Consider the following 283,364-nt stretch of genomic DNA (forward strand, 5'->3'; position numbering starts at 1 on the left):
GACGGGTGGGGGTGCTCAGAGGGGAGAAGGGGTCTGAAGCTGGAACTGGGGTCTGACAAGGGGGCAGGAGGGAGAATGGGTCCATGCCTGGGGCAGGTGGGAGAATGGTCTGGGGCTGAAAAGGGGGGATGCAAAGCATGTGGTGGATGAAGGGGGCTGAAAAGAAGGGTAGTTGGGATAAGGGGGCTAGTGCTGGAACTGTGGGCTGAAACGGGGCAGGGGCTGAAACTGGGGGCTTTAAAGGGGACAGGGAGAACTTGCTGGGGCTGAGCTCAAGACTGGTGAGAGAAAAGGGCTGGGGTTGAAACTAGGGCTGAAAAGGGGACAGGGAGAAGTGGCTGGGGGCTGAAGCTCAGGACTGATGGGAGAAAAGGGCTGGGGACTGGTGGGATAGTGGGGCTGAAAAGGGGGGGCAGGTGGGAGATGTGGGCTGGGGCTGGAACTAGGGGCAGGTGGAACTGGGGGCTGAAAAGAGGGGGGCAGAGAGAGAGGGGACAGACCCTGGATGGAAGTGGGGCGCGTGAGGGAGGGCAGACCCTGGATGGATGGGAGAGGGAGGGCAGATGGTGGGTGGAAGGGGGAGAGAGAAAGAGGGCAGACTGGGGCAAATGGTAGATGGAAGGGAGAGAGAGGGGCAGACATTGGATGGAAGGGACATTAGAGAGGGCAGACACTGGATGGCAGAGAGAGAGGCAAAGACAGATCCTGGATGAAAGGAAGGCAGTGAAAAGAAGATGAGGAAAGCAGAAACCAGAGAAAACAAATTTTTATTATTTTGCTTTAGGATATAGTATTGTAGCTGTGTTGTTTATAAATAGAACATGTAAATAAGGTAATCTTTTTATTGGACTAATTTTAATACATTTTGACTTAACTTTCAGAGAACAAAACCCCCTTCCTCAGGTCAGGATAGGGATACTGTAACAGTACTATACTGTATTGACCTGAGGAAGGAGATTTGGCCTCTGGAAGCTAAATGTATTAGTCCAATAAAATGGTATTATTTTATTTTCTGTATTTGTTTTATTTCTATTTGTTAATTTGTAAAGTGGTGATTGTATTTGTTAGTTTTTCAAATTTACATCTGCTGTCTTTATATTTTGCTCAATACTAGGGGACATTTTCTGTTTCTGTGGTGTTGCATTGTATTAGAGTCTGGCATCGGAGGTTCAGTTAATTTTTGTCTAAATAGAAAGTTTATGATTACTTATTCTATAGTGGATTAGGGTGTATCTGTGTTTGTGAAAAGACATGGCTTTCGGTTGACATTGACTGCAGGCTCGACGATCTGTACTAATCTGTCTGTTTTCATTTTATAATAGGTGAATTGATGTTCTAGTGCTCACGTAGTGTTTAAGATGCTTTCTTTTTCCTTGTGTGACTCGTACAAATTACTGCTTATGGTATGGTAGAATTGCTCTATAGGTCCTGGGTGTGTTTGTATTCTCGGTATGCCTAGTACTGGATTTGGGGGGAGGGTGTTAAAAAATGACCGGCCCCGGGTGTCAACTACCCTAGATACGCCACTGGCTCAGCCAGAACCAGTGATGGAACCTGGGGCCATGAACCTTCAGTCACAATGACCTGACGATTCTTTCCCTGTTGAATATCCTCTCCCACTTCTCATTGCAGACTGTGGACCGCCACCGTGTAGACCCCTGAGGAAGGCTTTGTAGCCGAAACACAGACCATGTAGAGTCCCAATAAACTTATTTTCGGTTCTCTTACTATTGCGTCTTCTGGGCTAGTCATTTGGAATTTGTTTACTTCCACTCTTGTGTACTTTGCTTTGCTCTGTTTTTTGTGCAAGACATGGACCCCCCCCCACCCTTTTTTTGTGCTCTTCGAATATCCTCTCCTAGCCGTAGTCCATTCACAGAAGTGACAGTCTGAGGGCCATGTACCAGGGTTTCTTCCAAGACCCTGCAATCATGGACCCTAAATCTGGTCATTGGGATCACCCTATATCAATGACCATGATGCTCTCCTCTGCCACCCATCCATGGGGCACTCCGAATGGCACCTCATCAGCATCCTCAACCCAGGTTGGCCATGGAATTCCCTTTCCATAGTACCCTTTCCGTAGTACTGCCACTGAGCCATCAGGCTGGCCCATGATTACACGGTCCTATTTTGTATATAACTGTGTAGAAATGTTAAGGTTTGTACTAAATGTACAGTTTAAAAACTGTACGCCAAAATGGAGCAGAGACCTTAAGGTTCTGAACTATTGGGATCTTGCATTGACCTCTAGTGGCTGACAACAGTACTGAATGCTCATTGTTTCCAACTAGCAGTTTCCAGAAAAGAGAGGTTTCCCTTTGTGGCCAGTATTACAGTCAGGGGAGGGATTAGTTTTGGATGGAACCTCTTTTCATTCCAAGCTGCCTGTCTTAATAAAGATGCTTAAATGCTTTTTGTTCACTTCTTCAAGTTACTTTCAGTTTTGAAAATACAGTGCACTCCATTAACTGCACATCGGATAAGCGCATGCTCTGTTTAACTGCATGCCGTACTTCGGTCCCGTTTTTGGCGCTATTATATTTCTATGGGACAAACTACGGTTTAGCGCACCACTGATAAGTGCAAGATTCGCTTATATGCATGGTTTAAGACCGCTCCTCTGCAGGAAAGACTACGCATAAGCACACACACGGAATATGGAAGCCGATTGGCAAGTGACAAAGGGGCAGTAAATTTGAAATCTCGTTGGTTAACTGCCACAGGCAGAATAAGCGAAAGAATGTTGTAGAGTGTACACTGGAGTCATCGCCGTCGTTGCACAACACTGGCTGACACGAATAGAAGTCTTAAAAAATTAGAAAACAAACAAAGGTCAAGCATCTATTGCTAAGAATATGGTGTCAATTTCAGTCAAATTTCACATATCTTGAAGCAGAAAGATCAGCTTCTGGAAGACTGACAAAACAATACAAATCCACACAGGAAACAAAAACGGGCAGGAAAAGCTGAGGATGTAGGAGATGCTCTTCTTCAGTGGTTTTCTCAAGTCAGGAGCAGACAGTTTCCTGTCAGTGATCCACTGCTTATGGAGAAAGCTAATCAGCTAGCTGAAAGTCTTGGACTAACTGAATTCAAAGCCACTGTTGGATGGTTGGAAAGATGGAAGGAGAGGAACAACATAAAATTCAAGAAACAGCATGGTGAAAAACAAGACGCTGATGACTTTGGTGCTGAAAATTGGGTTGTTTCAGTTCTTCCTACCATCTTGAACGAGTTTGCACCTCGTGACATTTTCAATGCTGACGAAAACGGTCTCTATTGGCGAGCGATTCCTGATGGAACACTTGCAGTCAAATAAGCTGAAACTACAGGAAGTAAAACGTCGAAGGACCGACTGACGATCCTCCTTTGCTGCAATATGGATGGAGTGAGAAGTTGGAATCACTCGTCATTGGAAAGAACAAACAGCCCCATTGCTTCAAGAATGTTAAGCAACTTCCTGTGTCATATGAGGCTAATGCAAATTCATGGATGACTGAGGAAATTTGGAAGCAGTGGCTAAAGAAGTTAGACACTAGAATGCGGGCACAAAAGCGTCAGATTTTGTTGCTTTGTGATAATTGTGCTGCACACAGTGATGATGTCAGGCTGTCTAACGTCAAGGTGGTCTTCCTGCCACCAAACACTACCTCTCTGATCCTACCTATGGATCAGGGCATAATAGCCAATTTCAAACAACATTATCGGGCTCTTGGTCATCTGATGAGCGTTATGAATGACCAGACTGGCAAGGATAAACGTGCTGTTGAACTGAATCTATCACTGTTGGATTCCCTACATATGCAGAAAGAAGCCTGGAATCATGTTACACAGGCAACCATTGTGAACTGCTACAAGCGGGCAAGCTTGTTAAGGATGTGGAGAGGGACGAAACAGATGCAGCTGTTGCAAACGCGTCAGATGAACAGGCTATTGACATCCCAGCCAGTGTTACTGAAGAGGAGTTTCATCACTATGTAGCTGTTGATTACGATCTACAAACAGCTGACGACAGCACTGATGTTGAGATATGTGCCTACATGCAGGCAACGGCTGCTGATGAAACAGATGATGAAATGAGCAGCGAGGCACATGCTGACGAAATTCAACAACCTCCTGTCACTTTTGCAAGAGCGCTGGAGAGTCTCAACACCGTGCGGGCCTATCTGTAGGCCACTGGATGTCAGTGCTATGACAGTTTTTACCGTCTGGCAGACGTAGTCTATGGAACTCACAGACACAAGAGTACAGAGGACTATGACTGATTACTTCAAGTAAGCCTAACGTCAGTTAATGGAGACTGTATAACGTCAGTTAACGGAGATTGTATACTGTACGTATAATAAACAGTACTGTACATATGTTTATCAGATGTCAAGCTGATAAGTGCACGCTCCAGTTAGCTGCATGTATTTCTTTGGTCCCAGACCCTTGCGCTTAAGCGGATTGCACTGTATATCAAAACCCACCTTTTTAGAAAATTTGTTGTGCAACCTAATAACTAGCTTGGATTAGTTGGTTAAATTAGGTGTATGTAAATTTGCTGTTTATGGTTTGCATTTCCTGGAAATGACCAGCTTCTTATTTATATTGTGATCTACTTCGAACTGTGAGGTATTAGCGGAATACAAGCTATATTGTTAATGTTAAAGGATATAAAAACCTGAGCACAGTTAAAATCTTTGGTCTTTGGTTTCTGCCCCACCCCCCAGTTACTCACCTGCATCTGAGGGAAGAGCCCATCTAGCCAAAGGCCTTAGCTGGCTAGCTACAGGCAAAGTATAGAAGAGAGTGCTGGTTATTTTAGCCTGAGAAACTAATTAGGAAAAACCTTGGAACATTTAGCAGTAACATCGATCTCTTAAGCTGTTTGCTGTTATTGGGATAGTAGAAATGAGAATCCCGCTGTGCCCACTACTGGGAGAAAGGAAAAGTTTGGCATAGCTGTGTATTTCCAGCAGGGCACCTATGACCACCGATCATCTGAAGAGGACCCTTGAACAGTTCCAGAGGCTGAATACTTACAGCCATAGGTCTCCTGCGCTCATCTCACATGCTAAGAGGGCCAAGCCACCTAAACTGCTATTTTGGAGCCTCAGAATTCCTGAGTGTCTCAGCATGACTTCCTTTTGAATCTACTATTCACTATGGGCCCTTACTAAGGTGCTTTAGTGTTTTTAGCGTGTCTAAACTTAGCGTGCACGCTAACCATGTAGGTGCCTATAGGTATATTGTAGGCATGTACATGGTTAATGCACATTTACTACTACTATTTATCATTTCTACAGCGCTACTAGACGTACACAGCGCTGTACACTTGAACATGAAGAGACAGTCCCTGCTCGACAGAGCTTACAATCTAATTAGGACAAACAGGACAAACAAGAGCTAAGGGAATATTAAAGTGAGGATGATAAAATAAGGGTTCCGAACAAGTGAATAAGGGTTAGGAGTTAAATGCAGCATCAAAAAGGTGGTCTTTTAGCTTAGATTTGAAGACGGCCAGAGAGGGAGCTTGACGTACCGGCTCAGTAAGTCTAGTTCCAGGAGCATAGGTGCAGCAAGATAAAAGAACGGAGTCTGGAGTTAGCAGTGAGGAGAAGGGTTGCAGATAAGAGAGATTTACCCAGTGAACGGAGTCCCGGGGAGGAATGTAGGAGAATGAGAGGTGGAGAGGTACTGAGGAGCTGCAGAGTGAAGCACTTATATGTAAATAAGAGGAGTTGAACTGTATGCGGAACGATAGAAGCCAGTGAAGTGACTTGAGGAGAGGGCTAATATGAGCATAATGACCCTGGCGGATATTATCGTGCAGCAGAATTTTGAACAGATTGAAGAGGAGAGAGAGGGCTAAGTGTGAGACCTGTGAGAAGCAAGTTGCAATAGTCTAAGCGAGAGGTGATAAGAGCATGGATGAGGGTTCTGGTAGTGTGTTCAGAAAGGAAAGGGCGAATTTTGCTGATATTATAGAGAAAGAAACGACAGGTTTTAGCAGTTTAAAATGTTATCATGCCTATAATGCTGCTTAGGAAACAGGGCCCTAATCATTTTATTTATTTATTTATTTTATTTGTTACATTTATATTCCACATTTTCCCACCTATTGTAGGCTCATGTGGCTTACATAGTACCGAGAGAGGCGTTCATTAGTGGGAAAAGCAAGGAGAGAGCATAGAAAGATAGAAAAGAGAAGGAAGATGAAGAGAAAGATCGAGACTCTGTACATATTGTTTGAATACTGCCTCTGGTATTGTAATTGTCCAGTTAATTGCCTAAAAGACTTATACGTAAATTCATTGGTTTAAGACACCAAACTTGGAGTGATCTGCCTTATTGACTGAAAGCAATGTGTGGAATAACTGCTGTGATATGTCTCCCAATTTCTGCTGGTCCTGGCCTTGGTCCCAGTTCAATAAATTATTATGTTAACAGTTCCCCATTCAGACTTCTGGCATATACCAGGGTCTCCCCTTGCAATGGAATTGTGAATTTTTGCCAAATTTTTCCAAATGTATGTATTTATTATTTATTCACTCATTCTTGATACCTGATCATAATCAATCGAGGCCCTTGAACATCTTACCTTATAATAATTGATGGCATACACATACAATCATTTAAGAAAACAAGCTATATAATCCCCCCACTGCTTTCACCCACCCTCAGAACTGCACTCATGTACACTTCACATAAGTAGTATGCATATTAAAACGAAGAGCTTCTTAGGTGCTAAAATCTTACTTCAAAGATATCATCCAGATAGGGGAGGAAAATATCTCCCCTTTCGCTCAAGTTTATTACCTACCTCCTAGGAATCTTCCAATACAAGAAAAGCAACCTTTGGATGTTACGACATTATTAGAAACATCAGATACTGATCAAATAACACCAGCTACTTTGGAAACGACAGTAGCTTTGTCGCCGGACAAATATGGATATTAAAAATGTTTTACAAAAATCGAGATAACCTATTTAAAGGATTGAAGATCTCTGTTTATCCAGATGTCTCGAGGGAGACCCAAGCACGCCGTAAAAGATTTCTTCAAAAGAAGCAAGAAACGATTCATTTGGGAGCAACTTTCTTTCTCAAATTTCCTTGTAAATGTTTAGTTAACTTTCATTCCGAAAAATTTGTATTTTATGATCCCTCCCAACTTGAGTCATTTATTACAGCAAGAAAGGTTGTTGGAGCAGAACCTCCAACAATAATTAGCTCTTGAATTATTATTATATATAGGATCAAGCACATGTCTGTTAACTCTCTTAATACATATTGTTTATTCTCCAACATATGATATTTTGAACTCCATTTTGTGGACTTATGTTTGGCTAATAGAGAAAAAGATATGTGTATTATAATAATTTTTATTGATGTAATTCTAATTAACCAACTCTCTGTTCAAGTTTGATATGCTTGTATAAATTGATAACGTAATAAAAAAAAAAGAAAGAAGAGCTTCTCAAAAATTTTCTGCAATGAATATTCTCATCCGGTTCTTACCACTTTCCTCTGAATCCTGCCCTGCATTAAAAACCCTGAATCTTTACTCACCGGCGCTGATTATTACTGCAGAAAGCAGCAGAACCCAGAGGAGGTTCCACCTCATTCCCACAGGAGTTTCCATTTTTCTCGAATATTGTGTCCCAGCCAAAAACTCACCTGATGGCCATATTTATGTACTTCGTTATCAAAGCATCCTGTTTATCCCAGGTGCAATATACTCAGGATTAGTGGCACACGGTGTGCATTATGTTTGCTAAACATTAATCTCTGGGCATAATGAAATTATAAATTAATAGCATGGCGTGTGAGTGTCGCAGCTGTACAACAGCTGTACAACTTCATTTTAGCATTTAACGTGTGAGAGTATAGCGTAGCTTAACTATGTTCTGATGTAACTCATCACCATTTAGGTCACTCATGCCAAAATGGACTAGCACAATGCCAAGCTGATGCTGGCAACCATCAAGGTGTTTGATACTTGATGGTGTGCACGCTAGAGGGCATCCCATGTACAAACATTTGGATGTGGATTTTACATTCATTATTTACCTTTTCCCAAATCTGAGCTCAAAGTGAACTACATTCAGGTTCACGAATTATTTCCACAATTTACACAAATCCTGAGGCAATGGAATATGAAGACTCACCCAAGGTTACAAGGTGTATCAGTGTGAGAGGTGGAATTTGAACCATGAACTATGCTGGTTTGTAACTTGTTTCCCTAACCACTAAGCTACTGGTCCCTGGAAGGAAGAGTGATACATGCCTGAGGCAGCAAGGAAAGCAAAGGAGTGGTTTGGACGAAGGCTGTGCCCTGAGTCTGTGATCACTTAGCATGACCTACTAATAAGTTTCTGCTAAGTGTCCCTCAACTTGAGCAACCAGAGGGAATGAAGAGTGTCAGAAAGAAAGCTAAAACCATTCAGACAATGTGGCTAGGACATTCTTCATTAAAACAAATCAAATTACATACATAACGTGGTAACATAGTAAATGATGGAAGATAAAGACCTGTACGGTCCATCCAGTCTGCTCAATAAGATAAACTCATTGTATGTGATACTTTATATGTATATCTGACCTTGATTTGTCCTCACCATTTTCAGGGCACAGACCTTAGAAGTCTGCCCAGCACTGGCTTTGCTTCCCAATTACGAGTGTTGCCACCCAGTCTCCACTAAGTTTCTGTGGATCCATTCCTTCTAAACAGGATTCCTTTGTGCTTATTCCACGCATTTTTGAATTCCATTACCGTTTTCATCTCCACCACCTTCCATGGGAGGACATTGCAAGTATCTACCACCCTCTCAGAGAAAAAATACTTCCTTACATTATTCCTGAGACGGCCCCTCTTTAACCTCAATTCATGCCCTCTAGTTCTACCACCTTCCTGTCTCTGGAAAAGGTTTGTTTGTGGATTAATACCTTTCAAATATTTGAATGTCTGTATCATATCACCCCTGTTTCTCCTTTTCTCCAAGGTATACTTGTTCAGGTTGGCAAGTCTCTCCTCATACGGTTTGCAATGCAAATTCCATACCATTTTTGTAGCTTTTCTTTACACTGCTTCCAGTCTTTTTACATCTTTAGCAAGATACGGCCTCCAAAACTGAACACAATAATCCAAGTGAGGCCTCACCAATGACTTGTAGAGGGCATCAACACCTCCTTTCTTCTGCTGGTTATACCCCTCTATGCAGCCTAGCATCCCTCTATCCACGGCCATGTAATTTCCCGGATCACTCCTGGAACCCTTTTTAAAAATTGGCATCATGTTGGATCTTATGGATCGTCTGCCCTATTGTTCGTTCGGACCCATCAGTTTTGGACAGGTCAGAGGCACAGACCAATTTTTTAAACATAGTAGCCTGGTAAACGTTGGCAGATATAATGACCTGTTCATTTCACTGAGGGATTTAAATAAGAATTAACAGAATAAAATTCTTCTTAATTCCTCTTTGGTTATTTTATCTCAGAAACAAACAAACAAACAAGACAACCTCTCTTGGGTTGATGATGAATGTTGATGAATGTTTATGTTGAGCTGTACTTGATGGAAGGGATGGATTCTGTTCCTTTCTATTGATATCAGTGGTTTATAATATTTTGTAAACCTCTGTGATCTATTGTTTTAACTAAGCGGTATAGTAAATTGTCCAATAAACATAAACATAATTGGTGATATTTAGATGTGTAAGTCTGTAAAATGGAACCTGGTACACAAATAAATGGCAAGAATTATATGTGGAAGTTGCAAAATTACCAATTCCACCTGTTTTTGGCACGTATACATGGATATTGCTGAGATGCTCCTTCTCATATGCACATATAAATTTGAAAAATAGCTGCTCTCATTGAATATGCCAGCAAATACATAAGAACTCCTGCACAACCTCTATGTATTTTACAAAAGGCTCCAGGTTCATCAGAACCTTTTGTAAACTACTGCTGGGATTAAGCACAACCTAAACTGAACGTCTCAATTCCATTTTCAACCATTCTATGTGAATTGGGTTTTCACATCTTCTATTCTCAGTTTCAGTTTGTTAGAAATATCAATGGAAAACATCAAATGTTTTTGGTAGGAATGTTAGGGGGGGGGTGAAACAAGTGTTAAATAGCTGAACCGGATGGTATACACCCCAGGGTACTGAAAGAACTCAACATGAAATTGCTGATCGCTACAAAGTACATAAGTACATAGTAGTGCCATACTGGAAAGACCAAAGGTCCATCTAGCCCAGCATCCTGTCACCGGACAGTGGCCAATCCAGGTCAAGGGCACCTGGCACGCTCCCCAAACGTAAAAACATTCCAGACAAGTTATACCTAAAATGAGAATTTTCCAGTCCATTTAATAGCGGTCTATGGACTTGTCCTTTAGGAATCTATCTAACCCTTTTAAACTCCGTCAAGCTAACCGCCCGTACCACGTTCTTCCGGCAATGAATTCCAGAGTCTAATTACACGTTGGGGTGAAGAAAAATTTTTCTGAGCCGATTCGTTTTAATTTACCACACTGTAGCTTCAACTCATGCCCTCCGTCCTAGTATTTTTGGATAGCGTGAACAGTCGCTTCACATCCACCCGATCCATTCCACTCATTATTTTATACACTTCTATCATATCTCCCCTCAGCCGTCTCTTCTCACAGCTGAAAAGCCCTAGCCTTCTCAGCCTCTCTTCATAGGAAAGTCGGTCCCATCCCCACTATCATTTTCGTCGCCCTTCGCTGTACCTTTTCCAATTCTACTATATCTTTTTGAGATACGGAGACAGTACTGAACACAATACTCCCAGGTGCGGTCGCATGGATCTGCTGTTAGTGATCTGTAACCTGTCATGAAATCGTCCATAGTGCCTGAAGATTGTAGGGGTGCGCCAATGTAACGCCGATTTTAAAAAGGGTTCGAAGGGTGATTCAGGAAATTACAGACCAGTAAGCCTGACATCAGTGCCGAGCAAGATAGTGGAAACTCTTATAAAAGAATAAATTATGGAACACTTAGACAAACATGGTTTAATGAGACAGATCCAGCATAGGCTCAGCCAAGTAGAAGTCTTGTCTCACCAATGTGTTTCATTTCTTTGAAGGCATGAAAAAACATTGGATTCATTTCTTTGACGCGTGAAAAAACATGTGGAGAAAAGTGAAGTCAGTTGATATATTGTATCTAGATTTGCAAAAAGCTTTTGACAAAGTTCCTCATGAGAGACTCCTGAGAAAATTAAAAAAGCCATGGGATAGGAGGCAACATCGTTTTGTGGATTAGGGAATTGGTTATTGACAGAAAACAGAGGTTAGGGTAAATAGCCATTTTTCTCAATGGAGGAGGGTGAATTAGTGGGAGTGCCGCAGGATCTGTACTGGGACCAGTGCTATTTAACATATTTATAAACAATCTGGACATCGGAATGACGAGTGAGGTGATTAAATTTGCAGATGAAACAAAATTATTCAAAGTTGTCAAAATGCATGTGGATTGTGAAAAATTGCAGGAAGACCTTGGGAAACTGGAAAACTGGCCATCTAAATCGCAGGTGACATTTAATGTGGACAAATGCAAAGTGATGCACGTTGAGAAGAATAATCCAAATCATAGTTAACCTGATGCTAGGGTCCACCTTGGGAGGCGGCCGTCAAGAAAAAGATCTAGGTGTCATTATAGACAGTACACTGAAGTCTTCTGCCCAGTGTGTGGTAGTGGCCAAAAAAGCAAACAGGATGCTAGGACTGATTAGGAAAGGGATGCAAAATAAGGCCAAGACTATTAAAATGCTTGTGTATTGCTCTATGGTGTGACCTCACCTTTAGTACTGCATTCAGTTCTGGTCACTGTATCTCAAAAAAGATATAGCAGAATTAGAAAAGGCTCAAAGAAGAGTAACCAAAATGATATAGGGGATAGAACTCCTGTGTGAGGAAAGGCTAAAGAGGTTAGGGCTGTTCAGCTTGGAAAAGAGACAGCTGAGGGGGGATAGTGGCGTAGGACGAGTAAAAGTGAATCGATTTTTCAATCTTTCAAAAAGTATAAGACCAGTGGACTCTTGATGAAATTACATAGAAATACTTTTAAAACAAATAAGAGGAAAAATTTTTTCATTCAACAAATAGTTAAGCTCTGGAACTTGTTGCCAGAGGATGTAGTAACAGTAGTTAGTGTATCTGGGTTTAAAAAAAAGTTTGGACAAGTTCCTGGAAGAACAGTCCATGGTCTGTTATTAAGATAGATATGGGGAAAGCCACTGCTTACCCTGAGATTGGTAATACCAAATGTCTATTCTCTTCTTATTTCCACTATCCATGATGTAAGCCACATTGAGCCTGCAAAGAGGTGGGAAATGTGGGATACAAATGCAATAAATAAATAAATAAATAAATAACATGGAATGTTGCTACTAATTGGGTTTCTGCCAGGTACTTGTGACCTGGATTGGCCACTGTTGGAAACAGGATACTGGGCTAGATGGACCATTGGTCTGACCCACTATGAGGCATATTTTCAAAGCACTTAGCCTTCCAAAGTTCCATAGGTTTCTATGGAACTTTGGAAGGCTAAGTGCTTTGAAAATATGCCTCTATGGCTACTCTTATGTTCTTATGATAAATAATAAGGAGCCAAACAGTGGGATGTATTAATGGGCACATAGGAGCCAACTTTTCAAAATTATTGGGGGTGCTAAGCCCAATGGAAATAACCCCTCCCTGGACACATACAAGGAATTTTCTCAGTATTGGGGGTGCTCAAGCACCCCCAGAGTCGGCTCCAATGAATTTGGGCATGATTTGTGGATAACAGGGGAAGCAAAGATTTGGTTTCTGTTGTCTGGAGCTTTCTCTTCTGCTTCTGTTTTTCAATCTGCCACCAGAGGACAGCAGGATACAATTCTTGAGAGGAGAAAGCGGCCACTTAGGTTCCTGTGCAGTCTGGATTACAGACAAACTCTTGGCCACAAACAGAAACAGAGAGGCATTGCTTCCTCATAGCCCTGGTGCAGTTCTGTCATTTTTTTTCAACCCTGTCACTCCTCCTTTTACTTTCTAGCGCCAAAAATAAAGACCACATCTCCATTATAATGTACCCCTCTAATTTGGTTTGGCATTTCCAGAAATTCATGCTTAGTATTCCACACTGATTTAATGAAGGGAATGTAACTCTCAAAAGCAGGCACAAATGTTTGAAGCTAATCCAAAAAAAAAAAAAGGTTTTGAGGTTCGATAACTTAGTGTGTGTTACTGAAAACTAAACAGTGAAGAAGCCGAAAGTAGGCCTGGTGGCTGTTCTGGCTTTGGATTTCCAATTCTCTATGCCAGGTGTGTCAAACTACAGCCCAGAGGCCATTTCTAGTCCAATGTGCCTCTCCATCTGGTCTGCAGGAAGGAGAATCACAGCAGCATAGCATTGATCACTTTCCACGGCTGTCACAGTGTAGATCTCTGGGCAGCACATCGTCCCCTCCTTCAGAATACATTTCAATAGTCAATATTCAATAAGTGTTGCCATACGTTCAAAATATGCTCACTAGTTCACAAAATTATCCATGGTGACGCACCAGCTTACATGTCAGACCTGATAGACCTACCACCTAGGAATGCCAATAGATCATCCCGCACATTCCTTGATTTGCACTTCCCCAACTGCAAAGGTATGAAATACAAACACTAATGCATGCGTCAAACTTTACCTACCTGAGCACACAATTATGGAACGCGCTGCTGCGCAGCTTGAAATGGATCTACGAAAGAACGAACTTCCGCATACTACTGAAGACCCATCTCTTTAATAAAGCGTACCACAAAGATCAACCAATGTGAGTATGCACAACTCGCCCAGTTATATTCAGAACTGTATCATAATATCTGCTTGTATACTATTACTATGTCTTATATCATCATGTTGACCAAGATCTTTCTGTATACTAAACGTCTATTTTCTAGCATTCTTCCACTATCAGGATGTATTGTAAGCCACATTGAGCCTGCAAAGAGGTGGGAAAATGTGGATACAAATGCAACAAATAAATAATAAATAAATAAAATACTGGACAAACCGTAGGTCCATCAAGCCCAGTATCCTATCTCCAATAGTGGCCAATCAGGTCACAAGTGCCTGGCAAGATCCCAAAAGCGTAAAACAGATTTATTAAATTTGCATTCGTGAGCATCCGAAAGTTGTTACCTGAAATTCAATGAAATGTTCGAATCTTGTCTTTTCACTCATTCATTGCACAACTCTTTTGTTACTTATTCTTACTGTGCTGGATCGACAGGCACAGTTTCTGCTGGTTTATGTGGCTGTGACGCTTTAGTTGGTCCATCATCCTCTTGTGTCTGGGGAGGCTCTGGATGTTGATTGGTAGCAGACAGACTTATATTAGATGCCCCATCGTGTTGCTGATTGCAGAAGGCTCATGTTAGAACCGTACGCAGGTATCTGAGCATGTGGCTTCTACCGTGATTGTAATACCATGCCATGCAGAAAGCTAAATACATGCCGATTTTATGCTACTACTACTACTACTTATCATTTCTAAAGTGCTACTAGACGTACGCAGCGCTGTACACTTGAACATGAAGAGACCAGTCCCTGCTCGACAGAGCTTACAATCTAATTAGGACAGACAAACAGGACAAACAAGAGATAAGAGAATATTAAGTGAGGATGATAAAATAAGGGTTCTGAACAAGTGAATAAGGGTTAGGAGTTGTTATTATTATTATTAACATTTGTATAGCACTACCAGACGCACGCAGCGCTGAACACCTGACACAGACAGACAGTCCCTGCTCGATAGAGCTTACAATCTAAAATAAATAAATAAATAAGGGTTAGGAGTTAAATGCAGCATCAAAAGGTGGGCTTTTAGCTTAGATTTGAAGATGGCCAGAGTGGAGCTTGACGTACCGGCTCAGGAAGTCTATTTCTAGGCATATGGTGCAGCAAGATAAAAGGAACGGAGTCTGGAGTTAGCGGTGGAGGAGAAGGGTGCAGATAAGAGAGATTTACCCAGTGAATGGAGTTCCCGGGAGGAATGTAGGGAGAGATGAGAGTGAAGAGGTACAGAAGAGCTGCAGAGTGAATGCACTTATAGGTCAATAAGAGGAGTTTGAACTGTACGCGGAAACGGATAGAAGCCAGTGAAGTGACTTGAGGAGAGGGCTAATATGAGCATAACGACACTGGCGGAATATTAGTCGTGCAGCAGAATTTTGAAACAGATTGAAGAGGAGAGAGATGGCTAAGTGGGAGACCTGTGATTGTAATACCGCGCCATGCAGAAAGCTAAATACATGCAGATTTTATGCATGGAAAACTTACAGCTAATGGGGGTGGGAGGGTGGAGGGTGGGGAGAGAAGTGAACCGTCACATAGGCACAAAGGTTTTGTGGTAAGCATGACTTCCATGCACATGTACGAACAAATCGAAAGTGTAAGCAGTAGTATTGGTGTCTGTTTTCTGAATATAAATATGAGCCTCACAAAAATGTGTGGGCATGAAACTTTATGAGGCTCATATTTAAGCACAGAGGCGCCAATCTGTGCTTTCACTTTCGGTTTTGTTCAACACACACACACAAGTCTGTCATTTTCCATCTGCCTTTGAAACTTTCAGGTACTTTCTTCTGGTTGCTAAAGAAGTCAAAACTAGCAGTTAAATCTCAAACCTGGCATGAAACACTCTCCGCTAACCCTTCTTTGCTGCCCACAGCTAGCAAAAAATTTCTCACATTATGCCTGCGTCTGAAGCCACTGTTTCCTTTTCTGCATTGCTACGGAATACTTGCTGTATATTTAATGGAATGTGTGAGCATGTCTTCTGTGTGGGTTAACTCGTGCTCTTAACCCCATCTGCATTCAGCACCCAATAAGTGTTCATATACCCCATGGCAACTGTGTGGCTCGGCTTGCAGTAGCTTTTTGCATTGGCTCCTGTGAGCTGCTTTCCTTCATTATGATACATCCCTTTCATCTGATGTGTATAAGTTAAACAGTTGCACCTCAATCCTCTCCTGGAGACACCTAGCCATTTGGGCTATTGGGATTACCATAATGAATATGCATACAATGAATCACCAACATATGCAGATTTATCTCATGCATATTCATTGTGGTGGTCCTGAAACCCCGATGGGCTAGGTATGGATATGCCTCCAGGAGAGGGTTGAGAAGTACAGAGTTAGGTCATGTATGCATTGTTTTTGATTTGTTTTGTTATGCTTTGGGGTTGTAGTTGGGTTTTTTTTTTGTCTTTGTCTTGGTTATTTATAGTGTGAAAATTAATATATCAAATCAAGACAATCTTCTAAGGGCCAGGTACCACCACAAAGAGCAGCTGGAAATAAATCCTTTTTTGGTGAGACGTTTACTGATTTCATTATGAGTTGCAAGAGAACTGGAATTAAGCAGTAAATGGAGCTGTGATATTTAATAAAAATGAGAACAACAGGAAGATATTTAGCAGAAGCCATCGAGCATCATTTGGACAAGCATTCTAAAAATCCCAAAATTAATCAATTAATTAATCACTTTGCCGTTGCTTTTCCAGTCCTCTTTTAGATCCGGAGGTATTAGCCATTCTTGCACTCTTGAATTTCCATTGGTCCACTCTACATAAAATCCCTTGGTTTCAGAGCTAATTAAATGTATATGAAAACGTTTATCTACAGCAATCTGTTCAATATCAAAAGTTTAATGTAGGACATTTGGCTGGAATTCTGCATGAATGCGGTGCCTCTGGGACTTAGGATTAAATATTGCGGAGGATGATTGAAATTAGTTTTAACTGTTCCATTTGCATCTGTGTGATAAAGTAAAGATCACCATTTGTTATAACACACCGGGACTTTTGTAGTTATGATAGGAAATGTGCCTTAATTTTAATTTACAAATCTGCTGTTCTAGTTTAGGGTCTGAGAGCTGCCGTGTTGAAATTGAAAAGCCAGGTGTATTGAGGGTCAAGAGGGTAGAGAATAACTCTGACTCTATTTCCTGGATGAGTGGAAAGAGAGAGATGAATCAAGAAACTAGGAAAGACCCCCCCAAAGTTTGCCATAGTTGTTAGAGAGGACAGGAACAAACACCTGGGATTGACCAGGTAAGGGGAGGCAGGTGATGGTGACCTGAGGAACACAGAGCGCTCCTGAAAGGTTTGTGTATTGTTCCATTTGTTGCTGCCTGCTGCTGCTGCTGTGTAGAGTTGGACTTGGTGTACAGGATGCATATTCACTGTGGTAACCCCAATAACCCAACGGCTAGGCGTCTCCAGGAGAAGGATGATACACATCATAATTTTTATTTATTTATTTATAGCACTTGATATACCGCAATTGACCCCTGAGGTGACTATCCAGCTGATTTTTGAAAGAGAAGGGCGGCCATATTCCAACCCAAATCGGGAGATGGCCGCCCTTCTCCCGTGGGCGCCCAAATCGGTATAATCGAAAGCCGATTTTGGGTGCCCCCAACTGCAGTCCATCGTGGAGACGAACAAAGTTCCCGGGGGCATGTCGGAAGGGTAGCGAAGGCGGGACAGGGGTGTGCCAGGGCGTGTTTAAGAGATGTCTGCCCTCGGCCGATAATTGAAAAAAGAAGGGCGGCCATAGCGAAAATTTGGTCCACTTTTTTTGGACCGTTTTTTTTCACGACCAAGTCCCAAAAAAGTGCCCGAACTGCCCAGATGACCACCGGAGAGAATCGGGGATGACTTCCCCTGACTCCCCCAGTGGTCACCAACCCCCTCCCACCAAAAAAAAAAACAACTTTAAAAACTTTTTTTGCCAGCCTCAAATGTCATACGCAGCTCCATCACAGCAGTATGCAGGTCCCTGGAGCAGTTTTAGTGGGTGCAGTGGCACTTCAGGCAGGTGGACCCAGGCCCATCCCTCCCCTACCTGTTACACTTGTGGTGGTAAATGGGAGCCCTCCAAAACCCCAAAAATCCACTGTACCCACATGTAGGTGCCCCCTTCACCCACAAGTGCTATGGTATTGGTGTAGAGTTGTGGGGAGTGGGTTTTGGGGAGGATTTGGGGGCTCAGCACCCAAGGTAAGGGAGCTATGCACCTGGGAGCTATTGTAATGTTTTGTTTTTATTTTTAAAAGTGCCCCCTAGGGTGCCCAGTTGGTGTCCTGGCATGTGAGGGGGACCAGTGCACTACGAATCCTGACCCCTCCCATGACCAAATGCCTTGGATGTGTTCGTTTTTGAGATGGCCGCCTTCGGTTTCCATTATCGCCGAAAACCGAGGCCGGCCATCTCAAATCCGCCCAAATCCTAGGCATTTGGCCGGCCCCCAACCGTATTATCGAAAGAAAAGATGGCCATCCATCTTTTTCGATAATATGGTTGGGACTGCCCCTTCTCTTAGCCGTTCCCGGAAATGGGCGCCCTTAGAGATGGGTGGCCCCTTTCAATTATGCCCCTGCATGCGGTTTACATTTCTATTACGGGTACTTTGCACTGTCCCTAAATGGCTCATAATCTAAGTTATATATTGTACCTGGGGTAATGGAGGGCTAAGGGGTCCTTTTACAAAGTCACATAAGGGCCTACGCACATTTAGCATGCGCCACATCGGCATTACCGCCTGGCTACTGCGGTCCCCAGGTGTTAATTCCAAATTTGCCGTGCGCTGAAAACACATTTGCTATTTTCTACCGTGGGGTGCCTACCTGGGGGTAAATGGCAGTTGGCACATGCTGCATGCTTATGTCCGAGTAGCGCTTGAGACCTTACTGCTAAGTCAATGGGTGGCGCTGGTTTTCATTTTGCTTGCATGTCCATTTTCCGGCACATTTTTTAAAAAATCCCTTTTTTCCAGACACAGTACAGTAAGGGTCCGGCAAGCACCAAAAGCACATGCCCACACTTCCGTAGGCCATTTTTTGGGCACGCCTTGGTAAAAGGGACTCTAATTGACTTGCCCAGGGTCACACGGAGCTGCAGAGGGAATTGAACTTGGTTCCCCAGGATCTCAACCCACTACAGAAAACAGCGCACAGGGGCCAATGCAAAAAGCTACGGCGAGCCGGGTCACACAGTTACCATGGGGTATATGAACACTTATTGGGTGCTGAATGCAGATGGGGGTTAAGAGCACGAGTTAACTCACACAGAAGACATGGTCACTCATTCCATTAAAATATACAGCAATGAGTGCATTTAAGTATTCCGTAGCAATGCAGAAAAGGAAACAGTGGCTTCAGACGCAGGCATAATGTGAGAATTTTTTGCTAGGTCTGGGGCAGCATAGAAGGGTTGGCGCAGAGGGTTTCATGTTAGCTCACTTTTCATCACTAGGCACTCAACCCTTCTTCCCGCAACCAAACTGCTCTTCATCATCCCAAATCTCAAAGGAACACTCAACCTTTGCCCTTACGAATACACAAAAACTCATTCAGCCTACTTACACTCAAAGCAACTAATCTATTATCTCTCTAAGCCACATTGAAACAATGTTTGTTGGGAAATGTGAGATATAAATGCCGAAATAAAATAAATAAAAAATACTGGTATGAGAAAGCTCGGGGTATATATTTCTTTGTTTCCTTCTACATATGTGGCCAGCTTTTGTTTTATTACCATTTTTCAGGCAGTGGTAGAAAGGAATTGAATAATATTTTAACTCGCTGAAGTAATTTTAGCTAAATTTTCTGTGGGGTTTTATTTTTTTTTTAATTGTTTTGTTTTATTATTTTGCTCTTCTTAAACAGTGGAGCTGAGATTTCCACTTTTTTTTGTCAAGAAAGATTCTAGGTCGCTGTTTTTATTTGGCTGTAATTTACACGGGACTTGAAGGCACTTTTAATAAAATGAAACAGCTGGTAAGAAGCCACATCACTTTCTGCTATCATCTGTAGCAGCTAGAGAAAGACTGATCCTTTGCTGAATGTTTAAGGACTATGTTTGTGGTGAAATGATACTAAAGCAAATCACAGCTTTGCTCATCTACAGGCCCAGGCCCATCTGGCATTATTTAACCAGAAAAAAAGGTCTGACTCCTCGGTCATAAGACCCTAATGAGCAGAAGAGAGAATCTCATATTCCCATGAATTTGGTGAGTCTGGCAGACTCTTCTTACTGGGTGTTTCATGGGTGCCGGTGAGGTTAACCACAACACAAAACAGAACAAAAACCCATAAGAAAAGAAAATCTCTGTATAATAAATATCATTCATGTTTTCATTTAGAGAAGCCGAGGAGGGGCAAACCCTCCTGCTTTTCCACAGATCTTCATGGCTGCTTTTGAGTGGGTGTACGTTCTGGAGGATCCGGTTTCCTTTGCAGGGCAGACAGCCTGTAGCCCAGCTTCCTGGAGGCTCCCTGCCTGCTCATATTGTATAGCAAAGCCTGTGTCAGGGATGTACAGGGCCAGCCTTTCAGAGGGCAGGGCAAGTAGAAGCCTATTTACAGCCTAGTTTAGAAAGTGTCTTATAAAGTACTAAAGGGGAAGGGATTTGAAATTCCACAGATACATTGTCACACACCTACCGATTAGCGCATGGTTACAGTGGCATAGCCAAGGGTGGGCCCATCCACTTTGGGCTCAGGCCCACCCAGTAGCAACATACCTATGATGTGGCTGGCAGGGATCCCCAAGCCCCACTAGCTGAAAACTCCCAACAACTGTCCTGCCTGCATGCCTTTTAAGTAGCAGATCTTAGCCTGCAGTGAGCAGCGACTGATACATACTGCTTGCACTGGCCCCACAGCCTTCCCTCTGATGTCTTCCCACCTATGCGGAAACAGGAAGTTGCATCAGAGGGAAGGATGTGCAGCCAACATGAGCAGTGTGTATTAGCTGCTGCTCGCTGCAGGTGAAAATCTGCTATTTACAAGGTATGCAGGGGAGGAGCTATTTGAGAGGCCATATGGCATGCAGCAGGCGAGCGAGGGAGAGACCAAATCACTTGTTGGACAAGGCAGAGTTCTTCTGCCTACCCATCTTGGGCCCAGGCCCACCCAAAATTGGGTGTCTGGCTACGCCCCTGGTGCATGACCCCTTTCTGCCTACTACAGACATGTCAGTAAGGGCTCACCTGCTTGGAAAATTAGCACATGGCCATTAATTGAGGAAATGAAAAAATCGGCCATTTTACAGCTGCACTAAAAGTGCCAGGGAAACCCACGCGCTAGTCATAGTGCAGGATCACCTTGAGCATGCAAATAGGTGGGGGAAAGTGGGATACAAATGCAATAAAAATAAATTAATTAATTAATGCAGCTTAGTAAAAGAGCCCCTTTATATGGTAACCCCTGGAGTATTTATTGATTTTATTTATTTATTTATGAACATTTATACCCCACTTTTTATGCCTTTTTATGCACATTGGGTCCTTTGCTAAGCTATACCTATTTTGTAGGCGGTACAGGTCAGTGGCGTAGTTATGGGGGGCCATGGGCCCCCCCCCCCCCAGTTTGGCTGGTGAGGGTTCTCAACCCCCGCCAGCTGAAGCGTTTGTCTGTCCCACTCTGTCTCATTTTGCCTCCTTTTTTGAGTGGCGCCATGCGTGCTCTTGTTTCAGTGAGCGTGCATGGTATTAAACTGAGCATGCAGGGCGCACTGAAAACAGGAGAGGCAATACGAGACCAGCATGGGACAGACCAATGCTTCAGCTGGTGGGGGGTTGGGGACCCCTGCCAGCCAAGGTACTTTTGCAGCGGCAGCGGGGAGGGGGGGTTGGAAGTGGCAGCCGGGGGGCGGAAGCGGGGGAGGCGGACTAAAATGTGCCCCCCACCCCCACCTTGGGCTCTGGTCCTCCATCCCGTCGAGGTCTAGCTATGCCCCTGATACAGGCTCCCTCAGAAATCCTGCGCTACTCAGCTATTGTGCACTAATATGGAAGAAAATGTTTCTTCACTCAACATGTAATTAAACTCTGGAATTCGTTGCCAGAGAATGTGGTAAAGGCGGTTAGCTTAGAGGGGTTTAAAGAAGGTTTGGATGGCATCCTAAAGGAAAAGTCCATAGACCGTTATTAAATGGACTTGGGGAAAATCCACTATTTCTGGGATAAGCAGTATAAAATGTTTTGTGCATTTTTGGGATCTTGTCAGGTATTTGTGACCTGGATTGGCCACTGTTGGAAACAGGATGCTGGGCTCGATGGACCTTTGGTCTTTCCCAGTATGGTAATACTTATGTACTTATGTACATAAGGGGTCCTTTTACTAAGGTGCACTAATGATTAGCGTGTGCTAAATGATAAGATGCCCATTACCCCCCAGATTCTATAAAGGGTGCCTAGAGATCTGTGCCAAAAATCCTAACGGATTCTATAACAATGCGTATAACTTAACAAGCTGAACAAGCAATAATGAGCACTAATTAGAATTTACGCGCACAACTCGCTAAGTGTATTCTATAACAAAGTGTGCCAAACATCTAACACACACAGGCAAAAGGCAGTGGTTATGGGCGGGGAAAGGGGTGGCTCATGGGCGATTTGAAATTTATGCCCATAATTATGAACATGGCCCACTGCGTGTAAATCTACGAGCTGGGATTTACGCCACATTATTCGTTGGTGTAAATTACGCCACATTATTCATTGGTGTGTGTAGTTCTTAGTGTTTAGATATCAACTCAGCATATTCCTATGGGCGTCTTATCACTTACCGTGCACAAATCGTTTAACGCAGCTTAGTAAGAGGACCTTTTAAAAAGGACTTTTCATGCAAAAAATCCATCCTAAAATTCTCTGGGCTGATTTGGTATGGGGCAGGGGCGTAGCCAGACTTCGGTGGGAGGGGGTCCAGAGCCCGAGGTGAGGGGGCACATTTTTGCCCCCCCCCCCCCCCGCCATTTTTGACCTCCCCGCTGCTGCCAACACCACCTTTGACCCACCCCCCAGTGCCAACCCTTTCAACCCCCTCTTCCCGCCTCCGCCACCAACCCTCCCCCACTGCCGCTGTCGGGTACCTTTGCTGGCGGAGGTCCCCAACCCCCACAAGCCGAAGTCCTCTTCTCTGGCACGGCCGCGTTGGTAATCTGCAAGGGCAGACTTCTGTTTCTGTGAGTCTGACATCCTGCAGATCAGCAACGCGGCCGTGCCAGAGAAGAGGACTTCGGCTGGCAGGGGTTGGGGACCCCCGCCAGCCAAGGTACCCGATGGTGATGGCGGCAGGGGAGGGTTGGCGGCGGGAGGGGCCAGGGCCAAATCTAAGGAGGCGCAGGGCCCTTTTCCCACAGCTTGGTAAAAGGGTCCCTTAATCCTCTAAATTCGCCCTTTCCTATCTGAACACACTACCAGAACCCTCATCCACACTCTTATCACCTCTCGCTTAGACTATTGCAACTTGCTTCTCACAGGTCTCCCACTTAGCCATCTCTTTCCTCTTCAACCTGTTCAAAATTCTGCTGCACGACTAATATTCCGCCAGTGTCGTTATGCTCATATTAGCCCTCTTCTCAAGTCACTTCACTGGCTTCCTATCCGTTTCCGCATACAGTTCAATAGAAATCAAACAAAATAAAACATGGAAAAGAAAATAAAATGATACCTTTTTTATTGGACATAACTTAATACATTTCTTGATTAGCTTTCGAAGGTTGCCCTTCTTCGTCAGATCGGAAATATACACTGTCAGCTAGCACATTTGCTTATTTCCGATCTGACGAAGAAGGGCAACCTTCGAAAGATAATCAAGAAATGTATTAAGTTATGTCCAATAAAAAAGGTATCATCTTATTTTCTTTTCCATGTTTTATTTTGTTTGATTTCTATTGATAACCTTAAGAGTGGACTAACACGACTACCACACTCCTCCGCATACAGTTCAAACTCCTCTTATTGACCTATAAGTGCATTCACTCTGCAGCTCCTCAGTACCTCTCCACTCTCATCTCTCCCTACATTCCTCCCCGGGAACTCTGTTCACTGGGTAAATCTCTCTTATCTGCACCCTTCTCCTCCACCGCTAACTCCAGACTCCGTTCCTTTTATCTTGCTGCACCATATGCCTGGAATACACTTCCTGAGCCAGTACGTCAAGCTCCATCTCTGGCCGTCTTCAAATCTAAGCTAAAAGCCCACCTTTTTGATGCTGCTTTTAACTCCTAACCCTTATTCATAAGTACATAAGTAATGCCATACTGGGAAAAGACCAAGGGTCCATCGAGCCCAGCATCCTGTCCACGACAGCGGCCAATCCAGGCCAAGGGCACCTGGCAAGCTTCCCAAACGTACAAACATTCTATACATGTTATTCCTGGGATTTTGGATTTTTCCAAGTCCGTTTAGTAGCGGTTTATGGACTTGTCCTTTAGGAAACCGTCCAACCCCTTTTTAAACTCTGCTAAGCTAACCGCCTTCACCACTTTCTCCGGCAACGAATTCCAGAGTTTAATTACACGTTGGGTGAAGAAACATTTTCTCTGATTTGTTTTAAATTTACTACACTGTAGTTTCATCGCATGCCCCCTAGTCCTAGTATTTTTGGAAAGCGTGAACAGAAGCTTCACATCCACCTGTTCCACTCCACTCATTATTTTATATACCTCTATCATGTCTCCCCTCAGCCGTCTCTTCTCCAAGCTGTATAGCCCTAGCCTCCTTAGTCTTTCTTCATAGGGAAGTCGTCCCATCCCCGCTATCATTTTAGTCGCCCTTCGCTGCACCTTTCCAATTCTACTATATCTTTCTTGAGATGCGGCGACCAGAATTGAACACAATACTCAAGGTGCGGTCGCACCATGGAGCGATACAACGGCATTATAACATCCTCACACCTGTTTTCCATACCTTTCCTAATAATACTCAGCATTCTATTCGCTTTCTTAGCCGCAGCAGCACACTGAGCAGAAGGTTTCAGTGTGTTATCGACGACGACACCCAGATCCCTTTCTTGGTCCGTAACTCCTAACGTGGAACCTTGCATGACGTAGCTATAATTCGGGTTCTTTTTTCCCACATGCATCACCTTGCACTTGCTCACATTAAACATCATCTGCCATTTAGCCGCCCAGTCTCCCAGTCTCGTAAGGTCCTCTTGTAATTTTTCACAATCCTGTCGTGATTTAACGACTTTGAGTAACTTTGTGTCATCAGCAAATTTAATTACCTCGCTAGTTACTCCCATCTCTAAATCATTTATAAATATATTAAAAGCAGCGGTCCTAGCACGGACCCCTGAGGAACCCCACTAACTACCCTTCTCCATTGTGAATACTGCCCATTTAACCCCACTCTCTGTTTCCTATCCTTCAACCAGTTTTTAATCCACAATAGGACATTTCCTCCTATCCCATGACCCTCCAATTTCCTCTGTAGCCTTTCATGAGGTACCTTGTCAAACGCCTTTTGAAAATCCAGATACACAATATCAACCGACTCCCCTTTGTCCACATGTTTGTTCACTCCTTCAAAGAATTGAAGTAAATTGGTCAGACAAGATTTCCCCACACAAAAGCCATGCTGACTTGGTCTCAGTAATCCATGTCCTCGGATGTGCTCTGTAATTTTGTTTTTAATAATAGCCTCTACCATTTTCCCAGGCACCGACGTCAGACTCACCGGTCTATAATTTCCCGGATCTCCCCTGGAGCCTTTTTTAAAAATGGGCGTTACATTGGCCACCCTCCAATCTTCCGGTACCACGCTCGATTTTAAGGATAAGTTGCATATCACTAGCAGTAGCTCCGCAAGCTCGTTTTCAGTTCTATCAGTACTCTAGGATGAATACCATCCGGTCCAGGAGATTTGCTACTCTTCAGTTTGCCGAACTGCCCCATTACGTCCTCCAGGTTTGCCGTGAAGTCAGTAAGTTTCTCCAACTCGTCCGCTTGAAATACCATTTCCGACACCGGTATCCCACCCAAATCTTCCTCGGTGAAGACTGAAGCAAAGAATTCATTCAGTCTCTCCGCTACGTCTTTGTCTTCCTTGATCGCCCCTTTTACCCCTCGATCATCCAGCGGCCCAACCGATTCTTTTGCCGGCTTCCTGCTTTTAATATACCGAAAAAAAATTTTACTATGTTTTTTTGCCTCTAATGCTATCTTTTTTTCATACTCCCTCTTGTTCAGAACACTTATTTTATCATCCTCACTTTAATATTCCCTTATTCCTTGTTTGTCCTGTTTGGCTGTCCTAATTAGATTGTAAGCTCTGTCGAGCAGGGACTGTCTCTTCGTGTTCAAGTGTACAGCGGTGCATACATCTAGTAGTAGTAGTAGTCTTTGGGATGCCGGAATCTTGCTGCTCTTTGGGATTCTGCACAGAATGCTGCTACAGTGTGATTCCTGAATCTTGGTACTCTTTAGGATTCTGCACGGAATCTTGCTACTCTTTGTCCTTATCCCTTATTTGTTCAGTTTGTCTGTCCTAATTAGATTGCTCTTTGGGATTCTGCACGGAATCTTCCTACTCTTTGTCCTTATCCCTTATTTGTCCTGTTTGTCTGTCCTAAATAGATTTTAAGCTCTGTCGAGCAGGGACTTCATGTTCAAGTGTACAGCGCTGCGTACGTCTAGTAGCGCTATAGAATTGATAAGTAGTAGTAATAGTCTTGGGATTCCGGAATCTTGCTACTCTTTGGGATTCTGCACAGAATCTTGCTACTATGGGATTCCGGAATCTTGCTACTCTTTAGGATTCTGCACGGAATCTTGCTACTCTTTGTCCTTATCCCTTATTTGTTCAGTTTGTCTGTCCTAATTAGATTGTAAGCTCTGTCGAGCCGGGACTGTCTCTTCATGTTCAAGTGTACAGCACTGCGTACGTCTAGTAGCGCTATAGAAATGATAAATAGTAGTAGTATTGCCCCAGGTACAAAATAAGTACCCGTATATAATATGCAAACTGCTTTGATTGTAACCACAGAAAGGCAGTTCATCAAGTCCCTTTCCCTAATTATTCAGAGGCATTTTTTTCCCTGTACAATCCCACTCCAATCATCATTTCTGATATTCTTAATAATCTGATCAGCTTGGACATTGCTCCCACACACACCTCCTCCTCCTCTGTTCCCCATTACAGCCCTCAGCAGGAACAGTGGAGTGTGGGTCACCAGTTTGCCATTGATATAATCTGACAGATGCAGAGCCATATAAATTATTTTCTAACTTTTCACTGTATTTTCTTAGTATCCCCTTAAGCTCCTGCTGTTTTCTGCTTCTGCCCATCTCGAGAGCTCATTTTATGCAGCAAGAAACTGATCTTGGAGCCGTTTGTCGTCTTTGGAACATGATAAGAAAAAAAACATTCAGAAAGTGAGGCTTGGGACTCAGATGACTTTTCTAGATGACATTGTGGTTGGACTCAATTTTGCATTTGGGCTCCAGCTTTCCTGCCATGCATCAGAATTTTTGAAGTCTATATACACCAGGCAAGTAGGAACGTCTGACAAAGCAGCAGGAACTCTCCTTGGGTGGCTTTCTACATTTTTTTGTGGTCTACATAGCACATCGTTCAGCAACAGTCTCTCTCTTTCCAAACATAAGTGTGTTTTCTAAGAAATCTTAGAGGGTCCCCTGATATATGGGCCAATGCTCAAAATGTAATGCCGATTCTAGAGGTGATTAGCGCCAGTGTTAGGAGCCAATTTACTAAGGTGCAAAGGCAGCTACGTGTGTCCATCGCTAGTCAGATTGACACTACTGCCCATCTACTGCATGCCCTAGGCGGTAATTCCATTTTTGGCACACGCCCAAAACACGTGGTACAAAATCTGTTCTACTAGTGGAACCATGCCCATTTCCTCAACAATGAAACGGGCCCTAGGAAGGCTGTCATGTAAGCTATTTTTTCTCTTTCCCCTGCCCTCCCCTCCATGTCCAGCAATTCTTCCCTCCCCTCCCCTCCATGACCAGCGATTTTCCTCTTCCCTGCCCTCCCATCTGTGTCCTGCGATTCTCTCCTCTACTGTCCTCCCATCCCATCCATGTCCATCAATTCTCCTCTGCCCTGCCCTCCCCTTCCCTTCCTCCCTCCCCTCGATGTCCCGCGATTCTCTCCTCCCCTCGATTTGTAACTGAACGTTCTCCGGCTGGCTGACGCTGGCTTCCGTTCCGTTCATAACATCCCTCCTGACCTCAGCTCGCCTCCAGCGTTCCCTTCCCTCTCATTGTTCTGCCTTCTGACGCCATTACGTCTTGACGCGAGGGCGGGACAGTGAGGGGGAATGGAACACTGAAGGCTGGCTGACTGAGCAGGAGAACGCGTGGGTCGCCCTTTGTTTTCGCAAAATTAGCAGCGAGGTCACGTGGGCACGCCGACGGAATCCGAGACAAATGTTTTGCTAAAAAAATCTACGAAAACCGAAACCGACGATAACCGAAGTCAACAAAAACCAAGGTATTACTGTATTTATGCTTACATTAGAACATTTCACTACAAAATGGTGAGTTTTATATCAAGCTGTTCCTGCAGTACACGGCCTTGGGTGAATCTTTCTATAAATCCCAATATATCCTATATAATAATTCTCACCTCCAACGTTCTGAGGCTGCTTGGAACCGTGGATCCCTCGGAGGTGGTCTGCTTCATGGAGTAGATAAACTTGACATCACCAGCCCGACGCACAGCAACAAACAGCGACCCAGCCAACAGCAACCCAGGCAGGGGGAGGAGTAGAGAAACACGCGGAGCGTGTTTCCCTACTCCTCCCCCTGCCTACGTCAACAGCCCGACGCCCAGCAACAAACCACGACCCAGCCAGCAGCAAACAGCAACCCAGGCAGGGGGAGGAGTAGGGAAACACGCGGAGCCTAGGAATCGCTCCCCCTGCCTAGGAATCGCTCGACACTGGCTGCCAACCTCCCGAGCCACCCGTGAACACTAACCGCTCACAAAAAAACGCCGCCGCCCTCCCTGTCCTCTCCAAGTCCGGATTCGGACTGTTGGAGATGGCAAAGAGGGAGGGCGGCGAGATGGCGAGTGTCCAATGTGGAGGTGGCTGAGGGCTCAGGGTGGGGGTTGGGGTCCACTGGGGACTCAGAAGAGGGGGGAGGGAAAGAGCAGCGGGTCCAAATCCAGCGCAGCCGTCATCTCCATTAAATAAAAACCAAAGCAAGCACACCTATGAGATGCTGCAGGACATTTCATACACAGGAGTGGAAGTGAGCAAAGCCACTCTACGGTAAGCAAGGAAGCCCATTGGTTAATCTGTTTCCACTCCCCTACACAGCCGTCATTGGTATACACTCAAAAACACGCACACCTAGGAGCTGCTGCTTCACATTGTCGTTTTTAAATTGTTGTTCCATCTGAAACAAGTCTAAAGCTGTTTCAAATGGATAGCAACTGGGAGGGAGGGAGGGGGGACCCTGCAACTGGGAAAAAGGGAGGACGGAAGGAAGGAAGGAAGGGAGGGGGGAACCCCCTGCAACTGGAAGGGAGGAGGGGAACCCCCCTGCAACTGGGAGACAGACTGGAGGGACCCTGGAACTGGGAGGGAGGGGGGCCCTGGCACATACTCTCATTCTCACACACAAACTCGCACCCAGTCTCACTCTCTCTCTGTCACACATACACACACTCGCACATTCACTCTCAAACATACACACTCCGAGGAAAACCTTGCTAGCGCCTGTTTCCTTTAAAACAGAAACGGGCCTTTCTTACTAGTAAATACATAAATAAATAAAAATAAATAATACTTAACTCATACTTTAAATTGATTGAGTACATTAACTTCACCATGAAATATGGGAAATCATAATCCATCTACAGTTCCTCATTCCTAACATTGAGACCCAGCTAATGCCATTAAGTAATCCTCAGATCTAGAGACATATCAGAGTACAACTGAAATCTTTAAAATATTGGGAGTAACTAATTCTATAAAATCAAAAATATCAACATTTTCTGCCAGATTCTATACATGACGCCTAGAGATCTGCACTAAAATCCACAAGCCAATCAACATTTTTAACAGCACTTAACAAGCAATAATGAGCACTAATTGGCAATAATTAGAATTTGTGCGCATAGCTTGCTAAGCGTATGCTGTAATGAACTGCACCTAAATTCTAAAGCACGCAGTTCAAAAGAGACATGGCCATGGGCATGGAAATGGGCATTTTGTGGGCATTCCCAAAATTAAGCACACAGCACTTTGAATGGGCTTCAACAGCATCGCTGCACCGAGAACGCTAGCGCGGTTTGGTAAAAGAGGCCATAAATTGAAAAAATATCAACGTATGTATTGGCTCTCTTGCATTTTCTTTGGGTCTTATTTCTAGGTTTTCTTTCTCTGATTGATAAATTGTATAATGTTTAAAATGAAAGATATCACTTGCCAGTGGCCTTAAATTCTGAAGGTGAAAAAACCTTCTAAAATAATTGTGTGTGTGTGTGTGTCCCAATAACATCTGTGTTTGACGACCACCCTGAATTTTCAGAACATGTCAGGGCGGACCAGAACTCTGGCTGGGGCTGGGTGGTTTTTATGGATTCACACATATGTCAGAGAAAACAGATTCCCTTGAGTTCTGGTTGTAACACCTTGTTAAAAATCTTCTTTCCTGAGCTCATTTTTTTTGTGTTGTCCAAGAGGTTTACACAAATCAGTATGACAATCCGATAGGGATCCGCATGGAGCCTACACCAGATTAATCTGAACTCATACCAACCAGAGGGGATAAATAAAAGACCTTTGAATATTATTAGCACCTGGGAAGAAAGGAAAAGTCTTACCTGTTTATTTAGATTAAATTCTCGCCTACACACATCCTTAATGATTTTCTATTAGCTGTCAGCTGAATTATTTAAAAATTGTTTATCCTTAGTACCAACACCATTTTGCTGCTGTGAGGTAATGTTTATTGTATCTATCTGCTGACTAATGTCATTATTACATAACAGCAGCAAATGAGCTTCTAAACTCTTAACTGTAAATATTTCATTTAATGTATGGTTGGTGAAGAAGTCAGACTGTTCCAAAGTCAGCTGTATCGTCCCTCCCCATTCCCATTGCTCACAAGCCAACCAGGTCTCTCTCCTTAATGCTGAAATAAATACATCTAGGGACTCTCTGAAAACATTTTAATTTTTGTCATCATCACACAAGGAAGAGAGTCTGGGAAGGGAAAACGTTGATTCTGGCAGGAGAGAGACAAAAGCTACAGTACGTGACTGGTTGTAAGATAATTATAATAGAACAGACCTTCAGCCACAACAAGGAACAGAAACACACCCTTCCAAATGATGGCTAAGCTCATCAGGAAACATTCAGATAACTCCCACTGGAAGGAGAGCCTGGGGTATTGTTCTATTATAAGAGAACTTCAAAATCTCATGACAATGGAAGGGAGACAACTTTCTCCAGCCACAGGAAATGGGGTAGAGAGTGAGTGCAGATATAATAAAGGAAATCTCAGCACTTTCTAAAATAAAAAACTAAACTGCAAAGATTTATGAATCTAGAGCTTGATACGGTCTTTTTTTTTTTTTTTTTTTAGGACTGTTCGTTCCAACCCAAAGGAAGTTGGAAAAAATTATACAAAAGGGGTTGAGAAATGTCTGTCTTCTGGGGGCAAAATAACTTAGAAATTTAACAAAATAGGATGAAACTTGGCATATTCAAAAAAAAAAACCTAGCAAAAAGATACCTTAAGTTTGAAAATGGGCTAGATTGGACTGGGGGTTCTGAGAAATAAGCCCCCCCCCCCCAAAAAAAAAAAATAGTCCATTTCTATGATAGAAGGAGTTCCAGCTTCTGTAGCATAGAGACTTATGTACAATGAAACATTGCAAGTAGGGAAATCCCCCTTTCAAACTGCCACTCCCCATTTTCTACTGTCCCAAGGGGGCTTAGCCAGACTTTGGCGGAAGGGAGTCCAGAGCCTGAGGTGAGGGGGCACATTTTAGCCCCCCCCCCCCCCGCCATTGCCGACCCCGCCACCACCAACTTTGCCCCCCCCCCTGCCGACGACCCTCTCGACCCGCCTCCCACCACCAACCCGCCTTCACCTACCTTTGCTGGTGGGGGACCCCAACCCCCGCCAGCCGAGGTCCTCTTCTTCCCGCGCAAGGCTTCCTTCTGTTTCTGTACGTGCAGGACGTCAGACTCACAGAATGAAGCCCTGCAGATCAGTGACGGCGGCGGGAGGGGGGTCGAGAGGGTCGTCGGCAGGGGGGTCCAGGGCCAAATCTATGGGAGCCCAGCCCCCCCTGGCCCCATGTAGCTACGCCACTGGGCCCAACCCCCAACAAAATGCCCCATGCCCCAAAAGAATACCTCACCTGCAATGGTACACCCCCCTAAACTACCCCAATATACCTAGAAACTACCCCAACAGTTGTTGCATCACTTTGCAAACTACCCACCCCATACCCCCCAAACAGTCTCAATCCCAGAAACTACCACCCATAACTGTACCGCCGTCTTGCCAACTGCCCTACCCCCAGAGACTACCCTCCTTCCATAACTGGCTCAACACCCCACAAACTATCCTAATCCCCAAAACTACCAACCATTAACTGCACTACTAACTCACAAATTGCCCCACCCTCAAAAACTATCCCTTGCAAAGGTCCCACCACCCTGAAAACTGCACCCCCCAAAAAAAACTACCCCCACGAGGCCCTCCATCCCATAAGTTGCCCCACCCCCAAACATTATCACAGGCAGCAGTCCCACCACTTTTCAAACAGCCCCATCCCCAAACAGTATCACCTACAATTGCCCAACACAAGAAAATGCATCCAGAAGGGTTTGAAAGAATTCCATGAACTATGCTTTACATGCTTTCCCCACTTTTTTTAATTATTTGTTCTCATGCATTAATTTTGGAATCAACACAGAGAAATCCACCACTAAGGGAGAGATTCTAAATATGGTGCCTGGAAATTCCGCACGGAAATCATTTTTGCCTAAGAGTGTTCTATAAGATTTAGGTGCAGGGTATATGGAATACACTTAGTTGATATCCCAGCACCTGAAACTACACGCATCCATTTACACCAATGAAAATGTGGCGTAAATGCCTGCGCATAGATTTATACGGGCTGGGCCATATTCTATAACAATGCATGTATGTTTGGGAATGCCCACAAAAGAGACCATTTCTCCACTCATATCCACACCCCTTTTGAACTATGCACTTTAGAATTTAGGTGCAGTTTATTACAGCATACACGTGGAGGGGCATAATCAAACAGCACCGGCCAAATAGATGGCCAGCCATCTTTATGGCCGGCGCTGCAAAGCGGCGACCGAACCGTATTATTGAAAAACATAGCCGGCTATCTTTTGTTTCGATAATACGGTTGGAGCCGGCCAAATCTCAGCATTTGGGCCGGCTTTAGAGATGGCCGGCATCGGTTTCCGGCGATAATGGAAAATAATGCCGGCGATCTCAAACCCGGCCAAATGCAAGGCATTTGATTGTGGGAGGAGCCAGCATTTGTAGTGCACTGGCCCCCCTGACATGCCAGGACACCAACCGGGCACCCTAGAGGGCACAGCAGTGGACTTCAAAAATTGCTCCCAGGTGCATACCTCCCTTACCTTGGGTGCTGAGCCCCCCAAATCCCCCCAAAACCCATGCCTCACAACTCTACACCACTACCATAGCGCTAAGGGGTGAAGGGGGGCACCTACATGTGGGTACAGTGGGTTTTGGGGGGTTTTGGAGGGCTCAACATTTACCACCACAAGTATAACAGGTAGGGGGGGATGGGCCTGGGTCCACCTGCCTGAAGTGCATTGCACCCACTAAATACTGCTCCAGGGACCTGCATACTGCTGTCAGGGAGCTGGGTATGACATTTGAAGCTAGCATAGAGACTGGCAAAAAAAATTTTTTTTTTTGGTGGAAGGGGGTTGGTGACCACTGGGGGAGTAAGGGGAGGTGATCCCCGATTCCCTCCGATGGCCATCTGGTCAATTGGGGCACTTTTTTGAGACTTGGTCCTAAAAATAAATGGACCAAGTGAAGCTGGCGAAATGCTTGTCAGAGCCGGCCATCTTTTTTCCATTATCAGGTGAAGCCAGCCATCTCATAACCACACCCCGACCCGCTTTTGCTACCCTGCCAAAATGCCCCCTTGAAGTTTGGCCGGCTCTGCGACGGAATGCAGTTGGCGCCAGCCAAAATTGGCTTTCGATTAAACCGATTTGGCCGGTTTCGGGAGATCATCGGCCATCTTCCGATTTGTGTCGGAAGATGGCTGGTGATCTCTTTCGAAAATAAGCTGGTTAGCGAGTTGTGTGTGTAAATTCTAATTATTTCCAATTAGTGCTCATTATTGCTTGTTAAGTGCTGTTAACAGCGCTGATTGGCTTGTTAAGCCAATTGGTGGTTGGGAGGTGGGGCTAGTGCTGGGCAGACTTCTACGGTCTGTGCCCTGAAAATGACAGATACAAATCAAGGTAAGGTATACACAAAAAGTGGCACATGTGATTTTGTCTTGTTGAGCAGACTGGATGGACCGTGCAGGTCTTTTTCTGCCATCATCTACTATGTTACTATGTTACATTATTATAGAATACACTTAGATTTAGGTGAAGAGTGCTAGGCATGATATACAGAATCTGGCAGTAACAGTGTCTTTTACTAAAGCCACGCTTATGTTTTTAGCGCAGGCTAAAAATAGGCACACGCTAAATTTTAGAGATGCCAATGTATTCCTATGGGCGTCTATTTTTAGCACACCTTAGTAAAAGACTCCCTAAATGTATAAGTCCCCTATCCGTGGAAGTTCAGAGGCACAGTCTGGAGAGTGGAGCTGAAAATCTCTTTAACCATCGATACTTAGATATTGTTGGGCTAGAGTAGGGCAGAGCAAGGGCAAAATAGCTAACTCATTTAATTTTTAAAGCATCAAAAGTTGTACAATCAAACCCTAACCTCCCAAATATTTGGTGATAATTAAAATAAATTCATTTCAATTTTAATGTTTTATGATAAAATGAAGGAAAAAAAGGCCTCAGCAGTCAAAGGTTAAACCTGTGAATATCGATCACTGTTCAATTGACCCACTCAACATGAGAACCACAGCACCAATCATCGGCCAAAAACCTCTTATCAATTTATTTAATGTTCAAATTTGCAAGTCATAATTGCATGCTCAATTCTCCAATATCATCCAATAAAGTTCAATGTCGTAAAGTTCAATGCCACTCAAATCTCAAATTTCTGCGATCAGTCACACAGCAATAATAAAGAGCTTAACTTATGTTCTCTTCTTCAGATCCCAACGGGGACCCGTTTCACTGTGACAAGCTTCATCAGGGGAAACTCCACATTTTTAAGCAGACATTGATGCCAAGCAATTTTTATGCAGAAAATTTGACTCAATGCAACAGAGGGTTGCCCAAGGCTACAAGGAGTTGCCATGGGATTTGTATCTCTATCTACTTTCTGGTTCCAGCACACTGCTTCAGATGAAATACACCTCATTTCTCTAAAATGTGTCGATTAATATCTTCCAGTGAGAAGCAGAGGTCACCAGTCACTCTGATCTTTCTATGTCCCCCATCGACACACATCTTCTTTCTCTTTTCTAGTACTTCACTTTCCTTTTCTTCTTGCCATATGGTAACTCCACCTTTTTTTCCCCTTTCTTCATCAAACTTGAAGGCAAATGCAAATCTTACTGACTATTATTTTCCATTCTTCTCCGTAAAGCTGGTTAATTGCAGTGGAAGCATATCCTTCTTTCGTGCGGTAACACAAACCCTTTCATGCTGTCGTAATTCTACTTTATTAAATTCAGCCACCAGGGTTTTCTGTGACAAAATTCCTTTTAGATTGGATTCTTTAGTGTGGTGCTGGGTCCTGCATCAACTGATCACCTCTTATACCACACCTTTTCCTCATACTTACACAGTTAATTTGGAAGTGGACCAAGGCAGTATCATATGGGCTTATTTTCTAGGTCAGTACCACAAGGGATAAGATGAAGAGGTGGATTTGTACAATAATTAATTTCCCCTGAATACAGAATCTCAGTATATATTACTTTAAAAAAATGGCAAGTCCACAGAAGTGGAAGACCACCAAAATCCCACAAAAGGAACACAAGAAAAACCAGTAGACTCCTGAGGCAGGCACATTCTGTCGAATCAGGGTGTTGTGTCGAGTTGTTTAGAGCTACAATCAGTAAAGAGTACTTATCCATCATTTGCTTTAAAAAATACTATGGGTCCATTTTCAAACTGGGCCAATGATCCTAGGGGACAGTTCTATAACTGGGCACCTCTATTTAGGTGCCCCAAGGACACAAGGTGAGATTCGATGCTATAACGACATCTGGATGCCCAGATTCAATAATAGAATGCCACACGCCTACTATTTCCAGCGTGGCTTAAGTCATGTAAATGCAGCAGGGATGCATGTAGCTGATAGTATCCTGTAAATTATGCTTGTGTAAGCCCCGCCCACTGCCCACTCATGTGTATGCACCTCTTGCATTGATAGTGGAAAAGAAAAGCAGACCCACATGGTGAAATAAAACAACATTTATTCAACGCAGATACACAAAATCAGCATACAACTTTCCTCTAACCACCCAACAAGGCCATATTTCACCCTCTCAAGGGCTTAACTTGTGCTTTTGGGGACTTTCTTTGCAAGGCATGATGTCTTTCTCTCTGTGGGACCCTCTCACATTTATGCCCTTGATTAAATCACAGTAAGATTCCTTACTCATGCTAAGAAGTGGGACTGGGTTACTCCTCTCTTGAAACGACAAGACTGGTTACCAACCCAATTCTGCATCCAATTTAAAATACTTTTGGAAAATGGAAATGAGAAAATAATTAAGTTTTGGATGTACTCTGTAGAAGTTGTTGTTTACTTTTGCAATATATGTATGGATGCCCACAAGAAAAACCTCAGTCATTGGCCTTCAATCTCCAGAATTGCGGTGGTAAATCTCCAGCTTTGCGATGGGCCACCCTTGGCATCTCTGAACTACTTTACCTTTGCTGACAGGGATACCAAACCCCACCAGCCAAATATATGGATTGCCACTGCTCCTTGCTGGTTGCTTCTGACTCTGAGCAGCATGCCAGGACGTCTCAAGTGGCGGAAGTCCATTTATGGCTGGTTGGACTTGGCATCCCTGTCAGGAAAGGTATGCCTAGCGTGCCCACATGGGGGGGGGGGAGGGAGGAGAGAATGTGTTGCCCCCCCAGTCCACTTTGGGGGCCCCCCAAATTGCAGGGCTGGCTATGCCCGTAGAGAGAGCCTGTTGTTAAAAATTTCCCAGCACACCACTGGTCAGGACTATATTTAAATGGAGTGACTGAGAATGGAATCCCCTAGATCACGACTATGTTTGAATGGAATGACCATTTAGGGCTAGATTCTATATATTGCGCCTGAAAAATTCACATGGGGAAAAAAAATACATCTAGGTGTAGTTTATAGAATAGGCCTAAATTTCCATGCAGTTTATAGAATATGCCAAGTACCCGTCTGCACAACTAAATTTAGTCACGGGCAGTTACTTGGTGTAATCCTGACGCCTAAATTAGGCACAGGCCAGGTGTATTCTATACAGGGACATAGCCAGACACCCAACTTTGGGGGGGGCCAGTGCCCAAGTTGGATGGGCAGAAGAACCCCGCCCTGTCCCACAGGTAATTTGATCTCTCCTCCTCTCACCTGCATGCCATATGGTCTCTCAAACATCCCCCCTTTCCCGCATACCTTTTAAATAGCAGATTTTCACTGGCAGCGAGCAGCAACGAATGCACACTGCTCATGCTGGCCCCACAGCCTTCCCACTGATGAACTTCCTGTTTCCGCATAGGCGGGAATACATCAGAGGGAAGGCCGTGGGGCCGGTGCGAGCAGTATGTATCAGTTGCTGCTCGCTGCAGGCGAAGATCTGCTATTTACAAGGTATGCAGGAGGGTCAATTGTTGGGAGTTTTCAGCTTGTGGGGCTTCGGGATCCCTGTCAGTCACATCATAGGTGTGCTGCTACTGGGTGGGCCTAAGCCCAAAGTTGGTGGGCCTGGGCCCACCCGGGCCCACCCTTGGCCATGCCACTGATTCTATAACAATGTGCATAGCTTGGAGAAATGCCCACGAACTGCCCATTCCACACTCATGGCCACGTCCCCTTACAGAATACGCTTAGACAGTTCTGCGCTTAAATTCTAATTAAAGCCAATTAGTATCAATATTAAGTGGCAATTATCAGCACTGATTGGCTTGTTAACTAATTAAGTTGCATGCACAATACAGAATACAACTGGCTTTGCGCACAACTTAAATAGCGCTATACAGAATCCTGGGGTTAGTGTGTGAGAAAAGGTTTCCCTTAAAACATGTGAAAGTGATTTGTGCTACTACCTGTTAGTCCATGCAAAACTGCATGTTAGCTATTTTTAAAAATATTTTTTGGTACTGCACGTGATCTAGAAAAGAATTACAAAATACACTACGATAAATCTGGGATTAGCATGCAAGAAAGTCCCACATTAAAAAGCACTAAACCCAGATTTCGGCCTACCTTTATTTGCAATACATGCTGTACATGTGGAAAGTGATTTTATGCATCCAAATTACTATAGCGCAAGGATAATGAAACTTCTTTCCTGCAGATGAAGGACATGCTGTGGGGAGGGGGGGAGGGGGAAGGTTATTCATGCAGTGTTTTTACTTTCACTGTACAGCATAATCGTATGTCATTTTTGGGAAGGGCGAAGCCACCTATCCATTTCCTTCTGTTGAATTTCTCCACTTCAAAGTTAATCAGTAAAACAAATAACTCAGCTCTACGTCTGGGTATCTAATGACTTAAAGTTTGAGGGTGGGGAGAGGGAAGGTAGAGGCTGGCATCCGACTTCTGGTACCTGAAAAGTCTTTCTTCATGCTTTGCAGCACATTCCCCAGTAACCCGGGGACTTTCTATAGGGTATTTCCACAGTTGAGGCATGTGTTTCATCTGGGTTTTCAGTGATGTAGCAGAAATGTGGCCTGAAGCCCATGAATGTCTTTATTGCAGGAAAATCCCTGCATCCATCACAGTAGCGTAGATTTTAAAGCCATCAGACAGGAACTATGAGTGAGTGGAGCGTTGCAATTTATGATAACCACTGTGGGGGCGCGAGCCTAGAGTACAATAATGTCATACATTGGCTTCCTACCTGTGACAGTAATGAATTACTTCTGACTCAACATCCAAGGTCAACGGCCGTCCGTCCAGTTTTAGAGCTAGTGACAGTCTTATTAGCTGTGAGGTGGAGCTCACTGCAAGGAAAGAGAGAGCACCTAATGACTTTTTTATAACCCTCGTGTTTATTTATTTGTTGCTTTTGTATCCCACATTTTCCCACCCATTTGCAGGCTCAATGTGGCTTACTTATTACCATTAGCGGCGTTAGGCGATTCCGGTCTGAACAAACACATGGTATGGATGAATACAAAGTGATAATGTGGTGGGATGAGGTACAAGTAGTGTTCATCGCGGTCTTTGGTTACATTGTGTCGCAATTGTCCAGGTTTTTTTATGTTTGGTTGGTGGGGTATGCTCTTCTGAACCGTTCCGTCTTTAGTGCTTTCCGGAAGTTTAGATGGTCGAACGTAGTTTTTACTTCTTTTGGCAATGCGTTCCATATTTATGCGCTTAAGTAGGAAAAGCTGGATGCATAGGTGGATTTGTACTTGAGTCCCTTGCTGCTTGGGTAGTGGAGGTTTAGGAATGATCATGCAGATTTTGTGGTGTTTCTGGTTGGCAGGTCAATGAGGTCTGTCATGTATCCTGGTGCCTCGCCGTAAATAATCTTATGAACAGTCGTGCAGATTTTGAAAGTGATACGTTCTTTGATTGGTAGCCAATGCAGTTTTTCTCGGAGTGATTTGGCACTGTCAAAACGCGGTTTTCCAAATATTAGCCTGGCTGCTGTGTTTTGGCCGGTCTGAAGTTTCTTTATGATTTGGTCTTTGCATCCCGCATAGATTTGCTAGATACAGGACATTCCTACCAGATAGCTCTAGGTGATCATAGAGAAAAGCTGAGCCAGTTCTGGTTTTCCCCATTTGCATCTATCAAGAAGTAGATCTGTTTTTTCTAAGAGAACTTGGAATTACAAGTCCGCAGATGCAGTGGAAGCAAAACCAGAATTGGCGTGACCTGTTCCGATGACCTAGAGTTTCAGGAGCCCAACCCTCTATACAAGACTGCGATATCTACCAGGCCAGTGGTTCCCAAGCCTGGAGGCTACCCAGCCAGTCAGGTTTTCAGGATATCCACAATGCATATTTGCATGCACTGCCTCCACTGCATGCAAATCTCTCTCATGAATATTCATTGCGGATATCTTGACAATCCGACTGGCTGGGGTGCCTCCAGGTTCAGGTTTGGGAACCACTGGACTAGGCAGAAGAGAGTAGGTAATTGTCTAGGACAGAAAATTGAAAAAGGTAGCACAATCAGTCTCACAAGCCTCCATCTCTACCCCCTCCCCCTCTCCCCTCCCCCTCCCCACTGCCTCATCTTGCTCCCTCCAAGCACTCGCTATCACTGCAGGCCCCACTGTAATATCTATCAGTGGCAACTTCACTATACCATTCCTCACAGTTCTCATGGTGATCCTACCCCAACTTGTGTGAGCTCTGTATTTAAAGGCGCAGTAGGATGTGACTTACAGTCTCCAGGCGATGAGAGGGAGAGACTGACATTTGACACTGCTCTTGCCAATGCTTTAAAATGAGAAGAGGCCTAGGGTGCAGAGCACAGGGAGAGATGAGGCCTGCCCAGGGCTTTTTTTGAGGGGGTACTTGGGGGTACTGAGTACTGGCACCTTTTCCATTGTCTGCTAAAATTGACCCACCATGGTCCCCAAGTTTTAATGAAAGAGCTCAGGCTCTACACACTTGTCATAGATTCTGTGACTGGTTGCAGGGGGCCTGGCTATTGTGGGGTGGGTCTCTCAGCGATGACCCCACCCCTGAAGGGTGGCCTAGCTTATGAGTACCAGCACCTTTTTTGCTAGAAAAAATGCACTGGGCCTGCCAAATCTTGAGTAACCACCGTCACTCTGCTTCTTGGTTTCTCCTTCTTAGTCAATTGCTAAAAATGTGTTTTCAAAATGGAAGCTAAACATTAATATAGGGGTTTTCAACCCAGTCCTCGGGATCTCCCAAGCCAGCCAGGTTTTCAGGATACAAACAATGAATATGATTGAGATAGATTTGCATACAGTGGAGGCAGTGCATGCAAATTTATCTCATGCATATTCATTGTGGCTATCTTGAAAACCAGACTGGCTTGGTGTATGCTGAGGACTGGGTTAAGAATATATCAAACTCATTGTTTTTGACTTTCTGTCTGCATAAAAAATCAGTGCCTTCTAAAGACAAGAATAAATGAACAAAACAAAAAAAACAGATATGAATTTTTCATGCGCTTACAGTTTGGATTAAATGATCCCAGCCAAGTTTTTGTTATCTTTGTTTTTTTTCTTATCCTAATCTCAAGGTGAGCATCTGGCAGCTCTGCTCAGAACATCTGCGTTGGCAGTTTATCCACGTTCAGTCATAAATGAAACATAACCAGGAAATAAGAAAAGCCTGACACACATGGTCTGGAAAAGATTGAGGAGAATTCTATCATACCACAAAAACAGCAAAGTCAAGACAAACCGTTCCATTGTGAGAAGGGCGTCAGAATCATTCAAACCCATGTGTGCTGGAGTCCATCTCTAACTTTAACAATTTTCATAGTCAATGCATGCAATGAATAAAGGCCTTTGTGCTTTGAACGAGCTTGACCTGCATTATTTTTGAAAGTTTGATACATAACAGAGGAAGTGTTGGTCTGTGGGAATATTAAAGATACATATATATATTGTTTTCTCAGAAAGTTTGGTTGGAGGAGTCCTGACTAACTCAAGATCTCAGGTAGTGTCAAGCATCGGGATTGGGGAATGGAAGAGGAGAGGAAATAACACCATGCAACACCTTTAGCTGTTCATATGTGTACTCAAGGAAATTTGATTTGCATTGTGACAGGACCATCACAACATGATGCATGATCAACCAAAAGAACCATGGTCAAGATGAACCTTTAGCTGCAAAATGATTATGGAGATGTTCATCTTAGTAAACCTAGTCATAGAGCACCCTCATGCTACTATTTCAGAGTGCAGTGACTGACAGTGGAGTCCCCTAGGTCAAGGCTATGTTTGGAGTGACTGGGAGTGGGATCTCCTAGGCCAGGGCTATTTCTGAGTGGAGTGACTAAGAAAGGGATTCTGAAGATTGCGTTATTTCTGAATGGCGTGACTTAGAGTGGTACCCTCTAGGTCAGGGCCATGTTTGAATGGAGTGACAAGTGGGATCCTCTAGTGTGGGACTATTTTCTTTCCAGAGTCTGGTTAGGATGGATTCCTCGTGGCCAGTTTAGGATTAGGATGTTTCCTGTGTGCTTTAGTATTTATTTATCAGTCGCCTGGAGGGTGTGAATGACATGAGGAAGGGCCTAGCGAAGCTAGAGGAATGGACCAATATTTGGCAACTAAGGTTTAATCCCAAAAAATGCAGGGTCATGCACTTGGGTCGCAAAAATCTGAGGGAACGGAACAGTATAGGGGATGTAGTGCTTCAGCGTGTGAAGGAAGAGTGGGACTTGGGGGTGATTATGTCTGACGACCTTAAAGCTTTCAAACAGGTAGAAAAATCGACGGCCAAAGCCAGAAGGATGCTTGGGTGCATAAAGAGAGGCATGACCAGCAGGAAAAAGGAGTTGATAGTGCCGTTGTATAAGTCTCTGGTGAGGCCTCATTTGGAGTACTGCGTGCAGTTCTGGAGACCGCACCTACGGAAAGATATAAACAGGATGGAGTCGGTCCAGAGGGCGGCTACAAAATTAGTAAGCAGTCTTGAATGCAAAAATTATAGAGACAGGCTTATGAACCTCAACATGTATACGCTGGAAAAGAAGAGAGAGAGAGGAGACATGATAGAAATGGTTAAATAGCTCAAGGTCATTTATGTACAGGAAGAGAGCCTTTTTCAAATGAAGGAGAGCTCTGGAATGAGGGAGCATATGACAAAGTTGAGGGAATAGGCTTAGGAGTAACCTAAGGAAGTATTATTTCACAGAAAGGGTAGTGGAGGCGTGGAATGGCCTCCCGGTGGAGGTGGTGGAGTCGAGGACTGTTCCAGAATTTAAAAAGGCATGGGATAAGCATGTGGGATCGCTTAGGAACAGGAAGAATTAGGGGTTACAGAGGATGGGTCATATGGAGGGGCATAATTGAACGAAAACGCCTATCTCCATGGGCGTTTATCTCCGAGAACGGGTCAGTGAAGGGGCGGACCGAACCGTATTTTCGAAAAAAATAGACGCCCATGTTTTATTCAACAATGTGTGAGCTGGGCGTTTTTGTTTTTCAGCGATAATAGAAAATGAAAGCGCCCAGCTCAAAAACGAATAAATCCAAGACATTTATTCGTGGGAGGGGCCAGGATTCGTAGTGCACTGGTCCCCCTCACATGCCAGTACATCAACCGGGCACCCTAGGGGGCACTTTTACAAAAACAAAAAAAAAGGTCAAAGAGCTCCCAGGTGCATAGCACCCTTCCCTTGTGTGTTGAGCCCCCCAAATCCCCCTCAAAACCCACTGCCCACAAGTCTACACCATTACTATAGCCCTAAGGGGTGAAGGGGGGCACCTACATGTGGGTACAGTGGGTTTGGGGGGGTTGGACGACTAATAAGCATTAAGCAGTACAATTGTAACAGGTAGGGGGGGGATGGGCCTAGGTCCACCTGCCTGAAGTCCACTGCACCCCCTAACAACTCCTCCAGTGACCTGCATACTGCTGCCAGGGAGCTGGGTATGACATTTGAGGGTGAAAATAAAAATGTGTGAAACATCATTTTATTGTGGTGGGAGGGGGTTAGGTACCACTGGGGGAGTCAGGGGAGGTCATCCCCGATTCCCTCCAGTGGTCATCTAGTCATTTAGGGCACTTTTTGGGGCCTTATTCGTGAAAAAACAGGGTCCAGGAAAAGTGTCCTAAATTCTAGCTAAAAACGCATACTTTCTTCCCATTATCGGTGAAATGCGCCCATCTTTGTTCGGCAGATAACCACGCCCCAGTTCCGCCTTCGCCACACCTCTGACACGCCCCCATAAACTTTGTCCGCATCCGCGATGGAGTGCAGTTGAAAACGCCCAAAAATCGGCTTTCGATTATACCGCTTTATTCGTTTTTGTGAGATAAACGTCCATCTCCCGATTTAGGTCGGAACTTGGGCGTTTTTCTCGTTCGATTATAAGCTGGATGGCCTTTATCTGCCATCATGTTTCTATGTTTCTAGCTCTCCTTCTTCTCAATGTAGGGTCCGAACCTTCTTTTTGCAATGTGCATGTCAGGTCAGAGATGTTCTCAGTGTCATTTTAAAATATGTGATGTGCACAAATCAGTAACGTCCCTCCTTCTCAGTGGGGATGGGAGGTGGTGGAGATGAAAACGATAATGGAATTCAAACATGCGTGGAAAAAACACAAAGGAATCCTGTTTAGAAGGAATGGTTTTGCGGAATCTTGGCGGAGATTGGGTGATGACACCGGTAATTGGGAAGCAAAACCAGTGCTGGGCAGACTTCTACGGTCTGTGCCCTGATCGTGACTGAATAGATATGGATGGGCTGGAGTGTAAAATTTAAGGGGCTTCAACATTAGTGTCACAACTTTTAGTACCAGAAAAGTGCTGGGCAGACTTCTACGGTTTGTGCCCTTAGAATGGCAAGGACAAATCAAACTCGGGTATACATATAAAGTATCACATACCATGTAAAATGAGTTTATCTTGTTGGGCAGACTGGATGGACTGTACAGGTCTTTATCTGCCGTTATGTTTAAGAGTGAATTCTATGAATGCTGAGGAAGCCCAGTGTCCAACTAAAAACAAATGGTGTCCCATTAACATTGGTATCCTTTAGTCTGGTCATTGTAGAGGTTTGACACAGTGAGGCACTCCAAAATACTCAAGTCTGGCTTAGGATCGCTCCTTTTCATTTCAGGGTTAGGAAGGATGTCACCTTTTATTCAGCCTAGAGTTTAGCATGTTGTTTCCATCACTGACCTTCCTGAGCTCACTTTTCTCCCATTTCCAAAAACAGACGCAGGAGTCAAATAGCAGCAGCTGTTTAGACAAGTCTGGGGGCTTCTTTCTGTTCTTTCTTTACGAGAAGTAAAAATATTGTTCTAAACTGGATTTGATTTCCTGATCTGAGAAGGGCTCTAAATCCTTCTCTCTCTCTAACGTGGCCTCACATCAGGAGAGGTGAGGGGAAGGGGGTTAGGTTTTTGGCGAAACAGGGCAGCTGGGGAGAAAGTACCCTGCAGTTGAGTCAATCATAGGTGTTGAGAAGATCCACAGCTAGGAGCATCACTTATCAATCATGCCTAATGATTATTACAGCAATGAATTAACAAGCATGTATAGATTTAAAAGAGGATTTGAAGGTATCTAGGCTGTAGCAGCACCTCCTGGTTTCCCATCTCTTTTCCTCCTCATCTGCAGTGCTTTTCAGCTTCCTGTTAAGATTCATTAAGAAACTTACCTCAAGGAAACACTAAATATGAGGCAAGAAACTATCTCAGACTACACCTCCCAAATTGCAAAAAAGTGATCTACAAAACTGTCCACTCTGCAGACTTCACTTACCTGGGAACCAAATGGTGGAACTCCTTCCCACCCAAAAGAAGAAATTTACAGGAATATACTAGATTTCACAAAATCCTCAAATTGTTCCTATTCAAATAAACCCTCACAAAGAACGACCGCATCTCAAACAACTAATTATTACCTGAATTGGTTATTACTCTATTTATCATTATCTATCTCTTTGCTTCATGTACAATTTCTCATTCATAATAGATTTTCTAAATGTTAAACATCCATAGTTTGGGATAATGTGGGATATAAATGTCACAAATAAATAAATAAATAAATATTCTCTCTCAGTGGCAGTCTTCCAGAGAAGTGACATTGTAAGGTGAATTCATCACTATTGAACACTAGCCCTTACAGGACTAGGGGCCGCTGGCCACTCATAACATTTGCATGAATTCAGAAATTGCAGGGCAAGGGGAGGGTCATGGTTGCCTATGTTAAGAGATTTGGCCAGAGTTACAAAGAGCGTTAGTGGGAGAAATAGGATTTGGACCAGGTTTCATTGGTTCTCAGTCTATGGTTGTACCTATTAAGCTACTCCTTCTCTGAATCTTCGTTCTTTCTGTTACTCCCAGGGTTCTCCAGAGCTTTGACTTGCTTTTTTTCTTAATGTTCTGTCATGCCTTTGAGAGTTATGTTATGTAATAATGGATTTATAACCCGCCACCTCCCTCAATTGAGGTTCTAAGCGGGATACAAAAGAGTGCCAATACATTCTATCAGGAATTACAAAATTATTCAAACTGTGTCTTAAAATAATTGGAAAACAAATAAGTCTTCACCATTTTTTAGGGGCCTATTGGAGGAGATAGATTATATAAGTACATAAGTATTGCCACACTGGGACAGACCAAAGGTCCATCATGCCCAGCATCCTGTTTCCAACAGCAGCCAATGCACGTCACAAATACCTGGCAAGATCCCCAAAAAAGTTCAATACATTTTATGCTGCTTATCCCAGAAATAAGCAGTGGATTCTCATTTTAATAATGGTCTATGGACTTTTCCTTTAGGAAGCCGCCCAAACCTTTTTTAAACCCAGCTAAGCTAACCATCTTTACCACATTCTCTGGCAACGAATTCCAGAATTTAATTACACATTGAGTGAAGAAACATTTTCTCCGATTCATTTTAAATTTACTACTTCAGGATTTTTATGGAAACAAGAACATAAGAGTTTCCCTAGGTCTTGAACTTTTATAGTGACTGTAGTTTGGCTGTTTGTTCCCTGTGAAAATAAAAGCAGATTCATGAAAATCCAAAGCACACAACCTTTATGCCCTGTCAGAACTCTACCACCTATGGTCACTGCCACCCTGTACCCCTAAGCCCCCACTCTCCCAGCCCTATAACCACTTCTTTACAAGGCTGCCCTTCCCTGAAGCTCATCAGCCTTCCCCCAACTATCCACCACTATTTCCCTATGAATTACTCTTCTGCTGAGGTTCCACACCCCAACCCCTTATGCTTCACCCTTTAAAAACCTGAAATGTGAAACCTTAGTGGTGAACCCTATCACTGCTGACTTTTGTTCAAACCTCCCTTCAATCTATTGAAGTCTGATCAAGTTGTTACCAGCCCACTGTAAATAACGAAGTTTCTGTTGCCAGGATCTCTTGTTCTCTAATCACTCAGACCTTACACTTTAATTACCATTTTTTGGCAAGTTCACTTGATCCCAAGCCAAGGCTCAGAAAAGAAGGGTGGAATTTGGAAACTGGCTCTTTAAGCAGCGTGTTGGCTTTTCTTGAAAGATTTTTACACAGCACAAATGTTCTAGTGAATGAATCTCCTAACTTCTGTTTATGCTCAGGACTAGTGTAGCTTGTCTAAGCTCACAAGTTCAGAAATTTCGGGCAGGGCAGGGGATGAATTCCAGGCTCTTTCTGAGATTAAATTAATTTTACGTTCAGCTGGCATCCTTCCCTCAGCAACCTGAGAGCAAAATATATTTACTACCAGGAGGAGGCGCTTTAAATGCTGTAATGTGAGGTTTTTCAGCAGCAATCAGAAAAGCCTGTGTTGTATTCACGCTGGGAGGACCTCTTATTCCCCACATAAAGCTGTTTCCCTGCAAATATGAAAGGCATTGTAGACAAAAAGAATAGAACAGTGGGTGAATACAATAACCATTTCAACTCTGGATATGCATCTGGCTTGTGTCACAAGTTCAAATCTGCATTCTTGGTCAGCAGGCTGGCCTCACCCTCATTAATTCATGTAAATGTACAGAAATAACTTATTGAGGAATCTTAATTCATTTGCTCTACTTTGCAATGACGCATTGGGAGGGGGATGGTGAGAGTAATATATTTAATGCCTTGTTTGAATAAAAGAGCCCAGGAAACAGAAGTGTATTTATCCGTGTAGGTGTGTCCTTGATCTATAATGTTGCAGTGGTAAACCTTTTGCTCTGACTCACTGTGCCTTGCTACCAGGGAATTTACTGTGCAAAAGGCTGGAAAATCTGGGCTTCTGACAGGTGAGTTTGCATGGTTCTGATTTTATATATCAGGGAAGGTTTCTTTAATAAAGTGCCCTGAAAAGGCAGCCTGGGCTGCAGTTTGGGAGAGGAGGAGCCTGCTGGCTTCTTTTCTTCGTGTCTTTCTGGTGAACAATGAGTCTTTGATGTTGGGTTCCGTTACAGTAAGCACAGCGACCAGAAATCTCTGCAGTTCTCATGGTGAGTGGATCTGATGAGGTTCTGTCTCTTTGTGTCTCTATTTATAGGCTTTTTTTTCTGTCATCCCCTTAAAATCTCAGTCAAGCTTTTTCTCCAGAACTTGCAGGCTGATGGACGATGTAACTGGAGTTGGGGGATTGCAAGAGCTTGAGGCAGATCCCTACTGGGACTCTTCCAATTGCCTGAAGGTCTGGGCAGACGTGACAGGAATCAGGATTGGCTCCTAAATCAGCTTTGCAAGGATTGAGAACTGAGGTTTAATCAGTAGAAAGTGATGGGTATTTGTGAGACTTTCACATTTCAGAGTATGTTTAATTCTTTTCGGGATTTAGCTCACAACTTTTCAGCAATAGGTCAAAGGTGAATTATATTCGGATATACTGGGTATTTCCCTGGCCCTGGAGTTATTGCAATCTAAGGGGGCAATTCTATAAGTTGGCACCTCAGTCTAGATATCTCAATGCCATGCGCTTAGTGCAAATTCTATAACCGCATTCTTGGTACCAAGATTCCATTATAGAATGCAAGTGTAAGGTTGGTATTGGCATGCTAATCACTGGTCCTGAGCAGGAGTCCTCCAACCACACTGCTACCACTAGGGGGTGGTGCTTCAGTATTGTGTTTTCAATTGCTAGGGACAGGCACATTCCCTGGAGTCCTGCAGAATTTGCCTGTCCTTCACTATTGAAAATGTGATGGTGAAACAGCACCCCGTACTGGTAGGACTGGTGATGGAGGATTCTCACACAGTTTAAAGGGAACGCTGATGCCAATGTGTAGACGCACCAAGTGACAGGGCCACCGAGAGACTGAGCCGGGGCAGGGCCGCCACCCCCCACCCCCCCCAGATCGTTCCCACCCCCTAGATCCTTGACGCTGTCTCCCCTCCCCCCAGGTTCGCTGCTGCCAACCTCGGGGCTGGCGGGGATCCCAAGGCCCTGCCAGCAGAAGACTACAGAGCTGCTCTTCACTCCATGCCTGCTCTGCCCCTGCGGCTGCTTTTTTTTCTCTTGTCACGCATGCTTGGTTTCAACCGAGCATGTGCCTGAGGGGAAAAGCAGCTGCTCAGCAAGGCGTCGCCGGTAGATAGAGGCGAGTGAAGAGCAGCGCTGGAGGAGGGCCTGGCGCTGGAGTTTTCTCTCTCCTGCTCCTGTAGGGACATGATCACTGGGGCCCGTCAGGAGAAGGAGAGAGAGAGAAAGACCTCGGCGCCGGGCCCGGGAAATTTTGCCCCCCCCCCCCGCCCCCCCCCCTCTCAGCGGCCCTGCCAAGTGACACATGTTTCTATGTTTGTGCAGCGCTGCGTACGCCTTGTAGCGCTATAGAAATGCTAAATAGTAGTAGTAGTCTATAGAATTCTATAAACTGTGTGCATACCTGGGAGACACGCCCATGGCCCGTCTATGCTCCACCTACATGTACACACCCCTTGCAGTCAGGTGCTACCTTATAGAACAGGTGTATACCTGTCAATTAATTGCACCTTTTGAGAAAAGGCGGCTGAGGGGAGATATGGTAGAGGTCTATAAAATAATGAGTGGACTTGAAAGGATAGATGTGAAGTGTCTGTTCATAGTTTCCAAAAATACTAGGACTAGGGGGCATGTGATGAAGCTACAATGTAGTAAATTTAAAACGAATTGGAGAAAATTTTTCTTCACTCAATGTGTAATTAAACTCTGGAATTCATTGCCAGAGAATGTGGTAAAGGCAGTTAGCTTAGCGGAGTTTAAAAAAGGTTTGGACGGCTTCCTAAAGGAAAAGTCCATAGACCGTTATTAAATGGACTTGGGGGAAATCCACTATTTCTGGGATAAGCAGTATAAAATGTTTTGTACATTTTTGGGATCTTACCGGGTATTTGTGATCTGGATTGGCCACTGTTGGAAACAGGATGCTGGGCTCGATGGACCTTTGGTCTTTCCCAGTATGGCAATACTTATGTACTTATGTACACCTAAGAGGTACCTACCTCTAGGTGCCACTTTATTAAATTGCTTGCTGTCTGTACCTATTGCAATAAAGGGTTAAATGACTTGCCTAAGGACACATGGAGCTTCCCCATTCCCAGCCCACTGCTCTATGCACTATTTGAATTTATTGTATGCTGAACACAAAATGAATACACAAGACAAAATAAAACAAATAGAAAAGAGAAAGCAAATCAAGAATGGAAAAATTTTCCTTGCATATCCTTATCCTTAAAAATCTATATAAGTAAATAAATATTGGATTGCCTACAGTGACCATCTGAAACAGTAAGACAGCCTGAAGCAGTGCCCAGCATCCTATTAGCTGTGTAAACAGAAGCATGGTACCTTGAAGGAGAACCAATACATCTGTGATGAGGGAACAAATTAAGAAGAGTCTTTCCCCTTGTCTATCTCAATAGCAGACTATGAACTTTTCCTCCAGGAACTTGTCCAAACCTTTTTTTAAACCCTGATACGCTAACTGCTGTTACCGCATCCTCCAGCAACGAGTTCCAGAGCTTCACTATTCTTTGAGTGAAAAATATTTCCTCCGTTTCATTTTAAAAAGTATTACCATGTAACGTCCTTGAATGTCCCCCAGTCTTTGTACTTTTTGAAACAGTAAAAAAATCGATTTATATTTACCCGTTCTACACCATTCGGTATTTTGTAGACCTCTAGCATAGCCCCCCTCAGCGGTTTCTTTTCCAAGCTGAAGAGTCCTAACCTCTTAAGCCTTTCCTTATAAGAGAGGAGTTCTAACCCCTTAATCATTTTGATTGTCCTTCTTTGAATCTTGTCTAATTTTGCTGTATCTTTTTAAAGGTACAGCGACCAGAACTGCACACAATACTCAAGGTGTAGTCGCAACATGGAGAGATATAGAGGCAGTATAATATTCTTTGTCTTAGTTTCTATCCCTTTCCTTATAATTCCTAGCATCCTGTTTACCTTTTTTGGTCGCTGCCTCACACTGAGCAGAAGATTTTAGCATGTTGTCTACGATGACACCTAGATCTTCTTCTTGAGTGTTGAATCCTAAGGTGGATCTAAGCATCACATTGCCAATATGCCTTCATTTGCAGCTACTGAGGGGCATTTTCCTTTATTTTCATCAATCACCCTTCTTCTGTTGCAAGTCTGATCATTGCAGCAGTGGTCCTGAGGCTGGAAACAGTGTACTAGGGATCCTTCTAAAACCCCCTGTATTCTGAGTTACAAATTCAGGCGCCAGGTGGCACCTTTATTTATGGCCACATGTCCCTTCCCCTGCAGGAAGCAAAGGGAGAGAAAGGAAAGGTGTTTAGCTTTAAAGCAATGTGGCCACCAAGTTATTCCACTTGAATGAACAGAAAGAAGATTAGCAAGCATTTGACTTCAAAATGTACCAAAAATATTTCCCACTGGTGATCTCCCTCTGTCTTGCCCATGTGCCAATGTTTCCAGGTTAGTTTTCCTTATTGTTTTGCATGCTTCTTTTCTGGTGGATCTCCTCCTGGTTCTCTTCCCATGGTTTCACCCTTCTTGTGTGTGCTATATCCATTGGAGGTACCTTCTGCTAATTCAGAGCAATGGTTGACATAGAGGGGCATAATCGAACTGGGCCGGCCATCTATAAGGGCGGCCATCTCTAATGACGGCCCCGTAAACCGGCGTACCTGACCGTATTATCGAAACAAGATGGCCAGCCATCTTCCGTTTCGATAATACGGACAGGGTCGGCCAAATCTCAACATTTGGGCCGCTCTTAGAGATCGCCGGTGTTAGAGATGACTGCCATTGGTTTTCGCCGATAATGGAAACTAATGGTGGCCATTTCAAACCCGGCCAAATCCAAGCCATTTGGTCATGGGAGGAGCCAGTATTTGTAGTGCACTGGTCCCCCTCACATGCCAGGACACCAACTGGGCACCCTAGGGGGCACTGCAGTGGACTTCACAAATTGATCCCAGGTGCATATCTCCCTTACCTTGTGTGCTGAGCCCCCAAACCCCACTACCCACAACTGTACACCACTACCATAGCCCTTAAAGGGTAACGGGGGCATGTAGATGTGGGTACAGTGGGTTTGTGGTGGGTTTTGGAGGGCTCACATTTACCACCACAAGTGTAACAGATAGGGGGGTGGGGGGTTGGCCTGGGTCCGCCTGCCTGAAGTGCACTGCACTCACTAAAACTGCTCCAGGGACCTGCATACTGCTGTCATGGAGCTGGGTATGACATTTGAAGCTGGCATAGAGGCTGGCAAAAAAATGTTTTTTATTTTTATTTTTTTTGGGTGGGAGGGGGTTGGTGACCACTGGGGGAGTAAGGGGAGGTGATCCCCGATTCCCTCTGGTGGTCATCTGGTCAGTTTGGGAACCTTTTCAAGGCTTGGTCGTGAACAAAAAGGGACCAAGTAAAGCCGGCCAAATGCTCGTCAGGGCCGGCCTCCTTTTTTCCATTATCGGCCGAGGCCGGCCATCTCGTAACCACACCCCCATCCCGCCTTTGGTACACTGCCGACATGCCCCCTGGAACTTTGGCCGGCCCTGCAACGGAAAGCAGTTGAAGCTGGCCAAAATCGGCTTTCGATTATACCAATTTGCATCTCCCGATTTGTGTCAGATGATGGGCGCCCTTCTCCTTCAGAAATAAGCTGGATAGTCTCATTTCCTTTTGCATTGTAGGGCTTCATGATGTTCAATTCTGCCTAGTTGCAAGTTGCACCTGTCTTGTTGCCACTTCTGCATAACTAGGTTTTCCTCTAGTGCAAACAGAAAAGATGGTCCTTTACATAAACCAGTGAGTTTGTTGAATGAGCAGATTTACTTGATCCGTATCAATATGTGTTTTGTCAGTCACATAGTACTGAGATTTTATTGTCATCTACTATGGATTTATTTATTTATTGGTATTTACTAACCACCTTTATGACGAGATTAATTTAATGCATCAGGTCTCAACCATCATTTAAGCTATTCTTTTGCAGTTCTAGATATGTCAACAGCTTTTGATGCAGTGGTCCATTGTATTTTAGTTCAGTGATTCTCATTTCTGGGGTATGGACTGGTGTCCCTCAAGGATCAGCACTTTCTGCACCATTGTTTAACCTTTTTTTGGGCTCCGCTTTGTCAGGCATTCAGAGATTTCAGTGTTCATTATAGATCGTGTGCAGATGATATTCAGTTTTTCTTTTCATTTGATAACTCACTTGATATGGCTACTGTTAATTTTGTTGTTGTTGTTTTGACGCGATCACTAACTGGATGACTGAACAGAATGTCCTTAAATCTATCCAAGAGTGAAGTAATGGCTATTTGCTATTCATCTAATTTAGATGCCCCATTGTTTATTACTTATTAAGGCATTTGTTTGGAGATCAGCCAACAGATCTGCAGTCTAGAAATCCTTCTGAATGCATGTCTAACAATGAGCAATGTTTACCTTTATGTTTATTGGGTACTTGTTATACCGCCCTTAGTCCAATGGCAACAAGTTAAGAGGGTTGTGTTATTTTCTTACTTTCGCTTACAGCTACTTAGTAAATTAAGAGCTATGATTGCATCACTGTCCTTAAATCATCAGAAGCAAAGTTTGGTGCTCTCACAATTAAACTACTGCAATGCTTTGTATCTTGGACTGACACAGACATGATTGAGGGCATTGTAGTTAGTTGAAAATTCAGCTCCATGTTGAATTCAGGGCTTCCTAGGTATCATCATATAATTCCTCAATGGCATAAGTTGCCAGTTCCATTTCATGTAAGACTGAGAATTTTAACATTAATTCATAGGGTGCTGCAACATGATTTACCATCCCACTTGTTCACTTTGGTCTGATGGGATGTTTCAACTTACTAGCCCTTCATTGATGAACATTCTAGAGATTCTGAGCTCAACAAATTGCCTGTTCTAATAAAGCAAATTGTACATTGTAACTTTTACAAAGGAATTGAAAACATAGTTGTTTCTACAAGCATTTGGAGGCTGCAGAAAGCTGATAATAGGCTTCTTTGGGCAGGATGAAGACTTATAATTTGTTTTAAGTATGTATTTTTTTATGTGTGTTGTATTTGATTGAATTTATGTATTTTTATTTATTTATTTAGATTTTGCTCACACCTTTTTCAGTAGTAGCTCAAGGTGAGTTACATTCAGGTACATTGGGTATTTCTCTGTCCATGGAGGGCTCACAATCTAATATTGTACCTGAGGCAATGGAGGGTTTAGTGACTTGCCCAAGATGACAAGGAGCAGCAGTGGGATTTGAGAGCTGCCCATCTCTGGATGTCAAGACCAGTGCTCTAACCACTAGGCCACCCCTCCTCTCCATGTAATTTGTAATCTACCTAGTTTTGTTAGGTAGACTATAAATCTTAAATATTTAAATTTTTTAAAAGCTTGCTCAGATTACAAGGGGTGACAGCCATCTTGGTGTACTTCCTGTAACCAGCTTCTCAGCATTGGTCAGGTCAATTCCATAGGAGTTGGGCAGCATGGATTGTTGATTGTGTCCACCAACAAAACACTTCTACCAAGGGTCCTTATGGCTCAAGCAGTAATACAGTGAGTGTTTTAATGAGTGGGCATTACGTGCTCAAAGTTCTTCTTTGTAATTAGCATTTCCTGGATGATATGCCCAGGGCTTTTTTTGAGGGGGTACTGAGTACCGGCACCTTTTCAATTGTCTGCTAAAATTGACCTGTAGTAACATAGTAACATAGTAGATGACAGCAGAAAAAGACCTGCACGGTCCATCCAGTCTGCCCAACAAGACAAACATATGTGTAAACCTTACCTTGATTTGTACCTGCTTTATTCAGGGCACAGACCGTACAAGTCTGCGCAGCAGTACTTCTCACCTCCCAACCACCAGTCCCACCTCCCATCATCGGCTTTGGCACAGACTGTATAAGTCTGCCCTCCACTATCCTCGCCTCCCAACCACCAACCACTCTTCCCCCCACCTGCTCCGCCACCCAATTTCGGCTAAGCTTCTGAGGATCCATTCCTACTGCATAGGATTCCTTTATGCATATCCCATGCATGTTTGAATTCCGTTACCGTTTTCATCTCCACCACCTCCCGCGGGAGGGCATTCCAAGCATCCACCACCCTCCGTGAAAAAATACTTCCTGACATCTTTCCTGAGGCTGCCCCCCTTCAACCTCATTTCATGTCCTCTCGTTCTACCGCCTTCCCATCTCCGGAAAAGATGGCAGTAGAACGAGAGTACCTATGGACCCCAAGTTTTAATGAAAGAGCTCAGGCTCTACATACCAATTCCGCCTTGTCATAGATTCTGTGACTGGTTGCAGGGGGGCCTGGCTATTGTACGGTGGATCCCTCAGTGATCACCCCACTCCTGAAGGGTGGCCTGGCATGAGTACTGGCACCTTTTTTTTTTTTGTTAGAAAAAACACACTGGATATGCCCTAAAAACGTAGGGTCTTCAACTAGGTTTCAGACTCCCAGAAATTCAGCAATTAACACAAAGAGGGTAATTTTGTAAACCAGCTCACTTTTAATAGGCTAAAGGACTTATTAACTGTATGTTAACAACCAACCAGGCTTTGTAAGTCACTGAATTTACACTGAGGAAATTTCTGGGTCAATTTTTCCCAATCCTTAAATCTTTCCAAATGGCCTTTATGTTGAATGGAGGAAAAGACTTTCGTAAACCAGTTGCCTATATATTGTTGTTAAAGGCTAAACTGTGATAACCATCATTAGTCACTAAAACCTCCCCAGCCATCATTTTGCCATATTTTAAAACTCAGTTCCACGTTCTTCTATTTTCTATTGTATTTTTTCTGTTTTCTTTTCCCCCCAAACACTTCCAAACATGCAATGTGAAAATAGCCACTTAGCTTTACTGAGCTGAGCTCTACAGAGCTTGTTCTTGCCAAGGAGGGCAAATTTTCCACTGTGGTGTGTTACACCTGCTGGGCTTGTGAAGATAATAAGAGGCTGGGCATCCAGCTCCAGTCAGCCTGCTTGTCATCCTCCCTTCCTCCCAGCATATGTAATTGCTGTTCTATTTCACTGGCAGTAGCACCCAAATGATACATAGGGTGACTGACTCTACACTCATTCTGCACCTGGACTAGCCTGCTACACACACTGTAACTTAGATCAGTTCCTTATCTCTTGCTTAATTATACAAAGAACTTGCTTTGAGTTTAGCCAACCGTCAAATTATCCCAACTGACTCTGTACCACCCATCTTGTTCCCATCATATATCTGCTTTTGGTCCCTCAGCTATATGGTAAGCTGTATTATAGAAAATCTTTAGCATCATATCTATGTTAGTTGAATGTTCTAATGCTTATTAGGTGTATCATTAGTATTATGCTGTCATTGTATTATATCTCTGGTATTTGAATTCCAGTGCTGTTAAATGTGTAGATTTTAGATACTGTTTCACGGTAGTTCTATTATTAGGTTTCAATTTACTGTTTTCAAGTTTACCTCATTTATTGTATTTCTATTTATTCTTGGTTATTTTACTATTGTTATGCTGTTAATAAAATTGTAAGTTTTATGTTAAACTGTACCCTGCTGTTCACCACCTTGGGTGAATCTCTTCATAAAGGTGGTTAATATATCCCAATCGATCAATAAATAAATAAATGAGGGATAATAATTTTGGGCATTCAAGCAATACATGACTGCAGCAGGGAGAAACCTATATCATCTGGTAGAGAGGACAGAAGAGCTACGTTAGCTGTGCCTCTGGTTAGGAGATTACAGCCCTGCTGGTCCCATGGTTGGGCTGGGACACTTGTGATGGTGTATGATTTTTGCAGGTGTTAAATAAAATCTGTGACCAGGGTGAAGGGGCAGGAGTTGGCCAGGGGACTGGGAGCCTGGTCATGGCTGCTTATGTTAGTATGTTTATTGAAAAATGTACAAAACAGTCATATTCAGAGGTTAGGAAAGATCAACAGAAGCAGGAAGCCCACCCAGCACTTGAAATAAACCCTCTCTCTTTAACATATATTCAGGGCCGCTGAGAGGGGAGGCAGGGGGGCAAAATTCCCCGGGCCCGGGCCTCCAAGGGGGGCCCGGCACCGGGGTCAGGCCGCCGGCGTTGCAGTCCCCAGTCTCACCTACCTGCCTCCTCAGCTCCAGGCCCCCTGCATTCAAAGCGGCAGTCGCAGATCGCGTCTCTTCTTGCCTTCCCTCCCTGTGTCCCGCCCTCGCAGAAACTGGAAGTTACATCAGACGAGGGCGAGACACAGGGAGGGAAGGCCAGAAGAGATGCGATCTGCGACTGCTGCTTTGAATGAAGGGGGCCCGGAGCCGTGGAGGCAGGCAGGGGAGACTGCGGACTGCAGCGCGTGGGGGGAGCGATGGGGGACAGCATCGGAGGTGGGGTGGCGGGGGGCGGAGGCGGGGCGGACTTGCCCCAGGCCCTGCCTAGTCTCTCGGCGGCCCTGCATGTATTATAATCCCCATGACAGCCATTTAGAATGCCAAGGTGACAATTGTGTTTTGTGATGTGCTTGTTCTCTGTATTCTGTCTTAATTCCTGAAACTATATTTCTACTACTAATCATTTCTATAGTGCTACTAGACATATGTAATGCTGTACACCTTATATGCAGGTACTTTCTCTGCCCCTAGAGGGCTCCTAGGTTTTGTACCTGGGACAATGGAGGGTTAAGTAATTTGGCACAAGGAGCTGCAGTGGGAATTGAACCCACTTTGCCAGGATCAAAGCCCTGCTGCACTAGCCATCAGGCTACTTCTCCCTCCCAATCCCATATTAAAACTGAGCAGCAGATTTAACAAACAATATACAAAAAATGAGCAGTACAGTGTGTGTGTGAATTTCCTGCTCTAGAAATATTTCAGAACTCACTGTATCTCAGGGGAAATTTAGAACACTAAGGGCAAACACAGTCTGTTAAAATATAGCTGTGGTTTTATTGAGCTACATATCTGCACTACATTATGCTGTATGTTGAAATGCTAAGATCAAAGCTCAAAACTATTGCTCTTAATGGCAATTTGAAAACAGTTTTTATGTTTGAAAAATGTGTTTAGCTATTACATTAAAATTTCAAATGGGAGGCTTGCATTGTTGTAAAGAACATTATAATTGGAATGTTTGTATTGCATTTACTTATTAAATTGCTTGCATGCCTGTTAAATGTTGCAAGCATGGCACAACACTTTCTGTCTAGTAATTACAAAGCACAATCGAAGCTATTTAAAGCATGTAAAACTTTTGCAAGCAGGGGATCAAGCCACTAAGATGATTAAATAAAAATACAAAAACCCTGCTGAAAAACTCTCTGCCCAGTTGTGACCAGTCATCATGCACATGCTGGTCCAGAAAGCACCCCCTCCCCCCACCCATACCTTCCTGAAAGATGCAAACCTCACTGGGGATCTCCAAGAGGTTAATATAGACAGTGCAACACAGATCTAACAAACACCATATAATGGAAATCTAACCCTAAAATGTAGAACTCCTAGCAGCTAATACCAAGAACACCAACGGGCTCATTTTCAAGAGAAAAACGTCCAAAAAGTGGCATAAGTCTGCATTTGGATGTTTATCTCACAAAAACGTTCAAATTAATATTTTCAAAACCTATTTTTAGATGTTTTTTTCTCTGAAGTCCACCAGAAGTACATCCAAATCTCCAGTGGGGGTACCAGGGGCGTGTTCAGGGCGGAACTTGGGCTTTCCTAAGACGTTTTTCAGCCATAATGGAACAAAACAAAAATGCCCAGGACTAAAACTTAGACGTTTTGAGCTAGACCTGTTTTTATTACGAATAAGGCACAAAAAGGTGCTCTAAATAACCAGATGACCACTGGAGGGACTCAGGAATGGCCTCCCCTTATTCCCCCAGTGGTCACTAACCTCCTCCCACCCCCCAAAAATGTGATGAAAAATATTACTTACCAACCTCTATGCCAGCCTCAGATGCTATACTCAGATCCATTAGAACAGCATGCAGGTCCCTGGAGTAGTCTAGTGTTGGGTGCAGTGCACTGCACTGCAGACAGGTGGCCCCAGGCTCCTACCTCCCCCCCCCTTACCTGTTACACTTGTGGACGAAACTATGAGCTCTCCAAAACTCACCAGAAACCCTCTGTACCCACATATAGGTGCACCCTTCACCCGTAAGGGCTATGATAGTGGTGTAGAGTTGTGGGTGGTGGGTTTTGGGGGGGCTCAACACACAAGGTAAGGGAGCAATGGTGAGATGTGAACCTGGGAGCATTTTATGAAGTCCACTGCAGTGCCCCCTAGGGTGCCCTATTGCTTTCCTGGGATGTCAGGGGGACCAGTGTACTAAAAATGCTGACTCCTCCTACATCCCAATGGCTTGATTTTGCGTGTTTTGCACTTGGCCTTTTTTTCCCCCCGAAATGAACCAAAAATAAAACATCGAAAAAACAAAACGTCCATAGTATTTTTGACAAAAAAAGATAGACGTTTTCTTTTTCGAAAATGACCTTCTTCCCTATTTAGATTTTGGATGTTTTTTGGAAAGGGAAATGGGACTTGATATACCGCAAAACGTCCAAAGTTGGACTTAGATGTCATATCGAAAATGCCCCTCCACGTGACCCAACCTGAAGACATCCCAGATTGAAAATAGAATACAGGACTCATTTTTGTAGGCTTAAGGGTCATTGATGTTCCTGTGGACCCTCAGCTTCACCCATCAAGGCATTAGCTGTCAGGAAATTTCCCTTCCCTCCCCCATCAGTCCTTCTCACAACAATAAAATGAATTCCGGCATCACATTTGTAATGCAAGATGACAATGCAACAGAACTGGGGAGAGTGACTCGCTATGGCACCCATATGGCCTTTGGAGAGTAAGCAGTGAAGGAAAACAGTCTGGCCACATCCAATCCCTTAGCACAAAGAACATTAGAGTGAAGTTTTCTTTTGTTTAATTACATGCTGAAATGTTTTGTGTGGGTTTAAATCAACTCCTCGGAGACTGAACTGCTGCATCCCCTTCAGTTTTGATATGTGTGACTGAGGGGAGCAGCAGATGGGGCCGATTAGAGGTTTCTCTTTAACTGGGTTTATTACATATACTTTCAATATTTTGTGTGGGGGGGGGGGGGGGAAGGAGTGTCTTTTGTTTCAGTATAAACGGCCTATCTATTCTATTCAACTGTCCTTCCTGTTTCCTGTCTGTGACAGTGCATGGGTAACTCAAATGGCTGCATATGTGCATATGCGTGTGTCTGGTGTGGGGGGGGGGGGGGGGTATGATAAGGGAAGCTGGGAGGGGGGCTGTGATGCTCTGTTTTGTGACTTTGGAAAATATGAGTTTGCATTTGGCAGAGACAAGGAAGATTTAGTTGCGGAATAGACTAGATACACAGTCTCTTGTGGGTGTTGGTGGAGAGGGTGGGGGAGGGGGGAATCTCTGTATTATGCATTACCAGTACTGGACCCACATACCTTAAGCCTTCCTATATGCACCCCCACCACCAACATGGGACAGAGCGTCATATGATGTGTGATTTTTTGCTAACCAATAGTTTAATCAACAGCTGCTGGTTCTTCCATGTCTCAAGAAAAGCAGTGGGAACGGGATGGGAAACCATTACTCTAAATTTCTCTCAGAAGGGAGAAAATGAAAACCTGTTGTCTGTCTAGTTCCTAACAAGTGATGTCTTTAGCGCTGGGTTCGATTTTTCCCATATTGGAATGATTCTTGGGCTCATTTTCAAAACAGAAAAACGTCTAAAAAGTGGCATAAAGCAGCATTTTGGATGGTTTTCTCACAAAAACGTCCAAATCAGTATTTTCAAAACCTATTTTTAGATGTTTTTCTTTGAAGTCCGTCAGAAGGGCATCCAACTCTCAAGGGGGTGTATCAGGGGCATGTTCAGGGCGGGACTTGGGCGTTCCTAAAACTTAGACGTTTTTCAGCCATAATGAAATAAAACAAAAACGTCCAGGACTAAAATTAAGTTGTTTTGAGCTAGACCTGTTTTATAATGAATAAAGCACAAAAAGGTGCCCTAAATTACCAGATGACCACTGAAGAGAATAAGGGGTGACCTCCCCTTATTCCCCCAGTGGTCACTAACCTCCCACCCCCCAAAAATATGATGAAAAACATTACTTGCCAGCCTCAGATGTTATACCCAGGTCCATTAAAACAGCATGCAGGTCCCTGGAGTAGTCTAGTGCTGGGTGTAGTGCACTGCAGACAGGTGGATCCAGGCTTCTACCTCCTCCTACCTGTTACACTTGTGGAGGAAACTGTGAGCCCTCCAAAACTCACCAGAAACCCACTGTACCCACATATAGGTGCCCCCTTCACCCGTAAGGCTATGGTACTGTGTAGAGTTGGGGTAGTGGGTTTTGGGGGGCTCAGCAGACAAGATAAGGGAGCAATGGTGAGATGTGTACCTGGGAGCATTTTATGAAGTCCACTGCAGTGCCCCCTAGGGTGCCCTATTGCTTTCCTGGGATGTCAGGGGGACCAGTGTACTAAAAATGCTGGCTCCTCCTACATCCCAATGGCTTGATTTTGTGTGTTTTGCACTTGGACATTTGCGAAAATGGACCAAAAAATAAAACGTCCAAATCAGAAAACCTTCTATTTTTGAAAACAAGAGATAGACGTTTTTCTTTTTTGAAAATGACTTTCTTTGCTATTCAGATTTTGGACGTTTTTTGCAAAATGTCCAAAGTCGGACTTAGATGTCATATCAAAAATGCCCCTCTCTGTGACATTCAACATCTTTTCTTTCAGTAACATCAACCTTTTGCTTTTTTGTGAGAATTCAGATAAAGCGACATGCTAATTTTGCAAATTCTAAATAGTAATATATTCGTTGTTGGCAGATAAGAACTCTCCTTCCACCAGTGTGACCCAGCTGTCTTTCCCTTCATTGTCACCATAGGCCCTACTCATGCTTTCCTTCTTCTTTGTGCACCCTTAATCTGTCCCAAACCCCTGGTTTCAAGTTCAAAATGCCAACAGATGTGGTAACAAACAAATCAAGATAGGCTTCAAGCATAAGTCTTTCAAGAAATAAATATGTCCTTCCAACTGTATATCACCTGAATTACGTCCTGTATAGCAACCATGCCATGGAAACCAAAATGGCGGCCTCTGACTGACTGTCAACTGGAAGAGCTCCTGAAGCCCTCAGATTGTTTTCTTTTTTTCTCCTTAACTCTTTCTCTTAAAAATTATGAAATGAAAGGGTAGTGTTGAGGCTTACTGATATGAGCTTCCAACTCTCATTTCTGGTCCAACGGACATTCTTTGGTCTCTTCTGGAGATTCATTTTCTAGTTGATGATGTTGTTGGAAAGATGTCTGAGCCAGAGGTTGTAGCATCCCTTCCATGCATGGAGGCTTCTCTGACTGAGTTCTGATTTCCAAACTCTCCACAGCTTTCAGAAGCCATTTCCCAATTCAGTTTCTTCTACAATAATCCCCAAATCCAAATACAGAAGGACTGAGCAAGACTGGAATTCTGAGGAGGGAGTCAAACGTATTGGAGGATTTTCCACAGAGGGGTTGTGCCAGGTGTAAGGCACAGAGATGTTCAAGGTTTCAAAGCCTGTTCAAAGTACGCCATTGAAGTTACCTGTAGCTCCCAAAACTGTCTCTTTGGAGGAATTCTGGAAAGTACTGGTTCAGAAGGAGGCTGTTTTGACTGTTTATTGGACTTCTTTGTCTTGTGCATTTTTACTGTTGATAAGGCAACTGAGTTTCAGTCACAGAATTTACAGTTTGAAGAAGTTCGAGTTAAGTCCCAGTCTAATGAGCATTATATTTAATCCTTGTGTGGTTTAAATCGTGCCTTGGTTAAGGACAATCTCTCCTCGTAGCACTATCAAGTTGTTGGAAGCTACTTTAAATATGGAAAATTACAAATCACTTTTCCATGTCTTAAATGTACTTCAGCACATATGATGTGGAAGAAATACTCTTTGAAAGTTCTTTTTTTTCCTGAAATGTTATTAAATTTTCCATATAATATACAATAAAATAAAATACAAAAAGCAATATAATAAAGCTTATTTCAAATATGTACATCCTATATAATAATTCTCACCTCCAACAGGATGTGCTTGGGACCGTGCCTGCCGGAAGTGCTCTGCTAGGCAGGCACACACTGACCTCAGTGACATCAGTGACAGACAATTTGGCAAAGCAAAACAATCTGAGTGCTGGCCATTAGGACACAGGGTTGATAGGAGAGTTTTAAAAGACTGAAGAAACCGAAAGTGTTAAATGGGGGGAGGGGGGAGTTCTGAACGACTGAAAGACATGAACATTTGGGAAAGGAAAACAATCTGAATGCTGGCCATTAGGACACAGAGTAGATAGGAGAGTTTTAAAAGACTGAAGGAAACGAAAGTGTTAAACTGGAGAAGGGGGGGGGGGAGTTGTGAATGACTGAAAGACATGCAAATTTACGAGAGGAACACAATCTGAATGCCGGGCATTTGTACACAGGGTAGATAGGACACTTTAAAAAAAAATGAAGGACGTGAAAGTATTACATCTTGGGGGAGGGGTGAGGAGGAAAGCGGTGGGGTATCCGGATACTGGGCGTTAGGGCCATGGGGGTACATAGACTTTTGAAAGCCTTAAAGAACCCAAAGTGTGGGAAGGAGGAGAAAAAAGAGGGGAGGGAACGGGGTGAGGGGCATTAGGAACAGGGGAGGGGGCCCTGTCACACACTCTCATTCTCACACACACATACTGTCACACAGACAGTCTCACTCTGTCACACACCCGCACATTCACTCTGACTCTCTCTCTCAAACATACACACTCCCAGGAAAACCTTGCTAGCGCCCATTTCATTCGTTCCAGAAACGGGCCTTTTTTACTAGTAAATACATAAGTACATAAGTAATGCCATACTGGGAAAAGACCAAGGGTCCATCGAGCCCAGCATCCTGTCCACGACAGCGGCCAATCCAGGCCAAGGGCACCTGGCAAGCTTCCCAAACGTACAAACATTCTATACATGTTATTCCTGGAATTGTGGATTTTTCCCAAGTCCATTTAGTAGCGGTTTATGGACTTGTCCTTTAGGAAACTGTCCAACCCCTTTTTAAACTCTGCTAAGCTAACCGCCTACAATAGAGTAGTATTAGAATTATTTTAAATTGTTTTCAAAGTGATTCGATATAGTCCTTTAAGGGGGACCATATCAATGCTTTTTTGTTGATTGTTCCAGTGAGACAGGCTGAGGCCATTTCAAGTTTGTGGTATAGTAATTCTGATTGCCACCAAAAATGTTCGTTAAGCATTGAGGCATTTTTCCAGTTTGCAAGAATCATATATTGTCCAATAGTAATCAAGGTGTCAAACAGATTTTCATTATGTTCAGACAGATTTCAGGTGAACGAGATTTGAATACAATCAATGCCGTACTAGGGTGGACATTAATTTTGAGTATACAACAGATAACTTTCCAGATATTGTGCCAAAATATCTTAATCTTATCACATTCAAACATCATGTGCATAAGTGTTCCAATATGTGTTTGACAATGCCAGCATAAGTTGGAAGCAGCCAGTTGTGCCCTATGCATTTTCCATGGGGTCCATACAGCCCTATGATAAAGAAAGTACATAGATTGCATAATATTAGCTGATGCTAATGGTCTAATTAAAGACCTCCAAATTCTGGGCTGAGCTGGATCTGGGATTGTTTGATTAGTGTCTACCTCCCATAGTTCTCTTAGGGAGGAATTATGTTTATATTGATAAGATAGCAATATTTTATAGATAGAGAAGGCCATATGTTTGTTTTTAAGCAAGGATCTGACAGTCTCATGAATACTGGGTTCATATGAACCAGCAGATTCTTAGATTTGTATCTGAAACTTTGTCCCCTCTGGCATTAATGTGTCTCACTTCTTGAATCTTAGGCCTGGCTTTCTTAACGTGTGCTCCAGTCCAGTCTAGCATGTGCTAGTGCAGTTAGCTCCACCTCTTGAGTGTTAGCTGCCATGTTAAGAGTTAGCACATGATAATGACATCAAGACCCTTCACTGGCTCCCTATCCGTTTTCGCATCCTGTTCAAACTTCTTCTACTAACCTATAAATGTACTCACTCTGCTGCTCCCCAGTATCTCTCCACACTCGTCCTTCCCTACACCCCTTCCCGTGCACTCCGCTCCATGGATAAATCCTTCTTATCTGTTCCCTTCTCCACTACTGCCAACTCCAGACTTCGCGCCTTCTGTCTCGCTGCACCCTATGCCTGGAATAAACTTCCTGAGCCCCTACGTCTTGCCCCATTCTTGGCCACCTTTAAATCTAGACTGAAAGCCCACCTCTTTAACATTGCTTTTGACTCGTAACCACTTGTAACCATTCGCCTCCACCTACCCTCCTCTCTTCCCTCCCGTTCACATTGATTGATTTGATTTGCTTACTTTATTTATTTTTTGTCTATTAGATTGTAAGCTCTTTGAGCAGGGACTGTCTTTCGTCTGTGTTTGTGCAGCGCTGCGTATGCCTTGTAGCGCTATAGAAATGCTAAATAGTAGTAGTAGTAGCATAATCTGTACAATGCAGTCCACGTTCATTCCGCACTCCCACCTTAGGGATGTCGCATTTCTTGCATTGACTTTAACACACAGTAATTGGGCCCCTTAGTAAATGAGGTCCTTAGAAGAAAAGATTTCTTGAAAAACAGCAACAGGTACTTTCTGTAGGCAGGGTCGGCCCAAGACAGTCTGCCACCTGTGGCAAGGGGATGTTCTGCCATCCTGGCTGTGCTCTGCTCCGTGTCCTCTGCCCCCCCCCCCCCCACAGTCTTGACATCTCCTCCCTTCCTTCTTTACTTCCCCAAGCAGTGGCGTACCAAGGGGGGGGGGGTGGTGGGGGCGGTCCACCCCGGGTGCATGCCGCTTGGGGGTGCCACGGCGCACCCCTGCTCTGAGTTCGCTGACTTCGCGCGTTTGCTGCAGCTCCCTCTGCCCTGGAACAGGTTACTTCCTGTTCCAGGTCAGAAGGAGCTGCAGCGAACGCGCGAAGTCAGGGAACTCTGAGCAGGCGCATGCTGCGGAACCCCCCCCCCAGCGGCATGCATTCAGGGGGGGGGTTCCACGCTGCACCGGTGGGGGTCTGTGCTGCATTGGGGGGGGCTGCACCCGGGGGGGCAGGGCGCCGCCCCGGGTGTCCGCCCCCCTAGGAACGCCACTGTCCCCAAGATCACCTTCTTTTCCTGCTTTCCATATGTCAGGGTGGCAGTGGTTCCCATACGCTGCCTTTTGCCGGCCCCTTCTCTCTACTGCCCACCCTACCTCCGAGAAAACAGGGGCCGAAAGAGAGAAGGGGCCGGTGACAGGGCAGTGTATGGGAACCACTGCCGCCCTGACTTTTGGAAAGCAGGAAAAGAAGGTACATTTGGGGAAGGAAGGATGGGTGGGGGGCAATGCCAGAGCATGGCAGGCGTGGGGGTGGATGCCGCTCCAGAAGAGTGCTGCCTGAGGATCCCACCTCAGATGGCTTAATGGTAGTGCCACCACTGTCTGTAGGGGTCATTATGGGCACTTTTCTAGGTGCCACCTTATAGAATTACCATCTATCCTTCTAATCCTATAATCCCCCACATTTCAGCGCTTAGCACCTAAGATTATGTGCGTTGATTGTAGAATAGTGGCAACTATGTGAGTCTCTTAGACCTCGATGCTCAAAACTCTGGCACTGTACCGAACAGTGCGGAACAATATCACCACAACAGCGCCCAAAAATAACTTCCTAATGCTTGATGCTGTAAGTATGCAAATGATATGTGCACTTAGCAGTGGCGTAGCCAAGGGTGGGCTCGGGTGGGCCCAGGCCCACCCAGTAGCAGCACATCTAAGATGTGGCTGGCAGGGATTCCCCAAGCCTCACCAGCCGAAAACTCCCAACAACTGTCCCTCCTGCATACCTTGTAAATAGCAGATCTTCGGCTGCAGTGAGCAGCGACTGATACATACTGCTCGCACCGGCCCCACAGCCTTCCCTCTGATGTATTCCCGCCTATGCGGAAACAGGAAGTTACATCAGAGGGAAGGCTGTGGGGCCAACATGAGCAGTGTGTATTAGTTGCTGCTCACTGTCGGTGAAAATCTGCTATTTAAAAGGTATGCAGTGGAGGGGGTAATGTTTGAGGGACCATATGGCATGCAGGTGAGAGAGGGAGAGACCAAATCACTTGCGGAGTACTTCTGCCCACCCATCTTGGGCCCAGGCCCACCCAAAATTGGGTGTCTGGCTACGCCCCTGGCACTTAGCATTGAGCATTAGGAAGTTAAGCAGTGGGATTGTGCAAGGGGCATGCTCACAAGAGCTGTGCATAAGCAAAGCTCTTGTGCTCATGCCCAGTCCAATGGGGGGGGGGGGGGGGGAGGGAGATGGACTGTACAAGTGCTGCATTTATCTGTGGTGGGGAGATCTGCTGTTTGGAAGCCAGAGAGAGAAGCTGCTGGTAGCACAATTTACTTATATTTGCACGCTGAGGTCTTGTGCATATTACATCCAGGACTGAGAGGCAGGAGCCAGTGGGCTTCCGTTTGGCCAGGCCACCGTTTCTAAAAAATGTTCACAAATCTTGTGAAAATGAGCTTAAAGAAGTGTGACTGTATTTTCCCCTTCGGTCCCGAAAGCCTTCTGAACTGCAGGAGATGCGGCGCTTCCCCCCCCCCCCCCCCCCTCCTCTCTCTCCCCCTCCTCCCTCAGCACAACACCTTAATGCCAGCTCTGAGCTGGTATAAGGTTTCCAGCGGTAAGGGCACCCTTGTTTATTGCGCTCTTCGCTGAGCATCGCAGGGAATAGGATATGATCTAATCTACATGCCTTTGACTACATTTGTATGCTGATTGCGCTGTTCTTTGGGGGCTCGTTGGTTCCTGCACTCCCAGCTTCTGAGCATTTTGCACTGGTAAATGTGGGCATTAGTTTAGCGCTAATGCCTTCTAGTGCCTGTGTTTACTTATGAGCATTGGGGCCTTAATTGCTTACTTAGGTGCTAATTGAAGCTAACAACCAGTTAATTGGAGTTAATTGGTACTAATTGATACTAATTTGCAGTTATGCTGGCAACTGCCTTTAGTCACAATTCAATATACAGTGCTGAAAATCTATAGTGCATAACTGCAAGGCGATGTGCATGTGGGAAGGTATGGGGGGACGGGGAGGGGGTTGTGCCAACCATTTATGTCCTTAGCTTATCGTGGCAGTTATATTCACAGCTACAACATGTATCGTCAAGATCCTACCTAACCCTACACTACCCAAATTGTAAAGGACTGAAATACAAAACAACTTACGCATCTGGCTTCTCCTACATAAGCGCAAAACTATGGCATGGCCTCCCAAAAGCTCTGAAAACAATACATGACCATCTGCACTTCAGGAAATCACTAAAAAACAACCTCTTCGAAACGGCCTACCCCAATGACCCTACATAAACCTCTTCACCCAAGCAACACAACATGACTATAATTGGAATGGACAACATGCAATCTTCATCCCTTGCGACCCTCGACTTATAACTCATACGATCAATATACAACCTTGTATCTGTTATTAACTGACTGGGCAAACGCCTGACGATACTATGTAAGCCACATTGAGCCTGCAAATAGGTGGGAAAATGTGGGGTACAAATGCAATAAATAATAATAATAATTATCCACATTTACATAAATGCCAACTAGCACTAGTATTTCATAATGGCAATTACACACATACTGCCAGATTCTATATATCTTGCCTAGCATTCCCCGCTGAAATCTAAGCGTATTCCATAACAACGAGCATCACTTAATTAGCTTAACAAACTAATCAACGTCCATAACAGCACTTAACAAGCAATAATGAGCGCTAATTGGCAGTAATTAGAGTCTACATGCACAACTCGCTAAGCGTATTCTGCAATGAACTGCACCTAATGTGCACAGGTTCAAAAGGGGTGTGGTTATTGGTGGGGAATTGGGCGTTCCGAAATGTATGCACATAGTTATAGAATATGGCCCGATATGCGTAAATCTACAGGCAAGGATTTATGCCACATTTTCATTGGTGTAAATGGAGGCCACGGTTTTAGACGCTGGGCTATCAACTAAGTGCATTCTATATACCACACCTAAATCTAGGCGCCACTTATAGAATACACTTAGGTGGAAATGTTTACCATGTGGAGTTTTTTAGGCGCTTTATATAGAATCTGGCCCATAATCTTCCCAACTGCAAAGGACTTAAGTACAAAACATATTATGCATCCAACTTCTCCGTCATAGGCAGCCAACTTTGGAACACCTTACCAAGATCTATTCGAATAGTCAATGACCAATTACCCTTCCGGAAGCTGCTAAAAACTTACCTCTTTAAGCAAGCCTACAAAAAGGACCCGACTTAAATTTAGGAGTTCATCTGCACTACCCGGATGAGACTATAAAGACAGAACCTGGAATATGCTCCCTCATTTAATCCTTTCTAAGTCATCCCTCTTCCAACCCCTCAATATACATTCTTCCTTAATTAACAACACGTTATGCCAATACACACCCTCCTCCCACTCCCCTACCTCTACTATCCTCCCATCTTACCCACATCTAATTGACCACCTCTTTATTCACTATATTACAGTTGTATCCATTCTATGTTACTTTGTAAACCTGTTATACTATGTAAGCCGCATTGAACCTGCTAATAAGTGGGAAAGCGCAGGGTATAAGTGTTACAAATAAATAAATCAATAAAATAATTGTCAATATAGAATTTGCACTGAGCGCACAGCAGCCTAACATCTTACTTTAGGCAACCTGTGGAGAATTTAACCCCACGTGTCGCTTTGAGCAGGGACTGTCTTTCTTCTATGTTTGTGCAGCGCTGCGTTCACTTTGTAGCGCTATAGAAATGCTAAATAGTAGTAGTAGGGCAATAGATTTGTGGTTTTGAGACAAATCAATTAAAAGGTTTCCTTACACGCTTTTGGAACCCCTAGGGATGCAGCCTGGGTTGTTGTGTCTGAGCCTTTGGAGTTGTAGCTAGGTGATTGGCTGGGATTATGCTTATCACATTTCCATATTATGAATTTTCCCTTTATGATTCTGTTTTTCCTGCTTGCTTTTCCATTCTTTTCAGCCATTAAAAGTCATGCTGTGTCCTTTTGCAATTATCTTCTGGTTTGTTTTATTTTCCATTATAATTCACGGTATGGCAAGCTGTCCTTCTATTATCATTCACTGTGAATATCTGAATATTTTCCATAAAGGGAAAGTTAAAAGAGAAAGTCTGTCGGTTATTTGAAAGCTTGTTTACCACTCCATATTTTCTATCCTTCTTTTAGAGTTTGGATTTTGAGTTTCTTAAGTCTCTCATGGGTTGGTATCTCCAAAAGGGTTGGTTTCACGTATACCATGTGAGAAATAAGCTTCACTCATAAGCCAGGATATATTTATTTATTTATTTATTTATTTATTGCATTTGTACCCCACATTTTCCCACCTTTTTGCAGGCTCAATATATTGTTGAATGTGCTGCAAGTAAATATCTTTTGACCGCATTTCTGGCATTTTGTAAAATGTACAGCCTCCAGAACTTAATACGACATTGGTGAGATCTTACCTGTTGCCTATACAAGCACAACATTCCCTCCCATTTCCTACCACAGTAATATAGTAAATGACGGAAGATAAAGACCAATATGGTCCATCCAGTCTGCCCAACAAGATAGACTCGTGTTACATGGTATGTGATCAGGGCTTTTTCTGAGGGGATACTTGGGGGTACTGAGTACCGGCACCTTTTTCATCGTCTGCTAAAATTAACCCATGGACCTCAACTTTTAATGAAAGAGCTCAGGTTCTACACACCAATTCTGTGACTGGTAGCAGGGGGCCTGGCTATTGTGGGGTGGGTCCCTCAGTGATCACCTCACCCCTGAAGGGTGGCCTGGCATTTGAGTACCGGTACCTTTTTCTCTAGAAAAAATGCACTGTATATGTGTAGCTGGGTTTGATTTGTCCTTGCCATTCTCAGGGCACAGACCATAGAAGTCTGCCCAGCACTCTTCTTGTACTAGAAGTTCTGAAGATTCTGGAATCCTAAAGAGTTACAAGATTCCGGAATCCCACTTACTAGCAACATTCCATGTAGAACCCCAAAGAGTAACACAGCAACATAGTAAATGACTGCTGATAAAGACCTGTACGGTCCATCGAGTCTGCCCAACAAGATAAACTAATTTTACATGGTATGGAATACTTTATTCCCAAGTTTGATTTGTCCTTGCCACTCTCAGGGCACAGACCATAGAAGTCTGTCCAGTACTGTTCTTTTATTAAAGTTGTGAAGCTAACGTCGAAACCCCTTAAAATTTACACTCCAGCCCATCCATATCTATTCAGTTACGATGAAGGCGTAGACCGAAGAAATCTGCCCAGCGCAGGTTTTGCTTCCCAATTACCGGTGTCGCCACCCAATCTCTGCTAAGATTCCCCAGATCCATTCCTTCTAAACAGGACTCCTTTGTGTTTATCCCACGCAAGTTTCAATTCCATTACCATTTTCATTTTCACCACCTCCACCTACCGATCTCAGGGACTCTTTTACTAAGGAGTGCTAAGGCCTAACGCAGTCTTAGCACACCAGAAACGTTCACCATAGGGTGTGCTAAAGTGTCCTGCATTTATCTACTTGTTTGCATGCAGTAATCGCGGGGTAATAATTTTTCTCTATTTATTTTTAGGAGGGGGCACGGCATGGGAGGAGAGTGGGCTGACATTACTGTGTGCTAACTGGTTAGCACAGACTTAACGCGGGAGACCTTAGCACTTCCTAAATAAGAGGTGGTAAAGTCTCTTGGGTTAATTTTTTTAAATAGCCCTGTGCTAATGCTAAAATTGGCAAATGAGCAGAAATGAATCAAATAGAAAAATGACTTTTTTTACAACCACAGTAGAAATGGGCAAAGCACAGAGGAAAGTCCAAGTCCATTTACTGCCACAACTTAGTAAAAGGACCCCTACTACTACTATTTATCATTTCTATAGCGCTATAAGGCACATGTCCTTATGTACTTGAGAGTTATTTATTATTATTATTATTTGTTACATTTGTACCCCATATTTTCCCACCTATTTGCAGGCTCAATGTGGCTTACATAGTACCGTGAGGCGTAAGGCGCCTTCAATGAAGAACAAATACAAAGTGATGTTATTATCAAAGAGGTTCCTGTGTTACAGATACGTTAGGAGAATCACAGAGAAGAAGAGTTATATATTGTTCGTTACGGACTTAGGTTTCGTTGTGTTGTTGGATTCAGGCATTTAAGTTGGGTTAAGGTACTCACCACACTATCAACCTTCAAGTCATCTGAGGTAGTTCACCCATGGTACCTCTTCAATCAGTTCTTACCCAGGCCCACCCACTTTGGGCTCAGACCCACCTAGTAGCACCACACCTATGATGTGGCTGGCAGGGATTCCCAAGCCCCACCAGCTGAAAACTCTCAACAACTGTCCCTCCTGCATACCTTGTAAATAGCAGATCTTCGCCTGCAGCGAGCAGCGACTGATACATACTGCTCGCACCGGCCCCACAGCCTTCCCTCTGATGTATTCCCGCCTATGCGGAAACAGGAAGTTGCATCAGAGGGAAGGCTGTGAGGCTAACATGAGCAGTGTGTATTAGTTGCTGCTCGCTGCTGGTGAAAATCTGATATTTAAAAGGTATGCGGGAGAGGGAGGATGTTTGAGAGACCATATGGCATGCAAGCGAGAGAAGGAGAGACCAAAGCACATGTGGGATGGGACGGGGTTCTTCTGCCCACCCATCTTAGGTACAGACCCACCCAAAATTGGGTGTCTGGCTACGCCCCTGGAATTTACACTTGTTCATACTGAAGCCCTTGACTAGCCCTTCCTGTTTATTCAAATCACCTTTCATTATTCCACCCTCCTAAATGTCCCTCTAGTTCAGATTTGAATGTCATCTGCCAAAATGAAGCCGAATTGTCCAAAATTCAGAAGCAAAGAACATAGGAACCAACTTCTCAGAAGGATTAGGGGGTCTTTTTACTAAGCCACAGCAAGAGGTGGCCTGCAGAAGTGTGGGTGCGTGGTTTTGGCGCACACCGGGCGAGTTTTTACTGTGTCTGGGGAAAAAGGGCTTTTTTTCAATAGGTTGGGGAAAGGGCCTGCGGTAAAATAGAATCCAGTGTGTGCTTATTTACGGCCTGAGCCCTTAACGCCACCCATTGATCTAGCGGTAAGGACTCGTTAGCTACATGCATGGTGACCGGTTGGCACGTACCGACTGCTGATTAACGCCGGAAACACCGGACAAGGTAGGAAATAAAAAAATAATTTGTCCCAGCGGTATGGGCATGCTCAAAATCTGAAATTACCACCAGGGGGCGCACTAGCCTGGCGGTAGTCTCGTTTTGGCACACGCAGAATGCACGTAGAGCCTACTGCGCCTTCGTAAAAGACCCCCTCGGTGTGCTAAACCCAATGGAAATCATCTTTCCCTGGATGCAAAGAGTTTGCTCAATATTGGGGGCGCTCAAACATCCACAGAGCTGGCTCCTAAGCCAAAGAATAGCCAGGTACTATTACTAGTATCGATGTACGGAGTTTCTCTAAAGGAGGAAAAGCCTCAAATACACGTTGGGACACTCCTGTGTTAATATAATCAACTTAAGAGAGGCCAACAGTTTCATCACCGACTGAAAAACCTCCTAAAACCGATGATACTAACGCTTCATCGAAGCTGTTAGAAATGCAGAAAGACTTAGCTTTTAAATCACCCAGTCGCCTGCTGAGACTCTAACCACTGCCCACGGCCCAACTTTGGCCAAGGTTTTGTTTCCTGCTTCGGGGGTCCGTGTCGCTCACAAACTGGGATTTATCGGTGCTGGATAACCTTCTATTCACCTTCTATTCTCTTCTCTTCGTTGAAGAGTTAGTATAATCAGTTTCAGGAGGTTTTTCAGCCGGTGATGAAACTGTTGGCCTCCCTTAAGTTGATTATATTAACACAAGAGTGTCCCAACGTGTATTTGAGGCTTTTCCTCCTTTAGAGAAACTCCGTACATCGATACTGGTAGATATCCTGTATTTTTTTGATTGGTTTGCTAACATACTGATATTCTACAAGCTTCAGAGTGGTATTTAGATTTATCTCTGGTACTATTACTGCCATGCAGACTGTTGGATGGCAAAGGGAAGCCTGCCTGAATCCATCTTTTAAGTACCCCGCTGTCTAGAACGGCTAAAAGACTCGGCAGCGGTAGGGTTGAATTCCACTTGAAGAGCCCACAATGCTCAGTGTCTGTCTTCATCAGTTAGCTCAGGGTTGGGCAACCATGGCCCTTGAGGGACACAACTCAAGAGTTAGTTTGTAGTTCTGTGTCTACTCATATAAGTAGGCGGATCCCATCTCAGGCAATTGAGTGAAACTGTGATTTTTGTCCCTGCCCCAAGAAGACACACACACACACACAGAGCAGTTCAGATCTGTCAGCCAGTGCCAGTGTGGCCGGGCACTCAAAACATTTAGCTGAGAATAACAACTGCAAACAAAGGAACAGAGAAGGTGTGAAGGTGAAAAGCTGACCACACCTTCCATGCATTTCAGTTGACTGCACTTACAAGTTTGGGAGCACTGAAGACATTGGTATGTGGATTAAGTTGCACTTAGGAAATGAGAATTCCAGCTGGCAGGCACCAAAATGCGCATTGTACCTCTTCTGAAGTCTTGGAATCCAGCACTATTATGTTTTCTCAGCTTCCCACAGCACTCAAAGGTTCCGAATTTGAATGCTCAAATTGCTGTATCACTCTGGGAAGGACAGAATCCTGGTTCAAGGAGAAACGGTGACATCTGTGTCTGGGGAGAGTGATATCCTGGTGCATTCAGGTCTGAAGTCCCACTGGACTTAGACAAGGCGGGTCTGAGTTTTTGTACCACTGCAACCACAAGCTGGTTCTGTTGTATAGATTTTGGTTCCTTTGTGGAATTCTCAGAAATGTTTTAATTTTTTTGGATTTCTTTTCAGTTTGTTTCAGACATTCCGTTTAATAAAAAAATAGGCTTGCTTTTCTGAAGTAGGCTGGAAAACTGTAACCTCCCCCCCCCCCCCCTGTTTGCTAAGCTGCGCAAACAGCTGTGGTGCGCTAATGCCGACTCAACCCATAGTGTAGCTTAGTAAACGGGGGTGGGGTGGGGTAAGACTGTTTATAGCTATTCTGCATGCTGTTTTAGATTCTTTAATTTGTAATTTTTCAATTTGTATTTTGTATTTCTTATCTATTCATTACTTTTTATTCTTTAATTATTTTAGGACTGCATTTCAATTAAAATTTGTAATCACGATTAATAATCACATGATATTTACTTCATTTGTTTTCCCAGTGCAGCTCCTTGTGACTCTGGCCAATGGAAGGTTTTTTTTTCTTCTTTTTTAAAAAAAATATTTATTTATTCATTATATAGTTTACACAAGCAAAAACCTTGTTACATGTAAATCAGGATACAAAAGAAATCAAATAAGTTATAATCCTGGTATATTAATCAAGAGGAAACATAAAAAAAATCTTTTGTCCCTTCCTTAGATCACAATAATCAGCTGGGGGGTGGGGGGGGGGGGTGGAAAGAAAAGATCAGGGAAATTTAAATTAACAAGAAAATGAACAAACAAAAGAGGCTTCCCCTCCACCAAAATAAACTTACATGGTAACATAGTAGATGACGGCAGAAAAAGACCTGCACGGTCCATCCAGTCTGCCCAACAAGATAACTCATATGTGCTACTTTTTGTTAAAGCCTTCTGATGTCTTGTCTTAGTTACTCTTTTCAGGTCTATGAAGGCTTTCAGCTGTTCTAGCATAAAAAAAACATATTTAAGTCCCAGATATTTTACAATACATTTGCATGGGTACACTAAGAGGAATGTTGCACCCAAAGACCGTGTCTCCTCTCTTAGTTCCAGGAATTGGCCAATGGAAGGTTAAGGTGCCCTTTTACTATGATGCGGTAAAAGAGGTCCAGCGGTGTCCTTAGCGCATGGATTTGCCATGCACTGAGGCCCCTTTTACCACAGCGGGGGGGTTGTAAAAACGTGGGGATCCCTTACTGCCTCCTATTTAGGAGATGGTAGGGAGCTCCTGCGCTAACCCATCAGTAACCAGGCAGCCCATGGTGCTGCCTGATTACCCCGGCGGAAAAAATAAATAATAATTTCCAGCAATGGGATAACAGTACCGCCGGCTCCCGCCATGAGCTGGTGGTACAGTCGGATTGATGCACAACAAAATGGCAGTAGCTCTACTGATTGCTTTCTAAAAGGGCTCCTTTAGTCGTGCGATTAATCGCGATTAAAATTATACATACATTGATTCATTGGTTATGCGCATTAAATCATTTTTACTTGCACTAATTTTGTAAAGCACACTAAAAAATGCACATCTCTATTTTGTTGCCGCTAGAGGGTTTTTGCACTCTTGCTCCCAGAGGCTGTTCTGCGCATGCGCCAAGAATGTCCCCCCCCTCCTTGCTTTCACTTTAACAGCACGCATATGATTTGCATACCATTTCCTTTGAGCATTGGCAATCTAGTTTTCTGCGCTCTTCCGGCGGTATAGTTTCAACTCTGTTGGCTTATTGCGGGAGTTCTGAGCATTGGGCCATTAGGGAAAGGAGGAGATGGTGGTTGCCAAGGATGGGCCATTTGCTATCATGTTTTTATGTGCATAATTTTAGGTGTGTAAACCCTGGGCAGTTTTATAAAAGTTTAGTTTTTTTCAGGGCTTTTTTTGAGGGGGTACTTGGGGGTACTGAGTACTGGCACCTTTTCCATTGTCTGCTAAAATTGACCCATGGTCCCCAGGTTTTAATGAACGATCTCAGGCTCTTCACACCAATTCTGCCTTGTAATAGATTCTGTGACTGGTTGCAGGGGGCCTGGCTATTGTGGGGTGGGTCTCTCAGTGATCACCCCACCCCTGAAGGGTAGCCTGGTATTTGAGTACCGGCACCTTTTTCGCTAGAAAAAAACACACTGGTTTTTTTGCACGTGCAACACTGTTTTCTTAGCATAAGTGCTTTTAAAATCATCCCTTGGGTCATTGCTAGGATAAGGAAGATGGCTGTGCACATAACTACCCCCAAGCAAATAAAAGCAAGAATATAAGAAACATAGTCTTAAAGATAAACACCAGATAGGCAGGCACAATGGAGACACGATTTGATGTTAATCCAATCCAGATAAAAACTACCAGATGTTGGAACATGAAGGAGTGGCCTTTCAATTTTAAAATTCATTTTACTTTCTGTTATTTCCAGAACTCTGAGACTGCTTTGAAAGAGCGGGATTTGTTTTCTCCCTGGCAAGGAAGGAGGTGGTAAGAAAGTGGTTAAAAGCAAGCCAGGCAATTCTTCCCACAGAGCTGATCCCCCCCCTCTGCTGGCTTCGGAATTGGATCTGGAGGTGGAACCCTAGGGCTGTAGCAGGCTGCTCAGAGATTGTTGAAAGCACAGCAGAGAGGACAGGAGCAGGCGAGTGCCTGTGAGGGAAGCAACAGTCCTGTCACAGCAGAGTCCTTCAGAGGATCAGCATTTCCTACTTTCCCTTCCCAGGAAGCAAGCAAAGCGATGAGACATGGTAAGACCGGCTCCTTTTCAGATCCTGTGTGCACTTCTCTCCTCTGCACAAATGTGAAGCTTTTCTTTTTCGGAGTGAGAGAAAAATAAAAAGAGTGATTTGCTGTTTCACTCCTTAAAGGGGAATCTCCTCCACCCCTGGCTGATCAGCTGGTAGTTGGCACAATCACTTTGATATGAAGGTTTCCGAGATATGGGAACAGTTCCCATAGTCATATGGTAAGGGTCCCCCCCCCCTGTTCGGACATCCCATGATTTTCTTGCCACCAAACCTAACTTTGATGAGGTCCCAGGCAGAATAATTCTTCCCCCTTCCCCCCAATGGTCCATGCGAGTGCCTGTAGTGACTTTGCCTATTTAGCAGGCAGATAAACCCTAGCTCTTAGTTTTGTCAAACAGCAATCCCTAGCAGAGGTGGGGGGGGGGGGGCACAGTTCCCTCTAAACTGAGTAGGAGTCCTCCATCTACAGTCCTGCCAGTAGGGGGTGTTGTTTCACTATGGCATTTGAGGCACAGGCAGTCTCTGCAGGGCTCCAGGGAACCTGTTTATCCCATTAAAACACACAATATTGAAGCAGCACCTCCTACTGGCAGTAAAGGAGTTGCAGGACTCCCGCTCGGCTTAGAGTGAACTGTGTGGGGCTCCTGTCTAGAGTTGCCATATGGCTCCAGAAAAAGGAGGACATATTGATCCAGTCCGGGTTTTGCTTCCATTGAAACCAATCGAAATAAAACCCAGACTGGCTCTATCTGTCCTCCTTTTTCTGGAGCCATATGGTAAGGGCCAGGTATGGTGTTACCGAGTGAGTCAAATCTGGAGACTCTTGTAAGAAGGTTCAGAGTCCAGAGGAGGTGAGAATCTTTTGTGCTTCCCTATTACTTATCAAAGTGAGATCTATTTCCAGCGTTAACCTTTAACCCTAGTGTGTGTATATGCATGCATAGGTATGTGTGTGGAGAGAGAGAGAGAGCATCATTAGTATTTATTAATTGCCTGAATAGAAAGAGAGATATATTTTGAAGTGATTGAAGCCTACATAGAGTGGTTTGCACCTGATAAGGAACTTGGTAGTCTAATTAGATATTATCTCCCAGTAATGTTTAGATGGCTTGCAGGCAGTTTCAGTCACCTATGTCACTGTGCCCTCAACAAATGGTCAAAACTCGCTCTAGCCCTGCAAACGCAGGCGTCTAGATTCTCCGGCCAGCAAATATTACTTATGTGTGAAAAGGCCCAGATCCCAGATTATCTCCCACTGTCCAAAGAAATTTCCCTCTCGAGAACCAGGTTGTCTTCCCCACTGTACTGTTTTTTTTTCTTTTCTTTATCCATGCGTTCTAATGCGGACCTGTATGTTTGATGGATAACTTTTTTCCAGTCCCGCGACACATTTATTCTTTGGAGAATGGGATTAATTTTCTGGTTCCCAAAGCAGTGTTGATGGTGTGAGGATCTCTGCATTCTCTTCAGGGCATGTCGGTGAAATGTGTTCCTTTTCTCAGACACTGTGTTTTCCTCAAGCCTTGGCTGCTTAACTATGGATCCTTCTTCTTGAGTAACTTCAAATGGTGATCTGTGGTGCCATTAAAGGTCAAATTCTGCTCAGTGCACCTAAGTATTTATTTATTTATTCAATACTTAATATACCGCTTTATCTGATGAACAAAGCAAAGCGGTTAACATACCAATAGAACAAAACTGAAATTAAGAAAAGGAATTCCAATAAATTATAGGGAAGAAACCAATTACACAAGAGACATTTGCAACCAAAGATAAAATTCGCTATCAGGTATTAATATTACTACTACTACTATTTAGCATTTCTATAGCGCTACAAAGCGTACGCAGCACTGCACATTAATATCCTTTATGCTGGACATCACACACATTCGTAAGCTTGTTGAAACAACCAGGCTTTAAGTAAAGATTTAAATGTCTTCAACAGAAGTATTGTCCACTTGGGATACCTACAGTAGGGCATCATACTCTGTGTTCATAGGTTAGTGCCGCTGTGTGGTAACCAGTCATTAAACAAACTCTGAGGCAGGGTCTCTTTCTAAAGGACTTGCCAAGAAGTGACAAAAGTCATGTTTACAAATAAGTGGGGAAAGCATGCAGAGCATGGCTCATGATATTCTTTCCAGCCTGTCTGCGTGTGCTGACAGGGTAATTCTTGAGGGTGGGGGCAGTTTGTGAGGTGTTGGAGCAGTTGCGGGGAGGTAGTTGAGAGGGCTGGGCAATTGCATTGGTAATTTTGGGGGTGACAGTTCCAGGGTGTAGATTTTGGATATCGGGCAGTTGCAAGAGGTACTTTTTGCGATAGAGCCGCTTGAGGGGTGATGGGGAGTTAGTTTTTTGGGGATGGGGCAGTTTGCAGGCTGGTGTGGCAGTTGTGGGGTACCTTTTGGGGATGGGGCAATTTGTGAGGTGCTGTGGTAGTTGTAGCAGGTAGTTTTGGGACTGTGGAGATAGAGAACAGGGCAATAAAATTTAAAAGGTGGAATACTTTACTCTTCAAAACCCCAAGCTAACTGCTTCATTTCACTCTAAGTTTCTATGCTACAGAAGCTGGAACATCTTTTATCACAGAAATGCATTGGGCTATACTTTTGAGAGGTTATTTTTTTTAATACTTTGTTTTTGATTGATGCTCCTCTACTTGAGGACCTCATGTCTTAGGAACACCTGGTCCGATTTGGTACATTTTCAACTCAATGCCTCCTTTTACAGGTTTTTTTTCCCACATGCCACATTTCATCCCATTCAGTTAAGATTTCTATGCTATAGAAGCTAAAACTCCTTCTCCCAAAGAAACGCACTGGGCCTATTTGGGGGGAGGGGGAGAGGAGAGAGATAGAAGTTATTTCTCTGGAACCCTCTTCTCCAATTTAGCCTATTTTCAAACTCTGTGTGGCTTCACCAGTTTTTTCCCCTCATGCCAAGTTTCATCCTTCTTTTTAAATTTTTAGAGTTATTTTGTCCCCAGATGGAGAGAGGGGCAGACAGACAGATATTCTTGATCCCTGTTGTATAAATCTTTCCAACTTCTGCTGGGTTGGAAAGAATAAAACTCAAATTGACACTTCCCCCTTTCTACTTATTTATTCTGATGTAATGCGTATTCTTTCTTCACAAAGAGACACACCTCCATGATTCAGTCTGGATCACTGACAAATGGCAAAGTCATTGTTTCATATTGTCCTCTATTCACTCTCTGCTGGTCGTTGCTTTGGTTTCACTTACGTGACAGTACGGAACACCTTGATTTACGTAAAAACTCATATTCCTTTAAAAAGAATTTCAGAGTTTCATTATTGTAATAGACAGGATAAAGTTTAAGCAACAGAAAGCACACTCATTTGGCATTTATTCAAAATTCTGCCGATTAAAAAAAAAAAAAAATACGCAAGCACTGTAGTTACTAGAAAAAAAAAACCCTTCTTCCCTTTTCTGACATACCTGTGAACTCACTCTTCCTGGCCCCTATGCTCAAAACTCTGACGCTGCAATTGAACAGCGCCAGAAAATTGCACTGGAACAGTGTTGCAAAACAACTTCCTAATGCTCAACCCTAATAGTATGCAAATATAACCACACATTAGGAATTTAAGGGGGAGGAACGTGCCTGGAACATGCGCACAAGAGTTGTGATTTGGGTTTGGATTGGCCACTATTGGCAACAGGATACTGGGCTAGATGGACCATTGGTCTGACCCAGTATGGCTGTTCTTATGTCAGAGGGCGAGGAGGAAGAGCAGGCTCCTAGGCCACGTCTGAGAAACGTCATTGGGGGGGGGGGGGGGGGGGGAGGAAAAGCTGCCGGTTGCATCTCTGTCACCGCCTGCGGGGTTAGTGGCAAGACCTGGCCGAGGCAGCACTCAGGCATTCGTGTAGGGGCAGGTATGTGTTCTGTATTGCTGTTCACAGTGGGATTGGGGGGGGAGGAAGGAGAAGGAGCAGGATTAGAGCAGCCGATCTGCCAACTTTGCTGGCCATCTTGGTTGGGCAGTGTGTTGCAGTGAGTGGGCGCATCTGTGCGGGGCTGCCCTGATCGATGGTGTGTGCGAGGCAGCGATTTGCAGCTGTGTGTGCACCAGGACGGCGGCAAGCGTCAGAGAAACGGGGGAAAAGGCCAGCTGAGCTGCTTCTGGACACTCACCGGCTCGACACAAACACCCTAATGCCAGCTCCGAGCTGTAAGTGCACCCTTGTTCATTGCGCTGTTTGCTGAACATCGAAGGGAATAGGAAAGGACCTCTTCTGCATCCTTTTGACCGCATTAGCACACTCATTGCGTTGCTGTTTGGCCAGCTCGTTGATTCCCATGCTCCCAGCCTCTGAGCATTGTGCATAGTAAATGGGCAGCCACTAGTCCGGTGGCTATTTATTTATTTATTGAGATTTGCTATACCGCCATTCATTAATTTGCTAATGGCCTCTAGCGCTCGCGTTTATTTCTGAGCATCGGGGCCCCTGCAAGGCTGACAGGCTGGCACCATTTTTAGAACAGGTCGCCCACCTAATCTCTAGACTTTAATGGCACCTTGCTCTTAAGAACTTTGTCCCAACCCCAACTCACATCCATAAGCCTCTTAAATACAAAGTCACAAAAACCTGGCTGTGACTCAAATTGAGAGATATGTTCAGGTTCATAGATCACTGATTTACATATTTGCAAAGTACCTTAAAATGAATCCATAGAAATAGACAGTGGCATACCTAGCATATTTGACTCTCGGAGTGGATCATTTTTTTTAACAGCTCCCTCTTCCTTAGACCAACAAAAGATTTTTTTTTCAGGGAGGAGTGTTTTATCATTCATATGGTTTAGGATTGCTGGCATTGGAGCCGACTCTGTGGGTGCTGTGGGTGCTTGAGCACCCCCAATATTGAGAAAATTCCTTGTATATGTCCAGGGAAGGGTTATTTCCATTCGGCTTAGCACCCCCAATAATTTTGAAAGTTGGCTCCTATGATGCTGGTGCTTGGTGGTTATAAAAAGCAGGCCGACTTTTATATTTAAATTTATTAGGATTTATTTACCGCCTTTTGAAGGTATTCAGTCAAGGTGGTGTACAGTAAGAATAGATCAAGCATGAGTAACAGGCAATTACAGCAGTAAAAATATTCAATTAACAATACAAAGTATGGCATAGTACACTACTTACAATGTCAACATAATACGTAATAGAACATTTTAATTGACAGTGAAGGGTAAAGCAAAGATGGGGCATAAAGGTAGGTAAGAGAGTAAGAAGAGTTAGAAAGGAAGGTGACTAGTTGCACATGAGGTCAAAGAGATGGTTAAATATTAATATTAGAAAGCAGAACTTATTTGGCTAGCTCCGTCTTAATTTTGCACCATTTTAAACCTATTTTGGGGAACAATGCCACAATTGCCTCATCAAGAAATGTTAAAACAAAGCATTGCACTTGAATGCAATATAAAAGAACATTTGTTCACAATCACAACCCATCTTTCTTTCTGGATCACCATATTATCTTTCTTCTGCTGTTCATTTTTCGCTTTCAGCTTCGATAGGAAACTAGATTTGATACTTAGCAAGTCTTTCACAATACAGTGTAAAATTAGTCTTTAATAATTCGTAGGGAAGTTATTATTGTTTTTAAATTCTCTACCGACAATGCACCTCCTTATTGCCTGCAACTGGGATAGGCCATGCCCACAGTTGGAAATAGGTAATCCCCGCCTCTGGCAGTTCTGTCCCTGGCTACCTCAGTAACACCTCATACACTCAATTGTGCTGCTGAGAAACAGTTTGCAACCAAACTGCTACTTTCATCAAAGGCTAAAGGATACAGACACAGCATATGAGAAAATAAAATGGCTCCTTATGCTTTGGGGAAGGAGGCTACAAATCTCCACTTCCTATAGCAGCTGTTTATTAAGACCAGGTGGCCATTTTCCATTTGTAGCAGGAAACAGATCAGAAAGAAGAATCTACATTCTCTGATTCTCTTTAGTCAGCGCAGGATATCTGGGTGCTGCTGAATAATCGCTGTGCAGACAGGGTGGAGAGAACCGGCTCTCCTTATTATAGGTGTCTTCCTCCTTGCTCAAAATACTACACACCCTGCTGGATCCTGGTGCATAATTAATAACAGGCTGGTGTGAAGTTTACATATGTCTGACATGCTCAGGAAATGCTTAATACCCAAATATTGGCTGCCAAGATCGTTCCCTCCTTCTTCTGTCCCTGCAGTGCATGGGGGGGGGGGGGGGGGGGGGTGTTAAACCTGTGCTTCAGAACAGTTTTCTACCTGCCCCCCTCTGATTGCAACTTTCTGTTTTTTGCCCAGGCAGAACATGGCAGAGGGGGAGGTTTACGGTTAAACTGCAGGCAGCGTGTGAGAGTTGCTGCCACCATAGCTGGCAACATGAGAGAAATGGTTGTGAAGGTAGATGGGGTGGGGGTGGGGGGTGAAGGTTTGGACTGAGAATCTGACAACTGGAGGGAGGGAAGGAGGGAGGGAAGATAGATAAAGGGAGAATTGTTGGACATGGGTGGAGGGGAGGGAAAGAAAGAGAGGCTGCATGGGTGGAGAGAGAGAGAAATGTTGGACATGGGGGAGAGGGAGATGTTGGACATGGGGTGGAGCAGTGGGAGGGAGATATACTGCATGGGGAGAGAGAGGGGGAGAAGCGTTGAACATGGTGGGAGGGGAGGGAGGAAAAGAGATGCTGCACAGGGGAGAGCGGGAGAAATATTGGACATGGGGGTGGGAGGGAGAGATGCTGTATGGGGCGAGAGAAGGAGAAATATTGGATATGGGGGTGCAGTAGAGGGGAGGGATGAAGAGAGGCTTCATGGTGAAGGAGCGATGAAAGACGTTAGACCCGTGATGCAAAGAAGGGGGGGGGGGGAGAGAGATATGGCGGACAATGGGAGAGAAAGAGAGAGGAGGGAAGAGATATTGGAAATGAGGGGGGAAATGCATAGGTGGGAGAACTTGGAGAAGAGAGAAAGAGATGTTGGATCCAGGAGCAGAAGAGAGTGAAGAAGAAATGCTGGACAATGTGAATGAGGGAAGAGAGAGGGAGAAATGCTGGACCACTTTTTCCCACCTATTTGCAGGCTCAATGTGGCTTACATAGCACCGGAGAGGTGTTTACAAGCTCTGGGTTAAACAAATACAATTTTTCCGTTGAACGATGCCACATGAACTTTATCTTTATTCTACCACAACATCACTTTGTGTTATGTCCATTACTTTCTTTATTGATGTTGTGTCGCGGAGAATCTGTTGGTTATGTTGGGTCGGTAGGAGAAGCCCCTGAAAGAACTCTCCACATCCAAAGGGTTCTGCAGGAGAGAGACTCCAACTTAAACTCAGCAGGTTAAAATATTCCACTTCCATCTCCTCCCCTTTTTGCTATTTTAGACATCTGTAGAACAGATCCATATAGATGGAGGTATCGACTCCTCTTTCCAAGATAAATCACAGCCCTTCTTCCCCTCCCTATACCCCCTGCATTTCTCTAGCTTTTATATTTGGGTGGGGGCAGCTTCTGCCTGGAAAAGTGCTACTCACTGAGGCCAGTCACTGATTTTCAGTGACATGATCCAGATAATGCATTAAAAATCTTCACTGATTGTCCCAGCACTATCCAGATAATGTCAGCAGGACCAGCTTAATTAGTGGACCAAGTGAGGCTCTGGCCCAGGGACACCGGGGATTAAGGGCACCAAAATACCCAGCCTCTGACCTCACCTGGTCTATAGATTAAGCCTTATCTCCCCCTCCCAGTCTGGTCTCTCCCCTTTTCTCTCCCTCCCCCCACCCTCCCCATGGGTCCTGCCTCCTCTGATGCAATTTCCTGTGAGCGGGATGTGCAGCAGAGGGAAGACCCTGGGGCTGTTATGCTGCTGTTGCTGCACCAGGCAACCCATGTAAACTTTACAGGCTTCGGGGGAGTGAGAGAGGTGAGGGAGCAGTGCTGGACCCGTGGAGAGGGAGACAGAGAAGGGGAAAGGGAGAGTTGCCGAATCCATGGGGGGAGGGAGGAGTGGCAGAAGCTTTGCAATGGGGGGCGTCAGCAAAGCAAGTTGGCTCAGGGCACCACTATGCCTTGAGCCAGCCCTCAGTGTCAGGGTCCAGGGTGGAGTGAGAAGTTATAGGGGTACCGTCACTGTTCAGCGCCATGTGCTAATGCCACTCTGGCAATTTTAACCTCAGACTGAAACGAATAGAGACCTAGCTTAGCAACCAGCAGCTGCAGGCAAACTAGCAGATTTTAATCTGCTACCATGGCAACAACCTTGCTCATTTTTCGTGTTTTCAATAATAACGTTGCTTACTGCAGATACTTTTAATAAAATGAAATGTAGATGTCAGATCTGTTTGAAATTACTGGCTTTTGCAGGTAAATCCAGGGACCAATGTACATCTGCAGGATTTACACCCCTGGTGACTGAGTGCTGAACAGCTCCTCTTGGAAAGAGTTAAGTCACAGTAGCGGTTCTGCAATCACTTGCAACGCCTTGACTCAGTCAGCACTGGGCTCTGTTAAGGGTGTCTGAGCACCACGGGCAGCCAGCCTCCGGTTTGCAGTCCAGAGGAGGATGCTGTGTTGGAGGAGAGTGGGGACACTGCCAAGGTGACGGCTGTATGGTGGACACTGATGGCAGAGAATGATGGCATACAAGAGAGAGGGAAAATGCAGCTTTTGAGAGGCAAAGCCCTACACTGGATGCAGTGCCCACTGCCAGGTAAGGAGGTGAGAGAATTGGTATCAGACCTAGCTCGAGTTATTAAGATCAGATGCAGTTTGCTAAGGGCCCAGATTTACTAAAACCATGTGCAGACGTTCAAATATTTGAAAGGTATTAATCTGCAAATGTACCTTTTCCATAGATGGGAAGGCGGTAGAACTAGAGGACATGAAATGAGATTGAAGGGGGGCAGACTGAAGAAAAATGTCAGGAAGTATTTTTTCACGGAGAGGGTGGTGGATACTTGGAATGCCCTCCCGCGGGAGGTGGTGGAGATGAAAACGGTAACGGAATTCAAAAATGCGTGGGATAAACATAAAGGAATCCTGTTCAGAAGGAACGGATCCTCAGAAGCATAGCGGAGATTGGATGTCAGAGCCGGTGGGGGAGGTGGGGCTAGTGGTTAGGAGGCGGGGCTAGTGCTGGGCAGACTTCTAAAGTCTGTGCCCTGAAAATGGCACAAATCAAGGTCAGGTATACATATAAAGTAGCATATGAGTTTATCTTGTTGGGCAGACTGGATGGACTGTGCAGGTCTTTCTCTGCCGTCATCTACTATGTTACTATGTATTTAATGCAGGTCTCATTTTATCGCACAGGACAGAGAGTATTTATTAATAATCCCCCTGATATTCAAAGTTATTCAACCGGCCAGACACGGCCGCTGGCCGGTTAAACAGCATATTGGCGCCTAACCGCGGATATTCAGCTGGAAATAGCTGGTTATTTCCCACTAAATATTCGTGGTTAGCGGGCAGCCACTAACCAACTATATCACGCAACATAGCCAGTTAGGCTTGGAAATTCAGCGCTTAACCAGCTATGTTCAACGGTTAAAACAGGCCATATAAATAGCGAGCCTGCCTTTAACTGTTAAAAAGTTAACTGGCTAGTGCTGGATATCGACTTAACTGGTTAACATTGTAGTTCTTAAAACAACTCGGATATTCAATGCTGTCACCAGAAACAGCGTGGCATCAAATATCCAGGTTTAATGCTGGCGGAGGGACAGCAAAATTGCTGCCTGCTTAAGGCTGAGTATTGGGACTAAGGTGATGATTTGGCTTTTTTTCTGGCTAAAGGTGGTTTAAGTTTATAAGGGAAGCAAATGAAGAGCAACCCCTATAAACTAAGTTCTAATATTTAGATGTGTAAATGTTTAGAATACCTAATAATTTGACAACCCTGCGCGGGAATTGTCATCAAACATCATTTAATATCCATTCATGTAAATTCTCATAAAACTTATCTTCAGCTTATTCTTCATTCACAAGACATTGTACTCGGACCCACGTCCAGGTTTCGCCATGCTGCGTCAGGGCGATAGGTCCTTATCTGGGATGCTGTATCACTTCGGCGTGATGTAACATGGCAAAACATGGACGTGAGTCCGAGTACAACGTCTTCTGATGAAGAATAAGCTGAAGACAGGTTTTATGAGAATTTATATGAATGGATATTAAATGATGTTTGAATAAAATCTTTCTATATTGTGTTTAAAGAGAATTCCAGCACAGGGTTGTCATATTATTAGATTGAATTGCCTGCCCTTAGGTCAGCTACATGTTGGGCCTTCTATCAAGTGACCCAGGGCCCAGATTCAATAGGCTCCTTCAATCCACCCTCGGGGTACCTAAATAGAGGCTCGATTATAGATTCACCCCCTTAGAGTTATCGGTGCCAGTACCGCTGTCACAAAAGTGTACAAGTCCCGCTCTGAACCACTGTACACTCTACCTGGCATAGATAAGGTCATCTCATTGCAACTCTGGACCAGAAGCTTGCATGGCTGGAAGGCTTGGTGATATTGACAGGGAAGGTTCATGAAGACACCCACACACGGAGACCAGCACATGGCAGTACTGTGAAGATGTTCACCTTACTAGATCATTGCCTGGGTTTTAGTAGGGCAATTCCCTGAGAAGGTGCCCACTGCTGGATGAAGATCCCACATCAGTTCTTCTGATCAGGCGCTGTGGTGCAGGGTACATGCCAATCTCATTTTGGCTAGGAATGATAGGACTGTTCTGTAGAGAAGCTCTCATCACTAGGATTAGGGTTGGTGTCTGGAAGCTTATGTGGACCAACCAAGACCTGGCTAGTCAGGCCATAGTCAGAAGATAAGCTGAAGTTCAGAATTTGTGCTGGGGCTGCAGTCCTGAGTTTACCCCGTTACCCTGCTGCATACAGGAACTTCTTGTTCTAATTTCCCAATTGCCTTCTTTAGAGCAAGTTGTACTCATCTGGGGTTTGTGTAAAATGGGATTTGATATACCACCTTTCTGGGTTACAATCAAAGCAATTTACATATCATATATAAGTATATGTTTGTACCTGGAGCAACGGAGGATTAAGTGACTTGCCCCGAGTCACAAAGAGCTGCAGTGGAATTTGAACCCAGTGCCCCTAGTTTTCAGGCTACTCCATAAGGTGAACACAGTGAATTCTATCTAGCAATAGCTACCAAGGATCCCTCTTCAAGCTAGTAAAGCCTCTACAGGGTCTGCATCTTGCTGGTGACTGTATTAAAACCCAATCCTCAAATAACCTGTGAGATGATTCCTCAAAAGGAAACCAAAACATGACCCTTACCTTTGATGCACCACTGCTAATATCTGATTTTCTAATTGCATTCCCTATGGCAAGCAAGACCACAAGTCACTACATGCATGAGGTAGCACCATGATTAAATCAATCCTGTTAAGCAATTGTGGAGCCAGTTGGCAGCCTGAGAATGGTGATTGTGTGACCTATGCATTTCAGACTGGATTCATCCATAGGATGAGTAGCCACCCTGCTCCGGCACCACCTTATCTGAACAAATTGTTGGAGGAGGGAGAGTCAACTGGCTGAGGGTACATATCTACCACTGCTCACATTTATGCACTAGGTACACCTTTGAGGGTTTTAGGCGGTGTGTTTTTTCTAGCAAAAAAGGTGCCGGTACTCAAATGCTAGGTCACCCTTCAGAGATGGGGTGATCACTGTGGGACCCATCCCTCAATAGCCAGGCTCCCTGCAACCAGTCACAGAATGTATGACAAGGAATTGGTGTGTAGAGCCTGAGCTCTTTCATTAAAATTTGGGGTTCCTGGGTCAATTTTAGCAGACAATGGAAAAGGTGTCTGTACTCAGTACCCCCCAAATACTCCCTCAAAAAAAGCCTTGGTTTTAGGCATCCTTTCCTGCTCAGATCATTTTTGCCATGATCGTACATGCTTAGTAGGTCTTTGTGAAAATTTGCCAGCCAGAGGAATTTCTGAGAAAAATTCTAGGATTTACCTGCAGACCTAGAGCCCCCCTCCCCCCCCATCTCTGTTTTATGAGATGAGGCTCCTACTTGCTCTGCATAAGGTCACTGCTCATTTCCTGATGACACGGGATAAGAGAAGGCTGCAGGTGCTGTATGCACCTCGTGCTCTGCTCCATTGGGTGACAATGACACAGCAGGGTCCTGATCAAGGTCAGAGCTGTGCTGCCTCTCTGTCTTTGCAGCATGCATCTGAGCTGGCAGTGAACTGAGGAAAGAGGCAGGGAAAAGGAGCTGGAGAGAAAATGCACCTGTTTTAGGTTGGGCAGGTAGCTCTCTATAGAGAACCAACTAAAAAGATGTCATGAGGATATATATATATATATATGCATTTGGTAAATAGATGTGTTTAGATCATTTTAAGTACATAAGTATTGCCATACTGGGACAGACCAAAGGTCCATCAAGCCCAGCATCCTGTTTCCAACAGTAGCCAATCCAGGTCACAAATACCTAGCAAGATCCCCCAAAAAGTACAAAACATTTTATGCTGCTTATCCCAGAAATAAGCAGTGGATTTTCCACAAGTCCATTTTAGTATGATCTATGGACTTTCCTTTAGGAAGGTGCCCAAACCTTTTAAAACCCCGCTAAACTAACTGCCTTTACCACATTCTCTGGCAACGAAGATAGCTGACAAATGAGATGGCAAAGGATTAAAATCTGATATAGCTGCATGATCATCAGTGCAATATATTACAGAAAGATTATTCCAGCTATTCAAATTCCAAGTTTCTATGATTAAAAGAACTGGTTGGAGAATACAATGGCAGAAGGCAGCTAAATTTGCTTACTTTTTTGTGTCATCTTTTAGAAGTGTAATAATGCGACTGGCAGCTGGCTGCAGGATTTCACAGACACAGGCAGTTTGCAGTGCAAAAGTCAAAGGAAATCTTTATTGGTAGAAAATAATTAAAGCAGTACAGTCTGTTCCCCTGTCACAGACTCTTTCCAACCCTTGTCAACAACCCCAATAACATTCAGTTGCTTCTCTCTCGGCAGTTCTGTCTTTCTTCAATACCTTCCCAGTTACTCAAACATAACTCCAGGCCTAGCTCCAACTGGGACACTCAAGGACCTCGGTTTTCATAGAACATGAAGGCACTCGCATTAATACAGTCTTCTGTTCTTTCTCATGTAAACCTCTGAACTAATGTTGATATGATAGAGGTCTATAAAATAATGAGTGGAGTGGAATGGGTAGATGTGAAGCACCTGTTTTACGTTTTCCAAAAATACTAGGACTAGGGGCATGCGATGAAGCTACAATGTAGTAAATTTAAAATGAATTGGAGAGAAATTTTTCTTCATTCAATGTGTAATTAAACTCTGGAATTCGGCGGTTAGCTTAGCGGAGTTTAAAAAAGGTTTGGACGGCTTCCTAAAGAAAAAGTCCATAGACCATTATTAAATGGACTTGGGGAAAATCCACTGCTCATTTCTGGCATAAGCAGCATAAAATGTTTTGTACTTTTTTGGGGTCTTGCCAGGTATTTGTGACCTGATTGGCCACTGTTGGAAACGGATGCTGGGCTTGATGGACCTTTGGTCTGTCCTAATATGGCAATACTTATGTACTTATGTTGTTTATATAAAGAACTGTTCCTCCCCCTTTTCTGCCATCTCTATCTTTCCTGAGCAGACTGCAGCCTGGCATAATCATATGGGATTCATTTAGGGGGGCATAATCGAAAGGGATGCCCAAGTTTTGCTGAGGACGCAAAATGTCCCAATGGAGGGGCGGGGAAACCCTTATTATCGAACAAGATGGACGTCCATATTTTGTTTCAATAATACAGTCGGGGATGACCAAATCCTGAAATTTAGGTCATCCTTAGAGATGGTCGTCCCTAGACTTGGTCATTTATGATTTTCGGCGATAAAGGAAACCAAGGACGCCCATCTCAGAAACGACCAAATGCAAGCCCATGGTCGTGGGAGGAGCCAGTATTTGTAGTGCACTGGTTCCCCTGACATGCCAGGACACCAACCTGGGCACCCTAGGGGGCACTGCAGTGGACTTCAGAATTGGCTCCCAGGTACATAGCTCCCTTACCTTGTGTGCTGAGCCCCCCAAATCCCCCAAAACCCACTACCCACAACTGTACAACCACTACCATGAGCCCTTCCGGGTAAGGGGGCACCTAGATGTGGGTACAGTGGGTTTGTGGTGGGTTTTGGAGGGCTCACATTTACCACCACAAGTGTAACAGGTGGGGGGGGGGGGGGAAGGGACCTGGGTCCGCCTGCCTCAAGTGCACTGCACCCACTAAAACTGCTCCAGGGACTTGCATACTGCTGTGATGGACCTGAGTATGACACTTGAGGCTGGCATAGAGGCTGGCACAAAATATTTTTAAAGATTTTTTGAGGGGGGGAGGGGGTTAGTAACCACTGGGGGGAGTAAGGGGAGGTCATCCCCGATCCTCTCCGGTGGTCAACTGGTCAGTTTGGGCCCCTTTTTGTGCCTTGGTCGTAAGAAAAACAGGACCAGGATAAAGTTGTCCAAGTGCTCATCAGGGATGCCCTTTTTTACATTATGGGTCGAGGACATCCATGTGTTAGGCACGCCCAAGTCCCGCCTTCACTATACCTCCAACACGCCCCCTTGAACTTTGGCCGTCCCTGTGACGGAAAGCAGCTGGGAACGTCCAAAATCGGCTGTCGATTATACCGATTTGGACAACCCTGGGAGAAAGACGTCCATCTTCCGATTTATGTTGAAAGATGGGTGTCCTTCTCTTTTGAAAATGAGCCCTTTAATCACCTCTGTCTGATAGAATCAATATCTGAGCAGGCCTCTACCAAAAAGGTTGCAGGTCTTGAATTTTAGTCTTAGACCCACCAACAGATCAGGTTTTCAGGATAGCTCTAATCAATATGTATGAGAGAAATGTGCATTCCTGCTACCCTCAAATTCCTTTAAAATTGCCCATAGCTACAGTGGACCTGCAGACTTGGCATTTTTTCTGCAGCAGGGATTTGCAGATTGGAACATCCTCATCCTGAACGTGTCCTGAAAAAAAGCTTCTCAATCAGGCTGCAAGTGCTTGTTTTGTGGAAGCTAATCTCTGCTTTTAGGAGAAGGGGAAACGGTAGAACTAGAGGATGTGAGCTGAGGTTGCAGGGGGACTGACTTAGGAGTAATGTCGGAAGGCACTTTGTCACAGAAAAGGGCGGTGGATGCCTGGAATGCCCTCCTGTGGGTGGTAGTAGAGACAAAAAAGTAACAGAATTCAGAAATGTGTGGGGTAAATGCAAGGATTCCTGTAGGAAAAGAGAATGGAAGTAAAATAAGACTTAGTGGTGCTTAGATAAATGGACTGTACGGGTCTTTATCTGTCGTCATCTACTTAGTTATTATATGTAGGTGCATTGAATGAGGCCAGTTGGCTTGGAAAATTGACCTCTAAGGGGGAATTCGATAACTGGGCACCCTGAGGACACGTGGAAGGAGCCTACTCCAGAATGGCTCCTGGTACCCACATTCTGTTACAGAATACTGACATAACTCAGTATTGGGGTACCTAACAACGTGCACCCACAGTTCCATCAGACAAAGTCCTGGCATTACTGCAGGCAGGGACATGTGCAATGTACAGTGTTCTGTAAGTCAAGTACATGTGGGAGCCCTGACCATGTCCCACCTGCTCTGTCCATTTGTACAACCCCTATGGAAGTTACATAATGCCATTACTGAATAGAGCTTGGCACCCTGCTGGCACTGTCGCAGATAAGTGCAAGCATATCCATGTAAGGGCCAGTATTCTCTATAGTGCACACAAGAGGTGAGTAAATGCAAACACCTAAATTACAGAATCACCCATCACTGCTGAGAATAATAAGAATATGCACAAGGCATAGAACATAAGAGTAGCCATTCTGGGTCAGACCAATGGTCCATCTATCCAGTACCCCTGTTTTCCAAACAGTGGCCAAGCCAGGTCACAAGTACCTGGCAGAAAACCCAAATCGTGGCAACATTCCATGTAGAACCCCAAAGAATAGCAGATTCTGGAATCCTAAAGAGTGACAACATTCCATGCAGAGTCTCAGAGTAGCAACATTCCATATTACAAATCCTAGGGCAAGTCTGTCTGTCTGTCTCAATAGCAGACTCTGGACTTTTCCTCCAGGAATTTGTTCAAACCTTTTTTAAACCCAGATACGCTAACCGCTGTTACCACCTCCTCCGGCAAAGAGTTCCAGAACTTAACTATTCGTTGAGGGAAAAAATATTTCCTCCTATTTATTTTAAAAGTATTTCCATGTAACTTCCTCAAGTATCACCTAGTCTTGTTGGTTTGTTTTTTGGTCCATTTCTCCCCCCACTCCCTCCTGCCCCATTTTCTATGTTTAGTCTGTATATTTCACACATGCACATCCGTAGAAAATGGGATCCAGCTGTGTATTCTACACTCTATTATCCTGCGTTCATTGAGAATCCAGATGTTACAGTAAAACTTCCATAGCAACCAAGATTTTCTTTGTCTTCACTCTCTTGCTTTTGATGTATTCTGTTCCCTGATATGGACTTCCTTAGAGACATAGGATAAGATTTTGCATTTGGACAATCCAAGTGATTGATTACTTTCACATATTCTCTAACTCATTTTCCAGCAGCTTCCAGTCAACCATTTGTTATATATATATATATTGGTGAATATCTGTCCCAGGAGCTGTCATTAACATGTAAGAACCAGACAAAATTCTTATTTCGTTGGAAAAGTGAGCAGGAATTCTGTCCTCCCAACCTGGCAAGAACATTGGGCTTTGAGAGATAACTGTGTTTGATTGGACAGTGGCCCAGCAGTGAATGAGTAAACACATCCCGGTCTCCAAGCTTGGCACATCAGTCTATTTATCCAGAAATAAAGACATTTTTTTGTGTAGCTGTTGAGCAACAATTCGTAGGCTCCGTTTTACTCTAGACAATGAAGCAGCAGTTCAGTGTCCCAAGATACAGTTGAGTAAGAAAAGATTCACATCAGTCATAGGGAGAGGCAATACATTGTGGGCCTTAATTTATAGTAAATGATTTGAGACAAATAATTTGGTAATTAGTTGAAATAGAAAGGGGAGTATGATTTTAACCCACTAGAAGCCTTTGTAATCCTCAAAAGTTGCCTGTTAGCTTTATCATGAGTAGGCTTGATGTGTTGCACACCAGGGAGGAATATAATTACCAATCCCTGAGGCTGAGTCATAGAGAAATTATCTTAGTGAGATGCAGGTAAGTAGGAAGAGGAAGAAAACAACTGGGAATTTGCATTTATTTGCACACATTCAGTTCATTTGGGTGCCTGAAAAATGCAAGCTCCTGACTTGGATCACCTCCCGGGGCATGTGATGAAGCTACAATGTAGTAAATTTAAAATGAATCGGAGAAAATTTTTCTTCACTCAAACGTGTAATTAAACTCTGGAATTCATTGCCAGAGAATGTGGTAAAGGTGGTTAGCTTAGCGGACTTTAAAAAAGGTTTGGGCGGCTTCCTAAAGGAAAAGTCCATAGACCGTTATTAAATGGACTTGGGGAAAATCCACTATTTCTGGGATAAGCAGAATAAATGTTTTGTACATTTTTGGGATCTTGCCGGGTATTTGTGACCTGGATTGGCCACTGTTGGAAACAGGATGCTGGCCTCGATGGACCTTTGGTCTTTCCCAGTGTGGCAATACTTATGTACTTACCTTTTGCATTCAGCTTTGGAAGCTCAGGGAAAAGCTCTCTTCAAGGTTTTTGACAGTGGATGTGCTCCTGGGTTCTGCTTGCTCCCGAGTGATTTTTAATGCCATCTTACAACCATTAAGAGGAATTATTAGGAGTTTGGGGTTGGAGGACTACATATATATGGATGATGTACAATTTGGTAGAAACATGATGGCAGATAAGAGCCAACTGGCCCATCCCGTCTGCCCATCCACACAATCCATATCTCCTCCTTTCCCTAAGAGATCCCACTTGCCTGTCCCATGCTTTCTGAAATTCAGACATAGTCCTTGTCTCCACCACCTCCACTGGGAGGCGATTCCATGCATCCACCACCCTTTCCATGAAAAAATATTTCCTTAGATTACTCCTGAGCCTATGACTCTTAACTTCATCCTATGCCCTCTCATTCCAGAGTTTTCCTACATTTGAAAGAGGCTCACCTCCTGTACATTAATGCCACAAAGGTATTTAAACGTCTCTATCATATCCCCTCTCTCCCGCCTTGCTTCCAAAGCATATGTATTGAGAGCCTTAAGTCTGTCCCCATACGCTTTACGGAGTAACATGATCAACAGGACTTGTCCAAAAATCCCAGGAGACGTCCTGTTGATCACGCTACTCCCTTTCTTTTTGACTTTGTTCTGTTTGCAGCAGATCTTGTTTCTCTATCTTTGGCGGTTGTTTGTGTCCCATACGCTTTCCGACCGAGACCAGCCTTTTAAGTAAGGATGTGAGGATTATGGAAAACCAAGCCCAGAATGGTATGGATAAAGTGTTGGGTTGGTTTTGCCTAAATGGGTTGGTGAGGAGTAGATACTCAAAGTGATCTAAACAGGCAGAAATGGCTATTGTCTAGACTCCAAAGCTAACTGGGCTTATTCAGCGACACTTAACTGGTCAGTGCCGCTGGAAATGTCTTGTTAGCACCTAAGCCAAAACTGACTATTATGTGGGTGTTCCTGGGGTGGCATTGGCATTTAGCTGGCTAAGAGCTGATAGTCAAAACTTAACCGGATAGAATAACCACATAAATAGGACTGAATATAACACAGACTTATCTTTATGTGGTTCACCATAGCCACTTAAGTGCTGAACAATTGCCGCTGCACCCCGCTCCCCTGGTGTGTCACCCCCTCCCCAAGGCATGCCACCCCCCCCCCCCCATGAAGTGCCTCACCCCACCACCTTTCCTCCTAGAAAGGAGGTGTGCGGAGCAGGCGTGTGGCTGTCAGCTGTGCTGATCTCCTGCCCCGGAACAGGAAGTAACATCAGAGGGGGCAGGGGGCCAGCAGAGCCAAAAGCCACATGCCTGCTCCGTACACCCCCTTGCAGCCTGCACCCGGGGTGAACTGCCCCCACCACCCTGCCCTTGGTACGCTACTGGTGCTGAATGTTCCTTTCACCCAGTATAATGGGCTGTAAGAAACGTTTCCAGGTGAAGTGAAACACTTGGGAGTGATGATATCTAACGATTTTAGTTTTGAATCACAAGTACAACTAATAGGGAGGAATGCATTTGGCAAGTTGCTCTGGGTTAGGAGACTTATCTTTTTCACCATTGCAGATAATAGTGGTCTTCTTGACATTTTGGACTTTATGAAATGACTTCCTGTTGCGACTACGTCAGGTTTTGGCTGAGTGGGTACAATGGTCCTTTTCAGAAAGCTCTGTAGAGACGGTGCTTCATCTCTGTTGAGAGAGCTTTGTTGGCTGTCAGGATGGGCTACAGTCAAATTTAAAATTCTGGTATTGACTTTTAAGGCACTTCATGACTCCCGGGCAGATTATTTAGTAAAGTGATTGAAAAGGTGATAGTTAAGATCTAACCAAGATTTTTTATTTGGAGATAGCTCCAGTTAAGGAGGTGATTTGATGGGGGAAAGGATTAGAAGTTGGATGTTTTGAGTTATGGCCCCACCTGGTAGAATGAACTCCCTGCAGATATTTGGCAGGAGACTGATGGAAAAAAATTTAGAGGGTGGGTAAAAAATATGGCTGTTTCCTTCATGGAGAGCATAAGCTCTTTGATGGGAGCAGGTATTATCTTTTTAGTAAGGACTGGAGGGAGACTTGCGGGGGGGGGGGAGGGGGGGGGAAGAGTAGAGAACGGGATAGTGGCATCAGAAACATACTTCTTCTTGTTTTTAGTTTGTGAGATGTATTGTATGATGTTATGGATATAACATTGTAAACCAGTTTGAACGAAAACTTTTATCATTGTTGTAAGGTGGTATAAATATAAAGACATTCATAGCAACAATACTAAATAATATAGTGTTGTTGTGAACTTCTGTAGTATATTTATAAAAGGCCATACATTAATGAATAAACTGAATCGAACATTAGCATCAAAATTTTAAGCTTATACTTGCCGAAATCACATCTAAAGACGGACACTAAGAGAAACTGGCTGTTTACCCCTCATGTGATGTACAAAACAGGAGTTTCATATCTTATTCTACATTCAATAAATATGTCTTTTATTCCTTGATCTCTCTGTACTGACATCCTCTTAGTGTCCCTGTGACAGGTAAGGAGTTGAACCAAGCAGACTGGCAAGTTCTGTCACAACATTTTATATTTTCATTCATCGGCAAGGTAGATTTATTTCATGGAAAGAAATACAGTCAAAGAAAGAGGATCTTCTTTTATTTGAGAAGGTTGCCATAAATATTGGGGATTTGTAGCTCAAGATCCTATTCAATAAAGATTTTTTTCTCCTAAGCAAAGAATGAGGAAAAAGTCATTTTTGAATAAGGCCCTAAAATGCAGTATTAGCATAGAAAAATCTCACATCTCAGCCATATTGTTCCCTTTGCTAGTTTTTAATGATTCTGACCTCAGTTTTCTTAATCTGTGCAACAGGGCTATTGAGTGCTACATCATATGACGCCACTGTAAGAGCCAAGCGTAGCACAAGCAACTGAGACAACTTTGATGATGGCCGGTCCAATGCAGATCCTTGTTTGGGGTCTTCTGTTAAGACTTGTAACCGCCGGATCTTCTCTCATTTATGAACTGAACAGCATCACTGGCAATGATCTGCGATATGGATTCAGTGAGGAAAACTCAGTAAGACATGATTCAAAAGAGATTTTAAACAATTGGTTAGATGTCCAGGAGAGTCCAGGCTTAAAGAGGGAGGACATGTTGGCTCTATCTAATTTTGAGTCAGTATCATCCAGGGTGGCGAAGCTTCGGAACTATGGCGGTAGTGAACATTCTACTGCCACCTCTTCATTGCTGAACTTTCAGCAGAGGACTCTGGAAACTACACCGAGACCTGTTGAGTTTCCTACAACAATGCGTAGTGACTTGGGGCATCAAGTTAGAGCAGACCCTGGTCTCCGTACATATACAACACCTCTGTCCATAAAGCCTGAGAACGCTTCCCAAACAACAGTAACATCTCTAAAGAAGAAACCTGATCCTGTGGAGACTGCAGAAGACATTAAGCCACTGACAGATGTCCTGCCCAAATACAATATGATAAAACTGAGTAATGAGTTTCAATACACTACAAAACCTTGGGTTGAAACTCTTATTTCTATTTCACCTCCTACCTTACAGGATGAAACATCATCAGATACTGAAAGAAAATTATTACATTCAAATTCACATATTAAAGAAGACAGAAAGCTGAAAACTGATAATGGAAGATCAACTTTTCATACGTTAGCCATGTCTTCAAGAGTGGAGAGTGACCTTGCTGTTGTGGCAAAAATGGAAAGTAATATGGCAAGAACAGCGAGCAGCACTGAATCAAAAGTATCCACCTTAACTATTGGTGGAAACCCAGAATCAAGCACAGTGAAAGGACTACAGATAGAAGGTGGTAAGAAAGATGTGGATCAAACAATATTGGGTGATAGTGTAGACATTAAAGATGACTTTGCCGATTTTCATTCAAATATTGTGCCTTCATCTCAAACACAAACCATTGAACCAAATGTCATGATACCAGCTGGTCAGGTTGAAAATAATTTTATTGATGATTTTCTTCCAAGAGATGAAGAAGAAATTCATTTGCCGGTCTCTGATAAACACCTTGCATCCTACCGAACTACTGAAAGTTATTTCACTCTACGAGACAAGCAAGACAATCAGAATGCTCCAATATGGGATACAAGGGTGACAGCCTATGCCAATGATATGGTAGAGCTATTACAGCAGGCTTCCAAAGAGGAAGCTCAAAGTTCTACTATGAAGGACAATGTTCTCATTTCTGAAAGATCCAGAGCATCAAAAGATAACATGAGAGTGCCACATTTTTCTGCTTTTTCTCAGTCTAAGTTAACAACAACGGTTGTTTCCATGTCTAATCACAGACCAACTTCACTTTCTGGGAATGTTCTCCAGATGTCCATGTCCACAGAGGCTCCAAAGCAAGATTATTCAACACGGTTAACTTCTTTTACAAAAGAGAACCGACCAGACAGCTTTTCTGCTTTTCTATCACATGGTATGGTATTAGACTCAAAGTCAAAAACTTGGACAGAGACGCATCTAGCCCATCAGATAAGCACCAGGAAAGCCCCAATTAGCACATCAGCAAAGGATGTAAAAATGATTGAAGAGGTTTCTCCTACTCCAACTCTATCTGTGAAGGAGGGAGAAAAGAAGGTCAAAATGACAACTGAGTTCTTTCTCTATCTTGGTCATAAAACTCCAACCCCAAGAACACAGAAATCCTTTATGCACCCTGACAAGACTTCTCTACAGGCGCTTACTAAAGGTAAGAGCACATATCCACTCTATACTCACTACTGAAATTACAGAACAGAAGTTTGAAAGTTAGATTTATTGAGACTATATCATACAAAATAAGAGTCGGCAGACTCACCATAAGGCTGATGTTAGCCACACAGTAGAAATACAGGAACCTTCATTAACCCACATGATACTACCCCTTACCCAAACAGAAGACCAGCACCCCTCAAAGACCATAGGTTCTGTACCCAGGGCCATCGAGAGGCTGAACCGGGACAGGGCTGCCGCCCCCCTCCCCCACAATTATTGCCTGTTGCCACACCCCCCCCCCCCCCCCAATCGTTGCCACTGCCGCTACTGCAATTCAAATCTTGGCTGGCAAGGATCCCGAGGCCCCACCAGCAGAAAAGATCTCCCTCCAGTGCTGCTCTTCACTCTGCCAATTGCCTGCCCCTGCGGCTGCTTTTTCTCTCAGGGTATGCTGGGTTTCAAAACCGAGCATGCATGCCTGAAAGGAAAAGCAGCCGCTTAGCAAGCAATGGGCAGAGTGAAGAGCAGCGCTGGAGGAAGACCTGCAGTATCTGTTCCTCCGGGTCCTCCCCAGCCTCCAAGGGGGGCCCGGCACCAGAGTTTCCTCTCTCCTGCTCCTGTAGGGATGCGATCACTCAGGTCCCGTCAGGAGCAGGAGAAAGAGAGAGAGACCCTGGTGCCAGGCCCCCCCTTGGAGGCCCGGGGAATTTTGCTCCCCATGCGACCCCTCTCAGCAGCCCTGTCTCTACCCAGTTCTCAGGACAGACCTAGCTAGGATACCCATAATGAATATGCATGAGATAGATTTGCATGCCCTACCTCTATTGTATACAGATTTATCTTATGCAATATTCAGTGGCGTTCCTAGGGTGGCTGACACCCAGGGCGGATCGCCGATGTGCGCCCCCCCCTGGGTGCAGCGCGACCCCCCCACCCCCAGCAAAAGGACACTGCTCCCCCGGCAAAAGGACACCCCCCTCGGGTGCATTTTTACCTGCTGGGGGGGGGGGGTGCCGCGCGCCTGTCATCTTCGCTCGTTCCAAGCTCCCTCTGCCCCGGAACAGGAAGTAACCTGTTCCGGGGCAGAGGGAGCACGGAACGAGTGGCGCCGACAGGTGCGCAGCACCCCCCCAGCGGCATGCACCCGGGGCGGACCGCACCCACCGCCCCCCCCCTTGGTACACCACTGTGCATATTCATTGTGGGTATTCTGAAAACCTGACTAGCAAGGTGCATCCCAAGGACTGGGTTGAGAACCCCTGATCCGAACCAAGGCTTTTACCTATCAATAACTGACTCCCAGAAGCAATAGGTGGGGGCAAGTAGGGGAAGAGAGGCTTGGGTTCATGGAAATGGACCCTTTGGTTTCTTCCCAAAAGCCAAGGAGTCAGTGTTACAAAGAGAGGATTGAAACTGGAAGGCTGTTCAATGTTTGATCAAATTATACCTGCAATCAATAATGTTATAAAATAATTAAATATACATATTGCAATGATTTTACTAATAAACATTATTCTTTTCTTTTTGTACCCGTCTCAGGTACTCTTAAAGTAGAAGACCTAGAGCAAAGCTCGGCACAGTCAGCGCTAGGAGTCGGAGGGTCAGTGGTAACCCACAAAATCTCCACCACAACTGGAGCATCTGCATCGGGATCTTTTACCCCCGTCACCTGGAGCACATCTGTCACCAGACAGCTAGGTAAAGAGATCTCTCCTTTGCATTTTGCTCTTACACCCTGGTTGCCAATCCTTGTCAACAGTTTGTATAGGGCCAGAACTGGCTACAAGTTCTCTGTCCATCGCGGCATGGACTTCAAAGGCGATAGTGTGCTAAAAAGGCCATATATATGTTTTTTTTTTTACATTTAATTTAATTTTCTTTTCTTTTGTAGCACTGCGTATGCCTTGTAGCGCTATAGAAATGATAAGTAGTAGTAGTGGGATTGATTCTGTTTTTGTGTTTTGGTTATTTTTGTCTCTCCCTTGGGGATTTTTGTGTGGTAGGAAGTGAATAGTAGGCATATACTTCAAAACGGAATATACAGGCGCTTATTTGTCCTCTGATCAAACGCACCCACAGGGATTCTTTTTTCCCCCGCTAATGTACGCGCGCTGTGGAAGCCTCAAAGCTCTCTTAGCCACCCTGAGGAGGGCAAGTTTCAGTAGAAGCATTTTTCCTGGGTTAATTCGTTTTTATCCAATAAGGGGGATGGGGGGGGAGAGGGTATCAATATGGGCTACTGTTAAGATGTGTTATTTTACCCCAAGTTGTGCTATTTTAGCACAGGTCCCATTTTATGCAGTGAGACCCTAGTTACTAATAAATGAGGTTATCAGTAAAATCAATAAAAAGGAGTTGGAAATAGACCAGACTAACCAGAGAGAAATGAGGAGACTTCAGTCAATTGTAGATAGTTTATTGGTGAAGACTCGACACAGTACCGTGTTTCGGCTGGTAGCCTGCATCAGGAGTCTTTAAACAAAATACGTAACACCTTTGAGTAAAGACCATATTGTTCCATCTTCTTGTATCTACCTATATTGACCATTTGATGTTGTTACGTATTTTATTTAAAGACTCCTGATGTAGGCTACCAGCCGAAACATGGTACTGTGTCGTCTTCACCAGTAAGCTATCTTCAATCGATGGAAGTCTCCTCGTTTGTCTTTGGTTAGCCTGGTCTATTTCTCACTCCTTTTTATTGCTGTCGCTTCATGGCGGACTCTCATTGAATCGTTAACAATAAAATAACATTTCTTAACGGGAGCCCATGTTGCTAACTTCCCCCCTAAATGGCTTTGAAAATTCTCACTTGTATCTCCACTTCCGTCACTTGCCCTTGTTCAAATTGTAACCTTCTCTCTCCCCATCACCCTTATGTATCTCACCTTATGCTATTATTTGTCCAAATGTGTCCTGCCATTTTGTTTGTTTTATTCTTTCAATATTGTGCTTGTAAACTTCTTAGGTTTCCTTTTAAAAATTTGTGATATAACAAATAAATTGAACCTTGAACTTTTCCTGTTGTACCAGACCCACATTAACTGTTACTCTAAAAGAATGACCTTCCCCATAGCAGTGTTCTCCAACCCTGCCTGCTGTCAGGACTGTGTAAGAAATAAGTTTAAGATTCAGTGCGGTTCCCCCCTCCCCCACCTCTACATTCCCACAGCACATGCACGCACACATCTTGCATTTGGTTTGATAATATATGTGTAGAATTTTGAACATTTTTGCAATATTTAACAGATGCCTTGCCCCATACCGCTCTCCTCCTGGGACTTCAAACCCTGCTTCCAATTAAACAACACTAGGAAAAGCACTGAAAATGTGATAATCCACTCATAGATGATAGTCAAAGACAAAAAGAAAAACATATGCATTGGGCAAAAATTCACGAATATGTTCTGACAGTATTGGAAAAAAAAAAACCTTTGGTCTGGCTCTGAGTCAGGGAAATAGCTTTTCTCCCTTTCTCTCACTGCTTTTCACATAGCTTTTGTCTGTATTTCATAAGATCTTGGACTAAGGGTTTATGAAACTTGGTAGCAAAAGCAGTACAGCATTAAATATGAGGGGTATGTTGTTTTTTCCTTTCACTGGTGAGTGGCTGCAGGACCGTTCGCCTGATAGAATTAATTGGAAGCAGATGAGCTGTGAGCTGACTGGGAAGAGAAGGAGGGAGGAGCAGACAGCAAAGAAAGGTTGTGGTGTTTGCCACTGGTCAATCCAGACAGTTCAATAAAGGGTTAATTTTGAATCTGGGATGATATGTGCTGCAGCAGAAGAGAGGGTCAAAATACACACAACAAAGAAAAGGCAAAGAAGCACCAAGGGCTGTTCAAGATAGGGTAGTCAAGAGTCTTTTATTAGCAGACCCGACATGGGCCGTGTTTCGGCATGAAATATGCCTGCACTGTGACGTATCCATTCAAGGTGTTTGTGTTGCATACACACCTCCTGTCAGTCCCTTCCTTCTCTCACCCGCCACATCTCTCCCTTCCCAGACCCGCAAAGCTCTCGCAAATCCCTCCCTCTCCCCCCCCCCCCCCCCACCATACCTTAAAATCACCTCCAGTCTTTGCCTGGGCAGCAGCAGCGGCACTCATAGGCTGCCTGAGGCCTGCAACTGGGCTTTCTCTTTGAACAGTCCTACCCCTCCCTGTGGTCATCATGTCCCTTTGATCTGGTCGACCACAACCTGTTCCTTCAATGCCTCCAGACAATTGGCATCACAGGCACTGTGCTGACCTGGTTTTGTAGCTATCTTCACAACAGAACCTTTCATCTTGTTTACGAGCAATCTTCTTCTCCAGCCTATCCCCTTTGTTCTGGGGTACCATGAGGCCCTATCTTTGCACCAACTCTATTTAACATTTTTCTTGCACCTCATCTGATAGTCATTCAATCGAACAATTGCGTACCTCTTTGCAATGCCAACATCCAGATAGTCTGTCATGTCTCATCCTATCCCTCTGACTTTCAAAAACTTAACCAGTGCCTCAAGAAAGTGTCCACATGGCTGTGCAATCATCTCCTCTTCTTAAATGATGATATTCAATTCCAGGCCGATGTTTAAACCCTAAATTTATTTATTTATTGGGATTTATTAACAGCCATTATGAAGAGATTCACTCCATCATACATGCTTCATTTTTTGCCCTTCATCACATCCAGTTTGTAAAACCCTTTCTGCCACTATCTGCCATCAGGTCTCGTGCCTGTAGCCTCATTTTATCACACCTCGATTACTGTGATTCTCTCTGTTCCAGATACCACTTTCTTCTCGCGATCATCTCCAACTCTTCTAGTCTAGCACAGCACAACTCTAGGCCTTTTGACCATGTCACCCCTCTTCTTCAGCACAAGCACTGGCTGCCAATCTCTGCACGCATGAAGTTCAAAATTCTGATATTGGTCTTGAAAGGTCGTTTTCCTTTAGCCCCTGCCTACATTAGTCGACTCCTAATCCCTTACGCTCTTTCTAGGACTCTCCGTTCCTCCTGCAGACTCTTTTATTATGCATTTTTTTTTTTTTATTTATTATGCTTTCATGTTTGTGCATTTTTTGTGTACCACCTTTAGGGTTATTTGAAAGGCAGTTTTTAAAGTTTTGAAATAAACAGATAAAAAATAAGTTGTATGCAATTGAAAGAATGACCAACTCTTCAGTCATTTGCAGTTCACTGTGCCAAAGCTAATTGAATCCTTTCAAACGCTGCCTACCCTTCAGCCAATGCTGTTCTTTGGGGAAGAGGGCTGTTACTTTGGATAACAGGGACATTATAATTACAGATTCACAAAATCAATAGGTGAGGGGTGATGCGAGGTGAGGTAACATTTTTCCATACCGAGAATTTTAGTCGTACTCTTCCAGTTGCAACTGAGAGCAGCTTAGGATCTGAGGTCTCCCTCTCCAGGGCAGCAGATTCTCAGACAAATAACAAATGACCAGAAGTAGTTGAGCAGGTGTCCCTAGGCTGGAAGGCTGGAAGTCTTTTTGCAGAGCAGGAAATGATTTGGAAGGGCTAGACAAGGAGGCCCAGGAGAAACAAGAAGGTTTCCAATTACCTCAAGATGAAAAAGAATAAGAAACAAGGGGTCAAATCTAGTCTGGGGTGTGGGAGCAACTTCAAACACTTCTGGAACTCCCTGAGACCCCAAAGGACAGAGAACCAGATCCTTTACTTCTCAAATATTCCATGAGAAAACAGGTGGATGAAAAGAAGGAATAAGAATAGCCTGAAACATGGAAAACTCATTTCTTTTCTTCATTCCATGTGGATGCAATATCCTTTCAGTAGAGCATCTGGAGTCATTAAGGTGCTGCTTTCATAGGGAACACAGATTCAGTACAGTTCACAAGGCAAAATCATAAGCAATCACCACACAGAATTTAATGGATAAGGATCTCCTAAGAGCTCAGGTACACAGCTCCATTATTGCTCGAAACTGAAGACCTGGTTGTTCACTAATGCTTTTTCTTTAAACTGAATTTGTAGTGATTTATAGCTACTGTCTTTCTTTTTCCCCTCAATTAGTCCCTCTTTGGTCCCCCTTCCCTTTTTGATTGTGCTCGCTCCCCTTATTCTTCTCTCTCTTGCAGTGTGAGTGAGTCGTTGCTATATTTTGTAGTTCTTTTCCTTTTCTGAAATTTATTTATACCACTGTAAATCACCTAATACTGCTAGGCAGTCCTGGCAGTATAGCAAATCTTAATAAACGATAACTTTTAATTTAGTAGTAGAGTTTCGAGGCTTGGCACTAGAAGGCCGAAAGCATAAGTCTTGATAACCCTAGTTACAAATAATACTTGTGACACTGTGGGCTACTGCTAAAAGTCATGGTGAAATTGAATTAAGGGCAAGAAGTAGGACCTTGTCCGTTGCTTCGTAGGTGAACAGAATGGTCTTCAATTCAAGCATGGCGTTGCTTAGTGAATAAACAAACGGGATCCTTAATTTGGATGCTGGTCGTGTTAACATTGGATTTTTGACTTCTAATGACCCCTGACGCAGGTGCTGTGTGCCGAAACATGACCTGTGTCGGATCATTGATGTACAAGATTGAGTTTTTCACATACGAGGCCAATCTACTCTGTAGAATAAAAGGACTTGTCCCATTTTTGAAGGCACTTGGTACTTCTTTTAGTGTTTCGGATTGTGGTTTGTGCTTTGGATCCTCTCTGTTCTGTGCTATTAGCATGCAGCCATTAAAAAAATCTTAGCACTTATTTTGTAGTTGGTAAGGGCTCATAAGGGCTCATGTTCTAATTGGTTAGCACACTGTAATATAGCTACACTAACTGATTAAGGGAAAGGGAATGGGACTTGATATACCACCTTTCTGTGGTTTTTGCAACTATATTCAAAGTGGTTTACATAGTGTATACAGATACTTATTTGTACCTGGGACGATGGAGGGTTAAGTGACTTGCCAAAAGAGTCACAAGGAACTGCAGTGGGAATCAAACCCAGTTCCCCAGGATCAAAGTCCACTGTACTAACCACTAGGCTACTTCTCCACTAGCAACATTCCATGTAGAATCTCAAATAGTACCAACATTCTATGTAGAATCTCCAATAGTACCAACATTCTATGTAGAATCTCAAATAGTAACAGAATCTCAACATTTCATGCATACCCCCACCCTCCCACTCTGTCAGACTGTCAAAGTAATGCTTTGATGTTTCTCTTATATATACTATCTGCTACCACATGTGCTTATTTCTGATCTGACGAAGAAGGGCAACCTTCAAAAGCTAATCAAGAAATGTATTAAGTTATGTCCAATAAAAAAAGATATCATCTTATTTTCTTTTCCATGTTTTATTTTGTTTGATTTCTATTGTGCATCACTTTAAAGAATACGCTTAGACAGTTATGCACGTAAATTCTAATGAATGCCAATTAGTGTCAAGGATTGACTTGGACTGCACATACTGCAGCGGGACATGTTTATCCACTCCTAGCCTCATGTGCAACTTTCTTCAAATCAATCACCTTACTTTGTAATTCTTCCTACTTTCTTACTCATCTATATGTTACAACTTTGCCTTACCCCTCACTACCAATTATAATGTTCTAGTACATATTGTGTTGTCATTGCAAGTAGTATACCATGCCATACTCCAGGCACTGCTCATTTTGCCTTGCCTCACCCTATGCCTGGAACAATCTTCCTGAATCCCTATGCCAAGCCCCCTCCCTACCCATCTTCAAATCCTTGCTTAAAGCTCACCTCTTCAATGCTGCATTCGGAACCTAACCTTTCAAACATATAAGTTGCCCCAATCTGTCTGACCTATCAGATTAACTGTACATTTGTCTTTTAGATTGTAAGCTCTTCGAGCAGGGACTGTCCTTCCATGTTAAATTGTACAGCGCTGCGTAACCCTAGTAGCGCTTTAGAAATGTTAAGTAGTAGTAGTAGTAGTAGTATTGTTCGAATATTTTTACTGCTCTAATTGCCTCCTGCTCATGTTTGATCTATTCTTACTGTACACCGCCTTGAGTGAATTCCTTCAAAAAGGTGGTAAATAAATCCTAATAAATAAAAAGTGCAATTATCAGCGCTGTTTGGCTTGCTAAGTTAATTAAGTTGCGCTTGCAGATGCAGAACACAACCGGATTTGCGCAATCAACTTAAGGCGCACTGTGTAGAATTCGTGGGTTCATGTCTTGTCAGTTAAGCAATGGAAGGGCCGAGGGGCAGCACCGTTGAGCTGTGCTTAGGGCATCAGTTAACCTTAATCCAGCCCTGCCATTGCCCTAGATACAAAACAGGGACGGACTGACCATTCGGACAACCGAGCAGTGCCAGAGGGCCCAGAGACTCTGCCCAGATGCCTGGATGTCCGGTGCTTCTGATGATATAGTGGCCTCAGTGGGGGGAACATGTTTTTTCATGCCCAGTCCGCTGGACTGCTGCTCTCTACCCCCCCTCGCCCCCGCCACCGGCACCACCATATTTTTAAAATGGCAGTTGAGACTTCTGCGAGACCTGTGAGACTACTGTGGGAAGTCTCAACCGCCATTTTGAAAATACAGCGGTGCTGGCAGGCAGGGGAATAGTGGCAGCGCAGTGGGCAGAAAAGAACATGTCCTCTCCCCCCTCCCCCCCACCCCGCAGAGGCCACAGACTACTAGGACCCCTCAGGGGGGGGCGGTGGGAGGAGCAGCAGGGGGTATCGGGCACCAGCAGGGCGGGGGACCCAGACCACCCCCAGTCCACCCCTGAATCAAAATAAGTACCTGTATATAATATGTAAATCGCTTTGATTGTAAGTGTATCACATCCCCATCCCATCCCCTTTCTCTTCCTTTCCATTGCCAGCAAACTGGCTCAGAAACCACAGAACCACTCCTTTCTCACTGGATCAGAGAGGTTTCAAATTTACTGTAAAAAAAAAAAATACCACACCAATTTCCAACTCTGGAGTCAGCACTGAAGCTCTACCAGCCTGTGCTTCTTTGTTGCTGAGGGTTGTCAATGCTTTTAAATTGGTTAATCTCCCTCCATCACCCACTGAGCCTGGAAGAAAACAATTCAGTGTTAACAAAGAGAACTCCACCCCCTTTCAACAGAATCCACTTTAATTGGAAAAACAGCTTTGCAAAATATTGCAGCTCTAAAATAGATCTTCCAAGTGGAAAATATCTGTTTTATGAATAACGAGTGCGCTGCCAATTACGGTAACAGCTAAAACCTGACCAGAGCCAGCAACTTGGCTGAGTGGTGGAGCCCTGCTCTGTTCTGAAATGTGCATGGAAAAAGTTCATGGCAGATCACTGAACCTATTGTCTCACTGCTACCAAAAAGATTATGAGCATTTACTCTTAACAATTCTTAAAATATCAGTTATACATTCATTCAGGTTTTTTTTTGTGAAGGGAAAAGACCTCACTGGTTTCAATAGCTTTTTTACTGGGCACATTAAAAAGCCTCCATCATTGGTCTAAAAAAAAAAACCTTTTGTTTTTTACCACTATACTCCTATTTCTTATTTATTTAATATCAACATTTTTCAACTCAAAGCTTCTTCATTAAGCAGCGAGGGCACACTTATATATGTAGACTCAACGGAGCCATCCGTTTCTCTAATAGTCACTTCTTCAGGAGCCTGACATAGCCCTCACACAGGCAAAGCAATTTTTGGCATGCTCCGTAATTTAACAGTAATCTTGCATATAATTGGGAATCAGAAATTATAAGCGAGAGAGCTATTAGATTATGGGGTATTTGCTGTTATAGAATAGGATGTAGATGGGCATTTATGCACGAACATGTAGAAGTGACCACTTGTGGACTAAATGTTTATTTTTATTTATTTGTTTACAAATTTTCTTTTCCTCACTATCTACTTAATTCTAGACAGAGAACAAATTAACATGCATAATAGCAACATCAACACACCATAAACAAGACAAGACTAGCAAACGTACTAAATTTAAAACAACACTAAACAATTCACACTATAAAATTTAAGATTAATTAAAAAAATTAATAGTACTAATATTATTACATCATACATCCTAGAACAGAGAGGTCAAGATAACTGATAGGGCTGTTGAAGAAGTTGGTCTTAAGAGCCACCTTAACATCTTTCAAACCTTTTACCCCCCCCCTCCCCCCACCTTTACAAAACAACGCTAGTGGCTGCCGGTGCGGTAATGCTGACACAGCCCATTCAAAGTGCGGAGGGCGTTCCCGGCGGTAATCAGCAGTGTAACCACATTGGCGTGCGCTGCATGAGTACTGTGTGTGTAGCGTGTGAGCCCTTACTGGCATGGGTGGCAGTAAGGGCTCAGGCAGTAAAGAGCTGCTCGCTACCTTTAATTCTAGCACAGCCATTTACTGCCCTCATTGAAAAAAGTATTTTTTCCTAAATGCAGTAAAGAAAATGGCCCAGTGCGCACCAAAAACACGCACCCGCACTACCGCAGGCCATTTTTTATTGCGGCTTAGTAAAAGGACCTCTTAGTGTGTAAGTTTATTTATTTATTTATTTGTTGCATTTGTATCCCACATTTTCCCACCTATTTGCAGGCTCAATGTGGCTTACAATGTTCCATCATGGCTTTCGCCGTTCCAGAGTAGAAGATACAATTGGTGTTACATAGAGAACATGGATGATATAATTGAATTAAGCAAACAGATACAGTAAGAAAACATTCGGAATATAAGGTAGAGTGGTAATGTGTTACGATTTCAGTTACTGATCATTGTGTTATGCCTTGTCAAAGAGATAGGTCTTCAGAGATTTACGAAAGTTAATTCGTTCGTTAATAGATTTTAAGTTAAGTTCTGGGCACACCTGACTTGCCCACGCTACACCCATGCCCTTTGCAGTTACATGCTATAGATTTTACACGCTGTGTCTAGAATAGCGACTGTGTGTCGTTATATGTAAATTACTAACAATTAGCGGCTAATTTAGCAGTTAAGTTCTGCGCATAACTGGCACTATTTTATAACTTGCCCACTAAGAATAAGAGGATTCGACCTTCTCTGCCATCATTTTCTCTGTTTCTTTATGGAGTCCAACCTGACCAGTTCTGTAATAAGGCTTCACCAAGCTACAGAATAGGTTGGCCCTAAAAACAGCCTTTCTTTCTTTCTTTCTTTCTTTCTTTCTTTCTTTCTTTCTTTCTTTCTTCAACACCAAAGATATGATTAAGCAGTTAGGCATGAAAAGGGGGCAGTGGCATTATGAGATTACACGCAGAGTGGAAGATGAGACATTGCTGAGAGCTGTAAACCTCCTGAAATCTGCAATCTCGTTAAAGGGGCTTTAACGGTGTACTTGTCATTAATTAATAGAACTTTAATCATTCTGGGGATGGATATGAGATGGAATACTTTCAGGATTAATCTCTAGGGCTCTTACATTATGAGTCATGTTATCATTGACATCGTCAAGGTTTTTCTGGGCCAGATCCAACCAACGTTGGAAAAAACCTCTTGTAGTGTCGGATTGTTGGAACATTCCAGACTTCTACAGCTAATAGTAAACCAGGAGGACAAAATCTTCAGCATCTTATCTCTGTTCCCAGAAGAAATATTGCAACAAGTCTTGTAACCCAGGGCTGCTGTGTGCTGTAAAGTGATTTACAATGAATGATATGACAGTCCTCCACATGGGCGTACTTTGGGGGGGGGGGAGAGAGGCAGTGCCCCCACAAACGAGCTGCCACCCCATCCTCCAATCCCCCCAAGTCGTCGTAACCTCTGCGAGAAAGCAGCATACACACTGCTTTAGGCCTGCCCCCAGAAGTTTTTCTTTCTCCTTCAACTTCCTGTTCCCACGTAGGCGGGAAGCTGTAGGAGAGAGAAGGGTTTCCAGGGCAGGTCTAAAGCAGCGTGCATGCTGCTTTTGCTGAGGCTGCCAGCAGCTCGGGGGATTGGAAGAGGGGGGGCAATACCGGGCGCCACTGGAAGACTCCAGTGCTGTGGTGGCGGCAGGGGGGGGGGGCTCGAAGGAGTTTGAGAGAGACATGCCCCACCCTTTGCCCCCCCCCCAAATGAAACTGTCAAACTACGCCCATGGCCCTCCAAATTCCCGTGATATAGGCTGTGCATCTGTGCCAGCAGTCACTCCTTGTGCAAGCTCCTGCCCTCCTTGAGTAGCTCAACGCTCCTGATGCACCGCGTGGAGCAGATTCAGTAAAGGACTCCTAGAGTTAGACACCAGGATACAGGGCGCTAAGCATGAATTTTGTACCATTCTAGCTTAAGTGCACGTTTTTACGCCTTAACGTTAGGTGCAAGCATTTACGCCAGCCAATAGCGTATGTCTAACTACTGACATTTAGGTAAGAAAGCGCAACTATTGCATAAAACTGTTCCTAAATCCTTTGGATTTATGCGCTATAGAAATTAGGTGCACTGTTTATAGAATTAGGGCGAAGAACAGTCACGTGCATGACTCTAAATTAGTGCCAGAGTGCTCCTGGTGTGTTTGTTCGGGCAGTCTCTCTCTCCCTGTACAGAGTGTCTCAGAGCTTCTGATGCAGGCAGGATACAGTGAAGGAGCTTTCTCAATATTGGGGGTACTGACCACCCACTGGCACCCCCAGAGTTGGCTCCTGTGTTTCCATCCTTCTTTCACATCTTGTGTGCTTTTGTCAGCTCAGTTAGTGCCCTGGTCTGAGTTGATCAGAAGCCCAGATGCACTAAACTTAACGAGCCATTAACGAGCAAGTAGTAAACTGTGGCATGCACTAAAGGCTTCGCCGAGCCATTTTCCGATCACGGTAGCAGCTAACGAAAACAGAATGCAGATGATCCAAAGGCTATTATAATGAGATGCACTACAGTTTTCCAATCCCCTTACCGTGAAAAACCTAATAGGAGGTCTACACCTCTCGTTGGGGCAAATCCAAAGAAAATAATGTCGTCAGGGAAGTCCTTTTTGGACGTCCTTCACCTGAAAAAAACCCCCCACTCCAAAGACATTCTTTTTGGACGTCCTCCACTTAATAAATACCTGTGCCACTCGAAAGGAAGACAGCGCGCTGCTCACCCCCTCCACGGCCTGCTGCAGGAAGGCTCCGATGCGACTCGATCCTAGCAGCAGAGTGCAGTTGAGGACGCCCATCCAAAAATACATCCTTTTTGGACGTCCCCCTCCCCCCTCCCCCAGCAAAATAAAAACAGCCTTTTTGGACATCCTTCACGCAGCTGAGAGACCTGGAAGTCTCTGAGCCAATCACAGCGTTGTGATTGGCTCAGAGACTTCCAGGTCTCTTAGTTGAGTGAAGGACGTCCAAAAAGACCATTTTTATTATTGCGGGGGGAGGGGGGAGGGGGACACGTCCAAAAAAGACGTCTTTTTGGATGGGCGTCCTCAACTGCACTCTCCTGCTAGGATCGAGCCACATCGCAGCCTTCCTGCAGCAGGCTGTGGAGGGGGTGAGCGGTGCGGATTCTTCCTTTCCCGGGAGGCGCAGGGATGGCCACAGGCATAGCGAAGGTGCCATAACTTAAAAAAAAAAAATTTTTAAGTCCCTCATGAGGACTTGGGACATGCAGCTTGTTCTTTTTTTTTTTTTTTTTACATGGGTGTTAGGTGCTTTGTGGACATATTTGAGCAGCCAGCATAACGCTTGGCTGCTCTACGCATGCTCGACCAGCCGACTGGCTGACTGGTTACCGATGGAATAGAGAATGCAAGTGAGCTACAATGAGCAGCTCATTTGCATTCCTTTTCCTTGATGCATGCCCGTTAAGGGAATCGGTAAGGGAAGGGCTTTAATGACTTTTTAGTGCATCTTTCCCTCATTACTGAGGCCTGTATTTCTTCCTGTATGCCAGAGAGTATGAAAACAGCACCTATCTCACCCCTAGTACACACAGATACACACCTACGCACACAGACAGCTGTCCTGTCTCAACACTGAGACAGAGGAAATATGCAGAGCTGGTTGTTGTTACTGTGGCCACCTAAAGAAATCTCTTTCTGGAATAGATACTATGTTTCCACTAGAAGCTTCCCAGAGACATTATTTCCCCTCTGTTTTTCTGTTTTGGCCAGTACAGATGTTAAACTAGCCAAAGTTCAGCCCTGTGCTCTAACAGAGCGTAGGAGCAGCTTAATGGTTACCAGGGCCGCCGAGAGACAGAACCAGGCCCCGGCAAGATGGCCGCCCCCCAACCTTCCTGTGTCTGCTCCTCCCTCGGTCTGTCACTCTCCTTCTCCTGTGTGCCCGGACCAGGTTATCCCGTGTTAACGCAGTCACCCGGGTCCTGACACACAGGAGCAGGAGAGAGACAAACCCCCATAGAGGTTGGGCCTGGGGAATCTTGCTCCCCACCGCCCCCTCCTTCTGCGGCCCTGATGGTTACAGCAGTGGGTTGAGAAACAGGGAAGCCTGGTTTCCCACTGCAGCTCTTTATGATTTTAGGAAAGACTTTTAACCCTCCAGCGCCTCAGCTACAAACATGAAGGGGAAAATTCTGTCTAAATCACGCTTGCAGTTATGTCTGTCTGGCTTGCTTAACTCCAGAACCAGTGCCACCTACACAAGTTCTGCCCAAAGTGCTGTCCCGTAAGCTTGTATGTAAGTGTATAGTGTACAACTGTGAAGGGGGTGTGCACGTAGGATGAGCAGGAGTGGGACATGGGCGGTCAACCATCAATGTGGACAGCTCATAGAATACTTTCGGCTCTGCGTGTTGATTGGCGCATCTAGGCCTGTCCATTCGTAATGGCCATTGACTTGGCAGAAGTGGGTACACTTGCTTTTTGTGTGCCAGTGGGGGGTTTTCACTAGTATTTTATAACAGAATCAGGATGCCCCGATGCTGTTATAGAATTTACACGCCTCACACTCTATCGGGGCTCCAAAAAGAGGCTAGAATTTTGATTGTCACCCCTCTGTGGACAAGAATATCTCTACAGTACCTGAATGTAACTCACCTTGAGCTACTACTGAAAAGTGTGAGCTTAACTCCTAAAAAATATGGTCTCTCAGCCACATATTGAATCATTCCGCAGCTGCCTCCCCACTTTGCCAAAGATTGAGCACATCATGGATGAGACAGTAAAAGTGAGCTCACTTCTTCTCCTACCTTCTGACTTTAGTGGATGAAAAAGGAAAATGCCACAGGCATGATTTGTGCCCTGGATCATATCATATCCCCTGGTGGTGAGGGCAAGAAGTTGATAATTTCCACCCTAAATGGCATTGAAAATTCTCACATGTATCTCCCCTTCCGCCTCTTACCCTTGTTCGAATTGTAACCTTCTCTCTCCCCATCACCCTTATGTATCTCACCTTATTCTGTTATTTGTCTAAATGTGTCCCGATATTTTGTTTGTTTTACCCTTTCAATATTGTGCTTGTAAACTGCTTAGATTTCCTTTTGAAAATTTGTGGTATATCAAATAAATTGAACCTTGAACTTTTCCTGTTGTACCAGACCCACGTTAGCTGGTAGTCCAAAAGAATCTGATGTACAGCACCTCGCTTTTTTCATGTGAAAGTCAAGGAAATAGATTGATACTGGTTTTCCTATTAGCTCTGAGGGAGCCATTATTGAAGGACTATGAGGAGTCTGGCCACCATGGGCATGTGGAGTCTTTACACCATTGCCAGACTGAACCTAAGAAATTCAGCATCATCATGATAATTGAATGAATATACAACCTCCAATATCAGAAGGCTCTGCTGACTAATGTGTGACAGGCAAATGATAAACAATGAAGGAGACTGTTGCCACTTGCTAATACAACTAACCCTTAGGGAAATGATAAATGCCTCACATGTTTACATTTCATCTGACTTCTAAGTGTAACTCTACTAATCACTAAGCTACCTCATGGCTGCATACCACACATAATTCCCTCTAGTATTTTTAATGGAAGAATGAGGTTGGAGTACTTACTGAGATTTCTGCGTAAAGAGCTTCTGGAGCACTCTCTAAAGTAACTGTAGAGCCACTGCACAAGACAGGATAGTCCACTATCCTGAACAACACCATTTTCTGCCTATACAAGAAGCATTTGTCAATTCCACTACTCTGGACACCTCTTCTACTCATTATTAAGAGCGTGCTCTGGAGAACATTTTGGAAGTCTAATACAATTATTTTGGGCTTCCCAGTAGCCACCATCCTTCCTAGAAGCTCATTCTGGAAGAGAAAGAGAGGAAAGCAACTTGTGTTGCATAGAAAGATCAATTGAAAAGCTATTGAGAAGTTGAAAAGTTTAGAGGAAAGAGCCTTCAGTTTTGAAAGATCCTATGGGTTCTGTGGGATAAGAAAACGGTGTTCTTAGCAAGTCTGTGCACGTGTTAGCATTTAGAATTAGAGAGCACCCTGGAGAGTAGAAATATGGTGCGTATTCCAAAATATTTTGCCTTTCATTGCAGAATATTAATATTGGTGGAAAAGCTTACTCAGATTGACCTAGAGAGAAAAATATAGAAGCTTAGAATGACAGTAGAAAGAGACATCGAGTCTGTCCATTCACACCAGCTGCTCAGTTCTACTGTCCCTCTCCCTGTGGGATTCTCTGAGTGTGTCCCTTGCATTTTTTTAATTCAAATACTGTCCTTGTCTCCATTACCTACAATAGGAGGTGGTTCCACATATCCACTACCATTTCTGTAAAGTTATATTTCCTTAAATTACTCCTGAGTCTAACCCCCTATGCCCCCTCATTCCAGAGCCTTCTTTCCATTGAAAGAGGCCCGCCTCTTCTGCATTTTTACCTTGGAGGTAATTAGATGTCTTGACCTTATCTTCTCTCTATCACCTTTCCTCTATGCTATACATGTTTAGATCAAGTTTATTCCTGTATTCCTTTTGTTGAAAACCACTAACTATTTTATGAAGGGTTAGGTGCCTCTGGACTGACACCATCCTATCTATATCGTTTTGAAGGTGAGATCTCCAGAATTGTACACAATACTTTAATTGAAGATGACATCTTAATAGTCGATGACCTAACTTATGCTACAACTCATTTTATCACTTAGAAACCTCTATACAATGCCATAATGCAATCCTCTGTACCATGTATATATGCACCTTGATGCAAAATCATTGGTATGCAATACCACAGTGTATTCCTCTTTACCATGTATGTATACGCCTAAATGTATTACCATTTGAAATTCTGTACCCGGAAATAGCAATCGCTATCACGGCATAATGTAAACCACATTGAGCCTGCAAATAGGTGGGAAAATGTGGGATACAAATGCTACAAATAAATAAAAGTGAGGTCTCACCAGTAGCACAATCATCTCCTTTTTCCTGCTGGCCATTCCTCTCCCTATAACACCCAAGTATCTTTCTGGCTTTTGCCATCACTTTTTCAACCTGTTTGGCCACCTTACGGTCTTTGGATATGATCATTCCTAGGTCCTTCTCATCATCCATGCACAAAAGTAGTTCACCCTCTGTCTTGCATTACATCTTAGTGGCCAAACTATAAAACATTCCTCGGACGTTGCTGGATTCATCTTCATGTATTTAGAGTGTCTAGTCTGTTACAACATTTGATATCATCCTCTGTCTACGAGGACTGGTACTTTATGGGCACCCAATTTTAGGTGCTCATAATGTGATGGGTAGGTGCAACTGTTGCGTGCCTTTTAGGAGGTTAGAATTATTTTATTTTATTTTACTCACTGTTTACAGATTTATTTATAAAATGTATTGATCATTGTTTATAAAACTAACAGGTTTACAATAAAAATAGTCCATAATCTAAAGCATATGCCCACTGGAACAACATTGCCAATAAAAACAGCCAGATGGGATCTCTTCTTTCTAAGCTGAAGTTAATATGGCAACTCAGAAAGGCAATGCTACTACTTGAATAGGTTAGGTAGGGTACAAGGGGGAAGGGTTCTGGGTATTGAAATTTATATGGACAAATCATGGCTGTGCAGACTGGATAAACTCACTTTGACCTTTATCTGCCATCATGTCCTATGTATGTTACAATGTGAGTGTGATTTCTGTCAGTATCTTCCATCCCTCTTTCTTTACCGTCATTGGCTTCTCTCTCATGAAATCACACTCATGCAGTGCTGTTGACCTGCTGCCGCTTATCCAGGAAGCAGAGAAAAAAAAAACCCAACCAGTTGATTTCAGCCCCCTCAGGCTTGCCTTGACGCCCCCATGAAGTCATCCTTAGCAGCTTTGCTACATATGCTCCACATGGTATCTGCAAGTGCCTTTCTGGCACCTCATCAAACACAGCCCCCTCATTCCTTTCTACAGGACTGAAGTGTCTTCACGTCTGGGTCATAAGCCATAGGGATAACCATATTCTGATAAATAGGGCACAGGCGGTTTCTCTTCTCCTTAACTCTTCATGCCACTTAGCTAAAAAAAAAAAAAAAAAAAACAGGAATTTTTTAAGCAAGATATTTCTAGTCTTAATTTTGCTTCCTGTTTTGTGTTTGTGTGAAGTTTTGATGCTTATGAAATTGAGCAGCTGATACTGAAGGCATGTATTGTCTGAATTGCCTTTGGTAGAATGCATCGCAGGCCTGCCATGCAGGCAGCACCCCCACTCCCCCAGCTATTTCAGTACTGAAGCATGCACAGCCCGCTCTGCCGATGAACCTCAGTCCTGCTTTGCAGCACTCCCTGTTATTCCAGCACGGAAACTACCACCCACAGCTTTGCAATTGTATGTGTCCCTCAGTCCTGCCCTGTAGCACCTCCTTGTAGTTTGGAGGAGTGTAGAGGGAAGGCAGACAACAGTTTCTTCACTGGGCTTCCAGTCCAGCTGGAACAAGGGCAGGGATCCAAGGCCATTTGCAATGGCCTGAGGATTTTCCCCCTCTTGTACATTTCCTTCCAACTTGCTGTAGCCCAGTCATTATAGCAACCAACCTCAGCTTGGAGACATGCGCCTAGATTCCTTCCAGCACCCTGTAATCATGGACTGTAAATCCTGCCACTAGGTGTCGCCACTTCACAACCACTGGGACGCTCTTTCCTCTTGGGCTGTAAAACGCTGCCTACGGAGCATTCTATTCTATTCTATCTATTTAGATCCTGCTTCCATCAATTAAAGAATCTAAGTGGGTTACAATAAGATTACAATAGAAAATCAAGAATAGAAAAATCCTTCTGCTACTTAATTACTCAGATATTTTTCTCCAGCCCTGGCCAGCTCAGAGAGTAGAGAATCAAATCCAGGCCTTCTCTCTACTGTTCTGATGCTGGTGTGTTACTTTTGTCTGCCATTATTATTGGAGTAAGTGCAAAACTTGAAGTATCAGAGCTAGAAAGTGGGCAGTTCTAAGATCTCCTGTCTTTGTTGCCCTAGTTCTTTCCCCCGCCCCCCCCCCCTCCCATCCTACCACTTACTGCTTATATTTGTATTGTTTTTATACTTTTTTTGGTAGGAGGCACAAAAACAAAAATCCTGTGTTTATTGTTATGGCTGTGAGTTTATAATCACACTGTACACGTATCAAAGACATGTGGCACCTGCATGAATTTCTGATGAAGAGCAGCTGAGTAGAAAAAGTTTTCAAACCCTTCAAAAACTCACACCTGCAGAAATGTCACAAAAATAGAAGAAAAGTGAAGTAATCAGAATGGAAAAAGAAATCTTCAGGGCTGGAGTTTGGATCTGCTTCAATTCTTAATTGCTGGCATTTAAAAGCACTTCTCCAGAAAGCTGCACCTGCCTTCTGGATAAGTGCTCCTAGGCTAGCTGGGTGAATTCTGTCAATTTTCAGCCTTTTTGTTCTCCTAAGTTCTCTGGATAGTGCCACTGAAAATCATTAGTTACCACTCCAGCGGTATGGGGCCGTGGCGCAGCATGTGCAGTCCCTGGAGTTAGCCAGATGGTGGCAGCATTCAGCCTTTTTGTTGTCCTAAGTTCTCCGGATAGCTTCTCTGGATTGTGCCTCTGAATTTCATTAGTGACCACCCCAGCGCTCTCTGCATAGATCTTTGGCAGAGCATATGTAGTCCCTGGAATTAACCAGATGGTGGCAGTATTCAGCCTCTTTGCTGTCCTAAGCTCCCTGGATAGCAGACTGAATATTGCCACAGAATATCTGGATTTTGTAATTAACCACTGCAGCTGGCATTTAAAACAACGCCAGCTACATTAACCCAGTATCAGTTCTTTGCTTCCTAGTGGTAGCATAAATCAAGTTTCATTCATGTACAGTAGGTGTTTCCCTGTCCCTGGAGGGCTCACAACCTAAGGCCATATAGGGTGAAATGACTTGCCCAAGCAGTAGTGGGATTGGGTCCCATCCTACTGCTCTATCCACTGAGCTTCTCCTCCACTACACTTACTTTGCTTTGCTAGGATGGATTTTGTTGGTTCAGTAATCTCTGCCATCTCAATCTCCCAGGCCCTCAAAGCCCAAAATACAGCAGAGAAGGTGTCAGAAAGCCTGAACCGGATTCAAGGCTCCCAGGCTGATTCCCATATCTCATTCTCTTCCTCCAGCTCTCTCCTTCCTTGGGTATCTCTGCCTCTCCCTTGCTGAAATGAGGATGACCCTGATGAGAGACAGACATAGATGGCAGCAGAGGCTGAGATTCTTTGCATGACTGATAACACTGAGGAATTTGTCATGGCTGTTATTTTCACTCCTACGCAGTTGCTTCTGAAATACTTCTCATGCGTTCAGGGACCTTTTTTTTTTTTTCAACAGCTCCCAGCTTCAGAAGTGTTTGACACCCCCTTTCCTCCAGTGTGGAGAAGCTACCTACAGGGCCAATATAAGCATTAGGTAAAACCAGGCAGTCGCCTATGGCAGCAGGGTCTGAGGGTCAGCCACAAAAACTCAAAAGAACCAGTGGCACATTCTTTTACCTGCAGGAAGGATGGGCACTTTTCAAACAGGCATTCAGCTAATGATTTTTTTAGGCATGTTTTGCCCAAGCAGTAGTACCTACTTGGAAGCAGGGGTGTAGCCAGACACCCAATTGTGGGAGGGCATGAGAACCCCACCCTCCCGCCTGCCATTTTTTTCTTCCCCTCCCTCCCAGGCGAATGGGCATCTCTCAACTCTCCCCCCCATTCCGCCATATCCTTTAAAGCCTTCATATGTCTTTGCTCGCTGCGCACGTCGGCCCGATCCTTCCCTCTGACCTGGTCCTGCCTATGCAGAAACAGGAAATTGCATCAGAAGGAAGGCTGGGGGCTGGGTATGAGCAACACATATGAGTCACTGCTTGCTGCTAGCAAATAAATGGCTTTAAAGGGTATGGAGGGGGTTTGGGGGGGGGGGGGAGAATTGAGAGATGGCAGAATGCCTGTGGGGGAGGGGAAGGAGAGATGCTGGGAGTCTTCAGCTGGCGGGCTTTGGGAGCCCCACCAGCCACATCGGAGATGCGCCACTGCTTGGACCATCCTTCTGTCTGTCTGTCTAACTATATGCATAGATGCAAAGACACACGCCTCATGCAGCCCCTATCACCCTAATGAGACACACTTTGCTATGTTCTTTCACACCGAGTCCCCAAACTGTGATAAACAAGTTTGCAAATGGAGGAAGGGAAAACGCACTATTTTGTCAGATTATAAGCTTGCACTTTTCAGCTTGTGGAAATTGTCATCATTACACACACACACACACACACACACATAACGAGCAAACAATTGTGTGTCTTTACAGGATTGCTCTGGGATAATCATGATTGTTGAACTTAATTACCAAAACATCAGGGGAAGCTAAAGACCTGAAAGGAGACTTCAGGCTGAAGGTTTGTCTAGAGCAACAGCCCTGGCTGTCTAATCTTCCTGCTGCCTCTTCAGTTTCTCCTCCACTGGAAGGTGGTGGATTCATAGGATGATTCAGGGGGTAGATCTGCCACTGGGACTTGTTCAAGCAGCCACAGAAGCTGTAGATCTGATGCTTGTGCTGGCCTGAGTAATAACAAACACTTTGTACTAGATGGGACAGGGAGGGAGGGAGGAGGAATGGAAGAAAAGCAGACCTGCTTTTATCTTATCTGTAGATAAGCACCTGAAGTATTTTGATTAGGCTAAGTCAACAGGTTAGGGTTTCCATGGCTGCAGATGAGCCCTGAAATAATTGTCATTTTGTACTGCCTGACCTGAGATGGGTAAGAGCAGGTATGAACAGAGCTTCTGCTGAATGAAAAGTCTACACCGCAAACAAAGCTGCTCCCTGCTCCGAAAGCTCTGGGTTGCTTCTTCTTTTCTTCAGTTGATGTAGCTGCTCTGAAGCTGGACAGCATGTTCAGCAGCAAACAGCTCTGTTCCCTGATACTGGTGGTGTTTGTGGGCAAGATATTCATAGATTACAAAGGATATCACCTTCAACAACACATCATGTTAGCGCAGGGGTTGTCAACCCAGTCCTCAGGACACACAAAGGCAGTCAGGTTTTCTGGATACCCACAAGCAGAGTATTATCAGATACTCCTTTCAATAACAGGAGATTTCTTCCTCCTTTGTTGCTAGTCAGTCATTACATCATCGTGACTCTGTTAGGTTCAAGTGGCAGGACATGACTTCTGCATATGGAAGACAAAGAAAGGATTATCTTCAGCTACTATCTCAGGCCCTGCATTTGGATCTAAGCCACAAATAGGCCAATAAAGTAGTTATTTTTATTGTTTCCTTACCGGTCTTGGCCATCGCCTTTACGGTAAGATGTAAACCACATTGAGCCTGCAAATAGGTGGGAAAATGTGGGATACAAAAGCAACAAATAAATAAATAAAGTTGCCAGATGCTCTATGAAAACTTTTTCAAGGTTATCACTCCTAGCATAGAATTTCAACTTTCTTTACAGGCATTAGGGCTTTGATTTGAGTTATATTTGTCCCTTTATAATCTGAACATTATTCATCTATTCACACAGTTACAGGTCTTCCATAATATTTTGTGGTGCTAGATTTGAGAGTGGGCACGCAATGAAGCTACAAAGAAGTAAATTTAAAACAAATCAGAGCAAATATTTCCTCACTCAATGTGTAATTAAACTCTGGAATTCGTTGCCAGAGAATGTAGTAAAAGCAGCTAGCTTAGCGGGGTTTAAAAAAGGTTTGGCTGGCTTCCTAAAGGAAACGTCTATAGACCGTTATTAAAATGGACTTGGGGAAAAGCATAAAATATATTGTACTGTTTTGGAGATCTTGCCAGGTACTTGTGACCTAGATTGGCCACTGTTGGAAACAGGATCCTGGGCTTGATGGACCTTCGGTCTGTCCCAGTACGGCCATACTTATGTACTTATGATACTGTGCTTGCATTTAATACACAGGAGGACATGATGGTGACTGGCTTAAGTACTACCCTTGCGTTATATTAATGTGAGAAAATGTTAACTTATGTCTTATACTATGTTATATTTATGTTATGTTTGATTTTCTGTATGTTTAGATCTTATCCCTTCTAGATCTGCAGACAGTGTGGGTAATAAGTATTTTAGATAAATAAATAAAATAGGCAACTTTGGTTCTTCAGTATCACAAACTCACTGGTTTCTATGGCAGCCATGTATTCTCTCGGAGCCCAGTAAGTTGCACAGTCTGGCAATTTGCTAAGTGTGTCTGAAAAACAGGCTTGTTTGTAGTTCTCAAGGACCAAAGTTGCCTTAGCTTTTATATTGTTTGGTGATTGCAAATGTAGCACCCAGTTTCCACTGTAACAGTTATATGGTACAAGAGCTTATTGATAAATATTAATCTGATTATTTGCAGATCCTACTGACAGAAGTGTAAAACTTAACTCCATCACTCAGCAGAGCCCTGGTACATCATCATCACAAATCTCCAGCTCTACTGGAACTGGAAGGCGGGGTCAAATTAAAGTCACCACTCAACGAGCACTCCAAAGGCCAAGATTGGTAGTGGCTTCGACCAGCAATCCATCAACAGTTCCTTCATCTTCATCACCATGTGTCAAGAACAATGGGGCTTGCAAATACCTTCTGTCCAACCAGACGCTTCTCCAATGGGAGGACATGCAGCGTACGCTGAGCTTTGCATGGGAGTTACATGTATATGGAAGTGGTGTCCTTTTTGTCATCTTATCCTTAATCTGTGTGGTCAACTTGATAGGATCTCCTATCCTACACATCTACAATCTACCATACATCATGCTCTCAAACGCGTTGCTCTTTGTAGTTGGCTTGCTCCGAGCTGTCTTCTTCTTTACGGACCCTTATGGAACTAAATCTATATTTTCTCATAGAGTAATCTTGGTGCTTTACAATATCACCTTCCCTCTTATGATTACGACATTTGGCATATTGATCCTACTGATGTTAAAGGTAGCTCGACTGAAAATTCTTCCTCCAAGGCTTCAAAGCTTGCCACTGCTAGCAATGGTGGGAGTCATTCATTTCGTCATATTGCTGAGCTCTGACCTTTTTGCACATATCCTGAACCCTTCTGTGAATGTTATCCTTCATGTTCTCTCAGCCTCGTGGGGTACCTTTCTGATGGTGGGCAGCTTTGTGGCACACTTTAAACTAAGAAAAAATATGGAAAATATTTTGAGTCAGGCACAAAGAGTATCTAGCAGCTGTGAGGACACCCTTGATATGCACACCCAAGGGAGAAATCCAAAGTGCCTTTTCACATCATTTAGGGTCCTACTGGTTTGCAGCATCTCTGGACTCCTATGCTGTGTCTTACAAGTTTATGCTGTCTTGTGGTTGTTTGGAATCCTTGGCAGAACAAATGAGTTCTCCTGGTCCTGGTGGTTCCTTCAGTTCTGGTTTCGGATTTTTGAGCTGGTCTTATGCTTTGGCCTGGTTTTTATTGCCTCTCACATTTTCTGCCAGTGGTGTGGCAGTAATGAACACACTTGTTGGTCCAAGATTCTCCGATACCTGTGCACTTACAACAAAACAGAGGTTCCTGAGTATCCTAACAACTGTTATGATTGGTCAAATGGCCTCCAAGACAGGGTAGCCAACAACGACATCAGCAAAAGCCTTATCCGGAACCAATCAGAGAATGTACCACTGAAAGCTCTCAAGGACAACAATGAAATTAATGCCAATGTACCATTTTTCAACAAGAGTGAATCTTCTTCCTCACCCATTGTCAAACCCAGATTAGGAGCCATGTTTAACCCAAAATCCCAGAATGTGGTCATGGGTCGTTCCTACACCAGCATTTGCTTTGAAAAGGATTCTGTTCTCTCACTGATGGATTTAGAGTTTCGTCCTCCTTCGCCCATCAACTTGAGCAGAAGCATTGATGAAGCCTTGTTCAGGGAGCATCTTGTCAGGGACAGCATATTCAATGATTCAAGTCTTCAGTATCCCAGCTACCTAAGTAGGCAAGATTCCTGCTCATCCCTTAAAGAAAATTCAGTATTCAATCAAACTGTTGACCCTTTGCTTTCATCAGATTTAAAACTCAGAAGAAACAGCAATCCCGATTACATGTACAGCCTTGCCCGTTGCAGTTCTGCAACCAGTATCAACTCTCCAAGTGTTAGCCTCCAGCACGCCAAATATCCTGCAGATGACATAAGAACAGAGACAGCTGCTTCTGGTAGTTCCCTGGACAGTTATTCCAAAGAATCCATCAAGATCAGTTGGAATCCATGGAAGCACGGCCTTTCATCAGTAGAAAGCCTTCCAGTTGAGGATATTCCCAGCACTCAGTGTCTCCCACAAAAGTCCAATCCCACAGTCTCTGTGGATGCCAGTAAACCTAAAGAGGAGACCAGAAAGAATTTCATTGTTCTAAACCAACCAGTTGACTCCCATAGCATCTCCAGTGAAACCATTGAGCTGTAAAACAGCCATAGGACTATGAGATGGAAAAGTGGGACAAAGGACACTTGCGGGGATGAAGGACCAGACAAACGCTCAGCTTTAAGGCAAGGGTGTGGGAGAAATCATCCTACAATACATTTCAGAGAAACCTGAAGGAAACGAATAGACAAGAGCCTTCAAGTAATTTTTGCCATTGTGAATGAATCGCTGCAAATGAGTGATGCAGGTAGGGAATCACTTCCCCATCCATAAGCACTAGGGAATGAACATCTATACCAAAAGCACACTTCTCCCATGTCAACTCTACAGCACTCTTGCTTTGCAATAGCCAGTTGAATATGTTTTTTTAAATATATATATATATATATATATGTATATTTTCGTGCTACATTTTGGGGCATGACAACAGACAAAAGGTGGAATGAGGTGTTTAATGAACTAGGATGTTCAAGGCTTTCTGTTTGGCTTTCAGGCCACCAGGCTGTGATAATCTGAGCCTAAATCTTTGTAAGTTGGAGATAGACGTAGGTGCAGCGTACAGATACCGGTGTTACCTGCATGTGTACAGCTGGATATAAACCCCAAAGTTGCTTTACTAAGGATTCTTTCAGAAGGAGGACACGAGACCTTGTAACTTGTCTCTTGCCATGTTAACAAGGTGTCTAGATACTGGACCTAATTTCTCACATTTTGTGCCTATGGAAAAAGCCTTTGCTAAATCAGGTCCGCTAAATACATAGCATGCGAAACGGAATGCGTTTCTGAATGAGCCTAGGGAAACGTTATTTACAGGAAAGAAAGGTAACAAAATCAAGGAATGGGAGCAAAGAATAATGTTATGTTTTGTCCTATCAGCTGTAAGGTCGCAGGTGCACAATTTCCAGTAAGAGCTGGGTCTGTGACTTTCTTTCAGAACAGAAATAAGGTGAAAAGCTAAGGTAAGTCTGAAGAGCTTCTGATGCAGTTGTCCTCTTGACAAAGAGCATAAGAGAGGGGTAAAGAAAGGAGAAAGCACAAAATACGAGCATAAATAAGGACTCTAGTCTGCCCAGTTCCTTATCTAGAGCAATATTGGTGAAAGTCAACTGATCTCCTGCTTTCTCCTCATGTCTCGACTAGAGCACAAACCAGAAAAAGCACAAGAAGTCTTCAAGACAGTTAGCGTCCCCAGTCTTGAAGGCTTCTTGTGTTTCTTCTAGTTTATTATCTATTTGGAGTGTGCTTTGGACCCTCCCCCCCCCCTCTCTTGTGCTTCTTCCCTTCACTTCTCACCACCTAGGGATAGAAGACATTCTTGAATTCCATTACCATTACGCCTGGAAGATCCAGAAGAGAGAGCGCCAAGAAATATACATGCCTATGAATTCTCTAAATGGTGCTAAAAATTGCACGCACAAGTAAGGGAGGGGGGGGGGGGGGCGCAGCTGTGGGAGGGTCATGGGTGGATTGGGAGAGTTCTCGTAATTTATGCATGCTATTAGAGAATAAGGGGGATCCACAAATAATTTAGGCACGAGGATTTACCCTAAGGTTGAGTTGGTGTAAATTCTCTCGTGGCACCTAACTTTGAGTGTCGCTTATAGAATAACACTAAGCGCCAATTTTTCAGCGACATTTATAGAGTTTATTCCACGATAAACACAAGACCTATTACCGCTGAATTCAATATCATGATGCAAATGCTTTGGGAATAAAGAAAAAGTGAATCATGTTACAGAGGGCAGATATGAACTGTAGAAACGTGTAGAGAGAGTTTCAAGCCAAACCACTTTACTGGGCAGACTAGGTAGGCCATTTCTGTCTTTATCTGCCATCATCTACTGTGAACTCTATTTAGTCCTATCATGATGATGCCAAAAAAATCCTCTTAAAAATAAGACATGAAGAAAAAGAAGCTTTTCAGGACTGCAGGGACTTTGGTTGCCAACTGTTAGAGAAGCTAGACAATCTTTTTGATCATGTTAATACATGTAGAAGTCTAGGAAACCAACACAGGAAAAGATTCATGGAAAATACATGGGGGAGGGCTGAGGGATAGTATTCTTTTGTACAGGGAGAACCTATGATAAAGAAGAAAAGGGTGCCTGAAGAAGGGTTACAGTGTTCTGGAGCAAGGTATGATGTAGGAACCAAGAGCTAAAGGAATCTTGCAAAGCCCAGATAATGACGGACACAGTAGTCAACTTTTTTTGTTTTAAACTAGAGAAGTCTTAATAAGTTAACAAAAAAAAAAAAAGACAAGGAGAATATGGAACACACACAGAGCAAAAATGAATTTTTCCTCACTACTTTTCAAAGGACAATAGGAATGAAAGGATTTTCACCCAGAAAGAAGTGATAGGGGAGGGAAGCCCTCCATCTCCTCCAACAGTTGAATCTTCATCTGCCTCTAGTTACATCAAAGCGAAAGGGTGTCCCTGTTCTGCTCTGGGCACTGTTGTGGGAAGCAGCCCCCACAATTCTCAGGCTGACCTGTGTTGGCTATTTCAGATATTTCTTCCTAGTGTCCTTGGGAGTAAATTTGAAATCTGGTTCTCTTTATTAAGGTCATGTGATGTTGAACATTCATGAGTGCACAGCACAAGAAGTAGCAAAATACTGACTAGTGAAAACACAAACATGCCACCACCCAAGTAGAGGGACCAAAAACCTGCCATTTTTACTACCCTGCAGAAAAAAGAGGGTCATTTATCCATGTCATATAGAATTCCATACTGAAGATGAAAATTCTATGGTGTACTATATGCTTTTCTCACCAGGAGACCAATGCACAGAAATAAAGATTAATAAATACAAACAAAACACATAAACTAATAACTTTTTATTGGACGAAATACATCTATTGACTAGCTTTTGAAAGCTTCAGTGCCCTTCGCAGGTCAGGATAGAATGAGAAGGGGTCTTTGGCTTTCTAAAAGTATCAAGAAGTGTATTAAGTTAGTCCAATAAGAAGGCATCACCTTATAAATTGTGTTTTTATATATTAACCTGTATTATCCAGGGGACAAATGATAACAGATGTTCATTTGTGGTGCAAATTAAAACTGCATAAATCAGCCCAGCTCTGTACAGTGTCCGAAGCTGTACAAGTCTTGCTTAACATTCTCAAAATGAAACTAAATATTGAGATTTCAAAGCCAGATTTCAACGTGCCTCGTGGTGGCTAGTCAGTTCCTTTCGCAGTTGAAAACTGATTTGAACCTGGTTCAAAATGTTTTCAGCAAGGAAAGTAAATGCTGAACCTGATTGGAGAACGGCCCAAAGGCTGCATAGAAAGCCCTTCTCCAGGCCAATCCAGTCATTCTGTTTTCAAGCTCACTGCATTGCAGGAAAATGTGTTTAAGGCTACTTACCATTAAGGTGATTACAGGACTGTACTTCAGAATGTTTAACCCCACCAGGGCAGGAGCAACAGGGGCGGTCGCACAGGTAGGGTTACCATATGGCTCCAGAAAAAGGAGGACGGATTGAGCCAGCCGGGTTTTACTTCCATTGCTTTCCATTGCAAGCAATAGAAGTAAAACCCGGCTGGCGCAATTGCTTTCCATTGAAAGCAATGGAAGTAAAACCCGGCTGGCTCAATCCGTCCTCCTTTTTCTGGAGCCATATGGTAACCCTACGCACAGGGCCCCATGCTCCTAGGGGCCCCGCATCTCTGGCACGTCTGTCCATTCTCTGAACACCTCCCTGCTCCGTACCTTAATGTGCATCCACATTTCAGTAGAGAGCATCAGGCAACACCAGCGATTTTCATATCCTGTCAGCTGCTGAGCCCAAAGCTTCCTCGCTGCTGCGTCCCGCCCCCTTTTGATGTCACTTCCTGCTTCCGCAAGGGTGGAATGCAGCAGCAAGGAGGCTCTGGGCTCGGCAGCTGATGGGATATGAAAATCGCTGCCACTGTCTGCCACTCTGTACTGAAACGTGGTGGATGCACATCAAGGTATGGGATGAGGTAGGGTTCTGAGAGCTCTAAACCTGCTTTTAAACTCTGATAAATTATGCCTTGTGGTGGCAGGCAGGGAGCCCCACTGAACTGGTCTGCACAGGGCCCCGCAATTGCTAAGACTGGCCCTGAACCACACTGTTGTATGATTATGAAATAGGCATAAATAAATGAGTTCTAATAAATCTGCACATCTTAGAGGAGGGAAAAATACTCTCTGGTATACACAGCAAAACTGTAGGAGCAGTGAGAATTTTAAGCATTCCTCCTAAGATCGAGGCCAGATCAGAGGCTCCAGCTTACTGTGCTAATGGTAAATGTATTTGCTAGTACATGCTGAAGGAGTTTTTCACCTGTGCACATGGTGTCAATGGACACCTCTCTCCCTAAGCTCAGGAAAGTCAATGTCTTGACCTATGCTCTGCAATTCATTAGCACCAAACCCCTAAACTCAAGCTACCCAGACCTAAAGCTGTCCAGATCATATTTCAAAGATTGGAAGAGTTCCAGTTTAGAGATGAAGCCATAAACTCATGTGCTACGTACAGCAGGAAGGAACAAGCCTGCATGGTAGTGTTAAGGACAAGCCTGTGTGGTTTCAGGCTAGGGTGAAGAGTGGCAGATGAGGAAATATCAGCTAGGATGTGGCCTGAAAGTGATGCGCTGGTGGTGTTAGGACACTGTCAGGACGTGTCCTAGTCTGAGAGCACTGTACCACTGATGGCAGCAGACAGACTTGAGTCCTGCTCCATCTCTTGTGGTCTGTTTCTGTGTGTAGAGTTGCACATTTGTACAGGGTGTATAACTAACAGATAAGCTTTGGCTTGCCAGCCATGATGAATGTGTGCCAAAATAAACAGTGTTGTTGCAAGCAGTTCATGGATCATTGTATTCCCTGCCATCTTTCCCCTCACATGCTAATGATACTAGAAATAGACAAAAATGAACTCTTAATACTTGACTACTTCACCTACTCTGTCTATTACTGAACTTTAACGCATTACCACTTGACCTCTCATTCCGGAAAGAATCTTTAAAACTTGACTGCTTAATTTACACTGTCATATACGAACTATACTGCAATACCACTCTGTATTTTTTAATCCAGGAATGGCGATCGCCATAACGGTACATTGAGCCTGCAAATAGGTGGGAAAATATGGGATAGAAATGCAACAAATAAATAAATAAATCATCGATGTGGGGGCTAAGGATCTTGACATATATGTGAGAGGAGGCAGTTGTATGGACCCCCCCCCCCCCCCCCCCCCCCACCCGAGGTGCTGCCTGTGCTATTGAAATTAACCAGTCCTTTATTACTGGTACACCTAGTCGAAGTGGAGTTTTCAGGATTACCACAATGAATATGCATAAGACAAATTTGCATATTACAGAGACCCATTATATGCAACTCATATCTCATGAATATTCATCATGCTGATCTTGAAAACCTGACTGGCGCTAATGATGTAAAAAGAGACGACAACTCAGGGGGGTCTTATCCCAACAGAGGACCCAATGCACAGAACTCTGGTGCTGTAAGGAATGATATACAGTTGGTAAAGGGGTCCAAGCGTCCCCGGTGCATGTCCACGAGAGCTGTGAAGTAGGTACAGCTCTCGTGCATATGGCCCGTAATGATTGGACTCCTGAACCACCCCTTGAAAACTTCCCATGGGGTCCAGTGGACCCCCCCCCCCCCACTCCCAACCTCTCCCCCTCAAAAATACCCTGGTCGTCCAGTGGGTCAACCAACACCTCCTCCTAATTTAACACTGGGCCCTGGTGGTCTAGTGAAATCCCACCCCCCCAACCCCCTCCTCATACCTTGTGTAGTCAGAGGCAAGAGGGAGGTCTACTCCTTCCTGCCTCTGGGCCCACCTTCTGCAACATGGTGGTGCCCTGCCCCTGACCGGTGCATCCTGGGATGCACTGGGAGGGGCCAAAGTACCACATAAGGAGTTTTCCCCTTATAGGGTACTTAGTTGCACCCTGTGCATCCCAGGATGCACCAGGTAGGAGCTGGGTGCTGCCATGTTGCAGCAGGTGGGTCCAGAGGCAGAAAGCCAATGCATTACAGTAGAGCTGTGAAGTTATTTTGAAATGGAATAAGAGAAAAAATGAACAACGTTTCTTTTTTATATGCAGTTTTATGCACACGATTCACAAATAGTGCATTGCCTAAATCCATTAAGAGGACAGTTCTATAAAGGGGCAGCTATTTGGAGCCCAATCCAGAAAGGAAAGTAGGCACCAAGTAGCTGTGCAAATACTTGTGTATAGCGGTCCCCACCATGAACCCCCCTCCCCTGCACCTTCCAAAAGGCACTCCTGTACATCATTGGTAGTCGGTGTACAGAAAGATAAACCCTAGCAGTAGTACCATGAGACTACCACTAGGGGTCACTGATGCCATTTTGGATTATAGCACCAGCAAGGGCAGGTGCAACTGAGCATCACTTCTGCCCAGATCACTGACCACCAATGATTTAACTACAGTTGGCCTGGGGGAGGGGGGTTGGGATTTCAGGCTTTGGTAGGGACCACCACTAGGGGGCTGCTCAAGTTGAAAGAATAGATTGGGGCTCACTTTGGGGGAGATGGCTTGTTTGAGGGGGGTGCCCTAGTGGGGCATTCAGTTTTGGGGAGCCCTATCGCTAACATTTACTGAGTCGGTGCCAAACCCTTTACGTAGGAGCAAGAAGTGCATGAAAAGGATTTGCATTTCTACTACCTTCATTGTATGCAGATGTCTCTCATGCATATTCATTATCTTCTAATGCCAGTCAGAAAATCACAAATTTCATTAAACTTTTATAATATTTTCCTCTTTACTGAAATATTTTATGCAATAAACACTTTCTGGTGGAAATATTTCCAGTTTTTACTGCATAGACACAAATCAACCTACATATGTATGTTATAGCATCATACTTACTAAACAGCAAGCATAACACCATACAAACTTCAATGGAGCTAATTGCAACCACTCTTTTTTACTCAAAATACAAATGCAGTACAAAAAATCATCCTAAGCATAAACAAATGTCCTGAACCAATCTGTAACAAAGTTACACTTTTAAATTAGCAAGGAGTCTTCTGAAAAACAGTGCTGCATTTCTAATCCCAAAAAGTCTTATCTTTGAGCAGTGCAATCTTGTGGGCTCCTTATTTAAAAGTGTAACTTTGTTACAGATTGGTTCAGGACATTTGTTTATGCCTAGGATGTTTTTTTTTGTATTGCATTTGTATTTTGAGTAAAAAAGAGTGGTTGCAATTAGCTCCATTGAAGTATGTATGGTGGTATGCTTGGTGTTTAGTAAGTATGATGTTATAACATACATATGTAGGTTGATTTGTGTCTATGCAGTAAAAACAGGAAATATTTCCACCAGAAAGTGTTTATTGCATAAAATATTTCAGTAAAGAGGAAAATATTATAAAAGTTTAATGAAATTTGTGATTTTCTGACTGGCATTAGAAGTAAGATATAAATTGTATGCACAGTTTGGGTACGATAACTCATTTAGTATCATATGCATATTCATTAGGGATATCCTGAAAACCTGACCTGTTGATGGCCCTTGAGGACTGGGACTGGGTACCACTGTTCTGATGTGTTGCTGTGTTATAACACTAAAGAAAGGGTCCTTGAGGGCCAAAACTCAGGCTGATTTTCAGGATTTCCACAATGAATATGTATGAGATCTATTTGCATACAACTGAAAGAGTGAATGCAAATAGATCTCATAGATATTCATTGTGGAAATCCTCAAAATTAGTCTGGGTTGTGGCCCTCGAGGCAGTGGTGTAGCCACAGGTGGGCCTGGGTGGGCCAGGGCCCACCCACGTAGGGTTCAGGTCCACCCAACAGTAGCATACGTTTAGTGGTAGCTGGTGGGGATCCCCAGCTCCACCAGCTGAAGACCTCCCCCTGATGATAATGAAAACGCTACTCTCCTTGATACTGTCACCTGCGCATGCTCAGTTTTCAGCGTATGCCTGCTGCAGACTGTCAAGGTGGAAAGAAGCGTTTTCTCGCCAGCTGAGATATTTTTTTTTTGTGGTGGTGTGGGGGGAGAACACTTGGTGCCCACCCACTTCTTGCCTAGGCCCACCCAAAATCTGTTGTCTGGCTACACCCCTGCCTCGAGGATCAGGCTTGGAGACCCCTGTACTAAAAGGTAGCAACACAGTCACATACACTGACATTCTGGCTCCCAGGGATTGTCTTTATTTACTGAAGAGCTTCCAGGGATCCCTTACAGTAAAGCTTGTGTAGAAGTCAACCCCCAGGATTTGTCCATCAAGATGAATTCTGCTGCAAAATGATTACCATAAGCCTCTTTATTAGCTCGCAGCCTCTGTGTTTTAATGAGCGAACGCTATATTATTCTAAAGAAAAAGAAAAGGTTTGCTGAACGGATCTTCCTACGACCCAAAAGCATTGATGCACCAGAATTTATTTATTTATTTTCACACACTTGATACACTGCCAAAGGTCTACACATAGGCATCAAAACAGTTTACAAAAACAACAGATTGAGAAATCTCTGCGTGCAAGAGCGACATCTTGTGGTCATGGTAAGAATTAGAGAAAAACACTCATGAAAAATCCATCTGTCCTATTTTCTGGGCCCTTTTTAAAGCTTAGGTTGTGCTAATGGAATTAGCACATGCTAAATGCTAAGAAGTCCACGGGTATAAAATGAGCTTCTTTGCGTATAGCGTGTGCTAATTCTGCTATAGAATGCTGCGGCTTGCTTACTGAGTGGTGTTTCTCATTTTCAACATGTAACACCTGTGTTTCGTTCTTTGCACTGGTTACCCGTTCAGTCTAGAGTTCTATATAAGATTGCATGCTTAATTCATCAATCATTATATGCAGTTTTTGTTCCCTGGTATTTGAAAAATTCTATTGTTGTGTACAAGCCATTGAGGACCTTGAGGTCAGATCATGCGATGTTATTGGTAACCGGAGATTTACATTCTGTAATCAATAGAAATAAAACAAAATAAAACATGGAAAAGAAAATAAGATGATACCTTTTTTATTGGACATAACTTAATAATAATAACTTAAGTTATAATAATAACTTATGTCCAATAAAAAAGGTACTACTGCATCGCTCTTTAAAAATGACTGGCGAGACTTCCAGCGGCAGCCTCACAAGACTTCTGCTGAAGTCTTGGAGGCTGCCCTTGTAAGTCTCAGTGGCCATTTTGAAGAGCGATGCAGTAGCACCACGGGACAGTCAGCACCGGCAGCAGGCAGGAAAGACTGGGGATCTTTCCTGCCTGCCCCGAAGAATCCACTGGACAACCTGGGTAGCTGGAGGAGGAGAGGCAGGGGAGCAAGGAGAATTGCTGGGTAGGGGGGGCTGGAGGGGGGCAGAGGAGAGGAGAATCCCTGGATATGGGTGGCTGGGGAGAGAGGAGAGTCGATGGACATGGGTGGCTGGATGGGGGGGCAGGGGAGAGAAGAGAGTCGGTATATATGGGTGGATGGAGGGGAGGACAGGGGGGAAAGGAGGGCTGCTGGACATGGGTGGATGGAGGGGAGGGCAGGGGGGAGAGGAGGGTTGTTGGACATGGGTGGATGGAGGGGAGGGCAAGGGGGAGAGGAGGGCTGCTGGGCATGGGTGGATGGAGGGGAGAGGAGGGCTGCTGAACATGGGTGGAAGGAGGGGAGGGAAGAGTGAGGAAGGAGATGAGATGAGGGAAAAGGAAGAGAGGAGAAAAACTGCACATGGATGAAGAAAATAGGCAGAAGCTGGATCCACCAGACAGTCAAGTCTGCGGAGGACCCAGCTTTTACTTACGGATGTAGGGCAAGAAATGAAGAAGAAAGGTGGAAAGTAAAGAAATAAATGGAAAGGAAGCCCTGGAAATGGAGTTAAGAGGACAGACAGCAGCAGAATCAGATACTGGGCCAGCATGATCAGAAAAACAAAGTCACCAAAGGTAGAAAAAAATAGTTTTAATTTCATTTTAGTGTTTGGAATATGTCCAATTTTAGAATTTACATCTGCTGTCTTATTTTACACTAGGTATACTGGAGCTGTAACAGCTTACAGAAATTATTTATAATGAAAACAAATCACGTTATTTTTTTCTCCTATACTAGTATAATATTTTCAATTATGTCTGTTTATATGCGCCATGGCTGGTATAAGGGGTGTGGCTATAATAGGAATGGAGTCATGTGTTGTGACCCCACCCACAATGAGTACCGGCACCTTTTTTTCTATAAAAAAAAGCACTGAAAAAGGTATCATCTTATTTTCTTTTCCATGTTTTTTTTTTTTGCTTTATTTCTATTGATTAGCTTTAAAAGTGGACTAACACAGCAGCCACACCTCTCTACATTCTGTAAGATATCTTTGTACTTGGAATTCAATATTCTCACTTGCTGATCCGCAGATTTGGAATTCATTACCTGGAGTGATATTTTCATAAACTATTGAAGACATGGAGCGAATGTGTTTATTTTACTTTCACACAACAAAATATTTTATTTGAAACTGCTGAGATTACTTTTGTATGAGTTATCATGGGGCTAATATGTTCTATTTTTATTTGTTTTGAATTTTGTTTGTTTCTACTTTGATTACGTATGTGATATTGTAATTCCCTTAGTTGTAGGTGGAATATACGTTTTTTAATAAATATTTAATAAACGGACTCCTTTATTAGAGGTGTACAGCCCATAATTCTTTTTTATTTTGGTTAGCTTCCCATGTCATTCACAGGACATTTCATTTGGATTCCTTTTTCTTTTTTGGTTCAGGGGCAATGTAGGGAAGAGTGTGCACACTTTACAAACAGTGTACATTGTTTCCTGATAGCTGCGTGTGAGTGCATTATTCATGCACTGTTGGGAAACAATTCAGACTATTCATCCTCCATGTTCTACAGAACTTGGGGCTACTTGACTAATGCAACAGCTGGCCAAATGAGAAAGCATTTCCATCACAGAATGCAGGAATTTGCCAACTTGATACTGTAATGAAGGTATTAATACTTGGCGTGTACATTCTCATTGGAATATTGTAGCATTTTTGATTTTATTTTAATCTATTTTGTAATCGGCTCGGACTGGTGGTTTTAAGAAATGCAATACATATGTAAAAAGAATGAACAGAAACAATTTTGATTATTTGAAAAGTGGCCAGTTCAAACTGTGTTTATTTAAGTAGCATGAAAGCCACCGGCAGGGCGGATGTTCTACAGGGTGGTCCTGGCCAGACATTTCTGTTTTTTTAATCACACTGATACATTATACATCAACTGCAAATAATGTTTTGTTTGGTGTCACTTTCTGATTATGATTAAAAAATCCTTTGCGGGGCGGGGGCTCTGCTTTAGAGGAAATGTTGATCAGACATAAGGTGAGTGACACAAATAAGTCCTTTATTTCAGGTCTCTTCCCTTAGCAGGTCAATGCAGGTTAAATGTTGCATTCCATTCTGCACATCCTGGTGATCCCAGAGACAGCATGAAGACATCCAGACTATCTGGAGTACAAGAAACACAAGAAGAGGTAGAGGCATTGCAGAGGTGTAAAGTTGGACTAAGTCAACTTTACTACTCTTCAATGCCTCTACCTCTTCTTGTGTTTCTTGTACTCTAGGTAGACTTAGTCCAAGAGGAGATTTTAGGCCACTCCTGGATTTCTGACAGCCCTATCCAGATGCATTATGGGACCAGGAACAAGGTGGTCCCTGATTCTTCTACCTACTGAAATAAAAAAGCACAGTGCATTTTGTTGTAAGTTGAAAACTAAGACTGACTCAAATATTTCTCTTCTGGAGCTTGGAAGTTCTGGCATTGCAAAGAAGAGTCCAATTTGTGCAGGCAACTTAAATGGTTAATGAGCCAATCGGCGCCGATAATTGAGCAATAACGAGCAATTATTGGCGCTCATTGGCAATAATTAGAATATACGCTCGCATCTTTTTAGCCGTATTCTTTAAAGAGGTGCATGTAAATTCTAGTGAGCAGATCCCAAAAAACGGGTGTGCCAATGGGAGGGGCATGGGCAGCTCGAAGGTGTTCCTAATGTTTATGCACACCAGGGACGTAACCAGACTTCGGTGGGACGGGGGTCCAGAGCCCGAGGTGAGGGGGCACATTTTAGCCCTCCCCCGGCACCACCGACCCCCCCATCGCCGCCGCCACCACCACCAACTTTGACCCCCTCCCCCCCGCAGCTGACCCTCTTGACCCCCCTCCCGCCGCCAACCCTCCCCCGCTGCCGCCTACCTTTGCTGGTGGGGTCGTGCAGGATGTCAGACTCACAGAAACAGAACGAAGCCTTGCGCTGGAAGAAGAGAACCTCAGCTGGCAGGGGTCCCCCGCCAGCAAAGGTAGACGATGGCGGGGAGGGTTGGCGGCAGGAGGGGGGTCAAGAGGGTCATTGGCAGGGGGGTCCAGGGCCAAATCTATGGGTCCCAGGCCCCCTTGACCCCATGTAGCTACGCCACTGATGCACACATAGAATTATCGGGATCCCTGCCTAATTTACGTGTGGGACTTTACACCCGGTGTTCATTGGCGTAAATGGTCACACCTAAATGTAGCTGTGATTCCCAGCGCTAAGTGTAATTCTATAAACCACATCTAACTGTAAAAGCAGTCTATAGAATAACACTAAGCACGGGGGGGGGGGGGGGGGTTGGTGCTGATTTTTAGTTGCCATTTATAGAATCTATTCCAATGTGTCTGAGTAGAATTTGCACTTACTCATGGATTACCAGAAAACAGTGTCTCTGCGAAATGTGTGATGGTTTTGAGTCTTTTCCCTGACCTTTCACTGAATCCGTTTACGACTTTTAGAAGAAAAAAAAAACACTGCTAAATTCCAGAGTTGCTTGACGAGTTCAGGCAAAGCCATCCTGAGCTCATTCTGCATTGATGCGATGATAGGACTAGAATTCCCCAAAGCAGGTCCTGGACAAGTAGTTCAGTAGAAAGGCCTCACCTTTAGCTCGTTTGCTGCTCATTATTTCTACATATTTAAGTAGACTAACATGATAACCACCTTTATTTAGTGAACAAAAATTGTGTGCCAGCAGCAGCCCTTGTTTGCTAAGGACCTACACATCTCCATTTGCTGCTTCTTCAGTGACGTGTACGCTAAATGGGAGAAAGGTCATGAAAGAGAAGCATGGCAAAGCATCTTGGAAAACATGTAATCTATGGTATGGTTGGTTACTTGTACAAACACTTCTTAGGTGGCTCTGTTTACTAAAGTATAGTAAAGTTTTGCAATCACCACACAGATTTCATCAGCACCTTTGCCCTTGCTCATTGCTGGTTTGCATTCAAGTACACCACTTCCAGTGCTCTCCTTTCAGCCAACTATCTCAATATTCTCAAAAAAGACAGATTGAATGATAGGAGCCAATGAGAAATGGACTGTCACTGTGATAGACAAGGTTTTACTCTGACTTTTTCAGGCTCAGTCGCTCCTCTTTGCTAAACAGAAGCCGATTCTCCTACTTTTCAACTTACTTTTTAAAAAATATTTCTTTTCTTGGCTTCTCTGTGAGAGAAGCTTTGGTTCTCCTTTTCTCCCTCTTTGGGTGTTTGACTAGTTACTGTCAATCTGGTTTCCAGGAGAAGCTGGAGATCACATGATGCAAACACTCCAGAGAAAGGCAAGTTGTGGGAGGGCGAGTTAGTGAAAACTTTCACCTCTTCTCGCCAAGGGAAAATCTCCTTCTTGCTCCATAAACTTAAGACTGCCGTCTTCCATCTTCAGAAGTCAAAGAATCATTTCTGGGGGGAATAGAGAAGAGGTCAAGAGGTAGGTTATTTTCCCTTTTGCCGCCATCCTCCTCTCACTCATGAAAGATTCAGGAACAAAAATTAAACAATATTTCTTATACAGGGGCAAATCTATTTTCTTCTGGAGAGGCAGACTCGGCTCTTAAACCTTTTGCGACAGCAGACATTCTTCTGCCGTAGCGGAAGCTACCGATTTCCATATGTTTCTTTGTGGGCTAGTGCTACCTGTGCTCCGGCTGTTTCACGAAATAGTTCTGTAACCTGTGCAGTTTCTGGAATGAGGTAAGAAAATCAGTGTATACTCAGTGTGTAATCCAGTTATAAAAACATGCTCTATGGTTTGGATCACACCTTTTTCACCTGTAGCTCATGCAAGTTACGTTCAGGTACAGCAGGTACTTTTCTGCCCCCAGAGACCTTTCAATCTGTATCTTAGGCAATAGAGGGTTAAGGGGTCCTTTTACTAAAGGGCGGTAGGGCTTCCACGCTGGTAATTAGATTGTAAGCTCTGTTTAGCAGGGACTGTCTCTTCATGTTCAAGTGTACAGCGCTGCGTACGTCTAGTAGCACTATAGAAATGATAAGTAGTAGTAGTAGTCTTGGGATTCCGGAATCTTGCTACTCTTTGGGATTCTGCACAGAATCTTGCTACTATGGGATTCCGGAATCTTGCTACTCTTTAGGATTCTGCACAGAATCTTGCTACTATGGGATTCCGGAATCTTGCTACTCTTTAGGATTGTGCATGGAATCTTGCTACTCTTTGTCCTTATCCCTTATTTGTTCTTTTTGTCTGTCCTAATTAGATTGTAAGCTCTGTCGAGCAAGGACTGTCTCTTCATGTTCAAGTGTACAGTGCTGCATACGTCTAGTAGCACTATAGAAATGATAAGTAGTAGTAGTAGTGCATGGTGTGGGGCATGGCCAGGTGCCCTGTGGTAGTTATAGCCTCAGTACGTGCCGTTTTCCCTGTAGAAAATAGAAATGATTTTCTAGGACGGTGGGTGGGGAGTAGGCATGCCTGGCAGTATATATATGTCAGACCTCATAGACTTACCAACCAGGAACACAAAAAGGTCAGCACGCACATTCTTGAACCAGGGCCGCCGGAGCCGGGCCCGGGACAAGGCCGCCCCCGCCCCCCCCCCCCCACCCAAGGTCCCCGCCCACCCGAGGTTGCCACCCACCTGAGATCGCCGGGACCCCCCCGCCGCCCACCCACCCGAGGTCGCCAGGCCCCCCTCCACCCGCTATCGGGCCGGGCCCTCGGAACTAACCTTAAGCCTCCTTTCACTTCGCAGCAAGCAGTGGCAGGGCAGACCTCTCGTCCTTCCTTCCATGCTCCGCCCTCGCGGACGTTACATGGAAGGAAGGAGTGGCCTGACCTGCTGCTGCTTGCTGCGAAGTGAAAGGAGGCTTAAGGTTAGTTCTGGGAGTGACGGAGGGTGGGCCAGGCGGCGACAGAGGGCGGGCCAGACGGCGCGGGGCCCCCCTGGAGGCCCGGGCCCCAGGATTTTTGTCCCCCCCGTCCCCCCCTCTCGGCAGCCCTGTCTTGAACCTCCACTACCCCAGTTGCAAAGGACTTACATATAAATCAACATATGCATCCAGCTTCTCCTACATAAGCATGCAACTATGGAACGCACTACCAAACATCATAAAAACAATGCACGACCTAACAATCTTCCGAAAATCACTAAAAACCAACCTGTTCAAAAAGACATACCACAATGATCCATCCTAAATACCATACAACGAAACTCTTCCAGAACCAGACAAAACTGAACTTTCTATACCTGACTGCTTCAGTCACTCTGTCACTAATGGACGTTAATGCACTACCACCTTATTTCTCACGCCGGAAACGAACTTACTCTATCATTTACTCTATCATTTATGAATTCTAATGCAATACCACTTTGTATTTCTCATTCCGGAAATGGCGATCGCCATTACGGTATAATGTAAGCCACATTGAGCCTGCAAAAAGGTGGGAAAAATGTGGGATACAAATGCAACAAATAAATAAATAATCGTGCAGCGTACATCCATTGCCATGTGCTGCCCAATTACCACCAGATGAGTGTGCGAGCCCTTACTGCCATGTGAATAGGTGGTAGGAAGGGCTCCGGCAGAAATGGCAGCGGCACGCTAATTGTGAAGTTAGTGCACAGCCATTAAGGATGCCAAGGCTTTTTACGGCCGCTGTTAAAAGTGGCTTTGGCACGCGGCAATCTCACGCGCTAACGCTACTGCAGGTCTATAAAAGGACCCCCGGCCCTAAGTGATTTGCAGAAGGAGCTATAGTGGATTTGAAACCCAGCTTCCCCGGTTCTCAGCTCACTGCTCTAAGAAATTAGGCTACGCCAAGGTCAGAGCTGTTTCTTGCTAGTGTGAACGGCAGTTCTTTCCGTTCCAAGAGTGCTAGTGATTTATATGAAAACCATTTAGTAACGTTTCACTTGAATAACTGCATTAAATACCAGGTTTCTGTTCACAGTGACTCGAAGATTGTAAATGTTTTAGCTTTTACTCTGCGTTTTTTTTTCTAGCAAAAAAGGTGCTGGTACTCAAATGCTAGACCACCCTTCAGGGATGGGATGATAACTGAGTAACCCACCCCACAATAGCCAGGGCCCCCTGCAACCAGTCACAGAATCTATGACAAGGCAGAATTGGTGTGTAGAGCCTGAGAGGTTTCATTAAAACTTGGGGTCCATGAGTTAAATTTATCAGACAATGGAAAAGGTGCCGGTACTCAGTACCCCCTCAAAAAAAAGCACTGGTTTTACTTAAGTAATGTGAACTGGACATCCAAATGGCTGATGAAATTTACTGTGAGGTGTGGCCAGACCTCAATTTGGGAGGAGGAGGCATGAGTCCAAAGTGGGGGAGGGGGAGCGCTCATTTTGCCCCGCCTCCCTGCTGCTCTCGACTCCCTTTGTAACTCCACAGACCTGGGCTGGTGGGGGTCTCCAAACCCCACCAGCAGAAGCTTTCCTGCGGCGATTTTTGCCACCGCGCTGCCTGCCCTGCTTTCCCGCCCAGGCACGCATGCTCAATTTCACTACAAATGAGCATGCCATAGGGGAGGGGGAAAACAGGGCAGACAGTATGGTGGCAAATATCACTGCAGGAAAGCTTCTGCTGGCAGGGTGGGACTCGGGGACCCCCACCAGCCAAACCAGCAGACCTTGGGGAACCCTGAACCCAAATTGGGGGGGGGGGGGGGCTACACCACTGCTGTGAGTGCAAAGTGATGCACGTAGGGAGGAGGAACCCAAACTATATCTCTATATCTACATGATGCCAAGTTCCACATTAGGCGTCATTGCTGAAGACATGTTGAAACCCTCTGCTCAGTGTGCAGCAGTGGCTAAGAAAGCAAATAGAATATTAGGAATTATTAGGAAAGCAATGGAGAACAAAACTGAAAATATTATAATGCCTTTGTATCGCTCCATAATAACATAACAATATGTTTCACGGTTCTGCGCAGATTACATCAGAAGAAACTGGGCATTACCAGAAAAATACATCATCATAATAAGAACAAGTAATATAGTTAGATTCTCTGTAAAATTTAAAACATATTTCCAAAATGGATGTCTTAATTTGATTTCTAAAATAACTATAGTCTGTAGCACATAATAAAAGATGTAAAATATCTCTATTGAATCTGCCCGCAATGAAAACAAATTATCTAGTAATTTAAGTCTCTTCTTGCACCTTGAATACTGTGTGCAGTTCTGGCCATCGCATATAAAAAAAAAAACTGCGGAATTAGAAAAGGTACAGAGAAGGGAAAGCAGAATAATAAAGGGAATGGGATAACTTCCCTGTGAGAAAAGGCTAAAGAGGCTAGTGCTCTTCAGCTTGGAGAAGAGACAGCTAAGGGGAGATGTGATAAAGATCTATAAAATACTGAGTGAAGTGGAATGGGTAGATGTGAATCGCTTGTTTACTGTTTCCAAAACTACAAGAACTAAGAGGCACACAATGAAGCTACTAAGTAGTACATTTAAAACAAATATTTCTTCTCTGAACATGTAATTAAGCTCTGGAGTTCATTGCCAGAGAATGTGGGGGGGAAAGCAGTTAGCATAGCAGGGTTTAAAAAAAGGTTTGCACATGTTCTTAAAATAAAAGTCCATAAACCATTATTAAAGTGGATTTGTGAAAAAATCCACTGCTTATTCCTGGGATAAGCAGCATGAAATCTATTTTATTTGGGGGGGGGGGGGGGGGGGGGGGGATCCTGCCAGGAACTTGTGACCTGGATTGGCCACTGTTGGAAACAGGATACTGGGCTATATGGACCTTCCATCTGTTCCAGTATTGTGATGTTTATATATTACTGTACTAAAGTATAGTGGGCTGTAAATTAATGATGTGTCCCCAGATGGGGTGCAGACCCTAATGAACAACCAGGCCTAGAGAAATGAACTGCTGCGCTGGATCCTTTCAGAATGGCAGAGGTCAATATTGGAGAGAAAAGCAGCACTTTGGCTGCCACAAGCCCTGCATGTTTACTTCATTTCATGTCTCACGACATCACTATCACTACTACAAATTAGGCCAATATATCATGTGTACACTTTACCTAGAAAGAAACATGCAACATATCTGTACCTTTTTTTAATGTATTAAGAAATCCTGTGCACAAGAGGTGGAATTCACTGATTCTGAAAATAAAACTCAAAAGAGTTACTATGGATTCAAAACAAAGAACAACTCAACAGGGTAAACAAGTACATTTCAAATCTTTGTACCACCCCTAAAGATAAACACCTCATCAATCACTCCTACAACATGTTGTCAAGTAGGACAAACCAAGCCACAGAGGAACAGAAGCTGACAACACCTAATAATCAAAAGACCCAGCCAGTCTGTCCTTTTTGCTACCTACAGCAATACCACAGACCCAGCTATAGGGATGGATAGGCAGAAAAGTTTGTTTTGTGTTGTTTCTGGGAATGCTCGTTTCAGTTGTTTTCTTTCGGCAATTTTTCATTTTAGGAACAGTCATTAGGTGTGCACTCTTTTGAGATAGAGCATATTATTGGGGAAAAGAGCTCACTCTTTCATAAACAGTGAACACTCCTTTTCCGATAGCAGGTGCGTGCACTGCGTTTATGTACATGCACGAGGTTTGTGGGTGCGCAATGATGTACTGTCAGGAATAGGGCCGGTCTTAGCAAGTGCGGGGCCCTATGCAGACCAATTTGATGGGGCCCCACCCTAGCCCCGCCCCCTAGCTCTGCCCCCTCCCTAGCTCCAGGGCCAGCCACCCCTCCCTCCAAGCTCCAAGGCCCCCAGCTCCAGGGCCTCCCTCCCTCCCAGCTCCAAGGCCCCCCTCCCTCCCTCCCAGTCATTTTTTAACATCCCCCTCCAAAATCCAGTACTAGGTATGCCGAGAATACAAAACACTCAGGACCTATAGAGCAATTCTACCATACCATAAGCAGTCATTTCTACTAAATCACACAAAGAAAAGGAAAACATCTTAAAACACTACAGTGAGCACTAGAGCATCAATTCACCTATTGTAAAATGAAACCAGACAGAATAGTACAGATCGTCGTCGATCCTGCACAGTCAATGCCAAGTGAAAGCCATGTCTTTTTCACAAACACAGATACACCCTAATCCACTATAGAATAAGTAGTAATATTAAAACTTTCTATTTAGACAAAAATTAAACTGAACCCCCAAGATGCCAGACTCTGCATACAATGCAACACCACAGAAACAGAAAATGTCCCCTAGTACTGTGCAAAATATAAAGACAGCAGATGTAAATTTGAAAAAAAACCTAACAAATACCAATCACCACTTTACAAATTAACAAATAGAAATAAAACAAATATAGAAAACAAAATAATACCATTTTATTGGACTAATAGACTTAGCTTTCAGAGGCCAAAACATCCTTCCTCAGGTCAATATAGTATAGTACTGTTACAGTATCCTATCCTGACCTGAGGAAGGGGGTTTTGTTCTCCAAAAGTTAGACAAAATGTATTAAAATTAGTCCAATCAAAAGATTACCTTGTTTACATGTTCTATATTATAAACATTTATTAACACATCTACAATACTACTTTATCCTAAAGCAAAAAAATAAAAAAAAATATATTTTATTTACAGTTTGTTGTCTCAGGTTTCTCCTTTCCTCATCTTCTTTTCACTGTCTTCCTTCCATCCAGCACCTGTCTTCGGTCTCTCTCTGCCATCCAGTGTCTGCCCTCTCTGCCCTCTCTCTCCCCTTTCTATCCCTTCCATCCACTGTCTGCCCTCTCTCTCTCTGCCCCTTCAATCCACCATTTGCCCTCCCTTTGCCATCCATCCAGGGTTTGCCCTCCCTCTCGCTCCCCCATCCAGGATCTGCCCCTCTCTCCGCCCCTTTTTTTCAGCCCCCAGTTCCAGCCCCACTATCCCACCAGTCCCGAGCTTCAGCCCCCCAGCCACTTCTCCCTGTCCCCTTTTCAGCCCCCAGTCCCCAGTTTCAGCCTCCAGTCCCAGTGCTAGCCCCCTTATCCCACCTACCCTCCTTTTCAGCCCCCAGTTCCAGCCCCCTTCATCCACATGCCTTGTATTAGGGCCCCCTTTTCAGAACCATTCTCCCACCTGACCCACGCATGCCCCATTTTCCAACCAGCCCCAGGCCCCATATGGCCCCTTCTCAGACCCCAGTGACAGTCCCCTTCTCCCATCCAAGAACCCCAGTCCCCTCCCCTCCCCACCCGTCCCCTTCAACCATCCAAGAACCCCCTCCCCGCCCCCTTCTCCCATCCATGAATACCCCTCCCACCTCAGTCCCCTTATCCCATTCAAGAACCCCAGTCCCCTCCCCACCTGTCCTCTTCTCCCATCCGAGAATCCTCTCCCCAACCCCAGTCCCCTTCAACCATCCGTGATCCCCCTCTCCACCTCCCCATTTGAGAACCTCCACCCTTCTCACATCTGAGTCCCTCCCCGCCTTTAAAAAAAACAATTTGGAAGCGTCGGAGAGACAGTGACAGGCAGCACTTCGGTCTGCCCTGCTACTAAAAATCTCTCCGATGTTGTTCGGGCCTTCCCCAATCCCCACATTGAGTCCCGCCCGCCCTCGCGGTAATTGGAAGTTACCTCAGAGGAGGGCGGGACTCAATGTGGGAGGCCCAATGACGTCCAACAGATTTTAGTAGGAGGGCGGGCAGACGCGAGGCACTGCCTGTCACTGTCTTCGGCGCTGCCAAATTGCGTTTTTAAAGGCAGGAGTGACAGGAGCACACCCCCCCCCCCCCCCCCCGCTGACATTGGGGGGGGGGGGGGGGCGGACCGCCCCCACCACGCCGCTGTCGCCGCCACCGCCGCGCATCGGATTCGTTGGGAGGGAGGGAGGACGGAAGGACGGACTGGAGCTCAGGCGGGCGGGGCGACCTGAGGCGCGCGGGGCCCCACACTGAGCGCGGGGCCCTATGCAGCCGCCTCGGTCGCCTCGCCTTAAGACCGGCCCTGGTCAGGAAAAGAGTGTGTGTTGTTTCAGAAAGAGTGCACCCTTTTCCAAAAGACTGCACATTATTTATCAGCAGATGGAAAACATGAATTTTCAAGATTTTCTTTTTATTTTCGGGTTTTTACAATATGCAGTGACATTGTCCCCATCATTACTGTTTCACTTTAATTTAACAATTATGGGGGGGGGGGGGGGGGGGGGGGGGGGCGGAACAGGAGAGGAAATGCTAGGCTGGGGGAGAGTGAAAGCGGAGATGCTATACCTATGAGAGGAAGAGCGAGAGGGGAGATGCTTGACTGGGGAGGGAGGCAAGACCTAGAGAGGAAATGCTAGACTGGGTGGGCAGCAGCAGAGCAACAGGAGAGATGCTAGACTTGGGGGGACAGAAGAAAGAGAGGGCAGAAGCTTGTAAATGAGTGCAACAAGCAGATCTTTCCAAATTTATACTCTAAATGCACCATGAGAAAAACCTCACTCACTGGCTTCACTATCACTCACTGAAGTGGTGCATCTCAGTCTTTCGGATGGACCACCCTTGGTATCTCTGGTTTCGTATTTGAGATTATTTTCTTAAGTCTTTTTAATTGGTTTAGATCATTTGCTTGAGGGGGAGGGGCTGACATTTTAGCAATGTCATTTTAACAATGCTTTTTTGAAGGCCTAAACTGAACTGCTTAAGTATATGGATAGTGGCCAAAAATCACCACTACTTGTACAGTTGGACCACCTCCCCCAAAGCAGGGACGTAGCCAGACAACAGATTTTGGGTGGGCCTAGGGAAGAAGTGGGTGGGCACCAATTGTTCTCTCCCCCCCCCCCCCCCCCCCCCCCAACCACCATCCAAAAAATATCTCAGCTGGTGGGAAAACGCTTCTTTCCACCTTGGCAGTCTGCAGCAGGCATGCGCTGAAAACTGAACATACGCAGGTGCCGGTATCATGGAGAGTAGCGTTTTCGTTACCATCTGGAGGAAGTCTTCAGCTGGCCGAGCTTGGGATCCCACAGCTACCAATAAACATGTGCTACTGTTGGGTGGGCCTGAGCCCTAAGTGGGTGGGCCCTGGCCCACCTAGGTCCACCTGTGGCTACGCCACTGCCCCAAAGAGATTTTCAGTGGTGCTACCCTTATAGTGCCACTGAAAATATATGGATAGGAGACTTATATGCTTAGGGGCCACCCTTAAATGTATGTGTCTTTATTTATCTGATCAGGAATTGCTACCATTCTGAGGATCATTTGATTGAACCAACTGTAAGTGTGACAGGCGGTTGGCTAGAGGATTTCACAGACACCGGCAGACAAAGAGGTAAAAATAAACAGAAGAATTCTTTATGACTGTGTTTTAACATACAAAAGCCTGTTGCATCAGCAGTGGCGTACCAAGGGGGGGGGGGGGCGGTCTGCCCCAGGTGCACGCCGCTGGGGGGGTGCCGCGCGCCTGTCGGCTCCGCTCGTTCCCTGCTCCCTCTGCCCCAGAACAGGTAACTTCCTGTTCTGGGGCAGAGGGAGCAGGGAATGAGCGAAGCCGACAGATGCGCGGCACCCCCCCAGCATGTAAAAATGCACCCGGGGGTGAGCGCTGCTGCATCCGGGGGGGGGGGGGGGGCGCATCGGCGATCCACCCCAGGTGTCAGCCACCCTAGGAACGCCACTGTGCATCAGCACTTAATGCACTGCTATCAGTGTTCTTGTCAAACCCTAAATACAATGTTATTGTTCCAAACACAGTCCAACACAGGCTTGCCTTCAGCCTGGACACACAACGTTAATGGTCCAAGAAAACAGCAGGGTAATCGATCTGCAAACTCCAAGATGGACACCAAACGAAGCAGATACATATGTGGAAAACAATATTTAATTGATATGGATCAATAAAAAATTAACAAGCCCCACACAGGCCGTGTTTCGCCCCACTGGGCTGCATCAGGGGCTACAAAACAAACAATCATATAACAATTAGAACAAATATAAAAGCAAGTAAACATAAAAATAAATATAAAATAATAATTACATTTCATTACCATAATCTCATACTTGGCTGATAGTAATAGAACACCATGGTGATACAGTTAAATAAAAAATAAATTAATTAATTGAAATATCAAAATGATATTGTATAGAACTTAATTGTACAAATTATATTATTTTTATTCATATTTTTTATTCAATGTAAATCACTAACATAACATTCATAGACAAACAATATATATATGTGTATGTATCCTGTTAAACAGACATCAAATAAAACACATATTATGTTAATAGTCAAAAACTTTAATATATTTAATATATAAATAAATGAATTAAGTAAATTGAATTAAAAAGCCAATGAAATATATGCTGCATATATGTTTAAAGTAAATTTGACACATATCTAATCGATATCTATATGATTTTATAGATATCGATTATGTGTCAAATTTACTTTAAACATATTGTTTTCCACATACGTATCTGCTTCGTTTGGTGTCCACACAACATTAATTGCAGAAACTTCCTACTCTGATTGTCTTTCCCACATAAACTCTGGAGATTTTAGCTTAAGGGCCACTCCTCTTTCCTGAGCCTCCCCAGGTACTGTAGCCCAGCCAACTCCTTGGGAGGACTCCTTCTCTCACAGCCTTCCTCCAGGAGACCTCTTGCCTCAGGGCCTCCATGGTTCTACACTCTCTCAGGGTATTTAACCGTTCTTCCCTCTGAGCCCCGCCCTTCTGACTCAGGACCTGCTTTGGCAGTTTAGTGCCACCTGCTTTCAGGCAGCTAAATTGCCGCCTCCTAGCACCACCTGCTGTAAGGTGGATGATCTGCACCTTCAGTGAGGGAGTGCTCCCTCACACCAACTACTGATTTCTCACTACCATAGCTCAAACCTGACTCGTGTCAGAATTACAGTGAACATCTTTGCTTTTTTATAGCAAGTGAATGGAAGGGCATGATCAAGACCTTCTGCTTTGTGCTTTTGATTTACAGAGTTAAGTGCGACCTGATCTGTTCATTACAGAATTTCCCCTCGTTCTGTGTGGTGTCTCTCCATCGGCACAAAATGAGTCCAGGTAAGAGGTGTTTCTGGGATATAGTTTACAGACATACAGTAAGTTTTCTCAGTTCACAGATAGAATAGGGTGACTGCTGTGTTTGTCCATTTTCTCTCTTTGTAACCTTTATTTCTGTACATTCAGGAGGACTAAGGAACCCCATTAGGGAAATGCCCTGGATTCTATATCACCCAAATTTGGGTGTGCTACCGAGATATTCATTGGCACTCATTATTGATGTCCACTGATATTCATTATAAGTTGCATGTGTATCTGGCTGTGCACTATTCTATAAGACAGGGTGCCTAACTCCCAAACGTGTATCTCAACAGGGGGCGTGGCCATGGGTGTGTAAGCAGTGTTCCAAAAAGTTGTGCGTGTAGTTACAGAATACTGGGTCACTGCAGCTATCTGGGGCACCAGCATTTACACCAGGTTTCAGCAGGCGTAAGTCCGGCGCCTAACGTTAGCTAAGCGTGATTCTATGCCCTAGCGTCAATTTTTTCCGGTGCCCATTTTTCAGCTCCATTTCTAGAATTTGCCCCTAAAGGTACAAAGCCATTACTAAACAGCTCATTAGGAACTGCCATTGTGCACATTTGAAAGTGCATCCCGCACACTTTTAAGACAAGAAACATATCCACAGCTGTTTTCATTGCTACATCTGCTAACTATTAAACAGGTTGGCCAAGGGGCACAAACACCTAAGTTGGATCGGTAGGGTATGTCTTTTTAAATACCTAATCTCTGCAACACAACCAAACTAAAGCACATAACGGACATAACACAACTCTTCTGTTCTCCGATTCCCTAATGTGGCTGTGCCACACGAACTTGATCTTACTACAACATCACCCTGTATTTGTTCACACTGGAGCCTGCAAAGGCCTCTCCAGTACTATGTAAGCCACATTGAGCCTACAAATAGGTGGGAAAATGTGGGATACAAATATAACAAATAAATAAATAAAATAATAGTTGTTAATCCCTGATGCAGCCTCTAGAGAGGTGAAACGTGGGCACGTTGGGTTGTGTTTTAAAGTGGAAAGAATAAAACCTTTTTTTTTAACTAATAGAAGACGTGTGGTCTGCTTTTGTGGACTTACCAGTTTGCCAGCCACTTACTGATACAGGCTTTATATCTGATCCATAATGTCCAATCTTACTATTTTACTAGATTTTTTTCTGCAAGGGGTGGTATTGGGATGTTTGTGATTGTTGAGTCTAATTATATGAAAATCTCAGGAAGGGGATAGTGGGCTTCTAGTACCACTGCAGCAGTCCTGCATATTCCAGATGTGCTATTTGGCTCTGCTAATAGTTTTATTACATTTACTATCTAACTGGCGAGCAGAGCAGTGTACAAATTAATTAAAAACATATGTAAAATTAGAAAAAGAAAAGGAACTTCAATTTTAAAAGGATAGTAAAATCAATCAGACAACAATAAAGGAAAATCCTAGAATATGCAATGGCTTATGGACTTTTATTGGAAGAAGTTATCCAAACCTTTTTAAACTCTGCTAAGCTAACTGCGTTTACCACATTCTCTGGCAACGAATTCCAGAGTCCAATTACTTGTTGAGTGAAGGCGCAATTTATGGAATTTACCCCTATATTATAAGTCTTTCAGAATATAATGACATCATTGTTATGGCCTATAAACTTTTTTTCTTATGTTTCAGAGAAGAGTCCCAGCCGACTGATCTTTTAGAAGGTCATGTTGGTATAAAACACCACAGAGAAAGATCTTAAACACCATCTGACTTGTTTTGCCTGAGTAGTGAATTGAAAGTTCCTGGATTTAAGGACCCATCTGTGCCAATCTTGTTTTTGTTTTTTTTTTTTTTAATTTAGGAGGAATATCTTTACCAAGTACGCCAATTGTCATTTTCGGAAGCTTCAATACGCCAAAAAGAAGCTGCACTGTTACCCCACTCTGCCTGCCCACTGTGACTCCTGCCTTGGTCCCTCTCTCCGTTAATAAGGTGAGGAAGGAGGGAAGCCACACACAGTGCAGTGCAGTGCAGTGCAGTGCAAAATAGTCTGGAACCACAAGGTTGCTGGTTCTAGTCCTGGGTTGTTGTTTTTTTCATTAGCAGGTTTATCATTCAAAATTCTTTTTCAAAACTAGTCCTTCACTTTCACCCAGCCGTGGGGAGAGGGGGAGGGATTCAGCACAGCAACAATAAATTTGCAGCAGATGTATTTGCTTAGATGAGCACTTGTCAAACATTCTGTGGCCACACCCCCATTATTGCCATCACAAAAAGCACACAAGCCCCAGATACCTACTACTATCCATGCTGCTGTTCCAGACCCTCCTACAGTACTGCAGCCTATGTTATGATCATAGGCAGGACGTCAGACTCACAGAAACAGAACAAAGCCTTGCGCCGGAAGAAGAGGACTTCGGCTGGCAGGGGTTGGGGTCCCCCGTCAGCAAAGGTAGGCGACGGTGGCAGCGGGGAAGGGTTGGAAGCGGGAGGGGAGTCGAGAGGGTTGTCGGCAGGGGGGGGGGGTCAAAATTGGTGGTGGTGGTGGCAGCGGGGTCGGCAGCACCGGGGGGGGGGGCTAAAATGTGCCCCTCACCTCGGGCTCTGGACCCCCCTCCCGCCGAAGTCTGGCTATGCCCCTGGTTTGCGTATGATGTACTAATTCACGCATACAAGCCACTCAGGAGAGAGCTTTCATGATGTGCAAATAAAGTTTGCATTATCCCCTGGATTCTGTATTGCTCACCTAAAATTGGGTGCAGCATAAAATGTATTGGGGGGGGGGGGGGGGGGGGGAGGACTGAGCCCAAAGTGGGGAGGCACATTTACCCTACCTCCCCATCCCCTGCTTCACCCACACATACTTAGGCTGACGGGGCCCCCCAAGCTCCGCCAGCAGAAGCCGTCCTCCAGCGCTATTTGCTGCCACACGCCACCTGCCCTTCTTTGCCCCACAGTGCACATGCTCGGTTTTAATGAAATTGAGCATATGCGAAGCCTTGCGTGTGCTCAATGTTACTAAAACAGAGCATGCCTGTGGGGAGGGGGGGGGGGGAGCAGGGCAGGCAGTGCAGCTTTGAACAGTGCTGGAAGAAAGCTTCTGTCAGGGGGGCTTGGGGACCCCTGCAAGCCAAGCAAGCAGACCTTGGTGGGCCTAGGCCCCCCCGTGGCTACACCACTGAATGTTATAGAGTACCTGCATTAGCGCGTCCAAAGTTAGGTACGAAATGTACGCTAAGCTAGTATTCTGTAAAGAACTCTCTGTGCAGAGTGCAGGTCATCCCGGCACCTAACTTTGGGCGCCATTTATTAAATTTACTCCTATGTGTGCATAGTGCATGGACGATATTCATTTTAAATGACTGCCCATCCCTAGTTAAGCTGTAATGAGATGCCCGAATGAACAATGTTTTTCCTACGCGCCTGACCCAGGTTCTAAGTCTTCATTTTCCACCCTTGCTATACCCGGCAGCTGAATTTCTTTCTGTGCTGCAGTTTGGCTCTCGGGTGAATCCCCTGCACCCGCCAGGAGTGAGGAGGAGGACGGTGAGCTTAGAAACTATGGCAGCCCATCATTTCAACCAGCAGCGGGCCATCGTAATGCAGCAGAAGGAGTACTACAGGTTAGGCCATGACCCAGGAAGGTAACAGACTTACAGGGGATGTGCGAGGTGGGCCAGGCAGGGCGTCACACATTTAAGGCAGTTCCCGGCCCACTTTACAGCAGGGCTGGCCTAGGCAAGACTAGGCGGTTGTCTGGGGCAGCTGCAGTCAAAGCGAACCAATAGTCCCGACAGCCACATGGCCTCAAAAGAATCATTGGCCTATCCTTTTATACACAGGCAGCGTGGAAATTTCCAGGTCATCCTCTCCTGGCCATTTAAATAATTTTGAATATCAGACCCTTAGTATATAAACCACACAGTGTCACTACAGCATTACGGTACAGACAGGAGCACTAAGCAAGCTCAGAGCTGGGGGTGGAGACAAGAGACAAGTCGAACAGACATTTTCATAGTATCAGAATAATGTCGTGAGGTTGGAATAGTAGGAAATGAAAACAGGGTACCAAACCTTTCTCTTTAATTTTAAACAAATTGGAGAAACTTTTCCTTCACTCAACATGTAATTAAACTCTGGAATTCGTTGCCAGAGAATGTAGTAAAAGCAGTTAGCTTAGCGGGGTTTAAAAAAGGTTTGGCTAGCTGCCTAAAGGAAAAGTTCATAGACCATTATTAAAATGAACTTGGGGAAAATCCACTACTTATTTGTAGGATAATCAGCATAAAATGTATTGTTCTTTTCTTGGATCTTGCCAAGTACTTGTGACCTGGATTGGCCACTGTTAGAAATAGGATGCTGGGCTCGACGGACCTTCGTTCTGTCCCAGTATGGCAATACTTGTGTACTGTCTCAGTGTGAAACTGGAATGGAGAACTTCATTTTCTTATTATGAAACTGAAGTAATGGGAAGTCAACTGTTTAAATCTGGGACACAGATAGGGAGAGAAACAGCTAGTCTGGGGATATTCACTGCTGTGTGTCCTTCTGGCAGATACCATCAGGACTGGCAACGACCATTTTATGGATCCAAAGCTGAAAAAGAGGAATACAGGTAACAGATTTCTCCAAGAAACAATAGAATATTCGATAGCTTCCACTGAGATGGGAAGTGTTCAATCTTGCAGGCTTATTTCTATTCATCAGGTGCACCAATGCCAACAGGCTGAGCAAGAGTGAAAGGATATTTGCATATATTTCATTGCTTAAAGCCTCCCTCTTCACTGCTAGGCAATGAGTGTCCAGCGCCAGGTTTTCAGGATATTCCTAATGCCTACTACCTCCATTGTATGCAAATCTTTCATGCATATGCGTTAGGCTTTGTGGTGCGACTGGTAGGTTACTTGTCTACCATCCCACAACCTGAATTCTAATATTCATTAAGGGTATCCTGATAACATGACTTTGTGGGGGCCAGTGAAAACCAAGACCCTTGAGGTATAGAACTACAACCCTTTCAGGAGCTTGAAATTTCCTGCTATGGGTCCATTAATGCAAATCAGTTGATACTTACCACCATTGACTTCTAGCTAGCACAGAGTATGCCAGTAACTATCTCCAACAGGGATATGCAATGGTGTTGAAGTTTACTAAAATAAAGAAGGCTTTTGGACACCATCTGTGAGAGGTTTCCCTTTCTGTTCCTCCACTGTATTTCGCCTGGTGCATCCTATCTATGGAGTTTTTTCCTTCTTGTGACTGAATGTAGTTAAGGGACATTTTTTCATAACTGCAAGTCTGCAAACACATTAAGGGGAAATTCTTCATGGAGTTTCCCCTTGAAACAGTAGCGTAGCCAGTGGCGTTTCTGGGGGGGGGGGTCCGCCCCGGGTGCACGCCGCTGGGGGGGTGCCGCGCGGGCCTGACCTCCGTTGGTCCATGCTTCTTCTCTGCCCCAGAACAGGTTACTTCCTGTTCCAGGGCAGAAAAGAAGCATGGACCAACAGAGGGCAGGCTTGCGCGGCACCCCCCCCCCCCCCCAGCGGCGTGCACCCGGCAGGGGGGGTTCCTTCACGGGGGTGTCCTTTCATCGGGGGGGGGGGGGGCGCTGCACCCGGGGGGCGGGGCGCATCGGCGATCCGCCCCTGGTGCCAGCCCCCCCAGGAACACCACTGAGCATAGCCAGAGTTTAATTTTTAGATGGGCCTGGAGGTGGACTGGTTGGGCACAGGCCGCGCATTTCCTCTCCACCCGCTACCCTCCCGCAACAGCCCCCTGCACATGGTCAGTTCTGGTTATTTTTACTGACCTGAAGCGCCGTTCTCCCTCCAGCACCGGCAATTCCCATAGCCAGCTTTCTGCCAGCGCGCGTCGTCGGAGCCTCTTCTCAGGCGTGTCCCGCCTACTCTGCAACTTCCTGTTTTCCGCAAATGTGGGACACAGGAAGTTGCAGAGTAGGCGGGACGCGCCTGAGAAGAGGCCCCAACGATGCGCGCTGGCAGAAGGCTGGCTATGGGAATCGCCGGTGCTGCTGAAGGGAGAACGGCGCTTCAGGGCAGTAAAAGTGAGCAGACCACGCGGACGGGGAGAGCGGGCAGAAGAGGCTGGGTGGGCCTGGAGCAAAAGTGGCTGGGCCTGGGCCCATCCAGGCCCACTTGTGGCTACGCCCCTGCCTTGAAAATTCAAGTGCGACTAGCACTGTGGGTACTATACCAGAATTTTTGGTTGTAAAGTCATCACCATAAAATCTGTGTAGGAATTTCAAAATTAAATCCCCAAATATTGTTTGCCTGTCCCTGTCCACATCCCTTTGCTGCATGGAAAGAGTTTGAGTAGTTTTAATGGTAGTGGGACCCTCCATTGCCCCAGGTCAACGGCAGCCCTACCATTAGGCCAACTGGTTCTTCCTTCTTCCAGATTCGCTCACTATGAGACTATTCGTAATTCAGCCTACTTTTTTCTGTCTCCATTTATATGGAACGATCTGACCCCCCCCCCCCAACCCATACTTTCGTTCCATAAGTTCAAGACCCTCTTAAAAGCTCATTTTTTGAACAAACATTTTTCATCCTGTTTTTCTCTAGCATGGTCTTCCCCAGTGAATCTGCAGTGCCTCTCTGATTAGGTGATGAGTACAAATGTGTGGATTTTATCCTCTGATGATTGTAGGTTGTCTGTTTTATTCTTTCCTCTCTAATTATGGCTTTCTTTTCTTACTCGTTATAGTTATTTTGTAAGCCCCTGAAACCTGTTTCAGAACTGATGGGATATCAAGTCAACTAACAAAAAACAAACAAAAATAATTTTCACTTCTTCAAAATCTTTTCATAATTGTCCACTTAAAGGGCAGGTATATCATCTAGGCACCCATATTTATGTATGGGTGAATGTTCAGAATACTGACTTTCGGGCACGTAGGTGCACTCGTACCAGATTAAAGGCTAGTAGAGCACCTAAGCTCTGTACTGCAAATTCCCGCATAACTTACATAGAGTGTGTGCTTGCAAAGCATTGTACGCAGGGCTCCCACATATAGGTAACTTACAGAATACATGCAGCGGGTCACCAGGGGGGCGGCCACTCCCTCAAACGGACTTCCAACGGCACCAGCGCCTATTTTCACATGATCTGTCATGTTTAAAATACATGCCGACGCCAGTCTAATCTCCACTCCCCCCATGCCCTCAACCTGGCTACACTTCTGATGCATCCCTCCCATATTTAGGCATCCATTTATGCCAGCTCTAGGGCTGGTGAAACTGAAGGCACCTAAATATTAGGTGTGTCGATACTGGGTTATGCTGCTGTTCTATAAAAGAACAAAGACGCTTACAATGTAGCCTTGGTGCACCATAATGTTTCAAAATCTCCAAGCTTTCACCTTCCTCTTTGCTGGTTTACCACCTTTTCTGTTGGTTGTAAAGACAGGAATTGCGGCAGCTGTTGAAAAAGCAGATGAGTGAGAAATGGGCAATGGAGAGAGAAATGTTGAACAGGCAGGCAAAAGATGCTGAGGCTGCAAGGGAGGCAGACCGCCTAGCACTCCTGCACGATCTGGAACAGGAAAGAACGAAAGCCTTATTCCTGCAAAGGTTTCGGGATGAAAACAAGAAGGTGAGCAGGAGAGATCCAAAATACATCAGTGTAGCAGCTTCTTACCCCCTTTATTGACACTTGGTACCAGAATTTAAAGAGATGGGCAGCATTGGCATCAAGGGCAACTTGTTTTAAATAAATAAAAGAGTGGACCCACCCAGGACCAGGCTCCCTGAATCTCTGCCTTAGTGACATCACTATGCTTTCCTAAGAGGCTCATGTGAGGTGCTGCTCGTCCCCAAACTCACCTTACTTCTAACATCTGCTGTAACTGACCTAAATTTGATGGGTCTACTTTAAATCATTTCTGCCTTGAATCCCAGAATGTCTAACACTATCCATAGTGGGTCAGACCAATGGTCCATCTAGCCCAGTATCCTGTTTTCCAAACAGTGGCAACACTCCATACTACAAATCCCAGGGCAAGCAGTTGCTTCCCATGCCTGTCTCAGGTCTTTCCTTGCAGGTCAAAGAGAAGTCAGACTGCCTCGTTTATCTTTGGTATCATGGTTGTGGTTTTGATCTGTCTCCGTTGGGTAGGACACAAGGTTAATCATGTCCTTTTTTTTTTTTTTATTTGTCCAGTTAATGGAAACAAAATGGAAAGAGAACAGACTCATCAAATCCCTGGAGATCATAAGGGAACGAGAACTACTCCAGTACAACCCAATTAACTGGAGTGGCACACTGAAGTGACCTTACAGCTGTGTCCCCATGCTCCTGCCACCTCTGCCAGCCTGCCACAGCTGCTTGGTCCACAGTCTTTCCAGAATCATTTGTTTCCTTGAACTGGAATTCCAGCCACAATGGTTAGTGTGACCTGCAATTTTAGTGAAGTCATACAGACAGAAAGGGGAAACTCTTACTGGGGAAACCCTAGGCTAGTGCCGGTACACCATTGTGAAGTGTTCAGGACAGTGCTGTTTCAGATACAATGAGGAAAAAGAAGCAAGTTCAGAAAAGTGCCAAATCTGCACTTTATATGGAGAATTACCAAATCCCTGTTGTAAACTCTTGTCAGACTTACGTGTTAGGAGTGATGTCAATTTGCATTTCCAGTCACGTATTTCAGACCTGACGAGGAAGTCTTTGGCTTGAGAATGATTTGCTCTATTTGAACACTATTGGGCAAGAAGTCCATCACAATACTTATACTTGCTTTACAACTGAATTATCTAGATTATAATTTGCAGCTGTCCTATATCAGTGCTTGTCAACCCTTGGAACAGAGCATTACAATAAAGAATGCAGGACTCAGACTTTTCAAAGGTGCTAAGAAGTTTGATCATATGAACCCTCTGTCAAAGGAGAAGAACTGACTTCCTATTTCCTGTCATATTCTATTTAAAAAGGCTGATGCTGGTACGTATCCACCTATTACTCAAGGATGCCACGATTTCTGTCATGCTTGATAATTCCTCATATCTCTACACGGGTGCGCCTGTCCTCCATTGGTCCATGCTTCTTCTCTGCCCCGGAACAGGTAACTTCCTGTTCTGGGGCAGAGAAGAAGCATGGCCCAACGGAGGGCAGGCACGCGCGGCGGCACCCCCCCCCCCCCAGCGGCGTGCACCCGGTGGGGGAGGGGGTTCCTTCGCGGGGGTGTCCGCGCTGCATCGGGGGGGGGGGGGGGGGCGCTGCACCCGGGGGGGGCGGGGCGCATCGGCGATCCGCCCCGGGTGCCAGCCCCCCCAGGAATGTCACTGGGGGAGGGTAGTTGGAATCAGCACAAAAGAAGATGTAAAAGCAAAAGTCAAATCAGAGCTGATCTCCCCAACGATCCTTAACAGGGCAAACAGTCTATGCTGCGTTCGGCACCTAACTCTTACCTTTCAGGAAATCCAGACTGCCCCAATTTGACTGACTGTTCACGTGTCCTTTAGATTGTAAGCTCTTTGAGCAGGGACTGTCCTTCTATGTTAAATTGTACAGCGCTGCGTAACCCTAGTAGCGCTTTAGAAATGTTAAGTAGTAGTAGTAAAAATGAAGGACTTAAATTTGCATACAAAATGAACCCTGAACTGTTTAAAACACAGGGACACATCACGGTTTGTGAAGACGTTTATTCTCCTGAGATTGGAATCAGTAAGGATAGACACAGTAGTGATTACAGTCAGAGATTCCAATTTTTTTTTTTTAAGCATCCAGGTCATGCACAAGTTCATCCCCTTTCAGCTTCTCCTTCGTTTATCTCTGTAAGTCCTTCAGCAGGACCTCAAGTCCTGGTTTGAATGCCTTTGGCTTCTGTATCAGTGGGAAGGCCAAAGCTCACCTAAATAATTTAGCAGCAATCTGGAAAGCCAAGATTGGGGAAAACAAATTTTTACACACCCTTGACCATGACATTAAAACCCAAGCTGGAAATTCAAGGAAAGAGAATGAGAAAATTGTTTCTTTTTCAGAAAGGACCCAGTCACATCACCAGCATGACTGGAGAAAGAAACATCCCTGCATGTCCTAAATCCAGCCACTGCTGTGTGGAGATGGGACTCCCTTTCATGGGCAATGTTTTCATCACAAGCAAATATTTTCAAATGTCATGGACTAGCTTTGATCTCAGTAGTGTTGAGAGCTTGGGGGAGGCATCACACAACAGCAGGATTGTAGTGGGGACTTCCTGAAGTGGGTCAGCTGCATGGAGGTCCCTCCCCTCTCCCCTGAAGAGAGCCTACTGCATCGGGGACAGACCCCTCCTAGTTATGATTTCAATCAGGAACAGGGGACCTCCAAGACAGTTTCTAGGAATTTAAGCCCTGGTACTCTGCAACACAGACTTACAATTTCTTTCGAAAAGACTCAATACAGTACATTACAAGAATAAATAAAAATTAAATACATAAATCATAATATATTTGTCTAATTTAGAAATACTTAAATTGACACTTAGCTCTTTTTCAATTCATTTTTAAGTTTTGCAAGGCAAAAGTTCAACATCACAACTGACCACTAACCCCTAAATTCTATATATGGCACACACCCAATTTGCACATGTAATTTAATTGAAAAAGCCAATTAGAGACAATAATTAGGCGCTATCATTGGCATTAATTAGCAACAATTAGAATTGCTGCGTGCATCTTTCTAAATTGGTACTCTAGAAAGATATGCATGGAAAAACTTTCCATGCAGATTCAAAAAGGGGGCATGGCCAAGGTGAAGGCAAAGGTGGATCATGGGCATTCCTAGAATTCGCACGCATTATAGAATATGGGTGCGAGGATTTACACGATTCTTTAAAATGCCGCCCAACTCAAAGCTCTGTTTATAGAACAGCACTTAGCGCTCATTTTTCGGCACTCAAATTTGGGCAACTCTATAGCTGGGCACCTCCACTTAGGTGCATGGAGACTGCACCGTAGAAGCCAATTCTATAATGGTATCGGGTGTAGGTGCCTAAACTGATCCCATCCACAGAGCTGGTATAAGTGCAGCAGAGATATGTGTAACTTACAGTACTCCATAAATCACCTGTGGGAGCCCCACCCATGCCCCTCCCCTGCGCACACCCCTTGCAAATATCCGCTATATAAGTTAAGTGTCTTGTGCTATGTGCACACCTGTATAAGCCATTATTCTAAACATTTATACATGTGACACACATGTGACTGAGCAGCTGATTTATAGGCTTGCCCTTTAAACAGGGTGGGACCTTCCAACTCCCCCCCCCCCCCCCCCCCCCTTGGCTTAGAATCTTCTGTTTCCTTCCCAACACCCCCCTCCCCATAAATATATAAAATACAGGGTTTTTTTTTTAACCTTACCCTCCACTCTGCATACAACATCTCTCCCTGTCTTCCCCCCCCCAACCCCTCCTCCCAGCATGCCTGCATCCCTCCTTCCCGCCCATGGACTGCCAACTCCCCCTCTCTCTGAACACCCCCCCCCCCCCCCCATCCTGCAGGTACCACCAGCTTATGTAAATGTCACTCAACTTTATAAATTAGTTTCTGTCTTTATAGTGTTTTGGGTTTTTAGATGGTCCTGATTCGATAACTTGAGTTGTGTCCATCAGTGCCGCCCAACTCCCGTTTTCAAAGGCAAATGGACCAGTACAGTCCTGCAAACTGGGTCATTTATTATACAGATGAGGCAGAGCCAACAACTTCCTTCCAGTAAGTGCTAACTAAAAACATTTCATAAGCAGGAACAAACATGGGCAACAGCAGACAATGAAAATGGCCTACTGTTCGACAGGAAAAATCGTAAAAGCCATATGAGCCCTTTAGAGCAAAAGCGGGCCATGGCCACTTTCTCTATTATTTCAGCTATGCATCGATTCATAGCCACTGTGGCCTAAAGACTTTGTTTTGCCTTGAATTCAACATAGCCCCACTTCTGCTTGGAGTGGTTTCCGAAATTTCCAGTTAATTTGGTCAGAACATAAGTGGGCCATGTCAGGCCCTAATTTCTGTAATTTTAGACATACTCAAAAAAATTGTTTGACTTGATGAATCCATCCGATAGCATCTAACCAAATGAAAGCAAAGGATTATTCTGTTACAATGGCCACCTAAGTAGTGGTTGGCTTTCTTTTGTTCTCAGGGGCGCGCAAGTACAACGCATTTAGCCTAAACTTCGAAACAGAAATGGGTTCATTTCAGTCAATTCTAAGTTATCCCTTGTGTCACACTTGCTGTGAATTATCTCGCAGAGCCTTTCACTTGCTGTAAATGTTTCTCTCCCTCTTCCTCCTACACATTGTTTCATCCTGACGCCATTCACCATGACGGCAGCTGCGGGAAGTTCTCAACCTGCTGGTCAGCACTATCACAACACATCACCTCAGTGTAAAGTGTCTCCACTCCATGTGAAAGCCATGCCACCTTGGGGGCTCATGAAGGGCTTACAAAAAAAGTGCAAGGCGTCAGCCAAAAATGGCTAAAAGAGGAACAATGCGGTCTGGGATTGGACCAAAAATAAATAAATAAATAAATAAATAAAAATAAATAAGAGAGATAGCCAGCGATTCATTTTCTGACCTGGTTCCGTTGCACTATATCCCCTCATCTCTGCTTGGGGTTGACTCTGAGCATGCTCAGGCAAGTGTCCAATCAGAGGAAGAACTATCTTCCTTTCATGAAGCCATCGAGCACTCTGTCTCCTCTCTCAGTCAGCCAGTATCCGGCCATTGCTGCAATCGCACCAATGAAGATAGCAGTGAAGACCATGTCCCCTTTGGCTGCAAGTGTGGCCAAGGCACAAATTATTATGCCGAAGAACATCTGCTGGAGAACCACAAGCTCGTCATCCGTCATGTCTTCAAACAGGCCTTTCTCTGCCATTGCTGAATGAAGGAACAGGGTCAGGAGAGAGAAGAGACAAGAATTAAACACTACTGGAAGCCTATTTATGGAAGCATTTGCTTCTTATTAGGAAATGGGGGAATTCAGACCTGGTCTTCTGCTGTCTGACAGCATAAATTAGTCTATTCTTAAAAAAATGCTTGAGGTAATCCAACACTGGTTCTCCTCATTAACCTTCCAAGCAGCTATGGAGGACTGTGCAATAAAGATCCCTGGATTCCTCACATCCCATTCCCTCTAGGGTTATGTTGGGGGTTGAACAGTAGAGAAGTTAATGAGGAAACCAAGAACTCAATGAACTTGTAAACTGTACTCAACTACTTACGGTCCTGTTGATCCTGAGTGCACACTCCATCGTTCTTAGAATAACCTTTCTCACAGGTACACCGGTGACTGCCCTCTGTATTCACACACACCTCATGTTCTCCAGTGCATATGGGATCCTGATTATTACACTCATCAATATCTAAACAGGAAAAACAGACAAAGGGACAGGGCATTGGCCATTACGTCTACTCAAACTCCAATGAGTGCTGCAAGCAGAAAGCCTTCTTAATTCATGCTATACTGTTACAAACTGATTGGCCTAATGCATGAACATGAAAGGTCAGGGAAAGGATAGGCACGTTACACGATCTTCCCACTGCAGAGATTCTGACACAGAATGTTGAATTCTGCTACCACACTCTTCCGTTTCCTCCTCTCATTCGAGTAAACCCCTCTTTAGAAGAGGGCCTCCTGATGTCCAACACCATTCTCCTCTCCTGGACTCCATGACACCGTTATTAATATGCACAAATTCTTCAAAAGAATAAATGGAATCCAGGGCATATTCTACTTGTGTTGTACTTCCGTTTTTTTATGACAATGACCTAATAACGGGTGGGCAGTGCCACACGCTGCTTGCTCTCAGTACCTAAGCTATGTATCTGTGAAGAGAAGACACCTAGGGGTTAATTCTATAAGGAGAAATGCCAGTTTTCTAGTAATTTACACACACATGTTGACACAGACACATGTAAATGACAGGCCTACTGGCTAATTCTGTAAAGATGTGCCATAGAATGTAGTTTACGTGTGGCTGATCATACAGGAGTATGGGTGGAGTGTGGACATGGCTCACAGTTACATTGTGAATATTTACACCAGGTCTAGGGCTAGTTAACGGCCCAAATGCCTAGAATACGGGAACGTCCTTGGCATGTTTCACTGGTATTCTATAAAAAAAGTACGCACCTATCTTTCTTAATAAACTATGAGTAGGCATGTTGTAGATGCTCCTTTATAAAATCACCCTCATACAGGGTAATTCTCTATAGATCGCCTAGTTATAAAATATAGTAGATGACGACAGATAAAGACCTACATGGTCCTTTATGTTTATCCCATGCATTTTTTAATTCTATCTTTTCCGCCTTCACCACCTCCTGCAGGATGGCATTCCAGGCATACACCACCCTTACTGTACATAAGAACTTAAGACTAGTTCTACTGGGTCAGACCAATGGTCTGTATCCTGCTTCCAATCCAGGTCACAAGTACCTGGCAGAAGCCCAATTAGTAGCAACATTCCATGCTTCCAATCCTGGGGCAAGCAGTCTTCCCCATGTCCATCTCAATAACAGACTATGGACTTTTCCTCTAGGAACTAGTCTAAACTTTTTTAAAACCCAGATGTGCTAACCACCATTACCACATCCTCCAGCAACAAGTTCCTGAGCTTAACTATTCTTTGAGTGAAAAAATATTTCCTCCTATTTGTTTTAAAAGTATTTCCAAGTAATCAAGTTTTCACTCTTTCAAAAAGTACTTCTACCTATTCTACACCACATAGGATTTTAGACCTCAATCACATCCTCCCTCAGGATTTTATGTGAAAAAGTACTTCCTGACATTACTCCTAAGTCAACTCCCCCCTCCCCCTGCAACCTCAGTTCATGTCCTGTAATGTTATCGCTTCCCCTTCTCTGAAAGAGATTTGTTTGCATATTAAATACCTTTCAAATAATTAAATGTCACTCTACTGAAGGGGGGGGGGAGACGGGAAACAGAGTGGGCACTGAGCGAGACTGAAGTTACGGTGACTCAGGCTTGGGGGGGGGGAGGGAAGGGAAGGGGAGGGGGAGGGGGAAAATGAAGGTGCCAGGGGGCTGATATTAAATACTGAAATACCGGTCTGTAATTTGTAGTCTGAGTTTAAGTATGGAGGTATTAATGTTGTACAGGCTGAGACACTGTGTTATTGAAGTTGTTTGAAGTATGTTTAATAAACTTCATAAATTAAAAAAATATATATAAAAAATAAAAAAAGAAAATTAAATGTCTGTATCACCCTGTCCCTCCTTTCTTGTAGGGTAACATATCCAGTTCGAGTCTCTTCTCATACTAGTGTAAGTCCTTAGTTCAGTGCCTAACTATAGGTGCAAAGCCCTTATGCTACTCAATGGCTGGTATCAGGGGCAGCCCGACCATTAGGCCGCCTGAGGCAGGGGCCTCAGGTGGCACTCTTTAGGAGCAGCATCTCAGGGGGCGGCTTCATGGCGTATTGCCTGGTCACAGTGACTTTCCAAACCCAGCAGCGATTTCCATACGCTGCCGTGCTGCCACCAGTACCCGCCTCTTCCCTTTACTGTGGCCACCTGAAGTAACTTCCTGTTTTGCTCAGGCAGCCGCAGTGAAGGGAAGAAGCGGGTGCCAGCAGCAGGAGGACATTGTATGGGAATCGCTGCCGGGTTTGGAAAATCATCGTGACCAGGTGGGGGGCGCAGCCCTGGCTGGTATAAATGCTCACACCTAACTGCTTGTCTATAACCTGAGCACACAAGTGTGGGGCACGTCCCTCACCCGCCCATACCCCCTTCCAGGTCCAAGTCCCCCTTGCAGTGGTGCACTTTGGATTTTGCGTACACAGTTCTTAGAATACTGACTTAGGTCAATTACTAATTAGTGCTAATTAGCATCAATTATAGCCAAAATTGGTTGTTAATGGTAACTGACCCTATTCCATTACTTACACAAACCACTTTGTGTGCTAACTGTAAGATTGTGCAGACGAGTTTCTAGAATTAGGGGGGAAATGACTAGAAACTCTTAGAGCAGGAGTGGGCAACCTCGGTCTTCAACCCAGTTGGGTTTTCAGGATTTCCCCAATGAATATGCATGATAATAGATCTCATGCAATCTATTGGGGAAATCCTGAAAACCCAACTGAGTTGCCCCATTAGGGGGGAAATGACTAGAAACTCTTAGAGAAGGGGTGGGCAACCTCGGTCTTCAACCCACTTGGGTTTTCAGGATTTCCCCAATGAATATGCATGATAATAGATCTCATGCAGATCTATTGGGGAAATCCTGAAAACCCAACTGAGTTGCCCCACTGTTATACAGCTATGAATGTATTTCTCGTCTCTAAAATCAGTCTCTGGTGAATAATACCTCTGTCCTTGGGGTTATAGAAATTTGTTCTATATGTAATTTATTGAAGAAAAGGCCAACCGCATACTACAGCCAAACTTTCAACGCTTTCAGGCATCGGAAGAGTCCATTCCACTTGGCTTAAGATTTTATTTAGAACTGGTCCACACCCAAGGTTGACCCTGGACTCTGCCCAACCTGTACAAACTTTCCACTGACCAGACGTGGGATGCTGGAAGAACCTCCTAGAACCTAATGATAATCTCCAGTTCTCAAAATAGAGAGACCTAGCAAGGACAAAGGACTCACCAAGACATTTGACTCCATCTCTGCGGTAGCCTTTGTTACACTTCTTGCAGCGAGCCGGGCCTGACCCCATGCAGCCGACACAGGCCTTGTCACAATCTGAGGATAACACAGAGAGAGGGTAAGTAAATACACAAAAAAGCAGAGCAGCATCCATGAGGCACTGGAAAGAAATATCCATAACAGAACAGACGTGAAGTCCCTGTCTTGTATACAGTGGTAATGCACATCTCACATCCAGCTCCCAACAAATATAAGTAATGGAAGATTTTTATTTAATCCAACAGTGGCCCTCTGTTCCCCTGGCCAGCATCCCCAGACCCAGTAGCAGGGCGGTGGGAGCGGTCCGCCCTGGGTGCAGGCAGCAAGCTTTCAGCTCTGCCAGTCCCCTGCCCCCTCCGACGTTACTTCCTAGGCAGGGGCCCGGCAGAGAAGACAGCCGCTCGCCTGCTCTGTGCATCCCCTTGCTAGGAGGGAGGGCAGGGGTGTGACGAACAAGCTAGGTACGCTACTGCCCAGACCCAGAAACCAAAACCAAGCCCATGATCTTCTATGTGGCAGCCTACAACACTTCCACTAAGCTATCTGTGAAGAATGGATGGAAGTGGCAACATGTGACTGTGGTAAGAGCCTGGTACTCGAAAACGCATCCGAGAGCATACAACCAGTCAGCTTTTCAGCTTATCCACAATGATAAACCGAGAGTCAAATCTCAAGTATAGTCTTTGGGGATATCCTCAACTTGCCCAGGACAGGTCTGAATGTCCTGAATTTCGCTGATCTCCTACAGCTGAGGAGTAGCCTAACGGTTACTGCAATGGCCTAAGAACCTGGGGAACTGGATCGATTCCCACTGAGGCTTCTTCTGACTCTGGGCAAGTCACTTAACCCTCCACTGCCCCAGATACAAACTAAGATTGTGATTCCTGCATATAATAGATGGAAATCGCTCTGATTGTACCACTGTAAGGAGGTATATCAAATGAATGACTGCATCCTTTCCTCTGGCAGTCTAAGTAGCACTTGGCTAGTCACATTCCTCAAAAATCTAATTTCATCAGTGTCTACACATTCAAAAGCTTCAAATCCAGTATTCAAAAGAGACTTAAGCCATTAGAGTTGATACCAAATGTGGAAGCCTTTTTAATTCTACCCCCATGATCCAATATAAACCCTAAAGTCCTGCAAAACAGCTTATAAATGGACCATTTTGGACTCTCTTACCTTTACCCACTTTCCCTTTACACCCTATTCTTTCTATCCTTGCTGACTACTACAATCTATCGTATTTGTATAACTACTGGATTGGCAATAGCCTTTTCGGATTATTGTAAGCCACATTGAACCTGCAAACATATGGGAAAATTATGAGGTATAAATGTGATTGATAAATAAATAAATAAATAAATAAATTCTGCCTAAACAATACACAACATTCTATGCACAGACTGTGCCATTCCGAACTATAACTTGGTGCCTCGATTTAGGAAGTACGATGCGGGCACACTTTGCGCCGATTCTGCAACGGCTCTTGGGTGGGCCTAAGTCATTATAGGTTTCTAGTGCAACCCCATATCGATGCCAAAACTTAGGCAAGACTTCTCTCACCAAGACAATGGCAGCAGCTGTAAATGGTCGCACCACGTGCGTTACGTGACCCGCCATGCCCACAGTCTGCCCATATTTATATCCACTATAGCACTTAGGCATTATTTTATGAATGAAAATGCCAGGTAAAGACTCCTTTGACGCATGAAAGTGGCACCTAGTTCTAGGTTCAAGCTTACGGAATCACATATACTGGGAGGTGGTGTCCGCAGCAAGCCGGGGCTGACAACAATGGAGTGGAGGAGTGGCCTAGAGGTTAGAGCACTGGTCTTGCAATCCAGAGGTGGCCAGTTCAAATCCTGCCACTGCTCCTTGTGATCTTGGGCAAGTCACTTAACCCTCCATTGCCTCAGGTACAAACTTAGATTGTGAGCCCTCCTGGGACAGAGACATATCCAGAGTACCTGAACGTAACTCACCTTGAGCTACTACTGAAAAAGATGTGAGCAAAATCTAAATAAATAAATAAACGTATACAGAGTGTGGTGACTTTCAGCCATTGTGAAATACATTAAGCCTACTTTATACGTATAAGAGACAATGCAGTCATGGCTTATACGCATATTCAGTGAGCCTGTTCAACAGCCGATGCAGCTAATGTAAAACGGTGAGTGCTGGTGCTCAATGTTTGTTAGGTGGGCCATTAGGATATCGAATCCTTTGTTTTTATGTTCTAAGCAAGCTCTGACCTCGACACTCATAGGAACCTTCCAGATTCACACAGAACTGATTGGCTCGACACTGTGCCTTCTCCAGTCCGCACTCATCAATATCTGCAAGAAAAGAAGAATCAAAACAATCTCAAGTTGCAGGGCGCCAGGTCAACTATCAAGACATTCCCTGACAGGCTGGTCGTGGAGAAAGTACAGAAGGGAATAACTTCATGGGGTCATGGAGGAAGACAAGAGAACAGGGCTTGCCGTGCGCCAACCTACCTCTGCTGGGAGACTGAGAAATACTGGGCAGGCAGGGGTAGAACAGTGCCCGATACAGTGTCTCTGGTCTGTAGTGCTCAGTCTCCCTCTGCTGGTAGGAATGCATATACTTGCTCGTCAGGAATGGTGTGGAGCCGGGGCCGAATAGAGGGGGGACAAAATTCCCCGGGCCCAGCAAGCTTCTTCTTGCCTGCTTCCGAGTCTGTCCTCTCCTGCGTGCTGCCCAGGACCTGGATGATTGCATTAACGCAATATCGCCTAAATGCAATCATCCAAGTCCCAACTCTGGCACAGGCAGGAGCAGCGCAGGAGAAGACAGAGTGAGGGAGCAGGCAGAAAGGTTTGGGGGCAGCGGTCCAGTCCTGCCCCGGGCCTGGCTGTGTCTCTCGGTGGCCCTGTCTGGAGCACAGATAAGGAAAAGCCATGCTGAGTCAAACCAAGGTCCATGCAAAACAGGAGAAGTCCTTATCCTCAGCACCCACCAATCAATTCCTAATTTATCTAGAAGGTGAATTCCCCCAGAGGTTCCCTTTAACAATGGACTCACCGATGCACTTGTGGTCATGCAGCATCCAGCCTTTCTTACACAGCATACAGTTGTCGTCCTCTGGTCCTGTACATTTGCTGCATGTTTTGTAGCACTCTTGTCAGTCAAAAAGAGAAAGAAAATTAAAAACCCACGGCCATCCAGAGGAGACAAATGCACAGAACAAAACAAGGTAACAAAACAGCAAGCAGCTCACCCTCCTGGGATGCAAACCTGGAAAAGGAAGAAGCAGGCGCTACCCCCTGGGAGCTACAAGAGCAGACGCCTGGATAAAATTCTGGCCTCTGGAAACCAAGGCAATATTGAGCCCCTGGCAAATTCTAAACCATATTAAATATCTTTATTTATCTCTCCCCAAACATCTGGGAGGTTTTGGGAAGGGGCCTTTCCCCCCTACCCTTTGTATGAATTTTGTTTTTTAATCAACTTAGCTGCCTTCAGCTATATTTGCACTAGAACTGGAGTAGGTATTCTATAAACTGAAGACAAAGGGTGACTATTAAATTAGTTGGCAGAGATAAAAGCTAATTTATTCACAAAGCAATATTTCTATAATGGTGTAGATCAGCGTTTCCCCATGTCCAGTCCTGGAGTAGCCTTTGCCAGTCAGGTTTTCAGGATATCCACGATGAATATGCATAAGCTTGATCTGCATACACAGCCTCCATTTCATGTATATTCATGGCTGGCAAGGCCTACTCCAAGACTGGTCTCGGGGAAATACTGCTGTAGATCACAACATCCAGAGCTCAGATGCATCAAAATGATACCCAACATATTTTAACATGTATTAAATTTGCCTCTCCTCTGAATTCTCAGAGCACCGATATTTGGGCACCAATCCAAAATACGCGCCCAAATAAATTGGCTAACGAACTCCCAACCAGAAATAGATCATCATCTTCTCATACTTACCTCAATTTACACCTTCCCAACTGCAAAGGGATTAAATACAAGACCTCCTATGCATGCAGTTTCTCCTTTTTGGGCAGCCAACTTTGGAACGCTCTGCCAAGATCCATCCGAACAATCAACGACCATCTACTCTTCAGAAAAATGTTGAAGACCCATCTCTTCAAGAAAGCTTACCCTAACGACCCAACTTAACTTTTAAGCCCATCCACATGATTCCTGTCCTGTTGATTATTATATCTTAGACCATGTCTCCCAATCTCCTTATGCTCATCCTTCAATCTTTTCTTCTTCATCCTTCCTACTCCTTACCCCTCCCAATCTCTTTCCCCTTTGCTCATCCTATCTTTGTTTACCTCTCCATGTTAATTCACATATTTTCTTAACCCTACTATCCAAAAAAAATCCGCAATCAAGCGGAGAACTCGAATGCCCCACGGGAAAACACAGATATAGGTAAAAAGTGGGATGTTTGACCACGGAAATACAAATCCTGGAGACAATATCATAAAAACTTCTTTATTGAAGAAAAGACTGTAGGCCGAAACACAACAGTTGTGTCGAGTCTTTTCTTCAATAAAGAAGTTTTTATGATATTGTCTCCAGGATTTGTATTTCCGTGGTCAAACATCCCACTTTTTACCTATATCTTAACCCTACTATTACTATGTTTACTACAACTTGTAATATTCTCCTTCAAGACTTTGTAATCCTATTTACTATGTAAGCCGCATTGAACCTGCTATCTGTGGGAAAGCGCGGGGTACAAATGTAATAAATAAATAAATTAGTGCCAATAACTAGCTGCTAATTGGTACCAATTGGAATTTACACACACATCTTGCTTTCCTGTTGTTCTACAACAATGTGCACCCAAATGTCACTTCACAACCCAAAAGGGGGAGAGCGGTCATGGGAGACGCATGGGTGGGTCAGGAATGTTCCTAAAACTTGCAATGTTGTAGAACACCAGGGATGTGCACCGGGAATTACACCTGGTTTCAGCGGCCGCAAGTCCTGGCACTCAATTCTATTTTATAACGAGTCCTCATCTTTGAGTATCGATTACTTCCATCTGGCTCTATATGCCTAGGGCAGGGGTTCTCAACCCAGTCCTCGGGACACATCCAGCCAGTCCGGTTTTCAGGATAACCACAATGAGTATGCATGAGATAGAGCTGCACCGTGTGCAAATTTGTCTCATGGATGTTCATTGTGGGTATCATGAAAAGACTTGACTGGCTGGCTGTGTCCCGAGGACTGGGTTAAGAGCCCCTGGCCTGGGGTACGGATCACACCTTAAGATGAACCACTAATTATTCCCAAAGTTCTGCCTACAAAAGGTTCCCTGAGCCCAATCTGCACTTTACAAGCTCATCTTCAAAATCTGCACTCTAGTCCACAAAATTATCTACGGCGTAGTCCCAGGATACATGACAGACCTCATAGATCCACCAACCAGAAACAGAATCGGATTATCAAAATCATACCTAAACCTACATTACCCAAATTGTAAAGGACTTAAATACAAAACAACTTACGCATCCAGTTTCTCCTACATAAGCACACAACTATGGAATGGACTCCCAAAAGCTGTGAAAACAATCTATGACCATCTAAACTTCAGGAAATCACTAAAAACCAAAAAGGCTTACCCCACCGATCCACCGTAAATCCAGACACCCAGCAGCACAGCATAACCAATGATCGTACTGGACAATATACAATCTACATTCCCTTCGACCCTCATGGTGCCTGATACACACCTACCTCATTAGACCACAATATAACCTGTATTTGTTATCAACCGAATTGGCGAACACCATTACGGTACTATGTAAGCCACATTTGAGCCTGCAAATAGGTGGGAAAATGTAATTAATGGCCCTGTTTACTAAGATGCGCTGTAGGCAGACAGACTTCTTAGCATATTGTAATGATAAGAGACACCCATTATATTCCTGTGGGTGTCTCTAGCATTAGCACACACTAAAAAGTGAAGTGTGTGTGCCTACAGCGCATCTTAGTAAACAGGGCCCTTAAATTTGCCTGCATATTATGTGCCTTTTATAAAATCGATTCCTAGATCTAGCTCCAGTACCGTGCAAATGCAAACACAATTTTACACCTGCTCCAAAAAGGTAGAAATGTATACCTGCACTCTAAGCATGTACCGTGTATTTTAAAATACATGTGTGCATCCCCAGGAAGGCCTATGCACAGACCATGTAAAAGTAGATGTCCCCTTTCCATGCACCTTTTTTTAAAAGCCCTTTTCTGTGTGTGTAAAACAGACTTTACACGTAAAGAAAGCTTTCTTAAAATTTTCTCTCCTACAGAGTGAGGCAAAAAAAAAAAAAAATCCCCTAGAGTTTTCTGTTTGCTGTTTTCTCAGAACCTCTTGGAATGTCAATGTGAAATTTTACAGCTTTATTTGTTGTTACTATCGTGAAATTTGGGAGACTTTTCAGCATGACAACCCAATGATTTTCACTCGTTCAAAAATGTTTGCACTGTAAAACTACCATTATTTGAAAACAAAAAACAAACAAAAAAAAACCGGTTTACCAGCTTCCCATTAATGACCTTACAGTGACACAGACTTTTGTAAAGAAGAATCTGAAAAATTTGTATTTGATAATTTCTTACAGATAATTTATTTAAAAGCATTTCGGACCAGAATGACAATCGTAGGCAAAGGGGTTGGCAGATGATCTTGGACAGCCTGCCACAGGGACCAATCAACGAGACTTAAGAACTTCCTAAGTTAAAACTGGGGGTGGAAACTTTGAGCTTTCACTGTAACTGCAAAATTCTGACACATTGTTAATTGTTTCATTTGAATGACACTATTTCAGTGTGTTTTGGCTCAAACATTTTTAACCTGCAAAAAAAAGTCGCTACGTAGTAACGCTAAATTGTCAGCAACATCAACACGGCTTAAGATAATTAAATGTTGTTTAACAGTAATAACACAAGTATGACCACTCAATGACAAATTTTACATACGTATTTAAATTCACAGCAGTTGCTGAGAAAGTTGCAAAAAAAAATTGTGGGGGGGGGGGGGGTTACTTTTGCCTCATCCTGTACAGTGCTACACAGCTGATATATACACTATAAAATCCTGATAAACTGAAATGTGATTTTTACTTAACTATTTGAAAAATAGATGCAATGTGGAAAATTACAATGGAAGGGAGGAAGAATGCTAAATATGTAAGTGAAACAATATACTAAAATCAAATCATTTATGCCATCAGGAAAAATCTACATCATAGGTTTGAGAGAACATATTTATACTAAATTTTTATTGCATGGAAAAAACCTTTCTATTCAAATTTTCTGGAAAACCTGCATAGGACAGCGAGCTCCTGAGGAATTTAAATGTGTACAAAGATGCAGGAAGTTGGCATGGGAGGGAGGGGGGGGGGGGTGGGAAATCAGGGTGCTGTCTACCAGGGCCCAGTTGAGTAGCAGATGCTATACCTGAGAATTCAGATCTTCCGACATGCCAAGCCCAAATACACAACTCTAACCATCCTCATGCACAACTAGAACTTAATAAAGTATTCTTATCACAGAATTAAATTATGAAGAGGCCTGCCAAAGAAAGATTCATAGGAAAATTAAAGTACCCAACCAAGCAAATGCTTCTGTAAGCATCCTTCACATACACACAGATACGTCTTAATCCTCTCCCTGAAGTCATGTCTTCCTTATAAAAATATATTTGCAAATTACTGTTTATCTATAAGTAGAGCAGCAGATGCACCTGAGCTCTTGGAGAGAGATCTATCATCAGAGAGCTGTTCCCTCTCTCCACAATTAGCTACTCAAGGGATTCCAGTGAAAACAGAGGATGCAATAGCGGTAACAAAATTCAAGAAGGCCTGGGATAAGCTTCATTTTGAAGAAGAAAGTATGATGACAAGGCAGGTCTGAGCCCAGGAAAAAGTAGAAATCAGCTGGGGTCTATAAAAGCAAAATTGAGGGGTGGAGAAGAAGCAACGATAGGGCGATTACTCTTACATGGAAGGATGAACCCTGGTGGTAGTACTGCAAGACTAGCACTAGGGGTCATCGGTACAATTTTGAAACACTGCATCAGATGTGCAAGAGCACAAAGGGACCCTCTCCCAGCACTAGATTTCCCAGGTGAGTCCTGGCAGGGTTGCGCCACCACATGTGTTGATATAGCTGTCAGTTTCCATCGAGGCCCATGTTATATCTTAGAATTTAACAGTGCCCATGTAGTACATCTCTGCTCCATGTGCTAACTAGGGCAGATGCTGGGCACGTCACATGCCCCTTGCGTTTACTCCACAGGCTACTTATTTCACCTTATGTTTTGTACTTCAGGTGTGGTAATTGAGTGAACTAGATGGGTCTTGTTAGAGTCAGCAGAATACCTTTTAGTTTGGAGGGGCCAAACCAAAGCAATTCCTGATCACATCCTCCCAAGCTCTCTAGTTGCTGATTCTGTGTTGGAGAAAAATATTGGCAGGGCCGCAGCTCCAGTGACCATCCCATTCCACTGTCTATGGCGTTTCCGATTCCACATCTACCACAATCTTCTATGTAATTTCTTCCCAACCCTCTCCCAAAGGCACACCTACCAGTCAGATTCTCAGGATCACCACAATGAATATTTAGGAGATACATTTGAATGTACGGGAGATTCATTGTAGGCAGCAGATCTCTCTGATGAATATTCATTGCGTTGATACTGAGAATCTGACTGGCTACTCATGCCTGCAGCACTGATCTATATTTCAGAAAGCATTAGAAGGACACAGCAACTGTAGGAAAATTCATAAAACCTGTTCACAGGATAAAGTAAGATTCAAAACCTGTTCTCAGTTCAAGAACTGCCCTGTAGTTCAACCAGGCAATGCGGTCACAAGATACAAGTGCAGGCCACATGCACAAGGGGAACACAGGCATTTCTGGACTCACACAGGCTTTGTCATCATAATTCTCCTGTAAACCATAATGAAGCCAAACCCATGCACTGAGGAAAGTTATGTGCACTAAACTCTGGTCATACAGAAGTTTCACAGAGCACTGGTGTAGCCACGGCTCACCCCAAAATTTGTGGCACCCCTTTTTAAGGCTGGCGGGGATCCCCCAAGCCCTGCCAGCTGAAAAAGTGCCTCTTCTGGCAGCCGAAACAATCCTGTATTCTACAGCCCACGGCTGAAACACTCCTATACTACTCTCTAGGCTGCCAATGAGCCAGTCCCTCTTCTGCGCATGCTCCGTTTTTGCGCATGTGCAGGGGGTTGGGCACTGCGGAAGCGGCAGCACAGAGAGCAGCACGGAGTGTTCCGGTCACAGGCTGCAGAATACAGGATTGTTTCAGCTGCCAGAACTGTCAGGACTTATTGATTTGCTTTGACTGCTGCTGCTGCTTTTCAGAAGCTGCCTCCCTTAGTGACCTCCTAGTTTTGCCTAATGGTTCAGCCGGCCTTGCTCATGACTTCACCCGACTTGGCCGAATCCCTGAACTCAAGGCCTTAATAGAATGCCGATAGCCCTACCAGGACTCAAAAGATGAAAACTCAATCATCTATAAACCAGGGGCATAGCCAGACCTCGGTGGGAGGGGGGGGGGGGGGTCCAGAGCCCAAGGTGGGGGGGGGGGGGGGAACACATTTTAGCCCACCTCCCCCAGCCGCCACTTTTGATCCCCCCTCCCGCTGCCGCCTGGTACCTCTGCCAGTCTCCGGCACCTTCGCTGATCTGTTTCTGCGAGTCCTGACTCCTGACAACGTGCACGCAGGACGTCAGGAGTCAGGACTCAAGAAACAGATCAGTGAAGGCACTGGAGACCGGCGCTGAAGAAGACTTTGGCTGGTGGGGGTTGGGGCCCCCACCAGCAAAGGTACTTGGCAGCAGTGGGAGGGGGGTGGTCAAAAGTAGAGGGGGCCAGGGCTAAATCTGTGGGGGCCCATGCCCCCATGGCCCCACCTAGCTGCACCCCTGCTATAAACACAAAGAGAGTAAGAAGAATACATTGGGAAGGGTCACTAGCACACTTCAGGGCCAAGCGTTTGTCTGTGTCAATATCGTTACATACCAGAACATACCAGGTGAGTCTCGTTTCTGGAGGCCTCATAATAGCCAATAGAACATTCTGTGCAGAGGGGGCCACCGTAGCTAGGAGAGCAGTTACAAAGCCCAGTGCCAGAACGGGTCCCATCACCATCACATCGGCCATTTCCATTACAGGGCTTCTCAGAACCACCGCTGCAAGCTGCAGATAGACAAGAGATGCAGTGTAGCGAGAGCTTGTATGGCACCATCCTCTACCACCCCCCACCCTACCCCTAGCATCAACACAGCTGTTACACTACTGGCCCACTTCTAGCCTAATATATCTGAGTGCACCTCGGGTGCTGAGATGGAGGCAGGAGAAAACTGAAGCAACATTCTGTAACAGATGGAGATATCTTAAGAGAAAGAAATATTAAAGCAAGCATAAGATCCCAAAGGCTGGCCTGAAGGAGCATCTGCAGCGTGAGGAATGTCAGGCAAGCTGAGGAAAAGCAGGAGATCAACGGCTGTACTTACACAGACAGTCAGAACCAAAAGTACCAGGAGGACAGCAAACCTTCAGGGTGTCTATACAGAGCCACTGAAAGAGGTCGGGGTACTGCGTCTGCCTGAAAGCGAACGGGAACAGAGAATGAGAATGCTAGAGGGAAGAAAGACCACAGAAAACCCCTTTGATTAAGAAGCGATTCTTCTCAATAAATTGTGTGCTATTAGTTAATGAAGCTCAAAGATCAATACAGGACTGCAGTACTAAAAGCAAAGATTTTGTTCACTATGCTCCCATCACTGAAATGATCTCCTCCCATGATAAAAACGAACTTCTGTACCCTATAGATGATGACATGTGCCCTAGGAGCCAACCTTTCAAAATGATTGGGGGTGCTGAATTTTTTTTTTTTTAAACAGGTGGTGCATTCCCTCCCCCTCCCTCCCTCCCTCCATTCATATCCAGCAATTCTCCTCTCCTCTACTGTCCCCTCTCATCCATGCCCAGCGAATTCTCTCCCCTGCCCTCCATCCATGTCCAGTGATTTCTCCTCTCTCCCCTCCCCTCCATGTCCAGCGATTTCTCCTCTCTCCCCTCCCCTCCATGTCCAGTAACTCACCCCAAACACCACCTGCCCCTTTTCAGCCCTCCCCTCTCCTCCGAGTTCCGGGCCCCCCCCTCTCCTCCGGGTGCCAGTCCCAACCCCAACCCGACCTCTTCTCCCACAACAACAGTCCTCCGTCCTCACCTTCCTGCCGCCCAGAACTTAAAACTCATCTTACCTCGGTCCCGGCAGCAGTGAAAGGCGAGCAGGCTCGGCTTCAGCCTTCCCTTCTCTCTCAGCTCTGGTCCCGCCTTCGCGGAAACAGGAAATGAGGGCGGGACCAGAGCTGAGAGAGAAGGGAAGGCTGAAGCCAAGCCTGCTCGCCTTTCACTGCTGCCAGGACCGAGGTAAGATGAGTTTTAAGTTCTTGGCGGCAGGAAGGCGACGCGGGTTAAAATATTGGGGGTGCTCGAGCACCCACGGAGTGGGCGCCAATGGCATTTGTCGAGAAGGACAGCAGGGTCACCCCAGATCTACAGAATTTCATCAACTTTTCCTAAGGCACATGCACTTACAAGTTTTTAGCACATGGTAATTGTTAGCATGAGTCCTCATTAACAGTTACTGTGAGGCAGTTCTTGGCCTGTTATTTTTTGATCACCTTTAACTGGAAGATAATACACTTGGGAGAAAGGAGGAATTAAATCCTCCCCTACACCTAAAATTTCCATTATATATTTTTTTAACATTTCCCTGTGTAATGATGGCTGCTATCATTTAGTGCTCTATCTTTGAAAATTTATGTTTATAAATAATTCCATTTCTTTAAATCTTGTCTCATAAAGTGGACTTGAGCAAGAAATTTCAAATAAGTATCTGTTTGTTATATTTTCTTTGAAATGATTGAAATGTATTGCTTTTCAAACAAGTATTTTGCTTGATTATAAATGTATAAATTTCTATAAATAAATAAATTAAAAAAAAAACAAAAAAAAAAAACAGTTACTGTGAGGCAAAACCTGCCGCACATATCCCATAGTAAATGCTTACTGTGGATTGAGGCAGGGGCCTGCTTTGACAGTTATTGCATGATACGTTACCACTTGGTACTGGTCACAACTGCCTGCATTTAGATAGAGCGAGCACTGCCCTAAGCGGATTAAAAAAAATCTTGCTGCCAATGTGCCCCCCCCCCCCCGATAAGTGCCTTTCCCCCTCTCCTCCATCAGAAAGCCTCCCCTCCCACACATCCTTCCCCCCCATCCCCCAAAGCCTCACCCAGGGGTCACCAAGGTAACAGCAGCTATGACTCCTAGTGGTAGTCTCAAGGTGCTACTGCCAGAGGTCAGCCTGTTCCTTCACTCCACTCAACTACCAGGGAGACTCCTGAGTGACTCAGAGTGAGCGAGTGACGTGTTGCCTTCAGGAACTACTTTCCCTGCCTAGGTGCCTGTTATAATATCATCGTCCCCATGTCCTGGTGTCAGTTCTTGGACACTGACCAGAGTATAAACTAAGGACTCACTTCTTAAACCACCAGGTCTCCAAGAGCTCCTCACTCTGTTCCAGCATGCGGTTGCACTCAAAGTTAGAAGTACCACACACGCTCTCCATCACCTCCAGCAGCCGAGTCTCACTGGGAGGAAAAAGCAGACAAAGACCTGAAATTTCAGGACTGTGACACCTTGTCAGCAAGCAGATTCGTGGAAGCACAGCTTCCTGCTAACATAACCTCAAGGAACTTCTGGGGAGATATGCATCTGTCTATTATATGGAACTAGCCGTTGAGCCCGTTAAAATGGGCTGGTGGGTCGCCGCCCCCCCCCCCCCCCCCCGAGTTTGCCGCCCCTCCACCCGGCCCGTCTCTTCGCTATTCAACTTACATCTCCGCAGCAGGCAGAGATCAGCTGAGCTCCCATCGGCCTTCCTTCTCTGCCTGTGTCCCGCCCTCGTGTGACGTAACGTCAGCGAGGGCGGGACACAGGCAGGGAAGGAAGGCCAACGGCAGCTCAGCTGATCTGCTTGCTGCGGAGATGTAAGTTGAATAGCAAAGAGACGGCCAGGTGGAGGCAGCGGCGACTCCGGGGGGGGGGGTACCAGTGGCGGCGACCTTGGGGGGGGGGGTAGCGGTGGCGACCTCGGTGGGTCCCTCCCCTTCGCGCAGTTTCCCTCTCTGTCTCCCCCCCCCCCCGTCATCACGTATTGACGCGGGGGCGGGACAGACAAGGAAGTCTCTACTGCGCATTTGCGAGTGAGTACGGTCACTCGCCGTTTATATGTTTGATGTGTAACAGGCTTACAATGGCTCTGTGACTTCCCCCTGGAAATTCTGCATAAGGGCACTCGCATGTTTTAGAGACTCTTGTTTTCTGTGAATTAAAGTATTCAAGTATACTTCTTCCCTGTGCTTCTGTCTTTTACATTGATGGAATTTCTGGCAGAGCCACTGAACAGAGAGACAGACAAAGTGGAGGCAGTCTGAGCTGCATGTATTCTCTGCTCCATTACTGACAGATGCATCCTGCCTGGCCCAGAAAGCAGAGCAGATGAAGCCAAGCGGTGAGCAGACTGCAATAATAGACAATGATTTTTTTTTGCACTTATTTGATATCTTGGATCAGACAGGTTTGCTAGTTCATATTTCAAGGGATTTTTACAAGCCATTATCTGGGTGAACTATCCTTAAGCAGGGGTTAAGAAACTTGCATGTATCTTAATATGGTATAACACAAAGGAAAAATCTATTTCTCCAATTCTCGGTCTTTATGTGAACTAAAATTATAACTTTTATTTCTTTGCATAGATATTTGGATTGATATTTACTGTTTTTCTTTTTATTCATATTAGTACAAGCATTTAATCCTTAAATATAATGTGTTAAATAAATGGTGTAATGCAAGGTTAGCATAGTGACATATTTTTGGCCCTGTGTATTGAGATAGACAAGGGGAAGCAACTGCTTGCACTGGGATTGGTAGCTTGGAATGCTGCTACTCTGAGATTCTGAATTGAATCTTGTCACTCTTTAGGATTCCAGAATCTTGCTAGTCTTTGGGGTTCTACATGGAATGTTGCTACTCTTTTGAGATTCTGAATGGAATCTTGTCACTCTTTAGGATTCCAGAATCTTGCTAGTCTTTGGGGTTCTACATGGAATGTTGCTACTCTTTTGAGATTCTGAATGGAATCTTGTCACTCTTTAGGATTCCAGAATCTTGCTAGTCTTTGGGGTTCTACATGGAATGTTGCTACTCTTTTGAGATTCTGAATGGAATCTTGTCATTCTTTAGGATTCTAGAATCTTGCTGTTCTTTGGGGTTCTACATAGAATGATGCTGCTATTTGAGACTCTTCATGGAATGTTGCCACGATTTGGTTTCTGCCAGGCACTTATGACCTGGATTGGCCACTGTTGGCAAAAGGATACTTGGCTAGATGGACCATTGGTCTGACCCAGTATGGCTACTCTTAGGTTCCATGTTATGTTCTAACTTGGGAAGTCTATTTTGTACCTGGTTTCATACTTAGTCAGCTTCTCTTCTTCCCAAGCTGTGTTCCCTCCACCAAAGTTCTGTCCAGCTGTCTTCTCCAACCCCTTAGAAGGGCACAATATGGACAGAGAATAATAGGTTAACAGATTTACAATGTAAAATAGTTTAGGCTAAAGAAGTAACATTCCCTGGAAGTTACAGTCTCACAGGCAGGAGATCCCCAGAGACATGTGGTGAGTGCAGCCAAAAAAAATAGAGATTTCCGTTTCAAGGCATTACAGACACAATCTGGTATCATTACTACAGTTAAACGGTGAATAATCACAATACTGAAATTTAATTTTCTCCCATTGCAGTTATCATGCAAAAATTTTAATCCTACCACTAGTATGCAGGCAGAGAACTGGCATATCATCCCCACCTTCAGTTATCTAGGCTCAGGTATCCAATAAGCAGGAAACTCATTTTCTATCACCGAGAGAGATATAGAGATACAGGGGAGGGGAAGCGCCTGGGATGCACATGTTTTCTAAGGAAGGCACTAAAACCCCCTCCCCCCCACAAGAAAGGACCGGCTAAAAGAATAAGTAGCTGTATATAAGGCCAGCATTCAGAGAGATAATTTGTTGAACCAAAAGCAGAAATTATCCCAATGTGCTGTTGAACCATTCTTTGCTGCTGGACTCTGACCCTATGACTGCCCCCTGGATTAATGCTTCTTGCCTTGCTACGGGACTTCAGTTTGTCTCTTGATCCGGATTCCTCACCCTCTACTCCGAGGACGACAAGGGTACTTACTGCGTGGGCATAGCCCTCCTATGGCTCAGTTGAGTTCTGATTAATATGTAACTCTGAAAGCCAGAATTATACAGAAAGTGTCATATATGTGCTTTAAATAAATAAATGAGCAAAGCATTTCTTTTGGTTCAGTTAGAAGCCAAAGGATCCAGAGGCCAAGCAGTAGTTGTACCTCTAGGTCCCCTGCAGGTGTGCTTTCCAATACTTGGATACAAAAGGCTGACCTGAGAGCACTGGGCAAGACTCAAGTCAGGATGTCAAAGGAAGACAAATGTCAGACTATCCAAAAACCCAGGAACAACGATGCACCAGCCACGAAGCATGTTGACTACTATCTCTTACCTTCTTGAAGTTGCTGACAAGATACCTGCAAGTGTCGCAAGGTTCCTGTTTTGAATAGCCAGGATGAAGCAAGAAGACAAACCACACCACAACAAATACGGACTGGAGTGAATGTAGCTTTGTCCAGGGCGTGTCCATCTCAATGCCAGGAAATTCCACCAAAATGTCAGTGCTAGTGGGGGAAAAATGTTTTATGAAGAGGAACTGAAGCTGCAATTTTCATTTATCCTGCTTCATAGTGTGGCTGTGCCCTATGGCCTGAAGGAAAGGGATTCTGCTTCATATACCACTGTGCTCTTCAACTAATGCATTAACACTAATTTTACACACATTTCTTGGGTAAGTAAACTACAAATGAAAGCTAAGTCACCCTAAGAGGGTTTCATGGGTGCCATTGTAAATTTGAGGCAACTCTGCTCAGGGAGCAACATAAAGGGCTCCTTTTACGGACCGATTAGTGGGCACTGAATGGGATTTATTGTATTCAGCATGCCGCTAATTGGTAGCACCTCTTTGTAAAAGGAATCCAAAGTGTGCCTGCATCTTAAAGCTTAACAGCTTGGTATCAGAATGTTTTCATTACGCCAAGTTTTCAGATCAAGGGAAAGAGAAAATTCTGAAGTTACACTGTTTGGGAGGTCCTCTTGGAATCCCCTGCCATTTACTGAGATTTCACTCTGCACAAACCTTGGGACTAAAATGAACTGATGTAGAGCTTAAACTATGGGTAAACCAAAGTCTCCCAATTCCCCCTGACTTTTTGACCTCATTACAAGTGGTTATAAGAATCAGACTAGATCTATATGACGCTTAGTTTAAGCTTAGACAGTCTTAGGTTTTGCCATGCCAAGCCTAGAAATGCAGATAACAGGTTGCACCACCAAGCCCTGCCATGGGACGCATCCTGGGCAGTCTCAGCCTCTCCTAGCTGAGGACAAACAGCAACAGTGCCAGGCGCTTAAGAACCCCCACAATCTCTACAAACCCTCAGAACAGTGGTTCCCAAACCTGGTCCTGGAGGCGCCCCATCCAAGCAGGTTTTCGGGATATCTAAAATAAATATGCATGAGAGACATTTGCATGCAGTGGCGGCAATGCATGCAAATCTCTCATGAATATTCATAATCTCGACTGGCTGGGGTGCCTCCAGGTCCAGGTTTAGGGATCTGGGTGAAACGAGGATCCTATGGATCTCGCAGAGCAGCAGCCAGGCCCACCGCTCCAGACAAGCCCTTCCCTGGGCCTGCGCCTCGCCGTTCACATACCTCAGGCTGCCCGGACGGAGGGAGAGGCAGTGGACGGCTCCGCGCACTGTAGCAGCGCACAGGGTCTCGTGGCTCCGGACACTGCAGTTCCAGCGCGCGACCCTCCCCTGCACCCAGGCACTGCAATCAGCTGGCCGCAGCCCCTCCACCTGTTTGTCACGCACTCTCCACCAATGGCGTCCGGCAATGTGCAGTGACGTGACGCTGAATTGGTTAACCAATCGGCGGCGCGGAAGCGGGTTCCATCTGTCAGGGCGTTTAAAGGGACAAATAACGTGGAGCGGGTCCGGCGACTCAGGATGGAAGTCGATCGCGCTGGCGCTAAAGCATTTAAAAGGCGGAAACAGGAGCCTCCTCTTTTTTTCGCCTTTCAAATCTTCCCGTTCCCGCGGTGCTGGCTGAAGAAAAGGCACAGCAGGGAAAGCAACGGATCAAGTTCCTGCTGCTGTGCCGAAGATATAGGTGTTGGGCTGAGGGGACTAAGAGAAAGGGGCTGATACTGGGGTGGGGTAAGAAGACGAAGCAAGAGCATCTATAGGAAAAGGGATGAGCAGAAGGGGAGAAGCAGCAACAATGGGGATGCCAGAGAGTAGAGAATCAGTCCGGTGAAAATTCCTTGCTTGGGTGGGATTCTGAGAGAGGACTGGGGACTTGATTATCGTTTATTTATTTGCTATAATCCCTCTTTCGTGCCCGAGACGGTTTACAGTCATAATTAAAATTTTAATTAAAAGCTAATAATAAAACCTAAAAGAACGCTATTTTTGATAGGACAAATCTACATATCGCAATCTGTACCACATATCCAAGAACAGCCACATAAATATTAAAAACAGTCTTCTAGGAATTGTCACCGATCGTCCCCAACTCCATCATCCCAATATAGGGTTATTAATTATCAAATGCCAGTTTAAATAAGTAAGATTGTGAGAGGGGACGGGGTAGGCTGGAAGAGAGGGAACTAGGAATATTAGGTAGGGGATAGTGGAGACTAAGGGGTCCTTTCACTAAGGTGCGTCAAAAAATGGCCTGTGCTAGTGTAGGCACGTATTTTGGACGCATGCAGGGCCATTTTTCAGTGTGCCTGTAAAAAAGGCCTTTTTTGGCCAAAAATGGGTGTGCGGCAAAATATGACACGTGTCCATTTTGGGTCTGAGACCTTACTGCCACCCATTGACTTAGCGGTAAGGTCTCACGGGTTAACCGGGCAGTAATCATCAGCATGCGTACACTGACAATTACGGCCCGGTTAGCACTGCATGTTAGAAAATAAAAAATATTTTCAGATGCACGTAAAAAATGGAATTACCGCACGGGCCACGCAGTAGTTCCAAATTGATGCACGTAAGTGCCTTCGCAGCTTAGTAAAAGGGCCCCTAAGAAATTGAACAGAGATTAGAAGGGCAATGGGGTCTAGATAATTAAGAACATAAGAATTTCTACACTGGATCAAACCAAAGCTCCAGCTAGCCTAGTATTCTATTTCCAACAGTAGCCAAACCAAAGTCACAAGTGCCTGGCATGCTCCCAAAAAGTAGAGAAATTCCAATCTACTTACCCCGAGGAACAGTCAGTGTTGTTCAGGTCTGTGGTTTATGGACTTTTACAGTAGGAATGTGCCCAAACCTTTCTTATTCCCAGATATGCTAATTGCTTTTACCACATCTTCCAGCAACAATTCCAGAGCTTAACTATGCCTTCATAGTGTGTACCCAATATTTGCTGACTTTTATTCATTTATTTACTAGGATTTTTTTTACTGCCTTTTTTTAAAGAGTAAACAATGTTTGTTTGCCTGTTCCACTCCACTATCATATCTCCCCTCAGCCATCTCTTCTCCAAACTGAAGTGCTCCAACAGCCTTCCAAGTTTCAAGTTTATTTAACCCTTTTGTGCCCATAATATTTCCATGCCCATAAATGCTTAACTTATTTCAGTTGCTATATGGCAATAAAGGACATAAAAGTGTTAATACTTGATATAGCTCACGGAAAATACATCTAAGCAGTTTACTGTCCCAAATTATTAGTTAAATAAAAAGATACAAGATATAAATTGAACAAAGCAAAAATGTCCAGGGCTAAGTTAGACGTTTTGGTCTAGACCTGTTTCAGTCACGCCTAAGCAATAAAAAGGAGCCCTAATTGATGAGATGACCACTGGAGGGATTAAAGCATAACCCCCCCCCCCCCACATACTCCCCCAGTGGTCACTGACCCCCTCGCACCCACCCACCCCCAAATATGTGAAAGAAACAGTACATACCAGCCTCTATGACAGCCTCAGATGTTACAGCCAGTCCTGTTAGAGCAGCGAACAGGTCCCTGGAATAGCCTAGAGGTCAGTGAAGTGCATTGTAGAGAAGGGAACCCAGGTCCATATCCCACTCTAACTGTTACACTTGTGGTGGAAAGTTTGAGCCCTCCAAAACCCACCACAAACCTACTGTACCCATATACAGGACCGCCAAGAGGGGGTGCAGGGGGCCAAAATTCCCTGGGCCCGGTCTCAGTGCCGGCAAGCTTCTTCCGGCCTGCCTGCTTCTTCTGGGTCTGTCCTCACCTGCTCCTGTGTGCAGTCCAGGACCTGGATGATGGCATTTAACATAAATATTGTTTGATGATCTTCTCTTATGTGGATGTATCGTCTTCTCTCCTATATACTATTGGTATTCTTTTTCTATTAGCTTTATTGTACACCACCTGGACCCTTGTTCCCCCTGGAATAGGCAGTAAAATGAGTTTTAATAAACATAAAGGCTATTGCAGTGGTGTATAGTTGGATACAGTAAGTGTTTGGTGGGTTTTGGAAGGTTCACCATACAATATAAGGGGGTGAAATGTGTACTTGGGGTCTTTTATGTGAAGTCCACTGCAGCGCCCCCTAGGGTGTCCCATTGCTTTGCTGGCATATCTGTGTGGCCAGTCTACTAAGAATGCTGGTCCCCCACACATCCCAATGGCTTGTTTTTGTGCATTTCTCACTTGGATGTTGTTTGGGGGGGGGGGGTTCCCAAAAATGGTCTAAAAAGATGCATATACTGAGCACAAAAACATCTGGCAAATGGCCACTTTTTAAAAAAAGGCTTTTCTGATTTGAGAGTGGGCCATGTTCACTACTGAATTTTTGGACATTTTCTGCAAAACTTCCAAAATCGGATTTAGATGTCATATCGAGAATGCCCCTCCACATCTGCCATTCAGATGTCCAGTCACTCATTGTTCTAATTTCCAGATCATTTATAAATATGCTGTAAAACACCAGTGCATATTCCAGTGGGACTCCAGTATTCACTTCTTTCTACTGAGAAAACTGACCAAGCAATCCTACTCTCTGTTTCCTATCTTTTAACCAGTTCCTAGTCCACAATAGGACATTGCCTCCTATCCCTAGGGCTGAAGGGTATGAGAGTGTCTGTCCTTGAAGTTTTATGGATTTGTTTGCACTTCCCATTCCTTTCACTCTACCTAGTACTTGTTACAAAGTAAGCTGTGCTTTTCTGCTTCCTACCCATATTCTCTCATTCTCCCTCCAGTTTCTCTCACTCAGTAGGGCTGCCAGCTTATGAAAAACTATCCCACCATAACCTCCCCTCCTCCACTGACTTTTTCTTAAATAAAGGATTGCTGCAAACCCAGTCGCAACAGCAGACTTTTAGGTTAGGTTGGGGACAGTTTGCATGTACTGTACTCCTCTCCCAGGCAGGGCCGGTGTTAGGCAGGGTCGACAGGGGCGGTCGCACAGGCCCTCACGCTCCTAGGGGCCCACATCTCTAGCACATCTGTCCTCCTGTCTCGGAACACCTCCCTGCTCCGTATCTTAATGTGCATCCAAATTTCAGTAGACAGCATCAGGCAGCAGCAGCGATTTTCATATCCTGTCAGCTGCCGAGCCCAGAGCCTCCTTCCTGCTGCGTCCCGCCGACTTTTGATGTCACTTCCTGCTTCCGCAAGGGCAGGATGCAGCAGTGAGGAGGCTCTGGGCTTGGCAGCTGATAGGATTTGAAAATTGCTGCTGCTGTCTGCTGCTTTCTACTGAAACATGGTGGATGCACATCAAGGTACAGGGTGAGGTGGGGTTCTGAGAGCGCTAAACCTCCTTTTAAACTCTAATAAATTATGGCTTATGGTGGCGGGCATGGGCGGGGTGGAGCACTGAACTAGTCTGCACAGGGCCCTGCAATTGCTAAGACCGGCCCTGCTCCCAGGCCTCATGGTGATCATGTTTCCTGGACAGTAGAAGACTTAACCTGGAAATCTAAGAGAATAAGTGGCCTTCTGCATGGAAGTACACAGAGCTTACCATTGGCCAGTCCTTCATCTTTTAAAACTAGATATTTAAAAAAATGTTGTGTCTTTTAAGCTTATTTCATAATACTACTACTTAACATTTCTAAAGCGCTACTAGGGTTACGCAGCGCTGTACAATTATAATAATTTGTACTGTTAACTGTTTGGGGCAATGTATTTTTAAAAATATAAATCAATAATATTTGCTAAATAGGCCAGATTTTTTTGTTCTTTTTGCAAAAGGAATCCAGAAAATATCCTGGTTGGATATTTTCAGATACTCAGAAGATTCAGGAATTTCGTAGAACAACTGGTATTTTTTCTTTATTTTCACGTCCATTTCTGTGGCTGAATATTTTTCTCACACATTCACTTGAAGAGTTTAGCAATATTCACAATCGTACTTCCAAATTACAATCTAAGATCATCACATTTTAACTGCAGTTGGGGGAGGTGGGGGCGAGAGGCTCCGATGGGAAAAGCAACGGGGCCCATCTCTCCTTGCTTTTCATTCTCCAAAACACATACACACATAAGAATGGAACTGAAATCAAGGACAAAGCTGAGAAAAAAATAATTCCATTTATTTCTCATTTCACAAGTAGCCAGGGATTTGGTGTTCCACACACAACTGGGATAATGTTATACATACATTTTATTTAATACATATAAAACTCTGTACAAGCATGATGTGCTACTTCTGAATCCCACAGAATGGTCTTAGGTAGTGTTCTGTATCTCAATACGAGATCATTTAACAGAGCTGCAGTAAAAATTGGCCTCGGAGAGTCTTTGCATGCACTAAGGCCATTTTAGCCACAGCAGCAGCAGAGAAAAAGGATACAGAGGAGAGATGCTGGACATGGAGAGAGGATAGGCAGAGACAGTGACACAGAGGAGAGACACTGGACAGGATGAATAGGGAAAAAAAAAAACAGTAACAAAAAGCAAAAGAGAGACACTAGGAAAATATTTTCTTCTTAATTTACCAGCTTTTGGTAATGTGCATCTCTCTCCCCCCCCCCCCCCCCCCTTCATCTCCACCACATAGGAAGTGATAGTGTTATAGGGGCCCTTCCTCAATTTTTCTGCCCGGGGTCCATTCAGTCCTAGCTACGCCACTTTGCGTGACCCGTGTCAGTCCATTTTTGCTGTGTTAGAAACACATTAGTGCCAAATGCAACTTAGTAAAAGGATCTCTAAGTAAGAGGTAATGCTGTCAGCAAAACAGAGGTCCAGCTAAGATTTCTCCCTCCATGAGCTTTTGAATTGTGGGCACAAGTTTTATTGGCAGGTCTTTTTTCATCCCATGCAGGATTTTAATTCATATTTATAAAATGGGGCATCAAAATATCTCATATGTGTTGATTCCTTTTATTGGATAAATACACTAAAAACAGGAAACAGATTCTCCTTCTGAAACTGATATCAACAAAAATAGTGGATACATTTTAAATGGCCCAACAGAGGATGTATCACAGTTTAACTGTGGCATCACAACCTCTACAGAATCTATTTCTCTATCCTCCTATTCAAATGCACGGACAACATTTTCAGGATTTAAAAATAATATTATTTGCTTCAGAGATAAATTCATGGTTTTTTTTCCAGATGTTGAAAGCATGTCCAACACTGCTTTTGTGTACAGACGTGCAAATATATTAACAAACCAGGTGAGAACTGGATTGCTTGCACTTGGTTCATGCAAGTAGCTTCAAAGTGACCAATTGATTTTGCTTTCTTTTCCATAGGAATTCCCTAGTATTTCTGGCTTCCCTATTTCTTCCAGTTTTCATCTTTCTGAGTGTTCTCTGTTTGCCGGAAAAGATTTTGCCTGGGGCAAAAATGTCCACTTAAAAAAAAAGGCAAACAGTGCCAATGATATATGTCTGTATTCACTGGATGCAGGGTAATAGAACTCACCAACTTCTAACTTGAATTAATTCAGTCCCTTAAGCCCCTTTTTATCTAGCCACACTAGCTTCCAGTGGGGTAATGCCGACAAAGCCAATTCACTTTGAATGGGCTCAGTCAGCATTGCCACACGGCTTGATAAAGGGGGGCCTTGATGTTCAATGTTTGTTATCAAGATTTCATAGCAGTGGCATAGCTATGTGGGGCCACGGGGGCCTGGGTCCCTGTAGATTTGGCCCTGGACCCCACTGCCGATGACCCTCTCAACCCCCCCTCCCGCCACCAACCCTCCCCCGCCGTCGCTGTCGCCTACCTTTGCTGGCAGGGGACCCCAACCCCCGCCAGCCGAGGTCCTCTTCTTCCGGTGTAAGGCTTCGTTCTGTTTCTGTGAGTCTGACGTGCAGGACATCAGACTCACAGAAACAGAACAAAGCCTTGCAGATCAGCCAGCCGAGGTCCTCCTCTTCTGGCGCAAGGCTTCATTCTGTTTCTGTGAGTCTGACGTCCTGCAAGTAGGCAACGGCGGCGGCGGGGGAGGGTTGGTGGTGGGAGGGGGGTCGAGAGGGTCGTCAGCGGGGGGGGTCAAAGTTGGTGGTGGTGGCGGTGGGGGGTCGGCAATGGCGGGTGGGGAGGTCGGTGGCGCCGGGGGGGGGGGGGGGCTAAAATGTGCCCCCTCACCTCGGGCTCTGGACCCCCCTCCCGCCAAAGTCTGGCTACGCCCCTGTTTTATAATTAGTGCAACTAGCTTACAAGTTTCAGACCTGAACTGATTCAACTCCTTTTGTCCTTGTGAAGCTGGAAATATACTTTTGACATTTATGTCTTTGCTTCACACATTTTTTTTACATTCCACAAATTAAATTGTCAATCTTCAGAACAAAATTAGAGCACCAGAGGGTGACAGGACGTCTAATTCTCTTCATCATGTTGTGACTTTGCTAAAGGAAAACATAAGTGCATTTGAACCATCAATTACAGAACTGCCCTGTTTCATGGTATAAATATTACATCTGTGTAAACATAGACATTTCTAAAAAAAAATAATGACAAGGGCAATAGAAAACAATCCTTCTACATGCATACCTACAAGATAATATACATTCACAAACAAACATACAGTACACGCACACACAAGGTTCAAGCTATCAGATGGACAGAAGACTTAAGTCCATCAAAACTAACCAAGTTCTGAGTAAACAAGACACAAATCCTTCACACTGGCAAAGTCCAGTTTGCTTAGTAACTTTGATGTAAGTCTTTAATGCCATCGTGGTGTACAGAGTAAAGATAATCTACCTGAAATCAGGTCCAGTTATTTACACTGAAACAGCCTCCTTCAAACTGGTAAGTGCAGGATAGTCCAGTTATTATGCCAGCTCATGCAACCTCTTCCCAGATGGTCATCTGAGCACTCTATCATGCTGTTGGTAACTGGTCAACTTAACAGTGTCTAAGTAATGTGGAGAACCTGTCAGCTTGAAGGTTACCACATGCTTTCTCCAATGACACTGGTAGCTCGATCACCTCAGTGTTGTCCTCTTCCTTGATAGATTGACGCCAGTGCAGTCAAAGGCTCTAAACATCATCAGAAGCTGATCTGAATCAAAACCCAGGCAGGAAATTACCAGCACCTACAGGAGCACACAAAAGACCAGACCTACTACTGAGGTACCGGAGCAGGTTATGAGGATCCAGCCCTCTTGCTTCTCCATCCAACTATGTTTAGGTTGTTACTCCTGCTCACCAATGAGAGGCTCTGAGCAACACCCATCCAAGGACTGGTTATGTTTGCATTTTCTGATGGATTCAGTCAGTGTGTGGCCGATCTGTCTGGAGTGCTTCTTAAGTAGATCCTTAGACTTCACCATTTTGCGGCCACCAGCCACTGCTACCAGAAATTGGTTAAGCTGTGAGGGCAATGAGAAAACTGGCACACTCTGGAAAATAGGTGGAATATCCTTCTCACAAAATAGTTCCTGAAAATATGCAATTACATAGTGCCTTGATGCCACCCGTTCCAGGACAGCTGGAATGACACAGTTCAATGAGACATCAAAGGTAGTGTGAGGCTCCTCTGGAAACAAGGACTGTGTCCCATCTCTTAACTGCAGCCATTCTGTGCATCTGTCCAGTGCTCTCTTGGAAAAGAGAAGGATTATTATGCCATTTTGCTCTAAGATTTCCAGTCGCTGACTGTGGAACCAGCCCATGGGGCCAATGGCACTGATCTTACTCCGGTACCACAGATCCACTGTCACTTTAAACTGAAGATTCTGAAGGGCAGAGGCAAAATTGCCGACAAGCCATTCAAAAGCAGCATGATCTGGGGAATACAAAATCAGGACCCGCCGGCCGCTAACAAAACCTGTAGTGAGAGAAGAGGAGCCCGTGAATACTTTCATCTCATAGGAGAAGCAAATTGTCTGTCAAACCTTACCCTGTTGCCCCCAACCCTTCTACCTTCCCCCTTTTTACTCCCCAGGCAGAAAAATTCAGACATCTTGTTCGTGGAGATGTGGGAGAAATTGGTCCAGGGTACTAAAACAACCATTTCTGTCCACATAAACAGAAAAGTTAACATTACTGGGCTGTTTGATGTCACGTAATCCATGGTGTTGGTTGGGTGTCATCATTCCCACAGATGGTTATGCCACATTATAAGAATTCCCAACATTTTTATACCAAAATATCATGACAAGTTTTCAGTTTCAAAACACAGCTACATGGGGTGACAGCAAGGTTCCACCATGCCTGAAATTGAAATCTGCTCCTTTTCCCCAATAAACTAGCCTGAGCAGCCCACAAGTTAGGGAGGTTTTGATTGGTTATAATTTTCTTTAGTAGTACCAGCTTGGGGCCAGTATCAATCCCCACCTTCTACTCCTGCTGCAAAGGGAAAAGGCAAGTAAGTTCCAAAAGGCTGTGACCTGGTAAAAAAAAACCCACCAATGGCTTGCGTCAAAGTGAACAGGCAGTCTTCTCGCTATTATCTCAGGAATCAAGAATCCCCACACCAAAGAGCTAGAATTCATAAGCTAAAGTTCTTGTAGAGAATCTTATTCTTAAAACTTAATCCAAGCAGATAAAGACCCCACGGCCCAGCCAACCAGCTCATTCATACCAATTAATCTGTTCTATAATCCCTTCCTCTCCCTCAAAGATCCTTTATGCTTGTCCCATGTTCTCCTGAATTCAGATACAGTTTTCATCTCCACCACATCCTCCAGGAGGCTGTTCCATGCATCCACTACCTTTCTGTAAAGAAATATTTCCTTATTTTACTCCTGTGTCTACTCTCTTTCACCCTCATCCTATGATCCCTCATTCCAGAGCCTCCTTTCCATTGAAAGAAGCCCATCTCCTGTGCATTATTGATATTTAAATGTCCTTATGATATCTTCCCTCTCCCACCTTTCCTCCAGAACTTAATATCATATCTGAAGCGTTATGAATCTGCATTTCTTTTTGAATGTTTTCTGTTTTGTTTCCTAAGCTGCAGTTCAAAAACATGTTGTGTAAAGAAGCCCGGGAAATGAAAAAATTGTATGTTTGACGCTTCCAGCCAATGTCTCAAGCTCTGTGTACAGCTAACCCCTCTGAAAAGTGCCCTTGTGTCCTCTTTCTACCTCCTTGTGCAAACAGGCCTTGTGGCACTGTCCAAGATCCAGATGTGACTGAAGGAAAGAATTCTGAACCCAGAAACAACACAGGCTCATAAGCTGCCATGTTTCGCCAATTCAAGCCAGCACACATCCTTGCTAAGCTACAGAGAATTTTTACAAAACTAGATGTAGACCTGCTACATAGGTGTAAAATATGCTTTTTGTAAATGCTTTCAGAATTTTAGTTCACACAGCCAAGTGTGTGAAGTAAAACAGAGACTCTAGCTCCAACCTCCAACAACTAACTGTATGGGCCCAATATTCAAATGACCAGAAGAGGCTTCTGGCCATTTAATTTGCCTATCTGGGGCTAACGGTGTTTTCAGTGCCACTTAACCAGAAAATGGTGCTAAAAGTGCCCGGGTAATGCCCAAGCCGAAACTGGCTATTTTGTGGGAGTTCCATGGGCAGAGTTGGCACTTAACTGGCTAAGATAACTCCGTAAATAGGACCATTTAAAAAATGGTCCTAACTTTATGTGGCTCTTCATAGCTGGTTAAGTGTTGAACATCGCACTTAGCCGGCTATGTTTTCGACAGTTCCATATACCTGGAAATTCAATGCTGCAGCCCGGACATGTTCAGATGAAGTCAATAATATGCATATACAGTGCGGGTGCTTAAATTGGCTCATGCCTACAAACCCCTGACCGAAGGGGCCAACTTTTCAAAATTATTGGGGGTGCTAAGCCCAGTGGAAATAATCCCTCTCTGGACACATGCAAGGAATTTTCTCAATATTGGGGGCGCTCAAGCCCCCACAGCACCCACGGAGCCGGCTCCTATGCCCTGACCTGCATTTGTGAACTTCTATACATGTACCTGTACGCCTGTGTACACACACATGCATAAGAATGTATGTGCCCAGAGCAGAGCAAGAGAAGAAGGATGTCCCTTCGTTACCTGGTGAGTTGTAGTCCTCCTTTAGAGATTTCAGCCATTCTGTTTGGTCAAAGAGAACAAAATCAAGTCATTAAATAACTGAATCTCAGGTTTCCTACCCTACAGGACAGCGTACAGCCAGTTACTGCACATGTAGCAGGACCTCTGGTCATTGATGTACCAGAGGTGTAGCCAGACACCCAATTTTGGACAGCCTGAGCCCAAAGTGGGTGGGATGACAACCCCTCTTCCTCCCCCCAAGCGATCGGGGCAGTCACTTAACTGCACTACCCCGACCCCCCCCCCCCCCCCCCCGGTACCTTTAAATCTTTTAGGTCTTTGCTTGCAGCGAGCAGAAACTCTTTCCCCTTGCTTGTACCGGCTCTGAATCTTCCCTCTGATGCAACTTCCTGGTCCCACAAACAGGAAGTTACATTAGAGGGAAGGCTCAGGATGGTGCAAGCAGGGGGAATGTATTGCTGCTCGCTGTTGGCGAAGAATCAAAGAATTTAAAAGTACCAGATGGGAGAGAGGAGGGGAGTTAAGAGACCTCCCTTCCCCCCCCCCCCCCCCCCCCCCATCTCTTGGAGGGAGTCTTCAGGCTGCTGTGTCACTTCTGGGTGGACCTGAATCCAAAGTGAATGGGTCTGTGCCCACTCAGGCCCACCCATAGCTGTACCACTGTGATGCACTGGTTGTAATGCCAAAGGGACATCCTGCTTGCTTGGTCACAAGAGGTCTCTGACTTGACTGTAAAGGGAAAATAAAGAGTTGGGAAGAAATGGAAGAAAGTGCTGCAGGTCGACTTGGAAACATCTAAAGGATTTCCTTCCAATATTACTGCATGCAAAGGTATTTTCAACTAGAAATGGGCTTTCATTTGCAACATCAAAGGAAAAGTCAGCAACCTATCCCATGTTGTTGCGTGCCATCCACTACTGAAAATGAGCAGAAAAAAAACACGACGTGTAATTTTGCCAATAATAGTGTGCAAACTTTCCCAATAATTCACACATGTGTGAACCATTACACATGTGCCCACTATCAGGAAAAAGTGCGCACTTTTAGGGCCGGATTCTATACGTGGGCACTGAAAAACAACCGTGCTAAATGCGATTTTATAAAGGAAGCACAGTCTGTATTCTTAACCATTGGATTCCGGATCATCCCCCCTCTGTATGGTATTGGAAGAATAAATTACATCAACTCATGATATGGGAGTCAGAGGGTGCCAACTTGTCTCCGAATAGGCAGCAGAGGTTTCTGGCAATCTGGGGGGCTTATTTGACTAGAGTTTTTCCTACAGCTCGGAGTCAAATTTTGAACAGATTTTCACTGGGCCGTTGAGGGCAGCTGAGTGGGGGGACCAGGCATCACAGGGATGGGTTAGGGGGTTGGGGATTAGGGGATAGAGAATATATTTCTTGAGGGCAGGTCGGACTCGAATGGCAAAGGTCAGGCCTACACGTGTGGAACCACTGTTCTTGAGCGGGGTAGTGGGAGGAGGGATTTGGGGAGCGGGTTGGGGGGATAGGAGGACATGGAGGTATAATGGTCTTTTGGAGGTAGTTGCATGTTGGGATGCTTAGGATCTGTTTCAAAGTCTGTGCAGGAGTATGTTGTTCATTCTTAAGCAGCTATCCAATCAAACTGTTTCCAGTTAACCGCACAGAATATAATACAAAGGGACGGAAGCTCTCTGTAGTAGGAGACTAAGGAAGGACTAAAGTTCCTTAAATAAGTTCACTGTAGCTGGGACTGGATGAGGGTCTGTGTTTAATGTTATGCATAGAATAAAGGTGCGGGGTGGGGATGCACTGTTTAAAAAATGAAAGTTGACGGAATGGTACAGCTCGCCCACACTTCAAACTTATTGTTATTTGAGTCTGTATGTAACTTTGCTGTGGACGTATCTTCTGTATTGACCTCAATAAAAATGGTTGAATATAAAGGAAGCACAGTCTGTATAGAATCGCACTTTGTGCCGATTCCTGCATCCTAACTTTGGGCGCCAGACTTACGCCTGCTGAAACCTGGTGTAAATGCGCTGACTCATTATTCTGTAACAATGCACTCCAATGTTTGGAATGTTCCTGACATGCCCATTCCCCTCCCATAGCCACGCCCCTTTCTGAGTCACAAGCTATGGGATTTGGGCACCGAGTGTTGTAGAATAGCAAGCAGCCTGATGCGCACACAAATCCTAATTGGTGCCAGTTAACATCAATAATTAGTTGTTAGTGGCTCGTTAGCCAATTAAGTTGCGCGTCCATCTTGGGATCACACCCTTTACAGAATCCAGGGGTTAATTACATTTTTCCACAAAATGATAATGAAGACAACCAAAACAAAAGAAACAATACTGCAAATAGGGCAGGCGTTAGGGAAGGAGGGAGGGGGAGGGAGGGAGGGATGTTTACTTATTTGGCATATAGATTGTAACCATGATATTTGATGGCTATATTCTATCTTTGTACAATTTGTTACTTTTATGAAAATGAATAAACATTATATTTAAAAAAAATAGTACTGCAAATGACAAGAAAAACAAAATGAAACAAAAATGTTTGTGCTGCCAATCCCTATTTACCACAGATCTAGGAGGAATTAGTCAAGTCAGATGATTAGCCACTGGACGCGTGATGCATAAAGAAGAGACTTTCAAAGGAAGGGGAAAAGACACCAGAACAAATCTGCACTTGCAGTGGGCTACAGAAGAGGAAAAGTCCAAAGAGAAGTGGGCGTGGTCTACCTTTCAGCTTTTCCCTCCATAGAAGCAACAGCAGCAAGACACAGAAGGCAATCAGGATACATATCGGCACAGCCAGGGTTGAACGCTTCCGCATATCTATCAGGAAACAAAGGCACAGTCCATCAGCTACTGCAACCAAGAGACTGGCATACATGAAAGAGGCTAAAAGGGAGATCAGGAAAGGTGTGGGAAAAAGGACAGAGGATGGGAAGTTAAGAAACAGGAGGCAGTTACTTCTGGGACAGAAGAAGCAGTGGAGAGATTCAAAGACTTGTGCCACTGACTGGCAAACAGAACTTAACATATACTGAAGCACTGATGACCAGAACTGAACTTCATTCTATGAACCATCCTCACCTTTCTGCCCCTGCTCTAGCCACAATTCTTAAAAATTAATAAAAGAAAGAAAAAAAATACTTACACTTGTCCAATGGGCAAAGAAGAACAGCAATAGATTTGTTTTCATGGGGACTCCAGACCTGGAGAAGTCAAGCAGATGTACAGAAAAGTGCAGAGTGAGAAGCTTCCGTGTGACCGTGTCTGGATGTACAGTATACGACACTTCCACAAAAACATGACGGAGTCAAAGAAAGTCAAAGTGCCTGCCTCAGGAGTCTTGTTGTAACACGTGGAGGGGCATAATCGAACAGGGCGCCCATGTTTTCCTGAGGGTGTCCCCGCAGGACGGCCCCGTGAAGGGGCGGGGAAACCGCTATTATCGAAACAAGATGGGCGTCCATCTTTCGTTTCGATAATTCGGTCGGGGACGCCCAAATCTCAACATTTAGGTTGACCTTAGAGATGGTCGACCTAAATGTTGAGATGGTCGTCCCCGGTTTTCGGCCATAATGGAAACCGAGGACACCCACCTCAAAAATGACCAAATCCAAGCCATTTGGTCGTGGGAGGAGCCAGCATTTGTAGTGCACTGGTCCCCCTCACATGCCAGGACACCAACAAGGCACCCTAGGGGGCACTGCAGTGGACTTCACAAATTGTTCCCAGGTGCATATCTCCCTTACCTTCGGTGCTGAGCCCCCAACCCCTCCCCCAAACCCACTCCCCACAACTGTACACCACTACCATAGCCCTAAGGGGTGAAAGGGGGCACCTAGATGTGGGTACAGTGGGTTTCGGGTGGGTTTTGAAGGGCTCACATTTACCAGCACAAGTGTAACAGGTGGGGGGGGGGGGAATGGGCCTGGGTCCACCTGCCTGAAGTGCACTGCACCCACTAAAACTGCTCCAGGGACCTGCATACTGCTGTCATGGAGCTGGGTATGACATTTGAGGCTGGCATAGAGGCTGGCAAAAACATTTAAAACAAATTTCTTTTAGGGTGGGAGGGGGTTGGTGACCACTGGGGGAGTAAGAGGAGGTCATCCCCGATTCCCTCCGGTGGTCATCTGGTCAGTTCAGGCACCTTTTTGAGGCTTGGTCATGAAAAAAAATGGACCAAGTAAAGTCGACCAAATGCTCGTCAGGGACGCCCTTCTTTTTTCCATTATCAGCCGAGGACGCCCATCTCTAAAGCACGCCCCAGTCCTGCCTTCGCTAAGCCTCCGACACACTTCCATGAACTTTGATCATCCCCGTGACGGACTGCAGTTGAGGGTGCCGAAAATCGCCTTTCGATTATGCCGATTTGGATGACCCTGAGAGAAGGACGCCCATCTCCCAATTTGTGTTGGAAGATGGGCGCCCTTCTCTTTCGAAAATGCGCCTGAAAATCACCCGACTATGGCCCAAGGGCTCACCGCTCCTTGAACCGTGACACATACACATGGTACTTACACGCTCACATTTATTTAACCATGTACATTCAGTCTACAACCAAAGAGAAAACCAACATTTCCACAGAGGCACAGCGAAACACAGTGGTGTACCAAGGGGGGGGGGCAGTCCGCCCCGGGTGCACGCCGCTGGGGGGGGGTGCCACGCATCTGTCGGCAACGCTCGTTCCTTGCTCCCTCTGCCCCAGAACGGGTTACTTCCTGTTCCGGGGCAGAGGGAGCAGGGAACGAGCGAAGTCGACAGGTGCGCGGCACCCCCCCCCCCCCAGCAGGTAAACTTGCACCCGGGTGGGGGGGTCGTTTCGCCGGGGGGAGATGTCCGTCATTTCGCCGCTGGGGGGGGGGTGCCCTGCTCCCTCTGCCCCGGAACAGGAAGTAACCCGTTCCGGGGCAGAGGGAGCAGGGAACGAGCGTTGCCAACAGACGCGTGGCACCCCCCCAGCAGGTAAAGATGCACCCGGGGGGGGGGGGGTGTCCGTCACTTTGCCGGGGGGGGGGTCGCGCTGTACCCAGGGTCGAGCTGCACCCAGGGGGGGGGGGCGCATCTGCGATCCGCCCCAGGTGTCAGCCACCCTAGGAACGCCACTGGCGAAACAACACAGAAGGGTGGAAGCGACCAAGCCACAGGATGAAACAAGGTGGCAAACAAACTTTTATTCACAATTGCGTACGTATGTAGTGCTAACCGGAGCTGGATTCAGATGCAAAGCCCAAACTAACCAAGACCCAACACAGGCTGTGATTCGGCTTTCAAGCCTTCCTCAGGGGTCTTGCTGTATGGACCATGAACTTAAAAACAAAACTTAAACAAAAGATGCAAACAATTGTATCTTACAATTTGAAGCACAGAGCGCCCAAGATCTGGAACAATGTGTTTCAGCAAAAGTGGGAGAAAACACGTTGTTTCAACACCTGTAAGGTGCAACTGTTTGCATCTTTTGTTTAAGTTTGTTTTTTTAGTTCATGGTCCATACAACAAGACTCCTGAGGAAGGCTTAAAAGCCGAAACACAGCCTGTGTTGGGTCTTGGTTAGTTTGGGACTTTGCATCTGGATTCAGCTCTGGTTAGCACTACGTACGTACGCAATTGTGAATAAAAGTTCATTTGGCACCTTGGTCCATCCTGTGGCTTGGTCACTTCCACCTCTCTGCGTTGTTTTACCATGAAAATTCATAGATAATTTCCATGTAAAATCTAAGAGGGAGACTGTAATTAATTCCTACAGTACTTACTGTTTTACACTTATCAGAGAGTGAGTCCTGCAAAAGCTGTCTCTCCAGAAATGCAGCCTTGCGAAGATTCTGGAAAAAAGGAACATGCAAACAAAATTTTGCAGACATATTGAGATTACTCTGCATGCAGTTCAGTGAAGAAACTAGCTCATTACAACACAAGACATGAGATGAGAGGGACAGGAATGCGGAAGGAAGAACTGCGGCCATCTTGCACTGATCAAGTTTTATATTGAAAATACTTGATAGTCATTGCTTTCTCCATCGATTTATCTACTGGCTAATCAGAGATAGGTGACTTTTGAGAAAAGAGGAACATTTATAATTTCATTAGGAAGAGAGGCTTACCGTCTTCGAGTTGAGTAGAGAAACACAGGAGCCACTTTCCAGAATGCAGATTGAAAAATTGGATACAGAACTGTTATTAACCATTACAAGGACATTATTCCTTCCCCAGCCATCTCTGGAACCTGAGAAGAAACGTGAAACACAGAGTCCAGCACTCTGGAAGACCTTTAACCCAGTCTTGTGACCACCCTGTTAGTACAATTTTCAAGAATGAATATGCATGGAATTAATTTGCATTTACTTTGATCATATGCAAATATTTCATGAATATTCATTGTGGATATCCTTAAAATCATAGATCCTAAATCTGATCATTAGATGTCACCACTGTGAGGGAAACTGAATAGTTCCTCCTCAGTATCTCCAGCTGAAGAGCTGAGCTGGGAATCAGACCCAGGTCCCTCCACATGACATAGCCAATGGGCCAGCCCTCAACTGCATATTTTAACTTTGAAACCCCACTTGATACAGTATAAGAGCTTTACTTCTTTTGGACCTGTGTTTTGATTATATATAATTATTATTTACCAAATAAAAATGTGATCTCAAACACATCAGGGGAAAAGGAAGGTCAACAGTCAAATTATATTTAAACAGAAATGGGCCCAATATTCTAAATTGACAGTTAAATGGCACTGCGCTACCTATCTGGGGATATTCAGTGGCACTTACCCAGAAAGTGCCACTGAATCCCCTCTGACCGGTTTACTTGAAATTGGTTAACTTGTGGGTGGTCTAGGGGTGGAGTTGGCAAGTATTTGGTTAACAGCCTCTGGCAAAACGGGGGGGGGGGGGGGGGGGTTCAAGCCTGTGAACTGTATTAATTTTTTCATGCAATGCATTTCTCTTGTTTGGCCAGCAGGTGGTGTTTGTTTTCTGTTTTAAAGCTGTTGCAGAAAAGACTGTTTTCTTTTTCAGTTTAAGCTCTGAGTGAAGGCAACCTGCAGTGCCATTGGACAGATACTTTTAAAGCTAACCTTGGTAGAATAAAAATACTTACCCTCAAGTTTAGTTTCATGTGCATTTTCATGTGGGCACTGTGTGAGCCAGACCTTCCCTTCTCTCCATACCTGAAAGGCACAAAGCAGGAAAATCATTATTCACTCAGTAAATGCAACATGCTAAGCAAACATATAAATCTTATTCAATTTTAAAAAGGAGCAGCAAAGGATAACAAGTCAGACAAATTGCTGAATACTGCAGTGAGAAAACTGATTAGCAGAGAAAGACAGTCAAACCCAGGACAGATACAGAGCACAGTGGTAAGGACAGGGTGGGGGGAGGAGCAGTAAATAGAAGACATGGGGGAGGGCGAATAAGGACGGATGGGGACTAGCAGGTAGAAGACATGGGGTGGGGGTATAAGGATGGGTGATGAAGAATAGCAGATAGAAGTCATGGGGGAGGGAGGATAAAAATGGGTGGGAAGTAGCAGATAGAAGACATGGGGGAGTTGAGTGTTTTCTCAGTCATATGGAACTTTAGAGGGTGAAAGAGGGGAGAATGCAAGCCAGTGGCCAGAGTTGTCATATACTTCATCAGGCTTCCAAGAAGGTTGGGAGTAATCAGCATGCCACAGTCATGGTTTTAACTCTAAGTAACATCGATAAGCATGGGGCAGCTGGATATTTCAAACAACCACCCCACTAATTCCAGGAAACAGTTTGGACTATTGCAAGGGTTGGCGCTAAGACATCAGAGGGAATGTTGAACTGGAATGGATTAAGAGTACCCTAGGTGGTACCCCTACTTCTATTACCCTTTACTGAATCCCATATGAGCCCCTCTCTAGGCTTGGGCATCGGGGTAGCAGCATCTGCCCTCTCCTTAGTCTATCACTCGTGTCATATTGTATGGAAACATATGACCTAGAAAGGAAAAGTGACAAGGTTTGGAACAGCTTCCTAGTAGAAGTCAATACTGGAATGGACTTTAAATGCTTTGGACAGTGGTAGGAACAGGACTGAGAACAGGCAGGCCCAGGTTGGCATTTGGAGAAGCTTCAGTGCTTAAGCGTGTGTGGTCTTAATCACTGTCTGCAGAACAGTGGCGTAGCCAGACCTGACATTTTGGCTGGGCCCAGAGTTAATATGGGTGGGCATTATATATATATATATATATACAGTGGCGTACCAAGGGGGGGGCGGTGGGGGCGGTCCGCCCCGGGTGTCAGTGGGTGGGGGGGGGGTGATCCGCTTCGCTCCCGCTGCTCCCACTTTACCTTAAAAAATTTTTTTTGAAGCGTCGTTGCAGGCAGCGCCTTGCATCTGCCCTGCTTGTTGTAAAAAGTAAATCTCTTTGCTTCGTCGTCGTCGGGCCTCACTATGTCCCGCCCTCCTCTGAGGTAATTTCCATGAGGGCGGGACATAGTGAGGCCCGACGACGATGAAGCGAAGAGATTTACTTCTTTTACAAGCAGGGCAGACGCGAGGCGCTGCCTGCAACGACGCTTCAAAAATTTTTTTTAAAAAGTAGGGTGGGAGCAGGAGAGTCGGGTCGGGGTGGGGTCCTCAGATGGGAGAGGGGTATTGTGGGGGTTCTCACATGCTGGGAGAGGAGGGGGTTTTCATATGGGAGAAGGGGACTGAGTGGGGAGGGGGTTCTCAGATGGGGTGGGGAGGGGGTTTTCATATGGGAGAAGGGGACTGGAGTGGGGAGGGGGCTCTCAGATGGGAGAGGGTGTTCTGGGGGTTCTCACATGGGGGAAGGGGGTTCTCAGATGGGAGAGGGGTGTTCTCACATGGGGAGGGGAGGGGGTTTTTATATGGGAGAAAGGGACTGGGGTGGGAAGGGGGTTCTCATGGGAGAGGGGTGTTCTGGGGGTTCTCACATGGGGGGAAGGGGTTTTTATATGGGAAAAGGGGACTGGGGTGGGGAGGGGGGTTCTCAGATGGGAGAGGGGTGTTCTCACATGGGGAGGGGAGGAGGTTTTTATATGGGAGAAGGGGACTGGGGTGGGGAGGGGGTTCTCAGATGGGAGAGGGGTGTTGTGGGGGTTCTCACATGGGGGGAAGGGGTTTTTATATGGGAAAAGGGGACTGGGGTGGGGAGGGGGTTCTCAGATGGGAGAGGGGTGTTCTCACATGGGGAGGGGGTTTTTATATGGAGAAGGGGACTGGGGTGGGGAGGGGGTTCTCAGATAGGAGAGGGGTGTTGTGGGGGTTCTCACATGGGGGGAAGGGGTTTTTATATGGGAAAAGGGGACTGGGGTGGGGAGGGGGTTCTCAGATGGGAGAGGGGTGTTCTCACATGGGGAGGGGGTTTTTATATGGGAGAAGGGGACTGGGGTGGGGAGGGGGTTCTCAGATAGGAGAGGGGTGTTGTGGGGGTTCTTAGATGGGGAGGGGGTTTTCAGATGGGAGAAGGGACTGGGGTGGGGAGGGGGGGTTCTCAGATGGGAGAGGAGAGGGGTGTTCTGGGGATTCTCAGATGGGAGAAGGACTGGGGTGGGGAGGGGGTTCTCAGATGGGAGGAGGGGGCTCTCAAATGGGAGAAGGGGGCTGGAACTGGGGTCTGAGAAGGGGTCATGACGGAAAATGGGGCATGCCTGGATCAGGGGGGAGAATGGGTCGGGCTGAAAAGGGGGGCAAGGCATGTAGATGAAGGGGGCTGAAACTGGGGGCTGAAGGAGGGTAGGTGGGATAAGGGGGCTAGTACTGGGACTGGGGGCTGAAAGGCGGCAGGGGCTGAAATTGTGGGGACTGGGGGCTGAAAAGGAGACAGGGAGAAGTGGCTGGGGCTGAAGCTCAGGACTGGTGACAGAAAAGGGCTGGGGTTGAAACTAAAAAGGGGACAGGGAGAAGTGGCTGGGGGCTAAAGCTCGGGACTGGTGGGAGAAAAGGACTGGGGCTGAAACTGGGGACTGGTGGGATAGTGGGGCTGGAACTGGGGGCTAAAAAAAGGGGAAGAGAGAGGGGACAGATCCTGGATGGAAGGGGGAGGAGAGGGAGGGCAGACCCTGGATGGATGGGAGAGGGAGGGCAAATGATGGACTGAAGGGGCAGAGAGAAAGGGCAGACAGTGGATGGAAGGGATAGAAAGGGCAGACAGTGAATGGAAGGGGGAGAGAGAGAGGGCAGACAGGGGTAGATGGTGGATGGAAGGGGCAGAGATAGAGGGCAGATGTAGATGGAAGGGGCAGGGAGAGAGGGCAGACATTGGATGGAGGCGACAGCAGAGAGGGCAGACACTGGATGGCAGAGAGAGAACAAAGACAGATGCTGGATGGAAGGAAGACAGTGAAAAGAAGATGAGGAAAGCAGAAACCAGAGACGACAAACTGTAAATAAAATATATATTTTATTTGCTTTAGGATAAAGTAGTATTGTAGCTGTGTTAATGTTTGTAATAGAACATGTAAACAAGGTAATCTTTTTATTGGACTAATTTTAATACATTTTGGCTAACTTTCGTAGAACAAAACCCCCTTCCTCAGGTCCGGATAGGATATTGTAACAGCACTATACTGTATTGACCTGAGGAAGGATGTTTTGGCCTCTGAAAGCTAAATGTATTAGTCCAATAAAATGGTATTATTTTATTTTCTATATTTGTTTTATTTCTATTTGTTAATTTGTAAAGTGGTAATTGGTACTTGTTAGTTTTTTCAAATTTACATCTGCTGTCTTTATGTTTTGCACAGTACTAGGGGACATTTTCTGTTTCTGTGGTGTTGCATTGTATGCAGAGCCTGGCATCTTGGGGGTTCAGTTTAATTTTTGCCTAAATAGAAAGGTTATTGCTTATTCTATAGTGGATTAGGGTGTATCTGTGTTTGTGAAAAAGACATGGCTTTCGGTTGGCATTGACTGTGCAAGATGGACGATCTGTGTTATTCTGCCTGGTTTCGTTTTACAGTAGGTGAATTGATGTTCTAGTGCTCACTGTAGTGTTTAAGATGCTTTCCTTTTCCTTGTGTGACTTGTAGAAATTAGTGCTTATGGTATGCTAGAATTGCTCTATAGGTCCTGAGTGTTTTGTATTCTCGGCATGCCTAGTACTAGATTTTGGAGGGGGGGTGTTAAAAAATGACCGGCCCCGGGTGTCAACTACCCTAGGTACGCCACTGTATATATATATATATATATATACACACACACACACACAGTTCTAGCAAGGTATAATCAATTCAATTAGTTGCACATAAAACTCAACAAACTAACAAGCAACCGTAAATCACATCAAAACACTTGAATCTTTATTAAATGTTTAACATATCATTAATAAACTAAAAATAAATCAACTTATCACTTGCACTCAGTCTCATTCACACCTCAATACATTATATAAAATCACAGCATATAGCAGGGTGGACATATTTCAAATACGTCAGCCACTATTTTAAAAACGCAGCAATCCCAAGCTTCTCATCTATAAACAGATTAGAGTTCGCCACGTCCCCAATAAGTGGAAAAGGAGTCAAATTATCATAACTTGGAGATGGCACTGCGCACTTCAAGATAGTCCAACACGCCAAGATGAAAAAGTTCCAAAGATATCCACAACCATAGAATCTGGAGCGTAGCTTGATAACAGTCACATAGATGGCTGCAATGTCAATAGTGATGCCAAACCACTTTGGACAATCTTCTTTAACTGTGTCTCCCACACTGCTATGCAACCCAACAACATCCAAAACTCATTTTACTAACTGGACTGAAGTCGTGACTGCAGAAGCAGAGTAAAGCCGGCTCAGCCTTCCCCTTCTCTCTCAGTGGCGTCCTGCCCTTGCGTAAACAGGAAATGAGGGCGGGACCAGAGCTGAGAGAGAAGGGGAAGGCTGAGCCGGCTTTACTCTGCTTCTGCAGTCACGACTTCAGTCCGGTTAGTAAAATGAGTTTTGGATGTTGTTGGGTTGGGGCTAGTTAGGGTGGGCGGGCCTGGAGCAAATGTGGCTGGGCCTGGGCCCATCCAGGCCTGCCGAAGTGTTGTGGTTTGATGTGTTTTTGTAGTTTCCCGTGGTGCACTTCTCTTGTTTTTTTTGTATTGTTTTGTCAACCTCTTCGTTCTAGTCTGTTTTGAGAAGGAGTGTTCCTTTCTATCTTTAGTATGTGTCTCTTCATGATCTGGATATGACGAAGGTGGTTTATAAATCGAATTGGCTCTCTGCAAGCTTGAGTCAAGCGGTGCCAGAACTTCGGGTTGGTCTCATGGTTTCAAGCCTCGTGAGACTTGAAACCGTAAGGGCAACCTGAACTTCTGACACCTTGCGGCTCCTGCTTACAGAGAGCTGAGTCGTGGTTGGGATGCAGGAATCTCGCTGTAAAGCACCACAAGAATTGCCAAGCTTCTGAGGGCCAGAAAAAACTGTTTGGTGGCTCAGATTCTGGACCTTGTGCCATAAGTTGGACAAGCTTGATCTAACCACAAAGCTCAACATGGTTTACAAAAAAAGATGGTTGAAAAAAGCCATAGAATAATTTGTTCAATTCAGCAATTACAGTAGTTAAAAAAATAAAAAACTTATTGTAAGTATTTCATGAATAGCTAAATTTTCAAAGCTTTTCTAAATCTCAAATAATCTAATTCTCATCTCAAGTTACATGCATAGAATTCCATAAATTTGGGATCACTGCACCTAAAAACCTCTTATGCATAAGATGACTTCTGAAAATAGCAGCTGGTAGTAATTTATATTTGTTCAAATCCAATCAGTACACACTACTACTACTACTACTCAACATTTCTAAAGCGCTACCAGACTTACGCAGCGCTGTACAGTCAAACACGAAGAGAGACAGTCCCTGTTCAAAAGAGCTTACAATCTAAAGGACATAACAACAGAGACAATTGGTAGTGGTACTGAATAGAGGAGTAATGGTTAGGTTAAGTGCCAAAAGCAGAGTCGAAAAGATGGGCTTTGAGCAAGGATTTAAAGATGGGTAGGGATGCGGCCAGACTATCAGTTCAGGAAGTCTATTCCAGGCAAAGGGTGAAGCGAGGCAGAAAGGACGGAGTCTGGAGTTAGCGGAGGTGAAGAAGGGAGCAGAAAGGAGGGATTTGTCCAGTGAGCGGAGGTTCCGGGTAGGAATGTAGGGGGAGATGAGGGTGGAGAGGTAAGGAGGGGCAGCAGAGTGAGAGCATTTGTAGGTTAGTAGGAGAATGCAAATGCGCTAGCTGGGTAACGCTTCAACACTCATTCCCGTTCATAACACACCCCTTCCCAAAAAAAATTTAAAAAATACATAGCAGACGATTAGCATGCTCTTCCAGGAAAATTACCAGAAAATGTTTTAATGCATTTTGTGGTAAGCCATTCCTTGCATGCTAAGCCTACATTAGTAAAAGGACCCCTTTGATGGTGAGACCTTCAGGGATAGTAAAATACCTAATGAATCTAAATTGTCTTGAGCTACAACTTAAAAAAGCATGAGCTGAATCCAAAATCCCTTCCCCTTCCCTTTCGTGAAGCCATCGAGGCAGATTACCTGAACACAGAGGGCTGGATGCTGTATCAGTGGCTCAAGCTCTTGAGGCACCTGTAGAGAATTAAAAACAAAGTTAAATGTAAAAGCAGCAGCTCCTGGAAGGCTAATTTTATTGGCTAGCATACGCTTATTATATTAAAAAAAAAAAAAAAAAGAACAAATGGTGGATTTCACCTCTTGCACCAATCACAAAGGTGAAAGAAAAAAAATAATGTATATTTATTGATAAAAGCATCCACCAGAAATTCTTAAGATAACCAACACATTTCTTGAGGTATCATGTAAATAAATGGAACACTGAGCATCCAGATTTATTTATGTATTGTGCTTTATATATTGCATATGACCTAGTTATAATCTGTATATTTTCCCTTACTGTTACAGATAGAAATCATTCTCATACATATTCATTGTGGAAATCTTAAAAACTCGACTGGGTTGTGGCCCTCGAGGACCGGGGCTGTCCACCCCTGATCTAGGCTACAATAACGCAATAGCACATGTTAATAACTCTAGCTGTATATAGGGTTGGTTCCTGTACAGGATCAGACCAAAGGTCCATCAAGCCCATTATCCTGGTCACAAGTACCTGGCAGAATCCCAAAGAATGCCAAGATTCCGGAATCCCAAAGAGTAGCAAGATTCCGGAATCCCAAAGAGTAGCAAGATTCCAGAACCCAAAGAGTAGCAAGATTCCATGCTACTTAACTGCAGGGGGTAAGCAGTGGCTTTCCTCAGCTGTGTTCGTTAGGTAAGAAAGAGGTTGGAGGTGAAGGTCGGAACAGGTTTTTTTTTTGTCATGGAGGTAGGCGGGGAATCAAGGTCTAGGTGCTCTTGTTTTTTTGTTTTTTTTTTTGTATGCAAGTTGTGGTAAGGGATTACGACCCCTGCTTCAACGGTGGTAACTTTTTTTGTAAGTGCATGACCTTGAGAAGGTTGATGCACTTTTGTGCATAGGGGAACATGTACTATTTCCATTGCCCACCCCTGCTCTAGATGGTAGTTTCTCTATTCCTGCAGAGCCCTCTGCGTATAGGAGAAGTGCTCACCTATTGCTATGTTGGCCAACACTATCAAAATGAAACCAGCTCAGTACAACCTCACACTTTATATGCATGATGGACAAGACAGCAAGAGGTAAGCCAGATGCAAAGAGGAGGCCTTGACCTCTTGGGAGGTGGACAACGCTGGGCTGACTTGTTACTACCAGTCTGAGGACTGGGGTCACACAAGTTTATTTGGCTACTATCATGGGGTCACAGCCACAAAAAGATTGAGAAGCACTGCCACAGAGGAGGATATGGGGGGGAGTCAATTTTTAATATTAGGAATTTTAATTTCATTTTTGCAATTAAAAAGCAAAAACAAATTCTGGAGGGTTTTTTCTTTATCATTTTGTTTTCTAACAAACCCACATGAGGTTTTTGTTTGTTTGTTTTTTGCATTTTTCAGTAGAAAGAATATTGTAGGCTCTGGTATTGGAATCCAAGGGGAAAGCTTCAGGAGTAATATCCAAAACTACTTCTTCACTAGAACGTTGCTAGATGCCTGGAGCAGCCTCCGCTTGGAGGAAGAGGAGAGAAACTAGAACAGAATCATAGAGACCTTGTGGACAAGCACAGAGGAGTGCCTCTACCTGTGACGAAGTGAGAGGAAAGCTGGACATCCCAACACTAAACTGGCCTTATCTGCTGTCACATTTTATGTTTTCAGGAGGACTTTGATCAATGCTGGCTGCATGAGCTGTTTCAAGCAATTTGATACACTAGTAAATCATTAATGAACCTTGTGATGAGCTCCCTCATAGATGAAACCCTTGGGAGAGGTACAACAAGCAGTCCTCCAGGAGAGACAGCTTACTGCTAGTCAGCATCTTGTCTTCCTCAAACGTCATCCTCCAGAGATTCTTTCGGGTCCCGCAGTTCTCTTAAAACTGGGAAATCTGCAAGAATTTTCTGGCTACAGCTGAAGATTGCACAGATAGCAGGAGTCTATAATTACACCAATGGCTGGTCAGGATACATATTATTATTAATATTGAAGTAAGAAGCTTCAGTATGTTTGGAAGATCACATGTAAAGTAATTTAATTTATATCATTCGTGACCCACCTTTCCAGACAGATGATCAAGGTGGTATAAAGCAATGAAAACAAGAACGATACTTAATATAGCAGAAAGCGAAAATCCGTCCTTATTCGCCCTCCCCCATGTCTTCCATCTGCTACTCCCCACCCTTCCTTATTCGCCCTCCCCCATGTCTTCTATCTGCTACTCCCTCCTCCCTCATGTCTTCTACCTACTTAAGATTTAGCGCTGGAGGCTCAGAAGAGGAAGAGCACTTAAAGGGTCAAGGGTCATGGATTTGATATCTCACCTTTCTGTAGTACAACCAAAGCGGTTTACATTTATTAAATGCAGGTGCTTTATCTGTCACTAGTGGGCGCATCAGTTTCCTCTGAGGCACAGGGTCAATCTCAGAATACTATAGTTTTTTTTTTTTTTTAATTTATAACGTTCATAAATGAATTTAACAATACATTAAGGAAAAACAAAGAAAAATAATACCACAAATTATACAGATACACATTAGAACATTCTAGCCTACTTTAAGGAAAAACCTTCCCTAAACCAAGAGAGTGTGAACAATATCCTAGCATTCAAATTATTTTCAGTAGTAGCTCAAGGTGAGTTACATTCAGGTACACTGGGTATTTCCCTCTCAGGCTCACAATCTTAAGTTTGTACCTGAGGCAATGGAGGGTTAAGTGACTTGCCCAAGATCACAAGGAGCAGCAGCTGTGGGATTTGAACTGGCCTGACCACCTCTGGATATTAACCACTAGGCCTCTCCTCCATGCAGGAGTGAGGGAAGTCCTATACTAACTCTAAAACACCTGCCCAGAACTGAAAAAAAGAAAGAAAGAAATCATAAATCAAGTTACTCTAAGAAAGTCTTCCTTTTTAATTGGTTAGACCTAGAGACATCAGGGAACCCTGGGATAGCTTGACCCCAACATAGAATATTTTTCTTTGGAAGAAAACATTTTAAAACTAACATCTTTTGGGCTTCTGTAGAAAAAGTCACTAGCAAAGTTGCTCTTTTTGTTATTATATCCTGTGAGGACTCCAAAAACTTAGTCAAATCTAAGCTGTCTAGGGAGTTACTCAATTCAAAGGCCCCTTCCTGATCAATAGTTCTAGATCCATGAGAATATAAATTAGCAACCGATACTGTATCACCAGATAGTTATAAAACATCTTTCAGATACATCTGGAAAAGCTCAAGAGGAGCCAAGTGAAGAATCACAGGAAAATTTAATAAACGAAGGTTCCTTGTTCTTGAGACATTCTCCAAATTGTCCAGTTGTAAATGAATAGCCAAACTATCTTTTGTGGCTGCAGCTTTTGCTGCCTGACATGAGGTGATCTTTGATTCTACCTTCTCAACCTTTGCTCATTTTTCAAAATCCTCTTTTCTTGTTCTACTAACTTGGCTACTGCTTCTTCTGTAAATATACTCAAAGAGGACAAGTTGTCATGAAGCATTCTTTCCATACAAAGAATCCCTGACATCACATCTATAATGGTAGCTTTTGATGTATTCAAAGAAGTAGTCATTCAAAGACCTCAAATTAACAGAAACCAGAAATGATAGTTTACTATGTCCAGAAACATTTTCCCCTTGACTAGAAGATACTCCCCCACAATACTTCCTATAAATGGTACTACGCAACCCTAACTAGGGTCACCTGTCAACTCCCGTAGTTCAGCTGGTTGTGGGGGAGGAGTCCTGCCCCAACAAAAGGGGAAACTTCAGGACAGAGTTCAGTACTCATGGTTAAGGATGGATTAGTTGCCATTAGCTGTTGAACATGTTGGTCCATAGGTCACTTAACAGGTTGTGGCACTGTGGCCTTAATCTTGCATTTTTTACGCTTCCCCATATATGAGGAGCAGAGTGGCATACTCCTTGCTTCTCTGTGGCTCTGAAGGGGTTCCAAAGGGGTTGGACCTGCCCCTTTGGTCATGCCCCTACGGGCACAAGCTGCAGGCCACATGCTGCAGCAGCGGCATCTGGAAATAGCTAGCCAGCAGACTATGCAGATGATGTCAGTGACAGGTGAATTCCTCACTACCTTCAAGGATCGCTCCCTCAGGGTCTTGCAAAGTTCTCTACTCACTCGCAGCAGGGATGATTGCAAATAGCTGGCCAGCAGGCCCCACAGATGACATCAGTGACAGACGGCTTCTTAACTGCCTGCAAGGGTCACTCCCTCAGGGTCTTGTGAAGGTCTCCACTCACTTGTGGCAGGAATGCCTGCAAATAGCTGTCCAGCAGGCCCCGCAGGTGATGTCAGTGACAGGCGGCTCCCTCACTGCCTGCAAGGGGTCGCTCCCTCAGGGTCTCACGAAGGTCTCCCATAAGACTATAATTTATGTGCATTTTTTTAACAACCTGGGTGCAAACATTTGCACCAGCTCTATTAAGTGCCTGAAATACTTGTCATGATTTGTTCCCACTTACATTAAGGATCTTCTGACGACTGTGTGGAATCTCTTGGCACTGGAAGTCAAGACTTGAATTCCAACATAGGGCAATCTCACCCACGACACTGCATAGAGCTGTAAACGTCCAGATCAGCATTGTGCCTTCCACTTCTGAGGTCAATGTGCTTTTCTTCCAAATATTTTCTTCGTATTCAGTATCTGAAAGGAAATAAAGTGTGGGTCATTAATTTGCAGAGTAATGTAGCACAGTTCATGTTAAATTGTGAAGCGCTGTGTACGACTGGTAGCGCTATAGAAATGATTTATAGCAGTAGTAGCAGTACATGATATCAGATAAAGACCCGCATGGCCCATACAGTCTGCTCAGCAAAGTGGCCAGAGCCACACCCACCAGTCTGTGCGGCCCCAGTCACCCATGCAGGGCCGCCAAGAGGGGGGAATGGGGGGACAAAATTCCCTGGGCCTCCAAAGGGGGCCCAGCGCCGCAGTGCCCAGTCTCACCTGTCCGCCCTCGGCTCCGTCGAGAGCCCCTTTCCATCTGCCAACGGGCCTCCTGCATTCAAATCGATTCAGCAGCGCCTCACCTCCATGTGAAAGCGCAGCTGCAAAGCGCCTCCCTTTGGGCCTTTCCCCCCTGTGTCCCTGTAATGTAACTTCCTGTTTCCACGAGGGCAGGACACAGGGAGGGAAGGCCTGAAGGGAGGTGATCTGCCACTGTGCTTTCACACAGAGGTGAGGCGCTGCTGAATCGATTTGAATACAGGGGGCCCGGTGGAAGATGGAGAGGGGCTGTCAACAGAGCCAAGGGCGGGTGGGTGAGACCAGGGACTGCGGCGCACCAACGGCCTGAGTAGTGATTGGATGGGGGGGTGGCGGCGGGGCCCCAGGGACGGCCTTTCCCCGGGCCCGGCTCAGTCTCTCGGCGGCCCTGCACCCATGCTTAAACATTGTTGGTTATAACCACATATCATCCCCAAGTATTGCTGACAGTATTCAACTTACCAGTCAAATGTTCCCCCCTCCCCCCCCCCCCCCCCCCCCCCGTGTTGCACAGCACCCTCACTCGCAGCATGTGACAATAAAGTGATCTACAATCCTGGAGTTACTGAAGCTTCACCTGTTTATGTTTATGAGGGACTTGATATACCGCCTTTCACAACCAATCAAAACAGTGTACAAAATTTTAATCTTTTGCCATTTGCAGGACACAGACCTAAGAAAGATGTCCGGCATTGGCCTCAGTTCTCCCATGCTGGATTTGGCTAATCTTCTTTCAGTCTTTTGCCATTTACTGGCATCAGACTCAGTTCTCACTACTCTTACTCAATACTTATTTATTTAGAAAATATTTACTATACCACCTTAACTAATGGGTAGATCTAGGCAGTTTACAATCCTAACAATGTAATCTGATTAAAAAGTAGGAAAAGGAAATACAAAATGAGGCCCCCTTTTACTAAAGCGTGGTCACGTTTTTAGCGCGTGCTAAAATTGTGGGCACGCTAAACGTTAGAGACACCCATAGGAATGCATTGGCGTCTCTAACGTTTAGCGCGCCCAGAATTTTAGTGCACGCTAAAAATGTGAGCACGCCTTAGTAATGGGGGCCTGAGTTTAGGGTTACAATATTTTGTCCTCTCAAAAAGAGGACACATGTCCCACCCACACCCCATCCCTTTCGCATCCTCGCCCCGCCCCCTGTCACATATTCCCCTCCCCCTGGGTCACATATTCCCCTCCCCTGCCCCCCTACTTATTATCTACTGCCCTGGTGGTCTAGTGATAATTGTTTGGATTTCTTACTCAATGTCAACCTTTACAGTAAAACGAATGTTCTGTGAAGGTAAATTGCAACAGAGGTTCCAGTAAGGCCATTTCTTTTTACAGTACATCTTAGCTCTCCCTACACTACCTTTAGAAGTTCTGTAAACTTAATGTTACAAAATTGTTTGTTTCATTGTTTTGCTCCTCCTCTATCTTCCTGTAAGAATCATAACCAGTCCTACTGTGCTGTATATAGCGGATAAACTGAAAAGCTTACATAGACTGGAGGAAGATATCTTCATTCTGAGCACATGGGGCCCAGTGTCATTGAGCTGCAGACATTTTGAGACATGAATTCCTTGTTATCAGTAGTGTAATACTCACGGTTCAAAAATGGACATCTGTACTGCCTAGGGGCATCCTGAATATCCATCCACCATGCCTAAAAGGGAAATGTAAAAGGTTTTGTCACATTCCTCATTGTTGACTTTAGCTCAAGTCTTCTTAGAGGTAGCTCAAGGTGAGTTACTATCTGGGTAAGTGCTGCTGAAAATCCAGGCAGGGACGTAGCCAGAATGCCAGACAACAGATTTTGGGTGGGCCTAGGCAAGAAGTGGGTGGACACTAAGTGTTCCCCCCCCCCCCCCCCCCCACTCCACCAAAAAAAAATATCTCAGCTGGCGGGAAAACATTTCTTTCCACCTTGGCAGTCTGCAGCAGGCATGTGCTGAAAACTGAGCACGTGAAGGTGCCAGTATCATGGAGAGTAGCATTTTCGTTACCATCAGGGGAAAGTCTTCAGCTGGTGGAGCTTGGGATCTCCACCAGCTACCACTAAATGTGTGCTACTGTAGGGTGGGCCTAAGCCCTAAGTGGGTGGGCCCTAGCCCACCCAGGCCCAAATGTGGCTACACTACTGAATCCAAGTATTAGCCAATCAGTGGGAGTTATGCAAGTAGGAGCCACTGCAACCTGTTGAATATCGACCCATATGTTTGCATCTGAAGAAGTGGTGAAGGACATGACTTGCCCAAGGTCACAGGGAGCATCAGTGGGATTTGCACCCCAGCTTCCCAGGTTCTGAGCCCACTGCTCTAACCATTAGGCTAAGCCTCCACTTTTGGAATGAAAATTCTCTTACAGTATACACAAGCACTGGAGACAAGGAGTCTCTTGGTAAACTCAACAGCACCAGCTTCTGCATTTCTAGGGACAGAAAGCTGCTAACCAAAGATTGTTTAAATAAGATTGTTCTCAGACTTCTGCACCTCAGCTTCAACTTTGTGACAGCGCCCCCAACTGATCATGGAGAAACATCTCCAAATCAATCTTGGGGGACCTGTTTCTTTCAGTACGGCCCAGAACATTTGGACTCTCTCACTGTGCTCCAAAAGACACATTTCCATTCTGCTTATTCTCAGTCTTTGGGATTCTTTTCTCACTGTGCAGTTAATATACCCTCAAATATACACATGGTGAATGAAATCTGTCTGCTGTTGCTAGGCAGACATTACATTTGTCGCCCCCTACCCAGTACCTCTATGATGTGGTCTAGAATAAAAATATATGACCTACCTCAATACAAAGACAAGGAACAATATCCGAATGTGAAATGTTGTAATTGTTCTCAGAACTCTGTTAAAAAAAGAAAGATAGATTTTAGTTTTGTGAATCTAGAATGAAAGATCAAAAGTTCTCTCTTTTTAGGGTCCTTCTGTAATGAAGCTTTTTTTTTTTTCTTTATTTATCGTTTTCATTAATTTACAAGAATATATCTTGAACAAGTAAAGCAGTTTAACAGGTTACAGGTAATTTTCTTTAGAGAAAAAATTAAATAAGGAAAATATAGATTATCAACTTGTATTAGACCCCAAATTAAAGGGGGCTGGAACTTAATACTACTCAGGAGATTAGTTTCAAATATCTTCCAAAACTAAGAGGTAAAGGCTTAACAGTATATACCGCGCATTTTTACTTTTTCATTAGTCTCTTTTCAAGGCTAATCAGACCTACTAAACTCCAATGTAAATTATAAAACCTTTTTCTGTGTAATAAACTGTTTCAGGTGCTCAGAAACAAAAAATACATATTTAACCCCTAAATATTTCACATTGCATTTACATGGGTAATTGAGATTAAAAGAGGCTAATGTTGCGGATCTTAATGCCAAAAACTCTTTCCTTCTAGCCTGAGTCTGTTTAGTGACATCTGGAAAGACTAGTACTTTTTTCCCATAAAATGGGGTTTGTAAGTGCTTTAATGCAGTTTTTCTAACCAGTTCCAGGTCCTGTTGAAAAATAAAAGATAGCAAAAGAGTTTGTCTTTCAGTTATTTCAGTCAAAGAAGATTCTAATAATTCCGAAACATTTAAGTCAGGTTCTATTTGTGGTAGTTCTTGGGGGCCATCTTTCAATTTTCTTGCTGGCAGATAATATACTTTATTGAGTGGAGGTATTTTATCTTCTGTAAATTTCAAATTTTCCATCAGATATCGTTTGAAGATTTCCAAAGAAGAATAAACTAAAGTTCTTGGAAAGTTCAACAAACGCAAATTAAGCCTCCTGTTATAATTTTCAAAATACTCCAGTCTGCTATGAATCAATGTATTGTCTTGTATAAGCTTTGCTGAAATTTCTTTCATTTTTACATTTTCGTCAGATAAGTGATTTATTCTTTCTGAGACTTCATTTTTCATTGCTGTAAGGTCTTTAGACAAAGTCTGAACGTTACTTACGAGAGAGTCGATCTTGCTAGTTGAGGTTAAGACCGTCTGAAGTATCTCCCATATAGCCTCGAGTGATACCGGCACTTTCTGGGCCTTAGATGAAACACAGGCATCGACTGGGGAAATCGCTATGGGGCCCAGTTGACTCACCGCTTCGCCGTCGTCGCGGTTTTGCGGGTTGCCTCCATAATCGGCCCCAGTCGGTTGTGGCGGTTGAGATCGCGTTGGAGGGGACAACGAAATGTCCTGTCCCAAGAGGTCAGCCTCTCCTGGCGCTGTAAACTCAGCGGGACCTCCAAACGCCGTCGTCGCGGTTCTCGTGAGAAAACTATCGAGCGTCTGCTGGTTAGGTGTAGAGATTAGAGCTGCCTGGGCCGCGGCTCCAACAAACGCCTTTCTCTTTGTATGCGGCATATTTCCTTACAGGTAAAACAATTTTTTAAGGTAATAGAGAAAGGGTTTGTGCTCCTGCTGACTCCTCGATGTTACTCGCGGGGTGATGTTACTGCCGCCATCTTGCTCCGCCCCCCTTCTGTCCCTCTGAAGCTTTTTAACTCTGTGTCTTCTGAATTATTTGCTAAGGAGAATCTCTGTGATGAAGGACAATTTCTAGGATTCTGCACTTGAGGATTGGGTTAGAGGAGATTTCCAAGCAGGGATATCGGGAATAGGAGGCTAAACTCAAACGCAAATTACTCCTACCTGGACACAGTGAAGGAATTTGCTCAGCACTGAGGGTGCTGAAGCCAGGGCTGGTCTTAGACTTGAAGGGGCCCAGAGAAAGAACTGGAGAGGAGGCCCCAAAGCCTGCCTGTAGGCTATAACTCCTTCACCTTGAGGTAGGTTTGGCACCCCCCCCTATGGTATGGAGGCACAGGGCAATTTCCTTCTTTGCCATCCCCTAATGCTGGCCCTGGCTGAAGTAACCACTGTACCCAGACAGCAGGTACCTATGATACCTGAGCTCATTTTCTAATAGCAGAGAAATACAGCTTATGGTTTATAATGGGTTAGAAACAATAAACCATAAGCTGTATTTCTCTGTTTATTACCCTCCTCTCACCTACCAACACCCATCCTGTTAGAATATCAATGAAATGCTTTGATGTCCCCATGCATACCCCCACCCTCCCACTCTGTCAGACTGTCAAAGTAATGCTTTGATGTTTCTCTTATATATACTACCTGCTACCACATTTGCTTATTTCCGATCTGAGGAAGAAGGGCAACCTTCGAAAGCTAATCAAGAAATGTATTAAGTTATGTCCAATAAAAAAGGTATCATCTTATTTTCTTTTCCATGTTTTATTTTGTTTGATTTCTATTGATAACCTTTAAGAGAGGACTAACACGGCTACCACACCTCTCTACTGAAAAATAATGTGAATCTGAATTATAATGAATGGTGGAGTTACATTTGTGTGATAAGAAAATATGAAGCACTTCTTGCCCATAAACATCAGAGAGCTAAGTCTGTCTTAAAGACTTGGGCGCGATTAGACTTATTTTGTCAGGCATTCCATAGCACTAATTGACCTTCGTCTATAGGTATTGTCATGGAACGCCCTCATATTTACGCTTATTTGCCATGGTGTGTTAATATTGTTTGTTTGTTTGATTTTGTGTTTTCTTTTCTGTTGTATGTTTTGAAAAAACTTCAATAAAAATATTTAAAAAAAAGAAAGAAAGAAAAGTGATTGCAGAACATTAAGGGTTCCTCCACTTACCAGTGTGACTACCTTGAAAGATTCATTGGGTCTCTGCTTATAATATAGCTTCAGCTGACATTCGCGTACTTGGGAGACTTTCACGACCTCAATCACTGCATCCTCCTGAATGGAAATCTGAAGTGTAGGAACTGCAAAAGGAAAAAGACTGTCACAATTAGGGTAATTTCATAACCATTTTTACATGTAAAATGCTGATTTACATGCGGAAAGAAGGTCTTGCAAAATGAGGTCATGCCCAAATGTGCAAGCTGGTGTGGACTTGTACAGTAGGCGTGCTCAGGGGTGGAGCCTGAGAGCATGTGGGTGGAGTTACATTTTATGCATGCACTCAAACAGGAAACCTCCTTGCAAACTGTGCAGGTGCTCAGACAGGGTCCATGACATATTGGAGGGGGAGGAGGAGGGAATTGGGCAATTCAGGTCACCACATCAAAAAAGATACAGCAGAACAGGGGCGTAGCCAGACAGCCAATTTGGGTGGGTCTGAGCCCAAAATGGATGGGCACAGAATTCAGTCCCTCCTGGCCCCCCTCCGCTCTGCTTTCTGCATTCTGCCTCTCCCCCTACCCTCAAGCAGAAAATATTAAATACCTGAGATGGTGGGGATCCCCAAACTGCAGCAACTGAAGATTTCCTCCTCCTCGGGCAGTCAGTGCTCTTCCAAACAGCAGCTGGCAGCACTTGAGTTGATGCCACTGCCAGTAGTCCGTACATGCTCAGTGCTTCTGCATGGGTGAAAACGGAGCATGTGCAGAAGGGCCGGTGTGTGGTGCCAGCTGCCGTTTGGAAGAGCACTGGCTGTCTGAGGAGGAGGAAATCTTTAGGCTTTGGGGATTACCACCAGCCACAGCAAGAGTGTCACAATTTTGGGTGGGCCTGAGTCCAAATTGGGTGGGCTGTGGCCCACCCAGGCCCACCTGTAGCTACGCCACTGCAGCAGAATTAGAAAAGGTACAGAGAAAGGCGGCCAAAATGAGACAGGGGATGGCATGACTTCCCTATGAGGAAAGGCTAAAGAGGTCAGGGCTCTTCAACTTGGAGAAGAGATGGTGATAGGAGATATGATAGAGGTCTATAAAGTACAGAGTGGGATGAAAGGGGTAAATGTGAATCACTTGTCACTTTTCAAAGGTACATGGACTAAGGGACACACGATGAAGTTACTGAGCAATACATTTAGAACAAATCAGAGAAAATATTTCTTCATTCAGTGTAATAATTAAGCCCTGGAATTCACTGCCATAGAATGTGGTAAAAGCAGTTAGTGTAGCAGAGTTTTAAAAAGGTTTGGACAAATTCCTAAAGAAAAAGACCATAAACCATTATTGTTGAACTTGGGAAAATCCACTGCTTATTTTGTGTGGGTCCTCACGTTGTTTATGGTATCTTGGCTTGCAGATTCGGGGTACATCTCCAGAAGAAGCTGGAAGTGAAACGGGTTCGTCGGGACCACACTGTTATTCATTTCGTCCTGCTGTGACTGAGCAATCATCCATTGCAATATGATTATCACAATGATAAGTGTCCGGTGACTTTAGTTGTATGGCAGAAGTGTTAAGATTTTGTGGAACATTAGACACGTTTTCATTTTTGATAGCACATTAAGGTAAAGAGAGTTTTTCTGACCTATGATTACTATTCCCCCCCCCCCTCTCTTTATCCCCCCCCCCCCCCCCACTCCCCGGTGCTGTCCCTACCAGGTCTTTCTATTGTCATGTAAACTCTTAGATTTGCTGCCAGCTCTTTTAACTAATCCTACAGCAGCCCCTTCACACTTATTCTAGATCTCTGAAATTTCTACTCTTTCTCAACACCCCCCCCCCCCATCCACTGGTTCCACTGTCTTTCTCCAAGCCCCCCCCCCCCCCCAGGCAGAGGTCTATATTCCCTATAGCACTTGAAATTCCCCCAGTCCAACCCCTCTTTCCTGTCTCCAGAGCAGCCTTCCCACTGACTGGATCTACCACAGTCTTCTGAAAAGCCTTCAGACACCTTAGCCATCATTCTGGCTTTGAGAAAGTTAATGTACAAATCTTTAGAGTCCTGAAAAAATCCAGACCATTGGCCATTCTGAGGACATCTTACCAGCCCCCCACCACCTAAACGTCTGGGGCCTAGATGTATGCCCGCTGTGCCTTAATCTGCCCTCAGGGCATTTTGATGAGATTTGCATAGGCAGCTGTTGGCCTTCAGGCTCAGTAGGATAAGACTTGTCAACTTCTTTTTCTTGGATGAAAGGTTATCTTTGTTTTTTAAACAATAAATGTTTAGTAACTAGAAGCTCTCAATAACAAATGAACTATTCAGAGTACATGGTGCTGATTTCAGAGGTTTGTGCCACTTACCTTGACAATTCTTTACATCACCCATCTGCCGCAGCTGACTACAATCTGTCAATCAGATGAAACAAAGTAACATCACTAAGATCGTATGGAAAGAAACAAACCCTCAGACTAGACTTTCCACATTCCATCTCCTCCAGTGAAAGGTTGTGAAACAGAGGAAGGAAGTGATGTAATAATACAGAAAAATGCCCCTGAAAGGGGTGTCGGCAGAGGGTAGGTGGGGGTGAGGGGTTGTTTTTGGAGTGTCTTGAACTCACGGGGCACTCTGAATGGGTTTGATTTTATACATCTTATGGGGGGGGGGAGAACTGTGGGTCAGTTGGGGGTTGTTCTGTTTGGTGGTGGGGGGGGGGGGGGGTTCTTGTTTACAGGGTTCTAAGGTATTGGAGGAGGTGGAGATTGTATGGTTCTATATTCCGGTGTATTTGTATGATTCGTTGTTTACTATTGAAAATAAAATATTAATTGATACAAAAACGCACCTGATGGCTTCAAAAGAAGCATGAAGGTCATTGCAAGACAGGACACTTCTAAACTTTCCTAAAGAAACCCCTGTGTAGGTCCATCTTTATCTTCCGATGCATGTGCTTTGTATGTACATTATAATTAAGCAGTTGTCTTAATTTAGACCACCAATGATAATCACCCTCATGATACATATACAATGGGGCTCTTTTTCAAAGCACATAAACTTCCAAAGTTCTTTGAAAATATGCCTCTACGTGTTCAGCTCTACAGAGATGATCTACAGGCCCTAGTTCCTGAACTCATCTTAAGATTCCCTATGGTGTATCTGAGTGCTGAAGGCTGGTCCTGTGTCTGAACCACAATAAACAAATGTTCACCTGGGATATCATGTGTAGACGTCAGTTTCTCTGTGTATCGGGGTGTTGTGTAGGATTCAAGATGCACCTCTGCGCCCGCCACAGTCTCAAAACAGTCAAACACAACAGTTCCCTAACAAGAAAAATGTTAATCTGAATTACTTCAATGTTCTTCAAAATAGACCTCTACAAGATGTTCCAATTCCAGTTGCAAATTCTAGGTGTATCCTGTCCACTTCCAAGAACGCTAATCACATTGGGATAACATTTCATCCGGTAGTGGACAGCATTTTTGGGGGGGCCAGTCGTGTTATGCCTGGATCAGGCCCCCCTACCGCCGCCGACCCTCCCCCCGCCACCTCCCCCCCCCCTGCTGCCACCACCAACTTTGCCCCCCCAGCCGATGACCCTCTCGACGGCAGGGGGGGTTTGGCGGCGCTGGGGGAGGGGCTAAAATGTGCCTTTGCAGGAAGAAGAGGACCTCGGCTGGTGGGGGTTGGGGTCCCCCGCCAGCAAAGGTAGGCGACGGCGGGTTGGCGGCGGGAGGGGGGGGTCGAGAGGGTTATCGGCAGGGGGTCCAGGGCCTAGATTATTCAATGCAAGACCATGTCCAGGCAGCAGCATTCAATATCCGTGTATGTGCGGGCCACCTATCACTTATCTAGTTAAGTGTGATATTCAGTACTTAACCGCTTAAGCTAAACCGGGCAAAGACAGGAGTGTCACGTTTTATAAGGCCCACTTTGTCCAGTTTACTCCTGCGCTCAAGTCCTGCATATCAGCAGTTAATTGCATAAATGCCAACTGAACCCCACAATATAACCAGTTTCAGCTTAGGTGGTTAGACAAAATATTCGGCGGCACAATCTGGTTAAGTGCCACTGAAAATCACCACACAAGCAATTTAACTGGCCATAAGCCTCTCATTCAACAATTAAGTTATGCGCACAACAGCTTAGCATGAAAAAGTGCGTGCAGCATTACAGAATCAGAGGGACTGTATTATATGAAATTTCAGCATGCATAAATCACATACAGGACCTAATGGTCACTTGAAATACAAATAAACTCTACATAAACAAAACAAAGAAATATTATGCCACTCATGAAAAACCCAACAGTTTAACTGCTCTTAATCCGATCAATCAGATGGCTTGTAGAGCCAGGGATTTGTTTTCTTTTGGAAACACAATTAGTTTTGTTCCAAATAGGTGTCCAGTGCAGGGGCGTAGCCAGACACCCACTTTTGGGTGGGCCTGGGCCCAAGATGGGTGGGCAGGAGAACTCCACCCTGTCCCACAAGTGATTTGGTCTCTCCTCTCGCCTGCGTGTCATATGGTCTCTCAAACATCCCGACTCTCCTGCATACCTTTAAACAGCACATTTTCACCGGCAGCGAGCAGCAACTATTACACACTGCTCATGTTGGCCCCACAGCCTTCCCTCTGATGCAACTTCCTGTTTCCGCCTAGGTGGGAATACATCCGAGGAAAGACTGTGGGGGCCGGTGTGAGCAGTATGTATCAGTTGCTGCTCACTGCAGGCAAAGATCTGCTATTTACAAGGTATGCAGGAGGGACAGTTGTTGGGAGTTTTCGGCTGGTGGGTCTTGGAGATCCCTGCCAGCCACATCATAGGTGTGCTACTGGGTGGGCCTGGGCCCATCCTTGGCTACACCACTGGTCCAGTGCCATCGGTTTTCTTCTAACTCCCATTGTCCTGCCTTGGTCATTTTCTAAGACCTAACAGAAGACCAGAATCTTTGCTAAGCCATAGGCATAGTTTGGGGTTGGTATGTGGGGCACAGTGCCCTCCTTCCCCCCAAAAAATGTTGTAAGTGCTAATGTTAAATTAGTCCCCACCCCCCACCCCTCCAGGTAAGCAGGCAAACTACGCCTATGTGCTAGGTTTGTTTGTTTTTATTAGTTTCCAAGTTGTTCCCTTACCTGATTCACGTTAATACTTCCAGAGAACATTGGGGGTGGGGGGGGGGGGTTTATTAGGAAGAAGCTAGAGCACAACCGTACCACATTCTCCTTGTGTAGATTTTCCTTTAAGAAGGTTAGAGGGACGTAGACTTCAGCTGCAATGCACGTGGGTATGGGAAGTTGATGAGAGAAAACAAGTAAGGTTTTCAAGAAAGTACCTGGAAAAAAAGGAAGTGTACAAATGAAAAAGAGCCTCAGTGTGGAGCAGGTAACTCGTCCAGTACACAGAGGTTTAGCTCCAGGATGCACATCTGATTGAAACATGCTAACTTATGAGGCTTATAACAAAACACTTCCAGAGCCACAAACCTCTCAAGATTTTGCAAAAGCATGTGTCTCTAACTGCTCTGCTTAAACTGCATCCTTGACGCTCTATTTTTACAGTTATCTTCCTCTGTGCAAACTAAGATGAATATGACTTACTGTTAAATCATTTTCATACGCTTACCATTGCTAGGGTGACTAACAAAAGATGTGGAGCCCTCTGAAGAGCAGTCTTCCTCTTCAGTTTCTCCCTCCTCCACACCTTGCTTCTCGCCATCCTCACTGCTCAATTCTTGTAGGTTCCCTGTTTCAGGTAAGCAAAGATCGGAAGGTGAGAGGTTCTGGTTACAGTAACTGTCAAACTGCCATGCGGTGCCATTATTTAATGCTTCAGTGTTTGCTCCGAAGGATTCCATGAGTAAATTGGTAAATTTCTCATACCATTCCCACTGAATGATGCTAGCAAATAATGATTGGGGGAGGGGAGGGGCTGAAACTTGCTCAAGGGGTTTCTAAGACCTCTGGGAGTTTTTGTTATAGCTAATTTAAAAGTGGGAGAGTGGAGGGGAGGGCTGTGATGCTCCGAAATGTCAGTTTCACTTGCCTCTCACAATACCTGGGGTTGTCTCCCCTGTCTCTACTGCCAACAAGGCAGCCAGAGTTGTACTTGATGCTGTGGATGTCAATCCATTGTCTCAAACTAAACAAAGAAAATTTTATGCTGATGCACAAAGGTTGCTGTTAAATACAGCAACCACTGGAGAACTCACTAAGTGGCAAACAGCGACTGATGCACAAAGGGGATGGTATGCAAATGAGATGCATGGAAATCCCTTTATCAGTTGTTGTTTGCAACTCGGGTGCCCAGCACATGCACAGGACAGGATTGTTCAGCCAGACAGCTTTGTACATCAGCTTCCTGACTCCCCAAACTTTAAAGCTTCACAGGGATGTCCGATGGACCCCCCCCCCAACCCTGCTGGTACTTGACAACTTCCCAGGGGATCCTGTGGCCCCCTGACCAGGGGCATAGCTACGGGTGGGCCTGGGTGGGCCCAGGCCCACCCAATTTCAGCCCAGGCCCGCCCAGCGCCAGCCCCAGCTCCCATTGCCGGCCACTGCTGCTTTTCCTGATGAGCAGCAGGGCCAGCACTACAAAAAGAAGAAGCGCTCAGCTGACTGAGCTGAGCGCCAACGCTAAGACTCGACGAGAAAAAATGTTTTTAAAAAAACGCGGCACCGCAGGCAGCCACGAAGCATTGGCTGCTGGCTCTGCAGCCAATGCTTCAGGCTGCCTGCGGTGCCGCGTTTTTTTAAAAACATTTTTTCTCGTCGAGTCTTAGCGTTGGCGCTCAGCTCAGTCAGCTGAGCGCTTCTTCTTTTTGTAGCGCCGGCCCTGCTGCTCATCAGGAAAAGCAGCAGTGGCCGGCAATGGGAGCTGGGGCTGGTGGGCCTGAATCGGGAGAGGGAAAATGGATGGCAGGATGGGGAGAAAGAGGGAAAATGGAAGGATGGGGAGAGAAAGAGGGAAACAGATGGGAGGATGGCAGAGAAAGAGGGAAAACGGAAGGTTGGGGAGAGAAAGAGGGAAAACAGATGGGAAGATGGCAGAGAAAGAGGGAAAACGGAAGGATGGGGAGAGAAAGAAGGAAAACAGATGGGAGGATGGCAGAGAAAGAGGGAAAACGGAAGATTGGGGAGAGAAAGAGGGAAAACAGATGGGAGGATGGCAGAGAAAGAGGGAAAACGGAAGATTGGGGAGAGAAAGAGGGAAAACAGATGGGAGGATGGCAGAGAAAGAGGGGAGATGGATGAAAGGATGCAGAGAAAAAGGGGAGAGACTGGAAGGATGTGGAGAGAGAAGGGACACTGAACAGAAAAGGGTAGAGAGATAGATACTGGTTAGAAGGAGGGAGAGAGACATTAGATGGAAGGATCAGGAGAGAGGGTAGATGGGTGGAAGGATGAGGAGAGAAAGAGGGAAGACGCTGGATGGAAGAGTAGGGAGAAAGAGGTGACACGATGGAAGGATGCAGAAAGAAAGAGGGGAGACTACTGGAAGGATGGGGCGAGAGAGGGGAGAGACTGGAAGGATGGGGAGAGAACGAGGAGAGTTGCTGCATGGAAAGGGGGAGTAGTGAAAGATTGGAGAATAAGAGGAAGGGGCATGGGGAGAACAAGGGTGAGAAAAGATGAAAAGCCATAAGTAGATGAAGGAAATTAAAGAATGGATAGTAAGAATGAATTAAATCTGGACACAGAGAGAGGCAGAAAAATATTGAAGAAAGCAAAGAAAAAGGAGAGAAAAATGACAAATGGCCAGGAAACCCTGGCAGAAGAGTTAAGCAAAAACGAAGGAAAGCAGAATCTAGAGACTGGGAGCAACACAATTAGAAAAAGTAAATGGCCATACAACAAAGGTAAAGAAAATAATTTTATTTTTAATTTAGGATAAAGTAATATGGTGTTAATAAAGTTTCAGAGACCAATACTTCCTTCCTTAGGTCAGAAGAAGATACCGTAACAGCATTATACTGACCTGAGGCAGGAGGTTTTGGCCTCTGAAAGCTCACTGAAAAGGATTAGGCTATTAAATAAATTGTCTGAAATTGGATGCACTGAAAAGCAGCACTTTACCCTGTGTGACAAATGCATCTGAGTGTGACTAAATTTTGCTGGGGGGGGGGGGGGGTAGAGAGAAACTTTTGTGCCCACCCACTTTAGGTTCAGGCCCACCCAAAATTAGCAGTCTGGCTACGCCACTGCCCCTGACCCTTCCAAACTTGAAAACTTTCTGGGAGAACAGAGGACCCCCATTCTCCAAAAAATACCCTGGAGGTCCAATGGGCCCACTGATCCCCCCCTCCCCATAATTTAACAATGAGCCCTGGTGGTTTAGTGTATCCCACTCCCCAACCCTTCCCCATACCTGTAGTCGCAGGCAAGAGCCTCTGGGTCTTCCCACTGCAAAATGGCAGCACCCCACCCCTGCCCCATGCATCCTGGGATGCACTGAGATGGGTCAAAGTATTATATCAGTTTTTTTCCTTATATGGTACTTAGCCCCTCCCAGTGAATTCAAGGATGCACTGGGCAGGTGCAGGGCACCACCATTTTGCAGCAGGTAGACCCAGAGGCAAGAGAGAATAGACCTCCCTCCTGCCTCTGAATACATGTATGAGGGAGGGGTCGGAGGAGGGTGGGATTACACTAAACCACCAGGGCCTAGTGTTCAATTAGGGGGAGGGTCGGTGGGCCCCCTGGGCCACCAGGGTATTTTTTGCAGAGGGAAGGTAGGGGGGGTTCAATGGACCCTCCGGGAAATTTTCAACTTCGGGGGGGGGGGGGGGGTCCACCAGACCACTGGGGTTTTTTTTCAAGGTTGGGGGTGAGGCTTGGGTTCAGGAGGGGCTTAGGGGTAGGGGTCTCAGTGCTTGAGCCAATCAGTGCTCAGGCACTGACAGGAAAGTAGCACGGGAATTTCAACAACAGCTTCGGAGCAATCGTAATATTTTTGCCTGTTTCCCATGGGTCGGTTTTCTGTGCATTGCATGGAATAGCTAATGAGCTCATTTTTAAAAAGTGAGCTCATTAGCATGGGACTTTCAGTCACTGCTTCCATGCATGATAAAACAGTGGCTGAAAGCCTCTGTGTATTGCATGGAAAAAAAACCCATTTCATTTAGATTGGCTAAAACCAGCCTAAATTAAACATTGCAAGTCCGGTTTGCTTTGAGCATCAGGCCCTAAGTTTCTTTGGACAGGAGCTAGCAACGATATAAGATACACACAGAATTTTATGATTGATGGGAATTCATTCTCATTAGTTCTGTACTCAAAACTTTTGAGTGTAGAATTGGATAACTTATTACCAATGCAACAACATGTTTCTTCACTAATGAAGAAATCCTATTTTATTCTTAGGAAGTTTAAGGCCATATGAAAATACTTTTCAGGGGATACATTCAGATAGTATAGATAGTATAAGTGATTGAGCAAACAATCTCAGTTTGATTATTGCAATCTTGTTCTAAGGCTTTAATTGACTGATTACAAATCATGCAAAATACAGCCATCAGGCTAATTTAATTACTATTTAAAGTTACACTGGTTACTGATTATGACCTGCATTCATTTCAAATTGAGCGTAATGGTATTTCAAATTGTATCTGGTGATGCTCCTTCACATATGACGGACCTAGTTGCATTGTTATTTTATTTTATTTTATTTATTTATTGCATTTGTATCCCACATTATCCCACCTCTTTGCAGGCTCAATGTGGCTTACAATACATCATGGGTACTGGAAATAGAAGTGAATATACATTAGGTATACAGAGCGTTTGTGTTACATGGTGGTGAATTACATGATGGTGTTAAAGCAAAAGACATTATAAGACAGTACTAGAAGTTCAAAAGATTGTACAGTTACACATGTTGATCTTTGTGATCTATCTTGTCGAAGAGATAGATTTTGGTCAGTTCATAGACCGTTTTCAAGTTACGTGGCAGCGCATTCCAGAGCTGCGTGCTCGTATAGGAAAAGGTAGATGCATGCATTGATTTGTATTTCAAACCCTTACACTTGGGAGGATGAAGAATGAGGGGTGTGCGGGAAGATTTTTTTGCGTTCCTGGGTGGTAGTTCTATTAGATCTGACATGTAGGCTGGGGCGTTACCATGGATGATTTTATGGACTAAAGTGCAAAGTTTGAACGTGATGCGTTCTTTTAGTGGGAGCCAGTGTAGTTTTTCTCATAGGGGTTTCGTGCTTTCGTATTTTGGTGTGCCGAATATTAGTCTGGCTGCTGTATTAGAAGGCACTTCCTCTAAATACAGTAACCGGGATCAGTTTCTTTTACTTTTCCCAAATATAACCACGTTAAAAACAGTTAAACATCTTTCCCCATCATTACATTATCAAATGGCTACAATTTGGAATTCTTTACCTCTATTTTCAAGATCCTACCGACACTATTTGAGTTAAACTGAAGACTTTACTTTTTCACAGAATTGGTTTCATGTCTTCAGATTCTGATTAATTGAATTGCATGCAACTTCTGTATTGAGTGAATCATTGTGTAGTACTCTTGGAGGTGTATTTTCAAAGCACTTAGACTTACAAAGTTACATATTAACCTAAGGAACTTTGTAGATCTAAGTGCTTTTGTATTATAACTGTCAGACATTTTGCTCTGGTATCTTTTATTTTTTTTTTGTTACATTTGTACCCCGCACTTTCCCACTCATGGCAGGCTCAATGCAGCGGGCAATGGAGGGTTAAGTGACTTGCCCAGAGTCACAAGGAGCTGCCTGTGCCGGGAATCGAACTCAGTTCCTCAGTTCCCCAGGAACAAAGTCCACCACCCTAGTTGTGATCTGACCTGAACTGAGTAAGTAATGGTGGAATACAAGACTACTCTTTAACAAGGCACACCACAAAGACCAACAAATATGAACTCCAATACAAATATCCAGAACTGCCTTACAATATCTGCTTGCTAAACTGCTAGTATGTTCTATCATTATCACGTTACTCAAGATCCTTCTATAATGCTAAATGTATATCTTCTTATATGCTTCCACTATTCATGACGTATTGTAAGCCACATTGAGCCTGCAAAGAGGTGGGAAAATGTGGGATACAAATGCAACAAATAAATAAATAAATACTACTACTACTACTTATCATTTCTATAGCGCTACAAGGCATACGCAGCGCTGTACACCATACACAAAAAGACAGCCCTGCTCAAAGAGTTCATAATCTAAATAAGACAGGTAACAGACAGAACAACGAGAGGTAAGGGAATTAAAGAGGAGGGGAGAAAAGGTACAGGGCAAGTGAGCAGTGGTTAAGAGTCAAAAGCAGCGTCAAAGAGGTGGGCTTTAAGTTTGGATTTGAAAACGGCCAAAGACGGGGCTAGACATACAAACTCAGGAAGTCTATTCCAGGCGTGAGGTGCAGCAAGATAAAAGGAACAAAGTCTGGAATTAGCAGTAGAGGAGAAGCGGACAGATAAGAGAGATTTATCTACAGAACGGAGTACCCGAGATGGGGGCGTAGGGAGAGACAAGAGTGGAGAGGTACTGGGGAGCGGCAGAGTGAATGCACTTTTAGGTTAATAAGAGAAGTTTGAATTGAAATAAGACATGATGTAACATAACGTAACACACCCTGTTTAAAGTGCTAAGGTTATATAAGTTTTGCTTTGATTCCATCCTGTATCTTCTGTATTTATCACATGCCGTCACTGTTTTTGTTTCCACCACCTCCACTAGGAAAGTATTTGAAACATCCACCACCCTCCTCCATAAAAAAGTATTTCCTGAGGTTACTCCCTGCAACCTCAATTCTCCTCCTCTAGATCTATTGCTTCCTCATCTCATAAAAGGAACGAGAGCTTCAGATAGGCTTGGCTCTGCCGTGTGGCGTCAGAAGTGGTCAGATTAGACAGGCCTTGCTGTTCTTGTCTGCGTAATATTTTATGGAGGTGATTTTAGGAAAGTTAGACATCATTTACACATGTAAATCAGCACTATAATAATAATGATTGTTATTATTATTAAAAACTTACTATACCGCCTAAACTGACTCGCAGATTGGGAAGTTTTTATAATGTAAAATCTAAAACAACAATAAAATAAGAAGACTGAAAAGGAAAGGTTCTAGCAATCAACTGTAGGACAACAACCCAGTAAAAGCAAAAAGCTAAAGGTACAATCCATGAGGATAGGGAAAGCTGGGAATTTGCCGGGGGGGGGAGAAGAGAAACAAATAGTGGAGATGATATAACAGACCCATTTAATTTACTAAATTAAATTAAATGCTTGCTCAAACAGCCAAGTTGGTTGCCAAATTCCACGCCCAACTTTGGACGTGAAAACTTACCCCAGCTGAAACCAGGTAGAAATCCTGGCGTGCAAGTTGGGCACACAGCCGTGGTATAATACTGTGTGTAATTTTCTGGAATGCCTCGACTCACCCATGCCCCTCCCCTGGGAATGCCCCCTTTGAAGTTGCACATGGATACACTTAGGCGCTAGGCATGTAAGCGTATTTCTGCGTCAGTCTGCTGTTTCAGCCCCGGTTCAGCGCACTGCTGCAGCCGTTAGAACGTGTTTCTGGACGCAGAAGCAGCACCTAACCTTAGGCACCGTTTATAGAATTTGGGGGAAAATTTCAGTGTTAGCTTACAGCTGCTTCGAGTGTTTAGGTTAGAGGAGGGAAGCAAACACACTTAAACTGCATTTTCAACTCTGTGCACATTTTTTTACATGCACAACTGACCCACTTCAAACACTGGTGCAAAGTCCTTGGCTTGGACGTAACTGTGGACTTTGTCCCAGTGCAAACAGCTGGGAAACTAACTCCATGATATCATGTGGTTATAAAAATCTTACATGTGGTTTCTCTTAAGTTGGCTCTCAGTAGTTCATTCTATTTAGCTATTTATTTATTTATTTGCTGCATTTGTATCCCACATTTTCCCACCTCTTTGCAGGCTCAATGTGGCTTACATTATACCGTAATGTCAATCGCCATTTTCGGTATGAAAAGATACAAAGTATTATTACATTTTAAGTACAGAAAATGAAACATAAAATTATAGGTTGGAAAATAAAGAGTTCATTTCAGGCATTAAAGAACAGGGGTGGTCTATAACATTCAACAGTAACAATGTAATTGAAGTAAACAAATAAAAAGGGTTCAATGTTATCTTGTTCTAGTAGAGTTTTGATAATAGGTCATTTATGAAAGATCCTTATTGTAGGTCTTTCTGAACAAGTTAGCTTTTAGTAATTTCCGGAAGGCAACCAAGTCGTGCATTGTTCTTATGGCATTTGCTAGTGCATTCCATAGTTGTGTGCTGATGTAGGAGAAGCTAGATGCATATATTGATTTATATTTAAGTCTTTTGCAGCTGGGGTAATGAATAATCTAGGTGCCCTCATTTACCCACACCATGTGCACCTAAATGAAAGTGTGTATTTACCCATGAAAGTGCCAGCAGGGGGCCTATATGTTATTTTGTAAATGGCGCACAGAAGTGGGATGGTGCAGTGGTTCCCAAACCTGGTCCTGGAGGCGCCCCAGCCAGTCAGGCTGTCAGGATATCCACAATGAATATTGTGAGGCAGCAGGGAACTACAAGGTCCAGAATGCACTGCAGCAGCAAGGGAATCAGAGTCAGGGGGAGGACTCTAGGCAGGAGAGTGAGAAGCCAGCAGTTGATTGGGAAATTGAGCCAGGTGCGAGAGGGTTGCAGGCAGCTTTATTAAGAGAGTGGTGGAAAGCTGTAGGAGGTAGATGGAAACACTGGGAACGCTCTCTCTGGAAAAGGTGACAGCTGGAGAAGGAAAGTAGATGCTTGTGTTTGACTGAGTTTGAGGAACTGTCTTAAGTTTCAGAAGGGTTCAAGTAGCAGGCTCTGAGTAATGTGCCTTTTTGTTATGTTTGACTTGAAGAAATGTTGATGTGTAGCAACATTCCATGTGGAACCCCAAAGAGTAGCAAGATTCCATTCAGAATCCCAAGCACATAAGTACATAAGTATTGCCACACTGGGACAGATCAAAGGTCCATCAAGCCCAGCAACCTGTTTCCAAAGGTGGCCAATCCTTACAAGTACCTGGTAAGATCCCAAAACAGTACAATTCATTTTATGATGCTTATCCTGGAAATAAGCAGTGGATTTTCCCAAGTCCATTTTAATAATGGTCTATGTACTTTTCCTTTACAAAGCTATCCAAACCTTTTTTAAACCCCGCTAAGCTAACTGCTTTAACTACATTCTCTGGCAACGAATTCCAGAGTTTAAGTACATGTTGAGTGAAGAAAAATGTTCTCCCACTTATTTATTTATTTATTTTAAAATTTTGTATTCCACCTATAACTAGATGGCTTCCATTTAAAAAAATTCATAACAAAATGAAACAAAAAGTATACACAATAATAAATATACAACAAGATATTATATCACTCAACAACCAAGAAAATCAAATCTATATATAATCAGAAAAACACAGTCACAAACAATTGCTTTTTCAAAAGTTTTCTAAGCTGTGTAAAACTGCCATAGTGACAAAGCTGACCTGACAATGCATTCCATAGGGAGATTCCAGCCGGAAGAAAAGCTGAAGCTCGCGTGTCCCCGTGCCATAGAAAACCGCACAGCAGTCTCCGACCGCAGTGTACGTGGGTTAGTAAACATTCAAAGCTTGCTTCAAATAAAATGGATGGACTTTGCAGGTGTAACTTACGGAATACGTGTCTTGCGTTTATTCCTCCTGCATTTATATGCCCACAATTATGCTGGGTCTAAGACTGCTGCACCAGAATACCTTACGTTAGTATTCTAGAACAGAATCTGGGCACTCACTGAGACTGCTGACAGGCTGACTTCTAGTATGGTTTGTACCCCAAAATTGGCAGGGAGAGGCAGAGATGGAGTGTACCAGTGTTTAATCATAAAGAAGTGGGAACCTGTGCCAGATAAACTCTGGCCACCTTTTTGGGAAGCCTGGATGGATCCTGCAGGTCTTTATCTGCTGACATTTTCGATGTTGCTGTGTTACCAGGGCCGCTGAGAGATTGGGCCGGGCCTGGGGCAAGGCCGCCCTCGCTGCTCCCCCCTCCACCCCCTGAGGTCGTCACCGCTCCCCCCTCCACCCCTCCCCAAGGTCACTGCCGCCACTCCCCCCCCCCCCCCCCCCCCACTGTCCGCCACAGGGCCGGGCCCCCTGCATTGAAATTGCAGTCTCACCTCCGTGAAAGCAGCGCTGCAGGCAGCAGAACGCCTCCTTTCAGCCCTCCTTCCCTCCTTGTGTCCCGCCCTCGCGGAAGTTACGTCAGATGAGGGAGGGACACAGGGAGGGAAGGAAGCTCGAAGTGAAGCGTTCTGTTGCCTGCAACGCTGCTTTCACGGAGGTGAGACTGCGATTTCAATGCAGGGGGCAGACGGTCAAAGACAGAGGGCAGGTGGGACTGCGGCGCTGGGCCCCCCTTGGAGGCCCAGGCCTGGGGAATTTTGTCCTCCCTGCCCCTCCCTCTCAGTGGCTATGTGTGTTACCACACTGTGGTTGGGGTGGGAGCCATCATAGAATACCTCCCACCACGTGGAAGGGTCCTGTGAGGGGCGATACTATAAGGCACTGAAGGCTGAATGCCCCTTTGCACATGTAAATGCACAAAGGTGCTGGAAGCAGGATTGTGTAAGAGCTTCAGGAAGTAGCACAGTGCCCAAATGCAAGGGGTATCCATGAGGCCGGAGCATGAGCGGGATGCACAGTTATAAGCATCTTTTATAGACTACAATGTTATGTGCACCTTCGTCACATTTAGGTGCACTCAGTTGCACCAGGTCTATGGCTAACATCACATGGTTAAATGTAAGGCACACCGATGCCAGGTTTCAGTTAATATTCTATAACAAAATCTGGATGCCCTAATGCAGTTATAGAATCGATTCTTAGCATGAGGCACTAGGACACTAAAAGGAGGTACCCACTTATCCTTCTGCCTCAACAGCATCGTGTCTAATAATGGCATTCCTAGACAGGGTCGATCTGACCATAAGGGCAACCAGGCAGTGCCCAAGGACCCAGGGCTGTGGGGGGCCCAGTGCTTCCCTCTCATGTGCCCGATGTGTGACGTCCTTCTCTCTCTTCTGGAACCGGGAGTGGGACTGGGATGCCTCCATCTCCTCCCCGAACCTCCCCTTCGCAGGTGGGGGCACCAGCAGCTAAATTGGTCATCTGCTGTTGATGCCAGGACTTCCCTCTGCCGCAGCCCACCCCCCTTTTGATGTCACTTCCTTCTTCTACAAGCACAGGCCAGTCACCGCACCACAGCGACACCTAGGGCTCATGATTAAAATGTTCCAGAAGGAGACCTGTGGTTGCAACAACTGTACAATAGTACAAGATGAAAGATATGTGGCTCCTGTCAAATGATGGTTCAGGGAACCAAATCCCAGGCCCAATTCTGACAGAGCAGAAAGAAGCTTCCCGTCAGAAAAGAAAAAGGAAAAGAGTGAGATTAGGTTTTTTTCAACAGCTAACCTAACCTCGTCATGCTTTGCGGTAGTTGTCAGTATCTTCTCTCTAATGTTCATGACTTCTTGGCATTCCTAATGTTGGATGGCAGCTCACATTATTATTATTATTAACATTTGTATAGCGCTACCACACGCACGCAGCGCTGAACACCTGACACAGAGAGACAGTCCCTGCTCGATAGAGCTTACATTCCCAACCCAACTCTGCCACAATGACTCCAGCATTTATAGTTGCAAAGATTACACATTTGGATCAAAAAATTCAGGACCTTCTACTCCGCTGTGTCATTTTTTTAAAAATAGATCATCAGTAGTTCATCCTGGCTTATCAAAGTCTCCATTCCCACAGCCTTTGCTATTTATTCCTTAACAAATAAATGAACCCTATAGAACCATTTCCATCCCTCCAGAAGTTCCAGTGCTCCTCTGGCTCCTTACCTGACACGTTCATGTCCAGCTCCACCCGGACACAGGGAGAACAATTTCCTCCTTCCCTGCAGTGCAGGACAGTCTTGGTCCTCATTTTAGATGGTTCTAGAACTGGACCTTGGGCTGGCTTTATTTCGTCAGACATACACATACACAACACCTCTGTCTCTGCAAAAGTGGCAAGTGGGAAAGCAAATGGTAGCTTAGTGTCTTGTAGCCCTTGTGGCTGAAAAAACCCTACAGAAATATTATTTATCTGTCCATATCCCATGACGCAAAACATGTTCCCTGAAGCAAAACAACTTGCCTGTGTCCTCAGGGCTCATTATGTTTCTCTGTGGATACAAAATCATATTATGCCTGTTTATGGTTAAAGGTAACTTTAGTGTAACTTTGGACCTTGCGAAAATGAAACCAGTCTAAAAGTAAAAACAAGTAAACAACTCAGCTGTTGGAAAATTACAAAATACTAATCTTTTTGGTTTCTATAGCATCTTTCATCCAGCCAACATCATGTTGCCCTTTGAATAGCAAGTGGGTTCTGCTGGCGTTGTACATGCCTAGAACCCTGATTTTATGGCCTCCAGGGCTAGACTGAAGGAGCATTATAATTAAAATGAAACACCGGGAAGCTGAAAAGACTTTTCCAAAGTCACAGACAGTAACAAGGTGAGAGCTGGATTTACCATCTCAAAATTTCACTGGACTCAATTTAAGATTTTACCCACTAGTCCCCAAATAATCTACCAAGAACACCTGCCCCTGGACTGTACCATGTGAGAATAGACTCTTGGCACTTGCCCACGACTACAAGGCATTCCCATAGTGCTTGAGGCGTACAATTATGATCATAGTTATGCCATGAGTAGATTATGCCAAATGCTGATTTAAGAATCAGTGTTATTCCAAAATCAGCACAGTGACCTGTTAACAGAGGGGCTGGGGGATGACAGAAAGTCTATCGAGTTTTATTTGTTATTCACTTACATTTCGCTGCTGACTTAATTTCTTAAAATCCACAGTGACTTATAATATTCTTGCTCAGTGGATTCAGATACTTCATGCATAGGTGAGGTAAGCTATCTGGGTATACACCAGTCTTCCAGGGTGGAAGGTGGTCTAGGCAGTTGCCTGTCATTCTACTTAATACTGAAAACTCTCAATGATGTTTTTCTTGTATGACTATGGTGTTCATTTTCAAAGCACTTAAACTTGCAAAGTTCCATAGTAACCTATGAAACTTTGTAAGTCCAAGTGCTTTGAAAATGTCTTTAGAGACCCCCCTCAGCACTGTCCGAATAGTGCCACTGTCTTTACAGGCCACTGGGCAGTTGAGAGGGAACCCATGGGCTCAGCTTCTGACCCCTGTCCACATGATTTAGATTCTTCAACATCTTTCTATATAAAACGCACCGCCAATGTTCTAGGAGGGAAACTTACCCAGCATTCCAAGTTAAGTTGTCATGGTCCAGATCAGTTTTCCACCATGAGTGCTTGCCCCGCCCTCGCGTCACAATGTGATGACGTTCGGGGCGGGGCTATGACACTCAATGAATCCACAGTTCCACCGCCCTCTGACGCTCCACCCCCCCCCCCCCCCCCCACACACACACACAGAAAAACAGCGACCTACGCAGATCCTCCACCCTCCCCCCACGGAGTGCCGTCCGAACACCTGATCCGCCGCGAACAACACGGAGGGTAAGTCCAGCAACAAGGGGAGGGAGATGGTAAGGAAAGCGCCTTGCTAGCGCCTGTTCCATTGGCCTTTCTTACTAGTGTTTTAATAATTTCACATTTCTCAGCTGGGTCTGCCAACAAAATCCCAAGAACCAGTTCAATGCAGATAGCAGGAAAGCTGAAGCAACATTTCTCAAAATACTCACCTTGCAACATACACAACAGACCCTGCAAGAGACAAGAAAAAAACAGAATAAATTAGACAATAAAAACATTGCATATGATAGTAGAAAAGGGCGGGAAGGCTTATTAGCATGTATATATTAATTATACCTTTATTCTTTCTTTTGCCTCACAAATATTTTTAGGAAAATCAAACATATTTTTGACATAGAGGGTCTGGCAAAATGAAATGCTGGAAAAGGTAATGGGAAGCTAAGTATTCTAACGAGTTCTAGGAATTAAGAAAATGCATTTTGAATGAGGAAGGTGAAGCATTAAACCTATTCACCCATCTACTGAAGGAATATTTATTCAATAAAAAAAAAAGTCCCACAAATTTCTCTTGCTACAACATAGTCATTCAGCCAACTCCTGACCTTCAGAGACCAGCACAACAAGCTCAGAAACACGTCATACAGAGCAGAAACTGGTTGAATAAGGACTATAGGGCAAGCGAGGACATAAGAGCAGAAGATCCAGAACAGCAAACAAAGAGGGAAAAAGCTAAACAAGACCCTGGACAGAATGGGATGAACTCCTGCCACCTGCATTATTGCTACTTATCATTCCTGCAGCAGCTCTACATGTACACAGTGCTGTACACAAACTTCTAGTTCCATAATCTTAACCCCGCCCCCCCCCCCCCCCCCCACACACACACACACACAAGCATTTAACCACCTGGCCGGTTAAATGCCCCATAACTACTATCCGACGATAATCAGCGGGGGATATATTAACATAGTAACATAGTAAATGACGGCAGATAAAGACCTGTACAGTCCATCCAGTCTACGCAACAAGATAAACTCATTTTACATGGTATTGATACTTTAAACCCGAGTTTGATATGTCCTTGCCATTCTCAGGGCACAGACCGTAGAAGTCTGCCCAGCACTGTTCTTGTACTAAAAGTTCTGAAGATTCTGGAATCCTAAAGAGTTACAAGATTCTGGAATCCCAGTAAGTAGCAACATTCCATGTAGAACCCTAAAGAGTAACATAGTAAATGATGACAGAAAAAGACCTGTACGGTCCATCCAGTCTGCCCAACAAGATAAACTCATTTTACATGGTATGCGATACTTTATATGTACACCCGACCTTGATTTTTCCCTGCCATTCTCAGTGCACAGACCTAAAGTCTGCCCAACACTCTTCTTGTTCTAAAAGTTCTGAAGCTAATGTCGAAGCCCCTTAAAATTTAAATTCCAGCCCATCCATATCTATTCAGTCACAATAGCCGGCTATCTCCCACTGACTATCACTGGTTAGTGGCTATAACCGGCTATCCGCTGATTTTCAGCTTCACTACAGCAGCTATATTTGGCCGCGTGAATATTTGGGATATCTTTGGCCGGTTAGAAGATGATTGGCTAAGTCTGCATATCAACATAGCTGGTTATCTTCTAAATGGCCAAAAATAAACCAGATGTTCAATATCGGTCACTGGAAACGGCCTGCATTGAATATCCAGGTTTAGCGATGACCGTGGGAGTTAGCTGGGCTAAGTCTCGCTGTCTGAATAGCGACCCCGTGGCGCCTTAATGTAAGATTCTAGAACGCTATAATTTACTCACGTGAATGTAACATTCACACGCATAACTGCTAAGCACACGCTCAGCGGTATTCTGTAATGTCAACACGGAATTTGCATGGGACTCAATTCAGGAAATAGCGCCCAAATTAAGGCATTGAAAAAAAGGAGCAGTGAGCGAGATTCTATAAATGGTGCTCTGAGTTGGGTGCTCTTTATGAACAGCACGTAGTGCCAGGATCTGAGGATTTACACCAACTGGAACCTGGTGTAAATCCTCTCGTGCATAAATTAGACACAGATCCCCTGAATTCTTTAGTGAATGTCCCTGACCCGCCCATTCCCCTCCCATAGCCACACCCCCTTTTCAGCTGCACACTAAAAATCTTAACGCTTGCATCCTTACAGAATAGTACCTAGCAAAATGCATGTGTAAATCCAACTTGTTGCCAATTAGCACCGATATTTGATTGTTAGCTCTCAATTATTGATCGTTACTCAGTTAAATTGCATGTGCAAATTGGGTGCATGCCCACATTTACGCATGCAACTTTGAGCACCATATATAGAATCCAGGGCTTGGTGCATAAATGCAATAGGGTGGTGCATGGGTGGGGCATGAGCATGTCAGATATATACATGCGTAGGTTATAGAATAGTCATTTATGTGCTAAAGTGCTACAAAACACTTCTTATTTACTGCCAATATCCCCTTTCCAGGGTTCAGTGTGGTGTACCCTATACATAATCATACAACAATTCATAAAACAATTTATAAAACAGTTAAAAACCATCACACCTCGCTCTTTGGAAATAGGAAGGTTTTTACCTTCTTCCTAAAACTAAGATAGTTATTATCTAATCTAATCAAAAGGGTTAGTGAATTCCATAAAGAAACTCCTGAGACAGTCGATCAGAACAGCCTATAAATAATGATGCAATATTGATCACCAATTCCAATGTAAAACCTTATAAAATTTGAAAAAACAAGCAAGTAACTTTCAACTTGAATCTCTCAGCTATAGAAAGCCAATGCAATTTGCTAAGACATGAGGAGACACTTCCATATCTGTTCAATTTAAAAATCAATCTCACTGCTGTTTTCTGTATTCTGCGATTGATATGGCTTAACTGGATGTGGCTAAATGCTGGCGAATAAATTGACAACTTACATTAGTATTTTACAATGGAATCTGGGTGCCCAAATGCGTTTATAGAATTCACACCTACCCCGGGATTCCATAACACAGCACATAAGCCAATCAGCATTGATAATTGCAAGTTAACAACCAATTATCAGCATTAATTAGAATTTATGAACAGAACTGTCTAAGCATATTCTGTAACATGATGCACATAAATTCTAAGTCGCATAGTTGAAAAGTGGGTATGGCCATGGGCATTTCTAAAATCTATGCATGTTGTTACAGTATTCACCTGGTCCGCACATAATTTAGGTGTCAGCATTTACACTAAGTTTTACTTGGCGTAACTGCCTGGAACTAAATTTAGTCACGCAGAGTAGCGCTCAGCGTATTCTGTATACTACATGGAAATTTAGGCTTATTCTATAAAGTATGACTAAATTAAGGCATACTCTATAGAATACTCTTAAGCGAATTTTATTTCAGCGCCAATCTTTTAGGCATGATATATAGAACCCCCAGATTAGTGTATGCTGCATTTGGACACCTAATTTTTGGCGCACTTTATAGAACTGACCCAAACACATAAGAGACAATCCCTGCTCAACTGAGCTTACAAGCTGTCCGACAGGCAACAGGGCAAATAAGAGAATGATGGGATGATCATAGGCGCCAACATTTCAAAATGACTGGGGTGCCAAACACAATACAAATGACCCCTCCCTGGACACAATGAAGAAGCTTGATCAATGTTGGTGTTGTTTAGCACTCATTGAGTTGGATCCTGTGGGGATAATTAAAACAAGATGGGTATTAAAAAGGTGCTAAGGGGTTAAGTTTTTAAAGAAGCCTCATAAAGGAGCGTTTTTAGCCTGAGTCAGAGCAGAGCTTGAGGTAGACTCAAAGTCTATTCCAGCCTTCCAGGCATATTGTGTCAGATAAGAAGAAAGTTCCTCTTCCTCTTTCCATCACAAAGAATCTGTTCTTTCTATGGTCTTGTGTTAATGGTAGCACTTTAATACCTGGTATCTGTTTGGAACTCTGATTGGTAAGCACTTACTTGAAATTCTGAAAGAAAATGAAAACTCTGCTGTTCAAAAACTGACGTGGAGGGGCATTTTCGATAGACCGTCTAAATCACAATTTGGACGTTTTACACAAAACGTCCAAATTCTGAACAGGAAAAAGGTCATTTTCGAAAAAGATAGATGTCTATCTTTTGTTTTCGAAAATACTATGGACGTTTTGTGATTTGGATGTCTTTTTTTTTGGGGGGGGGGGGGGGCATTTTTGAAAAAAAAAAACATCCAAGTGCAAAACATCCAAAATCAAGCCACTGGGAAGTAGGAGGAGCCAGCATTTTTAGTAGACTGGTCCCCCTGACATCCCAGGACAGCTATAGGGCACCCTAGGGAGCACTGCAGTGGACTTCATAAACTGCTCCCAGGTACACATCTGACCATTGCTCCCTTACCTTGTGTGCTGAGCCCCCCAAAACCCAAACCCACTACCCCCAACTGTACACCACTATCATAGCCCTTACAGGTGAAGGGGCACCTATATGTTGGATACAAATGCAACAAATAAATATACAACATTTTCAGATGATTCTCACATTGATTCAACAGAAAGTATCAAAGTCGACAAAAAAATGCACTGCTTTTCTCGGGAATGATCATAGATTTCTGTATTTTTTAGGGTTAAACTCACAATCAAGGCATCAGACCAGATGGTTTTCATGTCCACTTGTGGATGCAGGTAACTGTGTACTTACTCTAAAGAGTATTTTAGTAGTCTTCCGTGAAAGACCAAACCATTGTGTTACCAGTTTGTTTTCTTTCTTTCTTGTTTAACTTTCAGTGAAAAGCAAACAAGACAGAGGGTTGTTGTGTTATCAGAATGAAGTAGCTACTGTGTCAACAGCACTGCGGCATGTTTTTTCTGTGCTACACCTCACAACAGCAGCACACGCACAGAAACCTTTTCTAACCACATCAAATTAAACATGCAAAAGATGTCCAGAAAGTTGGGCCTAGGTGGTCGGTGGCCCAACTGTTTGGGGAGGCTAAAGGGAGCGGGGTTAGGGGTGGAGCCAGTGGTGGAGCTTATATCCATAATTGTCTAATAACACACAGAAAAAATAAATAAAAATAAATTTAGATATTAGATATGTATCATATGTCAAAGAATAAAGTGGTTGCTCAAAGCATATTCTAAGCACAATCGCTCAACTGCAAAACACTATGCACAACTTTGTGCAAAAACACACTCAGGACCTTACTGTACCATAAATATTACACTGGGCAGAACCTAATACACCAATATACCACCCATACGGAAAATGCAGACCGTCAACAATATGAAACAAGGAATCATATCATCACAATTCTCATGTAGAGCCACAAAACACCCTAATTCATGTTTAATGTGGGATAAAATGCCATAAATAAGTAAATAAATATAAACTTTTAATGTTGAGCACCTGATTCTCAAAGTGGACATATTCCAAACACTATAATGAAAATAAAATGATCTTTTCTACCTTTTTGTCTGGTAAGTTTTTCTGATCATGCTGGCCCAGTATGATTCTGCTGCTATCTGTCCTCAGTGCAGGTCAGGAAGTCATCCTGGTTAAATATCTCCCTGGCAACCCAGGACACCTCCAGCCAACCCCCCCCCCCCCCCTGCTTTCCCAGCAGTAAGGTAAACAAACCATAAACAAATTTCTACAACTGGACAAGGCTAGAGGGCTTTCACTGCAGCTCCTGCTGTGAGGATGGAGGTAAATCAACAATTTAAACCCCTCAGAGCACAGCAGGGGAGGCTTAGCCTGTCCAAGCCTCTTATACCAGGCGCCTATGGAGTTGGGTTTTTTTTTTCCAAATGGTCATATTGTAAAAGATTACATTGTCTCAAATACTACAATGCTGCAATATTCTGAATCTGTGATCACACGTTTTAAAAAAATTAGTAGTGAATTCTCTCTGTTAACGTAAGCAATCCAGCAAAACATAGGAGCCAGCTCTGTGAGTACCAATGGCTGCTCAGCATCCTCAATATTGAGCAAATTCCATCATTGTGTCTGAGGGGAGACAAGTTATATTGTGTTTGACACCCCCAATCATTTTGAAATGTTGGCACCTAAGTCCAGCAATATCGTTTAGAAAATGTACAATCTCAATAAAATCCTGAAGTTGGATTGTCTATACAGATCAGATTCCCAGGGACAACCACAGGATACATCCAATTCTCACAAAGCAATCCACAAATCTCCACTTCACACAGAGCGGTGGCAGGGGCGTAGCCAGACACCCAATTTTAAGTAGTAGTAGTAGGGTGGGCCTGGGCCCAAGATGGGTGGGCAGAAAACTCTGCCTTGTCCCACAAGTGATTTGGTCTCTCCCTCTCTCATCTGCATGCCATATGGTCTCTCAAATATCCCTCCCCCCCCCCCCCCCCCCGCATACCTTTTAAATTACAGATTTTCACCATTAGCGAGCAGCAACTAATACACAGTGCTCATGTTGGCCCCACAACCTTCCCTCTGATGCAACTTCCTGTTTCCGCATAGGCGGGAATACATCAGAGGGAAGGCTGTGGGGCCGGCGTGAACAGTATGTATCAGTCGCTGCTCGCAAAGATCTGCTATTTATAAGGTATGCAGGAGGGACAGTTGTTGGGATTTTCATCTGGTGGGGCTTGGGGATCCCTGCTAGCCACATCATAGATGTGCTGCTACTGAGTGGGCCTTAGACCAAAGTGGGCCCACCCTTGGCTATGCCACTGAGCATTGGACTTCTTTAATTTATAGGCTGGAGCCATTTTGGATTCTAACGAGCCGAAGGAGAGACACCCAATATTTTCCCATGCAGGGTCAAGACACTTCTGACCAGTGTGTATCAATGACCTCCATTCCCACCAGCCCACCTTCAGACTTCATTGCGGGGTATCCCCAAGGTTGTGAGCATTTCCAAATGCATTCTATTTGCATCCACGTTCCCCTTTCTATCCTGAGCCTGGGTAGAGAGGCAGCCTAGCAGAAAAAAAAAACTCTAAAAAGACAATGAGGGCCACCCCAGAGGTTTCCAGGGGCTGTCACTGCCCCAGGGCCTTGCATTGAAGAACACTGACATAGAGCAATCTACAAACTGATTAGCTGAATTGGCTTGGTATTTTATTATAAAAGGAGTTTGTATAATCACACAAAGGACTGTTCTGGTCACCTGAGTAACCAACTCTCCACAGCAGTTTACACTGCAGTGGACCCTTAGCAAACATGATCATTTTTATGTCTTTTCATCCAGTGCCAAGTTCTGGCAGCTATATTGACCCTGGAGAACATGAATTTCTTTTATAGGCTTTCACTGGGCTAACATAGAGTAGAGAGTTGCACTGAGACAGAAATCGAACCTGCCCATCCCCGCCACAAGTAATGTCCTCCATCCCAGCTCCTGGCCTGCCCAGCCTTTGCCATGCCGCAGTCACTTTGACCCTACCCCCACCAAGAAAGCCAGATTCTACAAGTAGTAAAAATTCTAGTAAAAGTAACATAAATCATTTTCTTCTGTACTCTGCTAAGATAGCAGATGTACAGATTAGCAGGACCCAAAGTCCAAAACAAGTAAAGTCAGAAACAACACAGTTTATACTTAATTGTTCAACCGCCCTTAGGAATCACCTTTGGTTTTAAAAAGCAAAACCATGTGCATGTAAGGACTGGATAAACGAATTAAAGCAAAGTTTAAAGCAAATGCCCTTAATATGTAATACTTGGTGGCAATAATGAAACAGTGATAGAATATTCACATAGCAAGCAGCCTGAGGCAACAGATTTATTTTCCACTGAACATAATTAACTCTGTATAAACTTGGCGGCTAATACTATGCTGAACTGGACAATGTTCTGAGACCATGTAGGTCTCTTACAGTCAAGGAAGGTACCCAGTGGCGTTCCTAGCTTGGATTGCACCCGGGGCGGATCGCCGATGCGCCCACCCCTGCAAAATTACACCTTCCACCCCCCCCCCCCCCGGCGAAATGACACCCCCCCGGGTGCACACCGCTGGGGGGGGGGGGGTGCCGCAGCACGCGCCTGTGGGCTCTGACTTCGCTAACTTCCCTCGTTCGCTGCAGCTCCCTCTGCCCCGGAACAGGAAGTTACCTGTTCCGGGGCAGAGGGAGCTGCAGCGAACGAGCGAAATTAGCAAAGTCGGAGCCCACAGGCACGCGCCGCAGCACCCCCCAGCAGCGTACACCTGGGGCGGACCGCCCCCCCCCCCCCTTGGTACACCACTGAAGGGACTTATATGGTACCAAAAACTATTATGTGGCCATATTCTTAATTTGGTTCTATAAAAAGTTTCATAACCTAGAAAGAATTTATTACTTTTCCTGAGTAGAGATGATTAAATATTTGGACACCCACCAGACAGGACTTAACAAAGATCTGGGTTTTCTAGCCCATTATAAACCATGAAATGTCACTGCTTTGTCACCCTCTGATCACCATGCATATCTCCCTGTCCCCCATCCTCTCTGTTTCTCACCTAGCCCACCCCTCCCTCATCCTTTCAGACTGTCACTGAAATGCTTTGATGTTTCACTTATATATGCTGTTACTTATTTCTGATCTGACGAAGAAGGGCCACCTTCGAAAGCTAATCAAAAAACTAATGCATTAAGTTAGTCCAATAAAAAAGGTATCATCTTATTTTCTTTTCTGTGTTTTATTTTATTCTATTTCTATTGACTTAATTTTCCTGAGAATCGCCATGGTAGTTGGGGGTTCGGAATTAGAATGCTATGGGTTTCAGCAAGTGCATCTGATCACCATGATACCCATGCCAAAATCTGACCTGTAACATTAGCATGACTTACCAAAGTTTGAAAAAGACATTCTAGCCTTGACAAACACCTTTCCAACTAAATAACCTTTTTACTGACATGCTAGATTTTTGCATCCAATGTATCTTAACAGCCAAATGTTAAGGAATGTTAAGTGCAAACTAAGAATGCAAATAGAATGTTAGGAATTATTGGGAAAGGAATGGAAAACAAAACTGAGAATGTTATAATGCCTTTGTATCACTCCATGGTGCGACCGCACCTCGAATACTGTGCGCACTTCTGGATCTCAAAAACGATATAGTGGAACTAGAAAAGGTACAGAGAAGGGCAATGAAAATGACAAAGGAGATGGGACAACTTCCCTATAAGGAAAGATTAAAGCAGCTAGGGCTCTTCAGCTTAGAGAACAGACAGCTAAGGAGAGATATAACAGAGGTATATAAAGTACTGAGTGGAGTGGAACAAGTAGATGTGAATCGCTTGTTCACTCTTTCCAAAAATACCAGGACTAGGGAGAATGCAAAGAAGCTACTACATAGTAAATTTAAAATGGATCAGAGAAAATTCTTCACTCAATGAGATATTAAACTCTGGAATTCATTGCCAGAGAATGTGGTAAAAGCAATTAGCTTCGCAAGGTTTAAAAAAGTTTGGCTAATTTCCTAAAAGAAAAGTCCATAAGCCATTATTAAGATGGACTTGGGAAAATCCACAGCTTAGTTCTAGGATAAGCAGCATAAAATGTATTGTACTGTTTTGGGATCTTGCCAGTTACCTGTGACCTGGATTGGCCACTGTTGGAAACAGGATTCTGGGCTTGATAGGTCTTCGGTCTGTACCAGTATAGTGATGTTTATGTTCTTATGTTCTCTCTTGTAAACTGTTAGGAATATTCCTAGCTCTCTGGAAGGCTGATGCAAAAAGAAACCGTGGCCTTAGCCGCAGGGTTACAGAGGGTTGGACGCTGGTTGGATATGCTGAGGAATGCAGAAGGGACTGGTCTAAGGTTTGGCAATTAAAATTCAATGCAAAGAAATGCAAAGTGATGCACTTAGGGAATAGAAATCCACGGGAGACATATGTGTTAGACGGGGAGAGTCTGATAGGTACGGACGGGGAGAGGGATCTTGGGATGATAGTATCTGAGGATCTGAAGGCGACGAAACAGTGTGACAAGGCGGTGGCCATAGCGAGAAGGTTGCTAGGCTGTATAGAGAGAGGTATGACCAGCAGAAGAAAAGAGGTTTTAATGCCCCTGTATAAGTCGTTGGTGAGGCCCCTGTATAAGTCGTTGTATTCAGTTTTGGAGGCCGTACCTTGCTAAGGATGTATAAAGAATTGAAGCGGTGCAAAGAAAAGCTACGAGAATGGTATGGGATTTGCGTTACAAGACGTATGAGGAGAGACTTGCTGACCTGAACATGTATACCCTGGAGGAAAGGAGAAACAGGTGTGATATGATACAGACATTCAAATATTTGAAAGGTATTAATCCGCAAATGAACCTTTTCTGTAGATGGGAAGGCGGTAGAACTAGAGGACATGATATGACATTGAAGGGGGGCAGACTCAAGAAAAATGTCAGGAAGTATTTTTTCACAGAGAGAGTGGTAGATATTTGGAATGCCCTCCGGCGGGAGGTGGTGGAGATGAAAATGGTAGCGGAATTCAAGCATGCGTGGGATAAACATAAAGGAATCCTGTTCAGAAGGAATGGATCCTCAGAAGCTTAGCTGAGATTGGGAGGCGGGGCAAGACTTCTAAGGTCTGTGCCCTGAAAATGGCAGATACAAATCAAAGTAAGGTATACACAAGAAGTAACACATATGAGTTTATCTTGTTGGGCAGACTAGATGGACCGTGCAGGTCTTTTTCTGCCATCATCTACTATGTATGTTACTATGTACTCAGGGGTTAACTTGCAGGAAAGACACAGCTGCAAATTGTATTCAAATGGATGCTGATGAGATAATTTAGATATTCTGTGGTATGCAGAGCCTGAGGTGGGGGGGCACTATTTAGCCGCTGATCCCCCCCCCCCGCCACTTTGGACCCCCCCTGCCACAGCAAACTCCCCCCCCCCCCCCCCCGCCGCCGCCCGCATCAGGTACCTTGTTTGCTGGCGGGGGTCCCCAATCCCTGCCAGCCAAAGAGTCTTCTTCAGCGCCGGTCGACTCCGGCGCCTTCGTTGTGTGATCATCTGTTTCTGACGCCTTATGTTCTGCACGGGGCTACATGCACGGTGCAGGACATAAGGCGTCAGAAACAGATGATCACACAACGAAGGCACCAGAGTTGACCGGCGCTGAAGAAGACTCTTCGGCTGGCGGGGATTGGGGACCCCTGCCAACAAACAAGGTACCTGATGATGCGGCGGCGGGGGGGGTCAAATGTAGAGGGGGCCAGGGCATAATCTGTGGGGGCCCATGCCCCCGTGGCCCCACGTAGCTACGCCCCTGGGTAAGAGAACTCTTACCACATGGCCGTGTGGTGGGGAGCCCTTACTGCCATCTACTGAGGTGGCAGTAAGGACTCCCGCGCTAACTTGGTGGTAATCACGCAGTGCTCAGCGATGCCTGATTACCGCCGGGTTATCAAACACGCAAGCCATTTCAGGAGTTTTTCTTTTTTCCCCCGGTTATCAATAGAAATCAAACAAAATAAAACATGGAAAAGAAACTAAGATGATACCTTTTTTATTGGACATAACTTAATACATTTCTTGATTAGCATTCGAAGGTTGCCCTTCTTCGTCAGATCGGAAATAAGCAAATGTGGTAGCAGATAGTATATATATATATATATATATATATATATATATATATATATATATATATATAGTATATCTTTTTCCTCCGGAAATGGCATGTGCTCGGAGTGGGACTACCACCGGCGGCCACATTGGGCCAGCGGTAGTCTCGGAACAGCGAGCAGTAAGCCTGCATTGGGCTTACTACTACTACTATTTAGCATTTCTATAGCGCTACAAGGCATACGCAGTGCTGCACAAACATAGAAGAAAGATAGTCCCTGCTCAAAGAGCTTACAAACTAATAGACAAAAAATAAAGTAAGCAAATCAAATCAATTACAGCTGCTCTGGAAAAGGGCCCATGAATAAATAAATGTGGCTTGTCTGAATAAAACTGAAAGAGAAAGTTTTTCTGTGCCTAAAATGAGCTTCTCATAAATTTCAAGTGGAAACAATTTGAACAAGGCTTCTATTGAGGCACTGAAAAATAAATGTTATTACTTTCGGGTTCCTCCAGTAGCCTTGCTCTGGCCCGACGCTGCAGCTTTGCTAAAGAGCAACTATTTCATTGGTGAAAGGAGTGTAACATCTTCTTTACCCATCATCTCATTGCGCTTTTCACTACATTGAAAGCACTGTGGTCAGCGGTATACAGAGGACATGGACAATTAAGTGTTTTTGAAACACATTTTATAGAGTCGTGTTCGGCTCCATATGGATTTAAGTGACTGCCTCTAATTGAATTTTGGACTCTGAATGCAATCTGAAATATCATAGTGATCACTATTAATAGTGGGCTTGAATGTATGAATACGGTAGTTGTGAGTGAGTGTGAGCATTTGTTGGGCTAGTATGTAAGGAGTTCTGGGGTTACTTGTTGTGGGATAGGAAGTATGAACATATCTACACAGTATAAATAAAAAGCATTTTTAAAAAAGTGATAACATAATTGTAGTGAGAGTACTTTACTGTTTACAACCGAAAAATAAATGCCAGGTTTCAGAAAAGTACTTGAATTAATCAGCATTTCAATGGAGAGATCTGGGGTGACCCCATAATCCCCACCTGGTTGCTGTACTGCCCAAAAATGAAACTAGGGAAAAAAATAAGAATAATCGATGTTAATGGTACTAAAATGGCTGATATGAACGTTCATGTCCCGGCACATGGACGCTTTTCTGGCCCAGATTCTAGTTTTGCTATATCTATAATTTGGACATTCTGGTTTGCATAATGGCTAGTCATTCCTGATGAACTCAGCTGTCATCGGTGACACACAGCTGTTCCAAATCAGACTTGAGGTATCTTTCTAAAATCCTGTTCTATATAGATATCACTGTTGGTGTCGTCAAGATGGAGGAAATTACAATATGGGTCAATTCATTAAAAAGTCTAGTAAAATATCTTTTCTTTGATGTCACATTTTGGATATATATGAAAATAATATGCAAGCCAGGCTTCCTAATGTGGTCTGAGCTGAAAGCTCTTTAAATAAAGCTGAGAGTGTGCTGAAGCTCAGAACATGAAATGCTAACAGAAACTAATGATAATGGTAAACAGGGAATTAATTTTCCTTCCCAAGGTGTGTGTATTGATTTAAAACAAACCTAAATACCATACAGGAATTCCCTGGAGCTCCATAAGTGGTTTTGCTAGGAAGGATCGAAGAAATCTGGTTTGGTTTTTGTTTTTTTGTTTTTCTTGCTTTGTTTTTTGTTTATGTTAACCACTGACCAAATTGACAAAGAGTGTAGTCCTGAAACTGGAAGCTATGCATTGCACAATTCTCAGGTGCTTTACACATTAAGCTGTTTCTTAAGGTCAATCAAGGCTACTATTGCTTTCCTAGAATCCTGTACACCCTGGGATATCTTGAAAAGTTTTTCACCATCTGCAAAATTAGATGCCCTGATTACAAAAAAAAATCAAAAAAGTGGAAGAGTTCCTTGTGCAATTACAAACTGATATGTAAATACCTTCGGAAAACAACTTAAAAAAAAATTCTAAATATATATAAAAGTTAGCTAGGTGAATAAAATGGGACGTAAAACACAGCGCACCCACAAATGCCAAATTCAATGAACGCCGTTTGCTGAACTGGCGTTCGTTTCAGCATCATTTATCCCATATTCTGTAACAAAGTCTGTGTAATCCCACATGTACCACAGTGCCTTCAAGAAGAATCTTGTTCAAATTTCACTTCAAAAACTACCAACACAATGTTTAAAACAAATTATTAACCACATAAATAAATCCTAATAAATAAATACTTGATTTATACAGTGAAAATCAACAAAGCTATGGCAATAAATTTGCCAAAGCCTCTTCTTTGTTTTGGCTGTCCTGCTTATTTTCGAAGGAGAAGGGCTCCCATCTTCTGACACAAATCGGTAGATGGGCGTCCTTCTCCTAAGGTCGCCCAAATAGGCATAATCGAAAGCCGATTTTGGGCGTCCTCAACTGCTTTCCATTGCGGGGATGACCAAAGTTCAAGGGGGTGTGTCGGCAGTGTACTGAAGGTGGGACGGGGGCGTTGTTAAGAGATGGGCATCCTCGGCCGATAATGGAAAAAAGAAGGGCACCCCTCACGAGCATTTGGCCGACTTTACTTGGTCCATTTTTTTTCATGACTAAGCATCAAAAAGGTGCCCGAACTGACCAGATGAAAAACCGGAGGGAATCGGGGATGACTTCCACTGACTTCCCCAGTGGTCACTAACCACCTTCTACCCCGAAAAAAACAACTTCAAAAACTTTTGTCTTTTTTTCTTTAGAGTATGTCCTTCGCTATGCCTCCGTCCCTGCGATGGCAGTCCAAAATGTGGATGTTTCTGTGAGAAGGACATCCATGCCTTTGCTAAGCCTCCAACACCCTCTTTATTTATTTATTTATTTGGATTTTGGATCACAAGTAGCAGCGGTGGGATTTGAACTGGCCACCTCTGGATTGTAAGACCAGTGCTCTAACCACTAGGCAGTGGCGTACTAAGGGGGGGCGGTGGGTGCGGCCCGCCCCGGGTGCACGCCGCTGGGAGGGTGCCGTGATCCTGTCTGCTACGTTTGTTCTGTGCTCCCTCTGACCCGGAACAGGTTACTTCCTGTTCTGGGGCAGATGGAGCATGGAAATGAACGAAGCGGACAGGCGCGCGGCACCCCCCCCCCCCAGCGGCGTGCACCCGGGGGGGGTGTCCTTTCGCCGAGGGGGATCGCACTGCACCCGGGGGGGGCGGGGCGCATCGGCGATCCACCCCGGGTGTCAGCCCCCCTAGGAATGCCACTGCCACTAGGCAACTCTGCTACTCCTCCACTTCACTTCACTCCACTCCCTTGAAATTTGGCCATCCCTGGGGGGGGGGGGGGGGGGGAGGTATGTGTGTGTCAGCGGAGGCATAACGAAGGCATGGATGTCCTTCTTTAAAACATTTTGGACGTCCTCAACTGCCCCCCACAGGGATGGCCAAATTTCAAGGGAGTGGAGTAGAGTGGAGGAGTGGCCTAGTGTTTAGAGCACTGGTCTTGCAATCTAGAGGTGGCTGGTTCAAATCCCATCGCTGCTATTTGTGATCCAAAATCCAAATAAATAAATAAAGAGGGTGTCAGAGGCATAGCAAAGGGCATGGATGTCCTTCTCACAGAAACATCCACATTTTGGACATCCTCAACTGCAGTCTGTCGCTTCCCCTCCTTAGGAAGGAAATCGTGTGCAAATGAGCTAACAGCAAGCAGCTCATTTGCATGCAATTTCCTTCATGCATGCCCGTTCCTTTCTGGATCGGTAAGGGAAGGCCTTTTTCCATTCAGTTAGTGGGACCAGTGCACTACGAATGCTGGCTCCTCCCATGACCAAATGGCTTGGATTTGGTCGTTTCTGAGATGGGCATCCTCGCTTTCCATTATTTGGGCACTCCCGACCGTATTATGGAAACAAATATGGACGTCCACCTTGTTTCGATAATACGGGTTGCCCCACCCCTTTACAGAGCCATCCTTAGAGATGGGCACCCCCGTTCGATTATCCCCCCCTGTGTGTCTTAACTAGATTATAAAGTCAGTAGAGCAGTGACTTCCGGAGATGGGAAGGTGTTAGAATTAGAGGACATGAATTGAGGTTGAAGGGGGGCAGACTCAGGAGTAATGTCAGGAAGTATTTTTTCACAGAGAGGGTGGTGGATACGTGGAATGCCCTCCCGCAGGAGGTGGTGGAGATGAAAACGGTAATGGAATTCAAACATGCGTGGGAGAAACACAAAGGAATCCTGTTTAGAAGGAATGGATCCACGGAATCTTAGTGGAGATTGAGTGGCGACGCCAGTAATTGGGAAGCAAAACCAGTGCTGGGCAGACTTCTACGGTCTACGCTCTGATCGTAACTGAATAGATATGATGGACTGGAGTGTAAATTTTAAGGGGTTTCGACGTTGGCTTCAGAACTTAGTACAAGAACAGTGCTGGGCAGACTTCTATGGTCTGTGCCCTGAGAACGGCAAGGACAAATTAAACTCCCGTATATATATATATAAAGTATCGCATATCAAGTATAATGAGTTTATCTTGTTGGGCAGACTGGATGGACCGTACAGGTCTTTATCTGCTGTCATTTACTATGTTACTACATATGACTGTCTCACCCATTATGTGTAGAGCATTGTATACAGCCAGTAGAGTTACAGAAATTATTTATATTAAATAGTAGTAATGGTATTACATTTTTTTTTAAAAACCCACATACTGAGTGAGATCATAATTCATCAAGTCCGGCATCCAGTCTCTGATAGTGACCAGTCCAAGTCATAAGCACCCAACAGCAATGTTCTCTCTAAACTGTGCTGGAGTCCTCCACCTACATTCCTGCCAGTGGGGGGTTCTGTTTCAAATGTCACATTTTCAACAGCAAGGGAAAGGCAAGTTTTGCAGGACTCCAGAGGACCTGCCTGTCCCTAGGGTTTGAAGACACAATATTGAAGCACCACCCACCACTGGCACCAATGCGATTGGAGACCTCCCTCACAGCTTAGAAGGAGCATTGCCCGGCAGATCCCACAAAGGGGATCTAGTTCGCATAGCTCATTTCTAGGGATAAGTAATGGTCAATAATTTTTTATGGACTTTTCCTCCCGGAAATTGTCTGAACTCATTTGAACTCTGCTACCTTGATCACATCTTCTAGCGACAGATTCCACAGCTTATGTGAAAAAAAAAAACCTTTCCATAATTTGTTGTCAATCTGCTGGCTATTAGTTTCATGGAGTGCCCTCTTGTAGTGTCGTTTGAAAACTGTTCCATCCCACTCAGGATTTTACTTCTACCATATCTCTCTCAGTCTTCTTTTCGCCCAGCTGAAAAGCCCTGCCCCAGTGGTTCCCAAACCTGATCCTGGAGGCACCCCAGCCAGTCAGGTTTTCAGGATATCCGCAATGAATATCCATGGGAGAGATTTGCATACAGTAGAGGCAGTGCATGCAAATTTATCTCATGAATATGCAATGCGGATATCCTGAAAACCTGAGTGGCTGGGGCGCCTCCAGGACCAGGTTTGGGAACCACTGCCCTACCCTATTTAACCTCTCTTAAAAAGGGAAGCGCTCCACCCCCTTTTTCTTTTTTTGTCACCCTTCTCTGAACCTTTTTTTGTTATCCTACATCTTTTTGAGATACAGAAGCCAGAACTGCACTAGTATACAGAAGGATAATGATATTCTTGGTTTTATTCTCTATTCCTTTTCAAATAGACCTTCACATTCAGTGACGATCCTAGGTTGGCTGCCACCCGGGGTGGATCGCCGATGCACCCCCCCCCCCCCGGGTGCAGCACGACACCCCCCCCCCCCGGTTGCATTCTTGGCTGCTGGGAGCAGCCGAGTGGCTCTCGGCTCCACTGGCTCCCTGCTCCCTCTGCCCTGGAACAGGAAGTAACCTGTTCCGGGGCAGAGGGAGGAGGGAAACAGCTGAGCCAACAGGCGTACGGCTGCTCTCTGCACCCCTCCAGCGGCGTGCACCTGGGGCGGACTGCCCCCACTGCCCTTGCTAGGCCGCTGTTCACATTCTACTTGCTGTCTTAGCCGTCATGGCGTACTGGGCTGAAAATTTCAACGCACTGTCTACAGTGACTCCAAGAACATTTTCTTGGTTGGTTTCTCTTAACTTGAACCCAAACACTGTGAGGCCCTTTTACAGAGCAGCGGTAAGCCCATCGCGGAATCATTGCACGCTAATCTGTAACTACCGCTGGCGCAGCATGGGCGCCGGCAGCAGGTCCATCCCTGGCGTGTGCCATTTGCCATGCTAGGGAAAATAAGTAATTATTTTCTAGCATGGCGCTAACCCGGTGGTGATAATAGGGCAGTGCCACGCACTATCTGGTTACTACTGGGTTAGCGCAGGAGCCCTTAACGCCACCTCAATGGATGGCGTTAAGTGCTCCCCCCCTCACATGGCCACACGGTAGGTGAAATCTTACCGCACGGCCATACCATTTTTTGGCCTTTTTACCCGCAGCAAGCAGCAAAAATGGCGCCCACCGCTAGCGCAGGCTCCTTTTTACTGCAGCTTGGTACAAGGATCCCTGTGCACCTGTTGGGATTATTTTTTCCTATGTCCAACGTTTTGCATTTGTCCACATTAAGTTTCATCTGCTAGTTGGATGTCCAGTCTTCTAGTCTCACGAGATCCTTTGACAATTTCCCATAAGCTTTGAATTTATGAATATGTTAAACCGTACAGATTCTGGTACTGACCCTTGGGGCACTCAACTCTTAACCCTTTTTTATACAGAAAACGAATTAGTCCTACTCCCCGTTTCCGGTCTTTTAAACAGTTATCAGGCAAAGATAGGACGCTGCCTCCTATCCCATGACTCTAATTAGTAACTGAATGACACTCTAATGGCCAAGATTGACACAGATATTTCATTCTGAACCAGCTGTTCAAATCATGTTTATATAGTCCTCTAACTCCAAGAAAAGGGGATAAAGTTATCATGGTAGAGGAAGGAAAACCACAAACAAATAATGATCCAACCAGAATACAGAACCACAAATCAAGCTAAAAAATTTTTTGAGAAGCTCTTCAATGAGGCTTTTAAAAAGAAGAAGTAAACGGCACTGGTTGCACATACTATAGCAGGATATGTTTACCCACTTCTACCCTAGCTAAGATAATGACCAAGCAACTTTCTGATCTCACCAGCAACTCTCTTTAAATTAATCCCCGTATTTTCTTTCTCCTGTTACTCTCTCTTATCTATCTTACTTTCTACCTTTGCTTACACCCTATGCTGTCTATTAAAATGTTTTATTGTGTGGTGTGTTGACTTTGTAATGTAGTATACTATGCCATGCTTTGTATTGTTATTTGAATATATTTTACTGCTGTAATTGTCTGTTGCTTATGTTTGACATATTCTGGCTGTACACTGCCTTGAGTGAATTCCTTCAAAAAGGTGTTAAATAAATCCTAATAAATAAAATAAATAATGAAATCCTACTATGTGAAGAGACTTAACAGATAATTGGCAGTACATAATTTCAGCTCAAAATTAGCTGCAGATGTTAAAGCCCCATACTAAAGCTTCACTGGTCTCGACTGCATTCCCAGCACCACATCTGCAGCTAATTTCTAATGGGATTTGACATACAATCAAAGTGGTTTATATTTATTATAGAAGGTACCCTGTTACGGCACTACAAGTGCCTTCTTCAGGAGTCTTATTACTTTGTCTCAAGGAGTTAGTCATAAGTACATAAGTAATGCCACACTGGGAAAAGACCAAGGGTCCATCGAGCCCAGCATCCTGTCCACGACAGTGGCCAATCCAGGCCAAGGGCACCTGGCAAGCTTCCCAAACGTACAAACATTCTATACATGTTATTCTTGGAATTGTGGATTTTTCCCAAGTCCATTTAGTAGTGGTTTATGGACTTGCCTTTAGGAAACCGTCTAACCCCTTTTTAAACTCTGCCAAGCTAACCGCCTTCACCACGTTCTCCAGCAATGAATTCCAGAATTTAATTATGCGTTGGGTGAAGAAAACATTTCTCCGATTTGTTTTAAATTTACTATACTGTAGTTTCATCGCATGCCCCCTAGTCCTAGTATTTTTGGAAAGCGTGAACAGACGCTTCACATCCACCCGTTACACTCCACTCATCAAACATATAAACGGCGAGTGACCGAACTCACTTGCAAACGCGCAGTAGAGACTTCCCTCTCTGTCCCACCCCCGCGTCAATACAGGATGACGGGGGTGGGACAGAGAGGGAAACTGCTCTCCCCCCCCCACGAGGTCGCCGCCGCCACCCCTCCACCCGGCCCAGGCCCTCTGATCGCAATTAATTCAACTTACATCGCCGCAGCATGCAGATCAGCTGAGCTCCGGTCAGCCTTTCTTCTCTGCTTGTGTCCCGCCCTCGCCGATGGTACGTCACACGAGGGCGGGACACAGGCAGAGAAGGAAGGCCAGGCCGACGGGAGCTCAGCTGATCTGCGTGCTGCGGTGATGTAATTTAATTAATAGCGAACAGAGGGCTCGGGCCGGCTGGAGGGGTGGTGGTGGTGGCGACTCCAGGGGGGGGAGGGGGCAGCGGCGACCTCGGGGGGGGGGGGGCCTTGGAAAACCCCCATTCCAATAGTAGCCCGTTTTAACGGGCTCAACGGCTAGTTATTTTATATACCTCTATCATGTGTCCCCTCAGCCGTCTCTTCTCCAAGCTGAAGAGCCCTAGCCTCCTTAATCTTTCTTCATAGGGAAATCGTCCTATCCCCGCTATCATTTTAGTCACCCTTCGCTGCACCTTTTCCAATTCTACTATATCTTTCTTGAGATGCGGCAAAGCATACCGGATAGCAAGGCTTTTTTTGAGGGGGTACTGAGTTCAGGCACCTTTTTCATTGTCTGCTAAAATTGCCTCATGGTCCCCAAGTTTTAATGAAAGAGCTTAGGCCCTACACACCAATTCTGCCTTGTCATAGATTCTGTGACTGGTTGCAGGGAGCCTGGCTATTGTGGGGCGAGTCCCTCAGTGATCACACCACCCCTGAAGGGTGGCCTGGCATTTGAGTACCGGCATCTTTTACGCTAGAAAAAAACGCAATGCCGAATAGAGTCATTTAGGAGTAAACATTCTGGTCTTAAAAAAGACCTTTGGGTTACAGTACAGAGTGTTGAACTAGATGTCACTTGTATGCTGTGTTGAACTGGATGCCGCTGTACAAATGACTCTATCCGGTATGCTCTGCTGACTAACTCCTTGAGACAAAGTAATAAGACTCCTGAAGAAGGCACTTGCAGTGCCGAAACAGGTTACCTTGTAGAGTCTTCATTTAATAAATTGTATTTTGAATCTTGGCCATCTCTGGTCTGTTCATTGAAGAACCTGACTCCGTTCCCATTCCTCTTTTGCTCCTGAGATTATTCGTGGGACACCATTGTTCTTTGTCCACTCTGGTGGTCTTGATACATTTATTATATACAGGTACTTTCTCTGTCCCTTGTGGGCTCACAATCTACACTTTTGTACCTGAAATTGATCTGAAATTATTTACTTCCAATTATCTGAGGTCTCTTCATATATGTAGGATTGCATTAGTTGTTTGTCACCTTTTTTTTTTTATACATCTTTTTTATTTCAAGACAATGCAAGACAGTTGAATATTCAAAAACCATTCAATACAATAACCATTTTGTCTGAAACATTTTAACATTTCAATCTATCTCAACCCCCTCTTTCCCCCTCCCCTCCCCCCTTCCTAACCCCTCTAAGCAGTTTATGTATTCAATATCTTGCTTCTTGTTACAGGAGTAAGAGTGTCCCAAAAAGGGGACCAGGTACAACAAAATTGGGCACCTCTTTTTGAGGCTAAATCTTTAATTCCTTTTTTCTCTATAGCACAGGCTTGAATCATTGCTGATCTCCAATGTGATATACTCGGTTGATCTGTTACCAACCACAATTGCAGGATGACACGTTTTGCCATTAAAACTGCTCTTTTCAGGAATGCCCTGAATCCTGCTGGAGCCGGCCTCTGTATCTCGAATAAATCAAACAGCTGGCTAGCAGTTGGCTGCCATGTGCAATTCCACATCTGGGATACATGTCTGCTCAACTCAGTCCAGAAGGTGCTAATTGGAGCACAAACCCAATACATGTGCCCCAAATGGGCAGGCGAGTGCCTGCACTTTGGGCACTCATCAGACTCTCGCATTGTAGCTTTAAACGCTCTGTGCGGTGATATGTGTAGACGCAGCAAAAATTTATATTGCAACTCCCACCAGGCAGCATTATCTGTTAAAGTAAATATGGATTTAAGGCAAGACTGAAATTGTTCCGGTCTCAGGTTAAGGTGCAATTCCAAGTTCCAAGCTTGTATCACCAGGCTACAGTCCACCGGTTGTGAGGAGTCTCTCAATCCTCTGTGAAAGTAACTTAGAGGCACGCGTGATTGTGCTTCAAGTCCAAGTATGTCATTAAATTTTTCCCAGGAAACATTATTTAAGGAGGTCGCAGGCAAAGAGCTTACATAATGTTTCAATTGTGTATATGCCAACCAATCATTCACACCCAGTCTGTACTCTTCCTTCAGTTCCTCAAACGATTTCAACCCCCCTTGTTCATTCACTACATGATATATGTACTTTATTCCCGCTTTGGCCCATCTCTGAAAGGGGATTAGAGAGCCACCCGCCGGGAATGCTAAATTACCCTCGAGTGGTAACAAGGCGGAAACCCCTGCATCCACCCGATAGTGTTTACCCAACCACCTCCATGTTGTTCTCAACGGTGAGAGGATATAGCGGTAGGGCCCCAACCCTGGCAACTCTCTGGAGGGCACATGGAGCCAATAAGAAAAATGCATTTTCCCAAACAGTGCCACCTCTGCCTCCCTGCAGGAGAAGAAGTTAGCAGAGCGGAACCAATCAGACAAATGCCTCATGCTACTAGCCAAAGAGAAAAGTTTTAAGTCTAAGAGCCCTAACCCCCCTTTTGAACGTGGTAGAGCTACTTTAGAAAAAGGTAACCGGGCTTTTTTCCCTTGCCATAAAAAGTATGTTAATTTTTTCCTCAACCAGTTTCCCTCTCGCGGTCTTAAATGAAATGGCAACATCTGGAACACATAAGTCCACTTAGGGAATAGGACCATATTATAAAGTGCAATTCTGCCCAATAAAGTGATCGGTAGAGCATGCCATCGCTGTAAAGTTTCCTCTGCCCGGAGCTTTAACGGTTCCATGTTTATTGTATACAGCTCTGCTAAATCTGTAGGAATGTGGACTCCCAAGTATTTAATGCTTGATTGTGCCCACTGAAATGGGAATTCCCCCTCCCACTGTTTTTGAATTTCCTCTTGAATAGGGAGGGCCACAGATTTATGGTAATTTAAAGAGAAGTCTGTCAAGAAGCTAAATTCCTCTAAAATTGCCTTTAAGTGCTGTATCGACGATGTCGGGTTTGTCAGGGTCAGTAGAATATCATCGGCAAACGCCAACACTTTAACCTCCAGCGATGGCATGCTCATCCCCACAACATCTGGATCCCTCATAATTGTTCGTAGAAGGGGTTCTAAATATAGCAGAAACAATAGTGGGGATAAGGGGCAGCCTTGCCTCGTACCCCTTTGTAACTGAAAGGAATCAGACTGCATTCTATTCACAACTACCCGAGCTGTGGGCCTGTTATATAATGTTGAGACCGCCTCCATAAACCAGCCCCCCACACCTACATATTTTAACACTTGAAACAGATAAGCCCACTGCACCCTGGCAAATGCTTTTTCAGCATCCAGGCTTATCAACATCAACTGTTCCCCCAGAGCATGGCTACGCGCAATTGACAGCAATACCTTGCGTACATTTACTGCGGCCTGACGGCCTCTAACAAAACCCACTTGATAGTCACCAACTAAGGTTGGCAGATACCGCACAAGCCTGTCTGCCAAAACCCGGGCCAAAATTTTTATATCCACATTAAGTAATGATATGGGCCGATAGGCTTCAACAAGATCTGGGGATTTACCCGGTTTTGGGATTAGAGTGATAAGCGCCTCATTTTCCCCTGGCAAAAAATACCCTCGCCCCACCACCGCATCAAAGTAGGAAACCAGGGGCCCCACCAAATCTGTACCCAATATCTTATAGTACTCACTCGAAAAGCCATATGTTTGTCACCTTTTTATTATTTTATCTTTATTAGAGACTTTAAAGAACATACATGTCTGAATTTCAATATTATTTCATTCTAGAGTTTTTGCCTCAATTACTATTACTACTTATTTCTATAGCGCTACTAGACGTACAGCACTGTACACTTGAACATGAAGAGACAGTCCCTGCTCGACAGAGCTTACAATCTAATTAGGACAAACAAACAGAACAAATAAGGGAAAAGGACAAAGAGTAGCAAGATTCCGTGCAGAATCCTAAAAAGTAGCAAGATTCCGGAATCCCATAGTAGCAAGATTCTGGAATCCCAAGACTACTACTACTACTTCTCATTTCTATCACAAAAGGAGGCACGTTCTAATTAACATCCATTACACTCTTTACTATAGCTGGTGGATAACAACAGGAACTCTCAGTACACAGCTCCCTCCCTTCACCTAACATAGGTGTGAAGGAGTGGCCTAGTGGTTAGAACACCGGTCTTGAAATCCAGAGGTGGCCCGGTTCAAATCCCACTGCTGCTCCTTGTGATCTTGGGCAAGTCACTTAACCCTCCATTGCCTCAGGTGCAAACTTAGATTGTGAGTCCTCCTGGGACAGAGACATATCCACTCTACCTGAATGTAACTCACCTTGAGCTACACCTGAAAGAGGTGTGAGCAAAATCTAAATAAATAAATACATCACAGTGACAGTGAACATAAGCTGCTTAACAGGAAATACCTCTTAAGGGCAGGGTTTAAGTGTATCATAAGCTAGAATGTGATAAAATCAGGGTGTAACTACTACATTCTTAGGAAGAATTCATTCCAATCTCAGATTAGTCTGGTAAAATTGGAGCACTAGGAAATCCTCAGAGCCTTTATATTCAAAGTGAGTTATGAGTTTGCGGCAGGTGATGAAAGCAGAACTCACCGATACCTCAATTTTCAGCACTTAATTGGGTCTTTTAACTCACTGAACAGCCATAATTTACTTGTATAAAAAGATCCAGCCTTGAGGAAGGCAAGGGAGGCAAAAGCACTTGATTTAGTTATTTGATAATTTACTCTTCCATAAAGTAATTTACAATCACATCATTACAAGATAAAAGGAAAAAGAAAAAAGTTACAATTCAAAAAAAGTGGCGATATTCAGCTGTAAAATAGATAAGTTAGGCATTTGGGACGAGATTCAGTAAATGCAGTGCAAAATTCAGCGCCAAGAAAACCCGTCACCATGCAGTATTCTATAAAGGGTGCTCTGGAATGGGCAGACTTTATCGAATAGCGCATAGTGCCGAGATCTGAGCTCAGCTTTGAGTGTGAGGATCAGGGGCGTAGCCATGGGCCACTTTCCCTCCAGGCCCACCCACCCAACATCCCTCGCTGTCGCTGCCTTTTCTTCCGCTCCGGGTACAGCCGTCCGGAAGCGTTCAGCAGCGTTGCCTCGCCCTGCGTGCCTGAAATTCTTCTCCTCTCTACCGCTGCCTCAGTCCCTGCAGATTTCTTCTTTTCACCCGTCGCCAGCAGCGCTCTGACCACTGCCATTCACACAGGCAGCTCCACTCCTCCCTGCCGCGTCCATCTGGCCCTACGTAAACAGGAAGTGCATCAGAGAGGGCAGAATGGACGCGGCAAAGGGGTGCGGAGTGCCTGTGTGAATCACAGCACTGCCGAGGAATGAAAGCAGCAAACCTTTCTACAAGTAAAAGTTGGTTTGTTTTAGTTTTGCTGGTGGTGGGGGTTTGTGCTTTATTTGTTTTATACTTTCTGCATCCAGGATGGCAACACGTCGTGCTATTGTGAGTAGAAAGTGGTTTGTTCTTATTTTCGGTGGTAACTTGTCTTATGTTGTATTGTGGCTATTACATTTGCTACAAAAACTTAGTGTTAAGGTAACGTAGGCGGTATAAAGTGGGTTTTATAGTTGGTGTAGAATCACCTATAGTCAAACTTGGCAGGGCCGGTCTTAGGCCGAGGCGGCCGCATAGGGCCTCGCGTTTAAGGGGGCCCCGCGCGGCCGCCTCGACTCCGCCTCCTCCATCCTGCTCCGGCCTCCAGGTGCTGCCTTCAATAGTTCTGCGGCGCTCCAAGTCCTGCCACTGGCCGCCGCCGCTAGACCCAGCTAGATGAGGCTGCTCTCTCTTTGCCTCCTGGTTACTGACTTCTGCGCTCCCAGCACCATGAGTCCCATGACGCACTGTCACCCCGTGCCCTCCTGACCGCTGAAGCGGCGCGTGGCCCGCCCACCCCCTTGACGCGCAGCGCATGGCCCGCCCACCCCATGACACGAGGCCCATCCACCCCTGCAACGTGCAGCCCGCCGCCACACAACTTCCTTCCTCAAGGGCGGGCTGCGTTGTAATGGAGGGCGCTTTAGGAACACCACTCTCCTTCCATTGCATGCATGATGCATCACAGATTCACAGGCATCTGTTTCCAACTTTCAGTAGTTGGGCACACCCACAGCCTGGTTCTGCTGGTCTGGTGGACTAAAGGGAAAATAGCAGCAGCAGCTGGTAAGTCCTAATTTCTCTGTGATTTTGACCATGTATAGAAGGAAGAGAGAGAGAGATAGGGGAAACAGAGGGAAGGAAACAAGAGAGACCTGCTGGAGCAAAGGGGAGGTGGAAGATGTGGAGAAATGCTGGTCTGGGTGGATTGGTGGAGAGAAGAGACAGACTGGATCAGGAGGAGAGACGCTGGACTATGAGTGAGGGAGGGAGAGAGGCTGGACCAAGGATGGGGGTACAGAGGGTAGAGAAGAGAGAAAAGCTGGACATGGAAAGGAACAGGAACATAAGACAGGAAATGCAGACCATGGAAGGGAGCATAGGGCAAGCGGAGAGATGCTGATTATAGAGGGAGGGTAAAGACTTGGATACTGAGACACTGGTGGACAGGGTGAATAAGGAGAGAGAGAGACAGGGGAGAGACCGAAGGATAAAGAGAGAGAGAAAATGCTGAATGGAAGGGGGAGGGAGTGGGAGATGTTGGATGGAGGGAAGAAAGAGAGAAACACTGGATGAAAGATCATGTGACAGAGGGGAGAGAGGGGACAAGCTGGTTGAAAGGGGGAGACAAAGAGGACATGCTGGATGGAAGAGGGAGAGGTGGGAAAAGCTGGATGTAAGTAGAGATAGAGAAGGGGAAAAGCTGAATGGAGGAGAGAGAGGTAACATGCTAGATGGAAGGGGGAGGGGGAGACAGAGAAAGGGAGACACAGAAGGGGGAGAGAGGAGACACATTGGTTGGAATGGGAGAGTGGGGGAGCACTGGATGAATGGGGAGAGGGGGATATACTAGATGGGAGGGGGAAAGAAGAAATGCCTTATTTCCATTTTTTTGCTTTATTTTTATTTGTTAATTTGTAATGTGATTGGAATATGTCATATTTTAAAATTTACATCTGCTATCTTTACATTTTGGCATATTGTTAAAATCATATTAGTGTATTTTTAAGAATATGGGTTCAAGAAAATTTAAATACTTTACATATGACTGTACATCTGAGGTATGCCTAGTTATATTGCTGTAAATTAATCCATAAGCATTTTTGTCTACATATTTCTATTTTTAGTTCATGGTTACTTATTTTATACCTGGTAAGGGTCTATCCGTGTTCTGTATGTGTGAAAGACCAGGTATTCTGTTAACACTGAATGTCTATGTAGGGCTGATCTGTTCTAATCCGGCTTTAGTTTTCCAATATTGATATTGCATTGTTTACGCTGCTGCTCTTGCTGTGTGATTCCTGGAAGTTAGTGCTATTATGGTATTGTAGAATTGTTCTTTAGGTCCTAAGGACATTTTTTGTGTTTTATATCACTTTATATTATGTGTGGTACTAGTCTTTGGAATGTGATGTTAGATCACGCCTTTCTCAGCAGTAGCTCAAGGCGAGTTACATTCAGATACAAGTCAATTCTTCCTTCATGGAAGCTTCGTGGCAGCAGGGGGAGCTGATTTCAAAGCAGCACACCCAGGAGCAGGACGACTAGATTTAGGACAGTCAGACTATCTCCAATATAGCTGATTTGTGGAAAAATTTGCTACTATAAATGTGTTGTGGTTTTATCTTTAATGGGAACCTATGCACTTATATCTTTTTTGGCTACTTGGGGATCTCAGTGTTGCCTCTCTGGTTTGATGAGTTACAGAGTAATAGGGGAATTTGAAAGTACTGGATCTTTTCTTAATTAATATTTTTCCTTTATTCTCCTTTGTTATGAGAATTGGAACTACTAATTGTAGTGGTCTTGAACTGAATAATTTCTGGGGGGGGTCGTGATAGCATTGTGCTTATTTCAATCAGTTTTAGCTTCATTTGTCTTTATTTGAAATTTCATAAATAAAATCGTTTCTAAAAATGGAATAATCTTATCAATGGGGTGGAGCTAGGGCGGGGTGGAGCTAGGGCGGGGTGGGGCTAGGGCAGGGGCGGGGCTAGGATGGGGCCCCACCAAATTGGTCTGCACAGGGCCCCGCACTTGCTAAGACCGGCCCTGAAACTTGGTCACTGTTGGAAACAGGGTACTGGGTTAGATGGACTACTGGTCCGACCCAGTATGGTTACCTTTATGTTTTTGCTTTTGGAATTTATGTACAACACTCTAAATCACGAAAACAGCTGCAAATAAAAAGTGACTTGTTACTGGAGAATAATGAGGCAGCATTCTATTTTAGTATGGTGACTTATTTTGGCTTATCGTGTGTTGGGTGTTTTTTTTTTTCTCTCTCCTGGGGCTTTAGCTACTTTTAAGGGATCCTGAAACTGTGCCTATTTGAATTAGTTATTCACTCACGGAATTGTAAGTTATTTGGAGTGGGGTAGGTGTGCGGTATGAGTAGGGGCATGGGCAGGGCATATCAGGTGCCCATCCATCCAACCTGTTGGCCCACCCAAAAACTGCCTTCTGGCTACACCACTGGCGAGGATTTATATCAACTGAAACCAAGTATAAATCACAGCGCAGAAGTTAGATGTGGATCCCCAGTATCCTGTAATATTTATTTATTGGGATTTATTAAACGCCTTGATGAAGAGATTCACCTAAAGCGGTGTACAGTATGTACAGTTTAACATCAAACTTACAATTTTGTTAACAGCATAACAATAGTAAAATGAACAAGACATAGAATGAAAGAGGAAAACTTGAAAGCAGCAAATTGAGACCTAATAATAGGACAACCATGAAACAGGATCAAAAATATATGCATTTAACAGCGCAGAAATTCAAATAACAGAGATAAAATACGATACTACAGTGGGGGAAATAAGTATTTGATCCCTTGCTGATTTTGTAAGTTTGCCCACTGACAAAGACATGAGCAGCCCATAATTGAAGGGTAGGTTATTGGTAACAGTGAGAGATAGCACATCACAAATTAAATCCGGAAAATCACATTGTGGAAAGTATATGAATTTATTTGCATTCTGCAGAGGGAAATAAGTATTTGATCCCCCACCAACCAGTAAGAGATCTGGCCCCTACAGACCAGGTAGATGCTCCAAATCAACTCGTTACCTGCATGACAGACAGCTGTCGGCAATGGTCACCTGTATGAAAGACACCTGTCCACAGACTCAGTGAATCAGTCAGACTCTAACCTCTACAAAATGGCCAAGAGCAAGGAGCTGTCTAAGGATGTCAGGGACAAGATCATACACCTGCACAAGGCTGGAATGGGCTACAAAACCATCAGTAAGACGCTGGGCGAGAAGGAGACAACTGTTGGTGCCATAGTAAGAAAATGGAAGAAGTACAAAATGACTGTCAATCGACAAAGATCTGGGGCTCCACGCAAAATCTCACCTCGTGGGGTATCCTTGATCATGAGGAAGGTTAGAAATCAGCCTACAACTACAAGGAGGGAACTTGTCAATGATCTCAAGGCAGCTGGGACCACTGTCACCACGAAAACCATTGGTAACACATTACGACATAACGGATTGCAATCCTGCAGTGCCTGCAAGGTCCCCCTGCTCCGGAAGGCACATGTGACGGCCCGTCTGAAGTTTGCCAGTGAACACCTGGATGATGCCGAGAGTGATTGGGAGAAGGTGCTGTGGTCAGATGAGACAAAAATTGAGCTCTTTGGCATGAACTCAACTCGCCGTGTTTGGAGGAAGAGAAATGCTGCCTATGACCCAAAGAACACCGTCCCCACTGTCAAGCATGGAGGTGGAAATGTTATGTTTTGGGGGTGTTTCTCTGCTAAGGGCACAGGACTACTTCACCGCATCAATGGGAGAATGGATGGGGCCATGTACCGTACAATTCTGAGTGACAACCTCCTTCCCTCCGCCAGGGCCTTAAAAATGGGTCGTGGCTGGGTCTTCCAGCACGACAATGACCCAAAACATACAGCCAAGGCAACAAAGGAGTGGCTCAGGAAGAAGCACATTAGGGTCATGGAGTGGCCTAGCCAGTCACCAGACCTTAATCCCATTGAAAACTTATGGAGGGAGCTGAAGCTGCGAGTTGCCAAGCGACAGCCCAGAACTCTTAATGATTTAGAGATGATCTGCAAAGAGGAGTGGACCAAAATTCCTCCTGACATGTGTGCAAACCTCATCATCAACTACAGAAGACGTCTGACCGCTGTGCTTGCCAACAAGGGTTTTGCCACCAAGTATTAGGTCTTGTTTGCCAGAGGGATTAAATACTTATTTCCCTCTGCAGAATGCAAATAAATTCATATACTTTCCACAATGTGATTTTCCGGATTTAATTTGTGATGTGCTATCTCTCACTGTTACCAATAACCTACCCTTCAATTATGGGCTGCTCATGTCTTTGTCAGTGGGCAAACTTACAAAATCAGCAAGGGATCAAATACTTATTTCCCCCACTGTATGTACATCTTTAGTGAATGCCTCTCCCATGGCCACACCCCCTTCTGAGATGTACACTATAAATTTGCGTGCAGATCTTTATAGAATGGCGCCTCATAAGATCCACACGCAAATCCTAATGGGAGCCAATTAACTACAGTAATTGGTTGTTGGCACATAATTATTGCTAGTTAATGGCTTGTTACACAATTAAGTTGTAACATAGTAACATAGTAGATGATGGTAGAAAAAGACCTGCACGGTCCATCTAGTCTACCCAACAATTTAAACTCATACGTGCTACTTTATGTGTATATCTGACCTTGATTTGTTTCTGCCATTTTCAGGGCACAGACCGTAGAAGTCTGCCCAGAACAAGGCCCACTTCTCAACCACCAGCCCTGCCTCCCCCCACCGGCTCTGCCATCCAATCTCGGCTAAGTTTCTGAGGATCCCTTCCTTCCAAACAGGATTCCTTTATGTTTATCCCACGCATTTTTGAATTCCGTCACCGTTTTCATCTCCACCACCTCCTGCGGGAGGGCATTCCAAGCATCCACCACTCTCTCCGTGAAAAAATACTTCCTGACATTTTTCTTGAGTCTGCCCCCCTTCAATCTCATTTCATGTCCTCTCGTTTTACCGCCTTTCCATCTCTGGAAAAGGTTCGTTTGCGGATTAATACCTTTCAAATATTTGAACGTCTGTATCATATCACCCCTGTTTCTCCTTTCCTCCAGGGTATACATGTTCAGGTCAGCAAGTCTCTCCTCGTACGTCTTGCAATGCAAATCCCATACCATTTTCGTAGCTGTTCTTTGCACCGCTTCAATTCTTTTTACATCCTTAGCAAGATACGGCCTCCAAAACTGAACACAATACTCCAGGTGGGGCCTCACCAATGACTTGTATAGGGGCATCAACACCTCTTTTCTTCTGCTGGTCACACCTCTCTCTATACAGCCTAGCAACCTTCTAGCTACGGCCACTGCCTTGTTTCGTCGCCTTCAGATCCTCAGCTACTATCACCCCAAGATCCCTCTCCCCGTCTGTACATATCAGACTCTCCCCACTTAACACATACGTCTCCCATGGATTTCTACACCCTAAGTGCATCACTTTGCATTTCTTTGCATTGAATTTTAATTGCCAAACCTTAGACCATTCTTCTAGCTTCCGTAGGTCCTTTTTCATGTTTTCCACTCCCTCCCGGGTGTCCACTCTGTTACAAATCTTAGTATCATCCACAAAAGTTGTGCACGCAACTTGGACGTACTCAATTTTGGATGCAATATATATAGACTCCAGGAGTTGAAGTTTTTAAGAGGGTCCAACTTTTAACCAGTCAATATTCAGCCACTATAGCCACCATTTCTTTTTAGTAACACCGACTACAACGATCAAAAAAATATACGAACCTTCTGTGTCGCTATCCAGATACCTCCCTCATTCTACAATTTTAGTGCCTAAATATAAGAGCCATTTGCATGCTAAAGATACAGAATATTACATGGGTAAGTGTACATTTATGCACAAAAGTGTTGTGTGAGTGCTCAGCGCTAAACTATAAAGAGAACCTGCAACTTGCTCAGCTCCACTGTTCCAAGCTGAGCGGGAGTCCTCCACCTTCAGTCCTGCCAGTGGGTGGCGCTGTTTCACTATCACATTTTCAATAGTAGGGGAATGGGCAACCTTTGCAGGACTCCAGGGAACCTGCCTGTCTCTAGCAATTGAAAACATGCTCTATCTGAACAAACAGGGAGGCATGGGTTCTCTCCCTCTCTGTCTCAAAGATCCGGTATATTTACTTATTTACATTTATTATACTATTTTACTGATCAAGTAATCATTCAAAATGGTTTACAGAGCACATAAAACAATAAAAGTCTAGAACAGAGAAATAAGAACAGTCATAATAAAAACAATACAAATAACAAAATGATCAAATAACCTAAACTTTCTGCATAATAGCCAAAGCTTACATTTAATTATCTTAAAAAAAAAAAATCAGTTACTTAAAGCACCTGGGCCTGATGGTTTCACTGCAGAGTTCTATAAAATCGTTCTGGACTTAATTTGCTTACCTTTGGTTAGTGTGTTCCATCAAGTTACTGAGTGAGATGAATATATCCTTTATTATGGTACATCATAAGGTAGGCAAATAGCCTCTCCTCCTCTAATCATATAGACCTAATCTCTTCTACATTACATTTTGATGTAATAAAAAGACTTTAGGGAAAAAAGGTGTATACAGGAAGCAGTAATTCTGAATATCTACCTAATAAAACTGGCTCTAGCCAGATAGGAGGCAATGTTCTTCTGTTGGTTAAGAATTGGTTATTGGATAGAAAACGGTGGGTAGGGTTAAATGACCACTTCTCTCAATGGAGGAGGGTGAATAGTGGAGTGCCGCAGGGATCCGTACTGGGACCGGTGCTATTTAACATATTTATAAATGATCTGGAAATCGGAACAATGAGTGAGGTGATTAAATTTGAAGCTGACACAAAACTATGCAGACTGTGAAAAATTGCAGGAAGACCTTAGTAAACTGGAAGACTGGGCATCTAAATGGCAGATGAAATTTAATGTGGATAAATGATACACATTGGGAAGAATAATCTGAATCATAGTTACCTGATGCTAGGGTCCACCTTGAGGGTCAGCACCCAAGAAAAAGATTTAGATGTCATTGTAGACAATACGTTGAAATCTGTTCAGTGTGCGGGGGTCAAAAACGCAAACAGGATGCTAGGAACTTTTAGGAAAGGGATGGTAAATAAGATCAAGAATACTATAATGCCTCTGAATCGCTCCATGGTGCAACCTCACCTTGAGTATTTGTTCAGTTCTGGTCACCGTATCTCAAAAAAGATATAGCGGAATTAGAAAAGGTTCAAAGAAGATTGACCAAAATGATAAAGGGGATGGAACTCCTCTCATATGAGGAAAGGCTAAAGAGGTTAGGGCTCTTCCGCTTGGAAAAGAGATGGCTGAGAAGGGGCTACGATTGAGGTCTACAAAATCCTGAGTGATGTAGAATGAGTAGAAGTGAATCCATTTTTTTACTCTTTCAAAAAGTACAAAGACTAAGGGACACTCAATGAAGTTACATGGAAATACTTTTAAAACAAATAGGCGAACATATTTTGTCACTCAACGAATAGTTAAGCTCTGAAACTGGCTATAGTAACAGCGTTAGCATATCTGGGTTTTAAAAATGTTTGGACAACTTCCTGAAGGAAGCATCCATAGTCTGCTATTGAGACAGACATGGGGAAGCCATTGTTTGCCCTGGGATTGGTAGCATAGAATGTTGCTACTCTCTTTGGGATTCTGGTATGTTGCTACTATCTGGGTTTCCTCTGGGTACTTGTGACCTGGATTGGCTACTGTTGGAAATAGGATACTGGGCTAGATAGACCATTGGTCTGACCCAGTATGGCTATTCTTACCTGGAGAGGTTTACAATATTTTATTCTTTTGTATAGGGTTGCCTTTCTTTTTAGTTTCTCTCCTGGATCAGTATTACAGTTAGGATTTTTTACCCCAGGGAAAATACTATAAACTTATTATTGCAGGTTGTCCTCAGTCCAGAGTACAGTACTGTGAATTATATGGTAACCGGGTGAGATTTAATTATTGGGTGGCTAATCTGTTCTTCCACACTGGTTGCTTGGTAAAATTAATAAAATATGTTTGCCATATGCTCTAATCTTGCCCCGAGGTGTAGAAAAACCAACTGGCAGGCCTGCTGTTCTGTTTGATATCAGATAGGGGAGTTGGCAGGTTCAGGTTAACCATTACCGTTCCCTGAGTAAAGGTGAAGAGTTTTGCAAAGCATGTGGTGAGCAGGGCTTTCATCTTCAGTGGATATTAAAAGTGGAAATAAATCTGATTAAGGGGACCTAGTACCAAGCTGTGCTAAGCAGCTAGTGTGGGGGGGGGGGGGGGGATTATTCCCAGTGGTAATACCACAAGACAACCGTTAGGTGTCCTCGGTGCAGGGGAAGCGCTTCTGCCTTGAGCCGCTAGATGACCAAAGATACCTCTATGTTATTTCCTAGGGGAAGCTCTGGGGGAGAAGTGCTTGGGGACGACGACAGAGTTTTGTAAATTGGGGAGGGGTATCAGATGGTGGGGGGGTTGTGATTTTGTGGGGAATTGGAGGAAGACGGTGAGGGAGGGAGGAGGGGCAGCACTGCCATGCCAGTGTTTTATTTATGTATTTACTTTTTAGTGAATTAGTGTCGTGTAATGTGGAGCCCCTGAAGCGGTAAATATTGTACTTTAAGCGCTTGTACGTTAGTAATTAAGGAAAAGTTTTAATACTCACCGCCGAGCAGCTGATTTCATATTCATGTCCTCCAACTTTTTTCAAAGTACAAAATTCACAGGTGAGAAAGAAAGTGAGCAGCACTTTCAATATTCCCAAAGTCTGCATGGTGAAAGTGCCCAAAAGAGGCGCCCCCCCCCCCCCTCCTCCGGGTTATTTAGCTGATTTAAGACAGATAATCCGCTATTCCCTTGTTTTGCTTTCGGCTGCCAGGTTTCTAAACCAGAAGAGGGTAGGGTAAACCTTTAATTCAGCCAGCAGTCGGCATTTTCTGGTCTCTCCTTCAGGTAACTTTTTCTTCCTTTTACACCCAACAGTTTGAAGTGGCCCCGAGTTTTATCCGGCAGAGCTTGGACTAAAGAAAATACAAGAAGGCAAAAGGAAGATCAGAGAAGGCGGAGTGAACTGCACTGTCCAGTTTCCCCGGAGACACTTGGTCACTGGGAACACTGGAGCCTTCATCTCATTCACTTATATCCGGACATCTGTTTCTTCACAGGTCTCCCCATTCATCCAAAAAGGATCCTCGCAGTCTTTCCTTACTGTTTTAATAGTATTTTAACATTTCTAGCTCTGCCTCTACAATTCTTCTTCCTGATCCTGATTAAAACCCATCTTTCCAAGTTTCTGCCTGTGACTCAGCAGACGCTGGACGTGTAAGTTTCTGTTCGAAAGGATTTAAGTTGCTCCTCAGATCTCCCAGCCGCTCCCTCCCACAGGCTTTCTGAAGGAGGCTGAAGTCTTCGCCCGGGTCCTAGTGCCAAGGGTTCAATTAACTCAGCGGCCAACTTTTACAATAAGAATTACGTCAGATCTACGGGAAATTTTACACACTGGATGGGGGAGGGAAGCGTGAGAGAGCGGTAGAGATTTCAGCAAAATACTCTCCAGAGCTTTGTGACGCTGTGCAAAGCATGAAGCAGCCGCTTAGTTCATCTCTTATTGAGTTTCAGTGGAGAAGGAGGAAAGGAAATTGGACTAGGGGGCATGCGATGAATCTACAAAGTAGTAAATTTAAAACGAATCGGAAGTAGAGGAGTGTGGTAGCCGTGTTAGTCCACTCTTAAGGTTATCAATAGAAATCAAACAAAATAAAACATGGAAAAGAAAATAAGATGATACCTTTTTTATTGGACATAACTTAATACATTTCTTGATTAGCTTTCGAAGGTTGCCCTTCTTCGTCAGATCGGAAATAAGCAAATGTGCTAGCTGACAGTGTATATAAGTGAAAACATTCAAGCATTACTATGACAGTCTGACAGGGTGGGAGGATGGGGGTGGGTAGGAAGTATGCATGGGGACATCAAAGCATATCATTGATATTCTAACAGGGTGGGTGTGGATAGGTGAGGGGAGGGGAGGGTGATCAACAGAGACATACAGCTTTATGGTTTATAATGGGCTAGGAACCCCAGATCCTTGTTAAGTCCTTTCTGTTGGGTGTTAAAATATTCAATCATTCTGACTTCAAAGGTCTTACGTTCTTGTATGGTTTTAAAGTTACCTTTGAGGATTCTCACTGTGAAGTCACTGGTACAGTGTCCTGGTCCTGTAAAATGTTGACCAACAGGCGTGGGAACCCTGCTGGCACCAGTATTGTTCATATGATGTCTATGTAAATTGAATCTTGTCTTAAGCATCTGGCCTGTTTCTCCAATATAGCATCCTTCATTACATTTTTTACACTGAATGATATATACCACATTGGAAGATGAGCAAGTGAAAGATCCCTTTATGTTGAATATCTTTCCTTTGTGGATGACTTTGGGGTCCTGTGAAATATTTTGGCATAGTTTGCAACTGGATAAATTACAGGGAAGTGTGCCCTTCTGTTCCTTTTCAGTCTGTGATGAAAGTTTACTTCTGATTAGCTTGTGTTTTAAATTGGGTGGCTGTCGGAAGGCCAGTACTGGTGGGGATGGGAATATCTCTTTCAGTAATTCATCCTCCTGGAGTATAGGTTGTAGATCTCTTATGATTTTCCTCAGTTTTTCCAGCTCTGGATTGTATGTCACTACAAGCGGGATTCTGTCTGTTAAGTAGTAGTAGTAGTCGTAGTTCTGCGCACAGATCTAATCAGAAAAAAATTGTATCTGCTATGTAGTGGAATGTTATATCAGCATTGCAAAAATGTTATGTGTAAAAAAATTTTGCAAGGCTGATATTTATCCACAGAATAACATTCTAGCACATGTAGTCTGACACTTTCATTTTGCTCGGGCGTAGGATCAGCTACCCTTAACCCAGAAACTTGTGAGCATGAGTCCAGTAGATTTACCCTGATTAGCACACAGGTTCTGCATGCTTCAAATTTTCAGATGATTAGTTCATTGCATTGGCAAGCAAAACTTTCTCATTCTGTTTGCATTAGAAGCTCAAGCGGTGCACTCACAGTCACCTCTGTTGGGCAGGGCTCTTACATTACTAGCCTTATTGCTATGAGGACATGGTTTGTTATTTTCTTTGAGGAAATGGATATCATTATTCTTTTGGGAAAACTGACCTTACTAGTGTCACATAGAAAGGTGAATTGGAGAGCAGGGACTAAGCCCCAGGAGAAGCTCCCATGGGGCAGCCACACCAAGTTCCAGCAGACAAACAGTAAACCTATAATTGCATTTGATTGTTTACTTCCCTTTTAGTTGTGAAGCTGATGGGGCATTAACAGAAACTAATCCACAGTTCCACTGGATTTCAGGGTAGCTCTCATGTACCTGTGATTTTCTTTAACCAAAATACGTGATAGGAGGAAAACCTGCAAGGCACAGTCCTGGCTGAATAGATTTTAAATAGTAGCTCCCTATTTCTCTAAATGGCACTATTTTATTTATTAGTATTTATTTACCGCCTTTTTGAAGGAATTCACTCAGGGCCGTGTACAGTAAGAATAGATCAAACATGAGCAGGAGGCAATTAGAGCAGTAAAAATATTCAAGTAACAATACAAAGTATTTATTTATTTAGATTTTGCTCACACCTCTTTCAGTAGTAGTTCAAGGAGTTACATTCAGGTACAGTAGATATTTCTCTGTCTCAGGAGGCCTCGCAATCTAAGTTTGTACCAGAGGCAATGGAGGGTTAAGTGACTTGCCCAAGATCACAAGGAGCAGTGGTGGATTTGAACTGGCCACGTCTGGATTGCAAGACCAGTGCTCTAACCACTAGGCCACTCCTATGGCATGGTGTACTACTTGCAATGACTACACAATACGCAATAGAACATTATAATTGGTAGTGAAGGGTAAGGCAAAGTTGTAACATATAGATGAGTAAGAAAGTAGGAAGAATTAGAAAGTAAGGTGATTGATTCGAAGAAAGTTGCACGTGAGGTCAGAGAGATGGTTAAATATTAGCTAGGGTAGGAGTGGATAAACATGTCCCGCTGCAGTATGTGCAGCCTGAGTCAATCCTTGTGTGTGAGTGAGACTAACAAGTTAGTTACTTCTTCCATTAAAGGCTTGGTTGAAGAGCCAAGCTTTCACCTGCTTCCTGAAGTAGAGGTAGTCTTGTGTTAAGCAGAGTGTGGGGGCTACTCCGGAGAAGGCTCGCTTGCGGGTATCACATTGTGTAATGTCTTTTGGAGAGGGTGTTGGTTAGTGAAAGTCCTTGGGAGGATCTTAGTGTCCTTGGCGGTGTGTGGAGGATCATCCTATTCTTCAGATACTCAGGGCCATTTCCTTTTATCAGACATAGATCTATAAATTGCACACACAAATTTGGGTGCGTGATCAATTTGCAAGTACAATTGAATTGAACGAGCCAATTAGTGCCAATAATTGGGTGCTACAATTATCAGTGCTAATTGGCATGAATTAAAAATTACATGCAGCTCCAAAAAGGGGGCACAGCTATGGGAGGCTCAAGGGCATTACAAGTTATACATGCTGTTATAGAAGAAAAGGAATCCACACTGAATTTATGCTAAGGTTTTGTCGCACCTAAATGTAGTCATGGCTCCCAGCACTAAGTGCTATTCTAGAAACAGCGCCTAACTTTAAGCACCATTTATAGAATAATGATTTTTCAATGCCATTTATATAATTCAGTCCTAAATGTGTGATTTCCAAATGCTGTTTAAGATATTCGGGCCCATAAATATTGAACTTCATAGACAAACGTCATCCTACCACACAACCACCTAAGGATGGAAACTGGCTCCATCTCAGCTGAAGAGAACAGTCTCAGGTACGACACACGGGATGGGAATGCACAGAATTTTAACGAAGATGAATCATGATGGTACAGGGCCAAGTTGGCTGTGAGAACGGTTGTCAGTTCGGACCTGCTGTGTTGGGATGGAGTCAGCACTCGGCTACTTAAGATACAATATTCAGAACTTTCCGGCCAGGTTTAGCGCATAAAGGTGACCGCAGAAATCAGAGTCCTATTTTTATGCGCTAGACCATGACCGGGTTAAGTTCTGAGTGTTGACGTAATCAGTTATGTGCTAGGTGGTTCAAAAATACTGGATATGCAATGCTGAAGCCTGGACAGGGAGCGGCCTTGAATATCCGGGAATTAATCATATGAACAGCAGGCAGCAAAACGCTCACTGCTGCTGGCTGAATATTGACTCAGGAGGCCAATGGTGTAACCAGGTGTCTCCATTAGGACATGTGGTGGCAGCCTGTCCTACAGCTTTCTTTGTAGAGCAGTCGTGCAGCCCGGTATTGGCACGCTTTAAATTTATGGGGCCATCAGTTACCAAGGAAACAACAGGGCCGTCTATCAACAAAATCCAAGATGGTGACAAGAAGAGCAAAACAGACGAAAAAAAGGTCCAGAGTAAGTTTATTAATAGTTAATAAACCAACAATGCCCGACAAGGGCCATGCTTTGCCCACTCATGGGCTGTGTCAGGGGCTGAGAAATGTGCCCTCTGCTTCTAGCAAAAATCCCTTTGAGCCAGCACAGCAACCTGCTGAGCCTCTCTCTCACATCTGGTTTCCAGCTACCCAGCCCCCAAGGTTCCTGTGCTGGGTCAAAGGGATTTTTGCTAGAAGCAGAGGGCACATTTCTCAGCCCCTGACGCAGCCCACGAGTGAGTGAAACATGGCCCGTGTCAGGCATTGTTGGTTTATTAACCATTAATAAACTTACCCTGAACCTTTTTTTTCATCTGTTCTGCTCGTCTTGTTGCCACTGCAGTTACACCAGCCAAAGACCTGGTGAAAATGTGGGAGCCTAAAGTGACAAGAACACAAGTAGCTTCCAGTAATCTGCAAGTTTCTCTGCCCACCTCCTTGTATTTACACTCTATAAAAGTCACCCAAAATTGTGCATGTGATTTAATTGGATAACAAGCTAATTAGTACCAATAATCGGCTTTTAAGCAAGTAAATTTAGGTGAGTGATGTGGAAATGGGAGAGGCATGGGAAGAACAGTGGCATTCCTAAATTAAATAATGTAACATGTAACAAGATCATCCCGCAAATTTCTCAACCTGCACTACCCCACCTGCAAAGGACTTAAATACAAGCTGATGCACGCCACTACCTTCTCTTACAAGAGCATGCAGATATGGAATGCATTACCTATAGACCAGAAAGCAATCAAAGAAACATCTATCTTTCGAAAATCTCTGAAAACATTCTTCTTCAACAATGCCTACAATGAGAACCTATAACCTCACTAAGTCCACTCAACTATGAACACACACCTTCCATAACTACTCTAACAACTCTCTTCCTTCTTCCCTCTCCCCTTCCTTAATCGCTACACATTACTAACTGTATCTGATATCCTGCTATGACAATGTTATCAAATCTTTATAAGCCACATTGAGCCTGCAAATAGGTGGGGGAATGTGGGATACAAATGCAATAAAATAAAAATAAATAATGTCGCACAAGGGGCCTATGCGCATCCAGCCCGCACCAAGTCAGCATTACCACCCGGCTACCACAGTATATGCGGTAGGAAAGATTTTTTTTTAGTTTCTATCACAAGGCAATTACCCAGTTGTAAACGGCAGTTGGCGCATGCTGCAGGCCTACCATCTGGGTAACGAATAACAGTACCTTACCACTAAGTCAGGTCTCAGGCCGAAAATGGGCACGCGCTGCTTTTTATTTTGCCGCATGTCCATTTTCGGCCCTTTTTCCAAGATGCACTCCCAAAAGCCACGCTCACACTGCTGCCGGACACTTTTTGCCGCAGTTTAGTAAAAGGGCACCCTTAGGCTTCAGTTGGTGCAAATAGCCGCAGGTGCGATTCCCAGGCATAAGCGCTATTCTATAAACCGCACCTGTTAAGCGCCAGGGGCATAGCTACATAGGGCCATGGGGGCCTGGGCCCCCTGCCGATGACCCTCTCAACCCCCCTCCCGCCACCAACCCACTGTCGCCGTCTGCTACCTTTGCTGGCGGGGGACCCCAACCCCCGCCAGCCGAGGTCCTCTTCTTCCTTCATTCTGTTTCAGAGTCTGACGTCCTGCAGGTTGTACGTGCAGGACGTCAGACTCACAGAAAAAGAACTAAGTCTTGCGCTGGAAGAAGAGGGCCTCGCTGGCTGATCTGCAAGGCTTTGTTCTGTTTCTGTGAGTCTGATGTCCTGCACATACAACGTGCAGGATGTCACACTCAGAAACAGAACGAAGGAAGAAGACGACCTCGGCTGGCAGGGGTTGGGGTCCTCCGCCAGCAAAGGTAGGCGACGGCAGGGGAGGGTTGGCAGGAGGGGGGTCGAGAGGGTCGGCGGCCGGGGGGGGGGGTCAAAGTTTGTGGTGCTGGTGGGGGGGGGTCGGCAATGGCGGGGGGTCAGCGGTGCCGAGGGGGGGCTAAAATGTGCCCCCTCACCTTGGGCTCTGGACCCCCCTCCCGACAGTCTGGCTAAGCCCCTGTTAAGCGCAATAGTGCTTTTTTTCAATGCTGAATTTTTGGGTACCATATATAGAATCTAACCCTATGTCACTTACACACACCATTGCACACTACCACTCACACCCCTGCTAGCACTTTCATGCATAAAACTGTACATGTATGTGCATAAGCGCTAGCATTCTGTAAATCAACATGCGCAAGGAGTGCGTACATGCAGGCCTCTAGTTAAGCCTCAGCAATAGGAACCAGCAGTAGGCTGTGGCGGAGACCTTAAGGGCATATAGTTTACTGCAATGGAAGCAAAAGGGATCAGATAAGGGACAATGTGGTAATCCTCTCATGTAACAGCAACAGTTGCCTTCTTTATATATTTAGGACTTGATAATTCAGCTGGCAATGGTCAGTGTTTTGCTGGCCAATCCCCAAATATTCAATGCAGGGCCATGTCCGATCTCTGGGACTGATGAATATCCAGGTGTACATAACCAGACAAAACTTTGCCGTTTATACAATGAAGGGGTAATGTTCTGGAAAGTAGGAATACCTGTTGCCAGGGCTTTTTTTTTTAGGGGGTACTAAGTACCAGCACCTTCTGCATTGTCTGAAAAACATTGACCCACGGTCCCCAAGTTTTAATGAAAGAGCTCAGGCCTTGTCATAGATTCCATGACTGGTTGCAGGGGGCCTGGCTGTTGTGGGGTGGGTCCCTCAGTGATCACCCCACTCCTGAAGGGTGGTGGCCTGGCATTTGAGTACTGGCACCTTTTTCAATACAAAAAAATGCACTGCCCATCGCCAATATCATTGACTTTCTGGGTTTTTGTATCACCTTTCTGAACTGCTCTATCCTAAGATACTTTAATCTCCTTATAGATTGCAGTGTTCACCTTCTAGTAGTCAAGGACAGAGAGCAAAGAATCAACAAATCATTCATAACAGAACCATCTTAAATCTCTATTGTTTCGCTGCCTTTCTTGTAAGGCATTTCTTTAAAACACAATAGCAACAGTTACATAAGCAACTCATCCTTCATGAAAATGGTTGAAAATTCAAAATAATGACAAGACCAGAAAGATTTACTGAAGGGGACATTCTAAGCATCTGAAAAAGCAGCTTTTCCCCATTTTTAACACATTATCTAATACATTAAAATAATGACGATGTATTTTCCAGAAGATTCAAAATGCATATTGAGCTGTTGCTGTGCACGGTATAGTCAATCATTATTCTTTAAAATTGTGCACACAGAACTTCAGCTCAAAAAAGCTGGGGAATGATTTTTGCACTTCTACTAAAGTCTGAGAGGAAGTGACCCATACAGTGCAGCAGATACAACCTTCTCCCTCCCCCTCCAAAAAAAAAAATTAAAATGCATGAGGAAGTAACTTGGACTACTTGGCATTTACAGCTCTTACCATCATACCAGGCAGATCAAATGGGTCACATTAGTTTCTATCTTCCATTATTTACTATGAGGCCAATATTAGGCCCATGGCTGTCGGTATTTTTAAAACTCTGGTTACCACAGATTTAAAAAAAAATACAAAAAAAACACCAGATCTTCAGAACAGATATATACAGACCACTGAGCAGAAAGCTGGCTGGATAACCCAAGGCTCCTCCCTCTCCACCCAAGGACTGCCTCAGCACTGTCCAGATAGCATGGAGGCATCGGAGGGAATATTCACCAGCACAAGCCAGTTACTGCAGTTAAATAGTCCGTCAGTACTTATCCTAGTAGCAGCCCCTGCTAACCACATCAGTCTCTTTGAATTTCACCTAAATAAGTCTCTCCAGAAACTGCAGTTGCCTTCAGCTTACAGGTAATGGTCAAGTGAACGGTTTTCCAGAGAAAGCTTCTGGGTTTCTGAAACAGAAGTTTCTTCAGCCATCATAAAGGAGAGCTCTTCCAGTCAGACACAAGAAATAATTCCAACTCCATCACTCATGCTCAGCCCACATTGTTTTGAAGGTAGGGTCAATCCCGCATCTTTCCTTCAACGCGTCAGGAACAGACTTCGTTCAATTTCCCACCAGAGGAGTCTATATTTACCAAATCATGTAGTCCCTCTACACCAGGGATGGGCAACCTCCATTTTCAATGGCCGCAACCTAGTCAGGTTTTCAGGATTTCCCCAATGAATATGCATGAGATCTATTTACATGCGCTGCTTCTATTGTATGAAAATAAATTTCATGCATATTCATTGAGGAAATATTGAAAACCGGACTAGGTTGCAGCCCTTGAGGACCGAGGTTGCCCACCCGTACTTTGCACAGACAATCCATGAAAGCAAAGAATTAGACTGGCTCTTAATTATTATTCCTCCCCCACACCCACACTTTTATTTCTCAGTTTAAACTGATTGATATCATTAGCTTAATTTATCATGTTCACAGTAAAGAGACATTAGCAAGGAGATGAGAGAGAGAACACAGGCCACATTTCAGCAGATAGAGAGCAATTTTCAAAAGCCAATTGCCTGTGAAAATTATTCAGCTAGCTAAGAGTGCTTTTTGAAAATTCATCATCTGCATACAGGTGAATTCTGGTGTATCCTTGTTTTTGTGGAGGTGTTCCCAGTACAGGGTTATTAGGCCAGGTGAGGATGCAATGCAGTTCTGTTTGTATTTTTTTAATTACTTGTAATTTTGAAAATTTAACAGCAAAAACCTTCAACAGGAAAAGTACCGGCAGGAAAAAAGCACAGGCAAGGATCTGTTTGGGTACGTTCCCTCTGAAAACTGCCAAGGACAACATGTTCTTTCTCTTTGAGAACTGGTGAAAAAGTACCTGCCCACACAGTTTTGAAAATGAAAGTGCAGAATTACGTAAGAAAGGACAAAGAGGAATCAGATTCCAAAACATTATAATCGTACCACTGAAGTTTCTTTAATTAAATCATTCCATTGCCCATACAACCCATCTTGTTTTGTAAATAGAAGGCTTAATAGAGATTTATCATTAAACTGGTTGACCTTCATGAGCCAGATTTTTAAAAAAAAAAATGCTCCTCATTTAGGTTCCTTAATGTGTGTCCTATTTTCAGCTAAACTTAAGAGCGAAAATTTTCAGCTGAAAATTCATCTTAGTATTAGTTTATTAATTTTAAACTTTTAACAAGAGTACACTTGTCATATGCAATACAGCCAAATACAAAACATAAAGAAAGGAAAATTACAAAAAGTTAAGAGAAATATTCTCATCAGAAAACTGCACTGAAAGAAATATATTGCTTTTCACTTTATAACATATTGTTCTGCTTTCTTAGACCACCATCTCTTGGAGGCGATAATGAATTAGAGAAGATTACAAGGAATAACAGTTATAGCAAAGGCTGTGTGCCCCCCCCCCCCCCCCCCCCCCCACCACCACTTAAACAGTTTTTTATTTCAGTTGTTTCAAATCCAGAAAAGATTTCAGCTGATCAGGAAGATAGAAAACATCTTTCGTCTGACCTAACCTTACATTTACAGGGATAAGCAAGAAAAAATGTTCCTCCCATTTCCATCGTCCTTGTTTTCATAGCCAAAAAGGCTTTTCTTTTCTGTTGAGTCATCTTTGTCACATCAGGGTATATCCATATTTTTTCACCTCCAAAGTGAGAATTTGCATTTTTGAAGTCTCAAAACAGAATTAAGATCTTGTTCAAATACAAAGGAAATTAAGAGTGTTGCCTGCTCTGTTACATTATCTAGAGACTGTTCCAATATAGCAGATATGTTATTAACAAGCATACTGTTAAGCTTCTGAAAATTCATCTTAATTTAGAAGCTTAACGGTATGCTTATAAATGTAGACTTGCATTCATTTACCAAGATCTATGAGTCTAGTACTGAAAATCAGGGCTAAGCTCTGGACTTCCCCCCCCACCCCAACCTTAAATCCGCCTCTGCTGCCACCCACTTTTTATGCTCTTAAATTTAGGATTTTTGGTGAAACGTTAACTATTCAAACAATTTAACCAGGCAGGAGAGGTTACTGACCAGTTAAATTATCTATGCCAGGGCCGCCGAGAGACACAGCCGGGCCTGGGGCAGGACCCCCCCCCCCCCACACACACACACCTGGGCTGCCGCTGCCCCACCCCCTTACCTTCCTCGATCTGTCTCCTGCTCATGTGTACTGGAACCTGGGT

The 283,364-nt window shown here is 44.4% G+C and overlaps 4 protein-coding genes across 9 annotated transcripts; 2 read left to right on the forward strand and 2 right to left on the reverse strand.

The window, feature by feature from the left end:
• Positions 1–48,212: 48,212 nt before the first annotated feature.
• PRRT3 (proline rich transmembrane protein 3) lies at positions 48,213–127,498 on the forward strand. 4 transcript variants are annotated; one of them, XM_030207020.1, is made up of 6 exons: positions 48,213–48,286; positions 77,567–77,885; positions 86,272–86,617; positions 98,510–100,379; positions 101,924–102,082; positions 124,059–127,498. In XM_030207020.1, exons 4-6 carry the CDS (start codon positions 98,582–98,584, stop codon positions 126,113–126,115), a joined length of 4,014 nt encoding a protein of 1,337 aa, XP_030062880.1. In that variant the 5' UTR covers positions 48,213–48,286; positions 77,567–77,885; positions 86,272–86,617; positions 98,510–98,581; the 3' UTR covers positions 126,116–127,498. The 4 variants fall into 4 exon arrangements, with proteins under 4 accessions (XP_030062880.1, XP_030062878.1, XP_030062879.1 ...); XM_030207018.1 differs by lacking the exon at positions 86,272–86,617; XM_030207019.1 differs by lacking the exons at positions 48,213–48,286; positions 86,272–86,617 and adding an exon at positions 74,827–74,899.
• A 12,244-nt stretch (positions 127,499–139,742) lies between these two features.
• On the forward strand, positions 139,743–159,386 carry LOC115472476. Its single transcript, XM_030206766.1, has 9 exons — positions 139,743–139,848; positions 139,933–140,111; positions 148,543–148,637; positions 150,302–150,384; positions 152,224–152,354; positions 153,858–153,985; positions 154,918–154,977; positions 157,787–157,976; positions 158,544–159,386. Exons 4-9 carry the CDS (start codon positions 150,375–150,377, stop codon positions 158,652–158,654), a joined length of 630 nt encoding a protein of 209 aa, XP_030062626.1. The 5' UTR covers positions 139,743–139,848; positions 139,933–140,111; positions 148,543–148,637; positions 150,302–150,374; the 3' UTR covers positions 158,655–159,386.
• On the reverse strand, positions 154,898–184,165 carry CRELD1 (cysteine rich with EGF like domains 1). Of its 2 annotated transcripts, XR_003942522.1 has the most exons (12): positions 183,971–184,165; positions 182,706–182,877; positions 181,587–181,669; positions 179,600–179,710; positions 177,560–177,651; positions 177,066–177,242; positions 170,072–170,167; positions 169,279–169,362; positions 166,985–167,080; positions 163,587–163,727; positions 162,938–163,242; positions 154,898–154,958 (listed from the first exon to the last, which is right to left on the reverse strand). XR_003942522.1 is itself a non-coding variant. In XM_030206765.1 (11 exons), the coding sequence occupies exons 2-11, from the start codon at positions 182,841–182,843 to the stop codon at positions 163,022–163,024; spliced, it is 1,239 nt and encodes a 412-aa protein (XP_030062625.1). In that variant the 5' UTR covers positions 182,844–182,877; positions 183,971–184,165; the 3' UTR covers positions 161,860–163,021. The 2 variants fall into 2 exon arrangements, 1 of the variants encoding a protein (XP_030062625.1); XM_030206765.1 differs by lacking the exon at positions 154,898–154,958 and having other exon boundaries at positions 161,860–163,242.
• Positions 184,166–190,849: 6,684 nt separating this feature from the next.
• IL17RC (interleukin 17 receptor C) lies at positions 190,850–273,115 on the reverse strand. 2 transcript variants are annotated; one of them, XM_030206076.1, is made up of 19 exons: positions 272,401–273,115; positions 237,796–237,817; positions 235,919–236,077; positions 224,604–224,723; positions 224,195–224,313; positions 222,189–222,300; positions 221,344–221,388; positions 218,996–219,126; positions 216,119–216,178; positions 214,928–214,985; positions 212,796–212,977; positions 208,270–208,320; positions 201,843–201,912; positions 200,843–200,964; positions 200,495–200,563; positions 197,890–197,947; positions 197,469–197,564; positions 194,738–194,776; positions 190,850–192,538 (listed from the first exon to the last, which is right to left on the reverse strand). In XM_030206076.1, exons 1-19 carry the CDS (start codon positions 272,506–272,508, stop codon positions 191,904–191,906), a joined length of 2,256 nt encoding a protein of 751 aa, XP_030061936.1. In that variant the 5' UTR covers positions 272,509–273,115; the 3' UTR covers positions 190,850–191,903. The 2 variants fall into 2 exon arrangements, with proteins under 2 accessions (XP_030061936.1, XP_030061937.1); XM_030206077.1 differs by lacking the exon at positions 194,738–194,776.
• Positions 273,116–283,364: the final 10,249 nt, after the last annotated feature.

The sequence above is a fragment of the Microcaecilia unicolor genome, chromosome 6 (genome assembly GCF_901765095.1).
Source record: "Microcaecilia unicolor chromosome 6, aMicUni1.1, whole genome shotgun sequence".
Taxonomy (NCBI): Eukaryota; Metazoa; Chordata; class Amphibia; order Gymnophiona; family Siphonopidae; genus Microcaecilia; species Microcaecilia unicolor.

Bases quoted from the DNA above. Each gene is read 5' to 3' on its own strand.
- PRRT3 (XM_030207020.1), top strand. From the start codon at position 98,582: ATGATGGCCGGTCCAATGCAGATCCTTGTTTGGGGTCTTCTGTTAAGA. The intron at 100,380-101,923 runs GTAAGAGCACAT...TACCCGTCTCAG, and splicing joins TCTACAGGCGCTTACTAAAG to GTACTCTTAAAGTAGAAGAC. The intron at 102,083-124,058 runs GTAAAGAGATCT...GATTATTTGCAG, and splicing joins ATCTGTCACCAGACAGCTAG to ATCCTACTGACAGAAGTGTA.
- LOC115472476 (XM_030206766.1), top strand. The intron at 154,978-157,786 runs GTAACAGATTTC...TTGGTTGTAAAG, and splicing joins GCTGAAAAAGAGGAATACAG to ACAGGAATTGCGGCAGCTGT. The intron at 157,977-158,543 runs GTGAGCAGGAGA...TTATTTGTCCAG, and splicing joins TTCGGGATGAAAACAAGAAG to TTAATGGAAACAAAATGGAA.
- CRELD1 (XM_030206765.1), bottom strand. From the start codon at position 182,843: ATGGACACGCCCTGGACAAAGCTACATTCACTCCAGTCCGTATTTGTT. The intron at 181,670-182,705 runs GTAAGAGATAGT...TGCCCTTCTAAG, and splicing joins TTGTCAGCAACTTCAAGAAG to GGGTTGGAGAAGACAGCTGG. The intron at 163,243-163,586 runs GTAAGTAGTTGA...TCCTTCATTCAG, and splicing joins CACTCAGGATCAACAGGACC to CAATGGCAGAGAAAGGCCTG.
- IL17RC (XM_030206076.1), bottom strand. From the start codon at position 272,508: ATGCAGACTTTGGGAATATTGAAAGTGCTGCTCACTTTCTTTCTCACC. The intron at 224,724-235,918 runs GTAAGGAGCCAG...TACCTGAAACAG, and splicing joins GCTGGACATGAACGTGTCAG to GGAACCTACAAGAATTGAGC. The intron at 212,978-214,927 runs GTGAGTATTACA...ATTTCCTTTCAG, and splicing joins CAGATGTCCATTTTTGAACC to ATACTGAATACGAAGAAAAT.